The following is a 242,956-nucleotide window of genomic DNA, read 5'->3' as shown; positions in this document are numbered from 1 at the left end:
GCCAGTGTAGTTACAGGCACAAGGGACATACATCTTAGTTCCCAAGGTTGGGAGATTGGCAATTAGGCAATGGTAAACATTTCTTACAATGCCAGTGTTTATGGGCAATGGTGACTACTTACCATCAGGTGGCCCGTATGTTCGTCCGCCTAACTATTCTATAAAGAAAGCAAATTACTTGTAAGCCAGTAGTTATATTGCAAAAAACAATTTCGATACGTAAAACTTAATATAACATTAAAACAATCGGATTATTTCAGCATACAGCAAAATAAATTATTTATGTATAAAAATTATGATAAGTAAACAGCATAAAACTATTTGACACTAGTCAGTTAATTATAATTATACAATAATTTAGTCAAGGTTAACTATGGGATGCTATCTAATTTAAGTTAATTTCGTATTCAATTTCCGCAACATTTTTTTACAAACTTTATTGAGTTGGTAAAAAATATATATATTCAAGGTTCGATAAACATATATTATTCAAATAAAAAATATAGCATGTCTATACATATCTATGATATATTTTTAGAAGGATTTAAAATTTTCTTTTGAATTTACTGTTGAATTATGGTACAGTTAGGAGACTCCTTGATCCATTCAACAGCGTTGTTAAAAAAAAAGACGCGCGCTAATTTAAAACCGCCATTTTGTTACTGGACAGTAAGCTAAAGTAATTAATTTATTATTGACGTGACTTGTGATTATTGTTGTGTTATATGGATTTTTAAGATTAATCGAGTGAGTAATTTACATAATTTGTATGATTTGGTGTTCTATTTTAAAAAAGATCAATTCGAGGTTATTCTGAAATCAATTTCATTAATGAATTCTAAATGTAGTATAACATTTTATTATTAGTGACACCTATGATAATTTTACAAAATTAAATTGATTATAGCGCCACCTAGTAGGTATCGGTAACTTAATTTGATAAACTACTAATAGATGTCGCTATAAGTAAATATTTTTTCGAATGATAATATACAAATTAATACATAGATCGGCATAGAGATGGCGTTACTAGTTTTTATAATTGTACTATAATAGTACAGACAAACATTTTATATAATATGCGTTATTGGCTATGGTTATTCTAAATGCTTAAATATTAATTTTTACTAAATCTATCAAATTGATTTCAATTGTCTCTGCCCTTTTATTTTATGTTGTATGTGTTAAATCTCCAAGTAATTGTTTTGTAGGCTTATTCAATCTTACTCAACTTTATATTATATGTTATTTTATTAGCTTAACACTCTTAGTATTTATTAGAAGTTTTAGAGTTATTTGGACTATAAATAATATAAACCACTACTCATAATATGCTGATTAATTGGTAAAATATTTATCGGTAAATTTAGATATAGCAATTAAGTCATTTCTCTAAATACATCACTATACCGTTCCATGTATTTTTTTACTACGTAGTAAAATAAGGACTTTATCTCAGGATATATTTAAGAAATATGAAGGTGAACATCCGCTAACCGATCTGTTCCCGGGTATTGCGCTAATGCGCCGTCGCCCCCGCAGTTTTTTTACGTTTGTTTAAACATTTCGTAGGCAATATTTATAAAAATACTGGTTTGTATTGGAAATTGTGTAAGGTAGCTATATTTATATACAATAAATATGATTTTTATTTTGGTTAATACTTTGTGACAATTAAAAATTTACTACATTTGTCATTATTCTTTCCACTATTTACATAAAATGTTTAAATCTATAAATTAAATCAATAAAAGACAGATATATGCTGTCGGCTGTCGCTGACTTTTATGTAGACATTTTGGAGACCAACAACCTCTCATACAATTTTGTGTTTTTATTATCGTTTTGGCTGCGTTCGCTTCAAAAGATCTCTGATTACGTCATATTATTATGCTACTTCTCAAAACATATACAACATATTAATATACTATGTCTTCCATGACCTGAAACAATACGCTATAATAAAATGAAAGTTTCATACCGATTGGTTAAGTGGAGTTTTTGAACCAAAATAAAAACAAAACTTTATAATAAATAATTGACTTTATAATACTCTATTAGCTTAAATATTTATTCGAATGTATTATTTGTATATAATTTTTTATGTATTTAATATGAATAGTTAAGCACCCTTGCGTGTTTACAGTTGGTAACTATTTAGTATCAACTATCCCATCGGTTACAATTAGCTATAATCCTTACATATCAATAACTTCCTATCCATTGTGTTGTACATTTAATCTTTGTTTATTGACGTACAACAATATCGCCATAGACAATTTAACATTACAAAGAGATAATGACCGATTCACGGTCGTAGATATATTTTTTTATTTTTTTAATACGTGACTAAGCAGGGGTGCGTCTGACCGTAAAAAGTAGTATGTCAGCGCTTTGGATATTTAAAAATAATAATCTATTGTATGCAAATACTCTATTATGATAAGGATGCCTTACAAAACTTTAGTAATTAATGGTTTTTGAATTCATGGTGTTGAGGTGATGTTTGTTTTTATTAAAAAATTTCGTTAAAATTTGATGTCTCATAATAGTTAGTTATCTATTAGTATAATATTAATGTTTTTCGTTTAAGCTTTTTCATTTTTATATAAATTGTTCTTGTTTTTTATATATATATATTTTTATATTATATTAGAATATTCAAATTTATAATAATAATATCCCGGGACATTATTCACGCACGGCCATCTGAGCCCAAATTAAGCAGAGCTTGTACTGTGGAAACCAGACATCTGATATACTACATATACTACTTCATGCACACAAATGTCTGTCCTGGGTGGGAATCGAACCAACAACCTTCGGCGTGAAAGGCAAGTATCTATCAACCACGCCAAGCGGCTCGTCAAATTATACATGTACATACAAAATATAATCACTATGACAGTGTAATGTCTATATATAATATATTGTGTACGTATCGGTTATATTATATTATGATGTCAGAGATATTTTTGCCATGTACTCGTGCCTGCCCTTACGGTGTTTTCCTTCACCGCCGAGGTCGAGTTGAATTATAAACACAAATTAAGTTCTTGAAAGTGCAGCGCCTCAGCTCTATCAGTGGGAATACCTCGGTAAAACTTTTCCTGTTGTGAAGTTGATAAAGTACTCAAAGGTGTTCCCCCTCTAACGTCACATACCTATCTTCGGTGTACCAAACTTGCGTTGTAATTGCTTAAAAAACCCGACTTGCTATTTTGTTTATGACAACACTTAGCAAAGCTGTTTTTATTATTATAATGCTATATCATGATTTAAGCATCAACTATTGATTTCTGAATCTATGTACATATTTAAAAAGGGTCGTTTAGAAATTGATGCGTCTAAAGCCACTCGTGGATACAACGAAAAGTGCGGAATCACTGGAAGGGTTGCGGATTAACGCTTCAAAACACCCCATTGTCAAGCTTACATAAACAATCGGTAATTGTTATGATATATTTTATCTCCATTTTTAAACAAATATTTAGTTTATACCTATAGTGTATAAACAAATTTATGGCGGCAGATATTTTATAAATCTTTTAACCTCTCATACGAAGTTGTACTTATTTTACAATGTTGGCATCATTCGCTTGGAAAGGTCTTGGATCCGGGAAACAAAATCTCTACAAACACATTGACATGTAACTTAAAAGCTCTATTACACAAAATATTCAACATGGAAACACAATGTATAGGGTATGACCGTCCTGAAAAAATAATATAACCTATAATAATAAAAAAGTTCCATTATAATCGACTCAGTAGTATTTCATAATACTACTACGATCTTTACAAGCTGTATATTATTAGAAATAAATCCAACCGTAGAGTTTTAATTGCACTTTGATTCAGTCAGCTTGTCCTTTTATAAAACCATAAACATTTTACAAATTTGCGTGTCTGTATCAGTAACGTTAAACGCTTTTAACCCTTTAAAGAAATACAAAATGAGTTCACACTCGACGGATTCTGAAGGGCCTAACCTAATTGATAATAATGTCTTAGCAAGCGAACCATACAGAATTGCCTACGTTTTATTCTCATTAACTTTGAAAGGGGTGACCACCCTGGTCTTGATTGTAATTTATGATATCCTTCAAAAGAAACGTAATATTATTATGATTATTATATAATTATAATTACGACCTTACTAATGTTGCTTAGCGACTGTTTAGTTGAACACTGATTTCTCTCTTTCATTCATTATTTATTTGGCATTCGAAAGAAGAAGACACAGTACTGTTTATATGATCGGCCGCTAAACAATGATTATAAGGCCGGTATAGTTTTAATCAAGCATTATTACCACCGCGTTGGCCCAGTAGCTAGATGTACAAATAATTCCGTACATCACCAATGCGACAAAACCTTGGGAACTAAGATGTTATGTCCATTGTGGCTGAAGTTTCACCGGAACACAACATAATTACACCTTGATTCCGACAAGTCCGTTCCATTATCAACTGCTGACCAGAGGTAGTTCAACTATTCACGGTAACCACTGTAAGTGAGAATAGATTAATATCTAAATTGATATATGTTGGACATATTATTTCTGAATACATAGACTGTCCAGCTTACATGCATGATACCTCGTGTCTACTTAATAGAGAGGTGCAATGCAGTGCCGTACCATAGTAGATATGAATTAAGTTTTTAATCGAACATATGATGTATATAATATTGAATATATTGTGTAATAAAGCTTTTAAGTTACATGTCAATGTGTTGGTAGAGATTTTGTTTACCGGGATTCAAGTTTTCCAAGCGAATGATGCCAACATTGTAAAATAAGTACAACTTCGTATGAGAGGTTAAAAGATTTACAAATTATCTGCAGCCATAAATTTGTCTATAGGTAACAGGAATCAAATATTTGTTTAAAAATGTAGATAAAATATATCATAACAATAATTAACTGTTTTCGTCCTACATAATTAATTATTATTAATTAATAATATACAAATTTAACACAACATATATGTGTATAATTGTTAATCGGTTGTGCGGATTTGCTTTAAAATTCAACCAACGGTCACATCTTGGTATTGAATTTTCAGATAATAATAATTGTAATCAAATGTTTCATGATTATTTTCAACAAATTCAAGTGTAAACGAGTGTCTTGCGAAATTTGGAAATTTCGCGAATACATTTTAACTTTATATATTATGTATATAATAATTTTGTACATATGTATTTCTTGAAATCCTCCCAAGATATCTAGTAGATAGGTTAAGATTAGAACTGGCGGCACTGTGGTCACAGTCACATCACAATGTGGGTGTGTGTTTCAAAATATAAATCTTATTGCATCCGCACAAAGTCGGGACTGACGCCTAGTATATATTTAAGTTATAGAACATATTAAAATTATTGAATTTCAATAAGGTTCCATTAAATATCGTCTCAAAATGTTCAAATTTTACTTGGCCAAATAACAGTAAAAATTCTCCATAAACGCTTCGAAGCATAAAAGGTCATAGTCCATTAAACGGGTTCATAGCTGTATAGTTTCTTTAAGGGTGGTAACGCATTATACGGTGGACGAGTCATCTAATTGAAAGAAACCGCATAAAGAGTAATTCCTTACAAATTATATAATAATAGTGATCCGCACCTTCGCTCGGGCCCTGTAATTCATATTTCCTTAACTCATCAGACTGTAACATGAGCCCTTAGTATAGAACCACTAACCTAGTAAAATATAAAAGGAAAATACTCGTGCATTAATACACGTGATAGTAGTTAAACTATTTTGCGTTAAAAAGGTTACATATAGAAACGTGCCCAAAGAATATTCACCAATATCTCGAGAAATATCGAGCGTACGCTATTTTTGTACACAATGCATACAATTTTTTTGGCATATCATACATTAGGCATTATAGTTCAAGCATACGCCGTATCGCCTTTAATGTTTTTTTAAAAAAAAACAGCAACAAATAAATTGAAGTATTTTTGACGAGAAAAGATCGACGACAGTTTGTGCAGCAACCAATCACGATTCCTGACACCAACTAACGGACAAACATTATATAAAAACACGTAGAAGTATAGTAACTTAGATATATAGGACATTAGTATTCATCAATATGTTTTTTTTTTTATAGAATAGGAAGGTGGACGAGCATATGGGCCACCTGATGGTTAGTGGTCACCAAACGCCCTTAGACATTGGCATTGTAAGAAATGTCAACCATCGCTTATAGCCAATGCGCCACCAACCTTGGGAACTAAGATTTTATGTTCCTTGTGCCTGTAATTACACTGGCTCACTCACACTTCAAGCCTTTGTTACGATACGTTATAATTAAGGTAATTATATTGTAAGGTCAGGTCATATGGTTCTTAAAATTATTATAAATGAAGATGATTAGATAAGAGACCCTAAAATATTAAAGGAGTAGTCAAATATTATCACGAAGGTCATCCGTAGTTACTATTACCAAAGCGTAGGGTTGCCATCTGTGAAAATAACCAGATTAACTTGTAAACAGAATTCTTTAAGCGTTACATACGAAGTAGCCGTTTTATATTTAAATACCTAGACGAACATTTGCATGTTTCGTTTTTTCCTTGGCACATAAGCAGTGATACCAATTGATTTTTTAAGTAAATCTCACAGATATATTATAAAAGTAATTTGAATTTGGAATTCTAAGCAGAAATAATGACTTCTTACTACCAGGCCAGTATAAAAAATTTGCATTTTCATAGCTCATAATATTATAATATCATTATATGGGTTAGTATTTTTACTTTACACATTGTGACCGATCCGGTCGATCCAGGGACGTCCTAAAAATTAGGTCAAATCCGGCAAACGAACGGATAGTGTTATCTGGCATGACTGATTTAACTACTAGAAAAGGCTAGTGGCTTCAAGTAAACCTATTTATTATGTCTACGAAGTTTTATGTAATATTAAAACTAAAAGTAATTGCATAGACAAGATTTTGTTGTTTTAATTTTTTATATTATATTACAATCAATAGATTGTAAAAAAAAATGATTTTAAATAATTATTATTAGCCTTCTATATATGTAAAATGTCCTTATTACCCATTTTAAAAGTAATCTTTATTTTTAACAATAAAATCAAGCAAAATGTAATTTTAAGAGTTTATTTGAAAACCAAATATATTCAAATAAACTCTCAAAATTAAATTCGAATCGCTTTTATAAAATAAGCTTTAATATTAATATTGTTAGTACCGACATCGCTAATATTAATCGCGTACAAAACCTCAAATATTGACTGTCTCGTTGGTCTAGTGGCTTGATGATGATGATTGATATTTGGCCGCAGAACCGGAGGTCCTGGGTTCAATTCCTAGGTCGGGCCTTTAAAAGGTTATTGGGTTTTTCTGTCAGAAAATTCTCACTAGCAGCTCGGAGTCTGGAAATTGGAAGTGTGTACATTCCTGTGCCTCGGAAAGCACGTAAAGCCGTTGGTCCTGCGCCTATACTTTCCGGTCGTGTCGGATTGCCGTCCCATTGGATTTCTAGAGTTAGGGAATAGAGAGTGCTTCTGTGTTTGCGCACACACTTGTGCACTATAATATCTCCTGCGCAGTTGGCTACTCTCATTGAGATTGGCCGCCGTGGCCGGAATCGGTCTGGGGGACATTATTATATTATTATTATTGAATTATTTCAATTCCCTACAACAATCACACCCACGGCTAAATAACTTCACGTACAAATGAAACATATTCAATAATATTAAATAAAAATTGTCCGTCCATGCTGCATGCGGGTATAGTATGTCCAAACTCCAGATGTTTTTAATGATGCGTGAAACGCCTTGTTATTGCAGTTAGTGTACTGAATGGCGTCACATGCTAATTTTACACCCAAGCTTTACCGTATAATCGCACGATATTTACGTAATTAGCAACAATAATTTAAAGTATACTTAGATAGATCTTGCATTACAGTACAGTACAGTAACAGCCTGTTAATGTCCCACAGCTGGGCTAAGGCCTCCTCTCCTTTTTGATGAGAAGGTTTGGAGCTTATTCCACCACGCTGCTCCAATGCGGGTTGGTAGAATACACATGTGGCAAAATTTCAATGAAATTAGTCACGCACGAGCACGCATGCAATTAGGCAAGCACGAGATGAATTATAAACAAATTAAGCTCACGAAAATTCAGTGGTGCTTGCGCGGGCTTGAACTCATGATCATGGGTTAAGATTCACGCGTTCTAACCACTAGGCCATCTCGGCTTTTTAAATCTTACACCACGCTCTTTTAGCTCAGCTCAATTCAATTTACTTGCTTCAAACGTAGTATATAAATATTTAGTTAATTAAATTAAATATTAAAAGGCATTACAATTGCAAAAGGCATGCAATACATTAAAAAGGTAATAAGTCACAATACCTTTTACTATTAAATAACAAAGCAAGATATGACAATAATTTTTCGTTTAAATTACACTGATAAAATTAATTTTAAATATTTTTGACATTTATTGCATAACATTTTTCTCTTATCTGTGTACCATTTCCCTATCGCATATTAAGTTGAATAAGTGAAGAAAACATCGTGAGAAAACCTACATGTGCCCAGATGAAATTGTATTGTATGTAATGTATATGTATGTAATTACAGGCACAAGGGACATAAAATCTTAGTTCGCAAGGTTGGTGGCGCATTGGCTATAAGCGATGGTTGACATTTCTTACAATGCCAATGTCTAAGGGCGTTTGGTGACCACTTACCATCAGGTGGCCCATATGCTCGTCCACCTTCCTATTCTATAAAAAAAAAGATGATATTCACCACTCATCAGTTATAAAAATAGTGGAATAAGTTCATCATTAAGATGAGCGTTTGCGTGTCGTTATTTTTTTAACTATTCTAGTATTAAGGCTGTCGAGCTAAAGTAGCTCGGGTGTAACCGCAATAGCTTACCATTACCAAAATGAAATATATCATAGTTCAGAGACCGGCTGCCTGCCTCTACACATGTTAACCCTTCCGTATTCAAATGAGTATTGTGCCGACATATGCTCTATACCGTACACTTAAACACGAAAATATTTAATTGAAAAATATTTCGCACGGGTAGAATAGGGTAACATACAAAATACAATATAAAACTATATTAAATTGAAGAATAAAGAAACATAAGATTAGATAAAAAGACGAGGTTGGCGTTGTTGGTGGATGCTTGCCTTTCACGCCGAAGGTTGTGGGTTCGATTCCAGGACAAATATTTGTGTGCATGAACATATCTGTTCGTCCTGAGTCTGGGTGTAATTATCTATATAAGTATGTATTTACAAAAGAAAAATAGTATATGTAGTATATCAGTTGTCTGGTTTCCATAGTACAAGCTCTGTACAAGCTTAATTTGATCCAGATGGCCGTGTGTGAAAAATGTCCCAGGATATTATTATTATTAAATATATATAGAAAAGTTTCTTGGTTCTTTTTTTTGAACCAGAAACCTTTACGCAGAACAACTCATCAGATTTTCGCAACGCATAAATGACAAACATAGATTTGTATTTATTTGGAGAGATGTAATATTTTGTTTATTATAAATATGTTATTATAAAATATATTTTTTGTTTCAAAGGAAAAAGTTACATTTCAATTGTTTTTTTTCACTCTAATCTAGACTAGCCAGACGTATAAATTAAGGGTCAAATGAATGTTTGTGTTTGCTCGCATTTTTAAGTTTAAAACTAAACAACACTTCTGTATCAAACTGTACGCGCTTGTATTTCGATCATACTTAAGATATAAGTATAAAATTTGCATATAAAATTATCGTTTGTCGATTTGTCCGTGTGTAACGTACGTATTGGTTTCGTGGTTTTCTTGCTGTTGAATTTTATATTGCTCCATTCATTTGACATTACTGGTGGTAGAGCTTTGTGCAAGCTCATCTGGGTAGGTACCACCCGTCATCAGATATTCTACCGCAAAACAGCAGTACTTGGTATTGTTGTGTTCCGGTTTGAACGGTGAGTGAGCCGGTGTAATTACAGGCACAAGGGACATAACATCTTAGTTCGCAAGGTTGATGGCGCATTGGTTATGTAAGCGATGGTTAACATTTCTTACATGCTAATGTCTATGAGCGTTGGTGACCATTTACCATCAGGTGGCCTATATACTCATCCGCCTTCCTATTCTATAAAAAATATATCAAACATCCATGTTTGACGACGCACTAAGGCGCTTTAACACGGACACGATATTCGTGCGATATTATGATTAGACAAGGACAAGGCTATATATTTATCTATATCGTTATCACATGTAAATGCGTTCATAAATAAGGGCTAATAAAATATTTTTTGTATTTTTCCAAGACGATTTTTTTTTCTTTTTTAAATTTAAATTAATTTATTCAATATAGAACCTTTACATTTACTTAATGATTGTCAAATTAAAAAACTATGGTTTTTATTATATACTTATTTTATATATAATTTCAATGATTTTAATTTAATGTAGGAAGGCACGTTAGAAGTCATGTTCAGCCATAGACAATGGTGTAATAAATATTAACCATTGCTAACAATGCGCCACCAGAGACGATTTAATTGTTATTTTTTATACATATATGCTGTATGTACGTTGGAAACACATATTAAAAATGATTAAGCAAGTTATTATACTATTGCCTCCGAAATTGAAATAATATATACATATATATATAATACCCTCTCTATGCAATCTAGATAATCATAGAGCATTGACCCTTATACTGCCCTAACTAACCAAATAAATAACTGACCGTAATTATTAAAAAAATATATATTCAAAGACACGTCCAGATGCGCACGCGCATATAATTATATTAACGAAATAATTAGGTCGCACTTAATGCAAAAATGGTCAGCCATTACCGAACAATCGGCCATTGTTGAATTAATATGTAGTGTAAATTGTTAACAATGGGCGCGTGACCAAATGTATGCGACTTGGATAAAGTTATATTGTACGGGGAAGGGTTAGAGGCTGCAGCATCTGTCGTTACAGCTTCACAATTGCTTTCAAATCTTTCGATTTACGACAATGTTTTACGTTAACATGTATTTATGGAATTTTTACGCAATCACTCAGCAATCATTTATATAATATTTTACTACATATGTATAAATTTTTATATTCATAGAATAAATAATTTTTGTTTTTTCATATTCAATGCGTTTTTTTTTTCAATTTATTATATTGTTATAATATACGTCCAATATTTATAAACAATAACAGAATCGAGCAAGTATATAACAAATTGATTCATATTTGAGTGTCCAAAAACTCTAGTCAAAGTCTCTAGTCTTGATTATGTATTACATATTATACCTATACAATACGCTTTCAAGGCTAAACTAATGAACTGATTTTGATAAAATTTGGTACGAAGCAAGCTTCAACCCTAAGGACGGATATAGGTTTTTTTGCCTAATACCACTAGTCTCCCTAACATGCAGGCAGAGCTGAATACTAGTAGTCTATATATTAAACATTAGTAGGGCATATATCCTACTAACAAATATATATTGAGGAGATCTTAGAAAAGCTTAAATTTTATTAGTGATTAAGATTTCCTATTCAAACAAAGTAAAACAAAAACTTGCTGTTTGGCGCTGGCTTTATAGTATCGTTCGGGAGCGCTTGGTATTGTAATAGCGTTTGGCCGTGTAAAACTTTTTGTTAGCCAGGAACGTTTACTCGTGCAAGAGCTTTTGCTTGTCTACAATTATTTTATGCCTCCAACAGGTACTATATATTCGACTGGTGGTAGGGCTTTGTGCAAGCTCGTCTGGGTAGGTACCACCCACTCATCAGATATTCTACCGCAAAACAGCAATACTTGATATTGTTGTGTTCCGGTTTGAAGGGTGAGTGAGCCAGTGTAATTACAGGCACAAGGGACATAAAATCTTAGTTCCCAAGGTTGGTGGCGCATTGGATATGTAAGCGATGGTTGACATTTCTTACAATGCTAATGTCTAAGAGCGTTGGTGACCACTTACCATCAGGTGGCCCATATGCTCGTCCGCCTTCCTATTCTATATAAAAAAAAAAGACATCTTAAAATAATTTATTATAATATTATTTGTTAAATTAAAATATTTTGAAATGATGAAGCAAGCAAATCAAATAAGCTCCTCTCATGTTAGTTTGAAAAATTACACGATAGGTAATAAATAATAAATTGTGTTTACCCCAAATCAATTGGCAGTAGTGACGATACAATAGAGATAATGACGTTATAACGTGCTGCGCACGCGCAGCCCCTAATGATCATACATTTAGAGAAGTGTGGCTATACTGTACTTTGCTATGTCAATTTTGAAACTACTCAACATTATATTAACGAAAATATAAGATTTCGAATTTCTTGTTACTTAAATATTTTTTTATTATGATAATGATTTTTTAAATCCACTAAAGTGTATCAATAAAATTGGTGTAGAATTATTTACACTTCATACTCCTCTTTCGAAACACATTTTATATCCTCGATATTTATAGACAATTCTAAAACTTAATGAAAGAAAAATAAATCATGATGATCAAGACGACAAAACATAACGAAAACAGTCAGTCAGTTTACAGCGGATTACTAATTAATTATATATACTTTTATATGTATATGATAAATAAGTGCTCAGTGGTTATAGCATTTATAACTTAACTAATAAAACTCTAGTTCCTGTTTTAAGCACATAAATATAAAAAGTATATTATCTACGGAACCCAATGTAAGTATTTGCGCTACACGCTGTATTATTTGTATTAGTATTGTTGATGTACTCTTAGTCGTAATGTTAGAACGGATGTCCACACCATAGTCGTTTTTCGAAGCTATGCGGGTGACAGATGTAATGTGCGAGCTGTTTAATAGAATTTCTATTATATTTTTAACAGTTTTTTGAACATGAGAGACATGTACTTATAAAACCGTTTAACCCCACTATCAACGAATAGCTAAACTGAGACTAGGCAGCTTAAATTTGGAACATAGGTTACATAGATTTTGTTCTAAAAAACATTTTGAAAATTTTTACTTTAAGTTGGGGGACTACATTTGTATGAATTTTATGCATACGATGAAGGGACGACATTTGTCAGTTGGTTGAAAACGTTTTTGATGTATGTCTGAAGTAAGTGTCTACCTTTTTCTTTTTTATCGCTGGAAAAACGCGTTACTCGTTTTCCCTACGGGACCAGTGTGTGTGGGGTTATGTGCCGCTCGCCGGTGGAATACCCACTAGACGGAAAAGGCACCTCGAAGAGGAGCGCCACGGGATCGCTTTCGCATGCTACCATGACGGAGTAAGTGTCTACCCATTTTGGAATAACTCCACTTTTGTACATGTATAATTTAAAATAGCATTAATTATTTTTTGTGTATAATAATTTTTACAATTATTTTTTATAATTATTTTTAGTAAGCTGAAGTGGCATTGGGCTGGACACATATGTCGCAGAACCAACGACCGTTGGACTAAACGCGTCCTGGAGTGGAGACCACGCCTTGGCAAACGTAGCGTAGGACGCCCTCCAGCTAGGTGGAGTGACGATATACGCAAGGTGGCTGGTAGCGGTTGGAGATTAAGAGCTGAAAATCGAGCTCAATGGCGTGCCATTGGAGAGACCTATGTCCAGCAGTGGACGCGAAAAGGGTGATGATGATGAATTTTTATATTATGTGTAAAATGAACAGACAAATCGTAAACAAACAAATGATAATATTTTGCGTTCGAACAAATTCAATTTCTGTCACATAAGAAATAATATACTTAAGTGTGATATTGAATCAATTTACCTTTTAAATTATTAAATTCAATGAGAGTTTTGTTTCAAGCAAGAATTTAGTTTTTTGTTTTGTGTAATCTAAACTTTACCATGTCGATTTATAATTTTGAGCTTTGCTAAATATAGTCATGCCTTAGGCAAGAAACGTGATCAGTTAAATAAAAGGCAAAATCGATTGTCATTCAAGTGGCAGTACAATGTGGAGTCCACTCCGGTTTAAACTGGTTATTTAAATGAAAATTTAAAAGGACAATCATTTGATAATACAAATAGAATAATAGCACTAATAGAACACCGTTTGCGGAGTACGATTTCAAGTGTACTATTTGTTTTTTTTTATAATAATAATAATGTCCTCCAGTCCGATTTCGGCCACGGCGGCCAATCTCAAGAGAGATTAGCCAACTAAGCAGGTGATATTATAGTGCACAAGTATGTGCGCAAACATAGCTGCACTCTCTATTCCGTAACTTTCATAATCCGATGGGACGGCAATCCGACACGACCGGAAAGAGTTCAGGCGCAGGATCAACGGCTTTACGTGCTTTCCGAGGCACGGGAGTGTACAAACTTCCAACTTCCAGACTCCGGGCTGCTAGTGAGAATTTTCTGACAGAAAAACCCAATAAATTTTTTTGGCCCGACTTGGGAACCCAGGACCCCCGGGTCTGCGGCTTCACATCAAGCCACTAGACCAACGAGGTGGTTTTTTTTTTTATAAATAATAATATGATATAGAAGCAGTGCTATCTGTAAAAACTTAATTACTCACTCCAGGTGATAATTTTGATGCGTGTATTTTTGAAATGTTATAATTATTATGGTCAATGTCGTATAACACTTTCTGAGATTATACGACCGTTTTCTGCAGCGAGTTTCGAGTTTGTTAAACCATGAATGTCGATTGCATGAGCCGGAATGATCTACTAGATAGAGTTTTAAACATATTTTAGAAGTCCTGGATTCAAATACCACTTTCAAGTCCTGTGAAACCTGCACAAGTCGTAAGAAGTTTTGATTTATTCTCCAATTAGAAAACTCTTTGCTTTGCAAGTCATGTACATAATATAAGAGCTGTGTGTATTAGGAAACTTTTTATTTGACCATTTGTGATTAGATTGATTCCGATGATTTTCGTCTGCCAGTTCCACTTGTTGGTAACTACCATTGTAGGCCTAGGCTTAGTTTAGGCTAGTTAGCCTCGGATATAAGCCTAGGCCTACAAGACACTGGCCTAGTTTTACCCTACCCAGTCAAAAACATTATAATTTTACTCTAACCTAGTCAGTCCTTGGGATCGTTGATCTCTAAGTCCGAGCCTGCCACAGTTCATTACTTTGCCTATCAATAAGTAAGAGTAATGTTTCAATAACGAATAAAGAAATTTGAGCATCAATCATCATCACCATCAGTTGAAAATAAATAAAACAGTAACGTAATGAATTGAGTAAACAAATTATCCTGTGACAAGTAAGCGACCCTTCATAATCGACGACCATAGAAACAGTATCGCACGCGTATGACATTTGGACGTAATTAATACAAGACCCGTGCCTGATGCGTTTTTAAACGCGAACACATGTACTTGTAATTGTTTAGCAATTTGTGACGCAGATGGCATTGTTTTCAATTATCTCATTAAATAACATCCCCTGGACTCAAACCCGCGGTGTGTGACGGACGTTGAGCGAGAAGAAATAATTTAATTTCATTCGTCAATAGAGATTTTGTGTTGTAAAAAATGTTTAATTCGATACGTGCTATCGAATTAGTAACAAGATTTATTAATAGCTAACATCAAAGCTATAACAAATTATGAACTTTAATAACTGTACATACTTTTATTACCTTCAGTTTTGTCATGTGCACGCAATCTAAGTTGGCCGCTTCGAAGATTTTCCAAGATATTCGAGATTGTATAAAGGTTTAACTTGTAACAGTTGTTTAGCGAGTGATTGGTTAATCATGCTGTGTCTTCTTCTTTCTAATGTCAAATCAAGCACGATAAAAAGAGATAAATCAGTGTTTAATTGAACAGCCGCTAAGCAACGATTATAACGATAATCCATAATTTGTTTGATTTTAACTGCGTTTTCATTTAACTGTGAATTACTATCCTAAGGCGTTTACTGGCTAAAATATACGTTGGGTTAACGTGATGAATTCTGACAATTCCACAGTTAGACCATCAGGTCAAACCAATAATAAAGTATAATTATAAAGAGCTATTAGATTCACTCGCGAGTGGATTCAATCTTCGGTGCCGAATGCACTCTCAAGTGTAGGGCATACAGTAATGATGTTTGGTAAGAGAATGGTTTCCTGGTGGTAGTTTCCATCCGCGTGTGAGGAGAGGGGCAGGTGGGTTGGTTTACTTAGTTACCTTCATTATACCGCTTACAACTTGTATGCAATTTCATATATAATGATCGGTTAAGTAGTTAAAACGTGAAAGCGTAACAAACAAACAAACTCACTTTCGCATTTTAAATATTAGTAAGGATAAAAAATGCTCATAAAAAACAAGGTGACAAATAAAAAGATATTTTAGCGATAAAAAAATATTATAAATGAGAAAGATAATTTGAATGGTATAATTATGGAAATAACAATCAGGAATTAATTGCAATATTATTCGTTTCCATGACAACAATACGAAAATCACATAAACATAATCGCAATCGGTAGCATTATAATTGCAAATAGCCTGCGCGTGCGCAATCATGATAAGATCGTGTGTTCCTTAACAATCGGATATGATTTTATCAAATTGCATGTTTCGGCACACGTTGCGAATATAATGTTTATAACGACTCGTTTTGGGTGCTTGATAATTTGATACTTTATAATTCTTATAATAAAATTAAGTAAATTGGTTATGAGCTTAGCGCCGCCCCTCTGTGACGTAGACGTTCCGAAGACAATGGGAACGGGCTGCGGCCGATTCATCAACTCTTCACTAACAAATGATGTTTATTTAATATTTTTATTCTTTAATTTATTATTATTTTAATATTATTTTTTATTTATTTATTGATTATGCTACAAATTAAATTAATCATATTTTACGGCTTTAGTTATAAACAATGCTATGTGTGTGTCTTCTTTCGAATGTTACTCCTAACAACTCCCCCCCCCCCTCAAACGCGACTAAAGTTGCGGACAAAAACTAGTAAATGATATGTGGTGTTTAAGAAAAGACTAAAATCGACTAAGAGATAGTCTGTCATTATAAAAAATTTACAAATTTTAATACGAAAACTAAGTTCAGAAAAACCGTTAAATCATTTATTAGTCCGTCAATATTTTCATACTTATAAATGTGTATGATACTGAACCTTAAATGATTATTAGGTATATACAAAATGAAGGAGAAATAAACAGACAAACGTACGTAACAACACGCCGTAGTTATATTGTGATTGAATTTATGTATCGTAAGTCAGGCAATGAGTATATCTTGTACATTAATATTACAAGATTTTTTTTCCTTGTTTTAATTATTATTGTCATCAAGTTCATTTCATGTTTTTATGTAAAATATATACCTAGCTATGTATATGCTGTCGCTGAATTTTCTGTGTAAATTTTGGCCCAATAAATCTTTTATACATTTTTTTGTGTTTCTGTTATAGTTTTGGCAGCGTTCGCTACAAAAGCGGTCGTATTGAAAATTTTCTCTTCGACTTCGTCGGAATATTACATATTTCAAAGAATACGCAACATATAAACATACTACATACCCTATGTTTTACACACTGACATTATCTAGCAAACTTATAATGGTTATTTAGTTTTTGATTAGTTAAAAAATCGCTGTCTTCGTCTTTCGAATGTCAAATCAACAGTGACAGAAAGTCAGTGTTTAACTAGACAGCCGCTAATCAACGTTTATAAGTAAGGTCGATTATTTTTTTAATACAATTAATACATGAATTATGTCTTGAAAATCCAGTATATTATGTATTTTATCCCATAACTAAAAGTTCTACATTATGAGATATCATGGCGAAGAGATAAATAGAATCAACCAGACCTGCCAAAGCCTTTCCATCGCGTTTTTTAACTTATATATGTCAAATTCAACTAAAAGAACGGTCTGTTCTTGAATGATATTTTAAGTTCAACGCTATGTTATCCACCTGTCTTCTATAGAAATTTTTATATAATTCAGCCCTTAATTCAAGGTATTTCCAACCCTTCAAATCAATCGATTTATGATAGAATTTAATTTAATAAAAACAGGTGATGGCATTTGTTTAGTTTTAGGGGTCTACAACGTAGGGAACAATGTTTCTTTGCCTACGTTATATAAGCCAGTTAAATTGATATTTGTTAAATAATTAAAAAAAACGTATAATAAGGTTAGTACGGAATTCTTATTGTACGAGACAAACTCTGACTTGCTCGGTATACTTTTGTTATGCTGCTGTTTCTCGTTTGAAATTTATTTACTGTTTTGAAATTACTAATCCGGTTCCGGTTGTACGAATTCATCAATTCTTTATGGTTAAATGTCTATGGAGTTTAATTGTTTTTTTTTTTTAAAGAAGGTTAACTCTCTAATATGTTAACCGTTATGATAAACAGATTAAAAAACGACCAAATAGATGATGCAATGGAGAACGTTTATTTTTTACCTTAAATAATGTCAGATAGGAACCGTTGCAGCGTATACTCCGTAAGGATGTCTATACATTTCACCGCATAATAAACGAAGACAACCCCGCCCTCAGCGGCGGGTAACCATATGAGAAATAATACACTAAACTTAAACATTTATAAGAATTGCGACCAACGCTATCATGACAAGTCACGTGTATGAAAATGTATAAATGCAATGCCATTATAAAAGCGGAACCGCCACGACGGAAACGCGGCGACGATGCGACGCCAATGTCAATAGCCAAACGAGATGCTACAGAATTTGACAATAATTTTTCTTATCCAGTTGAAGAAAAAAATGAAAGTTTCTTTATTGGTGGTAGGACTTATTGCAAGCTCGTCTAGGTAGGTACCACCCACTTATCAGATATCCTACCACAAAACAGCAGTACAGTGAAGGGTGAGTGAGCCGGTGTAATTACAGGCTCAAAGGATCTTAGTTCCCAATCTTAGTTAGTTCCCATCTTAGTTCCCAATGCGTCATTGCCAATGTAAGCGATGGTTAACATTTCTTATATTGCCAATGTCTATAGACGTTGGTGTCCACTTGCCTTCAGGTTCAAATTCATGTCGTATTCAGCGACGAACCGGTAGAGCTTATTATTCTGTGAGAACATAATCAAAACTGCAAGACACGGTTGTGAAATGTCAGAATGTGATAAGCGACATTGACTAACATTATTATATCATTTATATACGTGCATCGAAATAGCATATCATCGTAAGGTGGTTTTAATATTACACGATAGAGAAACTTACTTCGTAAGAAACGAATAACATTGCTGCGATGCTTCTGTAAGAACTAAATTTATCATTCTATCGTGAGATATTGACAACCGACTTATGGTGACATTATTTTGATGTGTATGTCTTGAAATATTTTAATTATTATGGTCATTATCGCATGTCAATTTCTGACTGATTTCTGCTGTGAGTTTCGGGTTTGTTCTTACAGAATAGCCATATTGGACAATTGTTTTACTAATATAAAGCAGTATTTTTTTTTTCATTTATAATAGGTAACCAAAACTAGCAAATTTGCCAACTGAACCTGGAATGAAATATGTTATGTCCTTTCAAACCGGAACACAACATTACTAAGTATCACCGTTTTGCGGAAAAATATTTAAAGAGTGGTTGATAGATACAACCAAGTATTTATAGCTACTTACGAGGTATTTGGGATATTTACGAGCAGTTACCAAAATGCTTTATAGTTAATATACATGAGGGTGGTATCGTAATAAACAGATTGTTTCCTACGGTATCAAATCATTACAGCGGATAGGGGCGGCAGATGTCGTCGACGTATCATATTGAAATGTTTTTTTTTATATTTACAATGAGTTTATCCCACTATTAAGATGACTAGTGTTAAATACAGTCAGTTATTAAAAAAAATATCTTTTTAACATTTTCATCAATTCACAATTCCCGTCTATTCCCGCGTCTTTTTTCCAATTGACGCCATTTTGTTTTTCTTATGTAATAAAACAAAATGGCACCTCTCATAATAATAAATTTATAATTCGTTATTATTGCATTATCTTAAAAAATATTCATAAAAATTGTTTAGTTATACATATAAAATTAATGTTTATAACAGCAAAAGACCGGGTGTACTCATTCAAATGTTCTGAAGTAAACTATTATTTAATATTTGATCACAGGGAGTTCGTTTTGAATAAAATATTTTGCCTTAAATTGATTATTTATTGAAAGTTTAAATGTTATACAACAACACTCTACGACCAATGGGAGAGGGGAGCGTTTAGCGCTCGAAACCAAATGGAACTCTAAGTTTTCTTATTTTCTTATTCATACGGATTTGTCAGCGAGTATTACAAAGTATATTTTACTGACTTGAATTATGTAACTAAATTAAAAAAGATATACATACATTATTTACACTCATATGAAAGCATAAACTCCATGGATAACTTAAATGTGTCGGTTCCAGCTGTGGCTTTGAATTATACAATGAATGCGTGTTTAATTAGAATAGGTACAGAAACCTAATCAATACATTTTTTTAATTAAAATTAAAAAAGGAGAGTAAAGCAAATTAAATAATTGATAATTGCCTTAAATTAGTAACCGAAATACTGCTATGTGTTTGTAACTCTCTAATTTGTAATTGATTTACAAAACGTGAATGTCTTGCCAATGTCCGCTAATTCAGATATTTTATTAAACAGATTACACAAGCGTTTACACATACATAATATCATATCTAGTTAAAATGTTTTTATATACCATAAACAAGAATGTATGTTTACAAAGAATGAAACTAAATATAACAGGTTTTTTTAATTTAATAAATGATGCGTACACCTATAACACTCACTAAATTCGATTGTCAGGCTGTTTCCACTTAAACACATGACGTTCCAAAATTTAACAACATTTAAAAAAGGTAAACTGACAGGTGTTCTGTCAAACATAAACAGAAATTGACTTCACTTTTATTTCTTAGCAATAAGGTTATATTTTGTTCAAATTAAATGTAAGTTTATCTTTGGTTTCATGGTGTTGACAGAATAGTGATTACGATCAAGTATAAAAAGTAAATTTTATAGTTATTGGATTAACGTAACATTGTTGTTTGATGTCGAAACGGTTATTCGTAAAACATTTGTGTGAGAATTTGTAGTTTCATTAAAAAATAAATTAAAAATACATTGGTAAATTAACAAGAAACGATAAAGGATATATGAAAGATATTACTATTAAAACAGAATAAAGTCCCATTTAGATGATTTATTTTATTGAGATACGTCCCCGGGTGGTCAAATATAGCTATGAAGTACAGTAAATATACTCGTAGCTTTGAAGTTCAACCGCTTTCCAGAAAATCTATTCTTCAATAACGCAACAACCAATATCGATTATTAAAAGGGCTGATCTGGTTAGCACATGTGTTTAAAAAAAATTTTCAAAGGCTTGGCACCGACAGTTTGGTGACGGTAGACAGTTTAGTGTAAAACATATTTACTTTTTAGCGAATTTTCTGTTACTTCTTAAGTCGATTTGTTTTTTTTTTACCTTTTTAGTTTTTTATTTGAAACATATCCTACAAATACGTTTTTAAATATTAATTATAGATATTATTTCAGTCCGAAAACCTAAACCTACAAAATATATTTAATTAATAAAATAAATAATTGATTAAATATTCACATTATATTTATTAAATTATTAATAAAATAATAATAATAATAAAAACCACTAATAATATTTATTTATTCTACAATTCTTGCAATCGAAGTATTAATATCATGCTTTAAAATAACACTGTTGCTTGTTTGTCAAAAAAAATAAATAAACGATTGCAACTACCTACTCATTGTTCACTTTAAATCTTTAAGTTCATTGAAAAAAACATGAAATACACCCAGCTGTGCCACGCGCTCTACATTTCTTTGTGCAAAGTAAAGACGCCCTCGCCTTTAAGATTTGTTACATAAACTAATTGTGTAATATATACAAAGAATTTTTAACTTTGTACACTTACAATACAATTTAAATTCGTATGACCAATGAATCTAAAGGTTAAAAAAGAATAATGCCATAGTAAACTACAGCGTAACATAGAATACACAATATATGTAAGTAATGTAAATACTTCGACGTATATTAGTCTCTAGGGCCATCGAAATAATAATAAATGTTCTTTGAACTATTTCGCGTCTTAGTGATGTTGTACATTCGAGATTTTAAAGCTTTGACGCAAATCGCTGTACAATAGTTTTATTGTTGCTAAATTTATATGTCTGAAAATACCTTAATGATAAGTTTGACAAATTATAAGTTTATTTTTGTTGTAAACATTGAACGTGGATATACAATCTTCAGCTTCCAATACAAACATCGATGGCACGGAATTCATGGCTGTATCACAAGGTAAAATAAGAATGAAAAAAAGAAAACTATACATATTATAAGGTATATTAGGTACCTACCTATAATACCTATTATATACTGTTATTATCTATGGTTATGTATTTATTATTAGCGTTTATCTCTGGGCAATAGCTTTAGCTGCACAAACGTCGTAGCTGTTACGAACTTATTTTGTTTCTTATTATTCTTTTACGCGCGGTATTTTTTATCTGTCATTGTAATATATCGATATGATTTTTATCGCACAATTTACTAATTGAAATTGTTCTGTTCGTGTCTTGATGAAATGTCCTTAAACTGTCCTAAAAATATACATTTACAATGTAGGGTGAAGATATTATTAATGTCAATTTATTTGTCCTGTTTATTTTGGATGTATGGCCTGTAAGCCTTTTTCTCATAAGTTACTTCCTCTTACCTTATTTCTCCTCTACTTAGGTTATGTTTTGTGACATCGTGTAATGCTTTTAAAAAATCTTTAAGTTAAATAATGTAAGTAACGTCAAAATACAATATATATTATAATGTTTATTTATCTCTTACTTTTCTTACTTTAGCGATTCTTTTAAATTATAACTTATTAGTATTATCTAAGTGGTATCGCCGTTCTAATTAGATGTAAATAAAATAAATAAAATTATCGTATATATATAATAATTACTTTTAAATCAGCGAGTTAGTTATAAGAATTACTCCAAGACGTGGTTTTATATGAAACTTTATTTTTACTTTTAACTTGGTTTTATATGAAGCAGTTCATAAGATTGGTCCTTCAATTTCCTCCATTAATTAACCGTAACTTTCTTTTGTAAAAGTTATTCTTAACTAAAACATATTGTCAAACGCGTGTTGTCTACTTAAAACTAGTTTTGATTCGAATACATTTTTTCCTAACAGTATGTTATAGTTTTAGCAAAGGCATCCAGTATGAACCAGTTTCTACTAGTATAAACGCGTTCTAACCGAATACAGGTTTCGACTGTAAAGTGTATAAAATGTTAACAGTCATATGTAAGCTAGATGCTTAATGCATTTGTATTCGGCGAGTTTTGAGTTTTTTCTATCTGAATAACTCGCTCGTACTATTTGTCTTTTATATAACATTTGTAATTGGGCTTTACACAAATTTATTCGAAACACGCGCCCAGTACTTTAAGAGATCAGACAATTCTGACACATAGCAGAACAAAGAGAATCCATCTCAGATCAACAGGCATAAAAAAATTTATTAACCGATTGTTTAAAAGACAAAATAAATCGTTAATTAAAAAAATATACGAAAATGAGAGAATGAATGAGATATATCACGTGACCATCGATTGACTGCCTGAAAATGACGTATTTGATTACGTATGGATTGGCTTATAATCGCCGCGCTTTCAAATGACGCAAAATGTAAACAATAGCGCCGTTTGACGTTTACCATAGACTGAACTAGAGTTTACAGGTGTTTAAAACGTTTGGCTCAAAATTTGTATTCATTTAATTTATAAATGCATTATTATTTTATTATCAAACAATGGTTAGAGATTAAAAGACCTCATGAATTGGTACCATTCCCGTTTGTACATACATCTTTAAATATATTATATGACTGCCAGTCGAGTTTCAGTATATTTCAAAAATATTTTTAGTTATGTATATTTATATAGTTTTTTTTTATAAAATCGGAAGGCGGACAGGCAGAGAGGCCACCTGGTGCTAAATGGTTACCATAACCCATAGAAATTGGTGCTGTGAGAAATATTAACCGTTCCTTACATAATCAATGCGCCACCAACTTTTGGAACTACGATCTTTTATTCCTGTAGTTACATTGGCTCACTCGTACTTCAAACTGGAAAACTGCATCACGAAGTATTGCTGTTTGGCGGTTGAATATATGATGAGTGGGTGGTAGCTAACCAGACGGTCTTACTGATTTTTTTTTTAATTTTTCGCAAAGAATTAACGCAAAATTTTAATGAATGGATATTGTTTTTGCTTTTATTTTGATATGATTCTTATAATATCAGTCTTCAGATGATTCAGATCATTTTGATTTAACAGTTAATCGAATAATTCGACTCATTAAATTCAATACTGATAGAGTTTTAACAGTTTGCAATAGTTACTATACAAATATCTTGTCAAATTACAACTTTGACGAGTGACTCCCAAGCGGTTCAATATGTTTACATTACGGTAGTTGTTAATCTGTCGGATCTCTTGTATAAGTCTAAGTCTAAATGCGAAGTTAGAAATAGTTCCCACAGTATCTCGAAGCTCAGATGGCCATTGATGGCCAATGGTCATGGCCAAGAATCATTGCTTAAATTTTCAACAACGATATATCAACTAGTTCACCGACGAACACGTGAAAATAACAATTTATTTTAAGATTGAGACTTATAAATGAACATAATTTCAAGCGTAGTTTTTTTTTTATATTAAATGTTGTGTTTTTTTTTCTATCGTCACCAGAAGCAAATAAGAATGTCCGAAGCACGCGCCGCACCTGGCCAATAGTGATTTCAATTCATCGATAAAACCTCATAATACATAAAAATTGTTTTTTTTTTTAAATAATAATACATAAAAACTTTTTCTTATATACATTATTAGAATTATTATAATAAATAGTAAGGAATATCTTAATAGTAATTGATAGCATCGTTCATAAGACCTTTCACCTGATTCACCTGAGCGACTACAGGCACAAAGTCTTGGAAATCTTAGATTCCGCCTTTTAAGCGCAACAAGTTTATATTCTTTAGTTCCTGTCTATCTGGGGAAAGGTACATCAAGTAATCCATTTGCTAGCCATATTAAATAGTTGAACTTTAATTTTATAACAATCCCGCGTGTTGTTTCCGTAAATAAATGAAATCTATATTCGCCCACATCTTCGCCCACAAAAGATATAAATTGCTTTACAAATTATGTGTTCAAATAGTCTGGATCAGAAACTATACCTAGAATTACATTGCGCAAAATTTATAATGATTAATTAATATTTTAACTTTGTATAGATACATAGGTACTTATAAGTACTTAGTTTGTAAAGCATTCATTATATCGTTTGAAAAATACTGATCAGAGAAATTAAACAATTAAAATTAAAAGATAAAGTTATAATTTAGATATTCTACCGCCAAACAGGAATAGTTAATATTATTGTGTTCGTTATTTATTAGCATCTTTGTTCTCAAGTTTAGTGGCGCGTTGACGATGTAATGGGTTAATATTTCTTATAGTTCCGATATCTATGGGCGGTGAACCATTTTACGCGCATTTTCCCAGTCCTAGTTTACAAAAAAAAGTGATATATTAAAAAATATATAATTTATCGATGTTATATTTTTGACAGCACTACAGATTCTAACAATCGCTTAACCGCATTTCTTCTCGCGAATTCTTGAACGGAACTCCTTTAAGAAGCAATATTTTATTCCGATTCATACAACAAAGGGACTGGCAGCTGAGTTTCTTTTTTATACACCGAAAACCATTCACTACTTACATATGCCTATCATAACCAAACATACATACAATATTAACCTCTATGACAATCATAATAGAGACACGATTTGAATTTATCGTTTGTAAAAGTAAGTTAGTCGGTTTACATTCATAAATAATTAGTACTCAAATTTCTTGACTTCGCTCTTATAAACTCATATATCTCATTACAAGGGATCGGTAGTTGGGAGTAATTAAAAATGGTGTAAACTGAGCATAATGTTTATTTAATGTAAAAGGGGTTCAGTTCACTGAAGTTGTCATTTAATTAAAGGTGTCAATAGTTGTGTAGTATTTAAGTTTCATATTTTGATTGTGTTCAAACCCGGGCAAGCACCACAGAATTTTCATGTGCTTAATTTGTGATTATAATTCATCTCGTGCTTTACGGTCAAGGAAAACATCGTGAGGAAACCTGCATGTGTCTAATTTCACTGAAATTCTGCCACATGTGTATTCCACCAACCAGCATTGGAGCAGCGTGGTGGAATAAGCTCCAAACCTTCTCCTCAAAAAGAGGAGAGGAGACCTTTAGCCCAGCAGTGGGACATTCACGGGCTGTTACGATATTTTGATATGTATTTGTACCTCTATAGGTAAATTTGTTGTAATTTTTGAGTCGTTAATTCAGTAACAGCCTGTTTATGTCCCACTGCTGGACTAAGGCCTCCTCTCCCTTTTTTGGGAAGAAGGTTTGGAGCTTATTCCACCACGCTGCTCCAATGCGGGTTGGTGGAATACACATGTGGCAGAATTTCGATGAAATTAGACACATGCAGGTTTCCTCACGATGTTTTCCTTCACCGAAAAGCACGACATGAATTATAAACAGAAATTAAGCACATGAAAATTCAGAGGTGCTTGCCCGGGTTTGAAACCACGTTCATCGGTTAAGATTCACGCTTTCTTGCCACTGGGCCATCTCGACTTCGTTAATTACAATATACTAATAATAATCGAGTCGTTAATTACAATATACTAATCTTATTGCGGGTTAATTATGGTAATTGGAATACTTATAATGAAGTTTCATTTGCCTTTCAGTTTTTTTAATTAGCAAGATAAAAAAATATTATCTTATTCCTAATAGTGAAATCGAGTTTTTTTAAATTAAACATTTAATAAAATTACAAAATTAAACGTTCATTGATGACTTCTTCCGCTAAAGGAACTTCAATCCCCTAATTTGATTAAATTCATTTTTCATATTTATTCTTGCATGTATAACTAAATAAATACAGATGCTGTTTTTTATGCGTTTTGTGTGTGCTCAGACATCCAAGGACATCGCGACATGTCAATGTCAAGTTGACATAAGCTGTCAACGCCCTTGCCATGTTATTTTTTTTATCTGACATCTAGTGACGCGTGCAATTAAATACACGTGTATAGTTTTTCAGAATTAAAAAAAAAACGATATATTTTATTTCTTATTACAAAAATTAAATTATCATAATATACGATTAAAATTTACTATTGTTTCAAAATAACTTCCATATAATACCGATACATATTATCGTTTCAACTAAAAATGTTCATAATATTGAGACTAAGTAAATACTTACCATATTTACGTTTTGTTTTTTAATTATCTCGATACTAGAAGCTAGAAAATATTAAATAAAGTTGTGCAGTATTTATGTACACTTAAACATGTATTTTATATATAAGCTCATATTAGCAATAAGTCTGAAGTCAGACATTCTAAATATCGCTCGGTATAAAAAGACTTTCGCTTCGCGGACGGATAAAAATTTGACTTACTTCCTCTCCTTAATTTTTTTTTACAGCCGATTAAGATCTCTACACACCTCGTAAAGAAAAAGAGGCCATAGTTTGCGTTTGTTAACAAAACATATAATAAAAACAAATTTATGCTATGAAAAATAGCCATGAATAGTATTTATTTTAAATGACCTATCACAAATCAAGCACATGAAATTTCAGTGGTACTTCTAAGGGTTGGAGCCCACAATCATCGGTTAAGATTAACGCGTTCTAACCAATGGGCCATCTCGGCATATAAAGGTATTTTAAAAAAATTGTCGCAGTTACAATATCCACTTTGATTCTAATTTCAATTTTTCAGATAACAGCTTTACCGTTAAAAACGCCATTTATTTACGAATACCACAGGTTATTTTGGTAATTTATTTACTTGGTCGTAGGGCTTTGTGCAAGCTCGTCTGGATACTATAATTACAAGCACAACATGGGACATAACATCTTAGTTAGTAAGCGATGATTAACATTACTTGCATTGCCAATGTACATTATCCGAAAAGTGCTGAGTTATAATAAGTTAGCGTGTCTTTTTTATTGATAGCAACTGCCACGTGTGACATGCGCGGGCGCACATTTGACCGGACATGTTATTAAATCTATTAACCCTCCGGTTTAATGCTAATGCATGTCAATCAATGCATTTGCATGTACGTTATGGTAATTCAACTAAAATATTAATATTCCAAAAAATATAACTTCCTGGTTCATGTTTATTTATATTTTTGATAATTATATGGTCCATATATTCCACACTTCTGGTGACCCAAGAGCAGCGCTTATTTAGCCCAAAGGCTGAGTCTATCGGTGCATAGAGGCAATTGTGTCAGCGTCTTGGGTACAATGCCGCAGGACAATCTTTTAGACGGCGTGTTTTTTCTATAAATTTGTAATGCGTATTTTGTGTTTTTATTTTAATTTTGATAAATTATAAACATAACTAAAATGTTTATCATGTATGTTTGAGTTTTCAATCTGAAAATTAAAGTCTGTTTCATATCTTTATTATATAATTCAAATAATTCCTTGTTTAATTATTGTAAATATTATTATAGTATTATAATTGTAATTCAATAAAAAATAAATTACACATACATGTAAATACTATAAATATTAGGCTCTTAGTGATGACATATACAAAGAGAAATAAATTAATAGCCCATAAATAGTATACTACTAGCAAATAATATGTTAATTTTTTTTATAGTATATGTAGTATTACGAGCATATGGGCCGTCTCATGGTAAGTGGTCACCAACGCTTATATACATTGGCAATGAAAGTAATGTTAATCATCGCTTACTAACTAAGATGTTATGTCCCATGTTGTGCTTGTAATTATACTGGCTCACTCACCCTTCCAACCAGAACACAACAATACCAAGTACTGCTGTTTTGCGGTAGAATATCTGATGATTGGGTGGTACCTACCCAAACGAGCTTGCATAAAGCACTACCACCGTTAAATTACAAAGTTAATTTACAAAATTATTTTAAATATAACGTTATTGTACGTTAACTTGCATGCTGTGACTACCTGTCAGTGGAATTAAGTGTAACCAAAGAGTTTGTAATGTAAAACATAAATATATATATATCATTATATTGGTGGTTCTAATATACATATAAGCATACTTAGCGGATGTCATTTTGTTCGACTCTCCAGTTACGTGGTATGTAGTATATTAACTTCTTATTACAATATTTAAATTGTTTTCAATTTGTAATTGAAATAATAAAAAAAATATCTTATTAAAGTTATACAAAAAATCTTAATGCCTGTAAATATACTGACTCACTCACCCTTCAAACCGGAACGCAACAATATCAAATACTGCTGTTTTTCGGTAGAATATCTGATGAGTGGGTGCTACCTATCCAGACGAGCTTGCACAAAGCCCTACGACCAAGTAAATAAATTACCTAAATAACCTGTGGTATTCGTAAATAAATAGTAAAAGTAAAGCTGTTATCTGAAAATTTGAAATTAGAATCAAAGTGGATATAAGTAAGTAAAGATATATTATTCAAAAACTGTTTGTCTTGCATAATATATTAGATACTATTCACAGAGCTATTAGCATGCCACATGGTATATGTATGTACGTCATCTAAGGTTTGCTTACCATTACTCCTTTGAACATTGGAATATACTCATAATAGAGTAGTAATGACAGTCATATTTTCCACGCGTCTTCCTTATATAATACAGGTAATAATAATATAGAAACGTTTCACATGGATACTTCAAAATTAATTGCATTTCTATAACTCGTTTCGAATTCGAACCAGACAGAAATTTTATACCAAACGACTGGGGTGATTCACAAATAAATCAAGCTGTTTTGACCCCAGCAGCGTAACCGGACTCCTTAACGATCTTGGGATGACATTACGGTATTTTTATGTCGTTGTATATAATGTACACGCGTACTCGACTTGTATGAAGATTGTTTTCTTCTAAATATTGAATTTTATGTGACTATATCTAAACAAGTTGAGAAGGCGCATTGAGAGTAAAATTTTACGTTAAAACGGAAATGACGTCAAAAATGACGCTACGCTAGTGACGTAAGAAAGGATATAATATTATATACGTGTTAATCGTAAAACTTTACTATGTGTTATAAAAGAAATACGTAGCCTGCTTAATCTTATTTAATTATCTTATTTATGACTTCTAAAAGATATTGTAATACAAATTAATGTATATTTTTTTTACTAAAAGTTAGATAATTTATTTTAATATTATAACTGCGAAAGTAACATTGTTTGTCTGTTTCGCTTTCACGGCTTTACCGCTAAACCGATTTTGATGATATTGTATGAAGCAAGCTTAAACCCCAAGAAAGAACTTACCTTTTTATATACCTAACTCCTGCCCCCTTTAACGATATATCTGCTGTAAAACTGTCAATATTATGTAATTAATATAACAATAGTACACCTGATATCATTAAAATAAAAAAGCGCTGTGCAATTTCGAGTGTTTTTATGCGAACGTAATATACAATGTAACAGCAGAGTCATTAATCTGATATGATTTTCATATAACGTTCCGCTTCAAGCGATTAATTTTATTTATTCATAACAAAGTATACTTTTATAGCCTCAGGAGTTCCATAGAATGGCTGCCTTGTGAAAACCTCTAGTTTTTCTCCTATTAAAAGTACTTGGTGGTAGGGCTTCGTGCAAGCCCGTCTAGGTATAATGTTATAAGTATAACGTCTAGGTATAAGATGGCTCCTACTTTGTCATAGCAATAGAAAATAATTAAAATGTATCGAAGTTGGTATATTTAAATGGACACGATAACAAACAATGTGGTTTTTCTATATGACGATTGTCTGTCAAGAACATTGGGACTGCTAGCTGACAGTTGTCCAACAGTGAATTAAAAAAAAGTGTCTACTAAAGCTGGCTACAAATAGACGTGACGAAAAATAGCAATCACGACTATCTCTCGTAGTCAGATTAAATTTAATAGTACTGGTGTTACGAGATTTAATGTCCTTTTTCACCATGCTACGTCAACGAACTATATCAGTCAAATTTCACTTACACGAAAGCAAATATTACTTGATTACTTCCAAATAAATATACACATTACTCCAATGATTCATTCAACGATTTTGTCGTGCAACGTTAAACTAACGACAAGGTTCTAAATGATAAAATTGCCGACACGGCGCAGTGAACACAGCTAGACAAGTCATTTGATGATAAAAAAACATGTGACATAAATGGAAACAGTGATAGAATATCAAGAGAATGTGAAGTTAGAGACGATTATCCAACGAAGAAAACTCACCAATAAATAATATTAACAATAGCGTTAAAAATAGTTTAACAATAAAAAAAAGGTAGACAAGTAAGTAGATTTATATCGCTCAAACAAAACACAAAGGTTCGTCCAAGGAGGTTCTTATAAGCACTAAATTGTCAATTTACTTCAAATCGAACTTGCCACCGGTTCGGAATGAAGATTCAACTTAGATAAAATGACCAGAAACAGTAATTATTATTTCCTATAAATTAAATATAAATATGTGTGTAACGTAATATGTTAATAAAATGTGATGAAAAATTATTTATCCTGCATGAAAATTAAAAAATACTAACCCTAGGTTTTTATCATCAATGTGATTATTAAATTACGCCTTATTTATTATATAGTATTATTTTAACATGAGATTTTCATTTTATTTTTTAAAGAACCAGCAATGCATGGGGCATTTTAATGAAATTACTATTTACTCTTTCAATTAAGATTAAAGCTTGTGTTAGGAGTGATTTTTTTTTTTTTTTTTTTTTATATCGCCGGGAGGGCAAATGACTCTACTCCACCTGATGGTAAGTGGTAGTAGAGTCCAAACGCGACGACGGCCAGTACAGACGGGAAAAACGTTCTGCACTAGCCGCCTTCGCCTTGCCGGCCCGCAAGATGCCTCTTCACGCCTCGTTTGAAGGAACCCGGGTTGTAAGAGGAGGGGAATACGTGAGCTGGTAAGGAATTCCATTTTTTGGAAGTGCGACAAAGAAAGGAGTTGCCAAATTTCTTTGTTCGCGATGGAATTGATGTCACAGTTAGGCGGTGACATCGAGAACCAGCTCGCGTGGACTTAAGAAGGAAGGGGGAAGCAGGAATTAGAGAGAATAATTCCTCAGAGCACTCGCCGTGATACAGTCGATAGAAAGCGCTCAGTGCTGCTATCTCACGACGCAATTGTAAAGGTTCAAGGGTGTTTGTGACCTTTACGTCGCCAATAATGCGTACGGCACGTCGCTGCAACCGGTCCAAGGCCTCAAGTAGGTACTTAGCGGAGCCATCCCAAAGGTGCGAGCAATATTCCACGCAAGACCGTACCTGTGTTTTGTACAGCAGGCACAGTTGTTGTGGCGTGAAAAAGCGCCGCACCTTGTTCAGAACTCCGAGTTTCCGTGAAGCTGTTTTTATAACAGCCTCGATGTAATCCCTTGGACTAAGATCGCAGCGAACGTCAATCCCCAGCATGGCGATTTTGCTTTGCATCACCAGCGGAGTACCACAGAGGGAGGGAAGAGGGGAAAATGTTGACTTTTTCGCCGTGAGAGCGCATACCTGTGTTTTCTTGGCATTAAACTCAACAAGATTATCAGAGCCCCATTTGGCGATGAGATCTAACGTCCTATCGAGTTCAATGACATGAGGATGACATCAAGAGCCAGGTTTGAAATTGCGAATTTTAAATCGTTACAGCAGTGGCAGCCAAAACCATTACGCTAAAAGTCAATCTCTTGGCCAAGCCATAATTATTTACGGAATTTTATTAAAGAAGTGAGAGCACTTTTCCTAAAAAGTGTTTTACGCACATATGGATGTAACTGGATCTGAATAATCCCATATAAATACAAGTGTTTCGCTTCTAAGTCTAATTCTATCTGTGTCTCAAATATCAATGTTGGCATATGATTGTATTTTGGCATGATCGTTTTTATACTATTTTATTTGTTGTAACTCTCCGCTAGATGGCGTTGTAGCACTTTTACGTCTATACCTTTCATCAAATACTGATCGCCGTGACAATTAGTATATATACAGGCAAGACGTCTGTCGGGTTTTCCTAGTAATATACACATTTTTTATGTAAAAAATTTTTTCGTTGTTCAAATTTTTAAACTTCGTTTAGTCTTGTAAAAATTTAATTTTTGACTTTGTGCAAGCCCGTCTGTGTACCACCACACATTCTATCTCTAAAAATCTATACTTAGTATTGTTATTTTCTGGTTTGAAGCGTGAGTATGTAACTACAGGCACGAGGGTCATAACATCTTAGTTACCAAGGTTAGTGTCGCATTAAAGATGGTGGTTAATATTTCTTACAAAGCCAATGTCTGTGGGCGGTGATGAACACATCAGGTGGCCAATTTGCCGGGTTGCCTATGAATATAAGAATATCTATTTTAAAGTAAATAATACAAAGAATAAAAACTAATTATTTGCAAAAAATGTCTGTTTAAATGGTTATGACGTATATATGTGTCCTTACGTAATTCATTTCAATTGAGTTGAAAGTATATATATTTAGCATACATACTTACAATTGCGTGATCGTCTTTGGTACACATATTATTATTTATATAGGTCTTATTTACCTACCAATTCACATGTACGTATGTATTAATTATGAAGGAGGTATCCGGCACAGACCCAACTCACTCAGCCTTGTGGCGTTCTGGAAATACTACTCAAAGATATTAAGATGAAACCATATTCAATTTACTACGTTTTAATTATTTAAATTGTTCCTAACACTACAATTATACTTAATCGTCACATTATCGTAATCGAATCGAATCGAAACTTTATCTTTACCGTTTAACCGTTTTGCTACTCTACTAACACAACGAATCAGTTGCGGCTCGGTCCAAGTTAGATCGGAATATCGGAAACGTATCGTCACCGTTATAAATAAGAAGAATTGGCTCCCAGGCACCTTCAACCTATGTGTGTTATGAGCCTTATTTTTTATTTGGGCTTGTCACCCGGTAGCCACTTAATAGCTATTCTAACGCCAAACATTAATTACTTCTATTGTTTTGTTTCAGCTTAAAAAGCTAGTGTAATAGTGCATTGTTATGTCATATAATTCTTACAGTACCAATATCAAAGATAACGACTTGCTATCAGGACGTTAGCCCTTCTGCATTAGGCCATCTGTTTCTGTTATAAATAAATTTAAAAAAAAACATGCTATCTAGTTTATATAGACAGTTAATTTAAAATTTGTCTTAGAGTACGCTTATCTGACAGTTGATAAGGTACTACAAAAACGATAAAACGACACGCTACGTCTAGAAATAACCACTAACGAGTATTAAGCTATTTGAAATTTGCAAGCGGCCAACAATAAAAATGTAACTAGCGAAAAGCCCGACCTTTTCCATATCACGAAAATAATTAAAACAGATCTTACATGCATGAGATATTATAAAATGTGTTGAATTTTACAGTGTGGTAGTGGTACTTTTTTAATTTAACTAATAGCTCAAGGCTTAAAGTTACTCTACAAATTTCCTACTCGAATAAAGTTTTTTTTTTGTACGTACGTATTTTAAAATTAGAAAATAGGCAAGAAATATAAAAAAATGTTTGCGGTTTGCCGCCTATTTCGCCGTTATTTTTTATGCGTATTTGAATATCTGATTAAAAATTTTAAAGTAATAATTAAAAATGTATTTTTTTTTCTTATAAATTAATACTAGGAACATTAAAAACACCGAACTACTTGTTTGTCCATTTGTTTAATTTATAATGAGCATATCAACAATTGTAATGACTTATATATTAACGCAAACTTTTTACTAGTTTCTTAACACGTTATCGGTAGAATTATGTAAATAACTAAGTAAATATGAATAAAAAAGCTATATTTCCATTTGCAGGTACCGAATGCTACATACAGTGAAGGCTATATACCTTTAACGTAATTGTAATGCAATGATTATATTAATTTTCTATAAAAAGTTTATTTTTTACTGTAAGACCTGACTAGAGACAAACTAATTTTTTATATGTTTATATTTTAAAAAGAAAACTTAAAATAATACAATCTTTACCGAAGGTAATGGGTTCAAGCACCACTAAGCTATCATGTGCTTAGTTTGTGCTTAAAATCAAGCACAAGCAATCGCGTGCTCAGCTGAAAGGAAACCTCGTGTAGGTTTCCCTTGTGTGGGATCAAAATCTCTCATATTGGTATCCAACAACTCAATGTGAGTGCAGCGTAGTGGAATAAGCTCCAATCCTTTTCCTCAAAAGGGGAGGAAATTAGACCAGCGTGGGACATGAATAACACAGTCATATAACACTTTACATTATTTTATGAAATATAAATATGATTTTAACTTTTTTGAGTAATAAATCAAGTTCCATCTGTTTTAATAAATATATAATATGTGTTTAACCACATATATAACTAAAAGGTAAATAGAAGGCACCTTATAAAGTTCAAATTTCTCACCTTATAGAAATCATTATTTAAAAATAACAGCCTTAAACCAAAACCACCCTTAGCCATAACTCTTTCTCAAGTAGAACAATCCCCGTTGATTCCCATAACATTGTTGACTTGAATAAATCAAGATTTACATGCAAAAAACAAGTTCTTGGGCTCGAAAGAATGACTAAGGGTCTATTGTATGGTATTTCGCACACGGAAGTTCCCTACGATACATTTTTAAGGTAACAATAGTTTGACAATTGGACTGTCAGAAGGGTGGTCGGAACCAGAGCACTCATTGTTGGAGCAGCTGATAACAGCGTCTTCTCTTAAATGGAACGTAACGTATATTCCGTGTTTCGTGTTATTTGCTCCAATTTGTGAGGATTTATTTTAATGTACAGCTGCTAAGGAGACCATGTATTGTGTTTTATCTAGTGGACTGTAAATATGAATATTTTAAAAAGATTTTAAATTTCGAACATAAGTCATGTGAATAGAAAATTTCAACGCTCTATACAAACATGCTTATACATACCGACCAATCGTAATCTAGCAATTTTATTTGATTAAATACAATTAGTATTATTAATAATGATATAATCACATTACATCGTTCAATAGTTTAATTAGGGATTAAACCAATATAGTACCTCGTTCTTAATTTAAAATTTCAAATTCAATAGCGTTTTTTTTGTATATCAGTTGTTTGTTTCAAATTGCCAAAACAAATTAACCAATGTTTTTAAAGTTATATATACAAGGTATTTTTAGTATTATATAATTAATATATACATATTAATTGTTTTTATTTAAATTCTAAAAATATAAAATAAATATATAACGAATTAATATGATCCGTTAAAAAATAAAACACTAATATGGTTTTTTTTTTTCGAGATATTTCTTCATGAGCAAAGGCATCGTGACCTATACAGCCTTAATAAAAGTCAACGCTTTAAAAAATATAATTTCCAATACACCTGTGCGTAACGTGTGCCGGCTAGATAAGTTCTAGGTAATTGTTGACGGTTGGCAGATGTTTGCAATTACATGGACTTTAGGACGACATTTCAAATGTCACGCATACAATAATACTTTCTAAGGGTTGTGCAATTACTATGTATTTATGGATTTAGACGTCAGGCGACTTGAGATTCAAATTAAAATATTTAAATATGAAATAAAATAAATCTGCAATTAAATACTCCGTTTAGGCTGACTGATGTCACAACAGATGTTTATCTGCAATTATAAGTAATCACTTTTAAACGGAACATTTGGCTATTTATAATTTCTCAAATATTAAAACAAATAAAATTAAAACTAGTCGAAGCCCCTAAATGTCATAATGCTGGTCTATGGCCTCCTCTCTGTTTTAAGAACAAGGCTTAGAGTTAACTCCACCACAGTGTTGCAATGCTCCAACAATAATAATACCTAACTAAAAACACCAAGTGAATACCTTGTGAGTGGAATGTAATTTTGTGAAATTATTTTAATTGTTGTCCATTCCAATAGCAGAAAATTAACAAACCATATATTTACATATTCCATGTGATTTGCTAATAGCTCTGCTGTTATGCACTACAAACAATTCTTGATTAAAATCTTTATTAATAATGCAACACTATTATTAACTACTTATATCCACTTGCTTCCAAATTTTCGATAACAATTTCGCTAAACCATGCATTCAAACCAATATTAAAAACGACATTTTTCACGAATCCATAATGAATATAATATTTTATTTATTTCTTCACAAAAAGCTTATAAATTAACATATAACATTTAAATATCAACTAAATAATGTCAAGACTGGTGCTTGCAATAGATAAACTGTTCTACAAGACGCCAGGCCGCCACTCCCGTTTATATGAACAAAAAACAAAAATAAATGTATAAAGTGAGAAGTAAGAAATAATAAAAAATAATATTTTATTGAATTGAGGCAACATCATTGTATAGGTAGTCTTTAGTTTATTTACATTTAAATAAATACAAAAATTAAAAATAGTTACTGTACAAATCGTGACCGCGTGCAATGGTGGCAAAAATGCTAGCAGCATTCTTTGAATCGCGATTCCGATTCTCTGGGCGAAAAATGAAACAGCCCTTCTGCCATCTGCCATGCTCGCCGTCAGAATTGTCTATCTTTATATATTTATTGGCATAACTCTTGTTAGCAATTATAACACGTACTTAATGTCGTACCGCCGTTTAACACATCTGATATACGAATTGAAAGTTCTATGAACATTTCAATATTGACATGCAAATTTCTACGGAAATACGAATTATCGTCACAATAAAACATATCATTATTGCTATTTTGATTTCTAAATTAATCCTTAGCACCTTTGAATACGGGTGATAATGGCTTGAATTATAATTAAAATTGCAACTTGTTTTATCTTATATTGCTAGGGCGTTTCGTAAGATCAAGACACAATGGACGAATTTTTGCTCCATATTGATCATCTGTCAGCCTGTCACATTAATTCATACGGTAAAAAGGTCTCACCCCCTTTTTGTATATAGTATAATGTGTTTTATTCATCGTCTTTATAAAAAACGTGGGTAACAGATAAAAAATAGCGTAAGATTTTTTTTAAAACTTTTTTTGGCGTGAGACTCTTGTTTGAAATTGAGTTAGAACGTAGATGGCTGGAAAGCTGTTTCTTATATTATATTTAATTTTATAGTTTCATGGTATTGAAGTAGGCGTAATTTACCTTTATTTTGCTACATTGGGGTAAATAATAAGGAAACATAAATTTTACTGCTAAGTACTCACAATTATATTATTATTAAATCTTCCGGCTTGACTAATATTATCGAGGAATTCTCGAAATGTTATAACTACGTTTCAAACATCATGGAGAACGTCAAACGTCCTCGACGATAACTTATATATATCATCATATTATATAAGCATCCTGATCGAAACATAACAAGGAAATAAAGTATCACTACACGTGTGGAAACATAAATTCGAGTAAATTAGAATCTCACAATCAAGTTTGTCACAACAGCTTAAAAACAAGATTCAATCATCGTATTAGATTATTGTACTGTTTTTCTTACCATATTTATCGGGAGCCCTACACGTTTGCTGATCCGTAGTCCACTCTAGGAATTTACTGCAAACCCCACTGACAGAATTACAGACTGAATTACAGAATATTGTAAGAACAAAGTCAGAACTCCCCGCGTGAAATGTCAGAAAATGATATGCGACATTGAACATAATAATTATAACATTTCAAGAATACACGCATCAAAATAGTACATCACCGTAAGTCGGTTGTTAACATTTCACGGGTGAGTAATGAAGTGAGTTTTTACAGAATAGCACTGCTGTGCTAATTTTGCAAGCTATGTCGGTTACTCAGTCAGTAGCGCTCATGTAGATAAGAATATAAATTATTCTATAAAAGCAGGTAATTATTTTGTAGTATGTATTTAGTTCAATAAATAGTCATATTTAATACAGAAACGTATTAATAATAATTAATTACAATAAAAGAAATGTAATTTATTTAAAAAAAAACATAAAATACTGTTTAAAAGAAATCGCTACAATAAAAATACATAATAAAAATCTATAATTTATATAGCAATTAATATATATCTAAAGTGATAATTGTTGGTCAACAGTTTGCTATATGCCTTAAAACACAATAATAATACAAAGAAAAGTACATACAATAAAGTATTAGCATAAATTAACCCTAAATACGATATTGTAAATAGAAAATATATGGGCAGCTCGAACGTAAGAGTATCAATACAAGCCGACCATCAGCACTTCAAATATAAATATAAAATCGCTCCATTCCATCTAGCCCTGCAGCGTATTGACGCCTCAGGCGAAAAAACATTAACAATAATATAACACGTGTCGAATTCAGTGTTCATTACACGTCGATTCACGTCAAACCCTTTGTCCAGAGCCCGTGCGTGGACAAAGCGCCCACACGCTGGGCGCCGCGGGTCGCCTCCACCCCCGTGAGCGAGGCAAGGGTTGAAAATTGCAAGAGTTCAAACGCATATCACGTTTTGTATGTCGTATGATTTCAATGACCGGTTGACGGACACTGGTACTTCAACTGAAGATCGCAGAATCCCTTACAAACGTTTAAGATTTTCAACGATATAATTTGTGTTTACAATTTGTATTAATATAAGATGAAAGAAAATATTATTGATAACTATTACCTTTATATTAAAAAAGCGAAATTGAGTTTGTTTATTTGTTTGTAACGCTTTCATGTCTTAACTACTCAACCGACCATCATGCAGTTTTGTATCCACGTTGTCAGGGCTACAGAAATAGACATAGGATACTTGTGTACACTTGCCTCCCCCCTTATACGTGGGGGAAGTGAACGGAAAATAGTATTGAATGAAGATTTTTGTCCAACGGAGGGACATTAACTATCTATTACTTGATCGAACCTATCTATCGACTGCTGAATATGAAGAGTATAGGAAATTGTATTTACGTCAAGTCTAAAAATTTATGTAAAAACTAGAAAAGGTCTTTAATAATAAAAAAGAAATTTAAAAAAGTAATGCAAAAAGATTACATTTAATTATAACAACATCTTATAAATATTTTCAAAATAATTGTTTCTTTTTTTAAAAAAAAAGGTTTTATATAAATTAAATATAATTATTTTGTAAGCAAACTCTACGCATCAGTCCAAGAGTCGTCAAATGCGCGACAACCCTCGCTAATTGAATTGTTCCAACCTGGATTTGCGCTCGTTAGGCTCAGCAATGAACAGTATAAGCCATTATTTAAAAATTTAAAATGAATGACAAATCCCTTTATTTTAATTATAAGCGTGATTTTAATTTATACCATATTTCCTTTATACGCAACACAATGAATGGCATAAATAAATAATTTTATTGGTTTCATTTGTACGCTTTGCTTGAATAGGGATTTTATTATAAACTAGCTTTCGCTCGCGACTTTGTCCGCGTCTTCGGTTTCTCAAAAGAACTCGTACGCCATATTTAAAAAAATAAAATAAAGTCTACCGACAGCTTTTTACTGCAATAATAAGTATTATACTAACGAGTGTTAACACAAGTTCTCCTGTAATGTTTCATATACAGATTTATTTACACTGACAGTGCGCTGTCAACCATTGCATCTAAATTGTCAAACTCAAGCTTAGCGATGTCACATGTTAATCATTGCTAATGCGTAACCACACGGACATGAGTATAATAATGCCTTTCAGACAACATAAGCCATATAGGAAGAACATGTATGTTATGTTCACCCTTTAACCGTGCTTTAACTCAAGTCGTAATATTGGTATTACAAATTAAATAATACATATTATATTTTGTATATCAGCTCGTTATGCACACACACCGTCTTCACTTCGCGCCAATACCAATATATATATATTCTATTTTCCCGCGCTCCGCGATGTATGTCATCCGAGATGACAGATGGACAGATACACAGATAACAAATATTAATATTATAAAATACTAATTAATACATTATTGTAGATGTGTGTACACTACAATGTCCATTTGATGGTCGAGTGTATGGTGGGAACAATTTTTTTTTTCATATTATAGGTAGGCGGACGAGCAATAACGAAGTTGATATTGGCAATGTAAGAAATGTTAAACATCGCTTACATAGCCAATGCGCCACTAACCCTGCGAACTAAGATGGTATGTCCCTTGTGTCTGTAATTACACTGGCTCACTCACCCTTTAAACCGGAACACAACAATACCAAGTACTACTGTTTTGTAGTAGAATATCTGATGAGTGGGTTGTGCCTACCCAGACGAGCTTGCAAAAAGCCCTACCACCAGTAATATCTGCCTATGAAAAAAATTAGTTTTACTTGTTTGTAGAGTGCGTGAACACAAAGGTCTAGATAGAGAGATAGATAGAATATACTTTATTGTACACCACAAACATTAGAAAAGTACATAACACATGGATACATCCAAATAAATAATAAATAATGTTATCTTAATTTTATTTTGTATTAATTAGTATATTTTTAGTAATTTTTTTTGTAACGTAAACTTTGCATGAATTTAATGAATTATTTAATTTTAATTTGTACCTATATCAATTTCAAACTATTTGTGTTATTAATTTTAATTTTATTAAGTGCATGTTTATTTTTTTATGATCTTTAATTTGTACCAATTTGGACTTTTTTTTTTTTAATCTTTCTACTCATGTTGCTATAATTATGTGTTAATGTATTTTTAAAACAAATATTGTAATTGTTGTGGCTACTTTAAAAAGCTTCACATGTTAGCTATTTTCACTAAATTGTTTTACATTTGTCATTAAAACATGTAGTAGCTACTAGTGGTCCTTAAAATAAATAAAATAAAATAAAAAAAAAATAAAATAAAATTAGAATACCACTTTGGCGGCCATAGCGATCTCTTCCAACCATAGTAACATCTTAATTCCCAAGGTATGTGGCACATTGGCTATTTAAGGGATGGTTAATATTTCTTATATAACAAACTCTTTATTTACGATATACATTTTAATCATAAAATTTGATACACATTTTGTTTTGTCTTTCTAGTGTTCAAGTCTGCTTGTCGTTGCCATAGTAGCTAATCCCCTCGGGAGGGTTACGTTGATGGCGTAGTAAGCTGAGTCTCGGCCGGAGAAGTTTGAAATCCCGGCTCAGGCTAATGAAAATTAGTGGGGTTTTTAAGAAATTCTCAAGGGCACCTAGCAGAATTGTGGCCGCTTCTTCGGTGTTGTCAACTAGGCCAGTATAGTAAGAAAGTTTTTTTAATTAATTCTGATATGATATGAAATCTTTATATTTTTTACGTTCAGAAATTCGCTAAATTAATAAGTCGGATATGGATATTTTAATTAAATCGAGTGAGCAAGACATATGTATATACATAAATAGATATTTTAGTATCGTTGAATGAGATAGAAAAAGTAATTTACAATAATGAGCAAAAAAATTTTTAAGAGTAAATGAGTCAAAGCTTCATAGGAACAAATAAACATACATTCATGACCCTCCTTTTAACTGTAGTCGAGTGAATTGATTCGCTATGTATTATCGACTTTTTTTTAATTTATCGTTGTACTGAAAGAGAACCTAAGTCATATAAAGGGCAAAAACTTAAAGGTCAGCGTTGGAATGTAACGAACGCAGCCGACCTTTGCAACCACCTTGCAACTTTTAAATATTTAATTATTTTACCTAACTTCAAAAATGATTGTTTTAATTCGAAATTAATTAAAAAAAAATATATAGAATCAGTATTTAATATATATATTTAGTAATTGATTTTCATTTTATATAACTTAGGAATAAAATTTTTGATATATAAACTGTTATCCACCAACACGCATTGAAGCAGCGTGGTGAAATAAGCTCTAAGGCTTCTGTTCAAAAAGGAAAATGCCTTAACTCAGCTGTACATTCTTAGTTAGCTTAATGTAAATCGTATAAACTAATGTCCCTAACGTAAGCTCGTCCTCTTCAACTAAACGGTTATCCAATTATCAAAATGATAACTCAATTACGTACGTCTCCCGTGATTCAACCTCGAAGCATTAAATGTCAATAGACGTGGTAACAACTGTTGGTCTCCACATCTGGTGCAGATAATCTAATTTGTTGAATCGCTCGTAAACCTATAAAATGAAAACCACAACATATAAAGACGTAGCAGCTTTATTCACACTGGTTTCCACCCACCACACTGGTTTCCACACAGAATAGGTGTGGACGAGCATATGGGCCACCTGATGGTAAGTGGTCACTAACGCCCATAGACTTTGGAATTGTAAGAAATGTTAGCCATCGGTTACATCGCCAATGCGCCATTAACCTTGGGTTCTAGATGTTATGTCCCTTGTACCTGTAATTACACTGGCTCACTCACCCTTTAAACGGGAACACAACAATACCAAGTACTGCTGTTTTGCTGTAGATTTGATGAGTCGGTGGTAACTACCCAGACGAGCTTGCACAAAGCTCTACCACCAGTATATGAGGAGAGATACACGTGTGTTTTAAATTTCATTAAAACTGTTCAGTAGTTATTGTTTGAAAGAACAATAAAGTTCCATGCATTCTCACAAGCTTTCGCCTTTGTAATATTAGTCAAATATACTCATAAAGTAATAATAATAAAATAATAGTTCAGATTCCAAAAACTTAATTTTATTGCATTACTAATTTTTAATAACGTTAATAAAGAAATAATATATCAATAAATATCCATGTTTCATGAAAATATAATGATTATATCAATTAAAAATGTACTTTAAAGAAGGAATAGTAGCGTGTGTAACTCTTACCACAAGGCTGTATGCACTCATACATCTGAAAATCTTTAATTGACAAACATAATAGTCAGACTTTATAATGAACTTATATATAATCGATTATCAATTGGTCACTTCGTTTTGTTAATATTTTACACGCGCTATTTTTTTTTTTCAATACAATGGAGTTTAAGATCTAACGATGCTGATAATAGGCTGTGTTCAAACTTCCAAACTGTGTAGCAGTTGGGTTTATGATATAAATGAGTCAATTAATTTAAAATTTTGATTCGAAGGTCCATAGTAAATATTTGCCGCCCATTAGAGTTAGAATAATAATAAAATATGAACTTAACTTATATTTTATTTATAAAAATATATGTAATCGACGAGTTGGCGTGGTTGGTGGATGCTTGCCTTTCACGCCGAAGGTTGTGGGTTCGATTCCCACCCAGGACAGATATTTGTGTGCATGAACATGTCTGTTTGTCCTGAGTCTGGATGTAATTATCTATATCAGTATGTATTTAAATACAAATATAAAAGAAAATAGTATATGTAGTATATCAGTTGTCAGGTTTCCATTGAACAAGCTCTGCTTAGTTTGGGATCAGATGGCCGTGTGTTAAAAATGTCCCAGGATATTATTATTATTATAATAATAACAATTTTAAAGCTTTACACTGGAAGAGGATAGAAAAATAAAATTTCATGTCTTTGTTTTATATATATATATATATTACTGATGGTAGGGCTTTGTGCAAGCTCGTCTGGGTAGGTACCACCCACTCATCAGATATTCTACCGCAAAACAGCAATTGTAATTACAGGCACAAGGGACATAAAATCTTAGTTCCCAAGGTTGGTGACCACTTACCATCAGGTGGCCCATATGCTCGTCCGCCTTCCTATTCTATAAAAAAAACCATTGGCTCTAAATTTAATTGTATTAACAAAAATCTGTAAATGTTTTCTTAAAAATAACACGACTTTCTTACGACTTCAGTAATTTGACTGTAGTAGATTAGAAGGTTTTTTTTCATTTCCAAGTTACCAGTACATACGCTCGATGGTAGGACTTTGTTTGTAAAAAATATATATTATTAGAATGAGGCTCGATCACCCAGGAACTTATAAGAAAAGAGTTTACGTTTTACTTATGACGTATTCTTATTTAATAATTAATTATTCTCTTTTAAATGTTCCTTATTGCGTGGTTTATATACAATCGCAAATGTCTCGTTGATTTAGTAGCTAGCTTATAGGGGGCTCGCATGTCCTGTTTTGATGGCCCCGAGGAAGACTACCAAGGAGCGCGGGGCATGAGATATCCTCCGCCCTTGATGAGAACGGATACCTTACATCGACACAATCCTGGAAGCCAATTCTACTAAAAAAATATTACTTTATCGCAATCGAATGGAAGCGTGATCGTTGCCGTTTATCCTTTTTCCTATTATTTAATTTAATGGCATAAAAGTTAACAATTAAGTTTGGTGTTGACATATCGGTATATGTTAACTTCATATCGGTTCGGTTCCGATCCGAATATAAAATAGTCAAAGTTGGAGTGAACGTATCATAACCGTTATAGGTTAGTAGAATTCTGCCGTCTCTCCGATTGGAGCCGAAGATGGCCATCATGGTTTTAGCGGCCGGGTTTCCTTCTGAAGGCTTTATTCATACTGACTGAAAAAAAAGATAGAAATTAGCTAGTTTATAAAGCTGCAGATGTCGAGGTCCTGGGATCAAACATGGGGTCGAGCGAACAAGACAGTGACAGTCCGTAGCTTGGAAGGTCAAAAGCAAATGAAGCTCCTGTTCCTGCGCAGACGGCTAGCCGATGAGAAAGGCGACCTAAACGTAAGACATCGATTAGGATGACATCAATCAACGCAACCGACAATTTGATAATATATCATGTTATAGCAAAAGCCGCGGCTTCGCGAGGAATCAGCTCGTGACGAAAATCCTTTAAAATCAGCCATTTTAACATACATAATACTGTTTTGAATTATACATATGTAATAATTAAATTATTAGTTTTTTTATATAACTTAGGTAGGCAGACTTGCAAATGGGCCATCTGATGGTAAGTTGTCACCATATGTCATAACTATAATTAACCTACCACATGTCATGTACCTAGTTTTTATATTATAATTATGTTTTTATTTTTATATTATTATTATTATTTCTTTTTTTTACTTAGTTATATAAAAACTCTATTTTTATGTGTAAGGCTATGTTTTCTCAATAAATTATTATATTATTATTACCTCTACCCATAAACATTGGCACAATAAGAACATTTTACATCGTCAATGCGCCACCACCTAGGTAAGTAAGATGGTATGTGCCAGTAGTATATCTGAAGAGAGGTGGTACCTACCCAGACGGGCTTACATAAACCCCTACCACTAAGTAAACTAAATTCAATGAGAATAGAACATACTAAAAAAAAATATTATACAGAAAGCGAAAAATTAACAGCCAGTCACCGTGTTTTGTCCTCGCCCTAATTTACCAGTACTCTAGTAAATATCGAACAAAATAATTAAATCACAATAAAACAGCTCGTCACTATCATCGAAAGCAATGAACCGTGACATCACTATAAAATATCGATAATCGTCGCTATTGAATGTATGCCGTATGTAAGTTATGTATTGACGTAAAGTAAATTTATCATATGGACACCATGGAAACTATTTTCATATCTTTATACAATAAGTAACTTTGAACTTTAGTCATTAGTTATAAAGTTTATATTACAATGTCAAGAAATTTGTCGAATCATCCCTTTTAATAGACTCATGGGGTCGTTTTTGACACTATGGTGACATCGTCGGTGTCATGATATTGGTTTATTTAATCATTAGACTTTTAGTTATAATAATAACATCTATAAATTTCAGAACGAAACAACAAACATGTTTTAATATTAATCTTATGTTAAAAGTTATAGAAAAAAAAATAATTAAAAATTGTCATATCGTTTGGCGGATGTTTGATAAACATTGATTTATCTCTTTCTATCATCAATGATATGACATTCGAAAGAAGAAAACAGACCTTTGTTTAAAAATAACCCCCTTAACAATATTTATAGGTAGAGCAGTAAATTATTTATTATTTTTTAAGGATCACGACCGAAATTGCCCTAACCGTAGTACTAACGAAACAATTTTTCGTCCATCGTCGTTTAACATTTTGATATATAACAATTGCATAAAAATTAATAAATTAATTTCGTCATTATCAATATCCGAATACATTTATTTACTGGTGGTAGAGCTTTGTGCAAGCCCGTCTGGGTAGGTACCACCCACTCATCAGATATTCTACCGCAAAATAGCAGTACTTGGTATTGTTGTGTTCCGCTTTGAAGGGTGAGTGAGCCAGTGTAATTACAGACACAAGGAACATAACATCTTAGTTCCCAAGGTTGGTGGCGCATTGGTGATGTAAGCGATGGTTATCATTTCTTACAACGGTCTATGGGCATTGGTGACCACTTACCATCAGGTGGCCCATATGCTCGTCCGCCTTCCTATTCTATAAAAAAAAACTTATTTGAAGAGTTGGTCTAGTGTTGCTATATGCCCTCTGAGGACTGCTCCGCCGAGTCATGAGCGGAACACAGCTCGGGAGGGGATGCGTTATATCAACAGATACCACACCTCTTCGATCCGTGCCAAGGACGGTCGAAATGGTTTTAGTGGATAAGATTCGCACATAACCCGGTCCCCTCTAAGGGTACCTATTATAGGTTTCCACTACGTGAGAAAAGAAACAAGTGTTGTTATATGTAATTAATAAGCTAAGGAATAGTTTTTCATATGAGGAGAACATTTGGAGCTCATTCCGCCATGCTTCAATGCGGGTTTGATGCTCTAGTGAGAATTTCAGTGAAATAAGACACATGCAGGTTTCCTCACGACGCATTCAGTAACGCGTGTCCCGGTTTGAATCCGAGAATTTTGGCTAAGATTTACACATTCTAACGTGGCCATCGTGGCTCATTAATTTATTGATTCAACTATCCGTAAACAAAACGGATTCTACTTTGAATACAGTAATCGGGCTTAAGAACTACTAAACAGATCTCTGCTCAATTTGTATAAAAAACTAATTAAATTTCACGGCCAAAAATTGAAACGATAAACGCCATATTGTGCAACAGGTGCATCGATGTTTAGATAAGATTGAATCTAATTTAATTTCAACGCCAAATTCACACACGCAAATGTAAACGGTTACATTCGTAATGAATGGAGTAGACTAATTTGAAAGCGTAATTAACGGATTTAGAACTTTATAGTTATTAACAATAATTACTATTTTTCTTTGTTATTAATGTATTTTATTTTATTGAACATTATTGGTTTGTTCAAAGTATTCCTTTAAAAGTTAGTGTTGCTAATATAGTTGCACAAAAACTTTGAAGTCATCTAAACTATAATAATAATAATGTCTTCCAGATCGATTTCGGCCACGGCGGCCAATCTCAAGAGAGATTAGCCAACTGTAGGAGATATTATAGTGCACAAGTGTGTGCGCAAACACAGGTGCACTCTCTATTCCCCAACTCTCATAATCCGATGGGACAATCCGACACGACCGTAAAGAGTTTAGGCGCTGGACCAACGGCTTTACGTGCTTTCCGAGGCACGAGAGTGTAAACTACCAGCTTACAGACTCCGGGATGCTACTGAGAGAGAAAAACCCAACAACTTTTTAGTGGTCCGACCTGCGAATTGAACCCAGGACCTCCGCGTCTGCAGCCTTACATTTAGACCAACGAGTCAGTAAAGACTATATAGACTAGTGAGTAGAGTGAAAGCCTGTAAATACCCCATGGACTGGACTAAGCCCTCCTCTCCCCTTGAGGGGAATTGCTAGCTTAGCTTATTCCACCACGCTGCACCGGGTTGGCAGATACAAATGTGGCAGAATTTCAGTGAAATTAGACATGCAGGTTTCCTCATTTGTTTTCCTTAACTGCCGAGCACGAGATGATTTATATTTTTTTTATTATTTTATTTCATCATACGTTACATAACACATCCCCTCACTGAATAAATATTTTGACAATAATTAAATGTTTATCTATCACCGTGGTCTACCGGTAAGAGCCGAAGAGAAATTTTATACCAAGTTAATCCCTTATAGGCATCTATATCTCTATCTAGTTAATTGACTAATTAATAGTGGGCGGTAATCACCAAATTTAGCAATTAACCTCACCAATAAATAATGATTGTTATAATCATGATATAAATTAATATGTTTGATCAATTATCAAGGTGAGTTATAATATGCAGTCATAAAATATATAATACAGTCTAATATGACAAGTATAAAGTTTCCATTAACATTACCGGCCTAAAATTTTAAATTGCTTAGCGGCTGTTTATTTAAACACTGATTTCACTCTTTCTGACATTATTGATTTGACATTCGAAAGAAGAAGACACAGCATTGTTTTACTAATCACCCACTAAATAACGTTTATAAGCAAGGCCGTTGTATATTGTTTTTTTTTTTGCGTAAATTAGCTCTGTATTCCTTTTTCAAACATGCATTGTTATCTACAATCAATACTAGCTGTTCCCCGTGTCATCATCCGCGTCAAACTTTTTCCCTTGTAATCCCATAATTAATATGCTTGTTTCCTTATCCAGGTCAAATATCATTACAATCGGTTCAGTAGTTAAGCCGTGATGAGATAACATACAGACAATCACACACATGCAAACTTAATTTCGTATTTTTTTAGTGTACTTGGTAAGCGAATTACACCATATTTTTAACCGCCAAAACAAAAGGAACTTCTCAATTCGATGGTATTTGTTTGTGTTTATTACATCAGAGGCGATTTGGAATAAAACATTTTTTTTGTTTGGGACGGGACTTTTGGTCCCATTTAAATTTGAAGATTTAGGAGTAAAAAGGGTGAAAAAAAACATGGCTCATATTTTATTTGAAATCGTTTTTGTTTTAAAAACAGATAATGTAATATGTCTATATTATTCTCTGATTCTGATTTTATTATTAGTTATGGAAATATTGTTTTCAGCTCGTGATGTATTTCTTCTAAGATAAATACACGAGCAAAACTAATGACATTGTTAAAAATGTTTTTTGAGAATAATAATAATGTTTAATTATTAATAAGACTATCTAGTAGTTTCTAAAGAAAAAAATTAAATTTTCTTAGCATTATTGATGTAATCAAAAAGAGGAAATTACACTTATGTATTATTATATCTCACGAGTATATAATTGCTTTAATTATTGTAATCATTATGCATACAATTCGCTAACATATCACGATCATATTCTGCGGTGACTTTCGAGTTTGTTTTTATAGAATAAATTGTTTCCAGTTCACCCATCCTAAATGAAAATGTTAATATATATTTTTTATGAATAAATTAAAAAGTACCTTATCATATTCAAGAGATAATAAGCTTCTATCACAATCCGTCTGTTACAATATTGATTGTAACAAACACACAAACATTCGCATTAGTAATATTTACATTTATTATTATAATATACAATATTCAATTGAATTTAAAATTCGAACATTGAAGTTTTAATTATACTCAATATTAATTTAAACAAATAGCAAGTTATTTGGCATAATTCGACACTTACAGCCTTTCTTATAAAAGCACCATATTACATGCGGCAGCTTATTTAATTACCGATTTCGCTATCATTATTGATTTGACATTCGAAAGAAGAAGACACAGCATTGTATAACTAATCACCCGCTTCGTAACGTTTATAAATAAGGTTGTTAGTCTAACATCAAACAAACAAACAAACAACATTGTATGTATTATCTTAAATATTGGATTTGTGAAAAAAAAATGAAAGAAAACTTTGAAAAGAAAATTAAAGTTGATATAAGTAATTAAGGTATATTAATCAAGAAATGTTTGTAGTGCATAATATTGCAGAGCTATTAACATGGAATGTATACATATAAGGTTTGTTCATATCAACTCCTTCTGCGATTGGGAGAAGCTATACGAATTTATTTAAAAAAATGGTGACCGTATTCGATCTTATGCCGTATTTTCGTATTTAATATACATTTTATTTAACGTTGGCTGGCTTATGATAACTTATTTGTCAAAATAGCAAATTTTAAATAACTCCAAATAACTATTACTGCATTTCTGCATTCATAGGTATTGAAAATTATGTCCGTTATTTATCCGCTTTACTCCCAATGCGTTGCCAACAATGGAATTTAATTGTTATCTAAAATTAAATATTATATATAGGTATCATATAACAAATGTATTAACTAGGATGTTTTTAAAATACCTCGTACGTCGTAATGAAAAACCATTCATTAGACGTATCAACATAACACGTTAAAACAATGCACGTCAACCGTCGTTCCGGTGCGCAGGCGCAGGTGTTCTATCTAATTAAACGACACGTGGGAAAAGTAGCAATTTACGCGCACTACCGAAATTACGTCACTGTCATAATGATAGGTAATGTTTTGACACATCTAATTTCGTGAAAGTAACAACGGGAAATGTATGTTATTGTGAATAATTGAATTTAATACTTGGAGTCACTCTGCTATTATTATTGATAAGATCTATATTTATTGTGTTATGCACATTTTAGTAGACTGCTATTCTGTAAGAACTCGAAACTCATCGGAGAAAATGGTCGTGAAATGTCAGTTAGTGATATGCGACATAGAACATAATAATTATAACATTTCAAGAATACATGGATCAAAATAGTATATCACGATAAGTCGGTTGTCAAAATTTCACGGATGAGTAATGAAGTGAGATCTTATAGAATAGCATAGAATTCTTATGGCCGATTCCGACCATGACGTCTATTTTCAGAGACTTGCCCACTGCCCTTACAACCTAATACATTTTTATGGATCCGAACACACAGTGTGAACCGAGGTCGTTATAGTATTTGTACAGAGTATCTACAGCCTTCTAAGCTAGGTTTTTATTTTCACGCATGTGTAGTCCTCTAAGTACTTTTCCCTATAGGGAAACGGAGTTTTTCGGGATTCTTATTCACTAAAATTCATGTGATGTCCGTCTTTAATACGGATTGGAGTAAATACAGGATCGCATCTGTGGACCCATGATGTGCTCGGCTTGTGTTGAAAGGCAAACCATCATCGATAATTATCGGCCTATTCGCTCGCCTAATTTTCTAATTTCCATTTAAAACAAAAGAACTTTCCATTTATCAATTAATTAATAAATCAAATATAACTTCTTTTCAAATAGTTTTTTATTTATCACTAATAACATCTACGATAAATCCTAAGTTCAAAATTTAATAAAGACAAACAACTGTGCTGTATAATGTAAAAAAGTTGTATTTGGTAATTATTTTTCTATTAATGCACATACATCCATAAACACACACACAAACAAACATACAAATACACAAAATATATACAAGTATATCTTGAAAATATTAATATGTAGTATAATTAAGTCAATTACAATATTTTTTTAAATTATTTATTTCATCATATTCAGCCCACATTTATCCACTGCTGGACATAGGCATCCTCACAGGCGCGCCAATTCTCCCGGTCCTATGCTAGTCGCATCCATTGAGCACCCGCCATTTTCCTAAAATCGTCTGACCATCGGGCGGGTGGTCTGCCCACTGGCCTTTTTGCTTCTCTAGGCCACCACTCCGTGACGACTTTAGTCCACCTTCTGTCTTCTCGTCTGGCCAATTATGAAGAGCACTGGGTTCTTTTTTATGAAGTAGGTAGGCGGATGGGTAAGTGGGCCACCTGACCTGTCCATACATTAGCGCTTAGATGTTATGTCCCTTGTGGGGGCAACTGAACTGTGCCCATAGTTAAGAACACAACAATACAACAACACTGAGTATTGCCGATTGGCGGTAAAATATCTGATGAAGCGGTGGTACCTACTCAAATGGACTTCCAACAAGCTATGATGTGTATATCTATGGGGTTCTTCTGACCGATTTCGGAAATGGTAGCCAAACTCAAGGGAAATTAACCAACTGGGCAGGACATATATGTGTAGCCACTATACCAACTTAGCAGGCTTAAAGCCTAAATGAAATAGGCATATTTATATAAACTACCATCATTATTTCGACAGACATATATTAATTATTGTTTCTCCTGAAAAAAAAAACCAACGATGACGTCATAACAACAAAGATTACAAATATATAACAGTGTGGATATTTATCATAAGACAGCAGAAAGACACCTGTCTCGGGCCCTGTAATTATATAGCATTCGGGAAACATTTCGCCGAGTATCAACATTTGTTAACAAAAGTAAAGCCAGTTATCGCCAAAGTATCTTATTTATCACGAGATTGAATTTTATTCGTTTATTTTATTTTGTACAGTAACAAATGTCAAAATTAAAAAAGGCCTTCGAAACAAAACGATATCTAGTACTAAGCTTCAGTTAATTGGGATTAAAGTCATTCATGCTTTAAATGAGATTAAAGTCAATTAGGCTTCCAGGGAACATCGTTCAAAACATAAAATAAAAAAATTGGTAAATTTTTAATCACAGTTCTTGAAAATGTAGCACGGGGCGTATCAACAATTTCATTTAAAAATGTATTATTCCAGAAAACTTGGCTTGCACGATGGACTTTCAATGTTACAGACACATTTTTTTTAAATATTAATATTTTATATAAATTCAACAAAAATCGTCAAATTTAAAAAAAAATGGTAAAAATTTGAGCAACACACCTCGTGTAGCAGGTGCGTAACAATCGAGATCAGACATTAAGACATACTAAATATAAACAGAATTGTCTTCCTACATTCTTAAAATATCAATAAGAGTTTTTATATAAATTAATATGACCATATGGCCTAGTTGGTTTAATATGGGAAATCTTTATTTAACTTAAAAAGTAGCATGAAGTATATAAGCATTAATGCAATATATCCATCCAACCATCGAACTATGCAGTCTCGTGTACAGATCGAGGTCCTGGGTTCAAATCCAAGTTAGACAATAAAAAGTTCTGGGATTATTAGTTCATTTATTATTTATGACTTGGCCGAAAGACGTCCACTGCTGGACAAAGGCCTCCCCCAAGGATTTCCATGTTGGCCGATCTTGCGCTGCCCGCATCCAACGGCTTCCCGCGACTCGTTCTAAGTCGTCGGTCCACCTTGTAGGGGGCCTGCCCACGCTGCGTCTTCCGGTTCGTGGTCGCCACTCGAGAACCTTTCTGCCCCAGCGGCCGTCGGTTCTGCGAGCAATGTGCCCCGCCCACTGCCACTTCAATTTAGCAATTCTTCGGGCTATGTCGGTTACTTTGGTTCGCCTGCGGATTTCATCATTTCTGATTCGATCTCGCAGAGAAACTCCGAGCATAGCCCTCTCCATTGCCCTTTGAGTGACCTTGAGCCTTCTTATGAGGCCCATTGTGAGCGACCACGTCTCTGATCCATAAGTCATCACTGGCAACACACACTGATCGAAGACTTTCGACTTGAGACACTGCGGTATTTGGGATCTGAAGATATCGTGTAGCTTCCCGAACGCTGCCCAGCCGAGTTGAATTCGACGATTGACCTCTTTCTCGAAGTTGGACCTACCTAGTTGGATGGTCTGACCTAGGTAGACATAGTTGTCTACAACTTCGAGTGCAGAATTTCCAACCTTGACTTGAGTGGGTGCAACATGGATGTTCGACATGATTTTCGTCTTGTCCATGTTCATTTTTAGACCCACTTGTTGGGAAACCCTGCTGAGGTCATCGAGCATAGTGCCGAGGTCTTCCAAAGTCTCAGCCATAATTACAATGTCACCGGCAAATCGAAGATGAGTGATGTACTCGCCGTTAATATTGATGCCAAGTCCGTTCCAGTCCAGAAGCTTGAAAACATCTTCCAATGCAGCGGTAAACAGTTTCGGAGATATCACGTCTCCCTGTCTTACACCTCTCTGCAGTTGGATAGGTTTTGAGTTCTGATCCTGGAGTCGGATCGACATGGTGGCGTTCTCGTACAAGCACTTTAACACCCTGATATACCGATAATCAATTTGGCACCTTTGAAGAGAATTCAGCACGGCCCAGGTTTCGATCGAATCAAAGGCTTTCTCATAGTCCACAAACGCTAAGCAAAGTGGCTGGTTATACTCCTCTTTACTCTATTTGGTGACCACTTACCATCAGGTGGCTCGTACCATACGTTACATATGCTCGTCCACCTTCCTATTCTATAAAAAAAAAATATATACTTATTTATATATTATAACCATAGTTCATATAAATAATACATCACATCACACATCACATGTGTATCATATTATTTATATGAACTATGGTTATAATATATAAATAAGTATATTTTTTTTTATAGAATAGGAAGGTGGACGAGCATATGTAACGTATGGTACGAGCCACCTGATGGTAAGTGGTCACCAAACGCCCTTAGACATTGGCATTGTAAGAAATGTCAACCATCGTTTATAGCCAAAGCGCCACCAACCTTGGGAACTAAGATTTTATGTCCCTTGTGCCTGTCATTACACTGGCTCACTCACCCTTCAAGCCGGAACACAACAATATCAAGTATTGCTGTTTTGCGGTAGAATATCTGATGAATGGGTGGTACCTACCCAGACGAGCTTGCACAAAGCTCTACCACCGTCTCTGGTGGCGCATTGTTAGCAATGGTTAATATTTATTACACCATTGTCTATGGCTGAACATGACTTCTAACGTGCCTTCCTTGCACAAAGCCCTACCACCAGTAGGGCAGTTATATATTACGTATATAAATATTATTATGTATGAAGTAACCTACTCCTACAAACGTGGTTTGGAATCAAATGTCACGAGTTTCGAGCTCACGGGTATCGAGGGTTGCTCTTACTACGCATAATACTCTACGGCGCGGGGCTGTCACATAAAGAAACAACGTTAACTAGAAACAAATATATATTTAATGAATAGTATATAATGTAGTCGAGTTTATAATACGCAATTAACGCAGTGATATTATATAAGAAAATAAACTTGACACCAAAAAAATAAATATAAAGGACCCATGATGGCTCAGTGTTTAGAAAATTTGAATCTTAACCGATTCCAAATTCAAACCTGAGTTTCTGACTGAAAAACGGATAAGAGGCTTTAGCCCAGCAATGATTTACATTTATTTTAATTTACTTGTAATAATTTTTTTTTATTAAATATATTTTAATCCATATATGAATTATCGCGCCATTGGAGAGGCTTTTGTCCAGTAGTGGACGACAAATGGATGATGATAATGATGATAAATTATCCTTACCTTTAAATTTGCGGTCACATCAACGTTAATTAGAACACAACTGTAGCCTATTTCAAATAAAGAAGCAGTGAAGAACCTTAAGATATTAGATTTTTTACTTCATGCATACATTATTAATCATATCTCTCTCGATTCGGACACCGCTCAGCATACGCTGGAGGCGTGCCCCGCGTGGAATGTGGAGAGGGCTGGTTCCTGGTCCGCGAAGTCGGACAAGACCTGTCTCTGCGAGCAATCGTGTCGGCGATGCTCTGCAGGGAATCGGAGTGGAGGCCCTCCACCTAGCCTCCTTCTGTGAGACCGTCATGGTCCAGAAGGAGACCGCGGAGTGAGAACGGGAAAGGGCCGATCCTGCTCGGCAGAGACGACGTCGTCGTGGCCCTCCCACAGCCCCTACGCCCGGGGCTTAAAAGATAGGGCGTAACCCTGGGGCCGTGGATACGTGAGGTGGGGGCCTCGCGTGTCTTATTTCAGACGGCCCTGAGGAGGACGGCAGCCGGGATGGCCTCGCGCTGCCGTACGCACTCGCGAGGAGTGCGGGGGGGCTGGATTACCTTTGCCCCCTGAGGAGAGCTCCACCGAGCCACGAGCGGCCAAAGCACGAGAGAAGCCACGGATGCGTTATATCAAAATGATCCCGCAGCCTCTCCAATCCGTGCCGAGGACGGCCATCGCAGTAGTTTTAGTGGGTAAGAATCCCAAATAACCCAGTTCCCCCCCATATTAGCTGGGTACCTTTCTCAAGGTTTCCACTGCGTGAAAAAAAAAGGTGTTGAGTGCTTGGTTGACGTTCATGGTAACCATGTCCAATTATTACGATCGTACCATGAAGTTATATAGCTTATAACCTTCCTCAATAAACGGCATTTCTAATGCAAAAATATTTTTAAACTCGGACTGATACATCTTGAGTCTAGCTAGTTCAATTACACCAAAGTCTCCTACAAAGTCTCCTAACACGTGATTAGTTAAATGCCGTCTTCTTCTTTCGAATTTCAAATCAATAATGACAGAAAAGTAGACATTAGTATTTAAGTAATCAGTCGTTAAGCAACGTTTATAAGTAACTTTATAAACGTACAAAATAACACTTTAAAATTTAAAGATAAATTATCATCTAAATAATTGCCCGCTTCTCTATTCCGTAAATTGTAATACTTACAAAATATATTTTAATAATATCCTAACAAAACTACAATACATCGTTCTATGAAAATTTTCAACGCTCTTCGATATAACATTTTTTCCGTAAATTCCAAACAACTTCAATCGCAATTCAATTGCGTCACAGTTTGATTAAATGAATAGCATTTCGTTTCGTCGACTATATTTCACGTATCCGCAGTTTTTATGAGGATTAGTGCTTTTTATAATGTCGTTATTTCATTGTTGCCATTTTAAAAAAAAACAGCTCAAACATATTTTTAACACATTTCATAACCATCTAAGAAAAAAAGAGCATATATGACTTTTAGAAATTTCTCACCATCTTGTTAAGTAGTCTTTAAAACTGTAAGAGCCGGAAAGTAAACGCTACCATAAAGATTTCCATGCTAAAAACTAGGCGAGGAAATCGTTTAATTGCCTCGGTCGTACTCGAACCCACTGACCGGGATAGAACCGCTATGTATGTAGAGTTAACGGATTAGCGATGACTTGAGATTTCGTTGTCACAGTTTTAGATTGGAATTGTATCTTCAATCGTTATTACAAGCATAGATAAACTGAATAGTCATGAGAATCTCCTTTTCAATATAATTTGTTTTTCAATATAATATCTATAATAATTATATCGCAGCCATTGGAATTATTTCGAATATAAAATTATGTACTGCAACAATAATAATTAATTATTATGTAATTCGATGAAAAAAATCCTTAGGCTGTATGGTGTTTGATCTTTTACTTTTTGAAATAGATACTATTTTATTAAAAAAAAATTCAAAGAAGTTTTTATTGAATAGAAATCACAAAATCACCCTCTGAACTTAGTGAAAGTTAAAAAAATCTTTACTCACTACATTTCAATGGCACTTTATCAAATAGATACGGTTATCGTGATCATGCCGCAGAGATAACCCGCGAAAAACAATGAGCCGGTGAAAAGAAAAAAAAGTTGCCCTCGACATCTTTGGGGTTCCGCCTTCACAATACATCGGCTGTCCCATTCTCACGTACTAGATTATTCGAAGTGTAATAGGGATGTAAAATACGTGGCAAATGTCACGGTGTCCCCAGGTAAGTTTCTTTTTGAATTTATTCGGACGCCGGCTTTGCGCGGGAAAGCACGTGTTTCGATGCGCAATATATCCAACTTTATAAAGTTTACGATAATTGTAATTTAAAGTTTTTAATGAGTGAATGGATTTCTATGTGTCACACGCATTTCTAAGGGACTGGTGTTGAAATGTGTTTTACAGTGAAAAGATATTTTATGTGAAGGATCCTTTTGTATGTTTGTTGTTTTTATGTACAAGGATTACACTACTTAAGGCGGGAATCGTATCGGTAAGGATAAACTACCCCTTTATATTTAATTACTTTCGTAATAATGTCATCTGCAATTTTTCCAATTCCGTAACAGCCTGTGAATGTCCCACTGCTGGGCTAAAGGCCTCCTCTCCTCTTTTTGAGGGGAAGGTTTGGAGCTTATTCCACCACGCTGCTCCAATGCGGGTTGGTAGAATTCACATGTGGCAGAATTTCAGTGAAATTAGCCACATGCAGGTTTCCTCACGATGTTTTCCTTCACCGTAAAGCACGAGATGAATTATAATCACAAATTAAGCACATGAAAATTCAGTGGTGCTTGCCCGGGTTTGAACCCACGATCATCGGTTAAGATTCACGCGTTCTTACCACTGGGCCATCTCGGCTTTTTTTTATTTTTTTTTGAGATGATTTCACTTTGACCAAGTAATTTTTCCAATTGTAAGAACCGAAATAAAAGCTGTTCGATTAGGTAAATGTGCTTTTAGAAACTTATAGAATTCATATAAAAATATTTTAATATTTAATTCGTAAAATAATATTTAAATTAATAATTAATTATTGTTATATATATGAGATTATTTATAATATAACTTATTAAAATGTGATAAATAGAATACGACAGGATAATAAAACATATATTAGATTTTTTATTATATCCAAAATAAATGAAAATTAAAAAATATAAAAGTAATTTTTAACTCAAATTATTACTGTCTTGTTGAGCAATAAAATTATTATATATTTTTTAAATTTTAAATAGAGAACGCATCGATTAATCTTCATGTCTTACAAATTTGAAATTGACAAATGTCCATAGAAATATTTCGAATGCAACCTTTTTACTCACACCACGTTTATTGGTTTAGGTCCAGGGGCATTTGTAAAGGACGTAGATAGGTTAAATAAGTTCTTCGTTCTTTACATAAAATAATACAATAAAAAAAAATAAGCTGCTTTCAAAGTGTAGGAGAAATCTAATTATTTTTGTTCTCATCGAAATTATTTAAATATTGTTTTTACTAAACTTGAACCCGATTGTAATCAAATATAAAATTCACGGTAACTAGTTATGAAGAGGCGTAGTTTTAATTAATTAAAAGTACAATTATCTCAACGGGCGAGCTGATTTTTACCCATAATGAGACATTAGTACGCAAATACTATTCCATTTTATACAATTTTCATAGCTATAAACTAGTAATAATAGTTTGCTAATTATTCTGAAAGTTCAAAGGATTATACCAACAATAAAGATTGAAAAAAATGTCTAGATCAGAATTAATGACGGGCCGCAGGTCGTGGGTTCGATTCCCACCCAGAAAAGACATTTGTGTGCATGAACATGTATGTCCTGAGTCTGGGTGTAATTATCTATATAAGTATGTACTTACAAAAGAAAAGTAGTATATGTGGTATATCAGTTATCTGGTTTCCATAGTACAAGCTCTGCTTAGTTTAGGATCAGATGGCCGTGTGTGAATAATGTCCCAAGAAAAAAAATATCTTGATTTGAATGAGTAAATATAATGATATAAAATTAGTTTCAAAGTCTGTGAGCAATATTGGTACCTTTTAGGAACAAAAACTGAGAATTAAATTATTATCATATTCGAAAATTAAAAGAACTGCAATTGTAACCGTTATTTTACATAAACAGTTCAGATTAGTTGAAATTTAATTTACTGGTCGAATCTTCATTGTTGATATATAATAATAATTAATAATTTTGCGTTACTCCTCTACAATTTTATTCACATACATAATATATATATTTTATATATATATATAAAATATATATATTTACTTTAAACATAATATACATGTTTATTCACTATATTTATGACATGCAAATATTTTAACAAAAATTAACGATTAAATTAAATATTAAAAGGTATTTACATTACATTATAAAAGTACAAGACACAATATATACTTTACCATTAAATTAAAAATTAAGTTTTTTTTTTATAGAATAGGAAGGCGTAAGTGGTCACCAATGCCCATAGATATTAGCATTGTAAGAAATGTTGACCATCGCTTACATCATCAATGCGCCACCAACCTTGGGAACTATGATGTTATGTCCCTTGTGCCTGTAATTACACTGGCTCACTCACCCTTCAAACCGGAAAACTACAATACCAAGTACTTCTGTTTTGCGGTAAAATATCTGATGAGTGGGTGGTACCTACCGAGACGAGCTTGCACAAAGCTCTACCACCAGTGATGTAATTCTTAGTTTAATTTACACTTATGAAATTGATAAATGAATATATTTGACATTTATTGTAGGAATTCTTTACATTTATCATCAAATAAATTATAATGGCATTTATAAAAATTAACTTTATCATGCTGACCCTACGCTAAAAATTGCACACATACAAATCAAAAGTCAATTGAGTGTAAGAATAAAAAAAAACTTTTAAAGGGTCCTTATACACTCTCATAACGAGAACACAATAAAACAAAGGATCATAACAACCACTTCTCACGCACTCTAATATATCAGGCTCACCTTCAAGGGTCAGTTATGCCTTTAATTAGTGCTAGAATGTGATAGAGGTACATACCTTACAAAGGAGGGAAAGAGAGACCAGAGTAAATAGATTATAATAACGCACCCTGCAGTTAGCGGACCGTGCGGATTTTTTTGCGCAAAACTCCATATATATATTTTTTAATTTCTCTTGTGAGAATTAAGCTTTACAGTCTACTGATTTTACTTCATTAAGGTTTTTTTTTTAAATAAAATGATCATGAGAAAAATTACAAGAATTTTCCGTTACACCTCCATTACGTATAATAAAATAAACCATCTTTAGGATAAAAATATTTTAATTCGCTTGTCTAAATACAAATTTATCAAAACAAAAAATATAATGAATGTTAATTAAGAAGATAATTTAATATGAGACATTTTCTTTGTGAAAATATTCTATTGTTTTAAATACATTTAATAAAAATGCTTAGTTGATAAGCTATAATAATAATAATAATAATATCTTGGAACATTTTTCACACACGGCCATTTGATCCCAAATTAAGCTTGTTCAAAGCTTGTGTTATGGAAACCAGACAACTGATATACTACATATAGAACTTTTCTTTTGTAAATACATACTTATATAGATAATTACACCCAGACTCAGGACAAACAGACATGTTCATGCACACAAATGTCTGTCCTGGGTGGGAATCGAACCCACAACCTTCGGCGTGAAAGGCAAGTATCTACCAACCACGCCAACCAGCTCGTCGAATTGTGGATCAGCTCAAGATAAAAAACGTCGCTTAGTTAGTACGTAGCCCACACCAAACGGTTTAAGCATTTATATAACTCGTTGTTTCCTTTATTATCAATACTCTAAGTTGCTGCTTTTTATTTTGAAGGGTGAGTGAGCCAGTGTAATTATATATACAAGGGATACAAAATATTAAATCACATGATCACGTCGATGTGTAGTGACAAGTGACAAACTAATTAGTTGTCACGTGTCATATATATATAATTAGTTGAGGTGACCACTTAAAGTTTGGTGGCCAACCTACAACTTTCCTGTGCCTTCTTTTTTTTTTAAAAAAAAACCAGTACGAACACATGCGTACTAGATGTAAAATATAAAATAAATAATTATATCAATTTACGTATTATAAAGTAGAAGAAAAATTAATACAACCATGTGAAGTTAACAAAACTACATAATTTTATAATATTAACTTTGTAATAAATCTAACTAAGATTAAACAAATGCAATTAGTTTGTAAAACCACTTCAAGGTATGCACCCCTGTGTATATATGAAATTAGAAGATGTCACAGACAAACAATAAAACAAATCTTAGATACAAAAGAGTTTTTGTTATCACATTAATCATTTGTATAGTAAAAATAAAATAATATTTAAACTATAAACTTTAAAGTCTAAAGTTGAATGTTTTGTTTACATATCATATATTATTAATTTTAAGCCAATATAGGCATTATATCAAAAGATTTAAGAGTCAAAATACTTTGTTATTTGTTTATTAATAATTAATAATGATTTGCACCCGCCATCACTTAACACTTCCTTGTGCCATCCAGTTTTTAAACTGTCTTATGAAATGTGATTGTTATTGTAATACATTTTTTTGATTACAAACGCGCATTTGATTATATAGTGGAGGGGTAAAATATTTGAATAAAATATCCGAAGCAGACTACTTTAAAAATTATACTACCTGTGGTAGAATTTTGCTAGGCTTGTCTACATAGGTCACCCTCCCACAAATTATTCTACCACCAAACAATATTATTGTACTGCTTCTGGTTTTTATATAATATTTTAGATGATATGAATAGTTTATATAACGTATAAAGTATACTATATTATATAATCTACAGACAATTTACAAGCAAATGTGACCAATTGCAGTCCTCTGGCAAATTAGCTAGTCTGCCTACCTAAAACGGATATAATAAATGTATATTTTTATCTCTTTTTCTTTGCTTTACTTATCAAAAATCAGTTGAATGTAAGAACACCTTAGCCGCTCCGTCGCACAACTCAAAACGACCGCAAACAATATAATTGACTAACTTCCTTAATCAAATTTCTTATTATAAATTTAAACAAAACTCGTTTTAATAGCCGAGACATAATAACAGTAAATACAGAATTCACTCATTAACAAAATTATAAGTGATTCATATAAAGTCATCTTTTCTCACGGCCCCAAAGGCGGAAGCTAATGTGATAAAAGAAATATATATATATATATATATATATATATATATATATATATAAAGGGTGATCGTCCTGGGTCCGAATTACTGATACGGATCAAACATGTTCCGATTTGCTGACTTTTTTAATACCACTGTCCTAGTTTCACGACACGTCAATTAAATTATTACTTATATAATTAAATGTGAAATAAATATAAAACATACTTTGTTTACCATCACGAGAATGTTAGCCGACGCAATATTGCATTCTTAATGAGGTGAATTGTATCTTTTATTAGGGTTGAACGAGAAGATAGCGCCCGCAGACAAAGGAACAGCGATTATTTCTATATATATATATATATATATATATATATATATATATATATATATATATATATATAGGATACCATGTATATAAATTCTATGTATCCTGGATAAATGGAATGGAGTCAGTGTAATTCAAATACGTATTCCAAAGAGTTTCAAAATATACTGAAGTGATTTTATCAAGTTAATTTGAAGTTAATAGCTTTGAAACAAGTGATGATTGAACATATCTTGAAATGTCCGTGCAAGATACACAGATATTTGTACTGTTTTATGAAATGTTCTTTTCAAAAATGGAATAAGACGCAATCTTAAGTCCGCTGCAAATATTTCGGGAACTTCCTCCATGTGACAAAAGCGTCACCGAAATTGAAAAATATCTCGTTTCGAGTCCACAAACAATTATTATGTCACACGTTTTTTATTATTCACTCAGAAGTTACCATACAAGATTCCTTTAAGACTCAAGTACGCGAACGTAATACATAAAGAATTAATTGTATATGATCCTTGAGATTGCATTTCTCATATCGTTTACCATTATATCTGCAATATGTCACCAACTATCATGAAAGCTATTTAATAAAACTTATCTAAGTAAAGATCTCGTCATTTTATTTGAAGTATCCAGTATTCAAAGGCTGTTCCAACAATTTTATTATTTTCTATTTTATTATTGAAAAGAGGAAATCGCCTGATGCTTTCTAATAACGTCAATCTAATGCAATAGTATTTACTTGAAGAATAAGATCATTCATTTTTGCTGTGCAGGATAATTTATCGACCCAATCGAAAGTAGAAATGTAATTAGAAATATATTCGTGCAACGTGTCGCTAATATATTGAAGTATTTTATATACAAAAATAGCGTATTTTTTTAAAGTAAGATTAATTTGATAAATTTAGAATATATCAGTTTCTTGAACAAATTAAATACTTTTATAAACAGCTTTATACCGGCAACAATTGCTTCAAACCACTTCAATTGAATCCATCGTTTATTACGTATTAGGAACTTATCGAAAAATGATGTCTTTATTAAGAAAAATCCCAATGTAATACCACTTTTTATAAGTTATAAAGTTTTTAACTATATAATTTAATAATCGTTCATGACAACGCATGTTTATTTAAGCTCTGTAGCACAGATCTTCATTTACTAGTTTCAATATACATATGTAAATCAATAAAATATTATTTCATTTTAAATATAATATACTTAATATTAATTTTACAATCTTTTATAATTTTTAATGTGACCATATATAATTACTATCGTTACGCCCGAAAGATTATTATTTTTATGTACTAAATCATTATTGTATAGAATTCTTCAATTTATAGCCCTGTGTAGAAGTTTTAACTTTTATTACACGTCAGTTCGTATCAATACTACGTTATCGTTACACAAACAAGATCCCTCAATTAATATTTGTATGACACTTTTAATGTTATTGAATTTTCAACCATATTTGTTATGTATAAAGTCTATTTTACCCTACAATGGTTAACTGCTGATGCACAGTCTTGATACATAATAGTCTGTATGGATAGCGTAATAAGAATTATTTCTTGATACTTGTATCTTCCCCAGGTGTTTTGGCTATAAATCACCCTGCTTGGCCTCCTGACCTCCGGGTTTCGAGGATTAGGGGATTGGTTCCCAGGACCTTACAAGGTGCACTAATTTGTTTAGCAGTTAAAAAGGAAGTTTTACATTATAGAATTAAAACCCACAGAAAATTTTATCATCATTATTTTTACAACCAGTCAACGTAATATAATAGTTCAAATATTCATCATAATTTTAGAAATAATTACTTAATGATCTTGAAGTAAAACCTTCTTAGCATTTAGTTAACAGTTCGAAAAATGAATTTAAAAAAAGAACTGATATATCTTGACATTTATGTTTTGCCTTAAAGTAAGATATTAAATTTACATTAAATGGTACTTAAGATAAGCGAATTCGTTGTGTTATTTTAGTACGAATCATCAACCATTTCGTAAAGAAACAGTTGATTTTATCTTTTGTTGTTACTTTAATAGTACTTAAAATGACAATCCGATAACAATCAGAGCAATAAGTATGAGAAAGGAAAATCCATTAGTCGCAAAACCCAACGGTTTTTAAAATCAGAACAGGATTTGGCACAATATTTAAAACGTTCTAGAACACGTTCTTTTTTAAACTATTTCAAAGGTGACAATAGTTTTTTTTTTGCGTATAGTTCGCTAAGGAATAGAGCTCCAAGACCCAACAATGAAATATCGACTGTCAAGGGGTGTACAAGTACGAACAAATTAAAAAATAACTACAATAAGTATTTGACATTTATTACCGTTACAGTTAATAATGTAATCGTTAAAGATTTACTTGAGACTTGAGATAATAAAAATTTAACGGCTCTATTATTACGTTACGATTTTCTTTTTAAATTATCTCCTGATATATCGAATTGTGCACACGTGACACGCATTGATTTAACTTGGCAACTTTTATGGGCCATTTCATCTTTCATTGCTTTTTTATTATTTTTTTATAATTTGTGCTGAAGAATAAAACATCAGTATCTAAATAGGTTTGAATGAAATTATGGTTATGTTTTAATACTTGATTCTGATATAATCAATCAAATAATGAATGAAGATTATTATTTTATAATATAATAATATTAATAATAATAATATAATAATAACATCCTGGGACATTTTTCACACACGGCCATCTGATCCCAAATTAAGCTTGTATAGAGCTTGTGCTATGGAAACCAGACAACTGATATACTACATATACTATTTTTCTTTTGTAAATACATACTTATATAGATACTTTCAACCAGACTCAGGACAAACAGATATGTTCATGCACACAAATATCTGTCCTGGGTGGGAATCGAACCCACAACCTTCGGCGTGAAAGGCAAGCGTCTACCAACCACGTCAACCGGCTCGTCGAATTTTGTTTTAAATATATTAAAGAATTATATAATTTACCTAGTAAAATAATAATTAACTTATTATTATAATAGTAACATATTATTAACTAAGGCGTGTCTTAATTTGCTAGTAGACTATCAATCATGGCATTTCGATTAGATCCTTTGTACTAAATATAATTTGTAATAAAAAAAAACAACTATATGCTACCGATATTTGACTAAATTTGCTAAACTCTAGCATATTTTCATAGACAAGTGTATGATATAACTCTGATCATAAAATCAAAATTGGAAATAAGTCTTCGGTGTCATACAAACAAAGACGTAATAAGTTACATTAAATTTGGTTATATCATACAAACGTATGTACATTATCCTTGAACAAACTTCGAAGCTAATAATATAAGAAAATATAGGTTAATAATAACTAAGGCGAGGAATCCAATATTCCCGCCCCTCAATATCGCGTCGTAAATTTCCCATAGCTCAAGTCTTAAGGTATTGTTGTCAAAAATAAATCATAGCATTTAAATGAAAGGTCTTTGAAAAAAAATGTAGATCGCAAGTCCAATCTAACGTGTACGAGAGCTCATATAATAAAGTTCACTTACCGAAAGAACAGATTAAAAAAATAAAGCCAGGTACAGACAGCTGCGAAGTGACCTTACGAACTCTAAGGGCGCATCTACATTGTCCCGAAATTTTGCACACTTCCTCAAACAACAAAAGGTATCCCAGAGGTTAACAATAGCGGGAAGATTCTGGAGCAGCTCCAGATTGCATAACAATTATTATTATTATTGTTACTCCAATTTCTTGGGTTTAAATAGAGCGATTGTGAAGAGAACAATGCTTCCAATTTGGTAGCTAAGGGTATAGGTATATGACAGCAGAACATCTGATTTTGTATCATTCAATCAAATCATCTTAAATTAAAAAGTAACGTGAGACTGGTTATTATATTTCTTAAATATAAAAATCGAATTTGAAATGCGAACTCTTTCACTTTTCTTAATATAATATGTACGTATATTAAAAAAATATATATATTTTACGCCTTCAAATATATTTATTATCTGTGAAAATTTGACACAATCTAAGTTCTATAAATAAATAAATAACATTATATTTTTTATGACACATTGATCAATGTTTTATGTCTACAGAATTCGTTAAGCAACAAATTGATCATTTATGGCAGAAAAAAAAACTGTTGAACAATCTGTCTTATTAATATGTAATATCAAATAGTGTCAAATACAACAAAATAAAACCAGCACCCGTCAAATTAAATGCACATTTGAAGAAAGATAGCATACCTTACACGGAGCTAGTCGCGACAGCTGTGTTGGTACATTTTATTAACCCGGATCTTTCAAATGTCGTTACGACACACAATTTATATAATATCATGTTTGAGAAATCAATATTTTCATAATTGAACATCGATTAATATTATATTTTGTAGTTGCCTTATTCTGAATAGGTTGTTTAAAAAATAACTGTTAAGTGAATATTGAAATTATTAACTTTAAAATTAAATTAATTTTTTTTTTATTTTTACCGTTAATTTTATTATAAATTTTATTATAATTCATCTCGTGCTTGAAGGTGCAAGAAAATATCGTGAGGAAACCTGCATGTGTTTAATTTCATTGAAATTCTGCCACATGTGTATTCTACCAACCCGCATTGGAACAGCGTGGTGGAATAAGCTCCAAACCTTCTCCTCAAAAGGGAGAGGAGACCTTAGCCCAGCAGTGGGACATAATCAGGTTGTTACTGTTACTGTTAATCTGCGGTTAGCCTCTTGTATTTATTTACTACGATTAATGAATAAGTTGTAATTCATCAAAAAAATATTCATTGGAGGATAACTTGGTAAAGTTAATTATTTATTTATATTATTTTATTTATATTTATTTAAATACATATATAATGACATATTTTAATAACTATGCTGACCTGATTTGGTCTTGCATAAACCTTATTAATATAAGATCAATATATTTTTCATCAACAAAAACTATCGGGTATTTCGTAAAAAAAAAAACAAATTTCATAGTCTATTCATACACTAAAACTCCAGACTAACTATTGCGGCAACTCTATGGCGCTACAGGCCATATGGTAACATTTATAGATAAATATCATAGATAAGCTTATTTGAACATATTGTTATGACGTTAACCAGCGACACGCGTTGACTCCCTGGATTAATGTCTTGTCTATGTGATAATATTTAAAATTATGTAATAAGTATAGTTTTACAATTTTATGTAATAAATAAATTGAACCTAGATATAGATTATAGCTGACATAGCAATGTTAAAACATTGAACTAAAAATATTTTTGAATCAAAATCATTTAAATATGCAGATTTTTTTTTCTTGTTTGTCCAATTACTCGAAACCGTCAGATCGTTTTATAATATATCTACAAATATATTTATCAACAAGCTCAGATTATGTTTATTATCGTAAATTTTACGTAACAGCCTATATGCGTCTCACTCCTGCGTAAATACACAATAAGCCTAATCCAATAGAAGGAGGAAAACAAACAAAACTCAAATTACATATTCCATGAGATTTTGCTAATATATCTGCTATAATATATATTACATACAAGTCTTGATTAATATATCTTTATTTATAATACAACTTTAATTTAATCTTTTTTTCTTCGTCTTAATTTATTAATAACAATTATACCGATATTCGTGAAGTGATGCCGAGCCGAGATGGCCTAGTGGTTAGAACGCGTGAATCTTAACCGATGATCGTGGGTTCAAACCCGGGCAAGCACCACTGAATTTTCATGTGCTCAATTTGTCGTTATATTTCATCTCGTGCTTGACGGTGAAGGAAAACATCGTGAGGAAACCTGCATGTGTCTAATTACGTTGAAATTCTGCCACACGTGTATTCTACCAACCCGCATTGGAGCAGCGTGGTGGAATAAGTTCCAAACCATCTCCTCAAAAGGGAGAGGAGGACCAGCAGTGAGACATTAACAGGCTGTTATTGTTGTTATTGTAGTGAAGTGAATAAATCACGACCAATTATATAATGTTAATTTAATTTCAAAGTAGTTTGTTTGTCTTTACTCGTTCTGTGATTGGAATAGGCTATAGATTGATCCATAGAGATGCAGATACATAATCACATTATTATTTACTCTACAGTCGTCTGCTTTTGTTCTACTTACATAATTTAAATTAAGAACCTGAAGTGAGAAGTGTAATCTCTTTTGTATGTTTTTTTTCAATTTACGGTTCGGTAGATGAAATATTTTGATCATCGCCACATAGACAGCGATTAAATTATAAACCATTTCGTGCCGCGATTCACTGTCTCCCTCTCCTCGATGTTTAGCGGTAGCGTGGTGACTGTATGATACCAATAGAGTGACAAAATCCTACCACCATTACCTATTAAAGCTTACGTTAAGAAGTATAAACGCCTACGTATGTACAAACGGTTGTATGTATAAAAAATTGTTCAAATTATAAATATATGATTTTAAGTGATTTTGTATTTATTATAAATTTGAAATATTATCATATTAAAATTCGTTACCATGGTGACAGATATAGAAAACGATGTGAAAATTACTATAATAGAAAGAAGACCTTTTACACTATTTTTACTTTATTTTTAAGTCTTCATTACTGAAACTAAACATCATAAATAAATGGAAGCAGCAGAAGCACAGGAGAGGCTGTGACACAGATACCTTTTCTAGCTGCTTCCATTTATTTATATTTGACCTTTTGAACTAAGAGTATCGTAAATAATAATCGTTTTAAGAGAAAATTGTAATTAATATATATAGACGAAGCTATAAGAAAATGTACTTTATAAAATACACACTCGTAGCAATAAATGCATTAATTTACCTTGTAGCAATCGGGATTGTAATTGGAGCCACTTATCGAGTGTAGGGGGCGGCAGCTGCGTTGACTTCAATTACTACAAATTCTTAGGGCACATTCACACTAGTATTATATTTCATTTATAATGTCGTTTCGCCTTTTTCTTAATACCAAATAAATCGTTTAAATTGTAAACATACCATTTTCAAATATAAATAAGGTATTATAGTAATTCCCAATCTTATGTGATATGTTTTTATAGTATTGTTAAAATATATTATGTGCTATTTATTGTATATTTGTATTCCTAATATATGAATATTATTTGCATATAAGATATATATTTATAGCTTATGTAGAAATTTGTTTACATATAAGGAACATGTTTTGTTCAAAAATCTTCTTATCAAAGGTTGTCTGGAAGATTGTAAAGCAATAGTTCCTTATATTTTGCCTTTTCACCTTTGTACACTCATTGTTATATATTTTAATTTTAAGCTAAATTATGTAACATTTTGCGTATTGAATTTTTATGTAATTTTTTTTTTATTCTATTCTATTCATTTTGCAAACGCAGTATCGTCGTTGAATACTCTCATCTGAAACCCGACACTATTATCAGTTTCTATTTTTAAAAATCCTCAATTATATCACTTGCCCTTATATCCTACTTACCTAATCCCCTAATATATTTCATTCTACATTTATTTAATTACATTTCTATATTTAGTAATGCAAAACTAAAGTGCATCATATTAATATCTCTCTGCTGGGTAAAAAGGTCTCCTTTTCATCTAGGAGAAGGCTTAGTTTCCACGCTGCTCCAATGCGAGTTGATGGTTACCCATATTTTCTATCTTTATGTATGTGTATAACACTTGCCTTGTTTCTTGCCATATTCTGTGAGGTTGCCTGGATGAGATTACTACTTCAGTGATATATTGTAAGTGCAATAAAAATATTTAGTTTTCTTGAATGTGTTACAATTAATAGAAAATATATAATGTATGCTTTGCGCTTTTATGTCGCTACTTATAAAATATTCCGATGGAAAGTATACATATGTACATATATATAAGTAAACACTCGCACCCCTTTACGAGGAGGGGTGAATGATATAAAGTTCAAATAAACATTATAAGTACAGACAGCAAAACACAGACGCAAATGTTTGTATTTTTAAGGAAACTTTGTATTTAATACCTAAATGTACAAAATTTAATTTGCGCAAATTGTGAATTCAACGCTCTTCCCTGTAGTGATTTTAAAATATCATAATATACATGTATATGTATATATTATAGCGTTTGTTCGATCACTAAGGAAAAATAAAAAAAAAAAATCCCCGTATATATAAATAGGACACTCTGTAGCTCCAACCACAGCTTAATTACACAGTAGTTATTATTTCTAAAAGTGCTCGTGCATATGGGTAGAGGTGACCACTTACCATCCATTATGTAATAATAAAAAATATTGTATGATATTCTCTGGTTCATTATTCCCACGTAATCTGAAATGCGATTCAACGGAGAAATCGTCATTACATTTCGATTAGATTAGTATAAATTGCACACAATATGTATATATTTAAATACTAAATCGAAAAGGTCCAGTATATGCAACACAGAATCTTAATAAAATCATGGGTTAAAATCCGTGTAAGCACTTATGAGATTTCATGAGCTTTATTTGCATTTTAATACTTCCACTCGATAGGGAAAGACGACATAGGAAGGTACTTCACGTTTTGGATGAAATTCTGACATTTATCTTAACCAAGTCGCACTAGCAGCATGGTGGTATAGGCTCTAATTATGCCCATCTTAAATTAGAAAGGAGAAAAGATCTTTGTACAAAAATAGCTTTTAGTCACTTATTAAATCCTAGGCTAATATTTACATTTTGAAAATATTGTCTTCAGGCATAATGTACCTATACATATTTAATATATTTTCACTAGTTTCCCACGGTTTTCCCGTTTATAATCGGGGGGGGGGGGACATGTGTTAGGTAGCCTATGTCCTTTTGTACCCCTGACAATGAAATAGAAGCTATATGAAAAGTTGGGAAGTTAATGACCCACAACAACTTAACAAACAGTAAAGTACAATTCATAAAAAACCTTATTTATTCGTGCGTAAAACCGCGGAATATGTCACTATTTATGTGCATATATTATTTAAATGAATACCTCGTAATTCGGGAAACATAGTCAATAGAAACGGGGTGCAAACAGACATACTGGACGATATGAATTATTTATGAATGAACGCCACCTGCCGCCAACTGGCTATAAACATTATTTGTTAATAAATAAAAAAATAATCCTCCTCTTTTTAACATTTCCAAATATTTCAAACCGTAAAATGTAGCAACATAAAGATTAATAAAGTTTTATACTAACAATTATTACGAACCACAATTTTCCTTAGATACTTTTTATAGATAGTTCAAACCACAATGATCCACCCCGTATTTTTCCAATATCTATAATTTACGCAATTTAGCTTACATTACATTAAAAGTGGAGCATCTTCATGGATTGAACTAAATAAAAAGAATGAATTTTTTTTTTTAATGATATTGATATGAAGCAAGTTTGAACCCCGAGGATTCTTCCTTGGGCTTCATTTTTATAACAACCCCTCCCAACACCAACACTTCCCCCCTTATCTAATATGCGAACGAAGCCGCGGACGAATACTTACTTAACTAACTTCTGTTTTCCTATCAGTTATTTTCTATGAAATATTTTTTCATAATAGAAATGTGAGCTTTGCTTTTGCTTATATCTAATTAATATTACTTGTACAAGCGCACCTGAATAAATATTATTTAATATAATTGATAGCTCCTAAAAATACTGTAGAATGACTTATATACTAATAATTATTACATACCTCGAACATATACCGCCTCACTTATAAGCGTCACTTAGCGAGTGTTTAGTTAAACAACGGCGTGTCTTTTTCTTTTGAATGTATAATCAAAAATGGCTCTTAAGGAGATAAATCAGTTTTTAAATAAATAACCCCTAAGCAACGTTTAAAAGGCCGATAAATATTAAATAGAGTATATAAACATCATAGTTAATTTTAAAATATTTTTTAAATTACTAATAAAATTGCAAAGAAACAATTCAATCCTGAACAATTACTAAAGTAAGTTGTTGTTTTGTAGAGATTATGCAGGAAAAATCTCTAGTTATGGCGAAAGAGATAGAACTACAAAAACTTAAAAAGAAACTATTGACGTTTTTATAAATCATAATAAAAGACCTAAAATCATTCACCAATTGTATTGGCGATTATAATATCGCACACAACATGAGAAATTCAATGTTCTCAAAGATCATTTACAATTAATTCTTTATGTATTACGTTCGCGTACTTGAGTCTTAAAGGAGCCTTGGATGGCAACTTCTCAGATAATAATAAAAATCGTGTGACATAATAACTGTTTGCAGACTTTTTCTCCGAAATAAGAATCCTTTCAATTTCGATGAAGCATTTGTCACAAGTAGGATGTACCCTAAATAAATGCAGCGGACTTAAGATTGCAACGTCTTCCATTATTGAACGGAATACTTCTTAAAAACGCTACAAGTATCCGTTTTGGCACAAGCCGGTTGTTCTTTTCACGGACATTTCTAGATACGGTTAATCGTCTACAATACCTATTTTGAAAGCTATTAAGTTCAAATTTACTCGGTAAAATTACAATAGATATTTTTAATGTGACTCTTCGGACGTTCCGAATTTGAATTCCGCTAAAACTTGTTCCGTTTCATTCAGACGAATGTCGTTGACGCTCAGCACGAACCATACCATTCTAAATTTAAATTTTTCGATAAACCAAACCTTATTCCGTTATACGTTCGGTAATTTCTTACAATCGAACTGCAAAGTAACCTATGTCGCTCAATAAGAAACTTTTTGTTTGCGACCCCATGTTTCCCGAGTCGAGACGTGCATTCGATATTAAAAAATGCTCCGGGAGAAATCTTAAATTCAATAGTAATTTGAAAAGCAAGGGAGAGGATAATGGACCAAGTCGTACGCCCTGTTTTTGCGGTGTTGTATTTAGTTCGCGAATTCTTCAGGGTCGTTTTGTGTACACACTGGTTTCTGAACGCAGCATGTGTCTGTCAGACTATGGCGGGTACAAAGCGCGCCAAGATTCTAATTACACAGTCAATTTGGTACAGCGGGAAATATGAATTATTGCCTCGGCGTAACCGAGATGAAATCGGCCATATTCGAATTCCAACAAAGGTTTTTGTAAAGAATTTCAAGGCAGGAGTTTGCATAAGAATGTCTTATTAATATTATATTCGTAAGTGATTAGCTTACTTTATGGATTATAATTGAGTTGATTTAGCATTAGGGAAGTCGTTTCGCCTTTTCAATTGAACTTAGAAATATTAAATTACCTATTATTTATAATTTAATCGACTTAATTATTCAAAGCTTATTTAAAACAAACAAAGATAATATTTTAAACCTATGGCATATTTTGTAGGTATATAAATTATTAGGTACATTTAATTTTGTACCAAATGTTATGCACAACGAATGTGATTTATTTAGCTTATTGTTCAAAAACATTGCAGTACAAATCTACACATATGTGCAAGCTTATGCTATGTGCTCCTATGAAAAGTTTATTCACTCACTAACCTAGATAAATGGGAAGGCAATCAGACACAACTAGAGAGATACCAATCTTAAGACAAACGGCTTTACGTGATTTTCGAAATATAAATATGTCCGATTGGAAGAAACTCTGACACGCCTTTACAGAAATATATAAACTCCGATCGTGTCCTAGGTAGCCTAGCTAATTCCCGACATTTTTCATAAAAACAACTTTACTATTATTAATCTTCTTAATGCTTACCGGAATAACTATTATTAATCTTCTTCATCAAAAGTCCTATATATATATGTGTCTTCCATTCAACTATGAATAGCAGCTTTACTTGCCGAGGCACTTAGCTAGAGAAATTGGATATGTAATCCTGTTAAATGATGATGTAGCAGTCATAGTATAACAGCGGACTAATTATACTAACAAATTGACTCTTTATCACAATCGAATCGAAAGTTCATCGTTGCCGTTTATCCGTTTTCCTATAAAGTATAGGAAATTTAATTATCGACTATAATAATATAATAATAACATCCTGGGACATTTTTCACACACGGCCATCTGATCCCAAATTAAGCTTGTACAGAGCTTGTACTATGAAAACCAGACAACTGATACATACACTATTTTTCTACATATACTATTTTTCTTTTATAAATACATACTTATATAGATAATTACACCCATACTCAGGACAAACAGACATGTTCATGCACACAAATATCTGTCCTGGGTGGGAATCGAACCCACAACCTTCGGCGCGAAAGGCAAGCATCCACCAACTACGCCAACTGGCTCGTCATTACGTCGACTATTGACATATAAGTTAACAATTAAGTTTGATTTTGACAGGTATTTGTTAACATCATATCGGTTCAGTTCCGATCCGAATAAATATAGAATCGTCAAAGTTGGATTGGAATTAAATCGGGAACCCGGGAATCGGGCCCCTGTTTAACTAAATGACTAGTTACTCGTGTAACCTGCGTATAATTTCATATCATAAATTATTCTTGATATAATTATTATTACAAAAACTTACTTTTCTAATGTTGTTTGCCGACAAATTCTCAAAATATTCATAAAACTATACTTTACTGACCCGGAATAGCTATTAATAAAGATATATCTTCCATCAAAAGGCTTTTAAGCCAAATTCTTGTTACTGAAGTTTAATTTCAAAGTCCAATGTTCTCAACGGTTAGTCTAATCGATGTCGTGATATCCGGGACGAATATCGACGCGCCATGAAATTGTTTCATGTCCAAGTACATAGCAACGTCATAACGGATCTCGCGAGAACGTGACATATCATCTGTTTAATGGAGTATGACAATGAAATCTATGAAAATATAACAGCCATGAAAATTATTTAGAAGTATAATCGATGTACTTAAACAAAATTTTTATTTACTTGCAATATCAATTAAAAAAAACCTTTGCAATCATTAACATATTTGTAACGATTTATTTTTTAATATCGCAATGGATTATGTAAAAAATGTCCCAATGCTGTGCTAAGGCCTTTCCTTTTGGAGTGAGAGCTTGGAGATCCCATTCGTTGCTAAAATCCGAGTTGGTTAATACAAATATGATGGATTTTTTTAATAATTTATTTACTAATTTATTGAGTTACACCATCAACTTATGACTAAACACTTAATCAGATAATCTTACGAAGTGATACGTCTTTAAAGGCTTATTCGACACATAAAGGTTTCCTGACTATATTTCACATCACGGCTGACCACGAGATAAATTTTCATGAGCTTAAGTTGTGCTTATAACGCGAATCAAGCTCCTGAGAATTAAATGATGCTTGCCTTGCTTACAAACCGTAATCAGTTTATACACGAATTACGTATACATCAAATATATTATATATTTTTAAATGTTACTATGAATTCCTTTGTCACTAAGAAATATGTTTTATTTTTATTAATATTCAATACAATAACAATTTCAAATTATCTCGAAGATAAATGAACCCATTTCGTACAAATTATATAGAAAGTCCGTAGCGTCTATTAAGAGAAAACATATCGAAACTTACTGAGCGATATTACTTGACACAATAATTCGATTTGTTGTTGTACAACCGTTCGCTTTTATTGCTTGCTTCATCGCACCATGCCATTATTTATTACGGTAATTGATCTCATACAAAATACCAAATACGAAGCTTTTTATTATTATTATAATTATATTTGTTATTGTTATATATACATATGAATACATAACTCTAACTTTATCAATACGAGCTTAATAAACAATATTGAAATTTAATGAATTATTTCGACAAGGATTTTAACAAAATTTTCGTTTATTGATGAATTTTAATTGTTTCAGATCAACAATGCTCAAGTGGACAGTATATGGAAAAAAGAACCCAGATGTTCAGGTCATCAATGACGAAGGATTAAGCGATGTCGACACTTATGTGCATAAACCATATAATGATAAATCAAGGCGATCTTTAGATGCGCAAACCGTTAAGAAAAGCAAAAAACCTAGCCGGTATCAAAGAAGATCATTGGGTGCCGCTGCCAGAAAAAATTGCTGTCAGAACGTTGATAAAGAAAACTTAAATTGTGTAGGTAATACGCCAAATCATTTTAGAGAAGGATATGTTAAAAAAACAGAAAGTATTGCTTTGAAAGACGTAAGTAACATAACACCTAATTCGATGACACCCAACTTCGACAAGAGAAAATTTTACAGAAACGCTTCTAAAGAGGATATACCTTCAGATTTACCTCTTACTCCTCCTACTTATAGTAGAAGAGTTAGAGAAGCGAAAAAAAGAAGGTTAGAGATGACTGTTTGTAATAATAATGAAGTTTTTACCAGGAATAGTTGTATTTATAAATCAGAAAGAAAAATGACCACAGATAGAAGTTTGATAGCATCACCTAAATTAATTCATAGCGTTTCTGAGCCATCTTTGAATGACCTATCAGAAAGATTGAGTCTATCATCAGAGAACTCTAAAAATTCATTTGAAATTGTAAAAGAAATCCACAACAAGAAGTCAATAAGTACAACAAAAACAAACAGTGAAGGTTTAGTAGAAATCGAATATGATAAAGATTTGATAATTAATTGCATTGAAAAACCTTTAATAGTCGATAAAACTAAATTAGAAAAATCTACTCTACCAATATTTGGTCATCGAATATTTACCGATAATCCCTTATATTTTACTAAAAGTGAAGATAGGTCACCTAATATAAGGCCTCTAAAACGTACTAGAAAAAAATCAAGTGAATTCGAAAGTTCTTTTAAATCTCCTTCAATTGATAAAAAAGATGTACATGCTTTAGTTAGAGATGGCTGTTCTCCTATTTCAATAACACCCTTATCTGTGAAGTTAGCTGCTTTGAGATTTAGTACAATAAGTACTCATACTAAATCACAAAGAATCGTTGGAGACAACGATGTAACTGAATTTTTTCCAAAAGTTGAAAACCCTTTTACTATTCCAATTAGAGATGAAGAATGTTCAGCTGAAATGGAAAACAAATTTATTTTATGTAAAGAATCTTTAACAAGTGTAACAGACTCAACGGTCTCAACTACCGAAATGGGAGATGTCACATTAGAGAAGATGATTGAAGATATCATAAAAAGTACGAAAATAGTAAAATCTAAACGACGAATTTTTAACAAAAATGTCGAGCGTAATCTTGATATTGAAGAAGAACTTACAACAGCCCAAGCGATTAAAGATCTTTTTGTTAAACCACAGACTGAAAATAAAACTAATTTAATTAAGGAAGCTAGATACGTCAATTTATCTAGAGAAAATTCAGTTTCACCCAAAACGACGCCTATAAAAAAGAAGACTCCGGTTCACAGAGTAAATGACAAATTACTTAAAAATGTACCTATTGGAGGTTTTATTTTAGATGATGGTGATGGCTATAATGAAAGAGAAGTAAGAACGCCTGATAACTGTGTCGATGTAAAAAAGAAACATTATTCTAGTAATCGCAGAAATGTATCTTTAATAAGATCACAATCTATGAGTTTATCGACTGCTGGGCGAGGTAATTTAGAACAAGTCTCATCCGAATCCACGCCCGATTTACACTCTACAATGAAAGAAAGAAACAACAGATTAAAAAGACAAAAATGTATTCGCAGAAAAAAGTCTACAGTGAGCAATGAGAGTGTATGGAAACAAAAGCAAATGGAAAACAAATCCTCACTCGTTCTTACTTTAGAAATGGGCTTGCCGAGTCCCGCATCCGAATTACAAAACGTTTCGTTATACGAGCCCCCTAGTACATCATTCCATGAAATCGTCTCCGAAAAAGACTATCCATTAATGAACAACTCTATAAGATCGACTGTATCACACAGCAGTCTAAAAACGTATGGACCAGTACAAAATATTAGATCGAGAGAACTGTTTGGCTTAACACTTGAAAATGGAATTCCAAGTCCTATTACACCACTACCGAATCTAAAACGATCGAGTAATGCGCTTAGCGAAGAAAGGGCACACAAAACAAGTAAACTTGGCGAAGATTTACTGCCTAATGATATATTAACTCCGGTACTAGAGCATAAAACATCAAGGCGATGTTTGACATATTCACCGGAAGAATGCAGTATAAATAGTAGTGAAGAAAAAAGAAGAAGTGTTGCCAGTAATCGCTTAGAGAGGAGCGCCGATCGTTTTCAGTTATTAAAAGCGACAATTGATCTAGAAATATTTACGCGAAACGACATTATTGACGTGCACGGTGAGTGGTGACTATCGAACCCTTTTAATTAGTTTTTTTTTTATAAAATTTAAAAATAGAATATTCTAAATTTATGTTTTCTTTTACAGTTATTCGTTGTCGAGACCTTCAGCGATCAACAGGGAAAACGGATGATATCAATGCTTACGCAAAGGTAAAATAAATTCAAAAGTTTTTCCGTTATTCAAACATAAATTAGCTAAGTGCCACTTACTAAATATACGGTTGGGAATATAATCCCAGCTGATAAATATTGTTATAAGAGTATCACCGTGCGTTTACTTTGTTTGCGTTTAGAATGTGGATATCAGTACATAACAATTACATAACATACATAACAATTACATAACATATGTATCCAACAAAATAATATCGTAACACATCGAAATTAGAAAAAACAGTTACGATAAACACAACAACTTGAACTTGATTTCAAATGTAAATAATATTATAATTATTATTATAACTTACATAAGTTCTTTTATATAATCGTACTCTTATATTTCAGGTTGTGATCAGTGGTGTAACCGAGGACCTGAGTTTACCGTCACAACGATCAATTTTTCAGCGGACCTCCGTGCTCTATGGGAAGAGAGAGCCGGAGTTCCAGCGGCACCTTAAGCTACCATTACCGACAGCAGTCTACGACCATCAGATGTTGCACATTTCAGTTTGGCATAGAGATAAGAAGTACAGGTAGGTCTCTTGAATATTTCAATCCAATTAAATATCTTAATAATTAAAAGATTATTGAATCGATTTATTTTTATGGAACACATATTTTCCTATTATATATTATATTTTCCTTTATTTTCCTACATATGATACCAGACTTGAGATGCAATAATTATTCACTATCAACTAGCCCAACCACGAACACTGAACGTAACAAATGATCCAATTATGCGTCCGCTGCAGTACTTAAATTTTTAATATCATATTGTTTTCAGTAAAAGCTAATGAAACCGCGCCAATAACAATACCAGATTCATTAATATTTAATGAGATTGAAATAACGAATACAAAAGGTCGTGTATTAATATAGAATTGTATCCAGTGTTCGGTATCATTAATATTACAAAACCCCCTTTCCGAAAATACGAAGCTACCTACTAAATTATACTTTGAATTTTGTATGAAACAATCCAATTACACTAGCATGTATTTTATTTCACATTACAATCAAGTCTGTAACTGATTCTTATATCCCTTAAAACGTTTTATTCTGAACTATAATATGAGTTACTGATCCCACCATTATGAAAAGAGATTACCGTCATAAAAGCTCCTTGACAAACAGTAGCCACATGAGGGAGACCGCCGTTGCTGAGTATTTTTCACTTTTCCCTGGCATTGCTTTCATACATAAGATATAGGGGGTGGTCGGAGTGACGCGGGACGCAAGAAGTATGCGCAGACCGATCGATTCCCATTCGACGCACCCCGGCCAGTCGCGTTTCAGACTCACCCAGGTTAAGTGTCCATATATCGGCCGTTTAGGAAAATTACGCATTGTAAAATACTAAAAGTGTTGTGTTACGTTGTGTTTGTGCAGTGTGCTAGGAAAGGAACAGCGGGCTCATAGTTAGGAGAGAAGCTGGTAAGAGTACCATTGAAGATTCCGCGCCATTTTTTTTTTTAATTTTAATTGCTTATCTTAGTTACATTTTGCTGGTAAAAATATATTTCACTAAAAATTTATTAAAGTACATTTAGTTTGCGTATGTCGGTATAACCTGTGTCAAGGTAATCGAGTTTACATGTGTAGGTATCATTATTATCAATATATAAAACAGATTATACCTACTTAAGCTTGTTCTAATTTCGGTTGAATGTAGCTTTCCGTTAAGTAACTTATATTTTTTTTAATCATTATAATACATTTCGTTAGTTAAAAGGCATACAATATTCAAGTGAAAAATAACAGGAGCTTTGCGTTTACGGAATTCGAGTTCTGAAAGAACCATTTAACTTAATATATCAATATAATTTAACTATCATTTTTGAGAGATATTTATTATTTACTAATTTTCTTTCCAAAAAATAGCATCAACTCTTAATCAGGGCTTCAAAAAATCAACATAATCCTGACAGGTTTAACGACCTTCTCTAGATTAATTTAAAGTTGTATTATATACTTATCTTTATATAATCTATGAATACTAGGTATATAAGATAATAGAATTAAAGAATGGAGAGCGAACGAAATGTATTCAAGAAGGAATACAAAAAATTATAATCCGAGATGGCCTAGTGGTTAGAACGCGTGAATCTTAGCCGATGATCGTGGGTTCAAACCCGGGCGAGCACCACTGTATTTTCATGTGCTTAATTTGGGTTTATAATTCATCTCGATCTTTACGGTGAAGGAAAACATCGTGAGGAAACCTGCATGTGTTTTGCATTTGCACTTGCATTTTTTCATTGAAATTATGCAACATGTGTATTCTACCAACCCGCATTGGAGCAGCGTGGTGGAATAAGCTCCAAACCCTCTCCTCCAAAGGGATAGGAGGCCTTAGCCCAGCAGTGGGACATTAACGGGCTGTTACTGTACTGTACTGTATACAAAAAATAGGACCAACTGTAGTTATCTTAAATTTATTGAAGCTTTAAATGTTAGCACAGCTATCTTTATATCTCACATTAAATTGTAAACTAATATTGTGTCGTCATTAGCATTGTAAGTAATTATTTAAAAAAAATTATATTAGACAGTATAACACTATTAGGGGGGTACATAAGATATTATTTCAAAAAGCATAATCATTCGAAAAATTATTTTAATACCATGCCAAAAAAAAAAAATTAATGTCGTTGGGATAACAAAGACATCACGAACACCTCTGTATGGGTTTTGATATAACTCTGCATAGCAACAGCGTGAAAAATGTTAGCGGTCACAAGGAGTAGTCAAAAATATTCTATTTATATAAAGGTTACATAAATTCCATCATATTGTGTATAAAAACTCGACTTCCGTATCTACGTCAAAAAATAATTGATATTAAATTTGATTGAAAAATAAAAATCTACTTGATAGACAAGTATAATATCTGCAATCAAAGAGAGTCATTACTTGAGGATTGGCAGACGTCCAAGTGATTGAAACTAGAGGTTCTTGTATGTTTGGACAATTTATAAAGATCAATGAAGCTGTACGGTCAAGGAAGCTATTGGTAAAATATAGCAACGACATAGCAGAGTCTGTATTCTTATTCTCTTGTACTCATTTACCATTAAGTGAGCTATATTGAAGGTCCTGAGTACGATACGTTAGTGGTTTGGAATTTCAACTTAAGTATTTTCATATATTCATTAAAGGTAAAAGCTTATTATCCATTTTCCCATTTCTATCTTTGACAGGTACGGGTTTTGTCGAAAATTCAACAAAATAATAAAAAACCAAGTGGTATCGAAACCCCTAATAGAAGTGGATACCTACCAAACAAACAAAAACAAAATATTTTTAGTATGAAAGTACGACGGATTTTATTGAACCAACCGACAACATTATTGCCCGAATCGTATATGAGAATGTAACAAATAAAGTAAATAACAACCTTTTTACTTTTTATCGGTTATAACAACTCACTCAGAACCTTAACTGTAAAATTATATCGAATACACGTTTTTTCTTCTGGCTTTATATCCATTGAATTCGAATTATCTTTCCCCATTAAAAGCAAAACATTATTAAAACCAGTAAAAACAACGTCAGGAAAATTACCATTTTCTAATTTTGTTTTATAAACCAGGCGAAATTGCCTCATGATTATGCCATTATGTGGTACTTTAAACTCTCGCTAGTGATTCGCGTTTAGAGATCTTACTTACATTGAGTTCACTCCCGGCTTTCAGACAGCTTAGCGACCTACTGGATAAACTGTTCGTTTTCACATAATGAATATTCTACAGAATTATTCATGTTTGCTGCTGTGTGGGTGTGTCCATACGCAGTGCGGTTGTGTGCTCTAGAATAAAGGTATTTTTATGATTTGAAATAGCTGTTCGGTTTATATACGTTGTGTTATTGCGAGTACCGAGCGCGCTTACAAATATTTAGGTCGAGCAGTGTATACTTAAAACTTCATATTTTTCTCCAGCGCCAGCAATTCATTTAGCTTAAATTATAAATAAATGAACTCAGTTATGCCAAAAGGAACCAAGCCGCAAAATGAAAAAAAAACTCGATTATTCTTAAAACAGCTATTAGCATCAGAACATCATAATTAAATATACCCAAAGACCAATTCATTTTACTTTGAGTTGACGAACTTATAATAGAAATATTATTATTAACAAGTTCAGTTTCGTATTTTTTAATCATTATCTTATACGTGGACATTTCATCATGAATTTTTGCTAAAGTTTTTCTCTTCAAATATTTCAATCGCATATATGTACCTGAGCTTCTCATAAATGGACTAATTGACCATTATGTGAAATGGATCATATGTTACCAATTTTAAAACCTTTTCAACCGAAATCGTTTCCAACGTTACGATATGTAACTTCTACAAAACATCAGTCGTAATAAGGTCACGACCTTAACAAACTTGAAATGACGGGTTATCAAAATAGTCTATTTCGTTTATGTGAAATTGAAAACAAGGATAGTCTGTCAGTTAGATTTTGCACTTTGAGTTTCACCTCATAAAATTATAATCAGTCTGTAGTTTTGTAAAACAATCTTTATTGTCTTTATTTATAAATATACGATGACATTATATTGTAATTTACATACTTAATTTCCAATTTTTTACAAATATTAAATGTTTTCACTTTTAATCAAAATCTCATTAAGTTTTCCAAAGATCTGAATAAAACAGAATTCTATTTCTTTAAAAGTTCTTAATGACAAGAAATTTTGAAAGAATCGTAGATGTTAAACTGACATTACTTCTATTTTTATTCTACCTTGAATTAAAATCGATGATTGGAAAGCAAAACAAATAACAGTTCCTTATATCGACACGCCACAACATGAACATATTATTGACTTTTATTAATAGTATACCTGCGAGCTATGCTCGGAGTATCTTTGAAGGATAAGATCAGAAATGAGATTATCCGGAAAAGAACCGGAGTCACCGACATAGCTTGCAAAATTAGCAGGCTGAAGTGGCAGTGGGCTGGTCACGTATGTCGTAGGACCGATGGCCGTTGGAACAGACGAGTCCTAGAGTGGAGACCGCGAATCGGCAAGCGCAGCGTAGGGCGCCCTCCAGCCAGGTGGACCGATGACCTTAAAAAGGTGGCGGGCACCAACTGGATGCGGAAGGCGGAGGACAGCGAGCTTTGGCGCACCTTGGGAGAGGCCTATGTTCAGCAGTGGACAATGATTGGCTGTTGATTGAATAGAATACCTTGAGTTTTCCTTCAATCAATATCTCACAAATATTTTTTATAAGTTTCGTTATGACTTATTTTTTATAACCTGACAAGTGTTCGCTCAGTGGCCAAAAATAATAATCAAAAATATTAACATTTTTTATAACATAGGAAGGCGGACGAGCATATGGGCATATGGTGGTAAATGATGATGGTAAATGGTCACCAACGCCCATAGACATTGGCATTGTAAAAAATGTTAACCATCGCTTACATCACCAATGCGCCACCAACCTTGGGAACTAAGATGTTATGTTCCTTGTGCCTGTAATCACACTGGCTCACTCACCCTTCAAACCGGAACACAACAATACCAAGTACTGCTGTTTTGCGGTAGAATATCTGATGAGTGGGTGGTACCTACCCAGACGAGTTTGCACAAAGCTCTACCACTAGTAATACCGTAACTGTTGTATTTAACATTAAACAGCCTGTAAATATCTCACCGTTGGCCTAAGGCTTTATTTCCTTTTGAGGAGATGGCTTGGAGTTTATTCACCACGCTTCTTCGAAACATGTTGGTGGATACACATGTGATAGTTTTTCATCTGAAAAATGCAGGTTTCCTCACGATATTTTTCTTCATAATTACTTACACGCCTAGTCAAGTAAAGCATCTTAACAGGATATTTATAGTTTGTAGCTATAAACTTTATCGGTGATGTTTATAACTGACGGGCCGGTTGGCGTGGTTGGGAGATACTTACCTTTCTACTTTTAAATTCGGCACATATAAATTCAGTGGTGCTTGCCCGAGTTTGAACCTACGATCTTCGGTTAAGATTCACGCGTTCTAACCACTGGGTCATCTCGGATTTTGTCACATGCTTCTGTGAAATGCTGTTCGTGCAGTAATAACTTTATTTTTATACGTTATTTGCTCTGAGCAATTTAATTGTATTTCAATCAAACAATCCTTTGTATATATGCCATAATAGAAATCGATTTTTATGAAAAACACTACCTTCTACATTTGAATTTAACTACGATTTAACTAAAAAACAATAATAATATATTTTATTTACTACTTATATAAATTATAAAATCAAAATATACTTTACTAAACAATACTCTTAAAAGAGTTTCATCGTCATTTTACGAGATTAAATTAAATTTAAAATTACATAGTTGTGGATTGTAGATTTCACCAAGAAACGTCAAGAAAGTATTTACTATATATATATTACTATATATATATATATATATATATATATATAGTATATATATATATATATATATATATATATATATATATATATATATATATATATAGTATATATATAGTATATATATATATATATATATATATATATATATATTATTAAATAACATAGATATTGTAAATAAATCCAATTAAAATATTATACACATATATTAGCGTATCGAGATATATTAAAAGATTTTAATTATATTATTATCCGAACTTAATTTTAATCTTTTCCCAAAAGCTTACTAAATACATTCAAAAACTTATTATTACGTTTATTATATGAGAATATATAAAAATATTACAAAATTATATTAAAGTGTAATATAATATAATTAAAATAAATTTAAGCTCAACATTTGACAGAACACGGTAATGATAATCCTTCTTGCATCACTAGCGTCATTTCCATAGAAAACCTTTATACATCTATGAATAAAAAATACAGTGCTCGCAATACAGAGAAGTATTCTTCAAGCGATCCGGTTATGAAACTTTCATACCGACTTGTCGTTTAATTAAATGACTCGTATTCATAGACGAGTATTCACTTGTAGTACCGGTAATGACGTATATCGCTAATTATATCGTGTCAGTTCGTGTACAACTCTTGTCGCTGTGTTATCTCTGCACTTAATATTTCAATGTTTTTTGTTTATATATTAAATGGTTAATAAACGTAACATCAGTAGGATACCAAAAAAATTGACCACCTCGTTGTTCTAGTGGTAAAATAAGGATGCTGATCTCAAGGGTTCAAATCCCAGATCCAGGTCAGGGCCGATAAAAAGTTATTGGATTTTTCTGTCGAAAAATTCTCACTAGCTGCCCGGTGGAAGTGTGTACACTCCCATGCCTCGGAAATAACGTACAGGAGAAAACAGGAGAAAAAAGGAGGAAGGACTTTTCAGGCACAGGAGTGCCTAGAGTCTTTCCGGTCGTATAGGATTAACCGTCCCATCAGATTGTGACAGTGAAGCAAATAGAGTGAGAGAGCCCTTAAGATTGGCCACCGAGGCCAATGACCTCGGGAAAAAAACGCTGATTTTAACCTAAGATCGTGAATTTAAATCCTTTTAAGTACCACTATGTTATCATGTGCTTAATTTGTGCATAATTCAACTCCTGCTCGTCAGTGAAGGAAAATATCACGAGACAAAAGCCTGTCTCAGATGATATGCGACATATTAAGTCCACAAGAAGCATGATATAATAATAAAGAATTAAAAAATAAATTTCTTTGTCCAGCAGTGGGACATTTACTGTATGGCTTAAATTAAAAAATACATACAATTCGATAATTATCTACAAAACTTAATTCTGTTAAAATTAAAAAAAAAAAACGATTAGATCGTAAAGCATGTAATAAAAATATTTAAATATAAAATTACATTTCGAACGAATAGAATTACAGTAGTTTTACGTTCTCATATACTTGCGGAGGCGTTAACCAAACTCTGTCTAGTGCTCATAAAACGCCACCGAACTCGTAAAACGGAATGTTTCCATTGGATTACATAGAATCTATTTGTGTTGGTTTTAGGCTATTCAAGAAAACAGTTGTAATTTTTCATTACTACGAACCTTCTGAGTAATAACAGTAATTATTTAGGTTAAGTTTGTTATGTTATAAAAATGTAATTATTAATATTTATAATATAATAACGAATATATGTTATTACAAAATTCCGGCTATGGCTTGGCCTGCGTTTGAAGCGTTTTTACTAGTGGTAGGCCTTTGCGCTAGCTGTCTAGGTAGGTACTACCAACGCATCAGATATTCTGCCACAAAATAGCAGTACTTACTATTGTTGTGTTTCAGTTTGAAGGGTGAGTGAGCCAGTGTGATTACAGGCACAAGGGACATAACATCTTAGTTCCCAAGGTTAGTGGCGCATTGGCGTTGTAAGCAATGGTTAACATTTCTTACAATGCCATGACTCTGTGTGTGTAAAATTTCATGATAACCGCTTAAGTTAAGACTTGAAAGCGTAACAAAAAACAAACTCACATTCGCATTTATAATATTCGATTTTCAAACTGTAATGAACTCATTCGTTAAAACAGCACATTTACAGACAAGGTTTTTGTTATATTGTAATGTGTTGCTATAACGTTATATTTAAATTTATGTATTATATAAACTTTTTGCATTACTTTTATTATGTTTAAATAAAACATATTTAGCGTTTATTTTTTATCTAGCAAAATTTTATGATCAGCTATAAAGTTGATCTAAAGAAAAAGCAATATAACTGGCAACCGTTTATTATAAATATTCATTTAAACCATACAACTTATAACAACATACAACATTTCAACATTATAAATTTAATTTTTTCTTTGGAACTTTAAGTATTAATTAATTTAAATCATATATTAAATAACTTTTTATTTTTATCTAGCAAATCTATAATCGCCACTATCGAACCTGTGGCAGTTTTATATAAAATTAATAAATAATTAAAAGGTACTTACTTAGGACGAACCGGTTGGCGTGGTTGGTAGATACTTGCCTTTCACGCCGAAGGTTGTGGGTTCGATTGCCACCCAGGACAGACATTTGTGTGCATGAACATGTCTGTTTGTCCTGAGTCTGGGTATAATTATCTATTTAAGTATGTATTTACAAAAGAAAAGTAGAATATGTAGTATATCAGTTGTCTGGTTTCCATAGCACAAGCTTTGTACAAGCTTAATTTGGGATCAGATGGCCGTGTGTGAAAAAATGTCCCAGGATATTATTAATATTATGATTGAATTATTGAAGCAATGAAGAGCAAATTCCTTGGTGCGCGAGCGACGTTTCCGTAAGTTGATGTCATGTTCGTGCTGATGTCATTGGCCGACTGGCTTAGTAAATTAATTTGCAAGTTCAATGCTTCTATTTCAAGCGCCCAGACCCCACCCCCATTTCACCTTTATTTATTATGATGGATTAAAAAGGTTTATTAATGAATTTCTTGCCGAGTCCGTTCGGTAGAATTTACATACTGAACCGGTGGTATTAAATTGAATCTGCCTTGTCAAATGACTATTCAGAGTTTATTTTATTTGATTATTTTATTAATAGGATTAATAGAATTAAAAGACGTTCATATACATAGGTTTTTTTTTGCTAGTCGTACGTACGTACGTTTTTAGTTTTACATTTTAATATCAGAGAATATATGAGAATATATTACGATCAACCATAAATAAAACTTGTAGTATCTTGTTAAATCATAATTAGAATAAATAGGACCTAACCATAGACTACGCGACACGTTCTACCTCCGCTTATCATGAAAAACCCAAGCTATCTTGAAACTAGGACAGTTTTAATGACCGTTTTATGAACACTTAAGGTGAAGATAAAATAGAAATTTGTATAGCTTAGTAGTTGTATACGAGGTTTTAATATTCAAATGGCCGACGAATTTATCACGTGTAGCTATAGGTATATTAATTATTTCATTTTTATTTTCTATGTATTTCAAATTTTCTTTATCGTATTTGTTAATTGTAATATGTACATAATTTATTAATAGACAAGTCAAACCTATGTGCATCGAAGCCAAACCTTTGTGGTTTTTTCATTGTACTTATAATTATAAAATTTGTATTTTAATAAATTGATTTAAATTAAATTAAAATCTTTTCAATTCTTATTCGGATACACCTAGATTATGAACATAATATTTAAGCTTCTATATAATGTATTCGCGGAAAGTGACAAACTCATTTGTCAAGTGAGAAAATCCTCATTCGACTTTGACAGCCCATCACTTTGACAGCCCATCACTCTATATCTTTGACTTACATCCACCATACATCAATCATACATCAAGGTTTTTAATCGAGCCAGTATGTAAAATGGTAGATGGTTTATACTTTTTTTATATAAAATAGGTAGCATATAAAATATGTAGCTCCTCTTCTCCCTTAACTTTTCTATCAAAAACACATTTTTACGAGTTTTTATTGAACTTCAACTGTTAATATGTGTAGATTGATTTTTATTATTATATATGTCTTTAGTGAGCTCCAATAGCTTAAATAACACGTTCTAGGATTATTGAAAAGCATAAGCGATATACTACCGTCCTTGTCGCTCAAGCTATAAAAATTTTATACATCTTTACCTATCTTGCAACATAATCTTAAACCATTCCCCGTGGATCAATTAAGTAGAAATGTAGTGATACATATTGTACACATACAATCAAGAAGTCAAGAGTTTAATAAATTAAGTTATTTATCCAATTTGCATAAAAGTTTTGTATAAACCTATGTTTACCTTTAGCCTAAAACAAAATAAATGTCACGGAACGGTGATATTGCGTACATAATTTGTTATTAAAACCTAAAAATAAAAACAGAAATGAATTACGTATAAATAAACCACAGCGATGCTATAATAACCCAGTATCTCGAAGGGCGACTTCCGTTTCCCTTCTGACTAAAATATTAAGACTAATTATGTTTTGATCCGCTTTAGTATTTTATTTTATTATTTTTTCTCATGCAATACTTAGAAATCATTTTATTTAAGAACGAACGGTTAATTATACGGTAAAACATTTTGGTTTTAGAATTGAGTCCTACTAATATTGTAAATGTGAAACTTTGTTTACTCAATCACACAAAAATGACTGTACGAATTTAAATTGAACATTTAAATATGCATTTTTATTAGAAAATAAGTCGAGATGGCCTAGTGGTTAGAACGCGTGAATCTTAGCCGCTGATCGTGGGTTTAACCCCGAGCATGCACCGCTAATTTTCATGTGCTTAATTTGCGTTTATAATTCATCTCGTGCGGTGAAAGAAAACATCGTGAGGAAAGAAAACAACCTGAATGTGTTTAATTTCATTGAAATTATGTCAAATGTTTATTCTACCACCCCGCATTGGATCAGCGTTGTGGAATAAGCTTCAAACCTTCTCCTCAAAATTGAGAAGAGGCCTTAGCCCTGTAGTGGAACATTCACAGGCTGTAACTATTAGAAAATAACAATAAATACCGTTAAAATTGCACGATGGCAGATTTAAACGACTTTCAAATACACACTATTATTAACCTAAAACCTTAACCTAAAATATACACTTGTATTAACCGTACATATAGATTATGCTTCATTTATTGGAAACATAGGTATAACTTAAAATTATTAATTCAAATGTATTTCAATTTATAGCGTTGCCTTCGAATGTGTTAGTTATTAAATGTTGATCACGCTCATAATTACTGAACATCTCGACACAGTTTTAAAGTAAAAATATGTTATGCCCTTTATGTTCAAAGTAGGGCAAGCACTTCATGACACTCTCATTTGCAAACGTCATATAACTGTATATATACGTTGTATGCAATGTTCACAATAATTTGAAACGAATGTATTATATCATTTATTTTAGAAGTCTAAATGTTAGTTATATTAATTTATTTATTTTAAAAGCAAAATAATCGAAGGAATTGTGAAACAATACATTTATATATTATATACACTTCTTTGTAATTGGTATATATACAGACACGATTCAGGGCTATGGAATAGGACAAAGAGTACCCAAAACCTAACTATAGTATATACCGGCAATAAATATTGCACATCTGTTATTCAAAAGGGATAATCGACTACTTTGGCTTCGTAGAGCGTTATCTCGGTCACACGAACCACTAACAGTCAGGTATCTAGTAGGAAAACAGATAATTGTTAAAACAATTTTTTGTGTAATTAAATAAAATAAAGCAATTCTTTCTATAAGTGATGTCTTAAGCTGCTTATATCTAGTATAAATCTTAGATATTAAGATAATATTGAGAGTTCGAAAGTTATTGTTTCATGAATAGAGAGAAAGTTCAAATTACAAGCCCTCATGGTTTGCCAATTCTAAGTTCGAAGTTTGCTGATGTGCATTGAAACGTTAAAGGATGGTTGAGTGATCCTGGAGGAATGGGAACCGTTTATACTCAGTAAGTCGATTTGATCGTCGATATTCTTAATTCAAATATAGTATTATTGATCATTTTGATTGGTGACTTTAAATGTTCTTAATTGATTCCGTATCCGGAACGTTCTTATTTTGAAATTCATAAATTCAAGATGTATTTGAAAACATATGAATAAATAATAATTATTATATACAACATAAGTTAATTGAAAAATACTTAACATTATAGGTTATTGTTTGCTAGTCATAGTTCGTATGCATCGATTTAAATGTAGGTTAGAATTTGTTAATAGACATTTTATTTCATTCGGAATCAAAAAAACATGACTGAAAATAACTATGACAGTGAAATTTAAGGATTCTAACGATACCCCAAATATCCAAATCTGTTTAGGCATTTATAAATTATAGTGGAATAGAGAAACTCACATACAAACCTAAAGATATTACACTTTATTTTTAGGGCAATCTTGTAAAAAGTAACTAATGAGTTTCTATTATCTTCTCCATAGAATCTACATTTCGAAACAAGTTTTACACTTATTTGAATTCTCTAAAATGACAATTCGAAATTGCACGCTGGCCTGCTGCTGCTGCTACTCGTTTTTTTTTTATTCGATTTTATTTGTCTGGTTGCATCAGTCCGAATCAATTTACCTTCCGCTAAGAGAAATCGGTTTTTCTATTCATTGTTTCCGTGGAGCTGTGAAAAATACTGGCTGTATTTTTATGCGTAATAATAATATTCTATCACAAACAAAAGTATTCGTGTAGTTTTTTGTATCAACACAAACAAACTGGCGACAAGCCAACATTTTCTATTGTGTCGTTTTCTTCGATTACGCCCTTTGTATACAATTTTGTATCGCCATATAAAAATAACAAGGGAAATGAGAAGTCGTATATAAACAGCGTAAACTTTACTTAATATTAATGGTAAATAGTAATCAATATATTATGTATCTTAGAATAACGTCTTGAGATAAATCTCAAATATTTATTTACGAGGACAGGTTCAGCCCTTCAACTTCAGGTCTTTGCCCAGTAGTGATACATTTACGGGCTGTTTTTAATACGCAAGTCCACCTATAATACTATAATTTTGTTTATATCTAATCAGATAATTATTTTATTCTCTTTGACCTTTCTTTGCCATAATAAATCTTGTCCGCTTTTTGTAAAGATAATCGTCCCAATCTTAGATTACAAATATATAAGCAAAATGTAATAACGACAAAAAAATACGTTCAAATTAAGAGTCCATGAAGCCGCTTCCATTGCGTGTTGTTATACAATTTGTTCTGGCCATACTTATAAAATAAACTTATATTCACTTTTAATAAATCATTATTAAACTCAACATCAAGTCGCTTCAAACTACTCGCCTTAATGGCTTAATAGGAAAGTCAATCGAAATACATCACGTAACTATAAAATTATACTTAAGTTTAGTAAAAACTCCTTCATTTTGAGAAAGTACTTACTTAATGGACGCAACTACACTATGCAATCATTAATTTCTTAATCGTTACATTCACACAAAACTATATAGTCTTCAATAAAAAGATAAATTATTGGCTATATAAAAAAAACCCTGAAATTCCAAAGTTCAATTCTAAATATAGTATAAGTTTGCAATCGTTTCCAGTAGACCAAAATATAATAAAAGAATAACGAAGATGTCGTTCGTGTCACAAACCGTCGCTGGACTGAGCCAGACCCGTCGCGACGAGCCGCCACCTCGGCAACATTGCTCCCATCAACACGCGCATCGCAACACCCAACTTTGTAGGAAAAATAGCTTACCCGAATGGGACCCTCCAGAACCTAGGGCTAGGAAAAATAGCCTCCCAGCCGATATCCACGATAAAACGGAGACCTCACACACGGGCAGCTCGCCAATTGTTGAAGAAGAGTGACAACTATCCCCGTAAGTGACTCCCGCTTGGTGTCCCCCGTCACTCTAGTCCGCATGGATATGCACTCCAATGTCACGAGAGGAAGAAAGGCTTTTTGGAACAGCCCTTGCATGCTTAGAAGCTTTTGTGAAACTTTAGGGAAGCACGAACACTTTATAGATGTGTATATCGATGTTTAAAATAATATATATTGATGTTGAGCGATGAAATATATAACAATTTCTAAAATTCACTAAAATATATTTACAAATATAATATTAAAATAAATTAAGACCATATATTTTTGGGTAAAAAAATTAAAATACAATAATGAACTTCATTACAGTAAATGTAAAAGATAAAATAAGATAATTAATATTAAAATACAAAATCAAATAACATACTGCGAACAAATATAATGCGAACGAATGATTGATGTTTATAAATACTATAAATAAGATCAAATTAAGGCAACATCCTGCATTACATTTAAGAAGGTAAGGAAATGCAAAGACTGATAATTTGTCTCGTAATCAAATGACCAGAATGATACATTCAATCAGTATATGGATATGGACGCATTACTTAATAACAACCGGCGGATAGTTGAATTTCGCAATAGCAAATGATATAACTCCCCCTGCTGCTGTTTCTTTACAAATTCTAGAAATCAATTAATCAATTTGTCTTTCAAACTGGAATATTTCTAATGTAAGTGATGCTAGCGATAAAGGACGTATTATATTTGACGCAATACGAATATCAAGGAGCTAATAATTATAAAAACCTAAGGATCAAAGCCATAAACTTTCTCCTTCAAGTGTTTAAAAGCATTTCAAACCTGCAACCCTTACGTACCTACTTTTCAAGAACTAGTGAAAGTTATACCGAAAATCGATTGTACGAATAACTTATATATAAAAGTGAACGTAACTTATATATAAAATATATGTATCAAGTTCTATAATAAATAAAGTATCTTTTATTTCATTCGCATTTTATCATACGTGCTAGAAATAAAATCATACAAAAGAGACTGTTTGAATGGTGTTTTTCCAGCACACCCAAGAACGAAAAAAGCATGAGACGAGTTATTACAAAGTAAAATATTAATAATTTGAGCGATGAATATTGCTGATTAAGACCATAAAAGAGAGAATTAATAAACAAAACAAGATAGCTCAGTGCAACAGCAACACTTATGAGAGAATGATATAAATTTTAATTTTGAGATATTTGACCTACTTTTACAACAATGGAAGCTCAATTTTATAAAATCATGCATGAATTTTGGACATGACTGACGTGCATTATGATAATGACTGCCTATGTGAAAAGTCAGCGTGAGGTTTACATTTTGATTCATCGCCTCTCTATTATATTCATCTAATTACACTCATGGAAGCGAATTGAGGTCAAATTCATAGCGTGTAACTTGACACACAATGATCTGTGCAAGAAAATAACTGCGTACTCACTAAAGTTTTTAATATTTTAACTTTTTTCCGATTTCATATATATTTATTTTCTTCTCCAATTACTGTGTCATTGGTCCTTTTCAATGTGTTAATTATAAAATACACACATATAAAGTACCTTTAAAACTATTCGTTTGTCGTTATTTTCCTATCCTTACCTAATACCTTATATCTGTATTATCACTTATTTGTTATCACAAGGTGAGTTATATAACAACATTAGCAATTAATTAATTATATTTCCTTGTTACAGACGGAGCGAGTTTCTAGGATGTGTCTCGTTCCCATTGAAAGATGCTATTAAGAACGACATCTCCGGCACGTACTTTTTGCAGCAGGGGCGCCAAAGCGCGCCGGCGCAGGACGCCTGCCGCGTGACTGACCGACGCAAAATGGCTACAGATAATACTGAAACTAGCACTAACGATGGCGCAAAAGAGAGTACAGATAAGGGTACGTTTGATGAGTAATTGAAAATGATCAATTGTTTACAAAAGAATGTTTTGTATTTTAAGCATATGAGATACTTAAAACAGTCCAAAGACGTTAAAAGGATTTAAAATATTAAGCCATATCAATAAGATCCAATATCATGTATACTATATATACCACATATGCTCGATAAAAAATAAATTATAAATTGAATTGATATATGTAAAACAATTGTGAGTTGTAAGCGTAGTTAAGATATTTAAAAATAAACAGTTATTTTTGTCATTATTGCAACATTTCGATTTACTAAACAATTAATTATATAATTAATATAATTACTATTTAGTTCTTGTATCATGGCAGTTTATTTAAGTTTTTTTCAGGAGTTTCTTTTATATTTTTATAAAGAAACTGTCATTTGTAGGTGTAGCATCCAATGGCCCATCAACAAACCAAGCGCAAGTTGCAGCAGCCTTACAACGGGAAGCCGATGAGCACTTATTCTTACGATACTTGGAACTCGATCCACCAGAAGACCCTACAGCACCTCGACGAACACAACGCCATGGACGAACGCCTTTTACGACCACTAGAAAGTTAGTAATGGACCTCCTTCATAATTTAAACTATTTTATCTTACTCTAACTGCCAACGTGCAATAAATACGACATATTTTTTTATTCCAAAATTATAAACTTCATAGGTTATTACGAGGAACGACAGGAGGTTTTGGATTTACGGTGGTTTGGACACGCCCTCCCAGAGTTGAGAGGGTAGCAGCTGGAGGATCGGCTGAGAGAGCAGGCTTAAGGGCTGGCGATTACATTGTCTTTGTTGGAAACAAGAATGTTGTTACCGCATCTGAAGAGGAAGTCCGTAATCTTGTTAAGTAAGTTAAAATTTGCCTTACGGTAATCTTAGTTAGAAACGTCGAATCTGCAAAAATAGCTAAGAGGATTATTCTAAGCAAAATTATGCTTAAGTTTTGGATGTTCGATTGTTTTTTGCTTTGTTTAGAATTGTCCTTTTAGTCCAAATACTTTTTATTCTATATTCTTACCTTAAGTCTTAACATCAAAATAAGAAATATTCTACAATACATTTGAGTAAATACTTTCTAAAACATAAATAAATAAAATGTACATTTTAGACTTGTATCTGACAAGCTACTACCAAGTGACTGACATATCTTAATATATGTAGTTTAACTACAACCTGTAACTAAAATCATGTAATCAATTTGATTACAGGTCAGCAGGACAAACATTAAACTTGGAAACCTTCAGACGAGTACCGCAAAATGGCGCTGGTATCAGGCCACGTCTTGGTCAAGCAACCATACCAGCTCCTGAGTCCACACCACCACCAGCACCAAAGTCCCCTCGAGCAGCCGCTCTTGCTTCTCCAGCGGCAGCAGCAAGGCCACCTACTGCCTGTTCCTCCACCAGCCAATCCTTAGATAGACGCAAGCTACACCTGCCACAGGTCACATTTTCCAAGGAGGTCGGTAACGGCATCATAGTTTAGATTTGGTCTAAATTTTCATGGTTGGGAAGACAAATTATTTATCATATTATCATAAGCACTATTTTCATAATTTTAGTTATATTCATTACAAGTTGAAGAAACTTCTATATTTTCTTCAAATTGTACTTTTTCACCTTCTTCCCAACTATTTTCGAATTAAATTCATACTAGTCATCTGTAAAATTTTCGATCACAAATTATATTTTGAATCTAAATTCAAATTTAGAATTTTTAGAAAAGCGGTGCTAGTGTTGACCTATTTTAATTTAAGGACATAGATAATAAATTTTATCCTTAACTTTTTAAAGTGTGTGTTTGTTTTTAATTTATATTTTCACAATGATTTTTTTTATCTGTTACAATTGTGTACAGTAATTTGTATCGCTATTTTTATTCCTGTAGATACATCTAGATTACACGAACTTCACAATACATTCCACTATCTTATAGAAATGTTTGCTTAATTTAGTTTTGTCATTAGCTTGTACAGATTTTATTTTTTATTTTTTTTTATCGTCGAGTGGAGTTTTATCTTCGTCAACGTCTATTACAATTAATGAGTTACTTTGTCTAATTATATATTCGATGAGAGGTTAATTTACGAAGGGGAATCGTTACGTTTAAGAATACTGTTTCGTTATTATTTATTTTGTTATTTTTTTTAATTTATTATGACAAAGATCGTCGTGTGTTATTCCTTTGTCAACGTAGTAGGTATAATCGTGAAACATTTTTAGATTTAAAACTTTGGGTTATTGTATTATTTTGTTTATTCTGTATAAAAAACATTTTATGTCGTGTGTCTTAATTTAATTTATTTTCATAATTCGTAAAAATTTTGGTTCCTGTTATTATTATTTCGTTTCATTTTTTTTCTAATATGTTTCTTAATATTAAGTGCAAATAAATTTATTGCTTATAATTATTTTTTGTTGTTTTCATTTGTTTTTTCTTTCCTTTTTTTAATAATTTAATATGTACGTAGATAATACTTTTTAAGAAAAACATTATATGTAGGAAACATTTAGTTTGCACATACACTCAACTACCCATTAAGCACCCTTAGATGTAGTTAAAAATTGTCTATATTCCAATTTTCAAGCACTATATTATTATAAAATAAAATTCTGAACGGATTGTTATTATTGTATATGGAATAAAATTGGCTTGAAGTCGATTTAAAAAACAAATAAATATTCACGAACATAGACAATGAAGCACAATCATGCACAAATATTTTTAAAAATACAGAGTTGCAATACAAACCTAAAGAATTATTGAAATTTGAATTTAAAAATTATTTCTTTAACATAATTAATCAACATTTTCAACATTAATTTTTGTTTAATTATTTATTTCATTATTCGAATTGTTTGTGCAAAAATAATGAACTACTGCTAAATGTTCAGTTTAAAACAGGACATTTTGTAAATATTACCGGCCTAACTGAAATGAGTTGTTTAGCGTGTGTTCTGAAATAATTGATTCCGTTCTTTTCGACATTATTGACTTCTCATTCTTAAGAAGACAGCATCGCCTGACTAAGCACCCTTTTACCAACATACACGTAAAGCCATGAATGTTTTTTTTTTTAAAAAGCGCTATAAATACGTATATTTATTCAGTTCAAGCACATACGCTTTGTTGATTTGTTGGGTGAATATATTATAATAAAAATTGTTTACTCATAGTTCTTATATTTCTTAGTCTCGTTTCAAAATAATTTAACTCAACATAGAAGCACTACACTTACATATTGATAGTCAAATTAGAAACTACTTTAGTTCTTGGTAGATAAAAAAAATGTTTTACATGTAACGTGATAATAAGTATATTCCAAATTATAATTAAATATATTAATTTAATTAAGTATATTCATGTATACAATATTAATATAAATGAAATATTTATAAAAGCCATAAAAAAATTGTCTTACGAATTATCTCAAATGACACAAACTACCCTCCCATAGGCAACAAGCCTGACGACAGATGGAAGGAAGCGTGCTCTCTTAGCGGTTGTGTCGAGGGAACAACATTACGGGACATGTCTTCAGTTCGGCCTGGTGCGATTTGTATCACCACTCGCTGAAAGAGCCGATCTGATAGCACCAAGCGATCATCAGTTGTTGTTCCAGAATATTGAAGAGGTATGGAAAGTAGACGCTACGTTCTTAAAAGTTATGAGATTTACACATACATACAGACATAATACAAAGAATTGATTTGCTAAACTCGTATACACGTTTACATATATTATCTTAACTAACTATTATTGCTAAAAAATTCTCAAAAGTTTTTTTTTTTATAGAATAGGAAGGTGGACGAGCAATTGGGCCACCTGATGGTAAGTGGTCACCAAACGCCCTTAGACATTGGCATTCTAAGAAATGTCAACCATCGCTTATAGCCAATGCGCCACCAACCTTGGGAACTAAGATTTTATGTCCCTTGTGCCTGTAATTACACTGGCTCACTCACCCTTCAAACCGGAACACAACAATATCAAGTATTGCTGTTTTGCGGTAGAATATCTGATGAGTGGGTGGTACCTACCCAGACGAGCTTGCACAAAGCCCTACCACCAGTAAAGTAAAGTGTGGCAATTTGAGCTTTTTGTCTCGTTATTATTATATATTTGATAATACTTAATAAGAAAGTGCAACAAAGACCATACAGAGGCCAGTCTTTATAGTCAAAAAAAATGTGTCAAAGTTATTATTGCCTAAAGTTAAAAAATATTAAAACTGATACAATAAAGAAAATTTATTTCAATTAAGTTTAAGAACAGCTAATTCGAATTTAAATGCTACCATTGCAATTGCGAAAGTTTTAAGAAGATGACAATTAAAACAATATTTACACTAGAAACCGTTACTAAATGTATCTTTGCTGAGTAACGGCCCCCTCTCCTCTTGAGGAAAAGATTCATAGGCGATAAATGTAGGTTTCCTCATGACGCACGAGATGAATTATAAATGAAGCACATTAAGTTTTAATTCCTATTCCTCCGCATTCCATCAACAAGGACATCCTGACTTATATAATATACTAATTGTAGTAGAATTTTGAGAAACCAGAACGACAATAATAAAAATGTAGTAACTATGATCCTATAAAAAATGGCATAAATAAAAATACCACTAAGAATGACATTTTTTTGCCAGAGGTAGTTTATACTAATTGAATTTCCATTTGTCATAGAATTATTGTCATAGAAATATTACATTACAGATCTTTAGATTATCAGAAGATATTTTGGATCAAGTCGTCCAAGATGATGGCGAAATACAAACATCAACAGTTGTGGCCGTTTATTTGCAAAAGACTCCTGTATTCCTAAGTCTCTACAAAAAATATTGCCTAGGACTCAAAAGAGCTGATTGCGTATTGGTAAGACGTCTTAGTTATATCAGTTAAAATATTTTCTAGAAGAATCTTTAAACTAATTGCTTGTAATTATACAGGTAAAAAAATCAAAAGACCCAAGCGGGGCCTTTTCAAGGTTTTGCACAAGTCCTCCAATACCAAGGAGGAGGCCCGATATCACATCCCTTGTTCACAAGCCATTGGAACAGTTCAGAGAGCTTCTTAGATTAATGAGAGCAGCAGTTAGCAGTAATGGAGCTGGCCCCTATGACCAGCTTGAGAAAAAGCAACTTCAAGTCATCGTGGAACAGCTTCAGGTGAAAATTATAACACATTACATTATTTATAGAACTCTTATGTAACATTAAAAGTATTTAAAAAAGGCTATATAAAATAAATTTAGATACAATTATCACGGTAATGTTATATATAACCTGTCCTTGAAATAAGTACCTACGGCCGCGCGGTACGTAAACACACGATAGGGTTGCCAGCCGACAGTATTTTTATTTCATCTAACTACTTGAATTTCTTTCTAGTTTTGCGATTGTTTATTTTTTTCCCTACTTAAATATATACCGAGTGTATATCGACCTGGAGGCACATAGGTATGACTCGCGTTTCGAGCGTTGGTCTAGAAGATAGAATACGAACACGATACATATAAACGAAGTTATCATTTTGTAATATTTGTACAGAGCGGTTATCAAGATGTGACGGCTGGTTCGGGCCTAATGGGTCTCGCTGGTGATGGAAAGCCTTTACTGTCGGTCGCCGATTTGGAGAGTCGCCTCGTGTTCACTAGATGTAAGGTAAGTGGCATCTTGACTTGATGTTGGACTTTCTCACCTGTGAAGAATCTGGAGTTCTGGTCATTAGGAAATAGGTGAAAAAAATATTCCAAGTAAATAATATAATCCCTTTATTAACTTACAGCCATTCGTCCTAAGCACGGCGGGACGGCAATGGATATTTGGCGGAGAGCTCTCCAGAGTAGAAGGCAGAACAATCCGACCGTACTGGGCGCTGCTGTTCTCTGACCTGCTCCTATTTGCTACTGTGTCCAGAGATAGAGTCTTATTCGTGACGGAGGAACCGGTGGCACTGGGAACTGTGTCAGAAGCCCAATTTAATATCAGGAAGAAAGGTACGAGTGAAATTGTAACAAAATTCCTTAATTTCTATACATACAGGCCATTTAGTATTAAAATTAAAGAACTATTTAATTCACAGCGACTGAATTCCGACTAATCCTGGGTCGAGCGGGAGGGGAGAGCCCACTGGTGTCGTGTTCGCCGCGGACACCTGCTCGCTCGCGACCCATCGTCTTACGAGCTCCTTCCATTGATCTGAAAGCTGTATGGCAGAGCCTGTTGCAAAGACAGATGTAAGTTCTTAGTTAAACATTTTCTTTCTAAATATGTACAGAAAGTTCTATGACAATAAAATAAAATCCACTGTATTAATTATTATATCCTTGCTTAATGTTATCAATATATTTATATACAAACAAACACTTAATACAAAAATGACCTTCGGGTAATTTTTATTATTACTACTTAAGCATACTATTTATTCTGTGGATGAAAGTTAAAAAAATAAAATTATTAAATTCCAGTTACCGAGCACATACGATGTCGGGGACGCCACTCGGTTCTCCACTTGACTCTCCAGATCCGCAGCTGACCTTTAGCCTGGCGACTCTCGACTCTCAGCAGCGCCAGGTATCAGGGTCCAGCATACAACGACACTCGAGCCTCGCCCTTCTACCCGCGAGCTCATACCGTTCACACTTAAACATGCTCGTAGAAGAGCGCCCAGAGAAAGAAGTTAGGGTTAGCTTCGATGTCAGACCCAGCTCCGCTTCCCCTCAACCGCAACCTGTGAGGGGACCTCTCAGTACCGTCTGGAGAACCGCACCCACACCAGAAACACCATCTGCAAATCTTTCTCCAGCTGATTCTCAAACATTTTCGTCCCATTTCGTATCTTCCTCCAGCATTGAGAAAAATGACGTCCCAGCTTCCCCAAGTGCTCAACTCACACCAGAAGGCGGGGAAGATTATTCAGAAATGAGCCCCTGTAGATGGGAATCCTTCGAAGCTGATTTAGCATTAGCCGATTTAGACGTTGATCCCTCTTACAAGCATGCAGTAGAGGAACGTATATTTCTTCCCGAAGATCCTCTCTTACCTCGTGTGCCACTCCCTGAAAGGCCAACACCACCAGCCTATCTAGAACTTTGATCTGCGGAGTCAGATCCGGAGCTAGTTGATTCTTACTTTCTCCGGATTCGAGGAAATTTCAGTTAAAATCCTCAAACATTTTAAATTTCGGACAATATTCTGTCCATTTATTTAAAATCTGATATCCGGTATTGACAAATTGGCTTTTAAAATAAATATAAATTGTAAATATTCAGAATGGTGAAACTTTGTTGAAACGTTGACATTGCTTACAGTTGAGGATTGATATTAAGGTTGTGGCAAAAATTTTGAGAGACATATTTTCGAACACGAACAGTATTTCGAGATCTCGGTATTTTGGCTATTGATTAGAATATTCTAGATATAAGTCAGCCCTTTCCAAGCAATATAATATAACACCAGCTGGGTAAAAAAATGGAATTTAACAGAACTGAACTGAAATATTGAGTTGAATATATTCCCTTAACTCAAATATGTATGCCGATATTTTACAATTTACCGTATTATAGGATTCAGTGTCAAAAATGTAACTATAGGGTACCAATCGTAGTAGTACATATTTATACGACTTTGAACTAATAGTTTTGTAATATCATCGTTGCTTCTCAAGTCTTCCGTCCTTGTCTTATGACGTTTGTTTAGTTGAAAAGGATTTACTGCTGTTTCTCCCAAACCATCTGATTTCGATGTCTTTACTGGCAATGTTAATTTTATCGTTTACAATTTTATATCCGAATTGATGTTAATGATTTCTATGTACGTTAATGTGTGACTATACATAACCTTACAAATTGTACAGGTCATGTGGATATTTGGCGATTAGTTTTGCGAAATTGAATTCATATAACATTTCAGCATCACTGAATTATTTTTATTTCTGCATCGCTTCTTTTAATGCATTGCCATTAGAATAATATGTGTTACAATGAAAAATGGTAGTTGATACACAATGTGTTAAATCTAAACGTAGTTACTGCTTTTTGTTTTACGATTGAATGCATACATTTTAAGCTGTGTCCATAACTGTGTGTTTATTGAAATAGAAAAGCGCGTATATATAATCGCTAGCATCGTAAAATGTTCACATAACCTACTCCCGGGGTTTTCCAATGTATATGACCTTATTTTCGACTTAAAATTTTTGGTAGTTAGAATCAATAACTTTCGATGTCTTTGGCTGTGTGAAATAAGTAATAGATTATGAGGTAAAGAATGATAATTTTGAGAAAGCCTTTTACTTATTGTTCTGGGTTCTTGTGACGTATAATGACTTTATAATAAAAATTTGGATGTTTTGTTTAGATCGAAGCAGAAATTTCTAATGATCGGTGAATAAAGTGACTTTGTCGATGGTATTTATTTTTTTTTATTTCAAATAGCATATATGGACCTTATTTTGCGAAGCTACCGAATCTTTAAATTTGAGTATTATATAGCGCTGTTATTAAAAAACAATATAAATTGGTCTATCTACCATTTTTCTATGTAACGCAATGATTATTCCAAAATAACTGTATATTATAATAGTTTTATACTTATATTATATAATAACAATATTTTAATAAATAATGAAAAATATATATATTATTTTCGATAGAACGGTAAATAATATTAACGATGACGTTGATTTTGATGATAGAAAGTTAAAATTATATTTATTTATATTTCAAGCAACTTAACTTTTACATTAATTGTGTTAAAAAGTCAATTGAACATTTTTATTAATATTATAAGTGATATTTAAACAATAAGTACATTGGGTAAGTAGACTGACCTTTATTTTATAATAAAAAACAAATTACTAAACTTTTTTAAAGATTATTCGATTAATACAATTTTATTGAATTATATTACTAGAAAATGAATTTTATTCAAAATGTCACCCAATATCCACTTGACTCTAAAGTACTAATTACAAATTGTATCATACAAAAGATTTAGATAATGATATAATATTTTTCCAAAAAACAAAAAAAAAATCTTATAGACGCGTCGGAGTTCAGCAGAGACACAAACAGGTGGAGCTGGAAGTGCTGTTGAAGGTGCAAGAAGCAATAAAAGCCGAGGATCCACTTTACACCTACAGAGATGGATGACTCAACTGCCTGAAGCTGAAGAGTTAGACCCCCCTGAACCAGATATGGAAGTAAGTAACAAAATATACGAAAAATAATAGTAGAAATTATTCTTAAGTCTTATAAATCCGCATATAAAATAATAGTCCTTTGTGAAATTTGAATTAATACAAAGCTTGTACTAAATATTTTAGATGTGGAGTATTGAAGAGCTTAGAAAGAGATCAAAAGAGTTAAATCTATTAGAAGTAGCGGATCTGGTTGAAAATAATATCGAAAATAAAGAGGCTGTTGTTGCAACTGTTGAAAAAAAGGAAAATGATAAGAGCCCATCAAAAAGTAGTAATTCGGGTAGTCAGGTAAGAATTCGAATATATTTCACAACTCGACAAACTCTAGGGAAATAGCCAACAATTTATACCTATACCGCAACAATTTATACAGTAGCCTTTTGAAGTGGGTTCTAATACCAACTTGTTCTATTTTCATCTAATCTTGGAATGTATTTCATCCCTATTTAAGAAGAGTACTTAGTCACCAGAGTCAACTGCAGAATCTTTAGGAAGTGCCTCCTCACCAAAGCAGAACATTTTTTTCCCGCTTATATATATATTTATTATCACTACAAGCTTTGTATTATTAATTACGATAATTAAATAAGTAATAACACGATTGATGATAACTATCCGACGAAGAAATATAATAAACATTATATACTAATTATATATAAAAATATCCTTGCTATCCTAGACTTTGTGGAGTATCACTACAAGCTTTGTAATAAAAAAATAATCACAATATTATAATTGCAGATAACCGTCCGAACCAGTCCGGTTGTGGTAGATACTATACCTGTATGTCGACAATGTCATAAAAAGTGCTTGTCCAAGCCAAATAGTCCATTAGTTTCACAAAAAGAACCACCAGTACCTCCAAAACCTAAGATTGAGGCCTCACCTCCAGTTTCTGCCTCAAATAAAAGTACTCCCAGTAGCTGTAGCGCGAATTGTAATACTCGTAAACAAAAACACTTTACTCATTTAGAACGCAAAGGTGCTATTAGAATACGCCCAGAAGATGGCCCTAAGGCTGCCAAGAAAGTAATTGATTCGATTGAACAAAGTCAAAGAATGCTTAAATCAAAATCTTATGAACTCAAAACTGACTCCCCAGTTTTAAATAAAAGCATGACAAGAAGTCGTACAAAAAGTCACTTGGAATTGAGAAAAGAGAATTCCATTACGTCTCCCAGTCCCACTTCAAGTAGTAGAAATAGTCCACTGTCCACTAGCCACACGACATGTAGCTCTATGGTATTTAACTCTAGTTCGAATGACTTAAGAACGTCTAGCTCAAACATAGCTAATCAAGTCCAATGCGTTATAGCGCAAGAGAAATATATAAATGAAGTTAAATGCGTCGAAAGTATAATGCTATCAAAACCAAAATCTTCATCGTTCCCATCTCCAGCAACTTTAAGGAAAGATGAACGAACAAGACAAAAGGCTGAAACTGTACTAAATAAAGTTTTAGGAATGAATATAATTACAAAAAGAGAAAATATTGGCACATGTCTAAAAACATCGTCAGTATTTTTGGACGATGATTCCATACATGAAGACGACAATGACTTCAGAATAGAAAGGGGCTTGAGGAGATCACCTCGAATGGGTATATCGGCGGTAAGTAAGATGAACGGCGACATAAACAAAAAAAATGAAGTAATAGAAGATATAAACGCAAACACTAATGACGTGTTATCGGATGAGGATTCAGAATTAGGACCGCTCATGTTGATGGGATTATCGGCCATAAACCCTGCAGCTCATTTGATGAGAGTTGAACCTTTTAAAAGAACACATTTCGATCATACAAGTGTTAGTTCCAACAGGACGAATTCGAGACCTGGAAGTCTTGGTTCTATAAAATCAGAATCACCTGTACCTAACATAGCAGTTGTCCCACCGACACCAGACTACAACAACACCAGTAAAACTGTAAGTATATAATAAACATTATATTATTATGAGTAAATAACAGATTCTTGGTTATATTGAAATATGTCTTATTTTAGGATGAACTTGTAGACGAATCACCTGATTCTCCAGATGTTCCAGATGATTTGCCGTATGTTTCTTTAAAAAGGTAAGTTTATCTAAAATATTTGTATTTATGTATGTAATATATGTTTTATAAAAATAAAAAAGGTAGCTAGCAGACTATATTGTACAGTTATAAACCACTGGTGTGAAGTTTCGGCTGGAGCGCAAATTATTAGTAGTAGAGTAGTATGAGGTATTTATTATATTTCTTAACCTAAAACCTTTATAATTTTGTAATTGAGTCTCTGTTTCTGAAATAAATAAAATATTTTTATTAGTTTATCTACTATAACCGTATTCACAGATACGGCACTATGTCAAGTCTCGAGCGACTACCTTCGGATGAGACTGATGATGGTAACGTAAGACTGACGCAAGAACCAGAAACCACTAAAGCATATAATACAGGTACATAGATAAAACAATAAATATATTTTGTGTGACATAAAGAGGAATGTAGTTGAGTTTATATTTGTAATAGTCACCAGTGCCGCTGGAGGTATCATGGGCTGGACAGCGCGAGCTGGGTCATTCGTTGTCGAAAAAATGAATATATTCAGTCATACAGAGAGCGTGCCAAATACTTCTATAGCGCATAAACAACCATCGTTCTTGGAAAGGTATGCAAATTTTACTATTATTCCATACATCTAACTATAAATTCAATTTAACTCCACTAATATTCTTCAATATAATATTTTCAAATAAGGAAAATTATGGAACCCTTAAATGCTGAAATGATCATAATAATATTTATGTTTTTTTTACGAAATAGGTGGAAAAGTACACAATGGGGAAAGAAACGATGAGTACGTGTATGAGTGCGATGTCTCTTGTTTGATGATTGTATTAGATAAAGCGCTATTTGTTATATGACAAACTGTATAGAGAAATTAGTCGATGCTAGATTTGAAGATATTTCTTAGAAACTCTTAATATTTTACAGAAAATATATTATTTTATAGCATTGAAGTAGATCTGAGGTTTTGTAACTTTTAAGCTAGTTTAACTATAATATTATTACTTTTATTTATTGATATTAGAAAAATAAGTTTTAAAATAAATCTGAAGTATAGGTGATAGTTTCTTTAGTTTAATTTGAAAAATATGAGATAATTTTACTTTATTAGATTATATTTATATTGTCTAGTAGTAAATAAAAACAATATAATATTAATAGATTTTAGAGATTATTTGATAGAAATCAATTATTTTGACTTTCTAGATAATTGTATTACACTTTGAACTACTTTACAACGAAATTTATGATCTAGATGCCTTGGGGTTGGTGATTGGAAGTCAGCAATAGGTACTGAGGATGGTACGGTTGAAACAGGGGAGGGGAGTGGTGCAAGTGGTGAAGAAGCTTGGGGGACTCCATCTTCCGGGGACCTATCAGATAATCTACCTGATTCCGAACATGGAACCCTCTCTGTGAGTATTATAATAGGAACAATAAAAAAGTTATGTAACATCCTGTATACGTCCCACTGCTGGGCTAAGGCCTCCTCCGTGGAAGTAGGATCATGATACTCCAATGTGGATTGGGGGTTACACGTGGCAGATTTACATCCACCAGATGCAGTTTTCTTTACAACGTTTCCTTCATTACTAAGCACCAGATGAATTATAAACACAAATTAAGCTCTTGAAAATTCCGTGGTGCCCGGGTTTGAAATGGGATTATCATTCTCATCATCTAACCACTGGGTCACCACGGCTCTTATTAACAATAAGGTCAGTAGTATAATTTTAATTCACTTACCAGATTGTTTCGAACTCTGATGATCAAATACCGAAAAAGTTCAGAACCTTTTTTGTTAATTGAATGAACAGAAACTAATCTTTCTAGTCTCCAACCAAGTCTTCATCGTCGTATGCTGGCGATGATGACACGGAGCTTATGATGGACGAACTGCTGATGGCACCAACAATAACAGGACCTACAACATTAAGACCACTACTTCCAAGGTATGTTAGATATATTTTAAGTAGAAACTTAGGGTCATCAATGAGCTTGTAAGTACATTCGTTTTCTAGACAATTGGTTTTCTGTCTAGAATTTCTAAGACATGCTCGAATCTAAAATATGGTCGAGCTCCAGTCATGGACCTCGTAAAGTGCCTCTTTAGGCACTTTACGAGGGCTTTCCCTGATCCTAAATTATTTCAATCGTGTTAGATTTATCCATCTCATAAAATTATGTGAAGAAATAGAGAGTGCACCTGTGCACGCACACGCAGTTGGCTCTCTCATGAAGATGAACTTTATAGCCAAAATCGGGTCAAAAGGACATAATAAAGAACATATATGAAATGCATAATCTTGAAATTATTTATAGGGATGTATTTAGAAGAAGATTAGAACCACTACTAGAAGAGGATGGATCTGATAGTGGAAGTGAAGATAACAAACCTACACCTACCAATTCTGAGGACCAGGTGAATACCACAAATGTGTTTAATTATAGAATAATTTTATATGAAAAAAAAAACAATTCGATTTAAAAAAATGAATAACATATTACTTTATTCATTTCAATTAATAACTTAAGTGTTTTCTGTTTAATTAGTAGGAAATGAGTAAAAAAAACGAATTGCATAATCAATGTCATAATCTGGCAAAATTGTCAAAACATTATATTACCTATAATATTTTAAATAAAAAAAATATCCCAAAATATTCAACTTATCATAATAATAAGTTTCGTACCTTTTCGTACGTACGCAATGTTGTCAGATAAAACAAAAATAGATGTTAAGGGAACGTTGATGTTTAAATAACCATAGCATGTAATTGAACCATAGAATGAGATGCGATATACATAGAAAGTAGTTTGTTGCATGACCCTAATCCGTTTAATGTTAAACACTTTACATAGGTTCTGATCGGGGAATATCTCGAACATGAAATTTTACATATATCGATTACCACAAATGATATAAACTCGATGTATAGTAGGGGGTTATTGGCAGTTCTTGATCGCATAGACCGTAGCTAGGTTGTATCTCACATTGTGACTGGTCCGCTGGTGCGGCGCTTGGCGCAGGGCAGCGAGCGTGGCCTCGATGCTGACGTCTGCTGCGACGCGCCGCACCGGCCGTCCTCTGCTTCAGAGCCAGGTAATATCAAAACTTCACTTGTTTATTGAGGAGAATACATTACGATTAGAATGTGAAATTATAGAAACATTTGTCATATATAAACATTCAGTTTGTTTTTATAATTTAAATGAATATGGTAATTACAACAGATATAAAGACAGTACACAACGTTATGAAAACACTCGACATACAAATACTAACAGAATACATTTTGACAGCAAAGTGGACTTCTTGACTAAACATGAAAGGTGAGGGGAGGAAAATATTTTCGTACATCAGTATTGTTCACTCGCTATTGACTAAATACGATACAGAGCACGATGCATGCATGTTTCTCCCTAAGGGACTGAGAACAATCCTTAAAAATTATTGTTGTCTTAACCCCTAGCATGCGATGACAGAGTTTGCACACCACTAACACCTGTACGTTATTTGTGCGTATCATTTGAAGAAGTAACGTAACGATCCACGGTATATCAGTGATCACCTTAATTACGCTTTATATGGCAGCTTGTATTTCGATTTTAATAACGGCATCTCAATAAACGTATTATTTCGAAGACGATGGAAACACAATACATACATAGAAACTCGAGTCGTGATACTTTACACTAAAGATGTGGTATTCTACAGAAGCGGAGGATGGTGCTTGCGGCGCGGGGGGCGCGGGGCGTGCCGCGGAGCTCGCTGGTGGCGCCGCGTGCGAGCTGAGTCCCGACCGGACTCCTACCAACGAGGCACCTTCGATGCCCTTACAATCTGGTAAACATAGGAATTTAAACAACGCATATATGCACAGAACTCTGATTCGAAGAGGTGACAGATATTTTGATCTCTCTCGTTAGCTTATATGTAACTGATTTTTTGATCGTTCAAAACAGTTTCAAAAGAGTGTGTGGAGCGAGCATATGCTTCCGGCGTTCGTCGGGGCTCGGCCAGTTCAGCCAGCACGCCCTCCACACTCGAACGCACCACCATCCACAACCCCACACCCCTACATCAGCTGTCACCAGGTAACTCGATCAAGCTAGGACTATAGAATGAAAATTAGCTCGTGGCATAAAGAGCACTATTTAAAGGAAAATCCCAGGATCCATTCTGAGCACATTGGCTATCCCAGCTATGTTTGCCCAGCAGTTAGATATTTACAGACTGTTATTTTACTGTTTTATTTATCTCTATCAGCTTCGGAACCACCATCAGTACAAGAATGTTCGCGGGAAGAGGTGAGACCGTCATCGCCGGAGCGACTCAGTCCCCGCGCGGAGATGCGCCTGGCGCTCGACCAGGGGAAGGACATGCTGGCGGAGCAGGAAGTGGGATGGGTGAGCATAAACTAATACAGAATTAAATCAAATTAATCTAAGGATACGTTTTACATATGACACGTTTACACTAACAATCAAAATGAATGCATTTAATATTGGTTTCAGCAAATTAAGTAGTTACTTCTATTATACACATCTCAAAGAATACCGACTCAAGCTTAACTGATTATCTATTTCATAGAAGATAATTAATATGATTTATTAATTAACAAAAACGCACGTGAAATGGTCAGGTACAGTATACATAACCAGTTGTGTCCGCCGCAGGGTGGCGCGCGCGACCACTGGTCGTTTCGCGCGGCGTGCCAGCGGTCGCTGGTGCGGCGCGTGGCGAGCGCGGACGCGGTCACGCTGTGCCGCACCGCCCCTCATACTACTTCGCGCAGTTCTGTATATGCTTGGAAAGGTCACCTTTTGCTTCTATCTTATACATGATTACGGATTAGGTTGGATTTGTTTGTAGTCAAATTACGATTAACATCATAATTAATTCCTTGCCAAGTGTGCCTTTTAAAAAAACGTTTTTCCAATCATTGTCACTTTTCAATTTTTTTATCATTAAACTTAACTAGTTTTTGCTACTTATTACCCGTTGCCTCGTTACTTGTACATTTTCAGAGATAAAAATTAGCCTATATGTCAACTGCAATTAGGTATTTAACTGTGGTGTGGTGGCTTCCGTTGGTGTAGCGAGATAAAATTCATAAGTCTTTAAAAATAATCATCCTCAATCTATACATAAATGTTTATCGAAATTTGCCTAGTACTTTTTGCTTGATGCTTTATACATTATTTTTAAATAAAAGTAGTTTTAATACCACTAGTGCTTTTTGATTAAATAATTGTGCTTTAAATTTGAATTAAATAACATACAGCTATTTTCAAACGTTATAAATATACTCAATTATTATTAATTTTACAAGCATTATAATTGTTTCGATGAAGTAATGCTGAACAAAGAAGGTCGTGAAATTGCAGCTCCAGAAACCGAAACGAAACTTATGGAGATGGAGCAACTGGCACGAGCGGAAGCTCAGACGATGCGTTCGCGGACGCGCTCTCAATGCCAGAACGGGAAGATGTAAGTAATTATAAAAACTAAATTAAACAGAAACAGTATGCTACAGTCACTAATTGTGTAAAACAAAAAGTAATTGAAAGCTCGATAATAACTTTGAGTTACAATGATTAAAAATTGACACTGCTTAATAATAAATATATTATAAATATTGTAATGCGTGTATTTTTGTATAAACGGTGTGCAGACCTCGTGTAACTCCCTGTACGTTTATTTGACCACCATGATATAATAATATAAACGTTTTGTATAACTAGTTGCGATTAGAAGTTAAATGATTCTAGGGTAGTTACGTGTTCAATACGTAACGGCTAAGAAAGGCAACTCACTTAGTATAGAGAATGCCTAACGCCTTCTATAATTCTAATTTGTATGATCAAATGCTATCACTTATAATAAGATTGACTCTCGCTTGCCTTCCAATATTTAATTAAATAAAAATACGCAATCAAACAACAGCGAAATGACTGCATAATTTGTAAATTCAGAAAAAAATTGTATGTGAAACACAATTGGAAATACAAATATTTGACACAACATCTGAAGCAGATTGGGATTCCTTCGTCGTCGAGCGTCCTCCGATAGCCCTCGCCGCGAACCGTTCGTCCTCAACGCCCGGCCGTTCTCGCCCCGCAGAACCAGTGTGAGCAACAAAGGCTATTACAAGATATGCTTTGTCAATGGCCATGTCTAATGCACTAGCTTACTGTGCTTAAGTCGTTGTTGGTTGCATTTCATTTTTATTTATTTTGTATATTGGTTTAAAAAAATCTGCTGCCCTATTAAATTTAAAATAATTATTTAATTACTGTTAACTATTTTTGTCACCATATATGCAAGTTGAAACCATTTGCCATCTATTCGTATATTTAGTAAAAAGTGCAATTGATATTTACCTAAATGTTTAAACGGCCAAACGTAATATATATAAATGATTGACAGCTCCAACTTATACATTATACTTTATTGTACACCACAAAGAGAAAAAAAAATACAAAACATGGATACAGCCTAAATAAAAGTAGCATACAATTTTGGAGACCTTATCGCTACATAGCGATCTCTTCCAGGCAACCAACGGTGTAAGTAATAACTCATAGGATATGAACTTACCTTATTTTATACTTATGAAATGCAATTAATAATGGCTTTGGATTGGCTGGATTTAAACAAACGTTCTTTGACTCGTAGCAAAACTTTTGGGAGTAAAATTACGGCAATGAAGGTGAAATTGCAAATTTGTGACTACCATTTATTTATACTAGGGAAAAGTCCAATTAATCGTTATTGTTTTAAAATTAAGGAGGAATCAAAATTCCAGTTTAGGTAATGATTTTAATTATATCATAAAACATGACCTCAAAAATTGTTGAGAAGAATGGAACCACAAATACTTTTCAAGTTATATGATTCGTAATTATGAAATGGTCATATTTATGATGTAATTAAAATAAGTGTAGTAGGTTGTTATAGATTAAACGTTGAATCGGCCAGCAAAATGCCTTTTAAAATTAAAGTATACCAACTCTATTGTTAATGTGTGTATTGTCTAAATTATAATCGGCCTTTACCATAAAATATTTGCTAAATTGTTATTAGATTATCTTTGCACTACGATTTTTCGTCAATTGTTCTTGCTTATTATCTAGTGTTTAAATCCAGCTTATAAAATAATTTAGATTTCTCGTTCTGTTCTACGAAATGATCTGTCCATTTTAATGGAATGTTTTGAAATATATTTTTAATGAAATCCATTCCGCTTTTCATTCACCCCGCTTCTTCGCTTTCCTTTTTCCTTTATCGAATAATTCCGACCATTAATTTTCATATGGCTGTGCAATTTAGTGTCATACTTTTTTTCTCTATCCACTTTTTTTTAATTCAATGTGTTATTTCGATAATGAATGTAATAATAAGGACTTTAAAAAACACAACTTAACTGCACATTCCCTTTACATTAGTGCAAGTTCACGAGCACTTTAATACTTACTAGATGAAGGAAATGTCGAATAAAATCTTCATTGTGCCTGTGATGATTTTCCATTCACATGTCTAATATAATATTCTTACAGGAGAAACAATTCGAGAAACGATTCTGGAAACAAGTTACCAGAAGACGTCAATCTTGCGGCTCCATCAGCCAAATATAAGAGACTATAAGTTTATCGAAAAAGACTATAAAAACATAAGTGTTCATCGTCTTGTAACTAACGGTATAGAAAGGTATGAAAATCAAATAGGACTCATACTAATTTAGATAGTGACAGTCACCACGTTTAAATTGGACCAGTTGAAAGATACTTGTAGCCAGAAGCTAAAATAGAACGAGTGAATGAAATTAAGGCAATGAATGTGAATGGTTTTCATTTAACGGGTAGGTAGGATGCCAAATATTGCCACGTGAGAGGATTTGCCAAATATTGACGAATGGGACCTGTCAACACAACTTCATATCGTAGGTAGAAACCAAATTCGGTTGAATTAGACACTGCTGTAGATAGGAACTCGTATAAGGCCTAATGTACTTAAAAATGTTTATAAATCTGTCAATAGAACGGTTAAAAGTTTCTCGTGAATACATGTAAATATATGTAACCGTTGTAGATAAGCTTTTTTAAAAGGCTTTATCTTTGTAAAATAGTTGTTTTAGCAATTTTCTTATAACGCTGTTGACTATTGAAAATTAATGTCTTTCATACACTTCGTTGTTAGTTAGTTATATTTATTAAGTGTAAAAATTAACTCTGTGTATTTTGATTTCCAAATATTCTAGAGCTTATATAAAATTTCATTTTTTAGAAAATTTGAAATGATATTTACATATAAACGATTTGTAAACAACTTCCATTCGATATCTTTGGGAAATGATCAATGTTTTCATGTCATTTAATAAACTTTTAGATATATTGGAGTTGTATTTAACTAAATCGTCGAATTTATTTTTAATCAATATTGTACCTAAGGGTGACTTTTAACATGTCGTTTGTATGTCTCTCGTTTCCGACGTCACGAATAAAATTCTTAAATTCCTTGATATGTTTTCATTTTTACCTTTGCCTTGTAATCGAGAGAACACTTCATTAATTAAAACTTTACAAATAAATATACTATTACATTTTAAATAAACGCCTTAAAAGTATTAAATAGGGAATAAAAAAAACCAATAAAATGTTAAGGCACGTATATTGATTAAAATTATCAAAATACTATATAATCAGTATGTAAATATGTATTTAGGTCATTTATCTCCTTAGCACCGCTTACTTTTTATCTCGTTAGTTTATACTTAATAATTGTCAAGGACACATTAAATGTTTAAAAAAAATATAATATATTTTATAAAATTATTGAATTTGAACTTTTATGGCTATGTTATTAAGATTCATTTTCAATCACATGTTACATATTGAGCACTATAAACAAACCTTCTCCCATACATCCCACACATACATAGCAATCAAGGCAAGAATGATATTCTTTCAAATTATAAGACTTATCATAATATTTTATATCCTGTCCGTTAAAATTATTATTAATAATAATTTTAAGCAAACGTCTTGCCTCGGCTGCTAGGCTTTGTACAATCCATTTTTTTAAATATTTACAACTAAATTAAAAATGAAACACCACTGGTAATACAAGAACGCAAAATTTGTGAAGCAAAAAATGTGTTATTTTACATTATATAGATAAAATTATTTAAAAAATATATTAAACGAAATTATCATCAAAATTTGGAAGAAAAAAGTTTATCCCAATTTCGATTTCCTTTTTAAATTATATTCGTTTTTAAATATAGATTAAAAATACCACTTAGTATTTCAAATATCGCGAAACAAGTTTAATTAAAAATAATATAATTACATTATTTGTCCATTAATGAATACGTTTTCATTAATTTTGCAAGTAATATAATTATAATTTAAAATGTCAATGTATTTTATGACATTATTAGATATCTATTGGACGGACCAAAATATTTATTTATTTACAATAAAAAAACAAATTCCAATAATTATGACTAAGTCTAGAGACTTCTAGTACTTTATAAACGATTTATATAGAATTATATTTAAGCGTTTTATTAGAGCGTATTTTTTAGTATTTTTATCCTAATTTAATACATAAAAAATAATTGGACGGATATATAAATCGTTAAACTTCAAATTACTATAATTGAGTTCTTTTTACTATAATTGAATTAAAATCATAATCAATTACAATTAATTATTTACTTAAATTGTATATATGTATACTTAAAGTTGCAACATTAACGGTATTTCGATCGTGGCAACACTATTTAGAACACATTACGTCATGTCATGCGAAACATTATAAATAATTAAAATAAATTCAATTTAATTTAATTTAAATTTATTTTGTAATCGATTCGACCTTTAATTTTGATGACTCTATAGTTTAGAGAATAGGCGAGCATTTTGTTAATAATTTTAACGTTCTTCGTCGCTGCATTTATGCATCACATCGCTTCAAAGCGCGTCAATATTAGTGAATCATAATATAGAATTCTTCGCCAGCTCCTTAACCATATTATGTAATTGGGAATAACCCAATAAGGCAGTGTTTATCATATTCGATAATTATTGTTTTTTATTTTTTACATCATCTATAAGGGCCTCAGCTATCAAGTCTCAAAGCATCTCAAGATTTAAAGAGACAAAGACAAATACTCTCGTATTTGATAGATGACTAATGTTTATGACGTTTGTTCAGCCCTTTTATAATATATAAACAGCTAATTTTAATTAAGCATTTGATATCGTTCAAAATAAATTCCGATTATAAAACTGACATAATTATTGACATTAGAATTATCATCTTTCGTTCAAAAATGACATTAATGACGTCATTGCATTAATCAATTCATCACTCAATAATTACTACCGAATGGTTAATTAAAATTGGCATCTCGATTGTGTCGACTCGGATCTTAATCCCGCCATTCTCGGGATGCTTGGAATGTACGAACTTCAGACGACGTGAAGGTGGTTACGCCTTGGGAACCTGAAAGCATTTATAATATCAGCTGAATGTTTTCTAACATTTTGTGATAGAAGATTATTTTGCTTTTATGATAAAATCAATATTACGGACGGAGATGGTCCAGTATAAAAGTGCTTGATCGATTGTCGCGGATTCAAAACTAGCAAAAGTCAATTGCGTTTTTCTCTTATTTACTTTATAGTTAGTTACTGAAATTTAATACTTATATGAGCAGAGGTAACTCACCATCATTTGAAACCTTATGTGTTTTTCTAAGATAAATTTGATAAACTGTGTTCTAAACAACGAATTGAAAGATGACAAAACACTTTCCCCTTTACGACAAGAGAAGTGTTTAGTGTCTAGCAGCTTCACGTAGTATGTCGAGTCCACCTACCTCTGCCGCGGCGGCCCGGCGTGGGCGTGACGTCACCGTCGGGCGCCGTCCACTGCTCCGTGAGCTCGGTGGCGGAGCGCGCCAGCGACGGCTGGCTCACCGAGCGGTGCAGCGAGTGGCGCCACGACCTGCGAGTGAGCACATCCTCATATACTCCTCGCAATCGTATTATGTAATAGTATTATCTAAACGATTAATCGTTATTTTGCTAAGGGATCAATTATTCAGCAATCATTTAATAAATTATTTCAATAGCATTATTTTACTCTCCATCGGCAAAGACAGAAGAGAAATGGATGTTACAGCCATAATGAGAAATTTACATAATTCTGTACGAAATGTACGCTTTTAGAATGATATAAATGAATTTAAAGGTATTTAGTAATCTGACGACTTCGTTGGTCTAGTGACGAGAGCGCTAATTGCAAGGTCAAATAAAACGTTATTAGGTTTTTCAATCAAAAGTTCTCAATAGCAGCCCGGAGTCTGGAAGCTCCCGTGCCTCCAAAAGCACGCAAAGCCCTGCCTGCCCTGCCCTGGGTCCTGCGCCTGAACTCTTTACCGTCGTATCGAATTGTCGTTCCATTGAATTATGAGAGTGCACTCATCATTTGTTTAATCATTTGTTAAATTTACTCACGGGTTATGGGGGTACTGATGTTCGGAGTCACTGTCGTCGTCGTAGTACCTGCCGAGGAGCGTGCCCGCCGACACTTCGGAGTGAGTGTCCGCCTGCTCTCGCGCGTAGTCGACCATCATTTCAGACATCGACCTTTAACACGTTTTCAAATACTTTTAGTTGTAATTTTACGCTTATTTTAGAAAAACATGCTTTCAACACCACTTATGAAACAGCTAAGTGTGGGCGTACTTTTTATTCATCTACCTCCTAATTCATACGTAAATTAAACTGTTATTTATCTTAATGACAGTACAATTTGTAAGTTTCAAAATTGTATTTAATAAATAATTAGAATGTTGCACTTTTATAGGTCTCCGATTCTAAAAGCGTGGGAGCGGTATGGACGGTACGCCTATCCAATTTACACAAATTAAAACATTATAGTTAAACTTATTTCCATTATACTTTAGGTGCGTTGCGCTAATTTATCTTAGGGAATAGACGCGTGACTTCACGACATCGACACAATTTAAGTATTGTGGAAATTAATGAGGATAATAATGATTGAAATTCTATTAAATACTAACAGTATACACAAATAATATAAGTGTATTTTAACTATTGTTTATTTAAATTAAGCTGTATTAATATTTTGTACCGAGTTTGCGACTAGCTGTGTATTTCGATGAATAAAAAGGGGTAGAATTATTACTTGGAGTGCCAATAGATGGGGAAATTGGATAAATATATTTAACAGTTTCAAGTTTTCACTTCTGTCTGCCTGACTGCCTATTTTTTTTTTATGTACCGTCTACTCATGAAAATCCTAATTCTGTATACTTATTAAATAAGCCGACCCACGGCTGTACTACATAACGACGCTCAGCGGCCCGAGGCCAGCGCCAGGTCTGACCTCATGTCGCCGTGGTCGCTGCGGTAGGAGGAGCGCCTGGAGCGCGGCGGGTCCCGCAGCGAGGTGGCGTCGCTGTCGTACTCGTACAGCGTGGGCAGCGAGCTGCGCCGCGACCGGGACTCCCACTCCGACTTCTTGCGGTACCGGTTCTGCAAATACGGCTCCGGTTTCATTGTGCTTGGGGTTTTTTGTCAATACGAGGAAACGTTTTAAATAGGAATAAAATTGAAATAAAATAAAATTCCCTAAATGTAGGATTAATTTTGCTTAACGATACAACCATAGATGATATAGATCAAATTCGTTTTCACCTGTATAACATTTTATATTCTCAATTCTTTGCCAAATGAATCAGTTACAATATTGTTGCTTCCAGTGGATTCTTATAAGTACTCTTGGAGCTTCATATTATAGGATTAATTTTAATATAAAACTATCATTTTTAAATAAAGATTCTACCTAGAAGAACCAAGAAGCTCAGTAGTTATTTGTTTTTTCAAATTAAATACACAGCCCACTGTATTATATATTAACATATTATCTAACTTAACCAAACCTAAATATCTATGGATTCAATCTAATTAACATCAGTCAATACATTTTTTTCGTTTTTAACCTAACAACTAGCAACTTGTAAGGCTGGGTTTCATAACCTTATCTTATACCTTAGGTTTATCAGGTGGGGGGGCCAGAATACGTATGATGACCTCCCACTTGGGTGGAGCGTACAGCGGGGCAAAGCGATGGTCGTGCGCCACGCGAGTGAAGTCCTCGCGGGTGGAGGACCGCGCCAGTTCCCGTCGGAGAGTGCTCTCGTGAGTTATCAGCTCGCGCCAGCGGAGACGTTCCTCGCGGGTGAGGCGGTATGATCGCTCAGTTTCTAAAAGCACCTGCAATATAACAATTCATTGCTTACATATTTATATGAATTTATTTAAGAATTAGAATAGTATAAAATTAAGGTAAATGGAGAAATTGTGTTCTGTGAGTTGCCAGAATATTTTTTGTTATAGAACCATGTACCAGTGACTCTACATATGAACTGTTGATATACATTTATTACATTTATTTATACTGTCCGCGTCATATATAATTATACATACATATATAATTCCTATAATCTCGTATAGATTGTATATTATGTATTTGTATTATGTTCTTATTCGTGACCCAGTCTATGTATATATCCAGTTCCATACCGATTGTTTAGCCGTTATGAGTTAACAGACAGAGACACGTTCGCATTTAAATATTAATACAGAAAATGATAAATTTAATACACATTAAAGATTTATTTTCTTATATTTTGACTTTTCACCTCATCCTGTGCTTCAGTCTTCAAGACCCTGGTAAGCACGTTCCAGTTTGGTGGCACTGGAGGAGCTGGAGTCGGTTCTGCCACATCTTCGTCATCTTCTTCTCTGTACAAGGGGTTGCGAGCCGGCGGCAACTCAGGCAGTAAGGGCAAATCGGGAGAAGATGGTGATGGGTAGACCGCACCCGTTTGCTTGATCAGCTCAGGGGAGAACAGATCTGGACCACCTTTACCTGCAAATTTTATTAATATCATGTTTTTGTTTTGATAACCCAGTGGACTAAAAAGGTATTATCCCCATTTTAATCCTTGGTATAGTAACAGCTCACTAAAATAATTTTTCAACAACCAGTTTTCAGTGGCAGCTATAATCTCACGAGCATCAGTGTTTAATAGTTTTTACAAATAATAACTTGAAGAACATCTTGCTGGGTGTATTATATAACAATTGCGAATGATTTACTATATAAATATATTTTTCATAAACTTACACTTAGATCGAGTGAAAAAATGTATAAATTCTTACCAATGTACTTCTGTGGCGGGAGCGACAAGGGCACCCTCTCCATCTTCGGAGTCAGCGTCATGCCAGAGGCGCTGCTGATGTCCGAGAAGTTCTCCCACTGCGCGTCGGGCAGCGTGTGGTTGCGGATGGTGACGTCGAACTGCGGCGGCGGCGGCGGCACCTGGCGGTACTCCGTGACCAGCCGCTTGTGGCGCTCGATGTCTTCGATCGTTTTTTTCTCGGTTATCGTGCGGAGGAAAACGTCGTCTACAACGTGAGAGGTTATTTCGGGTTTCCTAAAAAAATATTACAGATATTAAAAATGTATGTTTAAAAAATATATTCTTATAGCAATCGTAAGACACGAATGTATTGAAATTAAAAGAATCGTTACGAAAATCTAACCTGGCAGGCATTATGGGTGTCTCCGAGATGGGCTCGAGACTTTCCATTAGCATTTCTTGCTCCTCAGTTTCCAGACGTTCCTTCATCACAGGAGGCGGTGGAGGAGGTTTCTGATCAAAAAATAATCATTAATATCGATTTGCAATAAATTTCTACAACATTAAAGCTAGTAAGCAAGTACACAATTGAAAAAAAACCCAAAGCCAATCTTACTATTTTTTTCTTGCAATTTGGCATACACTTCCTAAGCTTTTGAATCATATCCCACAATTATACATTCAACAAATATGATCCATTATAAAAAATGCCGTCACCAAATAAATGACGTCACGAATACCTTGATGTGGAACATCCTCGCGTGCGACCTGTCAGTGACTTCGGTGACCGAGTGCGTGTCCGTCATCTCCGTGTTGAGGGACGCGATGGAGCGCGGCCGACGCGCCCAGTCCTGGTTAGTGATGTGATAGTGCACTTATGTGAGGATGATTAAACCGTGAATGTTAAACTTAATTAAGATGAAACGATTATTTTATTATTATCGAATTATCACAAATATATTATACTGAACTTAATCGAAATTAAGTAAGAAGTTTAGGTAGGAAAGAAAGTTATTTTGTGTTTTATAGATAAATTGTTAAGGGTGCATTAGACAAATAGAAATTCAGTTACGTCACACATAAATAAACGTATATAATAAATATTAAACAAATATATTATTATAAACAGAAATGAATTAATGAGATTGTAATTATTTTGTTTTCAGACGGTTTCACAATCTCAAGTTCGCTTTCCCCCAGTTGAGAGATCTTATCCTATTTAAGAGCTTCTTATACTCTCAAACTGCTAAATGGAACACATGGTTTAGAATTGCTGCTATGAACACAATATTCTCATACCGGTCGATCTCTGCTAACTTCGGAGTAAAGGACCGGTGGTCGCGGTGGTCGCTCGGGTGGTACAGCGTGCGCTGCTCGTGCTGGTAGCGGCAGAGCGCCCGGTGATACTGTTCGTACTGATTCTTGACGCTCATGTTCATCCAACATTGTCATTTGCCTGAAGAATAATTTTTTTTTTTTTTTAATTAAAAATAGCTGGTGGTTGTTTGGCAAATGGGCCTAATATTAACCACGGTATTGAACTTTCTCAGTCTATGACTGCTAACCTTGGAAACTAAGGTTATATTATGCTCCTGTGCCTTTAGTTACACTGAAAAACAACATATATACCTGTTTGGTGAATTGAAAGAACTAGATTATAATCAGAAATCAAACGATATTTCGATGAAAATAATGTATTATTTGCAATCATAAAATCCTTATATTATAATATATCGCGCAATGCTCGTAAGACAAAGAAAAAGGGAATCCATTTCCCGCCCTGAAAAGTATCTGTCATTTACTTGCTTACAGATTAAAAACTTAGAATATTATTGTTTAATATGAAAAATGAAGCTCTTCAGCAATGTTAAATAATAATACGTATTACGTTTAATGTTCATCTTATTGACTCTTATAGGATGAATATGTGTAACAAAAACAAAACAATTCACACTTATCAACTTACCTCATGCTACCGCCATCTACCTCGGTGGTAGTGATGGTCGAGATGGGGGAAGGCGGTGCAGGCGGTCGTTGTACACGCACGCGCACGTCGAAGGCTGGTGCGCCTGCGTGGGAGTGCATGCGCGAGTGAGCACTTGTTTCGTGTGATTCGCCGTAACCTGTTAGCGGTTTAATATTTGTTAGGGCGTTAATGTATGGGTATGCTTATTAGATGAAGTCTTATGAATTATTGAATTTATTGCCTCTACTGGTGACCAGAGGGTTGGTTCATTTTTCACCCAGAGAATCAGAATTGCGATTCAAAGGGGAAATGCTGGTAGCATTTTTGCCACCATTCCACGCGGTCATGATGTGTACAGTAGGTATTTTAATTTTTGTTTGAATTTTTATGTAATAATATACAAACTGATATTTTAAGATGAAATAATCTTTCTAAATGTAACATTTACACTTATATTATATATTTTTTTAAGTGATAGCGATTTTTGTATTTAATTAAATATATGAAATGGTTTTCGTAATACTTAGTTTGTTATTATGTAAGTTTACAATTTATTCACAATTATATTAAAGATTTGTTGAATTTCATAGAGAAAAAATACTTGAATTAATGAATGATTTGTTCGTGTGTTTGTGGTTATCAACCTAAGAGTGAATGGGTGAATGCGGATGTGGATGGAACCTAGATGCTAAAGCAAGTCATCTCACCCTCGCTCTGGTACTCGTCAATCATGAAGGCCTGGTTGACGTGAGCCTGCTCCGCCTCACTGGGCGTCTCGGACGGGTAGTCGGACGGGATCGTGTCGGACGCGACGCTGGCGCTCTCGGCCGTCACCGGGTACACGGGATGGGCGCGCGGGATCTTCACCTCTATTGACACATTTTTAATATATAATCATAGTGTTTTACCAAATAACAATGATTAACTAAGTACTCGCCTCCTATCAAAATCTTATATTTAATAATTATTTGTATTTTTTGACTTACAGATTTTTCAATTTGCTTTGGTGTTTGTAATAAGTTATTAAATGTCTTACTAACAACAAAAAATAAATCAAAATATTGTAAAGCACTTCAAAGTTACCTTGAATACTCTCTCTACTGATGATTGAAGCTGAGGAATCATCGATTAGTCTTCTCGGAGCCGGCAGGGCACGTCTTCTCAGACACAGGTAGGAGACTCCCAGACCCAGGAGTAGTAAAGTCAGGAAGAGTATAGCACAGATGATCATGAGAATATGTGTGCCAGCGAGAGGAGCCTTCGCCGGGAGCGGTCCCTTGGCTTCTGGCCTGATGATAAATATAAAAGAACATATATTATTATATTAAATACTAAATCAAAACACACTTTATTAAAGAAGACCCTTATATGCTTTTTAATCATCATGTTACAAGATTAAATTGAAAAGCCACTACCGGTTTGCAATGTAGAATATGAGAAGCACCGGCAAGAAACTCAGTTTTACTCAGTAGTTTTATTTTTCGTCTATTAATCAACAATATACAATGAAATTTTTATGTCCTAAATGGCAATCATCGAGCAAAGACTCTACGCTATTTTATCATCTATATGTTATTGTATTCTGTAGTCTGTGAATTAATGTTTAAAAAAAAATTATAAATTGTTAACAGGCAAGTGTAAAAATTAAAACACATTAAATGAAATACGAAAAGAACTAGATGAGAAATAAAAGTATCGCTAGTTTAATAGGTTAATGGTTAGGTTTATTTTTAATGAAAAATTTTTCGACACCAGTAATGACGTAACAGCTTCAATCTGCATTTTTTTTAATATATAAGCTAGCGCTTGACTTTTATCACACCTGATGGAAAGTGATGATACAGTCTACGATGGAGCGCGCTTGCCTAGATGATGCCTATTCACTCTAGACTTGAAGGTACCCATATTGTAGGTGGTGGGAAAAACGGAGGTCGGGAGGGTATTTCAAATCTTAGCGGTGCGTATCAGAAACGAGGAAGCGAATCGTTTCGTACGTGTCTTAGATACGTCAAGTACGTACGTACGGGTGCAGAAATTTATCCTGTTAAAACTGTTATTTTATTACACACGTTAAATCAATGTTACCGAAATTACTTTCACACTACATAAACAAAACACACACACACACATACGTGTTAACATCCGCAACAAGTGCAGCTCTGATTGCAGCCAATAATTATATGTATTCACAAAGTAATAATATATAATGATGTTATACGCGCTTGTAATTTCACGCCTCAATGCCCTGAAGGATCAACGGAGAACAATAATTATAAAACAATGAAGTAGCGAATGGCGTGTGATCTGATAAGTGCCCTTTAAATATTAACAAACGTTATCTTTAAAGGGAAGTGCTCTTGCGTGAAATATCAAGAATTATAACCAAGGGTATACGTGGTAATTATAATATTAATAAAGATAAAGTAAGGATACATATTGGTGTATCGATACACCTTGGAAAAGACAGTGTAAATTGTTTACTTACGTGTATATGAGAGGATTGAAGACAGGCACGATGGGTGGTGGATAACGACAAACGATAGTGATGACTTCATCTCCATCCATTTCAAGTCCTGGATGAAACCGCACTACTATGTTGTTGGTAAAAACTCGGAGAGGATCCTGAAAGATTTAAACAATATATATTGTATAAAAGGTTTTTTTAACCGATTTCGACTTTCGATTCTATTTGCGTCAGGCTCAATGAAGGACCACCTATCAGTTTCTATGTTATTAAGCATTTCTGAATGTTTATTTGAAGTGTAGATTCAAGCATTTATATTCAAATACATATCAAACTATTTGAACAAGAACATGTCTAGGACTCTTATTGTAGTTAACAATGAATTAGTTATTGAATCTTCAAATATTTATATTGATCTTCGTAATTACCTGTTTCGTACCGCATCCCTTCAACGGCAGCTCTAGTTTGTAGGACGTGGCGCCCTTGCCGGCGACCTGGCACGCTGAATGACGATCGAAATCAGCATACGCAATACCGTAGAATTTTTCATTGAATTTCAGTTCGATCTAAAAAAATACTTTAATTTAATAACATATTATTATCAGTCTTAATAAATTTATATATTATATTTAGAATAACAATTAACGATATCTTTGGTTGTCTTTAAATCAATATCAGTAGACCCTATATTTTTAGAAAGACTTTGCATTCTAAAATCTATTGTTAAAGGCGCCTTTCACATAAAATTAAAGCTCAATTGGTTTCGTTGAAAGAACACTTGACTTCACTTCGACTGCAGTTGAGTTTTAATGTTAATTGTTAATAATTATAGTGTAGTGCTCAGCGGTAAAGAGAATCATCGTGAGTGTTTCCAGCAGTCCTAGAAATGGGACATTTATGGACCTTTAGTGTCCAGTCAGATATACGTGTTTCCAACATAAATTGTTAATTAATTCCAATTTATTATAAAATATTAATCTTAAATAAAGTGTAATAATTACCTGCATAGACCCGGCAGCGCAGTTCAAAGTTGCTCTCGTTCTGTTTAAGAAGATAACAGGGCTCAAGTCATCTAATTTTGTCACCTGTAATGAAATATTGTAATTACATTCGATACTAAATTTATTATGGTGTTTACTTTTTTTTAATTACTAAATTTATTCATATCATATTAAATGCTTACTATTATCACTACATATAATAAAATAAAGTCCCCCAGCCGCGTCTGTCTGTCTGAACGCAATAATTCGACTATAAGTCTACCAGCGGAATTTCATACAGTTTCCACAATGAAAAAAGTGATTCGTGAGGAAATGAAATGTGACGATAATTGTACAAGATGTCTGAAAAATTATGACTGGGTGCTTTACAGGCGTAAACCGAAATAGTTAAATTATCTATCACGATAAAATATTTTAATTTTGACTCTTATTCCATCTGTGCGAAGTCGTGGGTATTGAGTTTTTTTATATAATTTTTAAAACACGACAAAATATCGTTAGAAAGTATGAAGTCTGATGGCACGACCATTCATTGAATTGAAAATAAATTATTTACATTAAAGCCTTTTTACATATATATATTTTCGAAATATGATTTTAAGTTCATTTTGATTTTGATATTTGATTGTTTAGAAACTTGAAAATTACGTTGTATTTGTTAGGTTAGGTAAATAGGTAATTTAAAGTTATCCGAAGAAAATAAGGTTTTTCAGTAACTAACTCTCGAAACAAAACATTAAAACTGTACATTATATTTAGCCTTTGCTTCGCGGCGATCGTCATAAATCCACATAACTAATTATTGGCCTATGGCGATTTTCTCCCAACGCTCATTTCCATTTAACTACGAACCTGGAGTTTTCAACGCTATAAGAAACCACACGTCTATTTAATATAAGTTAAAATAATAATCTGACGTCGAAACTTTTACTTTGTATTTTTTTTAAATGTTGAATTTATAAAAATTATGCCATGACGGCCCAGTTATTAGAAGACAAGAATCGATGATTCCATGAAATCACCTAGGCAAGTACGACAGAATTTTTATGTGCTTAATTTGTGTCGGTTATGCTCACATATTTTTCGACCTCGACCCTATACTTTAGACAATGAACTCCCCCTTTTCATTGCCCGGAGGTTCTCTTCATGGAGGTAGTTAGTTGGCGTTGTGACGCCGTCTGTACCCTATTCTCCTCCGGCGTATCGGGTCTGCGAGTGCATCTTTCTTTTGCTTCATAACACAATCGCAAAAGGTTATCATCGCCTCCCAGGACTTTTCAATGTCTAGCATGGACTTTATCACAGCTGGTAGCGATAAGTCCTACAGCAAACAAGTGCCGACGGAATGCCTACTTATGCCAACTCCAATAACATTGTTACTGCCTCATGCAGGGATTTTAATCCATGACAACGGGATATGTGGCCTTAGCCCCCAGTAAACCTAATCAAATAACATTGACGTATTAGTATTTATTGCAATATATTAATTCCGAATTTAATGTCGTCGTAACAATGGAAACGTGTCAAGCGATATTATCTATAAATAGCACATGCATCACCTCGTTTAGGTCAAGAACAATGTGCCGTAAATATTGCAGGTCTTAGCTTTTTTATGAACCTATTATAGTAACCCAATATAATTACTATTTGTCTAGATTTCATATAGTTTCGACTTTGTGATTTTTTTATTTTTACAGCACGAAGGCATTCGTTTAATTATTTATTATGTATATTTATTTATTGTTTATTATTATATATTTATATACTATAAGTATTTAAAAATAAAGTGAAAGATTATTCGTTCGTTTTTTGAAATTACTTAAATGTTTATTATTACCTTTCCATCTAAAATAGTTTGCTCCGGCAGTCCATCCCCTTGATACTCGATATTGTTCGCCTGGGATCCATAGTTGGACTGCGCGTACGCAACCGACAGCGCGCATGCCAATACACACCACAAAAGAGCCATATTTAATCTGAAACAAAGGAAAAAAATCTTTAGCTATTAAGAAACAATAGCACATTATTTATAAAATCGACATAGCTTTAGGTATAAGTTATGACTTGTAATATATGTGTTAACGAAATCCTTTTTAAGTAACTGTACTACCTGCATATTAATAAATAATAATAATATCCTGGGACATTATTCACACACGGCCATCTGATCCCAAATTAAGCAGAGCTCGTACTATGGAAACCAGACAACTGATATACTACATATACTACTTTTCTTTTGTCAATACATACTTATATAGATAATAAGATATAAGATATTTACTGGTGGTGGGGCTTTGTGCAAGCTCGTCTGGGTAGGTACCTCCCACTCATCAGATATTCTACAGCAAAACAGCAGTACTTGTTATTGTTGTGTTCCGGTTTGAAGGGTGAGTGAGCCAGTGTAATTACAGGCACAAGGGACATAAAATCTTAGTTCCCAAGGTTGGTGGCGCATTGGCTATGTAAGCGATGGTTGACATTTCTTACAATGCCAATGTCTAAGGGCGTTTGGTGACCACTTACCATTAGGTGGCCCATATGCTCGTCCGCCTTCCTATTCTAAAAAAAAAAATCGTGCAAGACTCAGGACAAACAAGCATGTTCATGCACACAAATGTCTGTCCTAGGTTGGAATCGACCCCACAACTTTCGGCGTGAAGACAAGTATCTACCAACCTCAACCGGCTCATCTTTCCTGAACCGGTGATAGTATTGCTTTGACTATAAATAAGTACATATTGTATATAACAAATGTCCAATAACTAACATTCGCTTATAACAACGTTACATCGCATTTCCTAATTTGTCGCATTAAGCAGTTGACGTTTATATATTTCGATCTTTTTAGAATCCAGTAGAAATACAATAGTTATGTTTTTGTTTTAACACATTAAAATCCTCCTAAAACAACAATTTAATTACGTAAAAGCTCTTTATTATTCTTGGAATTGTCTCGCTTTCCGTGAGCAGTTATCACAAGGCGAACAACATATTTAGCTTTCAGTTAACTTATAAGAGTTGCACAACCGTCTATTAAGTAAAGAACAATACGTAAGTTTCATTATTATATACATTTAAATGTTTAAGTGCTTTATAAAGTTTTTATTTCAAGGCTTTTCAAATCAAAATCAATTTATTCCTGATTTAATCAGGACTATGCTCTATAGTTATATCTATATTAATGCTCTTTAATATTCATTTCAAAGCAATAACTATATATTTACAATAATGGAACGAATATACTTTACTATTTATTTACATTAAAGCCTTAAATTAATATTAATATACGAATAAAAATTAAAAATAGTTACTGTAGAAATCGTGAGCGCGTGGAATGGTGGCAAGAATGCTAACATCATTTCCCCAAACCAAAACATCAATACTAAAATAATCATATTACACTAAAGTTACAGATTTATTGACCAATGACATCATAATTAATGATAATTTATTGAACTAGTTCAGATTTTTCTATTTTCATCTCAAACATTAGTATTATTATTACTAAATGATTGCAGTTCTATATTATAATGAAAATAAGATCGAGATAGAAGTTTCAACTTTCTATGTTCATTATAAATGTTATATATAAAAAAACACACAGGATATTTAGATAAACTATATTTTACAACAAGTGATTAGTATATCTTACTTAAAATAAATAAATATCTATTCAGATTTAAAGACAAATCAGTTGATCTTTAATCAGCCTTTCAATGACTGGAAGACAAAGAAAGCTTCATATGTAGGAACTTATAAAACAAAACAGTAAATGTAAAATATTTATAAATCAATTATTCTAAAAAGTTTTTAAGTCTGTATTCTATTATGTTATTTGCGATCAGTGCGACAAATGAAAAACGAAACAAAAAGAGTACATGCTACAATGATATATGACATTTCAAGAGGATAATCTCAACAAGGACGTCGAGCACCGACGTCACCCACCGCGCTAACCTTTCACCGTACACACACAAGCCTGGACTAGAGTGACCAACTGTACAGCAAAATAGAAATACGATAATCCACTTACACTAATAAAAATAGTTGTAGCGTCAAGATAAAATATTCAGATTTCATTAATTAAATTTTCGTTTCACTCACGAAATCTAAATTGCCGGTTCTTCTCAGTAGAATCTACATTCTGAATCTGTGGTAGCTTTACATTTAATTGTAATATTACGATTCCAAAGTCCTTATAAACGCTTACTTGCAAAGTGAATATTTTGAATTTGAATTATGTTAAACTTTTCGTATAATCTCGTACACAAAAACATATATAGAAAAAATTTGAGACAGCGGAACAAAGGGTAAGTCCCTTTGTTCCGATATATCATAGTTAAACATTTAGGCGTCCACCTACACATATCTTAGCAGGAAAGAAACACTACCGAACAAGAATATTACTTTGACACGTTTATCCATAAATATTATTAAATTTAGCTACCCTATCCATGCAGTAATTTTATAATACGCTATTAGCGCCACGCCCTAGCTCCTTACAGACTCTTCGTGTGCTTGCTTAATGTTATTCGAAACAGACTTTTTTTTTAAATAATGTTCTACTAGTATTTTTTCGTCAACACAACTCATTTTTTAGTTATGACACAATTACATACGTCATTAAGTATTTACAAAAATATCCTAAAATTTAAAGTGCTCATCAATAAAAAACGCAGATTATGTAGAAAATTTATAATATATTTATCAGTTTTTAATACAAATATCTCGAATAATTATTTATCTCTAAATCTATATTGGAAATTTTACGATAACTGCTGAGCAACAAAACATTTGAGAAACACAAAAACTATTTAGGCTTACTATTTTCGGTCGAGTCTGGAAGTTTACGTATTTACGTTCCCGCACATCAGCAACAACGTAATGCTGCTAGTTTTGCACCTGAGCTCTTCCTATTTGTGACTGATTTCCGTCCCATTTGATTATTAAAGTAAGGGAATAGAGAGTGCACTTGTATTTGAGCACACACCAGTATCAATCGGCATACACACACACACAAACACACATACACAACGCCCTTTATACTATTGTTTTACTTTAATTTTTTTTTATAGAATAGGAAGGCGGACGAGCATATGGACCACCTGATGGTAAGTCAACCAAGTTAGCGCCACCAACCTTGGGAACTAAGATGTTATGTCCCTTGTGCCTGTAATTACACTGGCCCACTCACAATTCAAACCGGACACACAACAATACCAAGTACTGCTGTTTTGCGGTAGAATATCTGATGACGGGTGGTACCTACCCAGACGAGCTTGCACAAAGCTCTACCATCAGTAAAATGCAAGTTAATTTCACTTAATTTACTATCTGTTACTTTTTACTGGTTTTTTAACTATTTCGCTTTATTTACTCGTTAAATAATATGTCATATAATAAATTTTAAAACAAGCATTATTACATATTTAATAAATATAATTCATTGATGAAAAATTATGCAATTTTGATAACTTACTTACTTATAAATTATCAATAAACCGTTCATACAATTAAAAGGCATTGTGATTAAGTAATCGACAACAAAAACTAAGTGAAAGCAAATAATTAACTTATATTACATATAATTAATTTCGCCGTGGGAACTCAGTTGTTTCGGCACTTGGCGTCTTAGTAATCACCGCAATAATGTAACGACGATTTCTGTCGATACTCGAATCGTAAAAGCATTGGTGTATCATTAAAGTTTTTTGTCTTATTGCTATCTTATCCCCATTATGTTCGTATTTATCTCGGCAAAGCTATTCTGTAACTCATTTTATTGCTCAGCAATGAAATGTTGACAGCCAACTCATGGTAATTTACTATTTTGATGCGTTTATTCTTGAAATGTTATAATTATTACGGCCAATATCACATAACACTTTCTGACATTTTACGAACAAATTTAGAAGAAATAATTTAAAAAAAAAAACAAATTTAGAACAAATAAAAAAAAAGCGCCACCCGAGAAATTCTTACAGGCCATCGGTGGTTTTCTTTATCACCAATTGATATTTTCTGATATAAATTACATTATCAAATCAAAATATACTTTACCCCATACTTAGACTTTTACAGAATTATGTTACATGTAATTGAATTATATTAAGTATAAAAACTTTATCTATGAAAAGTACATACATGTGTTGACTTTCATGGTGATCGGTAATAATATATGTTAGCCTCAAACAGCTTAATTAACTTACCTATAATAATTTACCTATCTATAATCAATTCCTGATATAAGTAAAAAGTGGGGACATACTACTTAAGGTAGACAATTATTCATAGTCAAATTGAATTGCAATATTCACTATTATAAATACCTAACAACCAGCTTCGATATTTGGTAGCAGAATATAGTGACTGAAGGACACTCGCAACCCACAGCATTACAAAGTGGGCTTAACAACCGGGCACCGTAGTATTATTATATGTATATTTGTGTTCCTTATTTAAAAATTGCTTCCACAAGCATTTTTTTTAAATAAGTTTAATATTACATAAATGATGGCAATGGTGTTCATTTTTTAAAGCAAAAATAAACAAAAACGAATATTGAACATTCTCGAACTTTAAAGTTCATGAAATATCATTTGTGCATTAACCGCCAAATTTATAGCCAGGAACGCCATTTTGCGATATGGAGGACATTGAACCATCTTCGACGAAAGAGTTTTTATATGTTTTCGTTTATTATATTTTTTTATTTTTTGGTTAACTGTGCCTTATGTAGACATTTATTTATTGCCTGTTAATAATATAAAATTTATGGTTGAACATTTTATTAACAATATTAACACACATATTATCATTAATAATGCTACGAGATTAAAAAAAAGAATAAACTTTATTAAAAAAAAAAATCGAATCAGTCATAAAAATAACAATTTAAAATATGAATTAATTTTTTTATAAAGAATTAAAATTGTAATTTTTAAACTGATTTATAATTTTGCTTTGATGGCTAAAAACTTGCGTCATAACAGAGGTGTACAACACCATTTCGGGAAACGAGCGGGCGGACAAAAGTTAGGTTTGATCTACAAATGTCGTAAATCCGCTACGGTTTATGAATTTACCGGCTTGTATATATTTTTAGGAAGTAGGAACATGACTATAATAGATAAAAATCAGTTTGTTTCACGAGCTATTTTCACACAGATATTAGATAATACATACTATACTAATATTGTAATTGTACGTCAGTCTATCTATTACGATTTCACGGCTAAACCACTGAACCGATATCGATGAAATTTGGTATGAAGAACGCTTCAACCCCAAGTAGGGGCGTTTTTATACCTTACATTTGACGCCATCCCCCTAAACAAGCTGGCGAGAAGTAGTTACATAGATTTTTATATTCTATTAATAAATACGAATGTAGGTTTTTTGTTACTTACGATTTCACATCTTAAATACTCAACCAATTGTCATGAAATTTTGACATGAACGTTGACATGAATACCTTCACATCCCCCTTCTTCACCCGTGGACGAAGCCGTGAGCAGGAACTAATTTAATAATGCTTAAATATTTAACGATATATATATTATCCACAAAAAAAATAATATTTTGTATAGCATTACATTATAAATTATGTAAGTAAAGTTTAAAAATTGAATCCGTTGAATTTTATACTATATAGTTAAAAGTAATAAATATATGTTATCGGTTGTACGCATGTACTAAAATTAATACAGTTGTTGAGTTTCTGGTCAGTTTTATTGGTGAAAACCACATTCCTAAGCAATGGTTTAATAGATGCGATAAAATTATAAACTAACGACTTTAAGGTGCTTGTAAAAGTCAAATGGAATTATATTATTTTACAAGCCTTTTCCTTTATACTGACTTCCTAATAGAAATAAAATACTAAAATTCTCTCACAATAAATATTTATTCGAAATAAATAATATATTCGAATTTCGAATTTGACTTGAAAAAGCAACTCGTGTCTCCTAATTAGTTGGCGATTACAAGTCAAATATAGAAATACTTGTATATAGGACTCTACATTGCTAGCAGCGCTAACAATAGGTAATTATTAAAATGCATTATATATTTAGTAATAACAAAGTGTGATGTGTAGGGTATGTGTAAGTAACATGATAAGCTACAGAATTTTAATAAAAGTACTAAAGGTTTTTAGTCAATGACAAGACCTTTATGGGCTGTTCAATTTCGATAGATGCCACTTACGACATTTTGAAAAATAAGAACGGTGTCGTCTACGTCACTGCTGTTTTGATACAACATTTACTAAAAGTCGAATAAGTTTCTTTTATTGTATAGATATTCGAATTAAAGGTAGATATATAATTTATTATTATATATATGTTTAAGGAATAAGTACTATTTTTTTTAATTTTTAAATTTCATCAATGATATGTACCAAAAAATATTATTTTTATTTTTACTAGCTACCCGCCCAGGCATCCCACGGGTTCAGCAAAAAAGTTTATATTGAAGGACCGGAATACAAAAAAAAACTTGTTTTTTGGGCCAGGGGAACCTCCTTGGACTTCGCAGATCAACTCACCAAAGTTTTATAACAATCAGATTAATGGCTCAGGAGCGCATTGGACAGACATAAACGCTCATTTTTATTTCATTTATCAGTATTAATCGTTTTATTTTATACATTCTCTACACTTGAACCTAATGTATTTAATTAATATGCTTGCAAGCAAACATTTAATATTCAATAGTTAATTTAAAACGTAGAAGCAGCAATTAATAAACATGTAGAAATTACGACGGCTGCGTTCGAGCAAGTCGCGACTAATCTATAAGCATGCACTCAGCTTAATATTAAAAAAAAAGGACAAAGTATTTTAGCTCTTATAACCATGACAGTAAGATTCATTATATATATTTAAAAATGTATATAGAAGTCGGCGACCAGTAATACTTGTAGTGATTCAATTAACACATTCAAAAGGCGTTGCCGCTTACTAATTTCGTGCCCCACGGCTTGGCAAGTGTTAATAGTGTACACTCGCTTAATAAATAACAGAGTTTTTTTTAACTTATTTTAAGTAGGTAGCCGGACTGGAAATTTGTCATTGCTATTGGTTTGCAATATAGTGTCTGCATATGTATCCTATGTGTAAAGCCATTATAACAACATGGCTATAAAATAACCGGTGACCGTAAAACATAACTAGAAGCTACAAACCATCGTCTAACGAAAATAAAGTAACGGCCTGTAATTGTCCCACTCCTGGATTAAGACCTCTTTTTGTTGAGGAAAATTCTTGGAGTTTATTGCACCAGAACACTCTAATGCGGGTTGATAGACACACATGTGGCAGATTTTCATTCGACACATGAAGGTTTTCACGATCTTTCCCTTCACCGCTGAGCACGAGATGAATTAAAACACAAGTAAATAAAAAATCAGTACCGCTTGCCTTGATTTGAATCCGTAATCATTGGTTATGATTTACGTATTCGAACCACTGGGCCTTCGCAGCTCATACGAATTTAAAAAAAAAATTAAGCAAATTGAAAACTATTTCAAATATAGAAAGAAACTGCGAATAAAATATTCGTAATAAAACCTTTTTTGTTCATGAACCACATTATATTACTAGTACAATTCAATAATTAGTTTAATTTGATTTTAGTTATGTCAACAGAGCAGAATTTATTTCGCCATTAGGAATACTATATTCATAATAACCTGACAAGCATTTGACAGGTCCATATTATCATGACACAAAGAGCCATTATAAAATGAATTGATTCTCATTGAAGGTCAAATGCAATCAATGAAATAATATAAATATACTTTCTAGAATCGAAGCCTATCGAAATAAAATTATTTGTGTTCAGCAGTGTTATTCTGTTAGAACTCTCTTTATTACCCTTCACTCACTTCACCCGTGAAATGTTGACAACCGACTCTTTTTTATAGAATAGGAAGACGGACGGACATATAGGCCAATTGATGGTTAGTGGTCACCAACGCTCATAGACATTGGCATTGTAAGAAATGTTTACCATCGCTTCCATCACCAATGCGCCACCAACCTTAGGAACTAAAATGTTATGTCCCTTGCGCCTGTAATTACACTGGCTCACTCACCCTTCAAACCGGAACACAACATTACCAAGTACTGTTGTTTTGCGGTAGAATATCTGATGAGTGGGTGGTACATACCCAGACGAGCTTGCACAAAGCTCTACCACCAGTCAAAGACTTAACAGAATTGACAAAATATTATATTCTGGTGACATAATATTTTGATGAATGCATTCTTGAATTGTTATAATTATTATGGTCACTGTCGCATATCACTTTCTGACATTTCACGATCGATTTCTAGGTTGAGTTTCGAGTTTCTTCTAACAGAATACGTATATATATAAGTGAGTATTTTTTTTAAATAACGCAGTAAACATATTTGATACGAGGTACAGTAAATAGTATATTCGATCCACGTATCTTTATATGAAATAAATAATTTTAATTTGAACTGCCGCAATACTGAGCTAAGTAAGCACTGAGTAAGCAGTGCGGGGTGCACTATTCTTAGGTATTGTTACATAATTATTTACATAAAGACATTTTGTCAAATAGATCATCTGTTCAGCCAAGGCGTTAGAATTGTATAAACAAAACAGTTTAACCTTGTATAACTTAAAAAATGCATATAATCTGTGCCCCTTACTCTTTGTCCCAAATGGTGTTAGCTTGTTTTAAGTCTCAAGAAATATATCGCATTGTAATCTTTGAATCCGAGTTTCTTTTTGCCTTAAACCCACCACAAAGGTTGTGAATATGAGGTTTAGCGCCGATTTGGAAAACAGATAATATATTTGAATTTTTACGCATATCTCAAAACCTGTAAATATCATTTTTTTATAGAGATACGGACTTTTACAAAAAAGTCGCCTATGTCTTCGGGGTTCAAGCTTAATACCAAATTTCATCAAAACCGATTCAGTGTTCTAGCCTTGAAAGCGTAATAGACAAGGTTACTGTCGCATTTATAATAGTAGTATCAGCCAGTAACAGCCTGTGAATATCCCACTGCTGGACTAAGAACTCCTCTACCTTTTTGAGGAGAAGTTTTGGAGCTTAATCCACCACGCTGCTCCAATGCGGGTTAGTGGAATACACATGTGGCAGAATTTCAGTGAAATTCGACACATGCAAGTTTAGTCACGATGTTTTCTTTCACCGTCAAGCACGAGATAAATTATAATAGTAAATTTAGCACATGAAAATTCAGTGGTGCTTGCCCAGTTTTAAACTCAAGATCATCGATTAAGATTCACTCGTTCTTACCACTAGGCCATCTCGGCTTTATATTAGTATGTATTTCATTGTTATATGTGGGCGATGACATTGCTCCTACGCGTGATTTAATGACGCTCAACAATTTGATATTCAAATGTTACAGTAGGATGCTGTGACTAAAGGAGTATCGTTGGCCTGGACATGCTTTTGTTCAAGGTATCGTGGCAACTTTCGGCCTTACTTAGCAACGTTATTCACCAGGTGATTCGTTAAACAAAGCCATGTCTTCTTCTTTCGAATGTCTAATCAATAACGACAGAAAGAGAGAATAGGGAGACAGAGACAGTTTTCAACAAAACAGCCGATATGCAACGCTTATAATGCCGTACAATTTTAACATACGTATTTAATTTTTTAATTTCCGACAAATCTCAATTTTTAGCTGTAATAGGTAATTAATAATATTTATTGTTTTGTTACCAAATAATTGTATTATAAAACAATATTAAAGATAAAAATAAATCGCTAGAATGAAAGCGGAGATAGTCAGTTCAGAAGACAATTAAAATGGAATGATCTTGTATTTTTGTCTTCGAATGAATAAAGAGTCATTCATTCGTTTCATTCATTTTTATGGATATCCATCAGCATTTAAGGGCCTATTGCAACATGGGGCCCTTCCGTGATCACTGCACCCTCTACTTTATTAAAACACTTTACTACAAATCTGGATTTAAATTGTGCTTTTTTTTTATTTTGGCCGTTAAATAATATCCAAACGAGTATAAAATAATATTTCACAAATGAAAATTAAAATACATTGTGATTCTACGAAAAAAACTACAGAGCGAATGGTCCCCTTAAAACTTTTAAGGTTACATGAAGTATATGAACATAGTGTAAAGGAATTTGAACTCTAACATGTAAACAGTAGAGTTCCTATCATCAATATGTGTAATTGTGTAGGATGTTATATGACGTAACTTTGAACGACCTCCACGGTACATTTTTGGTTGTTACAACTTTTACTTTTTGCGAACGCTACTCATACGACGAGCAGGTACCCATTGTTTTATCTCGTAACAAAATATCTCCAAATTAATAAATTCATTTAATATAATCTAAATTGCATAACAATATTCATGAAAAAGCCTGTTTATTGTTAAAAACATTTATATCAGGTAACATTAGGTTTAGGTTCAGAGAAGAATGTTTGTGTGCAGAAGAAAAATAAATTATCGATACAAATATTATAAATGCGAAAGTAACTCTGTTTGTCTGTTACGCTTCGGCGGCTAGAACACTGAACCGATTTTGATAAAATTTTGTATGAAGCAAGCTTGAAGCCCAAGGACGAACATAGGCTTCTTTACCTAATACCCGCCCATCTCCCCCTAAAAAGCGGGCGAATACTAGTATTATATAAAAACTGTATACTCATTACCATACATAAATATTCTTACTAACGAAAATACTTAAATATGTGATATAAATTTATATAAATGTGAAAGTTTGTGAGGCTGAATGGATCTTTGTTACTCTGTCACGCAAAAACTGTTAAACAAATTTTGATGATATTAAGAATACAGATAGCTTGACTGACTTAACATATAGCCTACCTATCACCTGTACTCTTCCATCAAAAGCTTCCTTAATCGTGGGGGGAATATTAAGTATATCACATACTCGTATTATGTGATATACTTAATATCATTGTCATTGTTTTTATTAAATAACTTCACTTAGATACACTACATGAAACTCACTATATAACCCTTGTAAAATTAAAATGATGCATCGTACTTGTTTCATACAATTAGCGAGTACTTTTATACACCTTTAAGAGTTTTTCTTATTTTAGAACTAAAGTAATATCTTCTCGTGTCTAATATCAATGTTAGTGTTTTTATAGTTTGATTACAGCGCCATCTATCCTATCCTAGGATAACTATGATATACCTTTGATCGAATAAATACGATGTAACTGTAACCACAATCCATCAACTTATTTCTTAAGTTACACGGTCAACAGAACATCGATTATATATTATTACGTAAGATCCTTTTGACCGAATTTCGGCCACGACGACCAATCCGAAGGAGTCAACTACGCTGAGATATTACAGTGCACAAGTGTGTGCGCAAACACAGGTACATGTATACTAAATCAGATTTGAACCCAGATCTGAGTCTACCATATAAACGAGTCACTTAGAGCAGTATATACATAAAAGAGGAAAACTTTTGTTACGTAATTCGTTTAGTACACACATTAAATGAACATTCTTTATTTTTAAGAAAATATTATGCATTTCTATCAAACAAATATCAATTATGTAAATCCTAACTGACTTAAAATAAGACTTTAAAATTATTGTAGACATATTTTGTAGACACACTGTGGATTTTGAAAGATGAATAACACAAAATATCGTCCGATCATTTGGTTTTTTACATCAACAAGATTTTATTAGCATATCCCTGTGCACACTTTAGCACATCACAGAAAATAATATTTATCTACTCCAGAAATTAATAATGGCCTTGTTACAGTAAACAAAAAATATATCGAAAAACTAAAACTACGTATCTACAAAAGGTCGTAGGTCTTTGAACTGGGATGTAATATAACAGTTCGTGTTGATTTTGATGCGAAAATCGTGACGGATTTGACTCACAATTTTAAGATATAGCATTTAAGATTTTATCAATTAACTACCGTTGTATTTGATTGTTATAGTTTTTATGTTTCTTACGTTACAAAATATTGATGTTCCATTACGATATTTATGATAAACGCCTGCGGGGCTTCAGAAATCGAAAGTCGTATATATGCATGCATATATATCATTACGTAACAGTGGTAAACTACCAGCGCAGTGATTAAGAAGATTGCAGATTTATTCCCAGGTACGCATTATCGAATTTTTATGTGTTTAATTTGAGCTTATAATTCTATTCGTTCTCATCGTAATGAAAATTGGTCCTTACTTTACTTATTAATTATTTGATTTGAAAAAGACTATCGCCGTTTTCCTGTATGTTAATGTTCTGGGATATGTTCGTGTCTTTAAGAGAAGCTTTTCCTTTTTGATGATATCGTGTATACTTTAATATTTTTGGCATATAAATTATACAATTTACTTATACACGAAAAATACTAAACATAGTATTTTTCGTAAAACGTTACTAAACATAGTATTTTTCGTAACATTATTTTCCTTATTAGTTTTATATAAAATTCAAATTAGATAATCTTGTATAATTATATGATGCATTTTTTTTTGTAATTGTAGTTATTAAATATAGAAGTTGGCGATATATTATGTGAAAGTACACACATGTATTCTTACAGGTCGTAATCATAGCTTCTAAAGTAACGCTTAATACTTGTAACGCAACGAAAAACGCAACACGGCACGAGTTCGAGTACATCTGTCCGCCGTCCTTGCGACAGCCGTGCCCCACATTCAGAAACGTTTGTATTTGAATATAATATGCTATTGCAAGCGAGTATATCGATGTCATTGCATTAAAACCATATGCTATTTACAGTATATAGACAATCTTTATTCAATATAGAAGCATAAGACTTTATTGATTGCCAAACATATATCACCAGTTCGGAAGGAAGTACCTTAGACCTGGAACCGGGGAAAGAAAATCGACGAGAGAAAATATGTTCTTAATACATATATAGAAGGAACTAATATTTATTTTAAAGTAATATTACATAAGATAACTGTCTGGCAGTCTGTATTTAAACAGATGTATCAAAAACTTACTGTTTGTAATGTTTAACTAATTTTTTTATGGTAATCTTTGTTGGTAAAATATAACTGATTAGTGAGGCAGGCCTAAACATTTCTTAGCGAGTGATTAGAGTAACAATGTTGTATCTTCTTCTTTCGAATGACAGAAGGAGATAAATCAGTATTACTAAACAGTCACTAAGGAATGTTTCTAAGCGGTTCTTCTCTTTAGAATTTGGATTCCCAACATTACATTTTTAACCTTTTAAAAAGACGATTCATGTACGTGACTACTTGAATAAAGTATATTTTGATTTGTATGTATAATAGATAATCTTGCACTGAGATACCATAACTTGAAAACGTTAGCTTCGCAAATGGTTTCGATGTTTATAGCTTCGCTTGTGTATTGAAGCTATCTTTTGTATGTAATAAAACATAAAACAGATGATGAAACGAAAAATAATGAAAACATATTACAATTATAATCAAATATGAATCGCGCCAAGATCGTTCTGAAAACAATGCAGTTTTATCTTACATATTATGAATTGAAATGTGCTTAGATATTAATTATTTGCAATAACCGGATCAACTAACCAGTATGGTGACTAAACTTGTCAGAGGCTTGTATTGCAAATAACTTTGCTTACTCAATAAGAAACTGGTGTACAATTTGTAATTGGGTTGAGTTCAAGCGGCCCTTCGTAGAGCTTTGTGAAAATTAAATCTTTGATAGTTTCTAGGCTTATCCAAACGTCATTATAATGATATCAGAAAGAGACACGTATGTATGTATGTAACTACTAATTCGCTATATAATATTAATTAGATTAATCGTTCATGAAATGTATTAGGTATGTGGAACGTAAATATATCAGATTGTACATATCTGACTGGCGGACTAAGACCTCCTTTACTTTTAAGGTGAAAATTTCATCACGATTCTTCAATGTGGGTTAATGGGTGGGATACACATGTGGAAGAATCCGACTTTGCAGTTCATCAAGAAAGATTTTTTTTAATTTAAACTTATAATGCAAAAGAAAAAACATAAACTGCCAAATATATTATACATTCTTAATTCTTAAATCATTTTCAACAAGATTCAAGATGCAAAAAATATAAAATGTCTTCAAAATCTAATATACAGTCTTTGTCAAAACAAGAACTCTGTCTCAATGCAAAGATTACACCAACGAGAATATATTAAAGTCCAGTTTCGCGATGATGTCATGATCATTTTATATCTTAGCTTTGTGATATTTTAAGAAAAATTTGCATTATTAACGTTTAAAGACATCCTATGGCAATCGAATTGATTTTTTTAATCTTTGCACTGACATTTGAGAAGCATATTAAAAAAAAAAAATTTATTAATGATCCAACAATAAGTTATAATATATTCGTTTCCTGTGTGAGCGTAATACGTATGTATTTACAAAGCATTGTAATTAACTTAACATATAGATAGCCATGTTTATTATGATACAGGACAGTGATCTTTTTATAGCACTATTTATAAATTCATCAACCACCTGATACTAAATATTGATGAGTTTTGCTTGTCTTCTCTTTAAATTAAATATATTTATAGAATACTTTCGTCTAGAGGACATTTCAATATCAATACAATATGGTGGTTTTTAAACTTTAAATTCAAAAAGTTTTTAATCTTGAAAATGTATATGCTACAAAGTCGACGATGATTCAACATCGGGACCTCTAGCAGTAAACTTGAATTGAGACGCTGTCTTGTTGTGACTCTTGTTTTTATGATGCGATTTATTGTTACAACTAACTACACGAGAAACCGTTACGGGAACTGTACATATTATAACAATTAATTTAAGCATAACCGCTTAGATTGCTGATCTTTATCGTGGATTACTTAGCGCCCGAACTTCGTGCAAGTCACTCTGCGTAAGGATCACACTCATCACATACTCTGCTGTTATACGATGAGTGAACCAGTGTTAATACACGAGCATGTGCACGAGGAACATAGAAAATAGATAGAAACTTAGTTCTTAAAACCCAAGGTTGATGGCGCATTGACGAAGACCTTCTTTGTGTGATCACTTACCATGAGGTTGCCCGTTAACCTTTTAAATAATAAAAAAAATTACAGTAGATATTTTTCAAATGAGTAAGGTCCACCTGCTTGTATGTGATCGCCTTCGCAATAAACATTGATACTGCAAGAAGTACAAAGCGCACAGGGTATACCGTTCAAGCGATGATACATAATGAATCGTACCCTTGTAGCAGTAAATTTTATTCCTTCACGTTGCTTCTCCGCAGTTTTGCGGTAGATATTTCACAATCTTTTCATAACGCAGGTTATTATTGACAAAAATTTTACAAAAGAAAAAGAACAGGAAATGACATTATGCCAAAAAGAATTCTCTTCCAATTAAGTCTTAATCAAGCATAATGATGATACCCACAATACACACAAAATTACCTATTCGATATAAGAAGGTAAGATAAACTAAATAAAGGGAGAAATTGTGTGCAAAAAGTATATAAGTTGTAACTTAAGAAAGTTTTTTTATCATCGTTCGTAAATTACTTTTTGTTAATCGGTTTTCTTGCGTCAATGGGAAGTAAGTTTCTAAGCCCCACAACCTTCGCGTGGACGGAGTTAGACATAAATTTCGGTTTCCTTAATATTTCTTCACCGCTGAACACGAGATGAATTAACAAAAAGTTACAATAACTCAAAAAAACTCATTAAAACAATCCCCCGAACTTAAGGTATATTTCGATCTCTTGAGTCTGATTTAAATTTTTCACATAAATTCAATTTCAAAATCCCGATAAGTCCAAACAAAATTACCCGAACTTCGTATCTCTGACGATCGTTCCGAACATAATGATCCGAAAAATATGGGTTGTGTTCGAGAAAAACGTTATTTATGAGTTATTTTTTGCGAAGAGTGATGAAATCAATTATGTCAGAGTTAGGGAAAATACGCCGCTAAAGCGAAGGCAATTCTCCATGCCATTTTTTCGTACGAAATGGTCCCGACTTTCTGGAATCACTGATTACCCTAAATGGCCACTTGCTTCAAGAAAGCGAAAATTACCAAAAAAGTAAACATCTTGAAGCGCTCTCGTGGCGCTCATTGGGAAAAAATTATAAGACAGCTATCCCGAAAAGGTAATTCTTTTTATGCATTTCAATGTTTTCGGACTCCAAAAACCGGTTATATGATTATGATTACTAAAGTTATATATCATTTGCTAGCGCCGTTTAACATATCTTATGTGATCTCTACAATGCATGTGACTAACCATTGGTTATAAATTAAAAAAATAAATAAAAGCTATGTACTACAACGAATACGTATAATCAATTTTTTTTGTCACTAAAACGAATTTTGCTAAAAAATTAACTTCTGAAATCTCCACGCGTTTAAAAATCATTAGTAATATTTTTTGCCCCACATATGTCAGAACGTAAAGTTCTTTACAATGTCGCCGTATTTATACATTATGTATAGTCTAGGTAAGTAATGAAATTTATTTTCAACATTAAACTTTGTGTAACGATTGTTAAAACGTATTAAAGAAAGAAAGTAAGAAAATGAAATTAAAGGTGAAAGCATTTTTCGCTGAAGAGACAGTAATTCCAGAAGATGGGCATGAGGGTTGTGACAAACGAAGGTATCATACGATTTGAGATGAATTGCTTACCAAATCGTTCTTTACAATCGTAACCTTCCTTTTATAATGAAATCTAACGCAAAAATAAAATAGAATAGAATACATAGACTATAGAAAATCTCTGAAAAACTATAAATATAGACTTAAGCGTATATGACGATAAAAACGGAGACTGTCGACTTATCATTCGCTCCATGGTATGGTGGTCCCACTTTATGTCTAGACCATATATATCCGAGCGGGAATCCAAGTCCATTGGTGAAGGAAGCAGGTTTAGTCGCAGTACTAATAAGTCTTCGATAATTACAACTGGTTATGTTTTTTTTTACAGCTTATATTATTGGACTGAATTTAAATTATTTTTATATTCAAATTATTACATTAAAAAACCGTCTAAAATGTTTATTTATCTTAAACGTCTAGCATATAAAGTCCTTTATAAGGTACGATTTTATTTTATTTTTAACAAACCGACATAAAGTTTTTTTGAATCACGTCTGAATACGTTCAATTATTGAATGCAAAAAAGTTGAATAGAATAATTCATGAATGAATATATTTGAATGAATGACAAGGTAAAGAGAATAATAAAAAATATTAAAGGTTTAATAAAGCGGATGTCTTTTAATGGTAACGTCCATTATTATATTGAATACCCAAGTATTGTACATAATACTGAAATATATAAAACATGATATATAAAATTATTTGTATAGTCATCGAATTTATTATATATGTAACTAGCGGACCCGGCAGACTTTGTCCTGCCATACAGTTTTTTTTTTCATTTAACGACATTCTGACAGCAGCGCCACCTAACGAGTCCCATTGTCTTTTTAAAACATCCAGGAACCCATTGAAATATACACACAAAATTTCATCCAAATCGGTCCAGCCGTTTAGGAGAAGTTAGGTGACACACACTTATAGAAGAATTGTATATATTAAAATATATATGTATATTATTTTCATATATGATTTATAGATTTTATTAAGTATTCGATCAAGTTACATATTATATGACAGCTTAGGCAGTAAACCCTATCGTTACGGTCAATTATTATGAATTAGCAAAGACTTAAACCATACATACTAAAGATAATTCAAAAACTTCCTTATCCAGTTAGGCTCTTTAAACACTTTTGAATCGTAATTTTATAAACAAAGGTTGTATCATAAATTCTACTGGGGAGAAACTCCGGCAAGAAACTCGGTATACTTAAAATAAAAGTAAATTACCCGGCCTGAAAATTATGCATACTTATATCTACATTTATAATCTAATGTTATTTATAATCTTTATCGGTTTTTTACGAATGATTTTAATTTAAAATTAGAATTATAATAGATAAACAATCGGCCACTGAAATCTGATCAATGGCTAACGACCGTCATCAAACAAGTCCAGCGTTCCAATAACACGCAACGGTGCTGCCACACGAACAAATGCAGGAAATCTGCGTACTTTGCCTTATATAATAATACATTTTAATAATTATATACGTACTATAAATATGTACATACATAAATAGACTATCCAAGTTAGTTTGCCAACGGCAAAAATTTAGTATGTATTAAACTTAGATGTTTTCATGTGCTTAATTTGTGTTTATGATTTATCTCGTGCTTGAAGGTGAAGGAACACATCGTGAGGAAACCTGCATGTGTCTAATTTCATTGATATTCTGCCACATGTGTATTCCACCAACCCGCATTGGACCAGTGTGGTGGAATAAGCTCCAAAACCTTCTCGTCAGAAAAGGAGAGGAGGCCTTAGCCTAGCAGTGGGTCATTCACATTCACAGGCTGTCACAAACTTAAATGTTTCGCAAAATCAAAGTCTGCAGTTGGTAAGACGAAGTTTTGTGAGTAGAAACAACTCACTATGCAATTATTCCACCATCTGTAATTTTCTTATTTGTATATCAGTTGGAAAGACAATTTAGTTAATGCAATTACAGACTCTAAGATTAAGGATATAGCTTCTTAAATCCAATGACATTTAATTGAACAAAATAAGAAAATATTTACACTTCGTACGCTTAAAATAACGCAAATGCGACCATTGATTCAGGTGACAAAAAGACCTTAATATTTTCCGTCTCTATTTCGAATATATTTACATAAATATATTCGAAATATTGATATTGTATTTATATAATATATATATATATATATATTTTAATAATAATGAAAAGTCAAAAAATTCTTTACGCAATTTAGAAGCATTTACACATATTAACTGTTAAAAATCTACCACTGGTTCGGAAAGAAACACCTCAGACCTGAGAAGCAAACGTAAGAAACTCAGCGGGATTTTTTTTTTTTTTTAAACAATTGTTATTTACAGTGTAATTATTTATATTTTTATTTGAAACGACCTGGAGGCGATCATTTCCTGTCCAAGCTGTATTATCATCTACGTCACAAGACTTTTAACAAACATACGTTCCTCAATGATTATACTGAATTTTGCAATTCAACGTTTTTGAACGTTTTCTAGAATCATGTTATTAAAGTTTATAAATTGTCCAACAATTTTTTTTAACCTTAGTCGGGTAACATTCGTGTCTTGCTTATGATTGTTCCTGGTATAGTATAACCACTTAGGAATCTAGAAATGATTGATTATAAATATTTGTGAAAAAGAAAATTTAATAAATAGAACCTATTATCTATTGAGATATATTCTTAATGGCTTGTAACGAATGTTACCCGACTACACAGGCTTAAACATTTCCCGCACGTTCGCATGGCAGCATGATCGCGTGCAATCGGAACGATGGACTTGTTTGATGACGGTCGTTAGCCATTGATCAGATGTCAGAAGCCGATTGTTTATCTATTACAATTCTAATTTTAAATTTAAATCTTACGTAAAAAATACATTAATAAGTCGTTCTTGTAATTTCGTTATGGACTTTTAATCTAAGCAATAAAAACAATAAATTATCAAAATAATGTAAAGTAAAAAGGAACAGCCTATAAATATCCCACTGCTGGACTAAGACCCACTCTGCTCATTTGAAGCTTCGTGGATACACATACACATTTGGTAGATTTTTATCCGATACCATGTCCTGAACTGTAAACACAACGCACACGAAAACTTAGTCGCGCTTCCCGGGATTTCAACCGGCAATCTTCTTTAAAGATTAACGAATATTCTACTGGACTATCTCGATTTATTTTATTATCATTGTATCTATATTTAAAATGTATGCACTTAAGGCAGTATTTAAAACATAAATAATTAAAAATCCGTATTCTGGTACATATGTCGATACCAGTTCCTGCGCCATTGAAGTGTCGTCCGTAACGAGTCGATCCGAGATAGCCTTTACATTCCCATCTAACAGCTTGTTACCCAACAATAAAACGACCCTTATCACAAAGGATTAAGGTTTATAATTGATATAGAAATAGCCTTTTAAAACAGTTTCACGTTGAAATTGTATTTCATCTTGTACATAATTCTATATGCAGTATATAAATATGGCGACATTGTAAAAAATGGTTTGTTATCGAGATTATCATAAATCAGAATCTCCGCTTTATTTTTCTTTAGTTTTTTTGCGGTTTTTCGTATCAGATATTCTTTTGTCTTAGAGAAAATGCGTCATGATGTTTTTTCTAAATATAGCTATTCAATACAACATATAACTTACTTTACAACTGAATTATTTTAATATTCCTTGTTTATGTTATATCGATAACCGAATAATTCCAATTTTTTTGGTACCTACCAATATAACTTTCAAAACATAGAATATTTTCGTGACAACTTATATCGTATTTATCACTACTTTTAAAATACAAAATCAAAATATACTTTTCTCTTTCTTTAAGTAGGTTCTTTCACATTTAAATGGTCATTCTCGCTTGGGAATATTCTTAATTTTTAACTGGTAAAGCATAACACTTAATAACTAATCGTTTTATATTCAAATAATGTTTCGGTACCATTTTAAATAGTTTACATTAATTAAGAACACTCATTTAAAAATAGAATGATTTAAATTTGATTTGACAAAAGTTTTTTTTTTAATTCAACATAAATTTGTTTACATGGTAGCTATTTTAGACTTTATTTATAAATTAAATGTAAAGTATTTAAAACATAATGTTGCATTCTAACCTCAATATGTGCACATCCGTTACTTGCATGCAATCATTTCTAATGTCTAATGACGCTTAATAACACGACTGTCAATGAGGAGGCAATCATAACACAAGAATTTAGAAATTGTTGTTATATTGTAGACAGAAGTAATTATCTTTTATTCCGTTGATCATTGTAATACCTATATATTTTTTATTTTATAAATATGAAGTGCAGGCAGGCAGACTGCTTGATTGTAACTGGTATATGAATGATACCCACCAAAATGCTTCATAAGTCAATAATTAAGATTCCTATGCCTTAGACGGCGTGTTTTTGCTATAAATTTGTACTACAAACAAATAATAGATTCCTATTATTTTATTAAGATATTGAGTTAACTCAAACTCAAACTGTACAAAGTAAGTTGTTTACGATTAATGATTAGAAAAAAATATTGAATTGATTGAAAACACCTTTGTTGTAATATATATTAACGATACTTGCCGTTCAGCGAAGTGTAAAGCAACCACCGGTTCTTTTTTTTTTATAGTATAGGAAGGCGGACGAGCATATGGGCCACCTGATGGTAAGTGGTCACCAAACGCTCTTAGACATTGGCAATGTAAGAAATGTTAACCATCGCTTACATCACCAATGCGCCACCAACCTTGGGAACTAAGATGTTATGTCCCTTGTGCCTGTAATTACACTGGCTCACTCACCCTTCAAACCGGAACACAACAATACCAAGTACTGCTGTTTTGCGGTAGAACATCTGATGAGTGGGTGGTACCTAACCAGACGAGCTTGCACAAAGCTCTACCACCAGTAAATACGGATATAGATTCTACCAAGACCGGAATATAGATTCTACCAAGAAGAGCTTACAATATACTCAGCACTCAAGGTACTCATTTTCATCTATATATATGTAGTATTCATATATTGTATATGAATATCAACGAATACTAACTCCAAACTCTTTTATCATCTATATAATCTTGTACACTATAACATACCATTTTTTTTAAACATGAACTTTAAACTGATTTACTTACAAATATATGTAAAATGAGTAATTTAAGTTTAATTATAAATAAATTCAATTTGCAATAAAGTTTATTACAATAAGAATAATAACATAAATGCATTAAATTTAAAAAAAAACGCATTACTTTAAATGAAACGTACATGAAAATTAATGGGTGAATAGCAATTACTTCTAAGTATATTGGACGTAAGCGACTGCTAGACATATTTCGTACGTAGTTTATGACAAAACGCGACAAATATGTGTGCACGAGTAAGATCGTACAAATCGTGCGTGCGCATACGGTCAGCTAACTCGTCATGAAATTACTTAAAAAGTATTTTAATAAACATGAAGAGAATCAAATGAATCTATTACAGATTTTGTTGCTTTTAGTTTAATTTTTTTTTATGAATTGAAAAAAAAATGGATTAATTGTTAAGTGTGTTGTATGCAAGACTTACTATAAAATAAAAAATAGAAACGATACCAAGGTGCAAAGTTCTTATACACTATTATAAAGATTTTTATTATAATAATATTATACTACTAAAGTATATCCTTAATAATTTATATAAGCAAAACATTAAAAAAAAAACTTTAAACGTGGAGTCACATTTTATTAAAAACAAAACTTTTTCAAAAAGACTAAAGCTCAACTTTAAAAATAAATGTAATGTTTGTGTAATATGTATAAATAAATAGAAATTTCAGCTTGAGTTTGCGTGTGCGCGTTTGTGTGTCTGTGCGTGTGTTACCAGTTAGCCTTGCATTATTAAAGTTGTAAGAGCATCCTACGAATTTGATTTATTAAATGCCCGAGCACGCCGTAATAAATATGTTGATATATAAATTCAATACTTATATTAAGTACTACTAAGGTTTATTTATGTATAACGGTGCAGAATTTACTGGGCGTCGTATTTCTAATACTAAATATAGAGCCGTACTTACAATAATTGATTAGAATATCGCGGTTAGTATTAAGTTACAATGGTTACTGAAACTATAATTTTACTAGTGGCTAATTAAATAAAGGAAATCGTAAAATATATCCACATGCGTTTTCTACAAAGACTTATGCCGAGAATTTTAAGGTGCGTCTCCAACAAACAAAAATTATCAATTTTTGTATTTTCAACACGAGTTCGCAACAACAGATTCTGGCTGGCAACAATAGTGTCAGAGCTTTTCAGCTAATTTTTGGCTATATATTGTCATTACACGTAGTCGCCAATAACCAATCATTTGGCACAACCATTATGCAAATTATTACTTAAATTTATTATTTATAATATGTATAATTAATTAATTATGTATAATTAATTTATTTGAGATGAAATTGACAGTTGGTAATTTGACAGTGCAAATTTCATATTTAATATGCGATTCTTATGTTATTTCTAGCATTAAAACGTTAAAGTTATATTAAATCAACGTACGTATTCATTTAATTTACATTTACTGGTGGTAGGGCTTTGTGCAAGCTCGTCTGGGTAGGTACCACCCACTCATCAGATATTCTACCGCAAAACAGCAATACTTGATATTGTTGTGTTCCGGTTTGAAGGGTGAGTGAGCCAGTGTAATTACAGGCACAAGGGACATAAAATCTTATTTCCCAAGGTTGGTGGCGCATTGGATATGTAAGCGATGGTTGACATTTCTTACAATGCCAATGTCTAAGAGCGTTGGTGACCACTTACCATCAGGTGGCCCATATGCTCGTCCGCCTTCCTATTCTATAAAAAAAAAAAAAATAATATTTATTGAAAACGAATACAATATTAATATTACCTGGTAGTTTGCTTTCAAAAAACAAGATGGCGGACACTCGTGGCGGGAACGCTTCGTCACATTGTCGTCTTAACTGTAACAAGTAAAGAAAAAGCTTAGTTTTTCAAAGGAAAATTTCATAATTGCACAAAAAAAATGTTTCAACAAATTTTATTGAATATACTTTTCTCTATTAAGAAGTAAAAACAAATACACAACTTTGACGTTGAATTGACGTGGACTCGCACAAAAATGGCGTCTTGAGTGTCGGCAAATTTACTATCGAAACTTTGCCAATAAATTTGAATTTCTAATTTGTATATATTTTAGTTTATATCGCTGTAGTGGAGTAAACATTGATATAAAATTTTCAAGGTCATGTTTTTTACTTTTCATAATTTATCAAACATAGCAATTATAATTCTATTGCAACATAAAACATTTGTGTTTATCATAGTCGCTATCGCACATCACATTGTTGTATTTTTATACCATCCGGCATTTACCGAATGAGTGGAATCCGTCAAATGAAAATAAATTCTAATCAGGATCACCAAAATGTTCACAGCTTTAACCTGTAATCGAATAAAAAAAAACAATTTCTATTTAATATTTGAATTACGAATAACAGTTCTATGACTAACAATATTAATAAAAAATACAAAATGCAAGTATCATTGTTGCACATTGTTTCAAATACAAAAAGCTCACCGTTATTAATACAATCGTCATCGTCTCTCATCACCTTTGTATGTAGATATGATGACAAGATAACAATACGGTTACACGCCTACCGGTATCTAATGCTTCAATATCACAAACACGATGATTTTAATCTTAGACACGAAATATATCTCGAGAGAAGATGAATGAATTTTATTTAAGTGATTTAAAAAAGGAACAGGTTATTATACTTTTAACGAGTGTTCTTTTTAATATTAGATATGGATATTAAGAGCTGAAAATCGAGCTCAGAGGCGTGCCATTGGAGAGACCTATGTCCAGCAGTGGACGCGAAAAGGGTGATGATGATGATGATGATGATGATGATGATGATGATGATGATGATAGGGATATACTTATAATATACTTTTTAATAAAACCTAGTTATTCTTCACTTTTTTATCTTTTGTATCTGTTATTTTTTTAATCTTTTATAATTAAGGTATCTTTGCTTGTTTGTGTTTCCTGATTGACGCAAAAACGAATAGACATCATTATATTTAGATTATTGCTGTATATTTCAGATGAACAAAGCCTTATTTTACCGTTTATACGTTATCTATTTTTGATGTTTGATGTTATTAGTAATCGAGAATATTAAATCACATACGCAAAAGATATAAATCTTCTTAAAATTTTCTTCTATAACGATCTTAAAGATCTTCAAAATGTCTACGGAAAAGTTCATATCTATATTTAATAGATAGACTGTAGAAATAATTCTTGTACTATTTTATAAATAGTAACTAAAGAACATACGTACAAATCCATCCGATGATGTATTTGTACGTATGGCTTGTTTATACTCTAATATTAAGCCCAAGAAATACGCACCAGAAGTCCCGCTCCGTGTTGGCTATACATTTGTGATATTCTGAGGCAATTTTTCACATGAAAATCTGGATTTAATTAAACAAACAGTATTGAACCCGTAAAAATTGTCACAGGACTATCTTGAGTTAAATAGTTACAATCGGTATACCGTACAAATGGTAACTAAGGCGATACAAATCTACGATGAGAAATTGTTTTTATTATAACCGGATCAATTTTAAAATCCATATGTTTATGCTTTATAACGATATATACGTGTATGCAACGACGAATACTTTATTATTTATCAGTATAATAATGTGGTTACGATGACACACGTGTACATTGTACTTATTGATTAGAATTCTTGTAAAGTACAAGCTAATAGAAAATATATATACATATTTTTTTATTACTCATTTTTCATCAACAGGAATTTTTCGAAAGCTCAGCACCCAATAGCAATACTCAGTAGCACTATGCTTCTAAGAGCGGTCCAATCCAGTTTCAAAGGCAGGTAAGTCAGTGTAGCAATAACTTAAACATCAAGACCTTAAATTCCATTGTTATCACCGCATTGACTTTGAATTAAGGTACTGGTTCTTATAAAAGTAATAGATCGTAAACATACCACGACTGAGCAAACGGAAAGAAGCTATTTAATATAAAATATAAAAATAAAAAAGTTAAATTAATGATAATTAAGTATCATGCAGGAAAAATATTCGTTAAGCTTTGTTACTTGTACGCAGTTTCGGATACAATTAAATTATCCGACGACAACGTAGGGGTTCACTGTAAAAGGATAGCCGGGAACAGGCACCTTGTTTTATAACATGCATGTTTTATATTAAAACATATCTCGCGATGAAAACTTAATCAAGCAAAGTCAAGACGGCGCGCTATTATAAAAACAGGAAACAATCATGACACTCCAAGACTGAGAAGTTGAGTAAAAATTTAAATGCAAAATAAATAAGAAGTCAGTCATAAAGATTCGCACACTTGTACCGGAAGCAGAGAATACATAAAACAAATGTTCAACCGATGCCGCACGAGATGTTAATTCTCTGAGTCACCAGACTATTGTCATTCTATGCATCACTGTATGCTAACAACGCGACTTGTAAACGCATTGAACATCAATCAATACCTAGAAATGTGGTTTCTACTTACTTCTCTATATGCAGAGTTCATACATGCGATAAAAAATGTTCGAACCGTTGGTATACAAAATATTGTAAAGAAAAATACCGAAAATTACTAAGAATTATAAAACAAAGTGCCCCCGCCGCGTCCGTCTGTCTGACCACGATAAACTTAAAAAGCAGTTATATGTATAATGTTACGATATAAAAGTTTTATATTCACCCTTATTCCACCCGTGCGAAGCAGGTACACGTAGCTTGTATAATAAACTAGTACATTTTCAATCAAGTTTCATTTATATAAAAATTATTTACATGAAGGACTTAGATATACAAATTAAAATGAAAAATAACAACCGTATAAATTATTACTTGAAATGACCAAGAAATGCAAGAATACTTGCAGTATTTCCACTTTGCATTGCATTCTCTTGCGTAAAACAGTGGATGCAATGAGACGGGGTGTTATATGTCATAGAAAGGTTTTTGCACTATTGCAACATCGTCCAAGTCTAATGCTAACGAAACAAAGATATAATTTGGTATTTGAGATGAATATTGGTTCGGATCAGCATATTTCGGTACCAAAATCAAAATGATTTATTCAATATTGAAGCATTACACTCGCTTATTGATAGTCAGTCCAGAAACTACAACCGGTTCGGAAAAGAAACACCCAGCCCTGAGAAGAACCGGCGAAAGAAACTCAGCGGGTTCACCGTTCCGGCCTTTCCTTTTACGAAAATTCTAGTATATCCTTAGAAAATATACCATTTTTTTATAGTTCTCCTATATATCTATCGAAGACCTAAACCTGATTTTATTGTTTATACGTATATATATTTTTTTATAATTCGTGTGTCTGACGTAAAAACTATAGTTTCGATATGCCTGCGGCTTCTATTACTTCATTATAACTTGTAACCATTATTGTAACAACTTGCAAAGTAAATATATATATGTTATAGTTTTGGCAGCATTAGAACTCGACAATTTTCTCGACTATGTTAATATAAAAAGAAGTATCTAAGAATATACAAACATTTTTTTTATTTTAATGAAGGATTAGAATAATAATAATAATATCCTGGGACATTGTTCACACACGGCCATCTGATCCCTAATTAAGTTTGCACAGAGCTTGTACTACGGAAACCAGACAACTGATATACTACATATATTATTTATTTTTTTTTGTAAATACATACTTATATAGATAATTACACCTATACTCAGGACAAACAGACATGTTTATGCACACAAATATCTGTCCTGGGTGGGAATCGAACCCACAACCTTCGGCGTGAAAGGCAAGCATCCACCAGCCACAACCGGCTCGGCTCGATTAGAAATAAGTAAACTTAAGGTTGCTCTGTATGGAAAGACACGAAATTTAAAGTTTATTATTCCACATTTCCTTCACAATATCTTATTACTTTTTTTTACTAAATAATTATTTATAAAACATCAAATCTTCTTTTAAACGTCATTTCTATTTTTTTTTTAATTATCACATGTAGACTATTACACAAAACTTAAATGCCAGTATCAAGGCAAACATATCAAACATTAAAGAAATATTACAATTATTTCTTTAGAAATGTATAAAAATACTATAATACCCTGAACAATACAATACATAAAAATATATTATATATATAATATATGTTGTTAACAAGATATAATGATAAAAATATATTTTCGTGTGTAGTGACAAAACAGCTGGATTAGTAGTAATTTTTAAGCCGAAAATTAAATTTACCTCTCTATTATATTAGTATGATATTTTTCTATATCTCTATTCATAAATCCTTATAATGATCATACATATACGAGACACACACAAACATAGTAATTTAATTAAAATATATATGCATTTTGTGTCTAATTTTATTGAAATTCTGCCACATGTGTATTCTACCACCCCGCATTGGAGCAGCGTGGTAGAATAAGCTTCAAACCTTCTTCTCAAAAAAAAAGAGGAGAGGAGGCCTTTAGCCCAGCAGTGGGACATTCACAGGCTGTTACTGTTACTGATATATATATGCATTTACGGCCATAATCAGATAAAATTACCGTTATTTATGAAATAAAAAAGTTCATATGACCATCGAAATCAGTGAAATAAAACATGCATTACACGCATATTCTAATGTTATCAACCTGATAATTTATTCCATCAACATAGTGTTTGTCATCCTCACGTGAAAATTTAAGGTTGTGTACACACGATACAAACGAACTTAAAATATATGAATCTCTCCCTTTACTATTAACTCTTTAAATACATGTGTCTAGAAAAATATGCATAAGAAATTTACATTTATAATTATTTAGCAATAATTAATGAATCATTATTTATTTATTTGGTAAATATTTTCGGTTTAATATCATTGTATTCTTAAATATAAAAAATATAACGAATTGCTAATCTATTTCTAAAATACAACAAATCTCTTTTTAACAATTATATTCGATTGGTACATTCGAACAAAACCTTATATTCATAATACAAGTTCTAACAAACTACCAAAGCAAACACATAGAAACGATCATAAAATCATGGTTTACACAGAAAATGCAACATTCCGAAAGATTATAATAAATGTTGCTATCTGCGCACGTATTGCACATGTCATTAAACAAATGGGTGCATGTTAAGCCACATTGAGATGCGAGTACGTGAAATATGCACGTATCGTTGAACGAGAACCTTCCGAATGACCATTTTCTATTTTTTTTTTTCTTTAACAGCCAGTGTAGAGTCAATTTTCACTTTATAGTTTACGCTTGAATAAAAGAAAAAATCTATCTCGGATGATATTTTCTCGGATTTAAATTGTCTCTGGATTCGCATGAGTGAATCAAAACGTTGTAAATTGATATAGATATAAAATGACATAGAGAAGGCAACACCTAAATCCAGGGTAAGCAACATCTGACCCCGTAGGAAAACTTGTCGTATCTACATTTTATACTTAAGTGCATAAAAACAAAGCCGATCTGTTACTTTCAATTTTGCTAATCGATCAATGAATAATTTATATTATTATTTGAAATTGATATGTTGTCTGTATTTTAAAATGACATTTGCCAAAGACTAACGAATGATACAGAAGAGACACGACATTTTTACTTATTGTGATAGATACTATTATGACATACAATACAAATAGTTACGACCTCATTTGTAAACGTTGTATTGTGACTGTTTAGTTAAACACTGATTTCTCTCTTTCTGTCATTATTGATTTGACATTCGAAAGAAGAAGACACAGCATTGTTTAACTAATCGCCCGTTAAACAGCGTTTTTTTATTTCAATACTAAATATACTTACTAAGCCACTATAAAAAGTACTATACTAATTCGTGTCTTGCTATAATTTTATACCCGGGAAAAAGATCATATTTTTAATTAATGATTAATTACATCAGTATAAAAAGTATACGTATTATGTCCCGATACTTTTTACAACTTATCACATAAACCTGTTTAGTTCTCAACAACGACCTTCGCGTTCCATATAAAAAACTAAATGATTAAAGCATATGCAAAAAGTTTTACTATCTTTTATTTACACAATGTAAGAAAAAGAATAAATAATTTTGCTGGTAAACATCTCAGCCGCCATCTTTGAGTCGTTTGACACGGTCGGTCGAGTCACTCGGGCGAGTACTCGCCTACGATGTAAAGATAATTCCAGTCTGATTTCCAGTTCTGTATAATTCTGTAAGAACTAACTCGAAACTCACCGCAGAAAACGGTCGCGAAATGTCAGAAAGTGACATGTGACATTGAACATAATAATTACAACATCAAAAAAACACGCTTCAAATAAGTACATCACCGTAAATCGGTTATTAATATTTCACGAGTGAGTGATGAAGTGAGTTCTAACAGAATAGCACTGCTTTTCTAATAAACATTGAATTTGTTTAATTTCATGAATGTTCGAGTAATCATTAAGATTACTATGTGATGTTATTATTTATATTTAGCAGGGATATTTTTTTACTATAAATGCAATAAAAATAGTACCCATTAACCTGTCTCCTTGAGGACACGGCAGAGAAAATGATACAAGAAATATAAAACCATTTTTTTATTACATATGAAGCTGTTTTTATAAAATAGGTAGGCGGACGGGCATATTGGCCACCTGATGGTAAGTGGTCACCAACGCCCATAGACATTGGCATTGGAAGAATGGATTAACCATCGCTTACATCGCCAATGCGCCACCTTGTGAATGTAATTACAGTGGCTCAGTCACTCTTCAAGCTAGAACACAACAATACCAAGTACTGCTGTTTTGTGGTTGAATATCCGATGAGTGGGTGGTATTTACCCAGACGAGCTTGCAGAAAGCCCTACCACCAGTAAAATACTATTCTACTACAAGACTAGCAATTTAATAATAATATTTATGAATTTTATGCCACTATGATGATGATCACTGAGTTTCAAAATTTAAATAAAACTTGACATTATTATTATAAATTAACTTATAATATTTTACTTATATTATTAACTATTAAAAAGTGGAAGCCTAAAAATTAAGTGCCTAATTAGTAAGTTAGGCATTAGCAAGGGAACGGTTGGCATTGACGAATGATTACTCCAGCTATCTGAAAGTTTTTTAAACAGTTTAAATGCCCTAGCACACTGTCTAATTCAATATTTTTCTATTTAAAACAATACGTAATATAGTTGTTATATACTAAATCACCTACGTCTCACAAGTAATTTTAAAGTGCTGGTTATATTATATGTTATTTCAAAAAGTGAGCCCCGAAAATCATTATCGTATGTAGTATTTTTATTACGGGTCAATGTTCATAACTTAAGGGTATTGTTCAAGATATTGTAAGTTTTCCATTTAGTATCCGACCGGGCGAAGGCGTCATGGTGACCAATTACTCATTTCCGGTCACGGATGTCATAATGATTTATGTACTCAACGTGCCCTTGAATATTTTCTTAGCAACAAAGCAAATATTTTTGCTTATAAAAGGTGCAAAATTATATGTTAATTATATCATACATTGTCATAAAAATATATATTCACGCTACTATGTATCCCTTTTTTTACAATAGTATTGTTTTTTCCACTGAGAAATTTGTTAATAGTTCGATTGTTAAATGGAAATTGGATAGCTTTCATGTGTCATGAGTTGGGAAAGCTGACTTCAAATATTTGTGTTTCGCCCTTGATTCAAACCAGGGATTCGTCGTATAAAAGCTTATGAAGCTTATGAATCAAAAACTGTGTTTTTTACTGTCAAGAAATTCTCAACAATATCTCGGATACAGAATGATGACAATGCTTACACTCCCATACCTCGGAAAGCATGTAAAAACGTTGTTGATTACATATCAGGCTATGGTATCAGGAGTTATCATACTATCCAACTGCGCAGGAACGCAGTAAGCGGGTTCAGGAGAGCTATAGGGCTATTCTGTAAGAACAAACTTGAAACTCGCCGCAGAAAACGACCGTGAAATGTTAGATAGTAATATGCGACATTGACCATAATAATTATAACGTTACAAGAATTCACGCATCAAAATAGTATATCACCATAAGTCCGTTGTCAACATTTCACGGGTGACTAATGAAGTGAGTTCTTACAAATTAGCACTACTGAGCATGCAGGCAAATTTTTAAGCGTTTTATATTTATAGGCTGAACCTTTGCGTTGCGTATTGTCAATTAATAAAAAAAAAAAAACAGATTATTTCATAACCCCGCTAAAAGTGCAGAATTTTTATTTATTTCTATCTGTAATTATGCATAAAGTTTATTATTTATTTTTATTAGTAGACAAAATGTCAATGTTATGATCAAATGATAAGCGAATAATAATTGGCGCCTTTGAATTTATTATGTGAAATTTATTATATTAACCTTGCATATCATTTTATTATATTCTATATTTCTTTTAAGAACAGAAACCGGATCTTCCGGAATTGCTTTGTTGGTTAATTATTAAATCGTATCCGCTTATACGTTTACATATTTTGTATATAATTATCTAATTATATATATATTTAACTTAATTGAAAACCGGCCTCAATTTATTATTTGCACAATAAAAGTGAAATTTAAATAGTAAAAAGGCACAATTAAAAATTCCTAATAAAATATAAAACATTTTGCTAATGAGAGATATAAATCAATTATTTGTTTTAATTAATTCAGCGGCTTTTACTTTTGCTTATAATTTTTATTATAATTTTGACACCTTGTGATGGCAACTGCAGAGATTGCATAGATAAACAATCTTAAATAGTGTGTCTTCATTTTCAAACCATCGTTTTAAGTTCGCTTTTCATAGATATAAAAGTTAAAAAGAGTAAGTAATAAAAATAATTCTTTTCTTAGTGGCTACTAGTTATACCAAAAGGGTATAAAATACCAGTGATGCCCCTTTGTACCCATCAGGTATTTTACAAACATCAATTCTTTAAATTTCTGTATTCTTGTTTGATTGGTGAGCCAGTGTATTATACATCGACTACTATGTAACCTGGGTTACTTCAAACGAGGCGCGAAGAGGACCTGTCTTTGGAGTCTATGGAAGATTACTTACCTTCGTATCACCAAACCAATGAAACCATTTATTTGTCTCTCGCCTAAAATAAATGTAATTGGAAAAAATATGTCGTCATAAAGATTAAGATTATATTTCTTAATCGTACTGGATATACATATTTTGACGAAAACGAATACCAATTACATCCAGCGCTAAACATTTTATAACATTTAAATATTATTTTAAGTATGAAATATTTACAAAACTTTTATAAAAATCAGATAAGAAATAATCGAGTAAATGACCAAAAAAACGTGTTACGTCTATTCCATAGAAAAGATTTCAACGATACGATAAATCAAAAAATATCAAAAAACTACTTTCATCACACGAATATCTTTATATACTATTTATTTTTAATTTCAATAATATTATAACCGAATTTAAAAAAATATTTATTTATAATATAAACAAAATAATTATTTATGTTTGCATTAAATATTTAACTGAATTGTGAAAATCTAATCGAAATTATAAAATGTAAATATATTATTATATATATGTACTAAATTTTTTTACTACACAGGGAGGAAGGTGTTTTCTATTAACTGCATACAATGGTATAATTAGTAAGTATTTAATTTTATTAAACAGTGGGCACTTAAGCAAGTATACAAACATACATGGATAATAATACAAGCACAACCTTTACATATAGTGATGAAATAAAAATATTCTTTCGAAGGTTCTTCTCAGGTTTAAGTTATTTCTTTTCGAACTTATGATATATTTATGACAATCAATAAGCAATGTACGCTTCTATATAATATAAATATTCTGATTGTGACATTAACTTTAAGGCTGAAGTTGCCCGATGCTTAATTTGTGTTTATTCGTACGATGTTTTCGTTCAACGCCGAGCATGAGATGAATTAAAAACACAAATAAAACACATGAAAATTCGGTGGTGCTTTCCCGGGTTTGACCCACGATCATCGGTTAAGATTCACGCGTTTAATCACTGGGCCATCTCGGCTTTTTTGGAAGGAAGGATTCTTTAAATTTAGTTAATACCATTTTATGTAATCCTTAAACTTCCCATATTATACTCATAAATATGATACTCGAAAATATGATATGAACAACGGAATGAAATACCCGAGCTTAGCTATAGTTCCTGTTAGAATGAATAGTCAATATTGTATGCAAATATTGATCGTCACCACGGCCGTCAGGGGTATGAGATAAACAGCGCATTAAACCTTCTTAGAACTGTTCTGTTATTTACTATTGGGCGTCACATAAAGCAATACGACAGATAAACTATTGGGATAATCCATTACTATAAATTATCTAACTTCCATTCATCCTGCAAATGCTTGTAAAAGGAATCCTAAATAGTATACTAAGAGTGATACAATATACAAATATCCATGAAGGTTATATATATACAGACATGGTCATAATTTGTTGCAAAATTTAAGTATTAATAAAAACGCTACGTATAAACAAAACTTAATTATATATTTTTGAAAGATTGCATTAATATTTAATATTCGCTTATATATATGTGTGCTCTTATATTATTTTGCTTATGTTTGTATAGTATTTAAAAATCGAGGCGGATAGTACGTAATTTCTAATGGTAGCGGGATACGGGCGGAGAAATCGTGTGATGCCCAAAAAAGTATTGAAGTAAGTCAAGTCTTGATTACCTTTACGTAAATAACATATCGTACGTGTAAATAAAATATCGCAACTTATTATTAAAAAAAAAAAAAAAAATTAAAAAGAATAATCGTATTTCCACTTGATTAAAAAAATGGTCGATGACACAACGCCTAACCGCCACACCTACAGGTGAATATTATGTCATGACCTCAGATTAAAGAATTCAGCGGAATTACTAACTTGTAAAACAAACAGGCTTGTATAGGTAACTTGCGGAATTTTTACTTTTACAGCCCATTTTTTTTTAAGTTTTATCATGAATCCGTACGTTGTTAGTAAAGTAGGTAATTATTAATTAATTAATTAGGTATTATTAATTAATTAGGTAAAGTAGGTCAAAAAATTATTTATTTTTGTACAGTTTTGATGTAAATAATTCTCATATAAGTAAAACGTTTACATAAGAATTATTTACATCAAAACTAAAAATAGCCACTATATTGTACAAATTATGACTGCGTGGCATATTGGCGAGAATGCAAGCAGAATTTTCCTTTGAATCTCAATTCCGATCATCTGATCATGAGCGAAAAATGAACTCCATTCGTTTAATTTTCAATTCAAATTTAAATCATATTATGAGAAATAACATCTAAATAAATTTAAATAATACTTTAAAGATTTGTCATTGTGTTTTTTTTAATCTATAGCCAATGATAATTGTTATTAGTTACACAAATGGAATATAAAAAATATGACGCATGGCTGTAAAGGAAAATACGGGGCCGCTGCACAATATGAATACTAACCTTGAAGCGTTTAAATTAACTTTATGAAAAATAATTATTTGCAAAATATTTTTGTTTTAAAATTTTAGAGTAGTAGTAACGCTAATAAGTAATTTGTTTATATTTGTGTATTATATAACAAACTTAGTCTCGTACAAGAATGTAGACAATTTTATTATAAGATCCATATAATGCTATGGCTTTACGGGACACAAGTATATAATAAATTTGTGGTAATATTACTAACTATACCATTTTATTTTTTTAAATATATCTTAATTTATATAAGATATTGATTAAATAAAGACGTGTAGCCTCGTTTTTATAAAACAAATGGCACTTTTTTAATCGCGCGAAAATAATGTGGCAACACTGGACTGAGGACTGGCCAAAACGAACTTATTCCTAAGTGTTGCTCTTTAATAATTAGGTACTGTCAAAGTCAAACAAACATCCACGCCAAGCTACAATTATGTACGCTATGAATACACATTACATAAATTACAGAGTACGATTACAAATATTACAATCGGTAATTACGTTATTACCGTGTACCCAATACGAAGTGACGTATTGCCAAATTATCGCATATTTGGGGCGAAAACATGGACGAAGACGAGTGGGCCTGTCATGAAAATGTTCATCATATATGTTACTTTATTTAACTTCTTATCTTATTACAAAAGATATATCTCTGTTACATTTTTTTTTTTGCTTAAGAAACTGTAAGATGAATGTAATTGGATAATAGCCTACAATACGAATTTACAAAAACTAGTCTGTACAATAATATAAACAATATTTAGCCGTAGGCGGTTAATGATATATTTTTAATTAAATTTTTATAATAAAAAATAAATAACAAGCAAAACTACATAATGAAATGAAATTACCGAGCGAACTGTTAACATAGCTCTGTTAAAATAAAATGAAAACTGGCGCTTAAAATAGCAAACTAGTAAGAAAAAATATTTAAAGATGGCGGAATTAAATCTTCAGCTCGCGCCATAAATCGTCGGGCATAGACAAGCAACATTGCATTCTGTTCTATATTGTCTCTGGCCCACATACACTTTCATGGACAAATGTTAAGAAAAATTAATAAAAAGTAAACTTAATGACTATACGTTTAGGGTATAATTTTGTCTATCTTAAATATAGTGCTTTAAGCTACGGTCTGCGATGACAATCAAGGTAATCTCCCGTAGTTTTATTGTGTGTAGCGTTGTAAAGCTGAAGGCGTATCGCGTGAATTATTATTATTGTTTTAATTGATACAAGATGAGCGTGAAATAGTACGAGCGTATTAAAGGGTCCTGATATATTGGCTAAAGTGAACAACATCGCTTATAAATTGGATATGTGCGAAGATATGCAACTATGTGATAACTTTTATTGAGAAATATACCAGTATTTTAAATAGATGATTATGTTATACATTTCATTTAAATAAATTGAGAAACATTAAACATTTAAACATTAAAATAAACATGCCAGTATGTTAATATTATAGACAATTATTTTTGTCTAAATAATATTGAATTTTATTGGTTCTTAATTCTATTATTACGATATCATATATTTTTTTTAAGCTTTTGTTTCTAAAAGATTACAGAACTTGACAGCGAATATTACAACTGATAAAAAATAACTAACCTGACAAATACGCGTCATTAAAAATATAAAATCGTATAATTACCTCGTTTATTTGACGTCAGCTGTCACCTGTGAAGGCGGCATTGAAGTCAGTCGATATCTGCACAAGAAAAAGCAAGTCAATCGAGTTTAATTAAGACTAAAAAAACATAGACTAGTAAATTTATTTACAGAAAATAACTGTTAATTTACGTCTGACGATGGGCTATTTATAATTGTGGTTTCTGATTATGGTCTGTAGATAAATAAATACTAGGACCCGCCCTTTCACGGCCACTCTATATTAAGAGAGTAAAGAGTTATTTGTTTAACTTTTTATTTATTTTCTAAATAAACCGTGCATGTATTTATTATTTAAAGGCGTACCTATTCATTTATAATTTTCCTCTACATATCTCGGTTCGGCGCAAGCTCAAAGTTATTAGCCATTAGTTACCATAACCTAAAGTTATCCAATTAATTGATTATCTTCTTCTGATCATCAAAATCGAATTAATTTTACATTAAATATAACATCTAATCATTCGAACAAAAACGTAAATCGTAATAAAAATCCTTATATCGTTAGGGCTGCAGTTCGTAGATGTACTCTATATTTGTTCCAGGTTATAAGATTCACAAGACACAACAATACCAAGTACTGCTATTTTAGAGCAGCTGTAGAAAATCGGATAAGTGGGTGGGTGGTACCTGCCCAGACGAGCTTGCACAAAGCCCTACCAACATACCAAGTGAATCTAATCATCAAATCAAATCTAAGCGAACTTCATTTAGGGCTTTGTATTTAATAACAGATTAACATTGTTTTTTTGTTTTTATATCCTGACATTATTTGACTATCTTTTTTTGTATTAATACATATATACAGTCATATAATAATAATTTTTATATACTTACAACCATTGCACATTTTTTAACGGTAATTTTATTTTTAATATTTATAATTTAACAGTTTGCAGCCCTACGGCGACTTAACAAAGCCAACATCAAAGGTTTGTACTTTTTGTCTCACAGGATTCGAACCAAGGTCCTGTCAATGTGACTCGTTTGACATTTCTCGGCCGGTTCCAATGATATAATAAGAAATTTGTTTGATGTGCCAAAATAGGCTTTGTATCTTTAAAATAACAACCAAAATCTGATGTTAATATTTACGAATCGTTTTCGAACAGAGAGCGAACGATACATTAAAATTAAATAGCGATTCTTATTTTTCTTTTTAATTATTAAAATTTGAATGAGGCTAAGACGGTAAATATTGGCTATTTAAGTTCTCTCCTACAGTATGCTTGCGTTCCTCTTAAAACATAAAGACATAACTTATATTTTTTATTAAACAGTCAACCATGAATGCTCACAATCCATCTATACTACTACTGCGCTAAATTTCAAAAAACGCACGAGATACATAGTGCACAAATGAGAGTACAAACACAGGTGCACTCTGAAAGCACACGATCACTAACGGTACGGGACCTACAATGGCTTTGCAACGCACGATGGTGTAACACTGAATTTCCTTACTTCGGGTTCGGTGAATTTCTTTACGAAAAAAACTAAAATTTGAACCCAAAACGAGTTCAAATATTTTTCGTTCAGAAATCTACGAAATCTAATGCCCATAATTTGCCACTACACCAACGAGGAATTTAATATATACTTATAAACGTTGCTTAGCGTATCGTTAAGCGATGCCGTATCTTCTTCCGATTTTCAAATCAATAATGACATAAAAGGAGAAATTAGTGTTTAACAAAACAACCGCTTATAAGTAAGTAGAGTATTAACAATTATTACGTCCAACCCGAATCAATGAACGAACAACAATAACTTATTTCTTTCTTACAATTAGTAAAATAAATTCAAGTGAACGAATGCGTTTACACTTATTGCACCGATGAGAACCAGATTTTATTGCTATTGTTACGAGGTTCGATAATTTTTTATATGTATTGTTTTACATGTGATTTGGTTTCGCATGTACTTAATTTAATTCAAATCAACTTGGAAATTTAATTTACAAAACAACATTACATTACATTAACAAAACAATCCGAATTTCCATGTATTAATAAGTACATTGTTTATTTATTTGATAATATAATGATTTAGATAATAACATTATATACTTGTTATAAATAATTATATGTGTCACGACTTGTGAAATCTTAACCCACTATTTGAAATATTAAATATGAGAATGATTTATAACTTATATATTAATTATATTGTTTCAAATATAATATTCGCTTGAGTGTGAGCTGTAGGTTTCTTATGAAAACTACTGTAAGCTATATTAATTTATATATTTTGTTTTTTTTTTTTTAAATAGATAGACTGAGTAATAGGCCACCTGGTGGTAATTGGTCACATCCGCCCATAGATATTGGCACTGTAAGAAATATTAACTATAGTGTTCCACTAATCTTGGAGCTAAGATGTTACGTCCCTTGTACTTATTCCTTGTACTGGTTCACTCACCCTTCATAGCACCAAGTAAGTTTTATATCCAATTATGAAAATTATACTTGATCGGAAAAAGGTTTTATATCGTTAATTTAATAGTTAATTGCGCCATTAAACTGAGTAACAATTACTGATTCTAATAACTTTTTTATTAATGGATACAAACAGTGTTCCGCGTTCCTTGACCGATGCCCACGCTCCCTGTAGGCTGCGCCTGCGACGCTGACTAACACTTTCAACATAATATGAATGCCAAATATGAATTGCAACATCAATTAAGCTGTTTTGGTTACGCAAATTTTTATCCGAGAACAGCGAATTTAAATTATATTCAGCTGATATATCTATAAATAGGTTTTTTTTTTTTTTATAGAATAGGAAGGCGGACGAGCATATGGGCCACCTGATGGTAAGTGGTCACCAACGCTCTTAGACATTGGCATTGTAAGAAATGTCAACCATCGCTTACATATCCAATGCGCCACCAACCTTGGGAACTAAGATTTTATGTCCCTTGTGCCTGTAATTACACTGGCTCACTCACCCTTCAAACCGGAACACAACAATATCAAGTATTGCTGTTTTGCGGTAGAATATCTGATGAGTGGGTGGTACCTACCCAGACGAGCTTGCACTAAGCCCTACCACCAGTAAAACTGTTTATGGGAATTATAAATTTAGAAATGTTAAAAAAGTATCTCTTTCTACGACGAAATCAGCGAATTCATCAATTAACGAAACGTTTTATTAAAATTATGCAAATCATAGGCAACTGTAAAATAAAGAACAGAAGAAAGGACCGTGTGAAAACAATTATTTAAAAAAAACAACTGTAGTTTTACGTTCGCGTATGTACATACTTAAACAGCAAAAAAAAAATTTAAAATTATTATCTTTAAACTTGTACCGACTTCATCAATGAAAACGCAATTGTTATAAAAATATAAGTTTGTACCTAAGAATAATACTTTAATAACTTTAAAGATTACCGCAATCCAAGCCATAAACTGGAGTCCTGTAGTTTCTGCCTTTTTAAAAATATTTCTTTCGATTAAAAAATAATAAAATATTAAAACATTTAATATTCTACTTCTTTACATACGTCGAGACCTGAATTATTTTATACAAATGGTATGACCACAAAATACCGAGTACCGCTAAATAATACGACATTCACAAACAACCTTCACGGTGGAGTTTATGTAAACTGCGTTAGAAGTCACGAATGTTATATTTAAAACTACAAAATAGTCTTTATTATAAAATACAGATTGATAATGATTTATAAGAGATGTCTTATAAATGATTGACAGTATAAAGAGCGTTTCTGAACGTAAACATTATATACTAAGATTTTGAGAATTGATGCACCCCACTCCTAATACCGATGTTATTCACTTTTAGGCGCAGTGTTCATGCTACGAGTAACTGTAAACCAATAGCAAGACTTAGTTTAAAAATCGAACGAACCTGAACAAGTTTGCCATTACATTTGACAATTAATAACGCGGTAAAAGATTTTGTTATATAAAATAAACCAGACAAAATTACTATTACTAAGGGTCACACAAGTCGTGTCGTGTGGTATAAAAGTCATATAACTGTAATGACGACCGTCGGGAACGGTATAGCACGGCTTGTGCCGCTTACTAACGTCACCGTGGATAGATGTTTATAACAAAAGCTTTTATAGTAAGATGCTGGAATGTTATCTTATACAATCATATTATCAAAAAATGTCATAATATAATATTTTATCTATATATTTTGTAAACTTATTTGCATTGATTGATGATTGATGACTATTTATTGCCTGCACAAGTTTATTATTAAAAAAAAAACTTTCAAAATATATTATTTAGATAACACGTGACACACTGTAAACCTTTTAAAAATATAATGGCAATAAAATTGTATTAAATTAATATCATTATTAATTAATCTGTTAATGAACTTTGTTATTTTAGTATAAAATTTACTCAAAAATTGTGAGATTATTATTAAAACAACTGCTATATAACTACTATGATAGCATCAAGCAATATTCAATAAATAAAGAAAGTAATTGTTCAAATAAATATGAGTACATATAAAATGACGTCAAAATTGATCGGGCGGTTTAGCCGTGAACACAAAACGCGGTGGATATTTACTCTGTAATGAACAAATAAAATACTGCCAGTGTAACACTCGCATTTATAAATTTGGTACGAACATTGAATCGAAATTTTTGTAACGCAAGTTCGAAAAAAAAAAGAGAAATTTATAAATAATTAAAACTTCAGAGCTATTTTAAATTGATAGAATGATTCCTAAAGTATTATTTATAATTTTTATATGTAGGTTTTGAGAGCGATCATGCCGTTTTTATCTTATTGTGTTCGATATTTCGACAGAATTGCACCTGTCATGGTTACGAGCCGACTGAATAAAGGAATAGCCCGGTCAAAATCTGAATACAATACTTATATAAAAAGTTTAATATATATAAAAAGCGAAAGTTTTAAATTCACAATTACAAACTCCTAATGTAAACAATCGGACTTAATTATAAACGTGTTTAGTTGAACACTGTTTTTTCTCTTTTTGTCATAACTGGTGTTCCATTTAAAAGAAGAAGACACAATATTGTGTAACTAAACTCTATATATTTTTAAGCCAATCAAGCTACTTGTATATGATTCGCCATAATAGTTGTATAGTAATATTCTTTATTATAGTTTCGCTGTGCTCGCGGCTATGTCCGCGTGGAATTCAAATTGTGACTGTAAAAGTATATAGGTGCATACATACGCGCTCGCGTGTAAAGCAAGTCGGTAGTGCATCTTCCGATTGCTTAACAAATACCATTATTTCAGACTGAAATCTTATTATTGCCTGAAATAAAATATGCTCTATTTTACTTCCTAATGGTGAAACAATTATTAAAATCGATTACAGAGTTTATCGATTACTATTATAAATATAGAGTAAAGATAGTGTAGAAGTATAGGTTAAATAAAAGACGATAATTAAAAATCAGTATACACTTGTGGTATATCTAAGAAAACGGATAGAAAGTTCGTGAAAGATTTGCTATATGAGAATATAGTTACAAAAAAGCAAAAACAATGCATTATACAGTAGACATCGCGTCAGTCCGGATCTATTGTTGTGTTACATGAGAGTTTTACGGTTATAAAACGTTATATTTTCGCTTTCTTCTCGTTATGAATGGATATTTTAATTAATATCTGAATTCAATGAAATGTTTATTCATATTTTACAAACATACGTCATATATTTTATAAATTATTATTATACAAGTTGAATTCGGTTCATTTTTCTTTTTTTTATTCTTATATGTCGCCGGTGACTCGAATGTTGTCTCTCTTTTAAAGGAAATTGAATATTCACCTAAGATTTAATTTACTTTCACTTTTTTAAGCACTAACAAAGAATAAATATATATATAATGAAGTAACTAGTATTATCAATCATAAAATAATATTATTTTATCTGTGTATGTACATAAAATGTTATCATATTACGTTTAAAACACAGGCTATATGTATATAAGTTAAAATTAATTAAATATAGGTTACATCCATTGAATTATAAAAATCAATTGTGTACTTTTTGAAGTTCGTCAAAATTCCCACTGTAAAAAAACTATTTTTTTTTATCAATAATTAAGTACAAAAATGAAGTGCTTTATTTGATAAATCAGATTGATATTATTATTGTATAATAATTTAGCATTTAGTAATGATAGAACTAACTATCTCTTAAAATATGCATCAGCAAGTTGTATTAATGCTAAACACTGGTCAGTAGCGAGTTAGAATCTTTGCGGAAGTAGAACGAGTTAGACTAGTTCTAACCGAGCGATTAGATAACCGTAGGAACGAAGTTTTTATAACCTTCACTTAGAAAACTTATTACGTACATGGCAAGAATTTTTAAAAAGTGGTACTTAGTATTGACCCTGACGTATATAAAACACAGTAAGTATCGTGATTCGTGGGCAATATACCTATCTATTATATGTATTTATCTAATAGATAAATAATCTATACCGTAACCGTAACCGTAACAGCCTGTGAATGTCCCACTGCTGGGCTAAAGGCCTCCTCTCCTCTTTTTGAGGAGAAGGTTTGGAGCTTATTCCACCACGCTGCTCCAATGCGGGTTGGTAGAATTCACATGTGGCAGAATTTCAGTGAAATTAGACACATGCAGGTTTCCTCACGATGTTTTCCTTCACCAAAAAAGCACGAGATGTATTATAATCACAAATTAAGCACATGAAAATTCAGTGGTGCTACAAATAAATAAAATTGAAGTGTCTGTCTATGAGTTTAGAATATCTGCCTCATTTTAAGTTAAAATGGCTATTTGCGAATTACTTAAACCAAAAACAATCATCTTTTTTTATTTTAGATTACCGCTACTACCTAATAATTTAAATATTTTATGTATATAAATAATTGCAATAGACATTATGTACGTTAAAATGGCTTTTAAAGGATTATTGGCTTTTAAAATGGATTTTAAGGGATTTTCGTCACAAGCTTTCCACTCGGGAAATTAGCTACGGCTTTTGCTATTTAGAAATATTGTTAAAGGGTTGGAAATTTGCGTGTCACGAAAGCGGCGGAAACAATAACTCCGATTGTCACTAATTACAATTTTTTTTTTCTTTAATCAGAATTTAGGTTTAATTTACTGCTTCACCTATTTGTAGTCTTATTTTCAATGCTAGCGAAGTAGCAAAAATGTATCGAAATAATCTAATTTTCTAATATTTTTCATGATAACATGAAATAATAAAGATGATGAAGAAGATCTACAACTTTCAAACCGCAATCAAAAAGGGAAAATATAAAATAATTTTTAGTTTAAGGCAAGCGCCTTTTAAATTGCAATATAGATTAAAAATTTACATAATGTGTCTTATTACGTAACGCCTTGGTAATTCATAGCGTGGGTGATTGACGGGTAATATACGTTTATGTAACTAATTATGATTCCTATGTCTATACATATAAACACTAAATTACAATGAAAGGATTTTTATCTGTTATATTAAGTTAGAAACTGAGGCGGTTATAAATACCTATAAATAAAAAATAAATACATAACTTTCTTTTTAACTAAATAATATTACATGAAGCTTAAGACTAGGCATTAAGACTTTTTTTTAAAAACACTATTTTAATTAAGATTCAACGAAAACAATTTGTTGTTAATAAAACTTTTTTAATATGGTACTGCATTTTAATTTTGACCAACATTTAAATATTTTTTATTGTTTTTTTTAAACCGCAAAAACAAAAAAATTATAGATTAGGCTGTCAAAGCTTTAAATTCAATATTAAATTTATATTATTAAAAAACGGAATATCACTATATCTCGTGTCTTAGTCGAACTTGACGTGTCGAACATAACCGAACCGTGTCATGGTCGTGACATAACGATTGACACGCGTGACTACCTCATACGGCAAAAACAATTTTCTTTTACCGAAATTGTGAGCAGAGTACACAATTATAAAGCTACTATAGACAAACCTAAGTGGCATGTATTTTTGTAAATAACTACCGATTTAAAAATATAGGTATTTTCAGTGATAATAATGGACAACTAGAAAGTTAGAATTGTTTATATTTAAATAAATGAAAGTGCAATTAGTTGTTGGAATTTATTGTAATATTCACTTACAAAACATAGAAAATGGCGGACAGATACACGTACTTACATGATTTAATAACAATTACGACATTGAGGCCTTTTTTAAATTGAAACAAAATACAAATTAACAAATAAATATTACAACTTATTATGAGAAGATTGTATAGCATTCACACATTAGTTTCATCGATATAATCTTATCTTTAAAAAATTAAATACGTTCAAAGTAATCTCAATCTGAGGGTCTTAATAATAATTTCATACATCGACTTCTCCTGACTACCTATATTAATATACTAAGGCTGCAGATTCCGAGGCCCTGGGTTCGAAGTCCCGGTAAAGTTAAAACAGTTATTGAGTTTTTCTGTCAAGAATTTCTCAATGGCAACCCAAAGTTAGCAAACTTGGTAGATGCCAAGTATCTTTTGATCTTGCGTCTTAACTCTCACCGGTCCAATCAAGAAATTGAGGGAAAACAGATCAACCTGTGTTTGCGCACACTTGAGCACAATGAAATCTGCGTGGTTGGATAATCTGCCTAATTGATATTGGGCGCCGTGACCAAAAACGATCAGCAAGATGCCATCATCAATATTTCCTTTACGATTAAATAAACCCGTATGGTGGTAATTATATATTTATGAAATATAAAAGTGACAGCCGCATTAAATGTTCGTAGATTTAACAGCGGCAGCAATATATGAACTCTTCCGACTTATTTCGTACTTAATCTTAAATCTTAATTGAATGAATGAGCAACAAATGTGAATATATATGTAAAAGGCTAACCTTTTCTAGCTTACCACTTTTAAAAATAGAAGATAGGACAGAAAATATGATGTCATGACTTTTATACAAAACTTATTTATCCTTAAGTATATTTACTAGAAATACTATCATTATTTTCAATTGATTATACAATAAGTTAGTCTTTTCTTATGGAAATCTAGCTCATTTTTACTTTAATTCTACTTTACACATTCTATTCAAATTGCATAAAAATATTGAAACAATAAAATTTGTTTATAACTAGTAACACATTTTTTACAAAAAAAAAATAGTTTATTTGTAGTTAAATAATTATGAAATTATAAACAAAAGTTTCATATAAAAATATCAAAAAAATGATATTTATAAATAGATTAAACAAAGTAATAAATATAAACACAAATTCAAATGCAACCACTAAAATATGAAAACATACAATTAATCTGTTTTCTATATAAATTAATATGAAGCTTACAGTCTAAACAGATGAAATAGGTCATACTCCTTAAGATTAACTAGCCCTGTATGTCCGTTTATCATGCAGTAGTATTCTGATCCCAAGATGTAGGATAACACCAAAATCCCAACTAGACCACCCAAAGGTGTTGACTTTGGTAGCAAAATTCCAGTCGTTATAATCAATCCAACATAGGTCATGTACCTTAAAAATTAAAGTTATAATTAGAAAATTGTTATATAGTGGTATGCATATTTGTATTAAACATATAAATACTTTAGTTTTTAAAATAGAATTATAAATAAATAAATATGTAATAAAAACAACATTATATAAAGCAATATACTTTGTATGTTCATTCTCGGAAAGCTTGGTTTTAGACATTTGAATGAATGTAATGAGAAAACATTGAATGTTTATGCTTATTGCTAGTAAGTTGCTGGTATCGAAAATAATTTTCAATGGCACTTTTTGTTAATGTTTTTTTAATAATATATATAAAAAAATTTAGAAAAAACCATGAATTTCTCAAATATAATTGTATCAAATATATATAATATATTATATATTTGGAACTATAAAAAATCTAAAGTAAATTTCGATTAAAATTAGGGTTAATGGCCAATGTTGCTAGAAATGATAAAAAAAATAATATTTTGATTTATGCCAATACTGTAATAAACTTCCTTTTATGTTAGTACAGATGATGTTAAAATGGAAATGACTATGAAAATTGTTAAATTTTGTTAATTTGTTAGTGATAGTTCCCTCCACCCAAAATTGAATTATTAATAAGTTACCTATATTTAAACAATGATCACACTCAAGCTTACAATTCTTCGTTTCTGTAAGAAATTTTAAAATATTTAAAACAAACTCATAGAAATAAAACTGTTCATATTAATTTATCCACTATTATTACCTGGCACTTGTCAATCTCTGTGATGGTTCTTCTTGTTCCACATCAGATGTACAAATTTCCTCTTCCAACAAATAACCTTTAGCACATTCCACGCATGTATCTGGTCCATCTCCAAAGCATCCCTTGCATGATCTATGACAGTCAACACAAGCATATGATCCCATAGAATTTAAGCAGAACTGATCTTCTGTACATGTTTTATCATCTCTACATTCATTTATATCGACACAGCCATCTTTGGGATCAAGTATATATCCCGGTTTACAAGCTACACAGTCTTTCTGCGTTGCCTGTCGACAACCTCCTAAGCAGGATCTGTGACATGGAATACATTTCTTAATATTTTTATCTTCTAGTTCCAATTCAAAATAATCTAAAGCACATTGATCACAGTTGGCGCCAGTATATTCTGGGTTACATAAACAAGTTCCATTGCCTTTTCTTGTACCGTCTCCCCTACATTTACCATTACCACTGCAAAGATTATTATGATCACCAATACAGGGTGCGCAATCCTTGCCATAATGATGCTTCGGACAGCAGACTTGCATTTTCTCTATACAAATATAGGTATATAAATCGGCAGATTCATCTGGATCTTGAGCCCACCATCCCTCTATATATTCTTCAGATTGTTCAGCCATATGGTGACACTGAATTGCATATTTAGACACCTCTGCGCATATGTTTTCTTGGATATCAACCAATCGGATTTCACTTCGCTTGTATGACTTCTTTAATTTTTCTTCTTCCCAAGCCGCATCACCTCCCTCGTACTTCCCTCTGGAGGTTCGCTCTAGACCATTCTTGAATGATTCGACAAATAGTCTACAAGATTGGCACTCACCAAGTGACTTAGATGGTGTCAGGAGGCCAGGATTCATTGTTGGAGGTTGTACACTACACGAAATGTGAGAAATACCGACTAGTACAGTAAACAAATCATACAGAATCCGCTGTTTTATTTCCATTTTGTAGCAACCCTAAAAATAATAAATCACATTTAACATGCACTTCTATTGTAGAATTTTACAAAATAACAAAAAGTACTGACCGAATTATAACAGTTAATCCCAAGTGGATTAACGATTAAAATACGATATCAGCACAGGTTTATGTATGTAAAAAATATCTTATAAATGTGATTATTTAAGCAGTTCTTCTATAATAAAGATACAAAAACTGACGTGTTTTAATTCTACTCGCTAGTCGCTATTCATTCTGACAGCTCGGCAACTTGGTCTCAGCTGTGTAGTGTGGATTTGACACTCGTCAATCAAGGTTAGACTTAAGCACACTCCGTTCCACGCAAAAATATGTTTCTTATAAAAAATTACGATAACACATACATGTTCTCTACAAAACTACTTGCTATTTTTATCTTTATAATATAAATTTTATATTTATTAATTACTAAAAAATATATTCTTCCTTTTATTGTATTAGCTAACTGTTTAATTATTTTTTTTTAAATTACAAGCTTTTAAATTTAATTATAAATTTAAGAAAATTTTAATATTTTATTTAAATTAGATGCCTGTTTCTTGTATACAGACATTTTTACAAAATACAAAATTAAAATAAAAAGAACAAAATACACATTACAAATTTAAAGCAGAAACACGCCGTCTAAAAGATTGTCCTGTGGCATTGTACCCAAGACGCTTGCACTGTTGCCTCTCTGCACCGCAAGACTCAGCCTTTGGGCAAAACAAGCGCCAGCTCTTGGGTCACCAGATGTGTGGACCAGTTTCTTAGAAATATCTTTTATTATTCTTTTTGTATCGGAAGTCCATGGGCCCAATGTTTCAAAACCCAGCCCCGCAAATTCATAATCGTATAATTATTATAGATAGAAAATAGGAGTAAAAACCTAAAAAAAAAGAATGTGACGTGACTTGGAGGCCAAGACTCGTGTCAACTGGAAAAAGATTATGAGCATGATTTGACAATAACTATTAGAATTTAATAGTCATCATAATAATCCAAGATATAGAAACAATCATAACTTGATTGTGGTAGGTATCGATATGACTCAATCAGTAATCTAGACATATAGAGTAAATATTTGATTTTTACTATGACAAAAATAGAACATTGATTGTAAATATATAGGTAATCAATAAAATATAAACATTTACGATATCGTTATAAAAATTACATGTAATATCCATTTTGCCCATCTCGTTCGTTCACAATATCTGTGGGGCGTGACCGAAATGAAAAATGATCGATAATGTACGATACGAATCGATTTCGTATTGTACGAATGTAGAATAAAAGCACTATCATTAGTCTCATATCAGCGATCGTTTTTTAAATGTCTTTTGCATAATTTTACTTCATTTATGTATGGGCATGTGTACCGAATCTATTACTTAGTAATTAAAACAAATCGTATATAATGTTGCCATTATAATAATTTGTTCGTGTCTCAATTTAATTTACTCACTTTCTGTTAAATGTGCCATGAATTAAATAATTAACATTTATTATACAAATGTTAATTATTTTCTAAACTACATTATATTACACCAATTTAATGTATATTTTCTTATTTATTAAGATAGACATTTAAAATTTTAGACGAATGGTCGGTAGGACTAATCTAAGGAACGAAAATTTCTATAGAGGAAGTTTAATAGATTAACATCGGATAGCCCTTTTTATATTTCGTCTCTCCTATACAGTAAATATAATACACACATATAAAAATCGTGGCTCTCATTCTAGAAACACGATAAAGATGTTTATCTTAAGTTAACCAAACTATAAACGTGTAATGATCAATCATGATCAGTATAACTTTATAATAATATAAGTATATAAACTGGCAAGGACTAAACAGTTCAGAAGATTCTTTATTCAATTTTTTTTCGTTTGCTAGCTATTGACAAGTTTTATCAATAAAAAAATGTAAATAAGATTAGAAAAAAACTCGAAATATGCAAACTTATTAATTTTCAATAATGATTATTATTCAATGTTCAGTACATTTCGCACATAAAATTTAATCATAAGCATAAGCCGATATAAGCCTAGGAAAAACATACATATGCTTGTATACATTACGTTGAACTATAAAAGCTTCAACGGCAATAAAACGTCTAGGAAATGAAATAAGAACAATATTACGATTCGAAGTCTTGACAAAGAACTTTACAAACGCACATATACATAATTACATCGACTCAACACTTGCATAACTTCCTACTTTCACCGCAACAAAGAGTTCGAGTATTTATTTTTCTATGCCGGTCATCTTGAGAACTTAACAGTGTTTTGAGAATATTCAAACCAAACTTTGTTTTTAATATTCTCAACACACTACACTTTAATCTTATGTTCTTTATAGTTTAATGAAGTAAGAGAATTCTTAAGTTAAAATTTTCAATGTCATTTATTTGAGACTATTTTAAACCTTAAAAAAATATTTGTAAAATATTTTTGTATGCATACAAGTTATACTATTAAAAAAAGTAAATATCATAAAGTATAAAAATAATAGACAAAGACTGCATGTATACAAAGACACGCTTTTAAAACTTGTCTCAGTATATAAAGAAATCCGGATTTAAAATCTAAAAAATATAAAAGAGAATACAAATATTATATATAAGCTGCATAAATTATCATGAAGTAAACGCAACAGACGTGAGCAAACAACCGTGATATTGAGCAAAAAATACTTCATAAGTAGAAGCGCGAGGCGTACTATTGTATTAGTACGATTAACCATTACTTACAAATAAAATAGTAAAAGTCCAAGTACGCATGCCGCGAAGATTCACAATGATTTCCATCTACGTACATGAGCATCGCCTTAGTGTAATTTGTGTAAGACGACCGATACTATTTCTATCACTGTGTTCGACACAACACAATGTGTAAAAGGATAGGGTTAACCGCGCAGTTTATACGCTTCATTTAAGATGCGGTGTTACAAGCCAAAAGAAAAAAAATAAGCCATATAGATCCATTTCGACCCATAAACTGTAATTTAAATTTTATGTGTGTTTTTTTTTACTTGCGAGCCGAGATGACACTGTGGATAGAATGCGTGAATCTTAGGCAAGCAAGTTCAAACTCAGGGTTCAAGCCCGCAATCATCGCTTTCATTGCATTTTCATGCATTTTCGTGCTTAATTTGTTTCTATAATTACAATACCAGTGAGACATTTACGAGTCTCACTATACTGGTTGTACTGTTCATGAATAGAGAATAAAAACTATATTTATATTTTTTAAGATTCTTTTCAGCACCTTAAATCGTAATTCATAATAAGCAATAACATAATTTTCCGAATGAAAAAGACCGAAGAAATTTATAAATATCCGTATGTCATATAGTCTAAGCGTAGCTTTAAGCTGACAAAGTTAAAGAATCTTTACTTAAAAAGTCTTTTAAATTAAGTCCATAATTGCTACGCGTAAAGTCAGCGAGAAAAATGTAATACAAGTGTTGCTGTTTACATTCTCGAATGTTTATATATAAACTTTGTAAGAAAGTTATTTTGATAGAAAAAAATAATAAGACGTAATTTAACATTGCGACGTTGTAATTAAAGCAGGGCTCTATTTACCAACTATGTAGTCATTACTTTTATATTATGTAACACAAGACGCCGATGTACTATTTAGATAAATTACTCCACACGCTGCATTACATATATATAAAAATTAATGCTGGTGTTTATTCGTATTCTATTCATACCCCTGATATTGAGACTGGTTTAAAATTCAGTCGAAAGGTTTGTTGTTCACATTTGTCGGTAAATAAAACCTTTTAAATAGCATTGAGTGGATTGTCCTTCGAGATGTTCGAACTATATTTATCAGATTTTTTTTAAACATATTTGCATGCATTCCAAACTAAACTCGTAAACCTGATACAGCCGATTTGACAAATTTTATTTTTGAATAAAGAATTTTTGGAATTTGTAATAATCTTTGTCTATGTTTTTCGTTTACAAACGTCAAATGTTCATTAACAATTCTTTTAGCTTTTATATATTAAAAAGAGTTGAAATGGTAAAGTGCAGTGGTTAGAATGTAGATATACTTAATCTAAATATAAAGCGCTTGAAACAGAGCACACCTTGTGTAGAAATAAAATCAAGTATGAGTTGCAACTTTCATAGGGAGTCGAAAAATAAAGAATTTAAAGCATTCACCGGGACGCAATTAACCCACGAGTTTAATCTTTAATCAGTTATTAATTACCTACCCATCAGATAACTCGTAAAAGATGACAGTGCGTTTTGGGAGACAAGTATCTTTATGATAACGTAAGAACATTATAAAGCTATTTTTGTTTATTAGTTGATGTTCTACAAGGGCCTAAGCCCCTCAAAATATAATTAAATAAATTACAGCGTGACTATGCTTAAGTCATGATAATATTAAAAAACCTCGAAGGGTGTCTGTCGGAATCTCTAAGATTATAAATATTACTTGAACCTTATTTTTATTTCGTCTCGTTCAAGCAAGTAAATAAGGTTGATACACAAACTCAAACATAGAATTAAATTATTGAGCGCACCCTAATAAATAAAAAAAAGGATTTAGTGGGCACAATATTTTATTTAACTGGAAATTTGAACGTACATTGTTATTATAATAATAAGTATGTTATAGTATCGTTTGCTAGAAAATTCACAATTTTTTTTATTCATAAAAATGAGTGCGATGTAAGTAATTTTACTTAAATATTCTTAAGACAATAAAAAACTTTGCTTCAAACGTAGTCGTATAAAAAATATTCAACAGAAATCTTTATACCAAAACGAGTTAATATACGAAGCTCGTAAGGACAAACAACTTGGTGACTTGAGTCAGTGAATGACGTCAACTTAATACCAACCGGACAAGGCCTTGTCACAATCCTGCGATTGATCGACAAACTAAATTTTCATCTTATAATATCACAAGCTACGAATGGAATCGCCAGTCCATTTGTATGACGAAAGCATGAAGCGTACCAGGTGTTGCCTTGAAATGTCATAACGTATGATATTTTAAGTGTATTTTTCCCCCATTCATACTTTATATCAAACTTATATAAACTATGTTCACCATGTGAGAAAAAAAGAAAGAAAAAGTGTTTCATATTTTCATAAATAACTAAAATCGTCACGCTTATCCGAGCGCGCATCATATAAAAACTACTTAGTATATTATGATATACAAAAAAATAAAATAAGACGTTTATTTCTTTGTAGAAATCACTTGGTCATTTTACGCTACGTTTAAAGAGAATATGACAAAGGTTTGTCACCGCTATTTATAATCAAAATATATTTGTCATTCGCCTTCCATGCTCGGGATTTGATCATTCCAACAGTTTTTCAAAATTATAATATGCCACGTAGATCTAGTCGAGTTTATTAGCTAGTAAATAAAATTGGAAACGATTAAAATGAAACATACCAATTTAACACGATCTACAACATATTAAGATATTTTATATCAACAAATTGTGACTTTTATTTCAATAAACATTATTTTTACGAGCGCAGAGTATCTTAATTTAGTATAATACGAAGTACAATAAAATACGATAGTTATAGCGCTCAAGTGCCGTAAAATGGAACGGGATTACAATTCCCGCCACTACAACTTTCAAAATGCACGAAGGTGACGTTAAAATTTTAACCTTACGTCTACTAAAAGGAATATAAAGAAGGTTTAATTCATACTATACTTAGTTACGAATAAATACTTAAAATATGATATTTATTTATGTATTAATTTTTTCCCTTTGTTCTAATTGCTATGCGATGAAAGATATTTGACAATCTATGAAAAACCTTTAGGAAAATAAAATAAATATTTGGCGCAGAGTATAAATTTGTTTGGTATAAAACAGTGTTGTGACATTGGCGGAATATTTGCGCTCAACATGAATAGATACACACCAGAAAAGAGAAAAAAAAGAAAAAGTGTTTACAGAATATAATTTTCGTTGTCGTTCAATTAAGTCTAAATATAAAAATGTAATAATTCTCTCCTACACTGACGCAGTATAACGATTTTACGACAAATCTAGTTTTTAAATCGTGTAAAAACTCATAAACCCTGGGTGTACGGACTACGAAGGGGTCTATTAGGTTTTTGTCGTGTTATATTAAATCGCGAACTGTTAGAGTTGGAACTAATAACTGAGTCACGTACAGACATACATCCTGCGAGCGTCGCTACGACTATAAAAAACCACGGCTAATCGTCGGTCATCGCTCCCTATTTCTTTCGTAAAAATCTACACTTCTCTATTCATATTTTTTATCTTCTTATTTGGACTCAAATGTCTTAATACAATAATCGACAAAAAAAAACTTGTGTGGGTTCTTGCAAATTTATTTTGCTTACTAAGCGCCACGGCAACATTAGTTTTTCTAGAACATTGATTACATCGAAACAAAAAAACTTATGATATAATACAAAATGTTTTTTTTTTATATAGAATAGAAAGGCGGACAAGCATATGGGCCACCTGATGATAAGTGGTCACCAAACGCCCTTAGACATTGGCATTGTAAGAAATGTCAACCATCGCTTACAGAGTCAATGCGCCACCAACCTTGGGAATTAAGATTTTATGTCCCTTGTGCCTGTAATTACAGTGGCTCAGGGTGAGTTAAACCGGAAAACAACAATATCAAGTATTGCTGTTTTGCGGTAGAATATCTGATGAGTGGGTGGTACCTACCTAGACGAGCTTGCACTAAGCCCTACCACCAGTAAACAAATGTATCAACGAAATCGATTCATATGTAGGTAAATAAAAAACTAACAAAGTAATATAATATGGTTTATATTATATATCAAACGTTTTTAAAGTTTATTTTAATTTTAATGGATATTTAAATTAAAATAAATTTTTAAAAATAAATTTATTAGAAAACTTAAAATGTATCTACAATTTTATTTTTAGACGGTGATATTTTAAATTCCAATCAAAGACACAAAAAGTCTGGCGCAAAAACAACATTAACACAAAAGCAATAACATTTCTGGTACAATAAAATAAAAGGACCTTACATCAAAATCGATATAAAAATCAGTAATTTTATAATATAACAGTACAAGAAGACCCGGGGTATAAATCGTTTGTATAATTGCCTTTAAACGGGTCTTCCATTTCACGTTTATGTACACAAGTGTTTCTGATAACGTCGTATTGCCTAATTCGGCACGGTACCGGAGGCAGTAATAGCCCAGATCCTTTGTAATATTTTCTTTGTTTATCGAAAACTTGAGCTATTTTCTTTAAATTTCAAAACGCAATTTAAATTCCTAAATCATTCAAAGACACGCCCTAATTTCGAAACACGATCCGAGCGGCCCCAGGTACTAATCATACGCTATTAGGTCCATTATAGCATTATACTAAACCTTAGTGCCGAAGTACAATAATGGAATGGAACCCTGAAGGGAACGGCCATCTTTGTTCATGACAACCTGGGGCTAGTCTGAAAATTATGACTAATATTACTCTAATAGTTGCACGATTGAATTTAGAGAATAGATGTTTTATTTTATTTATTTTTATTTATGCCCCGAAACCCGACCAGAACCTGAGGTTGCAATGCATATTTTTAGCTTCAGAATTATTTTTTCCGTTCCGTAACGTTCACCCTAGTAAAATTGGGGTGACCATAAACCATGAAGTACACACATTTTTGGAAAAGCAAAATGACAGTCAGTTTGCATCTGTTACCAATGTTTAAAATCAACCGTCGCCGAACTTTAACTTATCAGCTTTGAATTTTATTTATCGTGTATAATGACGAAAAGTCTGATTACATTTAATAAATATATCTATTTTATTATTACCATGGCTGTAAAATAATAAGTGTTAAAGAAACGATGAAAGATATAAAAAAAAACTTGGCGACCAGGCACTATGAATTCATTATCACAACACCAGCACATTATAATCTTGCATATTTTTATAAGTAAAGAAACAAAAACTGTGATCATGAATGTTCTAGTGAAACACAAACGCGCGACAGATAAAAAAGTGCGCATAAAATATCGATTGCTCGCAGCGGGGTGCCTTGATATCTCGAGTAAATAATGATGCATTAACTATAGTTAATCCAGACAGGACAATATAATAAAGACATTTTTTATAAGCAATTATTGGTTTATTACTTGTACGTAAACCTTTTTTGTGCTTTCATAAATATTTTTTAATCAAATACACTTAAATGGCTTAATTTATTCAGCACATAATATACAAATTAAGTATGGTGTGAGCGCTCAAATGTATTAAGATAACGATTCATGATTGCAAAGTCGGACTAATTTGTTGAACATTTTAAAACAAGTAAGATAGAATTTAATGATGAAAAATAAATAAATGGACGCTGCCTCTCAATCGCCTACGATAGAAAGGACAACGGCACTTGACTGGAGAATAAAAAGAAAACAAAAACTCATTACCATTCCAGAGTTAACGGCTCACTCTCGGAATTAGTTTCGTTAATAACGAAGGAATAGTAAAGGATTTACGAGCTTTAAGCTTTCTTTCTGAACTACAAACTAGAGGCGTTAGCAGGCGATAAAGATGAATTAGAAAGTATTAAGCTGAAAATCATATTCCATCAAAGTAATTTTACACATTGTCACGTAGCATTTTTGAGCAACGTTTACTCTTATAATACTACATTAAAAGTATAGCTTCTAAATGTTAATGAAATACAAAATATAACATAAACGAAGTTATTTAGAACATGATATTTCTAACTCGCATTTTACATTAACAATATCAGCGACCAATTTAAGTAACAACGCTAAAGATGCAATACAATAAAAAGTCATGATACCGCTATATCTCATTACTTGAGTCTATAAACAGATTCCCGCCATATTACCGTCGCTGGCGCAGGCGCATCCAAGGCGGAACTCAAGTAATAGGCGCATTCCGCCGTCAGGCCTGTGAATAACGTGTTAGATGTACTTAGAATGTCTGAATGGCTAAGCGTACTATCCGGAAATATCAGTAAAAGATTATTTATTTACGTATTAACTCAGACGTCGTCGATATAAGTTAAACTAGATATTTAGAATGATGAATGTCACTGAAAAGTTTTTATAGCGATTCATTAGACTTCAATTACAACAAATGTACATGTATGTGGATGAAATTTAAAGAGACTTAATTTTAATTAATATTAACTTAACCGTCGTCGCGTTTGGACTCTACTACCACTTACCATCAGGTGGAGTAGAGTCATTTGCCATCCCGGACATATATAAAAAAAAAAAAGACTAAACTATATCTAACGTCGAACAGTCTGTAATTGTCTAATATCATGTTATCTAAACATGACATAAAAAATAAGATTTTTCTATTTCTATTAATCTGTTTGTTTTTTTTAAATAAAAATAGATAACTTTTGACCGATACAAACTTTCTTAATTCATCTCCAGCTAAAATAAACACAAGTTGTTATAAGCTTAATGGTAAAACTATTTTAAAAAAAGAACGCTGTAAATATTTCCAACTTTATATCAGAAACACTTATCTGTTTTTCTGTCATTTTTGAACAAAATGTTTCACATTACACATTACTGCATCAGATTTATGGTTAAGATAAAACCGCTCCATACGTGTCCTAAAATAACGTCAAACCAACTTAACTTCTTTTTGAATACTGTGTTTTTTAAGACTAAACAAAAAGATTTAAGAAAAACCATTGTAGTGTTTTTTTTTATAAGTGCGTGATTTTATTTGCTTGAATATTAGTAATTCACATTTCAATGTCATGTACGGGATTCTAATAAGATTTGGTATAGAAATCGATTGCCGTGGAACAAAGGGTAATTTTGTAATTGTTCGTAATAAAATTTGATATAAATAATTGAAGACATAAGTGGATAAAGGTGACATGTAACATTTTTTTTTTATTTTTAATATATGTCATTGGTGTTATATATACTTATTTTTTTAAGATTGTAACAGGAATGTCATAAAAATGTGTTTATTTTATCAAATACTTTCATTAATTTTCTACTAGTGCGTTTACTGATTAAATAAACCGACAGAATAGGATGTTATGTTCCCATTTTTTATTAATAAAAATACTTTTGTAAGCCTTATTTAATTTTTCACTCATAATATAAAATACTTCAACACTGTCTATCAAACAAAATAGTATTTGTATCTCAAAATCATAAGTTCATCAAATATTCGCAAAAAAAGAATTGAAACTTTAAAGGTCATTTCTATAAAATTACAAGTTTATTACTTATCATCATTAACGACTCATGTCTTCAATTATGTGGCAGAATTTCATCCGACAAAGTCTCAAGATGTTTTACTCTAGAGCGCGAGATAAATTAAGCGCATGAAAAATCAACGGGTTTTATCCGGATTTGATCTTTGATTAAAACTAATTATTTCCGTCCTCTTCGGCTCTATTTAGCTCTACTTAGCTGGACATTATTATTACCAAATGCACTTAGTTATTACCTAAGTTCATTTGAAAACATTACTAAGTCATCATGGACATCATTATTAATACGTACGCGTCATGTAAGACGATACAATTAATGACTTAACTGATCCTTATCTCCATCGTTAAACCTTACGTGCGAAAACAGAAGACGGTAAAGTTTTTGCCAAGAAGTAAAAAATACATTTGTATAAACTTCAAGATAAATAAGAAATCGGAGGATATATCTATAGGTAGGTACTTAAATGAACAATAAAAACAAATTATTTTTATCAATTTTTGTAGTTAATATTCGGAAATTACTAAAGACGCTGATTTAGTTTAGTAGAGTTAGTAGACCGGTTTTTTTAATTATAATATACATAACTTTAATTGAATTTCTTATTATTTCTCGATATAAGTTTTATTAGTGAGAGTTTTGCCAAAATAATATAAAAAAAAAATTTAAAATCATGTAAGTAATCTTAACTTTTAATCAAAAGCGAGGTGATTATTAACAACCTGCACTTGATCACTTGAAATAAATAAATATAAAAACACCTAAATATTTTTTCTTGTCTGAAATATATCAACAGATAACAACATAATCAAGAAAAAGCTTAATTTCGAATTTGCGTCAGTGTGCATAAGCACTTACATCTGAGATTGAATATAATAATTATATAATTTATGTTTTTTTTTCTTACAATTTTGGAAGGAATTTAATAAAACGTGTACACGTGGGTATAATAAAGTAATAATTGCACAACTGAATGTTTAATGAGTTAAGGCTGCGTAATGTCAATATAAGTACATATATTATCAAGGCACCAGTCTATGAAGACATCACCTTGTAAAATTTACCAAATGTTATGTTATATCCAAACAGTTCTTCTTACTATTTAAAAGAAATATATAATTTTTATAATATTATTCTAATAAGAATACGTCTTCCGGAAGCGGTCACGGTTACGTGATTTTTATTTTTTTATTTAATAAAGGATCCTTCGTCGCAGACCTTAAAATAATTTCTCGAGGTCACAAATTAGGTAATACGTACCACGCAGGCGACCGTAACAACTAATGAATAGCCTACGAGACGATGCAAATGAACCCGCGACCATTTACTTCATAGATCTAAAACCGCAATAGTGATATTTAGAAAAAAAAAAACATTAGAATTGAGTTCGACAAACCTCTTTGGAGTCGTTAGCTGAGTGCGGTACTTCCAATGTTATCGTGTGGAAATTAAAAAAGTAAACAATCACAGATTATGAAACACTATTGTAACGGCACGTTCGACACAATTCGCGATCGGGGCGGCGCGTTTTCGATTGACGTGCGCACACGCAGGCCGTTCCGCACTGACTGCTAGAACATAGGCGATGGTGAACGTAGTGACCTTCCAATCTACAGAGCTTAGCTCAAATATATTTTCCTTATAGATTAGTTAGATTTGATTTACCTTATATAATTTTGTTTAAATATTGTGTAAAACCCTTGACTTATTGTTCTTATTATTTAATAAATCATTTTTTTAAAAGATAACACAAAGTTCATTCTTCTAAGTATTAGATATCAACGCGCTCTCATTGTCGTCACATTATATCGATATTCAAGTATTGTATACCTTTCGAAAATTAAAATGTATCGAATAAAAAAATATTTTAAAAAGGAGCGAGGCGTAACTTTTTATAGCAAGAGCGGGAATATTTCTGTGTATGAAGAAAACAAAACTTTTGAATTTTAAAGTATTTTACCAATAATAAGCAATACACAAAATTATAAAACAAAATGCCCATGCCGCGTCTGTATATCAGAATGTATTTGATACGCGATAAACTTAAAAACTACAATTTTTCATATAATTTTCACCAATGAATGGAGGAATTTATGAAGAAGATTTAGATTGAAAACAATAATTCATTCATTTCAAGGTTTTGTGCAAATTGATTCAAATATGACGACAAAATAATTGTTGAAGATGTCTGAAAAATTCATGTTTGTAAACCAAAAAATTTAAATAGGTATATTACGATACAAAGGTTTTATGTGGACTGTTATACAACACGCGCGAATTCGGGACAGTAGCTAGTATCGATAAGTTAAAGTGCATTACACATTAATATTTTATAAGGATTTAGCTTAATTTACAATTTAAATATGTTAACCAAATTTCACATAGATTCGACTGTGAGCGAGCCGCTTAAATATTTGAAAGACGCAGGATCAATGCCGATCACTCGATATATTTTTCTAATATGTATATATATAATAATATAGGCTTATTCGTTAAGCATTAAACAACATAAATAACAAATTAAGTTTTAACGTAACAGTGTTAATTATAAGATAATTACTTTACGTTCTATAGAATTACAATGGTTAAGCAATGCCATAGACAAGTAACTTGAATTGCTTTTTTAAAAACTTAAATCACATGAATACGGTTTTAACTTCAAAATTGCTTATCCGTAATTTTAAACATAACGTGTAAATATTTTACGTGTAATACTAAAAGCGTAGATGTAGACTAAACATGTATTCACATTGTTATTAGTATGCCTTATGCTGGTATGCATACTTAAATCGGCCAAATTGAAAAAATATATTTTTAAAAATATATTTTTAATATATAAATGTCTTTTTCGATGAATAAAATGAGTTTTTATATATTCTTATAAAATAATTAAGAAAAAAAGATTAAAATCATGATTTAGAATTAAAATTAATTTACTTTTAACTAAAACTTACAAGGCAGCGTTAACGTGTTTTTTTCTGTTTTATTTTCTTTAGTTTGTCATTTTATATAATAATTTTTCCCTAATAGCATTGCAACATAAAATACAAATGTCACTCATTTGATAACTGTTTGACAGTGTTTGTCGATTGACCGTCACTAGGCCGCAGTGTTATTGTAAAACGTCACATACAAAATTATTTTCTATCAAATTAGTATTAATATTTGTATTGTCAGGCTAAATAAAAAGGTGCCGAAAACAATAGCTATAATTGATAATGCAATCTCTGCGACGGTTTTCATTAAGTTTAAGTAAGTAATTAGGTTATATAAACTTTGTACTGAAACAAAAAAGTGTATACTTATTGAACTTTGTCACTTTTATTTTAGGAATAAGATATTCAAAGAAGCCAATAAAGCAGGGTTTATGTAAAGAAAGAGCGAGATGTTTTTCTACCGTTGAGAATCCGCCAGATTTAATAACAAGTTCTCAGTTTAAGATACCAAAATGTATTGTTGGACAGCCAACCTGTTACACTCACCCGCACATGATATCGGAGGGTTATTTAACGTGTGGTATAACTCAGCAGGAGTACAAGGAAAGGAGAGACACATTAGTGAACAAGTTAGCAGCTGAATCCGAACATGCACACAAATCGCATGTTGTAAGTATAGTGAAATTAAATTAAATTTCACAGTCTTGTCTTTGATAGAAATAGCCTAGCATAAATTATAACTTGTATTTACAATTAATTATGTTATCCTGACCAATTTTAGCCACGCTTCCCAATCTCACGAGATCTAACTGCATACTATAGAGCAGAAGCGTGTGCGCAAATACAGATAAACTCTCTATTCACTCTCATAAACTGCAGGACCAACAGCTTTACATGCTTTCCAAAGCACTGGAGTGTGAGACTGGGCTGAGACTTTTTTAATGACCTGACCCGGAGTTTGAACTCAAGATCTTGGAGTCTGTAGACACATAATTAGCCACTAGATCACCAAAGCAGTCATAACATAATTAATCAGCAAATAAGCTCAAAGAATCCTTAACCCTACTTTGGATGTACTTTGTCTGTTACAAATAACATAAAACCGATTTAATTGAATAAAAAAAAATGATGTTAATTTATAAAGAATAGAGTACATAATCATTTTACCAGTCAAATTTATAAAAATTTCAAAAATAAGTTATAACATAAAATACTTTATCAAATCTAATATTACCATTTCAATTCCAGATTGTAATTCCAGCCGCTCGTAAGCAGTACATGTCCGATAAGATACCATATGTATTCCGGCAGAACTCTGACTTCTTTTATTTAACTGGATGCCTGGAGCCCTCTGCAATACTCGTCATGGTCAAGACAGGACTAGGAGATAATTACACAGTAAACAAAAGCTTTAATAATATTTTAGTAAATTATTTGACAGCTAGTTGTTAACAGGAGTTAGAATTGTTTCTGAAATCTTCCATGACACGGTATACTTTGATTTTTTTTTTTTATAGAATAGGAAGGCTAACGAGCATATGGGCCACCTGATGGTAAGTGGTCACCAACGCCCATAGACATTGGCATTGTAAGAAATGTGAACCACAGCTTACATCACCAATGCACCACCAACCTTGGGAACTAAGGTGTGTCCCTTGTGCCTGTAATTATACTGCATGAAAATGTACATTCAAAGAGGATGATATCAATCCATTGATCTTCACTTGGTTGCAGTAAAGATATTATTTCAAATCTTATTTAAGAACTAACCAATCGTTGTTTGTAGAAATGACAATTTATGAGTGACATGAAAAAAGGGATAATTTCTGCTACATTAAAACCTCTATAAAATATCTGCATTAATTTTGACTTGCTCATAAATACACCATAGCTTTATGAAGGGAACTACAATATTGTCCCTCAGATTAATTAAATTCGAAGGTAAAGTCAGATTAATGTAGAGTTACTTCTAATTTCAGACGTTAGAAGTAAGATAACAGTCAATATCAGATTAACTTTTTTTTATTAACTCTTCCAGTTTCTATTTGCTATTGATTCCATGTTTTATTACAGAGTGTACTTTTTGTGCATGAAAAAGATAGCCATGCCGAATTGTGGGAGGGACCTCGTACTGGATGTGCGGTCGCAGGGTCACTATTCGCAGTGGACGAAGCACGACCAGTGGAACATTTTGATAATTTTATTTTAAGGTATAAACTGATGCAATATATTGGAATATTGATACAGCACTCTACATATTGAATTGCTATAAATAATATCACAATATCATATCAAATTTTGACAATATGTTATTTATTTGTAATTATATAATATAACAAAAAGTGATAAACATGTGACATTGAACATTTTGTTATTCATAATAAGATATCATTGACAATTTTTTTTATAGAACAAGATTTTTAGGTTTTATTTTAGATTAATCGGTGGTAACTGTGAAAAAGCAAGTGGGGCACAACGGACATAATATCTTAGTTCCCAAAGTTGATGGCAAATCGATTTACGTAGTGGTTAATATTTCTTATGTCGCCAATGTCATTGAGCGGTGGTGACCTCTGCCTAAATATTTCATAAAAAAAAATGTTATTAAGAAATATTTATGAGTGTCTATTTTCCAGAATAGTCTCTACAACAAAGCCAGCCGTACTCTGGTATCAGAACGACTGTCCACCGAATCCAGACATACACGAGATCGTCCGCTCGACGCTCCGACAGGGTCACGTGTCGCTGGCCGATCCTCAGAAATACCTTCACCAGATGCGAGTAATTAAATCTCCATCTGAGGTGAAACTGATGAAGGAGACGTGCTACATCGGTGCACAGTCGGTTAACCTCGCCATGGCGTGTACGAAACCCGGTGGGTATGTCCATTTTTAATAGAAATTTTAGGTTTTCATAACGTTTGATTGTGGTGTTTTTTTAAAATAGCTTTCTTATGTTATTAAAAAATATGTTATTAGCTATTATTTGTCCATTTCCAAGTAAGGTATGTATGTATGTATGTATGAAATAGTATGTGGTTTATAATTTATCTATATATAATTTTATACTCTATAATTATATATAATATGTATATGCTAAGTAATAATTATATATGTGTATGTATATATATATATTTCCACCAACCCGCATTGGATTCCACCAACCCGCATTGGAGCAGCGTGGTGGAATAAGCTCCAAACCTTCTCCTCAAAAAGAGGTGCGGGGAGGCCTTTAGCCCAGCAGTGGGACATTCACAGGCTGTTACGGTATGTATATATATATATATATATATATATTTGTATGAATGTATATGTGTATGTGTGTGTATGTATGTATGTATATGTGGTTAGTGGGATGTAGATATGTGTAGTCTATTAAATATTTAGTATCTCCTTTTTATATGTAAATGCACTTACCTGTTCTCTTACAAAATTCTTTCACCAAAGGTTGTCTGTTAGAGATCGCTATAAGCGATAAGACCGCCTTTGCGCACCATTTTTTATTTTCTTTTTCTTTGATTGTTTCCTACTTCTCTCATTTTATGTATATGTTGTGCAAAAAGTGTTAAATAAATAAATAAATGTTTCTTACACTCGTAACAAATACGTCACAGGTGATTCACCATATTCTGTACAAACTTATCAAATTAAAAACAGGTACTAGGCTTTATTTATTTATTTCATGACATTCACTTAAAGGTTGTCTGGAAGAGATCGCTCTTTTAGCGATAAGACCGCTTTGTGTACAAGATAGTTTTCGTTTTTTTTTATGTTTGTGTTTAAAATGGTTCTGTAACTCTTTTGGTGTACAATTAAGCAAATTCTATTCTATTCTTCTAAACTCTTATTGTCCGACAAACAGTCCTACTGGCTTGTATTCAAAGTAAATAATTAGTCTTTACTAACGCATATATATTTCATACAAAAAAACATCTGTACCTACTTATACGTAACACTATATATCATGTCAATGTAGACTGGCGTTAAGTAAACTTGGCCATAGGATTTCTGTCGTTGATTGTTGTTGTTGTAAGTTGAAGGAATTACGCAGACCACGTAAAGTAAAACGAAATAACTGAAAGAATCTTTAAAATCAACATTTCGTTCACTTCGGTATAAATATTAATTTTCACGGTGGCCCGCTCAACTAGGGTTCGAACGACAACTGACGTTAGAATGGCGTTTCTTATACGTATAAGTTTCGCTGCATAGGAGATATCACAAAATGTTACTTTTTTTATATAGAATAGGAAGACGGACGAACATATGGGCCACCTGATGGTAAGTGGTCACCGACGCCCACAGACATTGGCATTGTAAGAAATGTTAACCATCGCTTACATCACCAACACGCCACCAACCTTGGGAACTAAGATGTTATGTCCCTTGTGCCTGTAGTTACACCGACTCACTCACCCTTCAGACCGGAACACAACAATACCGAGTACTGATATTTTGCGGGAGAATATCCGATGAGTGGGTGGGACCTACCCAGACGATCTCGCACAAAGCTCTACTACCAGAGGAATACTATGTACTCTGCGTTCGTGTAACGCCTTCGATCGTCCAGCGCAAAGCGCTTTAACACGAGGTCGGTGCGGTCGCAGGCGCCAGCGAGCAGGCGGTGTGCGCGGCGCTGGAGTTCAGCGCTCGCGCGGCGGGCGCGGAGCACGCCGCCTTCCCCGCCGTGGTGGCGGGCGGGCCGCGCGCCGCGCACATACACTACGTCGCCAACAACCAGCTGCTCGTCGCGGGGGAGCTGCTGCTCGTCGACGCAGGTACCGCCGCCCGTCCCGCCGCCCGTCCCGCCGACAACATTCCTTGCTAATTATGAACTTAGTAACCTACCCCAGGTACCCTATAGTAAACCCCCTATAGTTTTGGGATCGAAAAGTCGAGATTAGTTTAAAAAATGTTTGCCCTTTTTATCGGGAAATCAAGGTCACCTCGAACTCGAATTTAATCATAGTGTGCAGGATGTAGATTTCGTCAGAAATTTAATATACGTACGTATTGAATATTACATAAATGTATTACAAAAATCCCCAGGTAGTCAAAGATGGCTGTACAACTCTGATATTTCAAGGACATGGCCGGTCTCCGGAAAGTTTTCGAAACATCAACGCATTTTATACGAGCTGGTACTCACGGTGCAGGTAATTTTCCCGCGAAACACGACCTAATTTTATTTGTAATATTATTATTAACGGGCTAGTAATTTTCTTCATTATTATTATTCGTAAGCAATTGACACATTCAACTCGCTCCATCTATAGTACGTTGATGTTACTATGAAAGACATTAAGAAAGTACCTACAAAGGTAACGTTTCAATCCAATAAACGATACGCGAACACAAAACAAGAAATCGAAGTTAAAACAAGCTCTGATAATTTTGCATAAGATTTGAAAGCAGAATACTCTTACCCATAAACAATCCTATACATATGTACATGCCATTATACAAAAACTTAATAACTAGTGACATTGAAAGACTTGAAGGCCTTTTCTTTTTAAAAGAATAATGCTGTTATTCTTGCTACTCTGCCTGTTTTCTAAGAAATTTCTAATATTCCTATTTACCACTACAATTAAGCGTGAAGCTTGTATTAGGACCGGAAACGACAATAACCCATCAGGCCACGGCATCAGGATCGAACCTGCGACTTACATCGTGAAACGGCCCGAAAACCAGTGCGCTATTAACGCTTCAAACGCCTACTAAAAGTTTATTGTTTCCTTTTTCTAGAAACGTCTAATAGAAATACTCGGTGAACATCGCCCCCCTCTGGACCAACTGTTCGACCACATGTGCCGCCTGCTCGGGACACACTTGCAGCAGGAAGGCATCTTGCCGCGGAAGATTGACTCTAACGAACTTATCGGGGTAAGTTTGTTATCAAATTGATAGTCGCTTACTATCGAACGGCCAGGCAAACGCGACCAAAGCGCCATAGGTATACAGTGGAAATTCCTCGCCTACGCACGAAGCGCTTTGAATCCACATTCATCATTCGCACTGCGAAACTATGGAATGCTTTGCCTGAGTCCGTATTTCCTGATATGTACAATGTCATTGTCTTCAAATCCAGAGTAAACAGGTTTCTAATAGGCAAGCGTGCTACATCTTAGACCGTGTCGATGCCTAACATCAGGCAAGTCAACGGTCAAACGCTGGCCTATTAGTAGTAATAAAAAAAAAGTCGCTTCGATATCATAACCACTGAAATATTTTACAATATATAATAACATAAATATTATAATTTTTTTGTTAAATTTGTGAATATGTCGATGGCGTTTCTTATATCAACAAATTAAATAAGCATAAATATTAGTTGTAAGAGCAATCATAAATATAATTTATCCTATGAAAATACTTTTCTATTTGAATTTCAGAAAATCCCTTTTAGATCACGAACGATAATAGAAAACCACCATCTAAATATATAAATCAGAAGTTAATAGTATAGACATATTGCAAAAGGATTTTGAGGTCCTACTGCTGGGCACAGTGTCATGGTGAATATTTGAAACATATTCCATCTCTCTCTCTCCATGACTCCTCTGCGTGTTGGTCTTACGTAATCTTCTATCTATATAAGTGTCGTGTTACAGAAAGCGTACCGCCTGTGTCCGCACCACGTGTCGCACTACCTGGGGCTGGACGTGCACGACTCGCCGCTCGTGCGTCGCCGCGTGCCCGTGCAGAGCGGCATGGTGGTCACCGTCGAGCCAGGTACCGCTACCAGCGCTTTTTTATATAGAATAGGAAGGCGGAAGAGCATATGAGCCACCTGATGGTAAGTGGTCACCAAACGCCCTTAGATATTAGCATTGTAAGAAATGTCAACCATCGCTTACATAGCCAATGCGCCACCAACCTTATGAACTAAGATTTTATGTCCCTTGTGCCTGTAATTACACTGGCTCACTCACCCTTCAAACTGGAACACAACAGTAACAAGTACTGCTGTTTTGCGGTAGAATATCTGATGAGTGGGTGGTACCTACACAGACGAGCTTGCACAAAGCCGTACCACCAGTATATGATGTACCCCCGCTTGTTTGTCTCACAGCGCATTCGACACTAACTCTTAAACTGCTGCCATGGACAACAGTTTACAGTGCAACTGCACGTTAAACGTCTACGTCAAGCAATTCCCATTCATTATAGTATATGAACATAAATAGGGCAACATCTGCCGGGTTTTGCTAATTATATAATAAACCTATATCATAGCGTCTAGGTTCTAAAGGTCTATTTACACTGTGGGTCAGTTCAATAAAAAGTTATAAGGTTTTTTTTTACTAAACTCTCAGTAGTGACCCGGAAATTTGAAGGTAGATTGCCTCGGAAAGCGGTTGATCCTCTGTCTCAAGTGTCTTCGATCGTTTCCTATTGCAGTCCCATCGGATTACGGGATGGAATAGACTTTTCACATGTGTATGCGCACAACCTTGGATCAATTATAACATGTGTATTCTACCAACACGCATTGTAGCAGCGTGGTGGAATAAGCTCCAAACCTTCTCAAAAAGGGAGAGGAGGCCTTAGCCCGCAGTGGGACATTAACAGGCTGTTACTGAAGTTGAGAAGGCTGCCCGGACCGATATCGCATGGGATGACTCATCAGAAACTTAACGATAAATGTTATATTAAATTTCAAGTGTTAAATTTGTCTGCAGGTATCTACATCCGCCCTGACGACACTTCCGTACCCGAAGAGTTCCGAGGCGTTGGCATCAGGATAGAGGACGACGTTCTCATCACGGACGGCGACCCGCTCGTACTCACGGACACTTGTGTGAAAGAGGTCGAAGACATAGAGAATATTGTTGGCAAACAAAATATTTGATCGATTTTTAATCGTATTTGGCAATAACAATTAATTTCCCCCATCAGTGTTTATGTAAACTTCCATTTTTAAGTGTAAAAATACAAAAATAAATTTTCACTTGACCACGAGTAACATATAAATGATTGATAATGTATTACGTATTTTTAAAGTTATTAGTAAATTTTATTAATAGTTTCTGTATAAAAATATCTTAACCTGTACGTTAAATAAATGCCTAATGTATTATATTTATTCTTTTTATGTACATATATTATGACTTTGGAAGACAATTTTGTAGACTTGTAACATTACCTTACTTAAACCAGTTTTTATTCATCATATATTCTACTGGCAAACAGCAATAAATAATAGTTGTATTGCTTTGAAGGGTGAGTGAGCCAGTATTACTACACGAACAAGGGACACCACATCTTAGTTCTCAAGTTTGGTGGTGATTAGTATAATAATATATAATAATATCCTGGGACATTGTTCACACACGGCCATCTGATCCCAAATTAAGCAGAGCTTGTTCTATGGAAACCAGACAACTGATATACTACATACGAGTATACTAATTTTCTTTTGTAAATACATACTTGTATAGATAATTATTGTCAGACTCAGGACAAACAGACATGTTCCTGCACACAAATGTCTGTTCTGGGTGGGAATCGAACCCATAAACTTCGGCGTGAAAGGCAGTACTACCAATCACGCATTGGCGATGTAAGAAGTGGTTAATATTTCTTACCATATTTTATTTAGCCCATAAATTTTATTTAGTGATGATAGATTCATAACCGGGAAAGCACCGAGATTTCGCTTGATTAGTTTTTTATTACAATACATTTGGTGTTGGACTTTTACTGGTAGGGCTTTGTGCAAGCTCGTCTGGGTAGGTACCACCGACTCATTTTTTTAAAATTAATAGGCCAGCGTTTGACCGTTGACTTGCCTGATGTTAAGCATCAATATTCATTCATTATATATTCACTCATCAGATTCATTGTACCGCAAAACAGCAGTACTTGGTATTGTTGTGTTCCGGTTTGAAAGGCGAGTGAGCCAGTGTAATTACAGGCACAAGGGACATAACATCTTAGTTCGCACGGTTAGTGGCTCATTGGTGATGTAAACGATGGTTAACATTTCTTACAATGCCAATGTCTATGGGCGTTGGTGACCACTTACCATCAGGTGGTCCATATGCTTGTCCGCCTTCCTATTCTAAAAAAAAGTAGATAATCGTGAGTAAAATTTCATATTGTGTCAGATGAAATTCTACGTTTGTAACTAACATCTAATAAGGCACCGTGGTGGATACTCTCTTGCGCAGAAGTGGAATGTTTAATGCACTGGGTTTGAGGTAATAAAAACAATAAAACGAGTCCTTAAAACATTTATTTATTATAAATTCTATCAAATAAAACATCGGAATGTACACGTAAATAATCTAAGTTATATTTAATAAGACAGGAAACATTTCAGATCTATCTTATTCGATAAGGCACTATTCGAGAACTTATTTAAATATATAGAAAAACAGACAACCGAATTATATAATATTTGATTGACAATTTATTTTTCTATTTCATTAACGTAATTTTCCGTGGACCTATTACGTAGACAAAATGACCATATATATATATCTTTTCCGAAAAACAATTATTTGTTGTTATCATGAGATCCACGGCACATTACGTTTTTTAATATAATTGTCATTAATATAACAATTTTCTTTTATCAATGTACTTATGACCTTTTAAAATTGATAGATTGATCTAAACAATAATTGTTATTATGATTTTTTTCAATCAATTGTAAAATAAAAAAAAATATTTTCTATAAACGATACAGTATACACGTCTTATTCGCGCTAAGTAAAATATCGCTATGAAGGAAAAGGACGCCAATAAAAAGGAACTTTAAAATAAGGATAAACTTGTTTGTTTCACTAATACAACGATATTGCGCGAAAAACAACCCTTTTAAATGTTTAAACATTAATAATAAAATATTCGTCGAAACCAGCACGACGAAAAAAGAAATAAATCTATAACTATAAAATTTAAAATACAACCTTAAAATATAAAGGAATTAGATTTATATAAAAAAAATATTCAAATTATATAATACACATTATTATGCGCAAATATTTTTAAAAATAGAACTAAACATAAATTCCAATTTTCTTTTTCGAAATTTAAAATTACACGATTATAATGTAAACTAAATGCAGAGGCTGATATTCAAATATCTGATCCCTATTAGCTATGTTATATACGGCTTTACTTATAAACGTTGTTTAGCAGGTGTTTGGTCAAACACTGATATCTCTTTCTGTCAACATATATTTGACATTAAAAAGAAGAAGACAACATTGTTTAAAAAATCACCCTAAATAACACGAGTGACAAGTGACATAACTGTAAATATTATATTATTAGAAACCCTTAAATATTTTAAGAGGTTGGTTTTAAAATCAGCAAAACCTATTAATTTCATTATTTTTTTTTATTTCAAATTAATATGTACTTTATTACCTCTATATATGACTCTTTTTTTAATTTTATACGTTATTATTATAAATCGATACGCAAGAAGAACAATTTGATATGAATTAAAATTTAATTTTATATGCTCTAGAAAATCAATATTTAAAAAAAAATTACAGTATATAATCGTATTGGCAATACCAAGGACAGAAATATGTTATTTACTAATTTAAAAAACAATTTTAGTATTTAATTTGTCCTTTAAAAATACACGCAACATTCAAGTATTATTATATCATAATCAAATAAGAGGTATTTCTTATATCATTTACCATAAAATTATTATATAACATGTGCCTTTTTCACAATATAGGTTGTACATTTATTCCAAATATTTGAGTATTACCACAGACTATATAAAAACGGTGTCGACAGATTATTAAGTATTACTTGTACTGTAGTGATCTATGTGTAGGAAAAGTTTAAAAATATTATTTTTCACATTTGTTTTTGCTCTGTGGATCTACTTAACTACATCGCTTCGTACTCACTAATAGTACCGCCGAAAACGGCGCCATTGTTACAGCTACGTTATGAGAAACTGCTCCTTACTCCAAACAGAATACGTTCTATTTTCACCAGTCGACGTCATCGGGCAGGCCGCCCGGGTATTCCCCGGTGAGGCACGCGGTGCAGTGCCCGCCCACCCCGTCGCTGGGCGTCACCTTCATGTTGTAGTGGATTGCACTCACGAGACCCTCCACGCTGAGATATTCGAGACTGTCAGCGCCTGTAGTATTAATTACAAAGTAACAGACAAATTCTCTCTCTCCCTCTCTATCTTTCTCTTTCGAGGACTTGTTTAAATTGTGAGGACAAAGAAAGTATATCGTCAAGACACAATCGTTATTGTAATGATTGAACACGAAAACGCGAATTAATTGAAATAAAGTTATTTGTAAATGTCACACTAAAAACATATAATCTTACAAAAAAAACGTTGCTTAAACTTCACATAATCGTTCAGTGTCGATAATAAAATTAAAATCAACAATAAAAAGCGAATATACTTATAAACATAATAGGTCTAAAAGCTAGTTATGTTAGCTCAGAGCATGAAGATAATAGAAGTAAATGCTTAATCAGCGGAATGTAAGTCATTGTGTCATTCCATGCTTTGGGATCGTACGTCTTGGGAAACGATTTGTAAAAAAGGAAGAACATTCGACTAGACCATTAACATAATTAAATATTTTAAAATACAAATATTATATCTTTTTTAAAAAAGTCTGACTTGCTCCCGTAAACTTGTCTAGTTTTTTATCGTTATGATAATAAAAATAAAGTTTATTTTTATAATAAAACCCCTACTGATCGACAAACAAACGTAGATTATATATAAATATAATGAATTATCTTATTTATGTCTTAATAACCTTAGCATTACGAGTATAAAACGTAAATATAATGGACCTGGAAAATTGTTCTATTATGTTTTTGATCAAACACAAACTGGATTTATTCATAAAAAAAAAATCAAATAAAAGATTAGTAATTTTGCTTTATACCCCTTTTTAAGGTGGAACGAATGAATTAGGAATTAATTTATGTTTTAATATGAGAAATAATCAACACACCAACATGTTCAGCAAGTTTAAACGAGTCCATTTTGTTAGCGATGAGCTCTTCTCTCGTTGGGATATTGATGCCCATGTAGCACGGGTACTTGAGGGGCGGGGATGCTATCCTGATGTGTACCTGATATGTGCATATTAACTCAATGATTTATTTACATTTTACAAGTCTTTTCTTCTTTTTAGGCATAAAAGCATCTTAAGATAAGCACTTTAAACGTCTTAAGATCTCATGATTGGCGATGAAGGAACGGTTAATATTTCTTATAATCTACCGCAATGGTAAGTAGAACCACTGAGGTATTCCACATTTACTTGTGTGTGTGTGTGCGTGCGCGTGCATGTGTGTGCGTGCGCGTGCAAGTGTGTGCGCGTGTGGGTGGGTGTGTTTGTGTGTGTGTCCCAAACTAAAATAATTTAAAGTAAGAGGTAAATATTAATAAAATTCTCACCTCGGCCGCTCCCGCATCCCTCAGCAACTTGATAATCGGTCCGATCGTATTCCCTCTCACGATCGAGTCGTCGATGAGAACGATTCGTTTCCCGCGCACGTTCTCCGAGAGCGCGCCAAACTTCTTAGCGACGCCCAGCTGACGCAGTCTCGTGGACGGCTGGATGAACGTTCTGCCGACGTATCGGTTCTTGCACAGGACTTCCATGAAGGGTATACCCGACTGTCGAGGGCAAAACAAACATTAATAATAATAATCAACGCAATATAAATCTACTTAGCTCAATGCTTTCCTTACAGGAGACCAATGAACATATCAAATATCTAAATATATTTTATTCCAGTTGAATTTTTCAAGGAGTAGATGGTCAATATATACCTGTCGCGCGTATCCGTGCGCGGCGGCGGTGCCGGACTCGGGCACGGACGACACGATGTCGGCGTCCACGGGCGACTCGCGCGCCAGCATGCGCCCGCACTGCAGCCGCGCCGAGTACACCATCTGACCTGCACGGAACAGTACCGTTAGCCGAGTACAGTTAGCACGTTCAAAAAAATGCAGGGCATCACTAGGTTGGGTGATTTATATCGGCACTGTTATCATTTTGGCGGGATTTGTAAACTTTTCGGCCAAACTTAGCCGAATGTTTAGGGAATATTATACGTGCACGAGTGCGTGCTCGAACACAAGAGCACTGTATTCTTTCACTCTAATCGATACGATCGAATAGAGACGCAGAACCAGCGGATGAACGTGCATTTCTAGACAGGAGCGTCCCCACAACTTGCCAGCTGCACGCTACTACTACTAATCGAATCTGCGCCGCAGACGCGAGCCCAACGATGTCGACAAGGGAGGGAGGCGGCGTCGGCGGGAGAGAAGTGCATTACTATTATATATATTACCCTCGAAGATGCTGTCGGCGCGCGCGAAGTACACGTACTCGAAGATGCAGAAGGCCTGGTGCTTGTCGGCCGGCCGCTCCACCACGTCCACCGTGCGCACGCCGTGCCGCGACATCTCGATGATCTCCCCGGGGAGCACCTCGCGCACGTAGCGCGCGCCTGCAGGGCGTCGCAGGCAAGGTTACGGTTACAAACGATACAAGAGAGTACTTTAGATGATATCATATGTAGAAAAGGAAAGCGGTCGGACACACTTGAACACGTTATGGTAAGTATCACCACAAACTGGGATTGAGAGAAAAATAAAACCAAATTTCCAGTTTTACGCTACCGCCAATGGAAGCTAAGATATTGCGTCTGTTCTGTCTTAGAAAATGTAAAATATTATTACAAAGTACGGCTGCTTAAAATATTGTTATCGTATGATATTATTCTTAAATAACTATGGCGCCCCAAAATACGCTCTAAACCTTTTCAAAAACTCTCTTGGCTCGGCACTAGCCGAATCAGACATTTAAAGGTTATTTCTTCACTTTTTTTATGTAATCATTGTCAATGACAATCAATTTTATGGTTTTTTTTTAAATAAAAGAATAACTATCCTCACTTACCAATAGAAAGGAATCCACAGGACTCGGATGAGACGACCCAACCTTCAGCCCTGTCCTCCACACCGTTCTTCGCGCAACCGTTCATAAGGACTGCAATTATATTCCAATATAAATGAATAGTTTCAAAAAATTAAACATATTTCAAAGTATAATATCATATAAATTACCTTCTCATGCATAATTTAATATTAAAATAAACCACTAATGTGAAGTGTGAAATTTAATGTGCAATTTAAATTGATTGATTATTATACTACATATACTACTTTTCTTTTGTAAATACATACTTATATAGATAATTATACCCAGACTCAGGACAAACAGACATGTTCATGCACACAAATGTCTGTCCTGGGTTGGAATCGAACCCACGACCATCGGTGTGAAAGGCAAAGTATCAACCAACCACGCCAACCGGTCCGTCAAATGATTTACGATTTTTTTTTTAATGGAATGTTCTTTTATGAAAAACCACTATTGGACATGCAAACGATTTCACACCAGAGTGAGTGAGTATTAAAAGCAAATATGGTAATATGCCAATATGACATTGCAATGTGCACATATGGCTGAGTGCACTCTATATGCTTTTATAGCTTAAATAGTAGGCTATGTTTGTATAACATGAAATAGAATGTATATGTTTTTATTGAAAATATATAATGAATGATTATGAATATATGAATGGAACATGCATTACCCGCCGCATGCTTCGATGATGACGATTTGTAGACATCTGCAAAAGTACAGATAAACAATGATTACAGTCACATGGGTCAGAAGAAATTAAGTGGACATTGCATGCGATGTATTCGAAATTTAAAATAATAGAAATTTTATGCAAAGACATTACAACATACTGCCTATATGGATCAATGGTTAGATCATGTGGATTTTAATCAAAAATCGATTTTACATTTTTCATTACAAAAATTATTATTCAATTATAATTTTTTTAAATAACATATTTCGTGTTTGTCGGTGCAAAAACTTCGTAATTAAATCTGCTGTATATCCCCCAGGCCCAGCAGCTTGTTCGTACAAGCTCCAAACCTTTTCCTCGAGAGGAGAGCCCTCTGCCCAAAAGTGGGACATTTACAAGATATATATTCTAATTCAGCTTATAAATATTAAAATTTCTAACTGAAACCCTCAGAAACATTATTATTATATTTTTAAAATCATCCTATTTAATCTAGGACAGTTTTATATTATTTAAAGAATTTTAAGAATCGATTAGGCAGTTCCAGAGATTATCCTCTACATACATACAAACAATATTTACCACTCTATAAAATAAAATTACTGTTATAGCAACTAAGTTTAATAGTATTAATAATTATTATTAAATTTCAGCAGAAAATAAATTAAAATTATTTTATTGTTAACAGTTTAATTAACATTATGTATCAGAAATATTATATATTGAGATAATATATAAGGTCACAACCAAATGACTGGCAAAGGTCATGATTAAATATAAAAATATGATTGTTATAAAACATCCCATTAAAAAAGTTCCCGTCTCCGCGTTTGTTTAACTTATCTCCGACGATATCATTCAAATTTATAAAATCTGTGCTTTTATTATACTACTTGAAACATGAGGCCCTTCCATTAAAAGGGGCCTCGAGGTTTTTTTTTTGATTGACGTCGATTTGCATGTTAGAGAATGTTGTTCAGGAATTAACTAATAAAATATATGTGTACTCACATGAGGAACCCAATGGCAGTATCTTGCCAAGGCAGAGCGGTCTGTTGCCATAGGGATCCCGGACTGCGTATATCTTGTCTTTGAGCATTATTACTAGGGAATAGCTGAGAGGGGCTAGCCTGAAAGAAATTGTCAAATATTAGTCACATCATTAATTTGATATAAATATTGCTTTCAAAAAAAGATTATTTACTTTCCGCCCGCATCTTTGCCCCAGTGTCTGACGGTAAGGAGGGGGGGGGGGGTGTTATGCACTACTTTCTTTTTCTCAAAAAATCATTCTGGTCGGTTAAGCGTAACAAACAAACTCATTGTCGCATTTCTAATATTAGTTAGGATTACAGCCTACATCACATATTTGAACCCAGGCCCTCGGGCTTTGCGGCCTTATAAGCTAGCCAAAATACAAACGAGACAGCCTGACATTACTTATTATTAAAACAGCGATAAATTAAGAGCAAATTTATTGTTACATTACCTCATAAGATGATTAATCCTGGCAGGCCAGTCGGGGCCATTGGTTTCACCCTCCGGTGGGTTGAGACATAAGGCTTGTGTGATCAGTTCAGAGTCTGAATGTGTGGATAGTCCCACTCCCCGGCCTAACACCTGTGAACAGTCATATTTCTGTGTCAGTTTATTTATTTATGGTAGGGCTTTGTGAAAGCTCACCCATATGAGTTTTTACAAAGCTCCCGGTCATCAATAAGTGACTTATTATAGGTCTACTCCCAAATGGTAGGATTAGGTGAGTGAGCTTATGTAATAAAGTAATTACAATCACAAGAGACATAATATATTAGTTCCTAAGATTTTCAATGCAAAGAAATTTTAAGGAATGCTTATTATTTCTTAAAGTAGTGAAACTAAAAATCAATGAATGATGATGATCACTTCCTATCAGTTTTCTTTTTATCATGAACTAGCTGCTCCGTCCGGTTCCATCGTTCGTTCGCTTTGCCTCCGATGGTCGTACCCAGATTTTGTATAATTTGTAACATTTCACAAAAATAAATAACAGACGAAAAAAGATTTTTTCGGAGCGAACTGGTAGATAATAGCAAGAGCGCTAATTAATCTATCAGTAACAGTACAGTAACAGCCTATTAATGTCCCACTGCTGAGCTAAGGCCTCCTCTCCCTTTTAAGAAGAAGGTTTGAAGCTTATTCCACCACGCTGCTCCAATGCGGGTTGGTAGAATACACATGTGGCATAATTTCAATGAAATTAGACACATGCAGGTTTCCTCACGATATTTCCCTTCACCGTCAAGCACGAGATGAATTATAATCACAAATTAAGCACATGAAGATTCAGTGGTGCTTGCCCGGATTTGAACCCACGTCCGTCGGTTAAGATTCACGCGTTCTAACCACTATGCCATCTCGGCTATATAATTAATCTATACTTTATATATATTCAATAATAAAGATTTGATTAAACACATTAAATAAGGACTACATCTATAAAGCTAATTCATATATATAATTGTGGTACCATCTTTCGTAAGCTGCTGCAATTGACGAGCTCGCCATTGTGCGCGACCGCCAGCGCCCCGTGCGCGGTGTGCACCACGAACGGCTGACAGTTCACCTCCTCGGACGCCGCTGATGTCGAGTACCTACACATTTAAATATAACATTACAATTATACTGCAAAGTAACATTGATTTTGACGAGCCGGTTGGCGTGGTTGGTAGATGCTTGCCTTTCACGCCGAAGTTTGTGGGTTCGATTCCCACCCAGGACAGATATTTGTGTGCATGAACATGACTATTTGTCCCAAGTCTGGGTGTAATTGTCCATATAAGTATGTATGTAGTTGTCTGGTTACCATAGTACAAGCTCTGTACAAGCTTAATTTGGGATCAGATGGCCGTGTGTGAAAAATGTTCCAGGATATTATTATTATATTATTATTATTAATATTTAAAAACATATTATAATGACAATTAACTGTTTCAAAAAAGTTTGTATCTTTAAAAGAAAAATATATTAATTGGCCTTGAAATTTTACTATCATCGCAATCAAAAAAAGTCTTATTTAATCAAGTCGTTATTTGAGTAAGAGAGCCATAAAACTGCCGATATTGTCCAACGGATATGAATCAATGCAACTTATCTGATGGTCGCGGGTTCAAATCACTAGTAACATGTACTACTGTGTAGAAATAGTTAAACTACCGCCGGTTCGGGATGACCGAGTAGAAACGGAAACTCACTAATCTTAAATAATAATAGTTAATCTTTTTCTTTCATATGAATAAGAAGTAATAAAATAAATAGTTGTTGCTTACGGTAAATTATCCAGCTTAATTAGACATGTAAAAGTTAAAAGTATGAATCATTTTAATTCAAAGTATTTTATTAGTATCAAAATAACATTAGAAGGACAAATTATTTTTTGGGGTCAGGATCAAGGGGGTGCTCACCTCGTGTGCCCAATTCCAAGGTTGCCCTTTAGTTTCCTCATGGCTTCGTCATTAAATATGTTATTGATAAGGCCCATGCCCTTGTGTGTGTTGAACGTGCGCGCGCTCTTGCCCTCTGACGTCACTATACCCGCAGATTCCTGACCTCTGGAAACAAATAAAACACGGGAGTTAGGTAAAATTATAATTCGTGTAGTTAAATTGTGTGTTCAATATATATATATATTTTATTATATGTGTTTGTACATAAAATAAGGGAATAATTCGTGTGTACTCTATGAGGCAATTTATGCTTTTGGATCTCGTTCTCTCTTTCCCCCTGTCATTCTTTCTTTCATTAATTCTCTCTCTAAATACAGAATTTAATGTTTATCATAACATTATAAAATTACATCATTATTGAAATATAGACTTAAATAGATATATATGTCCAATTGTATATACCATAATAGAAAAAAATGGGTTAAATATATGAAATAACACTAAATTGCATTGCTTTATACTACATGCTTGTTAAAGTATTATATATAAGGGTTATATATATCCTAATCTAATAATTTACATTAAGACAAAAATATTTTTTAATAATTCCAATTAACCAAGGTTTTTTTTAAAAAACATTTATCTCCGTGTTAAAAGTTCACGCTAACGATTACGGATATAATGTCAAGTACATATATTCAATGTTTTAATTTAAAATGATATTATTATTACAAATCAAGCACCTGGTCGAAAATTATGGAAAAAAATGTTATTCGGTTCGAGTAAAATGATATGTTACCAATATCGGAGGCGAATTAAATACACCTTTAAACAATAAAACATAGTTATGTCTATATTTCTTATAAAAATTATCTTTATATAAATAAATATTGTATGGCAATATCACGCACGTAGCACAATATTCTTGATTCCTTTAATGTTTTGCGAATTCAAGAATTAACTTTTTGTATTTCTAAATAAATTATATTACAATGTTAATGACTATTTGTGACAAAAATTGAAGAAAAATAATACGTATAATTTCGACATTGAGAGCTTATTTTTAATGGCATTTTACACGACTGCTCAAAAACGGAGTGTAATGTTTTTTGGGTTCATGTATGAGTTTCTTTACTCCACCATAACTTTATAATGCCTGAATAAATTTGGATGTTTGGGCTATCGTTAGAACCCTTACATAATTCCGAGTAATATTGACTATATTTTTTTTACTTTTTAGTTCATTCTTTGACGTCGTACGTCGTAATTTTTTTATTTTGACCTCGTCATATTAATAACTTACTATTTAATTTTAAATATTGCAGGTGTCGCCAAATTGTTTTTTCTTGAAAACACATCTCCACATATTTGACGTCGTTGTTGTCTATACATAATATTATGGCCCATACGTACAAACTAATGTATTCTGTTAAACGTATTTTATTACCAGAACCACATGTTCTCAATAAGATCAAGAATCGAATTTGAAAGCGTTACGTAATAAAACACTTACAAAGACTTTATTACAACATAGATGTGACTGTACTTTTGCGTAATGAGACTTTAGTTTGGTTTTCTTTTTGTAATGATATTGCGGTTATCGCGGTCAGATACTGTCGCAAGACCGCAATAGACTTGTCCTGACTTTGTTACCAATCTTAAAGACAGTTCTCATCAAAAGCGTTTGTTAGAAGTACCCAGATGGGACAGTAACCTAGGTGAATTCTAAAAGATCTTAATCGAAGATTGCGGATTTCAGCTTGTGTTGCCAGATAGTTGCGAGATTCGTCCGGATTCTCCAGGAATTTTACAAGATCTCCACAGACTCCAAACAAAATCCATAATAAACAATGATAGGCTAAGTAGGAGCTTCTCGGAAATTTCTACACGAAATAATAATTTAAAATTGCCGCACGCTTTCATATTTCGACCCACAAATTGCAAGAGACTGAATTTTAATGTAAATTGTTCGAAATTTCAATCATTTTTTAATATTAATAAAGGGTTCGTATTGATGGTAAAGACCGAATACAATTGGCAACCTACAAATGATGTATAGTTAAATTAGTTATGTCTTAATAATGTTATAGCCCACTAATTTAAATAGTATATATTTTTCCATGTTTATTCAAATAGCTATTTATTTCAATTTTGTCTACATATTTTAGTCTCCCAATCTGGTAGCTCCAGTTTCCATGCTCAGCTGTGATGAAAAAAATCTTGAGGTACATTGCATGTGCGAGATGGATTTCTTTCACATTCGATTCCAACAAGCACTTGAGTAGCGTGATGAAATAAGCTCCAAATCTTTTTCGCTTAAGGAGAAGTGACTTTTAAGCAGCATTTACTTTTTTAAATGGGAATTTGATTGTGATGTGACAGGAGCGTTCATACATTTATACCAATAAGTGAGACTATATCGCGCCAAATTACAGATTGACCCACCAGACCAATATCCTAGCATTACTGCTAATCTAGTCTACTCCTTTTCAACTATCTATATCTTTGAATTTTATTTGAAATAGGTTAGCTTGTAAAAAAACACGGTCTTTGCGGCATTTAAATATCTATTAATCTATTGTAGATTTGGCTACAGAACAGGACGAGTGTAACGGAGCGTGTAATTGAAGTATTTTTTATCTTCGCTAGAGACAAATATTATATGAGTATAATATAACTTTGCAAGTAACAATTTTACGCGATAATTTCGTTGTAATTATATTTTTTTATTTTATTTGTTATCTGTACTGAAGCAACAAATTTTATGTCAAGCGTTTGCAGACAGATAATTGCATTACATTTCTGGGTTGCGATATGGTAATACTTTCAGGACGTAGGGTAATATATTAAGAAAAAAAATTGTTATTTATTTATTCTATCGTTTGACAATCAATATGTATGTGTAATCCTTTATCTTGAATAAAGTATTATTTCAAATATTATTAGTTAATCATTTATTTATGTATTAATATATTTACCGATGCTGCAGCGCGACAAGCCCGAGGCATATAACTTGTGCTACGTCCACTTGTGTCGGCCATTCTCCTGTGCCGATTGCACCGAACACGCCGCATTCGTGTGTTAAACCTAAAACAGTGAAAAATCTTCTACATTTCATTATACTGAAAGAGACAATGTCGTCCTTTCTCTCTCTCTCCCTTTCTCCTTCTCAATCTTGACGATATTTCTTAAATTGTTTTAAAGATCCATTTAACATATCCTACAATGTTTCTCTAATTCAAATACAGAATGGATGTTAGTATATCACTTTGAGATATTTTAGTTATTACATATACTTAAAAAAAAGCCGAGATGGCCTAGTGGTAAGAACGGGTGAATCTTAACCGATGATCGTGGGTTCAAACCCGGGCAAGCACCACTGAATTTTCATGTGCTTAATTTGTGATTATAATTCATCCCATTCTATACGGTGAAGGAAAACATCGTGAGGAAACCTGCATGTGTCTAATTTCACTGAAATTCTGCCACATGTGTATTCCACCAACCCGCATTGGAGCAGCGTGGTGGAATAAGCTCCAAACCTTCTCCTCAAAAAGAGGTGCGGAGGCCTTTAGCCCAGCAGTGGGACATTCACAGGCTGTTACGGTATATACTTAATGTATTTTTGATAAAAAGCTACTTTTTATGATACAAACTTTTTTGTAAATATCTGTCGGTTTTGCTTTACAGCTGAACGGATTTTGATAATATTTGGTATAAAGCAAGCTTGTAGACAAGGCATGCTACTTTTTTATAACTAAGAACTACAGTTCTAAATAACGGGTGAAAACAGGTATAATATTTAAGCTATAATTCTACTAGGACCCTTGAATTATTAACACAATTATAAAACTACATACCTATTTTATAATTGTGATTTTAAATAAAGAAACGAGCAACTACTGAATTTCTTGTCTCGGTTCTCCTCGGTGAAGTATTTATTTTGAACCAGTGGTAACTTTCCGAGCCGAGATGGCCTAGTGGAAGCCGAGCTAGCCCAGTGGTTAGAACGCGTGAATTTTAACCGATGATCGTGGGTTCAAGCCCGGGCAAGCACCACCGAATTTTCATGTGCTTAATTAGTATTTATAATTCATCTCGTGCTTAACGGTGAAGAAAAATATCATGAGGAAACCTGCATGTATCTAATTTCATTGAAATTCTGCCACATTTGTATTCTACCAACCCGCATTAGAGCAGCGTGGTGGAATAAGCTCCAAACCTTCCCCTCAAAAGGGTGAGGAGGCCTTAGCCTGGCAGTGGGACATTAACAGGCTGTTACTGGTAACTTTCCATCATTATAATACTGTAAAATGACTAAGAGCGCAATCGAATAAAAATATGTTTTGATTTAATATGTTATGATTAGAATATTATGCCAATAATAGCCCTTAAAACGAATTTTTTCAGGGCAATTAGATTTTTAATTCTTGCAGCAGATTTCATAACCAGCGTAGTTGTATATATTGCATATATTATTTGATCATTGTTGACCTCACACACTCGCCTACCCTATCCAAAGTATATAAGCAATATCAACGTGAACGGCTTGTTTACAAAAAACAAATATATCACACACGAAAGTTAAAAACGAATTTATTAATAAAAATGATGAAACATACAGAGGTCATATCAAAGAAAAACACTAATAGTCCAGAGATAAGCTGGGCATTCTCGGGACCTGATAACGAACATCTGTTCGTATCTATTTTGTTTAAATTTTGCAACTATTTTGATAAGGATGTATTCGAATCTTGCGTTTGACACACTTTTGGAATATATGCTATCTACCAAACTTTTATTGACCAAAAGTTGTAAATCATTTAACTTACGTCGGGGTTTTGTTCTAACTTTTGGTCTTTAAGCAGTATTAGGAATGATATTAATAACTATGAGATCGCGAATTATAATAATTTTGCGGAGAAATAGTCGATCGAATAATCGTGATTAAAAAAATGTATTTTTAATACAACGACATAACAACATATGGTACAGCACCACATAGTATGTGAATACATACCTGATTCTACCGCTCCCCTGCCAAACCTCTTACTATTTATTTTGACTTCACTCTGTGTTCTGTCACACTGACAGCTGTCATTCTGACAATTGTCACTGTCATTGACACTCAATCTTTCTGTGATATTTGTGGTTTCTCCTCTTCCCTTTCGTAACTGACATGGCGATGGTCCTGCGGGACCGTCCATGTTTGATCTGTAAAAAAAAACGAATTTTTAAACATAGAATTAAAGGTTAAACAAATTCGAACGGATAACTTTTGACTTTCTAACATCGGTTAGTGTTTTCGATCTACTTTATATTCTAAGGATAGTAAAAGTAACGTGTTAAGAAAGTGCGCCTCGTTCGAACTGGAATGCGACTTTGCAAATGAATTACGAGATCTAATAATAATTAAACCAATGTTTTTAACATTAACGCCGATTCTAAAAATGTTTTTTCCAACATATATATTTGGAATAGCATCAAGTACTATTTTATAGTATCGAGTGAAGTTTGGGTGACGATAGTTGACGAGCTCATAATAGTATATAATTTTCATTACTATTCGATGTACAATACATATAACTTATTGTGAACCGAATCATAATGAATAATTTATTTTAAAGAATAATACGACATCAAACCAACTCAAATAATATTACTTTTACAAATATCTGACACATCGTGCAAAGCATAAATATTAACGTATTCGTGATGCCGTGCGGTTTCCAGCTGAGTAGAAGTGAGCCCCACAACCATTAAGCCGTAGATCCAAGTAGGGTTTTGTGTTAAGGGCATCTATTATTGTGTCATAAGAAGCCTCAACAACTCATATGACTTCGAATTTTTGTAACACTGACTACTCTAAAGAACGACTGCTTATTCCTATAGATATGCTAGTTTAAAGACGAAATTGTAATGGTACAGCCTTTGAGCAACTTCATAAGATAAAAACTTCACATTAACTTAATATATTCTAGCACAAGAAATGTATTATGAGCCACTACGGCTGTATTGCGGTGTGGTTTCTTGTTAAGTATAGATCCACTCAAACTCTTACTGTCGTGTAAGACAACTAAGGATTTTTTTGGGATAAGCATCCACCCATATTGTACGCAATTAGAGCAACGTATGGAAATGAACCGTAACAGTATTGTCATAGCCATCATTTCATTTTGGAAAACCCAAGAAGATTTTTGATAAGGTTTTGAATAAAAAGTACGGTATTTTGAAAAATGAATTAATTCGTAAGTTTGATAGAATAATTCTTGATCGTTTTATTTGAATGGGACACCATCATTCCCATGCGACACCATTCTCTTTATTAGATGCAAAGCACGCTGCCAGTTATAAAAATCCAATCATTTATATTAAGTGTGTTAACACTTTGCGCCGACCTCAAAGGGTTAGATTAAGAAAAAATATTATAATTAAAAAAAAATTGAAATTTAAAAAACGGTATAAATATTTATCGATACTATAAAAAATATTTTGTCTATGATTAATTAATAAAACTAAACTGACTTAACAATCATTAGGTTATGATTGATAATAATTAATTGTCATACAATCAACTCACTTAAAATATTAGAAAATGAATCAAAACGAATTCGTACTCATTAATATAATATCAAACAACGACAAAGCGTATCACTGACCCGCAGTAACTAACCAAGAACGTAAAACAACACGAGATTATATTTGACGCAACCACCAACGAAATAAATATAAATATTATTAAACTGATAAATCGACAAACAATTTTTTTTAAAAGCCAGCTGTCACACAAACAGAACTGGTCTCTATTGCAATACTCGAAACATTGTGTTTTAACGAAATAAAAGATCAGCATTACGTTTTTGAGGTCATCAAAACATGTTCGAAATGTGTCGCAAAATTAGACCCACATACGCTCTGTGACGTCATTTGCCCAAAGGCCGCATTGTTGCTAAATGATTAGAAGAAATATTTACATCTATAAAAATATTTATTCAATATATAAAAACAATTTTATGTTATGTTGTACATGACTATAACACCGATCAAATAACTTGTCAAGGTCGATTTTAATTTCAGCAAAAAATGATGTATCTAATTTTAGTAAGAACTTAGTTGATAAATGACAAAAACTGATTTCATATTATTTAGTTTTGTTATAAAATTTTAAATGTCCACAATTTTAGTCGAAAAGTATTAACTCAATTTAAAAAAAAACTGAAGTCTATTTGGGTGAAAAGAAAATAAAATTTTTATTGTAATAAATATTGTTTATATTAAATTTCTACTCATCATCATTAAGCACTTCAAAATTTGAAACAGATAGATCTCTTATGTGTCGTCCTTTAATAGGTGAAATTGGCAGAATAATTTGCGCCTACGCGCCAAAAAAGTAAAAAAGAAAAAAAGTAAATTTGTTTATAGAAACTAAAATAAACTTAAAAGATTTCCCGAACATTGATACTAGCTAATTATAACCTATATTGATATGCTACACATGCTAATGTAGTGTTTAATTACATAATTGCTTCTTGGCGACCTTACTATGATTAACGACGGCATGAGGAGATATGTTATATACCTGCACGAGATGCGTTCATGTTTTACAGATAATTGCATACACGGCAATCACGTAAATTGCAATAATTTATTTTAACTAAAACTTCTTTTATATACTGTAAAGTACTTTATTTATTATTAATTTAGTAACTTTTTTTAATATCGCCTGTCTATGAAAACGGACAATATAAAAAAAATATATTTTTATATATACTTGATCTACATTTAAGGGCAAAATAAACAATAGGAAAAATCTCCGATAAATTTATAACCATTGACATTAAAAATGTAATGCATCGGAAACGAATGAACGCAGCGTTAAATATTAAACGTTTCGTACACATTTAAAAATTAATATTTAATTGTGTATTTATAACAATAGTAATAATAGTAGGGGGTATTTGAGGCTCGCCGGTGTCCAAGGCGCCGAATGCGCCCCGAACATTAAAAAATCAGCGGAAACCTGTCCGTCTTAACGAGGAGCGCCACGGGATCACTTGCGCATGCAACCGTAACGCTTTGACCCCCCACACCCCCCTCCCCTAACACACGGGCGACGCGCAGGTAGTGTTATATTGTATACGTTACTTAACTTTTTATGTGTGTATGTAGCTTTATTATAATTGTTTTTAAATAACTGATATTATACGTGTTCCTAGTTAAACATGATATTAGAGAGAAAATATTATATTGTTCAATAACTTCGAAATCATTTTGAATATTAAAAACAAGTTATGTTAAAATTAACAAATCAAGTATGACTAACCATTGTCTCTAAAGTTTATAAAAATACACTACCATAAGGAAATTTATAACTGAATATATACCAATACATTTATTTTATATGAAGTGCCTGCAATTCTCTCTCATGTGTCGTCATCGTGTACCGCCTGAGCCGCAGGGGGTCAGTTATCTTATGACATTACGAGTATCTTTCCACAACAGCATCACTATAAACAAATAGATGATAAGGTCTAAATTCTGCGTACATAATAATATAAATATTATCTCTTGAAACTTCAATGCTATTTATAGAAATACTTGCAGGCATTTCTCACGCTGACGAACATTAAAATTTTTCAACACAAAAATTTAAGGTTAACTGTAAAACAAAGTTTAAAGTCGCAGTCGTTTTTAAAAAAAAGTGCAGTAATTATAGTTTAAAATTAGTAGAATACAAGTTAAAATTGTACAGAGAAAGTTGCATCAGTAGTTTGGCGACTAAAATTTTATTTTATTTAATACAGTATAAATTAAAAATGATGATTTTATATTAAAAATAAATTTAGTGTAATTTATTTAAGCTGTATACCAAAAGTCATTCGTAAACTTAAACTATAGAATGAAAAAAAAATACTATAAATGTATGTTCGACAATTGCCTGACAGCCTAAAATACAAGCGTTCACACATTATGACGATTCTTTAGTATTTATAAGTGCCTCCATGAACAAATTATACTTAAATATTACACTAGAAATATATATTTTTTTAAATATTACGACTGTAATTCGTCTAGGACTAAGACCGACTTGCCTTACATTAGATTCCTTCGCCTATTTTAAATTGCAAAAGTAATTTCTGAAAAAAAAAACTACTCCAGGATAAATGTAATTGAGTCGTGTAAAATATGATGACAATAATATCAGCAATGTTTAATATTCTCATGGCCAGCTACAGTTTGTTTACAATATGCGTAATTGCCGAAATAAGATATAAATCACGCTAGCTAAGTACGACTAGAATGATGAAAGATCTTATATAACAAACAATCGGTATTATATAATGATATACAGAAACAGAAGGAATTTTATAATAATAACATAAATGTTCTTTTATCCTGAACAGGTGTTTTATAACTAGATTATATTTTGTAATAGTTTAATTTTTAAAATGTAATGTTACACAAGTATAAAATCCGGAAAAGAACAATTTCGCTTTAAATTTTTAAAATATATATTAAAAGTAAATATATACAATAAAATAGTAACATACCTTTATTATATTTAATTTAAATCCAGTTTTATTAAATTTTTTATTCCATTCCGTTCCATTCAGTTCTAATCACTCATAAATGGTTTACGGTATATATCCAAAACATTTCAAATAGATTACTAATATACAGTTTTATAAATAGTACAAATGAAACTGATTCAGACTAATCATAAAACCCGGCGTCACTTAATTATTTCAATTAAATTAATGTAGCAAATGCGTTGAATAATTTAGAATTATTATCAGCCATGAGATCCTAAGCCAATATAAATTGGATAATGAAAAGCTTTCAGAATCTTTATGTAATAACCGAAGTCGATTAAATCTCTTACTGTACAGACCTTTTGACTGCCAGGCCACGGAATGTGGGCCAATAACACATTCGCCCCGGCTTACTGATAATACCTTATTATTGTTTACGTACAAACTAGCGCAAACATTATTTTTCATATACATGTATTGCATCATGTTATTAATTTAATGTTTATAGAAATCTCTATTAATTATCAGATGTTCTTTACATGTTATGTTTATATAAATATTTTTCGTATATCATGTAAAGTTTTAATGAAAGCATAAATTACGTATTATTTTTCGTAAACAATATATGTAATTGATATGGAACAAACCTTGAAGTTTAAATAGGCAATGTTTGGTAAAAAAAATTCAACGTTGGCTTTGTCTACGAAAAGAAATATTTTTCTATTTGTGGTTGGCTTCATTATTCATTATTCATGGTTTAAAAAATGTGTTTTTTTTTTTTCGTTTCGTTAAGTTTTTAACAATTATTTTTTGTATCAATAATATTTAAAATACACATTCAATTCTTGTGACAAAGAAAATAATATATAAACTTCGGCACATATTTTCCAGGGACCAATTTCTAAATTTTATGAACACATTGGGTGATTGGAGGGTAGGTAGGCGTTATAACGTAAAAAAATATACGTAAATATATACATAGTATATACAGGTATATGACAGGACTGGTTTGTTTAAGAAAATGAAACTGGGTTGCCACCCACAGTTTCACTTATGTAGATGTGAAAGATGATTATATACTCTTGTCCGATCTTTGTACAACAGTGGACCAAATTATATTGCGCAAACGTGTATGCGCAATATAATTTGAACAACGCGCAAGAACAAATGACAAGACAACTTAAAACTAGCCACTAGGCACATTAGCTCTGAATTGTAGGACGATATGATTTTAATACTTCACTAATATGTATTAATCGTGGCGGTTAAAGTAAGCTACGTATAAAGCAATATGGCTTGTTAAAAAAAACTTATTTAGTTAGTAAGTCTATTGATGATGTAGACGATATGTCTGTGCAGCAATCATTTGACTCAAGGCCGCATTTGCTGCTATGTAAATATTTTTCGGAGCTTTGAGGACAACTGGTGGTACGGCTTTGTGCAAGCTCGTCTGTGTAGGTATCGTCCACTCATCAGATATTCTACAGCAAAACAGCAGTACTTGGTATTGTTGTGTTCCTGTTTGAAGATAGAGTGAGCCAGTGTAATTACAGGCACAAGGGATATAACATCTTAGTTCCCAAGGTTGGTGGCGCATTGGTGATGTAAGCGATGGTTAATATTTCTTACAATGCCAATTTCTATGGGCGTTGGGGACCATTTTCCATCAGGTGGCCCATATGCTCATTTGCCTTCTTATTCTATTAAAAAAACCCTACTTATGATATATATAACACATACACCGTCACCGTTATATAGTGATAATTACCGTTGCAACAATAACTCATAACAATAACAATAACTCAGTTCCTTCAAACGAGGCGTGAAGAGGCATCTTGCGGGCCGGTAAGGCGAAGGCGGCTAGTGCAGAACGTTTTTCCCGTCTGTACTGGCCGTCGTCGCATTTGGACTCTACTACCACTTACCATCAGGTGGAGTAGAGTCATTTGCCCTCCCGGCGAATACAAAAAAAAAAAAAAAAATAGCAATCCACCGTTGGTTACTATTTCGCCTCCTACACATCTCCTATATCTCTTTACACTAAAATGAAGATAAATAATTTTTTTTATACTAAAGCAGATATTACATCTGATACGCCAGGTTTATGATCAAAATAGAAGTATGACAGTGACAACCCAAGTAGTTTTGCAAAAATGTTTAAGACGCCTTTTTATTATTCCAAGATTTTCATTCAATTATAAATACTGAAATTCAGTGTTCAGCAAATATTGGTACAACAGTAAATTTGACTAACTAATTTTGTAATTGTATCGCCACCTCATTTAGCACCCACAAGCCCCTAAGGATGGCAACCACTGGCATATGATGCAATAGACAGAAGAATGACCAGACAGATGCAAATGGAACACAAACGCCTCGATTTATTTATTTACTTTATGTTGCATTCCAGTTAAGGTAACGTTTTATACACATGTACACAAAAAAATGGTAGGAATATTCAAAAATGCATTAGTTACGACAAACGGAAATCACAAAATCGTGATCTCTTCCAGGCAAACTTTGGGCAGCAGACCAATTGCCATTGTAACATATGTGAGAAGAAGGATAAATATAGATAATAATTGTCACTTATTATTATCACTTAAGAAATCTATGGTTTTGAACACCTCTGTCTTCACAAATTAGTTTTCCAGATCAAGCAAGTCTCATGGACAGACAGACTAGTTATATTTAAAACTATCCATATTAATGCCTACAATGTGATATAATTATAAGTCGGTTTTACTGTTTGCTGTTAATTATCAGAATTATTTGAACAATAATTATATACATTATACACTTCTTTAATTTAATTATAATGATTTTAAGAAATCCATATTTAATTATACAGGAAATGAATATTTAGACACATAAAATAAATATGGTAAGCTGGTATATATATACATATTACCTAGTCGTTGATCATATCAATTTCAACCTAGTTTACTTGGTGTAGGGTATTGTGTAAGGCCGTCTAAATAAGTACTACCAAATTTAATCTATTCCTTTATTGCCAATCAGTAATAATTTGTATTGCTATATTCTCATATAAATGGTAAGTGGTGCACTAAGCAGATACTAAGATGTTAAGTGTGTCCATAACATATTCGGTTTGTGCAATGGCAGTGTGTGGAATTATAAATGTTTCATAAGCTGATAAATGTCAGTATATGTTGTGACCTCTCATATTTATTTAAAACGGCAACACCAACTGAAATGAAGATAGATTTGTACAAGTATTTTAACATGGAACACCAGATCTACTACATCAGATAAGAATCCTTATCTTGTACTCATTGATTATAAATGTCTAATCTATACAATACTACAACAACAAATAATTCAATTAACGACTTCAACTATATAGATGGATTGAATTTTTATTCATTCCTTGTTCTGAGAAAATATTCAACACAATTTGTACCTAATAGGTGCAACTAAAAACCATTAAGCAAAGAATTTAATTAAATATTCCATGTTTTACATAAAAACAAAATTTACTAAATCATAAGTAATATAATTTAACGAGTTTATTTATACATTATTTGTTATCTTTATTTGTATCCATAGACTGCATGAACATCATTTAAGGTTAAAGATTTGTTTATTATATGGCGGTTTAGTATAAAAAAGAATTTAGTCTTAATAATATAATGGCATTTAACATGATATGATACTAGTTCTACTAGTATCAAAGAATAACTTTTATTACTCTTTGATAAGGAAGATAGTAAGTACATTATTGTGAACCGGCATTAACTATAAATATTATAGATTTTAAATTTTTATCTGATGTGGCTTTAACGGTAATGTGCAAAGATTATCTTAGCCTTGACATAATTTTAACTTTATAATTACTGCTGTAAGTAAAGAAGTGAAATTATATTGTACTTTATAATTTATTGTTATTGCATTTTATTTAAACATAATTATTTCATAAGTTCTGTTTTTTGTAGTGCATGTTAAGTGAAATTTTATGATTACAGATACAGAATGTATGACAATCAGATCTTATAGTATGTTTATATTATTGTATTAATATTGTTTAAATGACGTTACATTCATATTGGCCAGTATAAAAAGTTAACCCTTAAGTTAACCACGATTTTCCCGACTTGTAATAAATATTGACTGAAAAAGACATTAGGTAATATATAGTAGTAGTTCAATATTCAAATTATAAACAAATAAACATGTTTTTTTCTTATGAAATGCCTCATCCGATTCTTTGTATTGAAATCAATTGAATTACTTAATTGATGATTCTGCGCAGAAAACCGACCATGTGGATTCCGCAAGCAATCAACGAAATAACCGTAGCAATTAAAAACCACACCATTATTACAAGACTTCATATAGAATATCGACATATCAAATCTCGTCGCGTAATTAATTTATTTACTTTTTTTACACTAACCTGTATGTAACAGCTGATTTTAAAAAGGTTTTATTAAAGTAAAAAAATAAATTCAACGTACCTTAGTTATAAAACTATACACAATTAGACCAAACTGAGTTATAATTAAAAACAACAACGATCTTGTCCGAGCGTAGTTGAGTGACAAGTATCAAGAAATAATTGAATGGCCATACATTATTTGAATTTGAATTGAAAGCAACTGCGCGTGCGACTGAGCAAACGTTTTGAGCGACTGAAACAGATACAGCAATACTGCGACTAGATGATTTTGAAACTATATCATATATTTGATTTCAATTTTTAATATGACGAAATTGCAAATTTTTATCTTATTATTATTATTGAACATAATTTCATACACGAATATGAGTTTGTTATATTGTTCACGTATCCCATCGTATAGGACACATTGTTCTTTTTTATATTTTATAGAAACTTAGTTTTTTTACGTTTTGTATAACAGTTCAATTATAAGTCTATAACATATACAAATAATTGTAATATTAGTTTTTTTTTAATAAGTTCATACAAACATATGTATTCAATAATAGTTATTATTATAAGTCTAGTTTATCCAATATAATATTTAAACTCGAATATAAATGTATATATTTTTTTGATTAAACTAAAGATCAAAACCGCGCGTATACGCTATATTAACTTGTTATCAAAAGTGGTCAGATCTCAGCCGTCAAACTAGTGCGTAGACAAGCACGTGGTGTTATTTCTGATGCTGGATAAAACTTTATAAAAGGCACCGGCTTTACAACAGACCTGACGCGCATTCTCTTCTCTACCGTCAACCCGCTTCATAACCAAAACTAACAAATCAATAAAGAAAATGTCTACCCCAAAAGAAGGTAAGTTTTTGTCACATTGCGAGCTTTATAGATAATCCGACTAAATTGTATTGACTAGTGTTCGTCAAAGTTAACTGCAAACGTCAAGTGTTTTTAAATTGATGTGACTGGCAACAGCATTTTCTTTGCAAGTATTTTTTGCGCGAGTTTTTTTTTATTTAGCACCTTGTAATAAATTATAATTAATAAATATTATATACTTTATTTCTTGTATGTATGTAGTGTTTTTATAATATTGCTGATGCAATAATTATATTATCATGAGACCTTGATAAATGATAAACTACTGACTCCTACTAACTGAAATTAGTTTGCTGAATTTAAACCAACACGCCATATTTTGGATTGGTGGGATATACTTTAATTTATTTTCTGTTGTTTATAATTTTCATTGATGTATTAGCAAAAAATAAAAATAAATATGATTATAAAAAGTGGAAAATGTGACGATATAATTATAATATGATATTCTTAATGAAAATTTAAAGACAGGGTAGACACACATACATATTATTGTTATATTAAGGCTATAAAATATTTCCTTTTATTAAGTTAAAAATGGGTAGGTAGGTATAATATTTTTTAAATCTTACATAAGACCTATGAACATAATTTCTTTTTTTAACTGTTGTAAATGAGTATATTTTATCTTTTCCAGTTGGTGGCTATAAACTCGGCAATCTCATAATCGAGGGCAAAACCAAGCAAGTCTTCGACCTCCCCGAAGTTCCCGATCACTGCCTTCTGCTCAACAAGGACAGAATCACTGCTGGCGATGGCGTTAAAGCTCACGACATGGAGGGCAAAGCTGCCATATCAAACCAAACTAACGCTAAAGTCTTCGAAATACTCAAGGCTACTGGTAAGTCCGAAATTATAGCAGTCTTGCAGCAATTAAATTATAAAATAAACAACCTAAGCGATACCAATATATAACTTATTAAAAAAATATATATAGCTATTTAATTTTAATATGTTTTTTTGGCTTAAATTGAAAGGTTAAAATAATTTTGATTTTATTCATGAAAAATACATTGTTGAAACGATAGAATTGCTTGCCGGAAAAAATATAAAATATTAATATTTCTGTATCTGACAACCCTAAATTATGAAAAACGTATGGTGTATTTTACTACAGATAATTTTGTTGACTTTCATGACCCTAAAGTAAAATAAAACGTGATAATCTTATGCACGTCATTATTATGAAACAATTGTGTGGTATTACTTCATTTTTAAAATACAGATACCAAATCGCTATGTCAATAGTCCCGGTCACAACACAGTCACAAATGATAATGACCTTTTTGATTAAAATTGTTTATCGTCTTATTTTTCGAAGTACCGATGTATTATAATTGATTAATTTTGATAACTGGGGCAGAAGGTTACAACTAGCTATTTACTGCCTGCATTGCTTATTTAAAATTTAGCATTTTTTTTTATTGAATATAAATTTTAAAAAAGCTGATGAATTTTTTCTTCGGCATAATTAACTTCTATGCAAAAAGTCGTCCAATCGTTTCAGCGACCATCGAAACATAGATTTTTGTACTTAAAATATTAGTAAGTTAAAATTTCTTACAATGCCTATGCCTATGGGCGTTGGTGACCACTTGCTCATTTGCTCATCCTCTATACCTATTCTATAAAAAACGTAATATCTAAATATAAAGGGTCTATTTACTTATTTATTTATTATATTATATTAGAATTGGATAGCAATATCTCGGTGTGCAAAACACTATGCATAGTTCAGTCAAAAAACCTTTTTTTTTAATTCTCCAATTTTTTGCCTAAAATAATTGGTAGCTCTTAAATATGCCTAAATAATTTAATCTAATATTCATTTTAGGTATTAAAACCGCCTTCGTAAAAATCGCTTCGCCTACTGCTTTTATTTCTAAGAAATGCGATATGGTTCCTATCGAGTGGGTCACAAGGCGTTTGGCAACTGGTTCGTTCTTGAAACGCAATCCTGGCGTACCTGAGGGATTCCGGTTCACTCCACCAAAACAGGAGACCTTCTTCAAAGATGATGCGAACCACGACCCTCAATGGTCGGAAGAGCAGATTGTCTCCGCGAACTTTAAAATTAATGGGCTACTTATTGGTAAGTTTCTATTAAGCCGTATACATAATATTAAGATATAGACTTCTATTTCACCCAAACTTATCTTCGTTGCATTACGTTGTTAGAATATCCTAGCAAACGCTTAGAAGTTATTTCAAGAGCTTAATTTTCACAATGAATATGCTCTACGGATAAACTATATAATTATATGATATATTATACATATATATTTGAATCATAAAATAGTGTTTTCATTAAAAATTAATCTTTTCTTCTACAGGTCAAGATGAAGTGGACTACATGCGTAAAGTCACAATTTTGGTCTTCGAGATTTTAGAAAAGGCATGGGCGTTGAGAGATTGTGCTCTTATTGATATGAAGATTGAATTTGGAGTCGATACTAACGGTAATATCGCAATAACAGCTTGCATTATTTTCTTGAAGAATACACTGGACTTACATCCTTCTTTCTTTTTAGGTAATATTCTTTTAGCTGACGTCATTGATTCCGATTCCTGGAGGTTGTGGCCTTCTGGCGATAAGAGACTGATGGTTGATAAACAGGTATTTCATTAATATATTATCTTACGCTTTACCTATACATGTTGTTTATGAGACTATTAGCTTAACAATACTGTGCCTCATTCGAATGTCAAATCATTGATGAAAGACAGGGAAATCAGTGTTTAACTAAACGTCCACTCAACAACGTTTATAATTAAAACTTAAAGTATATTTTACATTACGGTACGTTTATTATTTTGATATGAATGCTATTAAAATACAAACATAATCCGGAATTTGTAATTTTAGTAAATTATAAACCGTTAAGTTATATTATTATTATTATAGTTAAAATAATCGTCTAATTGTTGCCAAATCAGAAAAAAATGTATATAAAGTCTACGAGCTTAAAATCTGATAAATCTAGATTTATATCTGTTTGGTTTTTTTTTAATTGGAATTTAGCATTTTAAATATCTTATCTATATTTGATTAATATTGATTGAGAATTGGAATGGTTACGCTATGTTTAAGATCAATTAATCACAATATTTTCTTATCTTTAGGTGTACAGAAATTTAGCAAACGTAACAGCAGCCGATCTTGATACAGTAAAACGTAACTTCGCCTGGGTAAAGGATCAATTGGACCACTTGAAGCCGAATGTACACCACAAAGTTGTCGTGTTCATGGGCTCCCCAGCTGATCAGGAACATTGCCAAAAGATAGCTAAAGGTTTTTTTCTTCAAAGATACTTTATTCAAAAATATAAAATTATCATATTACATAATGGACACTTATTCTTACAGCTGCACGAGAACTGGGCTTAAACGTTGATCTCCGCGTCACTTCAGCTCATAAAGCAACTGAAGAAACCCTTCGTATCATGCAGCACTACGAAGACACGCACGGGGCTCTGGTCTTTATAGCTGTGGCTGGAAGATCAAACGGCTTAGGGCCAGTACTGTCTGGCAACACTTCATATCCTGTTATCAACTGCCCTCCGCCTTCAGATAAACTTGTTCAGGTTAGATTAACATATGGTTAAGTAAACCTATTACCAAAGATATTGATCTGGTATCATACAACTAAAATGAAAATAATTCTGTAACACATAAGTATTGAAAGCGTAAAGTAGAATTTATAAATTTATTAAATATACAAATAATAGATATTTGTGTATTTAATAAATATATAAATAATTGATCGAAAAAAGTAACTACTGAGGTGCTTTCTGGTTCTTCTCGATGGAATCTATATTCTGAACCAGTGGTTGCTTTATATTTGTCTTGTAGAATAGAACTATTTGCTTGAATATAGTGTAAATTTGATTTTTAGCAAAAACTTAACTTCTGATTTTAGGATATCTGGTCATCTCTCTCGGTACCATCCGGCTTGGGTTGTGCGACAGTCATCTACCCAGACAGCGCAGCTCTGATGGCTGCACAAATTATCGGCTTACAAGATTATCTCGTGTGGGCACGTCTTAGAGTCAAGCAACTGGATATGGCTGCAGCCCTTAGAGTTGCTGATAAGAAGTTGAGAAATCTTAATGTTTAAATTTGTTCAATTTCAATATGTTTTACTGATGTGTCTCGCTCAGTATTGTTATTAGGAGACAGTGGAGTACCGTGTTAAAATTATACGAAAATCTGTATCTAGAGAGCCACAATAACTATAATTTTAAGTAACATTTCATCGAATATTCAAATAAATGTTATAAATGATTCTGTAATTTATTTGAAAAAAAAACTTCTTGTTCTCATGCTGTGCAAGGTATAACAAAAGTAATCGAAAAAATAAAGATAATTAATGAGTCGAGTAAGTGCCCCAAAGCATCCCCGCGCGCCCTGTTATGAACCAATAAAAGTTAATCTGTAATCGTGATCGATTACAGATTAACGTTGTCATTATGTTGATTACACATTGTAATCATAATCGTTAAAAATTAATCTGATTACTTTTTTCCCACGTATGCTTGTATGTATGTACATTTTATTTGTGTGTAGCTGTTTAAATTTTCGAAAAATCACTTTAATTTAGATTCAATTGCCTAATTGTTTTATTTTCATCAACGTGTTGTAGTTGTCATTCGCGTGAAGTTTACATATATAATTGTCCATTTGTATAATTAAAAATATCCTAAATCTGTATCGTGCACTTCTAATCCATTAAAATATTATATTTACTATCAAACAGTGGTGTGTGATATACTTATATGATAATGTCATATGTTATTTATATATATATGTTATTTATATTTTGACAGAAAGCATCGAGGGTGTTCTTACTTCTGAAGTATACTAAATAAAATGGTCTCGAAAAATTATTAATATACGTAAAAAATGCATTGTTTATTTCAAGTGCTTAATCAAATTAATTGATTAATATATGTACTTAATCTTTATACTCCTACTGGATCATACCCCCAAATTTCATTTGACAGTACTTTGATAATTTGAATAATGAATTGATTTCACAGTTAATTTATCTGTTATAAAACTAAAATTTAATATATTTTTAATTTTAAGCCCCACTCGCATGCAACATTCCGTAGAAATGTCACTGTCACAGATCCTTCAAAAGGGTCGTGTTGCAGTGAATTGTGGTATTTTAGGTGTAAGAATATCTAGAAAATACATTTATACCCATAAAATGAGTGAGAAACCAGCAGATCATACAACTAGCAATGGCTTTGAGAGCAAAACACCGTTCCTAATAGGAGTAGCAGGCGGTACAGCTAGTGGAAAGGTTAGTCATCACAGGCAATTTTATTGATTTTTGCGTCGTTTATTTTATGACATAGTGGTTATGCAACGCAGTACATCAAAATTGGATACGTTTAATTTACCATAACGCACAACATCACAATTTTCACGGTTATTATTAGACATGCGAGTGTCGATACAGGGAATGTGTACTAACCTCTCATCACACACATTGTTAACAAATAAACATCCGCTAATATAATAAGACGATTCTAAAGAATATTGCTTGTTTTTATTCCGAGATAATGAAATATTTGCAATTCGGGTCTATATTACAATAATAAGTAGTCAACATCAATTATATTAATAATATTAATTAATCTTATTTCAGTGTGTCATCTTAGTAAAATTTTCCAAATTAATTTGTTATTGATAGTAAATGTTCGTTAAATTATAGAGTATTTATTGTTATCACATTCTGTTCATAATTAATTAGTACAATGTTTCTGTCAACAAGAATTTACTAATTAAATTTTCTATTTATGTCTTACTTCCGTTATTCAAATCATGGATGGTAAATTACAAAACTTAAACTTTGTTTTTTAATTTAATATTATTTAATACAATTTTTATTTAATATTGACTTAATTAACCAATGTATATTAGATTTGCAAATAATTTTTTTTTTACGTTATTTATATATCACAAATGAAATTTGGAACATATTGAATAATTTTATAAGTAACATACACTAACTCATCTACTTTTTGGTATAAACAGTTTAATTTTTAGGAGTATCCAGTCATTTGGCTATAAGTAGATGTTTTTTTTATAGAATAGGAAGGCATACGAGCCACCTGATGGTAAGTGGTCGCCAACGCCCATAGACATTGGCATTGTAAGAAATGTTAACCATCGCTTACATCACCAATGCGCCACCAACCTTGGGAACTAAGATGTTATGTCCCTTGTGCCTGTAATTACACTGGCTCACTCACCCTTCAAACTGGAACACAACAATACCAAGTACTGCGGTTTTGCAGTAGAATATCTGATGAGTTGGTGGTACATACCCAGACGAGCTTGCACAAAGCTCTTCCACCAGTATATGTATAGAGAGATATATATATAATGTATAGAGTAGTAAGATGTATTGTAATATATACTATTACGTCCACATATATACATAACTATACTATATAGATCGTTGATATGGTTTTAGTGAATTAGATGAATTGAATTAGATTAGATTATAATAGTAGATGCTGTCCATTTAGTTATTCAATTTTCAGTAGATAAAACTAGTGAATGTGGCTATGAAATGTTATGATCGTCAATGATTATTGATACTTTAATTTGTATGAAGTATCGTTTATCGGTGTTTTGCTGTTGAAGGAATTTTTTTTTTTGTTTGTTTGAATAGAATTTTTTTTTTGACAATTTTTTTTTGTCAATTTGTTTTGTTGACAATTACAATAATGTGTATGTAAATTTTATTTCAATTTTGCTGCTTTTTAAAGATTATTCACTTGTGTCAATTATGTAGGAGTGTATATGCATAAATTCTATGTTTAATAAATATTTAGACTGACCATTTTAAAATATTGGAAAAAAAAATAATCATAAAAAAATAAGTATATAGTCCTTACTATACGAGTAATACTATTCTATTGGGAAAAAGATTTCAATATTGCAAGAATTTAGACAAAGACTCCTCATTCCGACGACTAATGTCCCATGTCGAAAGACTATGAATAATAAATATGTATTTAAGTTAAAGTAAGTAAAGCTTGATAATTTAGTTTCGTTGATTAATTTTCAAAGAAAAAATCATATTAAAATATATTTATATCTACATAATCGCAAATACCTATATATATGTATATATACTTTTCATTTATATATTTTATTATTAAAAAAACTGTTACATTTACCATATTATGTATGTAATAAGTCATAAATAAGATTAGACAGCTTACGTATTATTTTATGATGTACTTTAAGGATAAGTTTTATGTAATCCGGAATAGTATTATCATGAGGCAGATGTCACAATGTGAATAATCAACTGAATAGGGTATAGTTATTTATTAATGACAGAGGCATGTTATTATAGTACATTAACAATTAAATTTGTTTGCAATACATATGTATGCTACCGCAAAACACTTGGTATTTTTGTGTTCAGGTTTGAAGGGTGAGTGAGCCAGTGTAATTACAGGTACATGGGACGTAACATCTTAGTTCTCACGTTGGTGGTACATTGGCGAAGTAAGTGATGGTTAACATTTCTTACAATGCCAATGTCTATGGGCGTTGATGACCCTTACCATCAGGTGGACCATATGCTCGTCCGCCTGCCTATACTATAAAAAGAAAAAACTCTAATTTGGGAATAGTTAAGGTGACAGTAAAGTGCCTCTTTTTAACAAAACAATTGAATTGAATTTTGTGATTAGAATTTACATATGATACTTAATGGCAATGGAAAATTTTGCCTATAAATGCTACATAATATGAAAGTTCTAAAGTTCGGGCCATTAGACAATATATATTAAGAAATGAAGTTACGGGGGTCTACCAACAGTAACATAGGCCACTTGGCAGTTACTTCATTATTCTGTCTCATTGGTTTATTAAATAGCTTATAATGTCACAGATCTCAAAGGCTTGGGTTCAAACCCCGAGTCGGGCCGATAGTAAGATAGTGGCTTTTTCTGTCGAAAAATTCTCAGTAGCAGCCTGGAGTCTGGAGTGGAAGTGTGTATAGTCCCTTGCCTCGGAAAGTATATAATGCTGTTTGTCTTGTGAATTGTGTTTAGAACTGTTTCCGGTCGTGACGAATTTGTCGTCCCAAAGTATGAGAGTGAGAGTATAAGGAGTGCACATTTGCTTTATATATGTTCTATGAAGTTGGCTACTCTCTTTTGAGAATAATCGCCGTGGCCGATATCAGTCAGGAGGACATCATTCAAAAATTCTCATAGTAAATATTATCATTTTTTATTAAACTTTTTTAACATCTAGTCAACAGTATGCCAAAGAATCATGGAGAAGCTTGGACAACAGCAAAAAGAACAGACTGAGAGGCGAGTAGTCTGCATCAGCCAGGACTCCTTCTACAGAACACTAAAGCCATCAGAGAGGCTGAGAGCTGAACGTGGACAGTTCAACTTCGATCACCCGGATGCATTTGACGACAAAAAGCTTTTGTCAATACTGAAAGACATACTCGCTGGAAAGAAAGTTGAAGTACCTGAATATGACTACATTTCAAATTCTATAAGGTTAATAATCTATTTAAATATATTTTAAGATGTTTTTACATAGGAGGTATAGATATATATTTAATTTGTAAAAGCCAAAGTGACCCAATGGTCAATGGTGAACTGTAGTCGAAGATTACGAGTTATCAGGGTTAGCGTCACTGAATTTTTATATCAATTAGTGTTTTTATTTTATCTCATGCTCGGCGGTGTATGAAAATATCGCGAGGAAACTTGCATGTGTCACATGAAAATCCTGGTAGCATTAGCGTCGTGGAATAATCGCCATGCCTTTTCCTGATCCCATTTCAGGGCCATATATGTGCTCTTATATTAATATTTTTTCTTCAACAGCCATCGTTCACATACCATTTACCCAGCGGATGTGGTACTTATCGAAGGAATCCTGGTGTTCTACTTTCCGGAAGTCAGGGAACTTTTCCACATGAAGCTATTCGTTGACACTGATTCGGACACCAGGCTTGCAAGACGAGGTAAGTGATGAAATAAGCTTCATAAACGGCTGATTTAGATGTTTTAAAACAATAACAATTTACAAATATTTATTTACAAAATAATGTATATATCTATAGCTGAATAAGATTTTTTTTTGTTTTAAAGCCACGATTTTGTTATTGATGCTACTTGGAAATTGAAATATGCAGGTAGATTGAAAATAAATTTATTTTGAAAAGAATAGAAGGAAACCCCAAAGGCATGGACAACACATCTGAAGTCAAGTACATTAATAAAAAGAGTATTTATATCTACGCTTCGAATTTCCTTAAAATATCTGTATCAACAGGTTAATTTATAAAAAAAACCATTAACTCTCCATATCCTTATGAATATAAATAGGAAAAAATAGACAGTGTCTCTTTCCTCATTTTCATAATACGATGGGTGTGGATATCAGACGGGCTTGCACAAAGTCCTACCAGGTGGTCTGGGTGGATATCACCCACTAATCAGATATTCTCCCGCTAAAAAGCAATACTTAGTATTGTTGCGTTCCGGTTTGAAGGGTGAGTGAGCCAGTGTAACCACAGACATGAGGGACATAACATTTTAGTTCCCAAGGTTAGTGGCCCATTGGTGATGTAAGGAATGGTTGATAATTCTTGCATCGCCATTGTCTAAGAGTAGTGGTGACCACTTACCGACAGGTGACCCATTTGCCCGCCCGCCTACATAAAAACTTTTTTTGGCTTCTTCTGAGGATTTTCTATAAGTAAAACCTAATATTTTTATTGGTCCGCCTTGGATCTGGGTCCTGGTATTTATATCCGGACTCTCTCGGATATGAATCCAGATTATAATGCGTTGCCTTATCAGTTAGCCACATTAGCGTTTGTACATGGTGGACGGTCATGCGAAATAAAACTATGTACCATGATTATATTGTATCCGAACTAATATTGTAAAATGCAAAAGCGAGTTTGCTTATTTATTACGCTTTCACGTTTTAACAAATCAAATTTTACATACTCATTGTTAAGGGCACAAAAAATAACATATAATCTACCAACAACTGACCTCACGCTGAGAAGCTGTGGGCGCGAAAGTAGCCTAATATAATGACAAGCCAATATTGAAGCTCTTTGCACGTATTGGTCTTAAACAAACAATAGTTCGCTTTGCTCATTGAAAGATTATAATGGAACATTAATGTTTTCGTAATTCCAGTGCCCCGTGACATCATGGAGCGCGGTCGTGACCTTGAACAAGTTCTCAACCAATATATGAACTTCGTCAAGCCGGCCTTCGAGGAGTTCTGTCTTCCGGTAAGTTATATATCATGACAATGTCTATTATACATTTTTAACATGATACTTAGATCTGCATGTAAGATACTCGACTACGGATTTAAACTACGGAATAAAAACTCTCGTACGCTACCATAATTAGAACCAGAGTTGGGCGTCAATCAACAACTTTTGTAATCTGATTGAAACATATTATGTTTACATTAATTATAATTACATGTAATCTTGATAACTATTGTTTGCTGTAATCAAAATTAACGTTTACATGTAATCTTTACATGAATACGATTAAAGATTAGTTGTCATCAATCGCCGAATATAATTACATTTTAGTTAGTTTCGTTAATCTGAGATCGTGTTTGATGATTACACATTGTAATCGTAATCTTTAATCATTAATTTGATTATATTTTGCCCAAGATTGGTTAGAAGCGAACTAAAGAGGTACGATGTACGGTCATGTGAAATATAAGTTATAAATTTACATCATTTTATGCGTTGCAGCGCCACCTCGAGACGAGTTACAACAAAGTGGATAAATATAGAATTTAGGTTTCAGTTACTCTTTTTGTATTACTTAAAATATATACCTATATTTTTATAATAGTGATAAGAAATCAAGGGTCCTAATGGATCTATTGCTTTTATATTATACCAGTATGCGCCTGCGTGTTTTGAAGACGCAGTTCGTAGGTATAAAGAGTAGGTAGGTAGCCTTCCCTTGGGGTTCAAGCTTGCTTCATACCGAATTTCATCAAAATCGGTGCAGTGGTTTAGCCGTGAGACACAGATCAAAAGAGTTACATTCGCATTTAAAATATTAAAACATAATAATAACTCAGATTGGCTTTTAAAGTAATTGACATTGGTACATTTATTATCCTCTTGCAGACAAAGAAATTTGCTGATGTCATCATTCCTCGCGGTGCTGATAATTTTGGTGAGTTTTTTAGTATTTTTTTGTTTGATTTATATAGTTATAACATAGTTTTTGGTGTTGTTTAATGTACTATTATTTATTTATATATGTTGAAGGCGTTAATATATTATTTCATTTTTGTTATAAAAAGCTTGTTCCTGCTTAATAGTGTATCAAAGCATCTTCCTCTTTGCGTCCTATTCAAAATACCCTAATTCGTAGTTACGTTTTTTTTTTATGCTGATCGTTAATCTAAACACAGATAAAAACTTTCAACAGATTATATACAGTAAGGTCTCAAACTCAGTGTCGAAATTAGTGAATATATATACGTCTTTCATATACACATATATTTATATGTACTTTACGTTAAAATCATTTGATAACATTTATATCATAATGTATCCTGTCAATGAAAGAGAAGTGACAATATTTGTTTAATCGGTGTACAGATTATAAATGTTTGTTTAAAGAGGTAAGTTTAATTTAAGGTCATAGCCACTGCAATAAGCGTGTAAAGTCATTCTTAAAAAAAAATCCCTTCTTGCAGCGGCTATGCTCTTATGTAGCTGCTAATCTAATTTCGACTTGATGAATAACACTTTAAAGTCGGTTTTCCGTTGTTGCAGTGGCTATTGATCTTATCGTGCATCATATATGGGATATTATGTATAAGAAGCGTCCCGAGTTAAACGGGTGTAATGGACACTTGGAGGTGGATGAAGCGAATGGAAGGAGGATGTCCGGCAGTTCTGAAGATACTCTGAGTCGATAGTCTTGATGTAAATTGATTAAATATTTGACAATCAGCAGAAAAATATCCAAAATTGACTGTGGGGGTATTTTGTCTAACACAATGATTCTTTTTTAATGGATAATATAATGTGTATATGTGTTATTTACAATGGTAAATACATATTTAAGTTTAAAGCCAAAATCATTTCTACTCTGATCGGTACGTATGATTGACCATTCGGGTATTCAAAATAATTATAAGTAAATATATAGTATTAATTTGTTTTAATTTAATAAGTATGTAAATTTAATATAAAAAATGTTAGCATAATAATATTCTCAAAAAATATATTTGTTACATTTTTTTTATATGTATATTATAGGTATTAAATTTTAACTGATGTAATTTCTTTTTTGTATTTATGTTAATTTTATAATGAAGTGTGTGTAATGCGGGACTTATAAATATCTATAATAGATATAACGCATATTTTTTTTTTAAATATATACAAAGTTATTAATATAATAGGCATAACCTCTCAGGACTTTTACTATTCAAACATCATAAGCAACTTTTGTTCTATGATTCAAAACTATTTGATTTTCCAAAAATAATTTAAATAAATCAATTAATATAATTTCATTCAACAAAAGAAACGATATATTAAAAACGGGTAAATATTGTTTCTAGTACAGCAGAAGTAATCAGTACTTATTGTATGAAGCAAACTTATGTATGAGATGATGAGTATGAATGGCTTTATATATAAATGTTGTTTAGAGTGGTTACTTAAATAATCCTGTGTCTTCTTCTTTCGAATGTAAAATCAATGATGATAGAAAGAGAATCCAGTATTTAACTAAACCTTCACTACACAATGTTTATTTATAAGGCTGAGTTTGTTTATGTGTAAGCCAATGATAATTGTAAATATTGTACCTTGAATGGTCAGTCATAAACTGTGTAAAAATGGCAAAATTATTTATAAATTGACACGAATTGAATAATCATTCTTCATTGACCATATTAACTAAATGGTGTTTGTTTTTTTTTTTTAATTTATATTAACTATTTTCGGTCGAATGCATTTACAATATTTTTACATTTCTTAATTTGAAATAAACATTTCTCATTACTAACAACATATATTAATTTCAAGTGATGAAAAATGGTAAATACATATTATTCATTTGTGATCTTTGAAGATAACCTAATGTTGGATGCTACAAAAAAAACCTATTATTTTGAATGCTCCAAATACTATCAAAGGTCTGGCACAGTCTTAACAAAATTAATAAGTATCCATTTTGCACAAATGTTTAAACACAAAACACTAAATAAATATAACAGCTATATTAAAAGATTATTAATTCCATAGACAAATGTGTATTTGTTTGTATATAGTCATAGACTATAAATAATTTGATGTAAACAAATAATATGGAAGCAAGCTTTCAAATGTTCTCAACTCAATAATTAAATGTTTAATACATATATTGTATTATAATACAAAAGAATGACATCTAAATAAAAGTCAAACGCTATAAAATAACTATTTTTTAATAAATGTATGTAAAATGTAATTGGAACTTATATTCTGTAATACACAATGTCTAAACTAGATTATAACAAAAATAAAATTTGATTTCATGAGAATTTTTTATATAGCTTTCGTGCAACTAATGACCGGAATGCGGAAGGCAAAAATGGCAGGAATGCTCGCAAAACTATAGCAGTATTCAATAGTTAAATGGAAATTTTCTCTATACTTTTGGAAAAACAAATTTTTTTTGGAAGGACAAATGGGCTATCTGATGGTTAATGGTCACCACCGCGCAGACATAGGCGCTGTAAGAAATGTTAATCGTTCATTAAAGTGACAATGCCCCACCAACTTTGAGGTTATGTCCGTGTTCCTTCGAACTGGAAAACAACAATACTAAGTACTGCTGCTTGACGGTAGAATATGTGATGAGAAATAATGATAATAATAATGATATGAAGAAAGACGGGTTTGCACAAAGCCCTAACAACAAGTAACCACCTGTCACTATTTTGTAGACAGTAATACAGTTCAATTAATCAAATAATTTCAATGAAATAATATTGCTATTTCTCTCTTGTGTGTGGAGCAAGAGAGGAATGGCAATAATTTTAGTTCTGACAAATTAGTTTAGATCTTGTGTACAGCAGAAACAGCGCCGTTAAAAATACAAAATAGTGTAATGTATGCCTTGTATACGCATCCTTGAAATCATATTTCGGTTTGATCATTTCAAATAATTGTCTCTCCAATAAATAAAAGCTTGTTTACATTTTCACATTTTTAATTATTATTGAAGTTATAACAATTAATTGTTGTGACTGATTGCTAATAAAAGTGTTCCATTTTAATACAATTTTATTATAAGGTGGGGGGGGGGAGGCGGTGTCTAGACAAAGAGCAATTGACAATTTTGTCGGGTGACTTTGAACTTTGCTTTCGTCTATATTATTTAAATCACAATAATAATACGTTAATGTTTGATCATCTGATAAATCGAATGTCTGTCTATACATTTAGGCCGTTCTACAAAGGAAGTCGTCAATCGCTATGTGACTTTGTCTAGGCCCGCTGGTTATTTTTTTAGGAATGGGATAGAATTAATGTTCGAGAAAATACTTTGTAATTTATTATTATTATTAAGTATTAATACGGTTAAACTTATGTTTTTTATCTAAGAAACTTTGATAAAATAATTTATTTGAAACCGGAATAATTATTATTAATAGTAACACTATGAACACTTACGGTTCGTTAAGCCGTGAAACTACATATGCTATTCAAATATCGAATTGTGAGTGAACTTCTACTTACTTCTACTACAACTACTGTTGTATACTATGACTATTATTTTGAACGTTTCAAATGTGTATTCGTTTTTTTTTTCCATTGTATTATTCGTTAGTTAGTGTGATATAATTATACCGTTACATAATTATAAGGCTGATACAAATCGTAGAGTAAGGAAAGGTGTTCAGTAATGTAATAAACAACTAGTACGAAATAGATTCAACGCTAAAATTTAAAATTTATCATTTATTCGTCGTCGTTTTTTTAATTAAAAATTGATTTATCGAAACAGTAGTCCCGTTTATCCGACTGCATGGTTTCGGACTCCGTTTAAACAGTAACAAAGTGAAATGCACAAAAAGTGTTCACCTTATTTTGCAAATCGTTTTAAAATTATGTCGATGACACAAATTTTTGTTACTTTGTCAACCATAACTGAACAAAGATTTAACTTAGACGGATAAACGGTAAAAGAACGCTTACCGGACACACCAATAATATTCATTTTATATATTTACGTTTGTTTTTTTTTAATATTTATATTTATTCTGGCCGGATTTAGCGAATATTCGGACAATCGGGACTCCTGTATAATAAATTTAATGAAATAATTCCAATATGCATTATTGGTATTATATATGCATTTATATATTTCATATAGGTCTTCCAAAGTTGTATTGGAGTGTATTATTATTAGAAGTTTTATGTTTATTAGTTTTCTGAAGTGCATTTATACATTTCTCAAAGAATAGCACAAAATTTTTAAATTCATAATGTATTTGGGAAAAAAATTTCGAATGTTGTTTGTGATTCTATAATAATATCCAAGTTTTATTCATTCTCCATTATTAACTATGGTTATTTCGTTATTTTTTTTATAATTTTCGGTTTTCAATTATAAACATTTCATAAACGATTTTGTATTTTTCGTAAAAGCATCAATTTATACAGCCAACTACAAAATGTGTTTTAATAATGAAATCTCATTATAAGGAATTGTATTGTTTATATTACAGTATGTCTATTAATATACATTTTTAATTATAATGTTTTCATTGACACATTACAAAGAACCTATTTAGTAATCTATGCGATCTCCATCCGAATTCCGATAAAAACGTATGTGATAAAATTTTGTGAAAATAAAAAACCGTTAAATAAAAATAAAAAAACCTTATAAAGAAGTATTCTAATATTGTAATTTAAGACACTATTACATATATAAACACTAAGGCATTATAAATAAAAAATAAAATACATTAATATGAATATTTTTACAGCAATGCTTTGAATGTTAAAATTTATTACATTAAAATGATATACAATCGGTCATTCACGATGTATACATGTATATACGATGCTATTCTTACTTTTTGTTATAATGTACTAAATTGTAGTATTCTTTTTCTTTACTTTAGAACCCTTGTGACCATAATAAACCTGGTAGAAATAATACAAATATGAATAATATATAATCTAAAAGAAACTTAAATAAATGAACTATTGCCGAATGGGGTAAATAAAACTAAAAATTAAACGTAATACCAAAAGCTAAGCTAATTTGTTTCTGAACGAATACAATACTCGAATAAATTATTGAAAAAATGTTTAACATGCCCAAATATTTTATTTTATTATTTAAATAGAAATAATTAAGTTTTAGTGTAAAGTTGATATTGTTACGAATACCGTCATTAATACATTACATTAACTATATATATATATATATATATAGACAAAATATAATTTGCCCAATTACAATAGTTCATAGTAAACATTTTTTTTTTATATTAATGCATCATTTGACGAGCATGTTCATAGACTGCTTAAATTTTTATTAAAAATGTATTCAGTTATCAAATCGAATGTATTCGGGCGTTATCTGTTAGCACAAATCAGAAAGAGTATTGAGTAAAATTCAAACTTATTTTGCGTTGTGTAATACTTTAGATTAAGCAACAATTGTAATAAGCCAACTTAAGCCAACAATTTACAATAATAAAGTGTTTGCAAAGGATCCTTGTTTTTTTTATTCGTTAATATTCTACTGACTCGAAACATCGATGATATATCGAAATAATAAAATATATAAATATAATATTAAGGGATAAATAAAATTTAAAGGGTGTTAAACTAATAACGATTATCTTATGTAACCTAAGTGTTGCCACGAATTAAAAATGCGGTCTGACATTAAAAGTTACCCTTTAAAAAATAAAAATCAAATTTCCATTATCTGTAATATTTCGTTTTATCGACTACTGAGATTTGAACCCATACAGTCCGGTTAGAAGAGCAGTTTTCTAGCCAATACGCCAGCTTCAACCCTTCTATATGATATGAAAATTGACATCGTACCTTCGTTTGTTGTATTGTATTAACATCGTTTTTTTTTTTTACTTTGCAGTCGCCATCGATTTAATTGTGCAGCACATATCAGAATACTTGAAAAAGAATTCTTCGGAAAAGGTGCAGTTGCAGTTGTCGACTCTCGCGCCCTCCGTACCCAGCAGCCCCCAACGAAGCGGTAAGGGAGGGCGCCCTCATTAAGATAATTGACGTTTTCAAAGAAAAAAAATATTGAAGTCGAAACGAAAAGAGACTGGTTTGAACTAAAACAACCAAAGTTTATCTATTAATAGAAAAATTGTTTCAAAAATACTTTAGAAGTGGTAAAATTTATATGTTTTATTTTGTTTTTGACCCGGTTTTGGCGTCTAAAGTGTAGTTTTTAATCATCTTTAAATTTTAAGTATCTCCAGATTAGCATTCATGCACATTTTAGAGCGACTGTGCTTAAAGACGTTAAATATAGTAATTTAAAATAATAAATATAGTAGTAGATGTTTAACATATTTTATTACCAATACTAAGAAGAAAAATTTACGAGTTGTCATTACAAAGCACTTTCAATGCTTTATTAACAAACGAAATTAAACGACGTATCCAGCTTAAATAATTATATGAAATATTCTTTATTAATACCGAAAATAAACATACTTAGACAATGTTGATATGATTATATTCTGGTTAATAACAAGGACTGGCGTCTGAAATGGGCCGAGCCTGTATTTTAGACGTCAGTTTTGACTTTTCATGGTTTATTTTTCGTATATCATAAAGGTTTCGTCTTCACATAAACTAAAATATCTCCTGTTATCACGGATAAGAAATACTATTAAGCGTGCCATTGCCAAGCGCAACAATGTATTATAATTAACTATATATTTTAACCAGACTTAAAACCAAAAACAATAAGTCAAAAATTGTCAAAGACAATTCTTTCTGAATTTCCTACTTCTAAATTACAAAAAAAAATTAGAATATAAATGCAAGATATTTTTTTATTTATTTTTTTATAATTTGAATTTCATGTTTAAATTAATATATTACTATTTAATTAGTCTGAACAATATATTTTTAAATCGATTTCTTGTTTTGCAGCTAAACTTTATTGTATGTTATTTTATTTTAGAAGAGATTTCATTATATAATCAACTTTTAAAATTTAAAAACAATTCGTCTTGTAACACACTAGTCACTTTGAACTATAAAGGTGGTTTTAGTACTTATTTTTAATAAATCTTAGAATATTATGTAGCTTTGTTATCGACTAATTATTATCTTTTGATGTCTAAATTTTAAATTTATTAATAATTTCAAACAATATTTTTTGCTATAAAAAGCTAGCTATCAATTTACTTATAGGAAAAAATTAGTCCCAAAGCAATGCTAAGTAGACGATGGCTTTACAGATTAACGCTAAACTTTAAAAATGTCTAACGTACAATAACAATAGGCTTACGGCGGACATGTTTCATATTACTCCTGAAGAAAAACATCTATAATTAGGAATAATTCAGCACCTAACCACAACTTAAAATCACTATTATCCATTTAATAAAATTAATTTAGTTTTATTACGCTATCTTGGTTGTTGGTTAGATCGAAAAATACAAATTATTTTAAATAGGAATCAACAATCTATTTAGAGTAAGTAATGCAATAATTAAACTATTTTCTGAATTTATAAGTCTAAACAAAAAATATAAATATAATCAAAATTTTAATGTATAACTATCAAAAATTTTAGGAATAGGAAGTAAACGATTTATTTTTTAAATGTCGCTACCTAGACGAAAACTCCGATATATTACCCACTTGATAATAGTAAATATGAGTGAACGTTACTAAAAATAGCAATAATCACTTAATTAATTATTATATAATATTTATTACTTGCTACTGGCTTAAGGTATATATTAAATGTTTTATTTAATGTTAACAGCGTTGCACAATCTCCAAATTAATATATCTTTTTTGACTTTACACATCTTACTTGTCAATATTCTTAAGGTATTTAGATAAGAGTCTGTGACAATAGAGTAGGCACCAAAATATGTTTTATATGAATATTAACATTCACAAATAAATTATACTTATATTAATAAAGACAATATAGATATGATATATTTGAAATTAAAATACTACTATT

The 242,956-nt window shown here is 32.3% G+C and overlaps 7 protein-coding genes across 14 annotated transcripts; 4 read left to right on the top strand and 3 right to left on the bottom strand.

Moving 5' to 3' along the window:
• Positions 1 to 77,666: 77,666 nt before the first annotated feature.
• On the top strand, positions 77,667 to 116,035 carry LOC126777025 (uncharacterized). Its single transcript, XM_050499853.1, has 31 exons — positions 77,667 to 80,061; positions 80,151 to 80,215; positions 80,570 to 80,757; positions 96,229 to 96,428; positions 96,832 to 97,003; positions 97,111 to 97,296; positions 97,658 to 97,910; positions 99,907 to 100,083; positions 101,168 to 101,326; positions 101,401 to 101,619; positions 102,001 to 102,114; positions 102,239 to 102,449; positions 102,536 to 102,689; positions 102,921 to 103,026; positions 105,497 to 105,655; positions 105,779 to 105,943; positions 106,397 to 107,581; positions 107,659 to 107,729; positions 107,991 to 108,094; positions 108,168 to 108,306; positions 108,961 to 109,120; positions 109,539 to 109,657; positions 110,028 to 110,127; positions 110,736 to 110,808; positions 111,424 to 111,552; positions 111,672 to 111,803; positions 111,976 to 112,115; positions 112,386 to 112,524; positions 113,097 to 113,199; positions 113,746 to 113,839; positions 115,269 to 116,035. The coding sequence occupies exons 1-31, from the start codon at positions 77,667 to 77,669 to the stop codon at positions 115,344 to 115,346; spliced, it is 7,689 nt and encodes a 2,562-aa protein (XP_050355810.1). The 3' UTR covers positions 115,347 to 116,035.
• A 327-nt stretch (positions 116,036 to 116,362) lies between these two features.
• LOC126777152 (uncharacterized) lies at positions 116,363 to 189,410 on the bottom strand. Of its 4 annotated transcripts, none has more exons than XM_050500080.1 (20): positions 189,239 to 189,410; positions 166,358 to 166,414; positions 152,999 to 153,071; positions 129,223 to 129,361; positions 127,386 to 127,469; positions 126,813 to 126,950; positions 126,406 to 126,542; positions 125,004 to 125,209; positions 124,628 to 124,789; positions 123,921 to 124,077; positions 123,254 to 123,410; positions 122,695 to 122,805; positions 122,358 to 122,467; positions 121,974 to 122,248; positions 121,451 to 121,680; positions 120,798 to 121,022; positions 120,133 to 120,281; positions 119,238 to 119,369; positions 118,598 to 118,725; positions 116,363 to 118,221 (listed from the first exon to the last, which is right to left on the bottom strand). In XM_050500080.1, exons 4-20 carry the CDS (start codon positions 129,352 to 129,354, stop codon positions 118,148 to 118,150), a joined length of 2,607 nt encoding a protein of 868 aa, XP_050356037.1. In that variant the 5' UTR covers positions 129,355 to 129,361; positions 152,999 to 153,071; positions 166,358 to 166,414; positions 189,239 to 189,410; the 3' UTR covers positions 116,363 to 118,147. The 4 variants fall into 4 exon arrangements, with proteins under 4 accessions (XP_050356037.1, XP_050356046.1, XP_050356056.1 ...); XM_050500089.1 differs by having other exon boundaries at positions 123,921 to 124,023; XM_050500099.1 differs by lacking the exon at positions 122,695 to 122,805.
• On the bottom strand, positions 175,606 to 177,840 carry LOC126777468 (cysteine-rich with EGF-like domain protein 2). 3 transcript variants are annotated; one of them, XM_050500492.1, is made up of 4 exons: positions 177,656 to 177,831; positions 176,602 to 177,584; positions 176,480 to 176,524; positions 175,641 to 175,883 (listed from the first exon to the last, which is right to left on the bottom strand). In XM_050500492.1, the coding sequence occupies exons 2-3, from the start codon at positions 177,570 to 177,572 to the stop codon at positions 176,509 to 176,511; spliced, it is 987 nt and encodes a 328-aa protein (XP_050356449.1). In that variant the 5' UTR covers positions 177,573 to 177,584; positions 177,656 to 177,831; the 3' UTR covers positions 175,641 to 175,883; positions 176,480 to 176,508. The 3 variants fall into 3 exon arrangements, with proteins under 3 accessions (XP_050356443.1, XP_050356437.1, XP_050356449.1); XM_050500486.1 differs by lacking the exon at positions 176,480 to 176,524 and having other exon boundaries at positions 175,606 to 175,883; positions 177,789 to 177,840; XM_050500480.1 differs by lacking the exon at positions 176,480 to 176,524 and having other exon boundaries at positions 175,606 to 175,883.
• A 1,514-nt stretch (positions 189,411 to 190,924) lies between the features above and the next one.
• LOC126777309 (xaa-Pro aminopeptidase 3-like) lies at positions 190,925 to 198,853 on the top strand. The gene is made up of 10 exons (XM_050500316.1): positions 190,925 to 191,094; positions 191,173 to 191,447; positions 192,027 to 192,176; positions 192,852 to 192,988; positions 193,415 to 193,653; positions 195,385 to 195,555; positions 195,827 to 195,933; positions 196,526 to 196,663; positions 197,392 to 197,512; positions 198,463 to 198,853. Exons 1-10 carry the CDS (start codon positions 191,061 to 191,063, stop codon positions 198,630 to 198,632), a joined length of 1,542 nt encoding a protein of 513 aa, XP_050356273.1. The 5' UTR covers positions 190,925 to 191,060; the 3' UTR covers positions 198,633 to 198,853.
• Positions 198,854 to 200,002: 1,149 nt separating this feature from the next.
• Positions 200,003 to 223,010, bottom strand: LOC126777252 (amidophosphoribosyltransferase-like). 2 transcript variants are annotated; one of them, XM_050500259.1, is made up of 14 exons: positions 222,854 to 223,010; positions 213,863 to 214,056; positions 211,821 to 211,929; positions 208,861 to 209,007; positions 207,927 to 208,050; positions 206,907 to 207,037; positions 206,429 to 206,547; positions 205,415 to 205,450; positions 204,715 to 204,804; positions 204,104 to 204,262; positions 203,577 to 203,704; positions 203,199 to 203,420; positions 202,750 to 202,870; positions 200,003 to 201,902 (listed from the first exon to the last, which is right to left on the bottom strand). In XM_050500259.1, the coding sequence occupies exons 2-14, from the start codon at positions 214,047 to 214,049 to the stop codon at positions 201,748 to 201,750; spliced, it is 1,728 nt and encodes a 575-aa protein (XP_050356216.1). In that variant the 5' UTR covers positions 214,050 to 214,056; positions 222,854 to 223,010; the 3' UTR covers positions 200,003 to 201,747. The 2 variants fall into 2 exon arrangements, with proteins under 2 accessions (XP_050356216.1, XP_050356223.1); XM_050500266.1 differs by lacking the exon at positions 205,415 to 205,450.
• A 450-nt stretch (positions 223,011 to 223,460) lies between these two features.
• LOC126777364 (bifunctional phosphoribosylaminoimidazole carboxylase/phosphoribosylaminoimidazole succinocarboxamide synthetase) lies at positions 223,461 to 227,960 on the top strand. Its single transcript, XM_050500403.1, has 8 exons — positions 223,461 to 223,655; positions 224,314 to 224,517; positions 225,511 to 225,768; positions 226,010 to 226,135; positions 226,208 to 226,293; positions 226,800 to 226,968; positions 227,043 to 227,260; positions 227,596 to 227,960. The coding sequence occupies exons 1-8, from the start codon at positions 223,637 to 223,639 to the stop codon at positions 227,791 to 227,793; spliced, it is 1,278 nt and encodes a 425-aa protein (XP_050356360.1). The 5' UTR covers positions 223,461 to 223,636; the 3' UTR covers positions 227,794 to 227,960.
• An 832-nt stretch (positions 227,961 to 228,792) lies between these two features.
• LOC126777606 (uridine-cytidine kinase) lies at positions 228,793 to 241,916 on the top strand. Of its 2 annotated transcripts, none has more exons than XM_050500680.1 (6): positions 228,793 to 228,984; positions 231,969 to 232,228; positions 232,562 to 232,701; positions 233,894 to 233,991; positions 234,865 to 234,913; positions 235,522 to 240,478. In XM_050500680.1, the coding sequence occupies exons 1-6, from the start codon at positions 228,793 to 228,795 to the stop codon at positions 235,665 to 235,667; spliced, it is 885 nt and encodes a 294-aa protein (XP_050356637.1). In that variant the 3' UTR covers positions 235,668 to 240,478. The 2 variants fall into 2 exon arrangements, with proteins under 2 accessions (XP_050356637.1, XP_050356645.1); XM_050500688.1 differs by lacking the exon at positions 235,522 to 240,478 and adding an exon at positions 240,869 to 241,916 and having other exon boundaries at positions 228,801 to 228,984.
• The last annotated feature ends 1,040 nt before the right edge of the window (positions 241,917 to 242,956 follow it).

This window comes from Nymphalis io, chromosome 2, assembly GCF_905147045.1.
Source record: "Nymphalis io chromosome 2, ilAglIoxx1.1, whole genome shotgun sequence".
Classification (NCBI taxonomy): Eukaryota; Metazoa; Arthropoda; class Insecta; order Lepidoptera; family Nymphalidae; genus Nymphalis; species Nymphalis io.
This window is presented reverse-complemented; position numbering and strand designations above follow the sequence as displayed.

What these genes read in the sequence shown, in the direction of transcription:
- LOC126777364 (XM_050500403.1), top strand. An exon ending in CGAAATACTCAAGGCTACTG is followed by an intron (nt 224,518 to 225,510) that starts GTAAGTCCGAAA and finishes TATTCATTTTAG; the next exon opens with GTATTAAAACCGCCTTCGTA. An exon ending in GACTGATGGTTGATAAACAG is followed by an intron (nt 226,294 to 226,799) that starts GTATTTCATTAA and finishes TCTTATCTTTAG; the next exon opens with GTGTACAGAAATTTAGCAAA.
- LOC126777152 (XM_050500080.1), bottom strand. Translation starts at nt 129,354, where the DNA reads ATGGCTCTTTTGTGGTGTGTATTGGCATGCGCGCTGTCGGTTGCGTAC. An exon ending in AAGTTAGCAGAGATCGACCG is followed by an intron (nt 122,806 to 123,253) that starts GTATGAGAATAT and finishes ATCACTAACCAG; the next exon opens with GACTGGGCGCGTCGGCCGCG. An exon ending in ACACCCATAATGCCTGCCAG is followed by an intron (nt 122,249 to 122,357) that starts GTTAGATTTTCG and finishes ATATTTTTTTAG; the next exon opens with GAAACCCGAAATAACCTCTC.
- LOC126777252 (XM_050500259.1), bottom strand. Translation starts at nt 214,049, where the DNA reads ATGGACGGTCCCGCAGGACCATCGCCATGTCAGTTACGAAAGGGAAGA. An exon ending in ATCATCGAAGCATGCGGCGG is followed by an intron (nt 204,805 to 205,414) that starts GTAATGCATGTT and finishes ATATAATTGCAG; the next exon opens with TCCTTATGAACGGTTGCGCG. An exon ending in GGGATGCGGGAGCGGCCGAG is followed by an intron (nt 202,871 to 203,198) that starts GTGAGAATTTTA and finishes TGCACATATCAG; the next exon opens with GTACACATCAGGATAGCATC.
- LOC126777025 (XM_050499853.1), top strand. Translation starts at nt 77,667, where the DNA reads ATGCTCAAGTGGACAGTATATGGAAAAAAGAACCCAGATGTTCAGGTC. An exon ending in ACAACAACACCAGTAAAACT is followed by an intron (nt 107,582 to 107,658) that starts GTAAGTATATAA and finishes GTCTTATTTTAG; the next exon opens with GATGAACTTGTAGACGAATC. An exon ending in GTCCTCTGCTTCAGAGCCAG is followed by an intron (nt 110,809 to 111,423) that starts GTAATATCAAAA and finishes GGTATTCTACAG; the next exon opens with AAGCGGAGGATGGTGCTTGC.
- LOC126777468 (XM_050500486.1), bottom strand. Translation starts at nt 177,572, where the DNA reads ATGGAAATAAAACAGCGGATTCTGTATGATTTGTTTACTGTACTAGTC. An exon ending in CAGAGATTGACAAGTGCCAG is followed by an intron (nt 175,884 to 176,601) that starts GTAATAATAGTG and finishes TTAATTTTTAAG; the next exon opens with GTACATGACCTATGTTGGAT.
- LOC126777309 (XM_050500316.1), top strand. Translation starts at nt 191,061, where the DNA reads ATGCAATCTCTGCGACGGTTTTCATTAAGTTTAA. An exon ending in ACGGTTTTCATTAAGTTTAA is followed by an intron (nt 191,095 to 191,172) that starts GTAAGTAATTAG and finishes CTTTTATTTTAG; the next exon opens with GAATAAGATATTCAAAGAAG. An exon ending in TTTGATAATTTTATTTTAAG is followed by an intron (nt 192,989 to 193,414) that starts GTATAAACTGAT and finishes TCTATTTTCCAG; the next exon opens with AATAGTCTCTACAACAAAGC.
- LOC126777606 (XM_050500680.1), top strand. Translation starts at nt 228,793, where the DNA reads ATGTCACTGTCACAGATCCTTCAAAAGGGTCGTGTTGCAGTGAATTGT. An exon ending in CACCAGGCTTGCAAGACGAG is followed by an intron (nt 232,702 to 233,893) that starts GTAAGTGATGAA and finishes TCGTAATTCCAG; the next exon opens with TGCCCCGTGACATCATGGAG. An exon ending in TCGAGGAGTTCTGTCTTCCG is followed by an intron (nt 233,992 to 234,864) that starts GTAAGTTATATA and finishes ATCCTCTTGCAG; the next exon opens with ACAAAGAAATTTGCTGATGT.